This window comes from Sparus aurata, chromosome 20, assembly GCF_900880675.1.
Source record: "Sparus aurata chromosome 20, fSpaAur1.1, whole genome shotgun sequence".
Taxonomy (NCBI): domain Eukaryota; kingdom Metazoa; phylum Chordata; class Actinopteri; order Spariformes; family Sparidae; genus Sparus; species Sparus aurata.
In genome coordinates, this window is record NC_044206.1 from 3,680,733 (window position 1) to 3,969,090 (window position 288,358).

Sequence of the window (288,358 nt, forward strand, 5' to 3'; positions counted from 1 at the left end):
TGTTGTGTGTGTGCATACGACCCTCACTTAGCCTCCTCCAGCTCATCATTGCGCTGAATGGCGTCAGTCTCATATTTGGTTCTCCACTGCGCCACCTCACTGTTGGCCTTGGACAGCGCTCTCTGGAGCTCAGCCTTGGCCTCCTGCTCCTCCTCAAACTGCTCCCTCAGCAGATCACAGTCATGACGTGCAGACTGGAGAGCATGGGCGAGGGCGTTCTTAGCCTGACAGCCAGGGAGGAAGATTTGGATTTTAGCTGATTAAAGTTTTATGTCATCAAAGCAGATTTTCCCCTCAAGGTTCAAATAATCCTGTCATCACGAGTTTTCCCCTGCTTCATCTTAAAGCACCAGTTCACACAAAATCGTAAATCCAGTCATGATCTCCTCCCCAGCGTCTGTAAAGTCAGGCGTCGTAGTCCACAAAACATTTTTGGAGCTTCACAGCAAAACAGAGTTCCAGCGTTCTGCTAAACAACCGAAGTAGCTGGAGATTTAAAAACAACCAAAAAAACATCAAGTGGCTCAATACAGCTTGTCTGCTGTAATCCAGGACTCTGGAGCCCTGAGATCCAACATATATCTGAAAAGACGTTATTTACACCTTTATAACTGTAGCTGCAGAGCTGATGTGAAGCTCCAGAAATGTTTTGTGGACTACGAAACCTCACCTGACCTTCACCAGCATGGGGGGAGGAGATGATGACTGGATTTACAATTTTGGGTGAAGTGTTCCTTTCAGCTAAGCTAACTGCCTGCTGGCTCTAACTTCTTATCTAGCGTAGATGTAGTAGTGGTATTAATCGTTTCATGTATCTCTGTTAAATGTACTTGGTAGCACCAGTGGATGGATCACTGGCTAAGTAGTGTGAAACCAAGGAAGGAAAGTGCAGCTGAGGCATAACAACTGAGTTTGGTTAATGTGTTAGCCTGGCTGAGCTTAGGAGTTCAAAATGTCCTCGCTGCATAGAGAAAGCTAGTTATCAGTTATCCTCCTGATGTTCAAACATTATTGATCTGACAGTCATTGCTTGGTTGCACAGTGCAGTAATGCAGCAAACCTTTGTTTCCTCTTCAACCTGCCTCTTCAGCTCCTCAGTTTGCTGAGTGAAGGCCATCTTAGCCCTCAGCATCTGAGAGAGCATCGCTTCTTTCTCCTCGAGAAGACGAGAAAGCTCGCCTGTTGGAGAGTTTTCAGAACACGGCGTAAGAGAAAAGTGCTTGACCTTAGGAGTCTCTCCAACGAGATTTAACTCCGCTGTTTACCGTTTTCATTCTGAAGTTTTGCCCTCTGAGCATTAATCTCAGCGATCAGGCGAGTGTTCTCATCGTGTTTTGTCTTGTAGTCTCCCAGCTGGTCATCCAGAGAGTGACACATCTTCTCATAATTGATCTGTAATATTTATTTTTAAAAAGATAACAAAAACTGTTATATTCACTTGAATACATACTGAATACAGTGCACAGTCTATACTGGCCTGCTCACCTTTGACTTGACCGTGACCTCTATGTTGCTCGACAGGTCATCGATCTCCATCTTGTACTCACTCTTCTCCTTCTCCAGCTTCTGTTTGACCCGCTGAAGGTTGTCGATCTGCTCTCCCAGCTCAGCCACACTGTCAGCGTGTTTCTTTCTTAAAGCGGCAGCGGTGGCCTCATGGTGGAGCGTCGACTCTTCAAGGTCTCGTCTCAGTTTCTGAAACTCCACCTCTCGCTTCTTGTTCATCTCTGCCTGAGCAGCAGTGGCTCCCCCGGCCTCCTCCAGCCTCTCGCTGATCTCCTCCAGCTCCCTGGAGAGATCGGACCTCTGCTTTTCCACCTTCGCCCTGGCGACACGCTCCACCTCAATCTCCTCTTCCAGCTCCTCAATGCGAGCCTGGGTAAGGAGCATCAAGAAACAACCATCATTCATTGGATTGCAGCACTTTTTCAGTCCAACCTTTTCAGTCTCTAAAGTACCTGAAGCTCCTTGATCCTCTTCTGAGACTGTGCCGCCACACTCTGCTCATCCTCGATCTTGCATACAAGCTGGCTGAATTCAAAGTCTTTCCTGTTTGCAAAACCACACCATGTGGTTAATGAATATGTGCAGCAACGTACCAGTCACTATGCTTAGACACTGCTGCACCAATACATACTTTTTAAGGCGCTCTTCCAGTTGTTGTTTGTCATTTTCCAAATCCATTATGGATTCTTGACTCAGTTTCAGATCTCCTTCGAGCTTTCTTTTGGCTCTCTCGACATCCATCCGCACCTTTTTTTCTTGTTCCAGAGAGCCCTCAAGCTGACACAATCAGATCTCACATTTATTGATTTGGTTTGGCCACCCACGTGGCATCATAAGCTTTAAATACAGCACTGACATATCATCACTTTGTACGGCTCATATGGTAAAACGGAGCACATACGTCCAACAATTATTTTCATTTTAGCTTTTTTTTTGTCTCATTAATTTCTAAATTGGACATCTGGCTCTTAAGTTGCTTGATGCTCCACCGTGTTCACCAGCTAGTTGCTAACGCTCTCTGTGAGCTAGTCTGGAAACCAACGATGATGAGAGCAGGGAGAGTGAATCAGAACAGTCAGAACCAAAACAATAACCTTAGAAGAGGCTGAAAATAATTCTCTGGGTTCACATAATTACACAGACAGTTCATCCATTCAACTGATCATTCCACCTACATTACCAACAATGCAACTTGACCACCAACAGTTCTGTCAGAGATGCCGGTGTGTTAAACTGATAGCCTTAAACAGAGATTATAAGTTTTGGCTTCTTTCTAAGGCAGGCCTAACACTAAAGGAGTTTCGGGCCGCTCCAACAATCAGTGGACAAATCTGATCATTTGAGGGATGTACAGATCCAATCGGTAACCTATCGAACTGCTAGAAGACTCAAGGGGCTGCCCCGAGGGTTGCCAGGTCGAGCAATGGTAAACATTCTAGCCCTTGATGCACCATTATTGCACGATGCACCATTATTTCCAAATCTTGTGGTGTGTGCATGGTTGAGATTAGACAAGAACGCCAGCGAGTTGTTGAAATTCTGATGTGAACACCCACATATTTTTTCATTTTCAAACTCTGGTGACACAAAAGGCTTTACATCTACTTTTCTTTACACATGCAGTAGTACTCCCCAACACCGTAAACACACTTTAATGAGTACAACTGGTGGAGTTATAATATAAATATGTAAAAACATTGATCAAAGCTTTACATACTGTAGCTTCCAAAAGGTAGAGGCCATAAGCTTACATCATCTACTTGTTGCTCCAGCTTAATCTTGGCTTTGGTCAAAGAGCTGACTTTGTCTTCCTCAGCCTGCAGATCCTCCAGTGTCTGCTGGTGGGCCTCCTGCAGGGCCAGCCTCTCCTTGGATAACTTGGCGATGGTGTCATCCAGAGAGGACATCTCCTCGGTCAGATTCTTCACCTGAATGTGAGGCAAAAAGTACTCTGTTAGTCAGTGTTTACATATGTGGGCTTGGTGTTCAGGTCAGCAGATGCACACCTTGTTTTCAGTGGCATGTTTTTCCTTCTCCACTTTGGCCAAGGTGAGCTCCAAGTCATCGATGTCTTTCTTCAGCTCGGAGCACTCGTCCTCCAGCTTCCTCTTCTTGGCAGTTAGCTCAGCGTTCACCTCCTCCTCATCCTCCAGTCTCTCGCTCAGTTCTTTGGTTTTGGCCTCCAGTGAAATCTTGTTCTTGATAAGCCCCTCACATCGTTCCTCTGCGTCTGCCAGACTCTCACTTTCCTGTTGAAGAGAAAAAAAAGCACAGTTTGCATTTAACCCCAACCAAGTCCCTCCCCATTCCATCCAAAACACACAGCATATTCATGAAGACCAGAAGTCAACATAAAATCAAGTAGTAAGCATGTGACATGTGACTTACATTAACAGCAGTATCTTTGCAACATGCATGCTCTCTCTACTTACAGACTGAATCTGCAGACACAAGTCATTCTTCTCCTGAAGCAATGAAACCATTTTAGCTTCCAGCTCCTTCCTCTTGGTCTCAGCTTTGGCTAAATCCTCCTTACACTTGGCGAAGTCCACTTTCATGATGGCCATCTCCTTCTCGGTCTCAGCGCTCCTCAACAGTGGCTTGATCTTAAAGTAGAGCTTCATCCATGGCCAGTGTTTCACATTCATGAAGGAGCGGATGTTGTATTGGACGATGTAAATGGACTCTCTGGAAAGTGTAGGAGTTTGTTTTTTAGTTTCAAAGCAACAAGTACATCCGTACAGATCTACAGTGTTTTTGTACATGTGACAAGTGATCAGTGATTTTAATCTACCATACTTGTGATTACCTCCTCTCCATCATTTTCTGATACTCCCTCCTTCTCAGGAAGCCACGACACAAGGCCTGAGTGATGGTGATGAGAGATGCCAGTTTTTCATCCCTCATCTCTTCTAGTAGACCCAAGAGTCCAGCTTTGAAGAACACCTTCAGGAAACAGAATTTGGTTATAACTTGAGACACTCGCCAATACTACACCAAATTACCGAAAAGGGAAAGTTCACCGCAAAATCAAAAATACATCTTTCTCCTCTTACGTGTGGTGCTTTTATCCATCAAGGCTGTTTGTGTGTGTTCTGCTGAGGTTCTGCCGGCCTTCTCTCCAGCATAAAGTGACTATAGAGCACTCAGCTTGTGATTCTCAAAGAAAAAATACTTTTGAAAAGTTTGACAGCAGTGTCTCTTTTCAGAAATCCTGACCTGCTTACGTAGCTTCTCACTTTAAACTATGTTTCTTTGTATCACCGGTCAGGAGGAGGCGTGCATCTACTCATGGACAAGAGGCTAGCTGACTGAAACAACATGAAACATGAAAACTCTTGTCCATCAGAATCAGAATTTCCTTTATTTGTCCCGCAAACGAGGACATTTCCTCCTCACAGCAGCCAAAGGACAGTAACATTGTAATAAACATTAATAATAGTACAAAAAATAAACAATAAAATAAAAAAGTAAGACATAGAAATAGAGACACTGCTGTTAAATTTTTCAAATGTGGTTTTCGTTGGCTCTTTAAGCCTAGCTAGAGAATAAAAAACACTGTACAGGGAAGAGGAAAAATACATGTTTTTGACTTTGGGTATAACTGTCCCTTCAACATATGGACATGAGTCTCAAACACGTTTTAGTGGTTTGTTTGATATGTTGTTTGCAAGAGTGTTAATATCTGCCTCGAATGGCTAAACTCCTGTCAGTGGGCACACAGGCCCCTTACACTCTCCGAGACCTGCTGTCATTTGAATCATACAAATGTGAATAAGCGTCCACACGTGACAGAGGCTCTCATGGCGTCGCCTCACTTTGCCTCATCCACATACTTAGCAGAACCGTTGGATGCAGCAGCAGCACTACAGTCCAAACACACTGAGGCCTGTTGTATCACTCAGAATCATTTACCTTGGTGTGCCCAAACTTATACTGTGTGTGATCCACATCGATAGACCCCAAGAGCTTCTCAGCAGCTTTCTTGTTGTCAATGAACTGTCCTTCAGGTATTACACTCGCATTCAGTACTTTGTACCTGTAAGACAAACCCCTGTTAGAGAAGGGGTTTTTGTTTTCTGACCAAACAACCTGACCTCTGCTTCTCACCTTTGCTTGAAATCCCCATACAGGATCCTACTGGGGAAGCCCTTCCTACAGATCCTGATTCCTTCCAGCACACCGTTACATCGCAGCTGATGGATGACCAGGTGGTGCTCCATAATGCCTAAAGGTCAGCCAGAGCCACATCAGAATCACACTGCCTGAGACATGATTTAAATAGTCTGATTAAGAGTGTTTATTAATCTGACACTTACCCGGAGTTTTAGTCTCATTTGGAATTAAACACCGAACAAAATGAGGATGGGTGCTCTTGAGGTTTGTCATCAGCTTTCCCAGATTCTCCTGTTAGAGATTATCAGTCACTACACTGTCCCACAAAAGCTGAGCGATTGTTTCCTTACTTAATTATGTGTAGTTACTTATGGGAATCCAATATCATTTAGTTACCCGGAAGAGGGCTGACACAGTCTGGAAGGACGAGCCCTTCTTCTTTGTCGTTTTCTTAGAAGTACCGGCTCCACCAGTAGCATCTAGAAGAAGACATTTCTTTATCTGCAGTATACGGACAGACCTTAAGGTCAAACAGTTCCAGGGAACACATTCTCAGATTCTTACCATCGGCTGTGGAATAGTTAGAATATAGGAAAGCCAGTAGTTTGAGGCTAGCTTTCTGGTAGAGCTGGACTACAGTATCATTCAGCGGGTCCTTGTTCTTGTCCAGCCAGCCTGTGATGCTGTAGTCCACAGTGCCAGCATAATGCACCAGGGAGAAGTGAGCCTCAGCCTTGCCTTTGACAGGCTTGGGCTTCTGGAAGTTGCCGGATTTTCCCAGATGTTGGTCATACAGCTTGTTTTTGAAGGTGGTGTCGGAGGCTTTGGGAAACATACACTCCTCCTCGAGGATGGAAAAGATGCCCATTGGCTGTTGAGGACGGAACAACTCTGTTATAAGATATAAAGTCATTCTGCAGAGGCATGTATTTCTGTGACATTTTACAACATCATATCCATTTAAGCAACCTTTTCAATGAGCTCTATACAGGCAGCCAGGTCCATCCCAAAGTCAATGAACTCCCACTCGATGCCTTCCTTCTTATACTCCTCTTGCTCCAGCACAAACATGTGGTGGTTGAAAAACTGTTGCAGTTTCTCATTGGTGAAATTGATGCACAGCTGCTCCAGGCTGTTGTACTGCAAAACAAAACTTTTAGAGTAGGACGACTTCATATGTGAGAAATTCCAGAAATTCTTTGGTTAATGGCAACTCACATCAAAGATTTCAAACCCAGCAATGTCCAGGACCCCGATGAAGAACTGCCTGGGCTGCTTGGTGTCCAGCATCTGGTTGATGCGGAGGACCATCCACATAAACATCTTCTCATAGACTGATTTGGCCAGAGCACCAATAGAGTTGTAGACCTGCACAATAACATTGAGTTCACAGTAAGGTTCTGCTGCTCACTGCTGCTCTGCCACCCTGCCTGTCTGCTCAACCTAACAAGCTCAGAGACACTGCAGTAGCGGCGAAGAGCGGCTCCTGAACCCCGAGCCCAGAGAGGAGCAGCAGAAGACTGGGAGAAGGGTCTCGGAGATTGGTATGTGTACCTGCAAAGCTACAGCTCATAAACTGCCGTAAACGGAGTAGTTTATGAGCGAGACGTACTGTGTGAGTCATTAAAGCCATACTAAACAACTTCCGGGTCAAAAATATATCAAAAAATATTTTAATGGAACTGTGGACGTGGTACTTCGACTTAAATGGTTCAAAATGGATTCCATGCATTAAAGGGAAACATTTTCCATGATCCATGTTGTGCGTCTTTACTCTGTTTGCTGTGTGTGGTGCCTGGCAGGGAGTGTAAAGTAGGTGTGTACATTTAAAATGTAAAAAAATATCGGTTGGCACAGCTTTGAGGTTGTTTTGGACATGTGTTTTCTCTCAGCTCCATAGTATCAGCTACGGTCCGTCTAAGATAAGCTTATTTTGGTGAACATTATAAGGAGTAATATGCTCTTATAAGTGGCAATATCAAATTCACAGTACCTGCTGAACAGTCTGCCCTTTGGTCACATACTCGTTGCCAACCTTCACTCTGGGGTAACACAGAGCTTTCAGCAGGTCAGCAGAGTTCAGGCCCATCAGGTACGCTGCTTTGTCAGCCACTGGTCAGAGAAAAAGATCAAGTCAGAGAACTATGAAGAAAAGTGTGACAGGAGAGAAGATAAGTTAAGAAGATAAGAAGAATCCATATATGATAAAAACTATAATCCCGAGAAGAAACAAGGGATTATTCAAAGATGAAAGTAAATCCAGCTCACCCTCTGTCCCGTCCGGCTCTGCTTGCTCCTCTCTCTGCCTTTGCTTGAACTTCATATTCCCATAATGCATCACAGCACCTGTTAGCTTGTAGATGCCAATCCTCTCCTCTCCGGTGAAGCCCAGGATGTCAATAGCACTCTGAAAGTACATCACCAGCAGGCTGATGTAAGGACCAGTGAATTATAACAGTGAAGGAAAAGCAAAGGTTGTGACTCACATCCGTGGCCATCAGCTCCTCGCTGTCATCAATACTGGCCACGCAGATCTCCCCTTGGCTCACAAATGGGAAGTCGTAGGGGTTGGTGGTGATGAGGAGAGTCTCTGCATGGAAAAGTAATGAGCCAGTCACATCCAAGCCTTGTAATTCACACACTTCACTTCGAACATACAATGACAACACATGTACATACAGTTGCACTGTTACAGCGATCTCTCTTGTGTTACCTATGAGCTCGGGCTTCTTGTTGGACATGATCTGGTAGAAAATATGGTAACTCCTCTCCGCAGCCAGCTGAAACGTTACTCTGGATTTTTCCAGCAAGTCTGTGAAGTAAAACTGGATGAGCCTTGAACGAAACATTGCATGTGTCTATTGTGTTGTGAACTCACAAGTTTCAATGTCAGCAGAGGACAGTTTCCCTGTGGTGCCAAAGTGGATTCTTATGAATTTGCCCTGAAAAACAAAACAATACTTATAAAAGGAAAGAGGCTGGTCAATAAACTATTGGCACCAGCAGAATCTCTATCTTTCAACTCACAAAACGGGAGGAGTTATCGTTCCTGACAGTTTTGGCGTTCCCAAAGGCCTCCAGCAGTGGGTTAGCAGAGATGATCTGGTCCTCCAGATTCCCCTGCAGAAACCACGCAGACGAGACATGATTTGGTTACAGGTATATGCATTGAAACATTATAAGTCGACTACTTGTAGCACACTTGAAAAAGCATCAATTCTTTCTAATATTACATGTAATTTTCCAGAGGCAGCGGCATCTTTCTTCCTGTCCCCAGTCCCTGCGATTGTCGCAAAGTACTGGATGACTCGTTTGGTGTTGACAGTCTTTCCCGCGCCGGATTCTCCACTGCAGAGCAAGACACGCCAGAAATGTTTTATTTCCCCTTATGACAAAAAAGTATCACAGACAGGCTGAAGCATTTGCATCGACGTGCAGCTTACGTGATGAGGATGGACTGGTTTTCTCTATCTACAACAGATAACACCACAGCCATGTCATAATGCCATCCTGCCTTGCATCAGAACTTTATATATAAGTGAATGTAACAACAGTTTGAGTTCACCGGTGAGCATGAACTGATAGGCGTTGTCAGAGATGGAGAAGATGTGAGGTGGAGCCTCCTGGCGCTTTTTGCCCCTGTAGGCCACCACGACCTCTTGGTTGTACACTGGGAGCCACTTGTAAGGGTTCACTGTGACACAGAAGAGCCCAGAGTAGGTCTGAAAAGTGTAAAAAAAAAAAAAAAAAACAACACCATCTGTTAGAGGAAGCATTTATTTGGTGATTTGATATATTTACCAACATTTCTTTTCAGAAATTAATACTAATAATCACACATTGTGTTGGATGTTTAAGTAGAAGTTCCCCTTAACTGTATAGATCACAACTACATTAACATAAAATGTTTATGTAATTCTGTTTTAATTTAATTTAATTGTTGTAAATTATTGTCTGTGTATTTATTTATTATTTTGCATGTACATAAAATACTTAAAGACAATGCTTTAGGCATAATTATTTGCGCTGGTTTTTATCAAGGCATCGACATCTTTTGAAATGCACATCATAAAGTGCACATCTACTGGGATGTACAGCACTTTCAAAAAGTGAATTTCCTCTTTTGGCAATGAACTGCGCTGAGAACTGCTTTATGCATCATGGGGACTTTCTTTTTACATGGAGCTATTGGGTAACAGTCTGACATTATCTGGTTGAAGACCATTTCTTAAAATCTCTCTACCGTTGTCAGGGCAACTTACTGCAGCTCTAATGCTGGTCTGCATGGTGTCTGTTGAGCAACAGCTCCTCTGGCATTGTGTGAGAATGACCATCATCAACTACAGTAAAAGTTGCACTACTCACATAGATCATCCACGCTGCGTAACGCTCTTTGAGGTTATACAGCACAGCGGCCTCGTTGAGGTGGGTCATCATGGCCATGTCCTCGATCTTGTCGAACTTGGGCGGGTTCATGGGGAAGATTTCATCATCCCTCACTGTAACAACCTGTGAGGAGAGATGAGCCCTTCATCAGCAGAACGATATGGAGAGTATATGGATGATTAGCCTCGTCCACAGCGAAACACACCTGTCCTGCGTTAGTTTTAACGGTGGCTTTGCCGCCATCTTTGCTCTGCAGAGTGCCTTTGACAAACAGCTCCTTTGGATCCACCACAAACACTGCAGTTTTTGCATCAAAGGGACGATTTTGGGTTTCGATTCTCTCTCTCTCAGGTCTCCTCAGGTACGGGGCAGCCTCCCCAAACACAGCCATCTCAGCATCCGAACTCATCTCTGCAACACAGCCCAGAGGGGACTGAAAGATCCAGGGTTAGGGTTAGGGATACTAGAATAATCATTATCATTCATCATAATCAATACCAACTCTTACCTCTGTGGGCTGTAGAAAGTATGTTTATGTATCCTCCACCTGAATCACAAACAAGATGAAATCCTGCCAGTAAAGTCAGTATCTATCTCACCCACACAACAATGACACAGAAGCACGCCCTCACCAGCAGCAGTCCCAGCTGAAAAATGTGCCCAGCTTTGACCCTTACTGCTTTTATAAGGTCCCTCTCGGTGCCTTAGGAGACACAACAAACACCTATATTTAGGTCAAAGCCTCAAATGAATGTGGGTGGAGAGAAGTGATTAGCTTGGCATGCCATATCATGGAGATGTCACTGAGCTTTTGTTATAAATCCATGGCAGAGAGCAACTGCAGCTCAAGAAAAGAATGACTGCCAAAGGACGGTGACCTCTGCCAGAGAGCCAGCATCACATAGATGCTCAGATGTTCCGTGCATGCAGAGACTGACACAGTGTTTGTTTAGCATCTTCATTCCTGTGTTTGGAAGATTAGAGGCACACAATGCGATTAAGGATGATCTCTACTAAAAGCAGCTATGACAGAATTATAAACTGGAATATCCACAATGTTAAGTCATTTTTTATGTATGTACAGGTTCACAGTGGTCTATGACACCCAAGAGTCAGTACAAAGGGGGTGGTATCAATCCTGTCATCTAATTCTATAAAGAAAATTACTACTTCAATGAAAAATATGAAATGAAATAATACTTAACGTGTATTTTACTTAACGAGTGATTTTTGCTACATTTCCTAGTCCCACATTACTCTGCCTCTGATTGGCTTGCGTCTGTCGTTTTTGTATGACAAAAGCCTTGACAGCTTCTTGGTTCTAGAACTTTGTGCTGAATACATCCAACAAGTTTTTGATTAGAGTAGATAAAAAAAAGCACCAAGTTCAACTACTGGGTGCCTTTACCCCATCACAGAAACTGCATAAATCTGACAGACATTTATGTCGACCTGTTAGTCCACTGGAAAACTAGAAGAAAGGAGAACAGTGAGAACTGTGCCAACGGCCGAGTGTCTCTGGGCCGGTCAGTGCATCAGCAGCAGGGCAGCCCAGCAGGACTGACCTGTCCGCACTTCCTAACTGGCCCAGCTGCTCCAGAGGAAGAGTGACCTGGAGAGGAGAAGCCACAGCAGCAGGGCAGGAGGCATGCATGGTAATGCCTCATTTTCATAAAAAATTCAATGAACATTATGCTGTTTTTTGTGCCATGTGTCTAAGCAAGAGTTTTTGATTTGACATGAATTTGAAATAAAAGTAAATTCAACCAATTTATATGGGACAGTTATTGTATTCAAATGCATAGATTTTAACATGACACTTAATAAACCATCAAACAGTCTCCAAGGCATATAAACCGTTTTGAACTGTTACACAAAATGTATCTGTGACCCCTGTGATTGCTATTACAGGCGTATAAATAAAGACATAGCTGATAAGGACGGCTTTAGAGATTACAGTGGACTAATGGTCGTGACAGAGATTTGGAGTCCTCTCTTTTCTCCTGCCATCAACAATATAAAAAATACTTTAACTGCATTAAAATATATGTATATTTAAATATAATATAACTATTTCTAGACCATTCATATATAGACCCCTAGTGGCTGAAGTTCCATATTCTGCATTTAAAGACAACAGTTGAACACTTTCAGGAATATTCACTTTCTTTGTGTGAGTTGAGAAGATGAATAAAATAACATTACCAGAGTTGTCTTTCTCAACAAATTACTATTACCGTTAGCTCTGTTAGCTGTAGGCTCCGTGTAGCATAACCTCAGCGTATTGTCATATTGCAGTTATTTATCTATCATAGTCACAAACTAATACCTGACCTCATCACTATAAGTCTTGCAAACGTCTGTGTTTAAGAAGAAGTGCTCATACTGTCCACAGGGGCCGCCAGATCCAACAAAAACATGAAAAGTTCCTTAGCTCCTTTAAACACATTACTGCATGTTATAATTAGTGAATCTTAAAGGTGTTGCTTGGCACTATCTTTTAATTTTGGCAGGAGCAGTTTCCCCTGCTTCCACTCTTTATGCTAGGCTAACCACATCCCAGCTCCAGCTCTGTATCTAACACACAGTATGAGCGTGATATGCGATCCTCTGATTTCATAGAAAAGAAATCCCAACAAGATGCTCTCTGACTTTCACTTGTGACTTTTTCTTTATCACCAGCCCAACATCAATACCATTGTAACAGGGCATTAAATGAGTAAACATCTCTTGAGTGAAGTCAGGTCTTCAAACTGTCACTCATTTGTGCCATGAGAGGGAGATTAGAAGGCTGTAAACTGACAAGGAGGGTGCTAAATCATGAACAAGCAGCCAATGGACCTATGACTTACACTGCCTCCATCTTCAATATGAGCTACTTTAGGGAATTAATAAGGAGTGAGATATTCTTAGGGACCGTACTCAAACGGATAATGACACTCAGCGTGAGGACATTGATGCAATGTGGATGATCACTGCAGCCACAAACTGACTTTCATTTGCCTTTTTTAACCAGCATGTGAGTTTCTATTGATTGAATCATAGCTTCAGACATTTTGAATATGGCCTCCTCGTGAGTCTCAGAGAGCCAAAGTGAATGTGGTAGATTTCAACCAGGGTTCATTTTAATCTTTAAAGCAACAGATGGCACAATCTCATGGCTTATGAGTTAATGTCAAATCAAGTTCAAGTTGTCTAAATAAAGGGCTGCTAAGCAGTGGTCACACAGTCCATTATGATGCACTTTGATATCAGTTAATGGACAGCTGTTAACAACTGCTCCTCTCTCTGCTTGAACTCTTTAATCATGATCCATAACAGTAATTAATACCAATAATGCATCCAAAGCGATACATTTTGATATGTTGAATACATTTATATGAAAATACATCTTAGACAATTCTGTTTATCCAATTAATGAATTAATCCAGATTTGTTTCCATTCACAATACTGTCAGTCCTGATGGATCCTGTGTGGTCTTCACTTTCTAGTGGTTCATCTTACAATGTTCATCTGTCAATACAAATATTGCAGCCATTTTTAACTATCATTATATCATGACTTAAGGTGTATTATCAGGAAATGTCCTTTTCTTTGCCAATGAAAAAGTAGACCACAGCTCCCTCCAGTGTCACCACTTAAAAACTACAGGCACTTGAAAGCAGCATCTTGTGCATTATAGATAGCAGTAGATAATGGTAGTGACTTAATGCACATGTTACAAGCTGCTTGGCGGTGGCCGACATAAACATAACTTCTGTATGTACGCTGCGAGGCACAGATGTGTACAGATTTGTGATGAAACATTTCCAAACGCTCATTAAGATTCAAATGGTTTTATCATGTTGTCAGATTTGAAATATGACAACTAGACCTACGTAATAAAAACACCTAGGGAGACACAAACTAATTAACCATTGAAAGGCATGCAGAGGCTCACTTATTTTCTAGCATCTATTGCAGCCGATATGGCACTGCATCATGTTTCCTCTACTGGAGGGGCAACCTAAAGGGAACTTTATTAGGTTTTCTTGCACATTAGGCCACCATATCATGTTTTATCTACCTTAGGGGCACACAAGGGGGCAATTTTATGCAACATAGCCATCACCCATCAGATCCTTTTTGTAGTTTTTGTTCCTATTTGATAATTGAAACATCTGAATTGGCTCAATGTAACATTTTCACAAGTACTAATTCCCCATGTAGCTTTACACTCTAAACACGAACCTTTCTTATCACTGTAAAGTTACAGAGTGTGGTAGCATAGAGACAAGTGCTGTGGCACTTCTGGATATGTGACAGGGACTGGATGTCGGACAAAGATGGCGGTTAGTCACTTGAATGAAAAATGTTTCTTTCCTTTATTCATTCAGGGTTGTCTCACTCTTTTTCAGGAACCCTGATCACATTCACCCAGATTTTAGTTCTTTTTTTGGCCAATAACAAGTATACATTGTTGTTTGAATATTCTAGATGGTTAGTTTATCTAGATTAGAGCTTCATAGTATTTTCTTTTACCAGTTGTGCATTTAGTTTCATCATGTTCTTGTTTAGAGTGTAAAGTTTTGTGCAGTTAGTATTTAGTTTAGTTTGTTGAGTCTGTTGGGTGTGTGGGGCAACCTGAGTTATACTGTAGGTAGAGGGCTGGTTGGAGGACCATGATGCACCTGGGTGGGCCTTGACCACCACAATCATAGAATAATGTGGAACATGTAACTTTGGGATATTACGGTTCTCTGCTTGTTAGAAAGGACTTTCTGTTCATCTGTAAGAGATAACTGACAGTGAATGTAACTTACTGTCCAATGAGAACTATGTAGGCCTATCGCTCCAGTCTCCGGGAGTTAGTTTTCAGCTAAAGTAAAGGCTTACATAGGCTGACAAAGCTACTGTCTCCTATTGAAACCTTTATACTCGCAAGATATTCTCAAAGATGGACAGTCACCAAGCAGCAAACCAGGCTGAGTCTGCGTAGCGGAGGGACGCTGCTCCTGACTGCTCCTGACTCTGCTGCTCCTGACTGCTCCTGACGCTAAGCGGCAACTGAACCTCTCTCAGCTCTGAGTGACGTGAGACTGGTGTTGTCATGGCAACAACAAACAACCGTAACTACCAACTGTAGCGCACGAGCTTCAGTTGTTGACCCTAACGCAGAAACATGTCGGAGGCTGGATCAGATGAGTTTGATGATGATCGCAGTAAACTCGGGGTGAGAGCTGATAATACAGATGCTAATCTGTGCTAACGTTAGCTATCGTTAATCTGCCGCCGTGAGTTGCTGACAGTCCGGGTTTCATGTCTCTTGTGTGTTTGTCCGAGCAGGAATATGACGGGGACAGGAACGAAGCAGGAGAGAGGCACGGAGTAGGGAGAGCTCTTCTGCCGAACGGAGACGTTTACCAGGGACAGTACGAGAGGGGCAAAAGACACGGAGAGGTAGGTTTCTGACCAGACACACTGAGACCACCGGTCCAACAGAGACCACAGGTCCTACAGAGATCACAGGTCCAACAGAGACCACAGGTCCAACAGAGACCACAGGTCCTACAGAGACCACCGGTCCAACAGAGACCACAGGTCCATCAGAAACTATAAGTCCAACAGAGACCACCAGTCCAACAGAGACCACAGGTCCAACAGAAGCTACATGTCCAACAGAGACCACAGGTCCATCAGAAACTATAAGTCCAACAGAGACCACCAGTCCAACAGAGACCACAGGTCCAACAGAGGCCACCAGACCAACAGAAGCTACAAGTCCAACAGAGACCACCGGTCCCACTGGGACTGAGTGAACACAGCAAACTGAGTCCTACTCAGTACATTTACACAAACCCAGCAGTTCCACCATGTACAGGGTGTCAAAAGTTGTAATTTCTGAAGCAGCTTCATTAAAGGTCATTGTAGACTCTGAATTACAGCAATGTCTCACATTCTCCTTTTTACTATTTGATCCATGTAAGTCTATGATGAGAACAATATTTCTATTGTGTCTATAACCTTACCTTGGTAGTTAATTGTCTGTGTGACTAATCTATATCTGTCATTGACTGTTTTGTCTGACAGGGGACATATCGCTTCAAGGATGGCTCAAGGTATGTGGGAGATTATTTCCAGAACCTGAAACATGGACAGGGCACCTTCTACTATCCAGATGGCTCAAAATATGAAGGTACAATAATGTCAGAGAGTGTGAGTTCAGGTAATTGCCAGCTCCGGTATTTCATTAGTGAAGCCTCTGAAACTAAACTTCTGCCGTCGTCTCTCTTGTCTGTCAGGGTCCTGGGTGGAGGACCTGAGACAGGGTCATGGTGTCTACACTTACTCCAATGGAGACACGTATGATGGAGAGTGGCAGCATCACATGAGGTCAGTGAATATCAATAACATGTGTGTAGTTTTCATTTCTGAAAGCTCACACTCCAGTGCCGGTTTGTATCCAGCCATGTCCTCCTGTGGCTCCTCGATTTAAAGCCTGCCTGATACCTTTCATTTAAACTCTAAATCGAAATGCATGAGAATATGAACTCCTCTGTGTCATCTCATTGCCAGGCATGGCCAGGGAACTTATCACTACCACGAGACTGGCTCAAAGTACAAGGGCTCATGGCTGAATGGAAAGATGGAGTCAGCTGGAGAGTTCATCCACCCCAACCACAGATACATGGGTAACTTCGTCAACAATAATGTAAGTTCTGCTTTGATTACTTCTTCACTGAACGCCTGGGCAGTGATTAGTGAAAATGTTGAATATCTTGGCCTGAGTAGGGCGAGAAGAAGCCAGCCTTCGCCAGATGAGTAACAGGGTAGACACAGAATATTAGCTGTTATATTAGCTCAGCTTTCAGTAAAAGGGAAACTTTAATTCAGATGGCGTATGGATGTGTTTTTCTGCATAGTAAGGAAAATAGGTGTGCAAAATTATCGCTTTTTTTCTCTCGTTCCCTAAATATCGGTTATTACTTTGATGAATACAGTATTATTATACCTGACAGAAACAATGGCTGGAGCTAACGTTGTAATAAACCCCAATCACAGTTTTGCTTTGAAGGAATACGAAGCCGGATTTACAGATAACCTACTTATAGACTCATACAAAAGTAATCCCTCCCAATCATCATCATGACCCTCTGCCTGTATTTCTTATTTTCTTATTTTGCTGTGTTTGGGACATTACTTGACCTGAGCGACACACACAAACACACATGCAGAGCAGAGAGGTAAACAGTGGACAGTATGAAGCATGCACTGCAGCTGAATTCACACAAACTCTGCTGCGCAACAGTCAGGAAATAATGTTTTATTCCTCTGACTCACTGCTTGGCTCTTGCTGGTCTCGTCGAGCCTGGACCGACTTTAAAATGTTTGCTTTCAAACAGCAACTGACAGTTTCTGCATATTATGCCTTGAGATAATTGTCATTACCTATTGTGGTGATTTGTATCATGGCCTTTCTCAAAGAAGATTAATCCCCTGTCTCTGCCATCTCATTGTGATTTTGCAGCCACTTGGCCTGGGGAAATATGTGTTTGACTCTGGGTGTGAGCAGCACGGTGAATTCCACCATGCAGAGCAGGTAACTCAACATTAGCACCGCCAATTGTTTCATCTGATTGAACTTTAAACTGTATGTACTTAATTTACTGACTATAATCTGGAGAGCTGGAACTTTGGAAAGTCAGGTGATAACCATGACAACTCTCTTGATTAAAACTCCAGCCAGCGAACGTTGAGGAGAACAGTACAAATATGAATACACAGAGGTCACCGTACCCGGGCTCCAGGGACGGTTATCGCACCTTAGGAGCCTCAGGAGGAGAAGGGGAGGTGCTTCCACTGCCTGTAGGCAGCTGCTGCTGATAGATCACTCAGAAACATCATGATCTTGTGTCTTTGCACGCATAAGAATTCATTATTGTTATTGAAAATTCTGCCAGAAGTATGATTATCCTTTTTCGTGTGAACATTTGCCTGTCCTAAGTGCATGTTTGACTTGATATGCATGATGTGATCAGCATGGGTGACTATATAAAAGCTCTGGATGCATGTAATGTGTGACATCTTGAGTGAATGTGGAGTTTGCACAACAAAAACTGAACACACTCTGAGGCCTGCTGTTGTTTGTGGAGAGGGACATATCCGTGCATTTGACGTGCAGTGAAAGCCAAAATGTGTCAAACAATTCATTCTAGTGCATTTCTTCTCTGCACACCAAAATGTGAAGCTTGGTCTCCTTTTCCCTCCATTCTTTGCAGGACCTAGCTGAGGGCGAGTGGGGTGAGTTAGCCTCCACTGCCATCGTCAAGTGGATCCCCAAGTGTGTCACCGGCCTGACGCTGTGGACTCCAGGCAAAGAGACTTCAGGTGAACGTCAGCAACCCAATACGACACCCAGGATTTGAAAGATACTGAGGTCATGTGTCAATAAAACACCAATAGAATCCCACTCATGTAAGATATTTTTATTAGCCACCAAGTACACAAAAAAAATTTACACAGAAAATCACATTTTGTTGATTCATTCAACTTGTTTCTGTATTGCTTATTCCTACACAGCTCTTAACATTGTTTCAAATCCCTGTTTATATGTGAAAGAAAAACAACCGTGTGCCTTAAAATGTCTTATCTGACTGGATTTATAAAATACATACTTTTTTAAAGACATACCAGTTTGAAAACGTCCTATTTGTTCATTCAATTTGGATTCTGCTGTCAATAGGGCTCTTGTTGATTCTGATGTATAAATTCATCTCATGGCTGTTTTTGTGACTGTGTGTGTGGTGTTCCTGTCACATGCATCCGACGCAGAAGTACTGAGAGGCCAGACAAGATGTGACGAGTCCTGAAAGTGAGACCAAGAAAATGATAAAGTATTAAAATCTGCACCTAAGTCGCTTTTTTTTTTTTAAATGTATGTTTCCTTTTGTCTGCCGGGGAAAAGGAAACAGCTCCAGCAGAGGAGGAGGCAGAAAGTCAGCCTGCGTGATGGATACACCACCCTGCATCTTTCAAGCCTTTGTCTACAAAGCTAAATAACAGATATTTCAATAAATGTGTTAATAAATCCATTAATCTGATATTTTCAATGTTTTGTGTTAGATTTATGGTTGTATTTTTCCATTTCCTACATTTGTTATCATGGATGCATACAGTGTGTGCTTCAGACAGTGCAGTGCCCCTCTGTGGCACCTAACAGAGCTACATCGTTTTTATGAAATGAAGAGGGAAAACAGTGCAGAAACTATACAGACTAATTAAGAAATAATAATCAAGTTTCATAGTCTCTGGAATGAAGCTGCTCTGTAGTCTGGTGGTACACAGCAGATACCTCTGTATCTGCTGTCAGATGGCTGCAGGATGAACAGACTGTGGCTGGGTGGGTGTTATTTTTGAGGATCCTTTTGTACTATTGTATTCACTGCTGTAGCCAGCTATAAGGTCACTGAGGTCCTCTGTAACAACTTCCTTAACAGGCCCTATATAACTGTATAACCAGGAGTTTGGTCAGTCCATCAAGTGTCCATGGGCAGCGCTACTTTTATTAATCATTTAATGATTTTTACGTTATGAGGCTGTTGGTCAGCTTGTCCAGGTCTGCTGGCACTCTGTGTTTCTACCACAGCCACTCCTCCACATGACTGTTTAAAGCAGCATAATGGCAGAAGCTGCAGCAGGAGGATGTCTTTACAATCAAGCTAACCACTAATATTTAATATTTAAAGACAGATAACAGTGCAGCAGGCTGCAGCTGTGAAGCACCAGCTAACAGAGCAGTAAGTGTCTGTTGTGTTAAAACGTATTCGTTTGTAACAGTCCCTTTGTTTAAGACTTACTATCTTTGTTTTGGTCTCATTTTCATAATCCCTCTGGACTGATCGTAGGGGACTCAGATCACGTGTGTGCAGGGTGATGGAGACTGACTCCTGATCGAGGAGTGGAAGCGGCTTGGGTCATTCTCCTCCCAGCCAATCATGGGGTGGCTACGCTCTTTTGGGATAGCTTAAAAGAGGTGGGGAATGACACCTAGCCAACTCTCTCACCCATTCATGAATCTGATTGTGTTATCTTGGCTGCCCCATGTCAGTCTAATGAGGGGAAGTGGGCCTTTTTTGAACCCCTTGAAACCCAAGCCCCTATATGCCTTCAGTTTTAATGGTTCATTCCACTGGTGCGTGTAACAAAGGTGTAGGTTTGATTTTGACACTGGTGGGGACCACAGTTGCCAAGTCCGCTTATTATAAGCGACTTTGGGCTTGTTTTTCTGTAAAGTCGCTTATAAATATTGGTACTCGCGGGTTGCGGGTTTTTGGGCTTGTTGTTAAAGTGTTCCTCTTCCTATTGTATTGCATGTCATATTGTTTTTAAGTCCGGGAACTAAAACAAAAAAGGATCATATTATATAAAAACAATAATATTTCTGGATTCAGGGTGATATTTTTGTGTGTGCAAAGTGTAATAATCTCTCTCTCTCTCTTTTTTTTATCACAAACGGAGAAGTCGCTTGTTTTGGGCTTGTTTTCATAGGCCCGCTTGCTTGTTTCTCTCGCGATATCTGGCAACACTGGTGGGGACATGGCCAGTCACCCACCACCACCATGTGCTGCTGCCAGGGGAGAAAAAATGTATACGTTGTTAAGCAGTGTAATGATACTAATGACAGATGAGAAGGCTGTGATAACAATATCTGAACTTTACTTCAGTCATAGTGCATTACATTACACTATAGTGCAAACCACTGCATTAGATTAACAATAGCTGTCTTCGGATGGAATTTGACCACATTATATATCAAATCTCGAAGAAGATCAGTAGTATTCACTAGGCCTACTTTTAATGTTACAACTAGCTAACACTTAACATTAAATTAACCACCAATAGCTTCTAATGTCTTCCACCTTTCTTTTGCCCGACATCCTCGGACACGTGTTGCAGGAGAACAGTGTGAACCTCCTCTCGTCAACACTGCATTCAGTTAGCCACTGCTGCACCATGGGCTTGTAATGTATGCAGGCAAAAGAATTCCAGTGTCCATTCAATGTTCCTTTGGTAGAAACAAGCAAGCAGACAAAAAACAAAGGGCTCCTGCATGCCTCTCCTGCTCTGCTAAAAAAAAAACCAGAGGCCCAGTCAGGTGCATCATGGTCCTACACCTATCCTTCAGCCTATTCAACCTCAGGTGTCCACAGTGTTGAATAAAACAAAAACAAAATGCAACACTAACTGGACAAAACTGAACATGCTAAAGAAGGAAATAATTAGAGTAAACATATAACTAGCAAAAAAAGAAGAAAAGAAAAAGCGTTCAAACTGCAATCTAAATAAGCAAACATCTAGACGATTCAAACTAGGGCTGGGTATCACCAGGTACCTCGCGATACGATACTATCACGATATTTTGCCCACGATAACGATAATATCACGATACAGCGATTCGAATTTCATCCACGATACATCACGATATCTGTGTCACTGAAGAAATTCAGAATTTATTGACTGCACTGAATCCATTTCACAGGAATTACAAAACATTGTCAATCAATTTCACATGAATGACAGCCAAGTAAACAAAGAGTATATTGTACAGTGTCTCTTCTTAACACACACACTGACTACAGCTATCATTAAATATCTATATGTGTGGGTTTCAGAGCTACTTAAACCATTTGTTTTTATTATTTGGTTGTATACCTATGTTTGAATAAAAATAAAGCTGTCCTCCGAAGAGGGGTGGTGGTGGTGGGCCAAAAAAAAAAAATAAAATAAAATAAAAAAGTATTTATTTATTTTTTTTCCGATATTTGGCACCAGTGTATCGATAACGTACCTCAAGACGAAATATCGCGATATATCATAGTATCGATATTTTGGCACACCCCTAATTCAAACTAAAATATGACTTGTTATTCACAAAAATAATAAGCAATAGTAACGGCAAACAAATAGCTCCAACACCCTGTTTACAAAAATACCCATGTTTATGTGGACTAGGCCTCAGTCCATGAAAAAGCCTTTATTCCTCAACCCCACATGGTCATCAGAAGCTTTCAGCCACAGAAATATAAAGTGCAGTAGGTAGTTCTGACTGATTACTTCTGCCTGAACAAACTAAATAATCAAACTCTCTGTGTTTCCATGACTGAATAAACTAATTGGACGACACAATTTATACTGTTTTACTTAATATGTGGCGGACCCTGCCACCTCTCTAGCTTCAAATTGTTTTCTGGGACCCTACTTTCCTTTGAGAACAGCTGTTTCATTCATTGATGGACAAAGTCTGTATTATCACCTCATAATACTGTAAATATTACAATTCTGACTTTGAAAATCTTCTCTAAAACTATATAATGTCGCTTTCAGAATTTCTATAATTTTTTTTCCCAGAATGCAGTTAAACCTCGGGCAGATATACTCCTGTTGAACCCCACACTCTTGTGTGTTTGTTTGTCTTGCAGCATTTATTTTGAAGGATACAGGCGGAAGTCCCTGCTTTTATTGCGCTTCAGTCGTCAGTGAGCAGGCGCAGCGTCGGTTTGTGTGCTGTAATCGCAGAGGACGATAGAGGAAACTGCCCCGCACCGAGCAGCCTGGCCGGGTTTCAACATGTCAGAGGACACCGGTTCCTGCTGAGTGTTTCCTGTGCCGTCAGCTTCCTCCGCGGCCACAGTCCGCACCGTCACACCCCGGTAGCTCCCAGGACAATACCTCCGAGGATGGACGACTGTCCTGAGCCAACGCCGCTGTTTACCTTCGGAGTGATCGCTGACATTCAGTACGCAGACATCGACGACGGATACAACTACAGCCGGACGAGGAGGCGGTACTACCGGAGCAGCCTCCAGCTGCTGCGGAATGCCCAGGAAAGTTGGTCAGAGTCAGCTGTCAAACCCGAGTTCATCCTCCAGCTGGGAGACATTATCGACGGCTTCAACAAGGGCCGCGGCGCCTCCGACCGAGCGCTGGACACCGTGCTGAGGGAGCTGAGCTGCGGCCCGGTGGAGGTGCACCATGTGTGGGGCAACCACGAGTTCTACAACTTCAGCAGGAGCGCGCTGCTGCGGTCCAAGCTCAACAGCACTCCGACCACGGACGGCAGCCCGAGTGGGGGCCAGGCTGCCGGGGACATCTATGCCTACCACTTCAGCCCGTTCCCCGGGTTCACGTTCGTCGTGTTAGACGCCTATGATGTGAGCCTGCTGGGCAGAGAGGAGTCCAGTGAGGAGTACCAGGAGGCCCTGAGCCTGATCCGGCAGTACAACAACAACGAGGATCTCAACTGTCCCCCAGGTGTGCTCACCTGCTGAGTAGATAGAACTTTATTCTAATACGTAGTCAAATACTACTTTATGGACAATAAAAATAGATACAGTATTCTTGTATGGATTTTATATTATAGTATGGTATTTATTAATAGTTTTAACCTTTGAGCAGAGAAATGTATATAATACGCTGTAATCGTATTACTTCAGTAAACTGCAGAGTCTACTAAACATGTCTGCTGATCTTTAGAAACATGTGTGAAGTGTGAAGGACATGTCACTGTCAGCCCTGCTGGAGCATGTTCATCTGAAGCACCTTGCTCAAAGGCACACCGTCAGTTAGCAGCAGTTGTAGACAGGAGTAACCTTAGTTTTGATCATTTGATACGTTCATTTGTATACGTTTTTATTATACTTATGCCACTTCACAGACCCCAAGGAGATTAACAGTGGATTGTGTGTTTCAGATACAGAGGGCGTGCTTCGCAGGTTTACCATGTTCAACGGTGGGCTCAGTAAGGAGCAGCTGGACTGGCTGGATTCTGTCCTGTCCTCGGCCGATGAGAAGCAGGAGAAGGTCACAATTGTCAGTAAGTGAAACCTGGAGTGTGATTTCATCCAATTATCTTTGACTTCTGTCATCTTTCAAGTGGAAATGCAGTAAGTACAGTAAGTAAGTAAGCCATGTAAGGTTTGCAGTGTACGCTTTCAGGCATTTGTAGAGTTACGTTTCAGTCCAGCTGCTGGGGAGCCAGGTGTGACTGCACAATCCAACCTATTACTCAAAACAACTAGAGAGGCAACGACCTGTGCGACTGTGTGACTTGACCTGTGGACCAGTGAGAATAGAACTTAACCTTAGTTTTAATGTTTAATTGTTCCTTTTGAACTCTGCTGATTTCTTTTACACGTCATCTTACAGTTAACGAGGTGAGTCTCACTAACTAGGAGGCCTCGTGGAGCCAAAGTGACAGTTGCAGATGTATGTACTCTCTGCATCTCTCTGTGTGCATTTGAACACTATATTCCTGATAATGGCCTCTGTTCATAGTCCAAGTAGTATTGGCCAAACAAGTCTGAGCTGGCTGTGGTTGCATATAAGTAAACAGTACATGCATCAGCCATCGATGGAGTCCACCATGTCTTTTTGCTTCTTGCTCTCTTTGCTTCACGAGTAGTCAGCCAGCAACTGTTACTGCAGTGACCGAGCACTGTGGAGATACAGTACACGTACAAAACTCCCTTTCAGCCCGGAAGCATCCCGGAGAAAATCTCTGTTCGGCCAAAACACGTTTTCTATTGTCCCACATTGACAGGACCGCCATAAGTCTCGAGCCCTGAACATAACGGCTATCATTTGATAACTTGCAAATCTTGATTGCTTAAAAAAAAAAAAAAAAAAAAAGTCAAAATGTCACCTCACGTCCATTCCCCTGTCTCAAATTGCTAATCAGACTAAAAAATATCAGCTCACGGACGAGGAACTGACCCGGTAATGTGATGTCCTGATAGATACTGGCTGCACTGGATGACAAAAAAATGTGCTGCTGTCCTTTGAGACAGTATTGTCCTTGGACGATAGACGCTGGATTCCAGTAGAAATCTAACATATTGTGTACATCAGTGATTCCCACACATATGTTTTACATGGGTGAGCAGTCCCAGTACATCAGTGCCACCCAAGTATACTTGACAACCCATCATAGCATTTAATAGACTACAGAACCTGCTGTTATGACAGTGGAATCACAGTTGGGTAAAAAACAAACAAAATGCAAGCTGTGTTTTTTGCTTTATAAAACTTAATTCTGACAAAGAAAGCAGATGATGTTGCTGGTAGAGAGAGAGAGACAGAGAGGAGAGGTGTGTGCATTAAAGTGGAAAATTAAAGCAACACTGTAATGTAGGCAAACTGTTAAAAGCGGTTAGGAAGAAAGATGGTTGATTCTTAAGTCTTATTCTCAGATCGTTAAATCCGGTGCAGCTACACCTGATACCAGACATGTCTTTCTTCTTTCCCAGGTCACCTCCCTGTACACCCGTACTCCACAGACCCCATCTGCCTTGCCTGGAACTACGATGAGGTCCTGGCCATCATACGGTCCCACAGCAGTGTGGTGTGTTTCATGGCAGGACACGACCATGACGGTGGATACCATCAGGATAAAAACACGGGAGTGCACCACTTGACATTGGAGGGGGTGATTGAGACTCCACCTGATGACAATGCCTTTGGCACGGTCTCTGTGTACGAGAACAGGATGGTGCTGAAAGGGAACGGCAGGATCAGAGATCGAGTGTTTGTCTTTCCAGGGCGCCACAGTGATGCAGATCATGGGGCAAAATGACCCATACTGTAATCAGGGTTTTTGGAATAGCTTGGGGTTGAAAGAGTATATTCCAGATTGGGAAATGTAGAGGATGTCTGTGACACTATCATAGAAAAGTCAGGGAATTGAACATGTCACTTAAAAATATACTTGCATATATCTGCTGTCCCATACCAGAGGGCTGACGAACATTTACAAATTAGTGAGCGATTAAATGATGATAATGGAAGCTCTCAAGCAATGGAAATAGTTTAACTTTAGATTCTTTTATTAAGATTTAATGCAATATTAAATTCCCCCCACCACCACCACATCTGAGTACAACTGTCGTAATGGTTACAAACCAATTAACCTTTTAATAATATGACATGTGCTAGCTACAAACTAAACTCAGCACATCATAATAACGTAAAATCTTGAGCTGCCATGCAGCAGTCGAAGTTTGCACACAGATCCGAACAGTTACACACTCCAAGCTAACGTAACCTGAGCCAGAGACGATACCATCTGGCTGTCACATGCTACTGGCTAAAGTGTCCTCTCACCCGGTCACTGTCTCTTTTTCTACCTGAACATCTTTATTGATCTCCTGTCTAGCCTCTTGCTCAGTCAGTGTCAATTGTTAGTTTTCTCTGATGACGTCCTCTTCAGCGTCTTTACCTCTGTCTCGATGTCTGTAGAGGCTGCTCAGCCTGGTTCTGTTGCTGTGGCGGTGCCGTAGGACATCAGAGGGAAAACAATATAATATTTGATCCATAACATATGTTCCAGTTTCACCAAAATCAGTGACAGTTAGCGTTGTGTGTCACTTTAACATTAAAGTTATTTTGTGGCTTTGTTTTAAGGTAAATATAGTTGGTTACAGTTGCTTTAAATGCCAAGGTGTACATTTCTTACAGACAATTATTACAAAAACACACACACTTGCATACAGTCTGGTCTGTGTTTTTAGATGCAAGTCCACTTACCTCAGAAGAACAAATGCAGTACCTCCAATAATCTACTGCACTTTAATTCTTTTTTTTGTTTCTGTTTTGGTTTTTTTTTTTGTGTGCAAGTGTGAAATACATCTTATATTTATCGATTGTGTTTTAATCTGGGGACAAATCGTATAATTTGCATATTTAAATGCACATATTTTAAGAAGCATTTTTATTGCAGTTGGTGCCTTTATTGCATGTTGCACATTGCACATAAACTGATTTTCTGATGCACATATTTTCTGAACAATGTGTTGTGCAATATACTGAGATATTTGATGACTGCAGTGGAACTGTAACTGATGTACTGACCAGTTTCCAGGTGATAAGATCAGCAGAAGATGAGTGCACATCTGTATGATGTACAATGTAAAACAATATGAGGAATAAACATCTTTATAACAGCAGTAGTTGCACAACTTGTCAAGCTCACATAGCTGGCATCTCATGCTACATTCAGGTTATGTGGGAAAGTGGGAGATATTAGGTGTCTGTCTGAAATAAAGCAAAGGAAAGTTCAAGTAAGTTTTTCAGAGACATGTGTTGTGTTACTCAAGGATGGATTATAAACCCCAACTTTTATCCTTACATAGTGCCGGTACACTAACACTGGGGTTTTTGCTTGAAGATTACAAAGCAGTGATATAACCATGTGTTACGAATTAAGATTATGCACATACTGTGTGGTAACAGGAAGATATAAATGGTATTCTCTTACTCTAGAACCATGAATACTAAACACATTTCCATCCACTGACAAAGACTATGATATGTGGTTGAAACCTCTGATTGAGCTGGTGAATGCACCTTGAGTTAAGGTTTTTAATATTTTGTCAACTAAAGAATATGGTAAATCGATGTGATATATCTAAATGATATATTAAATACTCACATGCTTATGTTGATTAAAGTAGCTTACCTACTTTTGTGTTCTTAACTATTTTGTTGAATCACATTGGGGAAAATTGCGGGAATATAATAAGATAAAGGGATGTATGAAATAAAATGTGGACTGATTTGAAAACGTGATACAATAATGAGTGAAATATGTGAAGCACTGCGATGTGAAGCGTGATTTCCTGTATTTCCGACAGACCGTGGAGGCAGCAGCGGCACAGACGTGGCCGTGGTGCGGCTGCTGCGTTCAGGTGGCGCAGTGTCCCGTCTGGAGGCAGAGAGGGCGAAGTTTCACTCTGCATTGCAGCCTGAGCGCTGCTGCCGGAATCCAACACAACAATGGCGACTCCCAGTCCTGACAGCAACTCCACAAGCTCCAGCAACAGCAGCAACATTGTTGGATCCACGTCGCACCATTTTCACCAGCAGACGCAGAGCAGCAGCATGCAAGGTAGGTGACATTAGCCTTTATTTGGTATTGTTCTGTTTCAGCTGCGGACTGAGGAGTTAGTAGGAAAATGTAGCTCGTAGCTTCCCAGAACCTGAAAACCACCGTCAAGGTGGCAGGGTTGATTCAAGCTTTCCGGTCAGAACTTTCAAAAAATATCCGCGTTGTTGGCCAAAATTAATTCCCAATGTGGTGTTTGTTTAATATATGATCAACACGATTCAGTAATAAAAAATGAAACTGAAAAATAAACTGAATGTTCCAATAAATGGTACAACAGCGTAGTAGTCGTGTCGAGTGTGGTGAGCTATGTGAAAGTATGCGCTTTTATTTTGAAAGCTGACCTGCATAGTTTCCGCTTTCGCACTAGCTTTACTTGGCTAGCTTGAATGGGCTCCCTGTGACTACATGGCTACCAGGTTAGCAGTGGTGAAGTCGCCCCTTTCTCGCTGTGTACCGACCGACCTGTACTGACACGGTGGACTGTTTCCACTCCTCTTGTCTGTCGTCAATCTCAGTAGAAACCAAACCAAAATCCCGAATGTGTGACGGCGTAAAGATTCATCCAACACTGTGTGTTCGCCGATATTATTAGCACCAGGTGGCTACAAGTAGCACCAAGGCCTACACTGAAGAGTGTGTCTGAGCCAGGCCACTGTTTGAATTCAACACAGCGAAGAGCGGAAATAAAAAGCAAGTTAAAGTCAGACCCGGTCATTCTATTCAACATGTCACCATTCATATTTAAATAACGACCGTCCGTGTGACAGCGGCAAAAACGTCTCTCTCATTGAGTCTGTTGTTACTTCTGTCGTTAAATAATGAGATAGTATAAAACGAACACCTCCGTTTTTAACGTTACCTCCGTATTGACGCTATATCTCGCTCGTTACTTCTCATGATATAGGGATGTGCATTTCCAGCTATATGATGTTTTTGCGATGCAGCCTCCACACTGTAAATCCATTATCGGACGGAAAGCCAATCCTTCAGCAGTTTAGCTCAACTAGCAGTAGTCGTTTGGTCTGTGTGCATGTTGGGCTCCCTGCTGTTTGTCAGAAGATGCTATGTGCTAACTTGCAGTAACGACAGAGCACCAAGTGTCAGCCCGCGTAGCTTCACAACCCTCTGTGTGCAGTCACACATGATGGTGAATGGTTGTACACACAGGGGGCTCGCTGTTCATGTGATGTGCTGTCTAAACGTGACTGTAAGAAGGACGTAGAGCAGGTCGGACAAGGTGGTGTCCGATAATGGATGCGTAGGTGGTAGCTGATTGACTGTACAGCAGTACAGTAACACATCTGAGTTGCATGTTCTCACTCTGTGGCAGATGTCTGGTATCAAATGTTTTATCTAAACCTTACAGAAACCAACACCTGCTGGAGATGTCAAAATGAAACAGGTATTCACACTTATTTTACTAGGGTTCAGTCTGCTGTTGGGGGTTTCAATTGTCTTTGTTCAGGCCATACCTTGGCACAGGAATTCCTTCAAATCATCCCTACCCTCCTTATTTTGTTTATCAATTTTTTTCTTTTTGTTTCCAAATTCCATTCATGTATATTTTTCTTTTTTTTTTTGTCAAACCTGAATTTTATCTACTTATCTGCATGTTTTAATCAAGTTTCCACATGATCTTATTTAGACACAGTAGACAGACCCCATGGTATGAGACACTGCATCAGACCAGCCCGTCAGTCTGTTTCTCCCAACAGCACAGGTATCTGTTTGAGTGACACGTCTCAGTGGTTAGTGGTATGCCCGTGTTAACGTCTGGTATGTTGCTGCTCTTCATCTGGCTTAATGGCATAACAGAAGGTCAGCCATGGTCCACTGGCAAACATCACTTCCTGTAAGCGTTTCTGACTGTGTGCCACCTATACATATACAACTCATGAATTGAGAATAATTAAGTCACTAGAAAGATTCTTCATGGTGGAGTGTTGAGGATGAGTTCAGGGTTACAGCCCGAGGAAAGATGCTGCTCTGTAGCCTGGTGGTACGGCGGTGGATAATTCTTGTGGGCTGTCCACAAGACATGCCAGTTTGTGATGCTCCAGTCCTCTGTAAAAGTAGATAAGATCTTAAGTTTTCTAAAGAAATACTATACAAATTCTGAGCTTTGTGATGATGTGTGATACCCACTGATGTAGACATGGGGAAGGGGTTTGCCTCCTATTTTATAAACTCCACAATCACCGCTTAGTGTTCATGACATCAGTGACCGGCAGCTGCCGATCATGATCATCATCTTCCACTCAATGCTATGGCATAAGCCAGCAGTTCTACACGATATTTGCCGGTGAAAAGTGGCTCTTGTCAGTGGAACATGACTGACTGACTGTGAGTGCTTTATGACAGAAGAACAACAGCGGCGGCAGCATACCAACTGCCGACAGTGATATACCACTTACAACTGGCCACTAAAACAAAGCATCAGCCAGTTTTGGGCCTTGTTGTCTCTTACTTTATCGTTAAATGTGAAATAGTACTAAAGTGATTAACTGCAGGAAGTTAAGGAAGAGACCAAAACTATTCCTCATTCCACTGGTAATACAATGGAGTCACATGAAGTTCCACGTACAGCTGCTTGTCACTGCACTGAACCAAACCCACCAAAACATGGCACTGCTTTCTGAAAGTAAGTAAGAAAAGTTTACCTGCCCTCTATTCCACTTTCAGCATTGGCTCTTGCTAGGATGGAACTTTTAGAATCACGACCCAGTCACACTCACACACAAGCCCAAAGAAAATGTAGTAAAATGTTCTTTCCTTTACTTCAGGGTTTCAGATAAGCCTGTCTGGAGTGTCCCAAAGTAAGCAATAGACTCGCACACAAAGCACACCGACCTCTACTCTTTGTGGGTACTCCTCAGTAGTCTACAGTGGTCTCCTCTCGCTGGCTTTCACTGAGCCTGTTTCTGTTCAATTTTGGCTGAGGACTGTGCGAACTGCTGCCTGGCGTTTGATCAGCATTCATACTGAGCTCCACATTCTGGATGGTTTTTATCATGCTCATGTTTAATTGGATAAAACGGGTGTGAGGACGCCACTGTGTACTATTGAAACAGCCTGTGTGGTGCTCTGGTAGTTGGGGAGTCTGTCCACTGTTCACTGCAACTGTCACCAATCCAGTTATGACCAAGAGAGATTCATTTGCACCGGGACCTGTTTGCACTCAAGAGCTGGTTGAACAGGGCATGGCAAAGACGACTCAACACTGAAAATCAGCACTTTCAAAAAAATTTTTAAAAGTCAGCAAGTTATTATACACCTCAATATCCACTTACAGGTAACAAACAATGTTGACTTGATTCAGTCTTTTAATTGGAATCAAGTGCTATTTAAGTGTTGGGTCATTTTGATATCTAAGGGGAACTGTTCAGGTTTGATTTGCACTTTTGTTTTTAAGTTCTCAATGGAAATGTTTTGGACAGGGGTTCCCAGTATCAGTATCCTGCATTGGGGCTCTTTTTTGGCTCTAATGCCTTACAACCTTTTCAAAAACTGGATTACATACAGAATTCAAGGGTCCAAAAGTCTGAGGCCAGCAGTCTCGATGCTTCTATTTTGTTAGTTTTTTTCAAATCTAATACTGTTTTTGTGTCATTGCAAACGATCATATCCACTGAACAGTTTGAGTGAGGAGTTGAATGTTAAAGCAATGTAAGAAGCTGATCCTTGTGCTCTGAGACACTACAAGACAACTCTCTTTTGACCGATCACGTGTTGGATGCAACTGATCCAGTATCTGTGAAGTGTTTTAGAGTTCCATGCACTGCCCTCTCAGAAACCTTTAGACCAGACATGATTTCATGCTGATAAGGACCCTGTTTACTTAGAATAACAATTTGAATTCTCACTTTTTCATTTACTTGGGGTCTCCTCAAACTTTCTTATGATTCCCAGGGTTACACGACAATGTTAGATATTCTCAATGTGGGCTCAGACTTTTGGACCCCACTGCATGTTGTTGGGATGGAAAGGTATTTTGTACAGCTGAACGAACTGGTGTGGTATCTGACTGTTGGGAGCCCCTGAAACTGTGGGCACTTTGCTTGTGTTCAGAATGCATTGTGTGCTTCCTCTGATCTTGAGAAGAGCTTGAGATAACCCAACGGTCAGTCTGTGGACACAAGCTCTAAATGAATGGAACTTAAATTCACGTTCATGCCATATCAGTTTTCTGCTCACCATTCTCTACTGACCTGATAGCCACATTTAATTGTAGAAGGCACAAAAATGTGCAGTTTTTTGGCTCATACTGAGGCATTTATCTCTTAATATAGCTTGTATCACACATGTTAAGGCTTATCTCAAGTGCTAGAGACAGAAGTTGCTGAGGTAAGACGAGCATTGTACCACACTGTTTGTACCAGCTGGTTGAACCCACAGTGTGCTGTGCATGTTGTGGGACTCTGGATCTGTTCCTCTCTTTGTCCTGCCAGGTAAACGTAAAGCTCTGAAGCTGAATTTCGCCAACCCTCCAGTGAAACCAACCTCCAGGCTCCCGCTCAATCCAACGCCTCCCTCTTTCCAGAACCCTCACATGTGAGTAGAGACAGCTGATGGTGGCATCTCACAGGAACTCTGTTTGTTATGACTGTGTTATGTAAGACCTCAGGGTCAGTGTATCCTGTATGTCAGCAGTTTTCTGGAATTGCTGAGTTTTTTTAAATTTTAATTTTCTTTAGACGGTTACAGCAGCCTCCAAGAACTGACAGTTACCATGTGGGTTTTTTTTAAAGAAAGTTTTGTTTAAGTAACCTTATCTCACCAAAACCCAGTTTATATATCCTTGGACCAAATAAACATATTGCATGTATTTCCTTCCTCATAAAACCTTTTCGAAGTCCATTTTGGAAGAGTTTTATACTGAAATTATTTTCATCTACATTTGCACGCTCGGCGCCATCTTTCTTGCCTTTGTTTGCATGTTGGTACGTTTGTTGACATGTCATCAACTGTTGATCAGTGGATTTGTATATAATGTGACTAGACGGCACTGGGTTTGTTGTGCTCAAAGAGCCAAAAAATAGATATGAAAAACTCAACAACAATGTCTCTTTCCAGAAATTATGACCCAAGAGCACTCAGAGACCTTGATGTGAGCACTTTCATATAGGGACAGTTTTCTTTCTGTATCACCACACAAAAGGAAGCGATCATTTACTCACGGACAAGAGGCTTGCTGACTAAGTTAACGATGGTTACAGCTCAGGAGGTTGCGGCTATGTGAACCAAATAAATATTCCAGATAAGGGAATTACTAAATAATATTCATCATGTCCACATTAATCTATAATGCATGTTCCTGTCATGGCTCCACACTGTCCTTTCTCTCTTGTCCTTCCCCTTCCTCTGTCCGCTTCCTCTGTCTCACATGTTGCCTCATCCAATCTTGTCTCACCCTCCAGAGAGCGCCTGCAGAGACACAGTATCGAGTCGTCGGGGAAGTTGAAGATCTCTCCAGAGCAGCACTGTGACTTCACTGCAGAGGATCTGAGAGACCTCGGGGAGATCGGTCGCGGAGCGTATGGCTCCGTCAACAAGATGGTCTTCAAACCCACGGGCCAGATCATGGCTGTCAAGGTGACCTGCTTTTGACTCTTGCACTGACAGATACACCTCACTTTGGTTTAGCTCATTCTGATAGATCTTCCAGTTTGTGAGTTTTAGGGGAAGAAAAATCAAGGCTTTGAACATTTTTGAAAATAGACATAAATAGAAAAATGTAATTGAAGGTGCTTCAATTTATATATTTTGTGCAAGAATAGATATTGAAGTTATTTGACATATTAACATCAACCCCTCTGCCTGCACGGTAAGCGAACTGGAGAGGGTCCATCAGTGGGTCCGTTACCGTGATGATGTCAGATGTGAAAAGTCCTTGAACTTGACATTTAAGAAGGTGTTGGACTCCTGTGTGAAATACAACATTAAGATTTTTAATCTTCAAGGAAAAACAGCAAAAGCTGCATATTTAATAAGTAAGGCAGATGTTTAAACTGTATTACTAATGAGATGAGATGTGTCAGCATGGCTGAAGCCGTAGCATGTCAGGGGTGGCAGGGGCTGGAGAACCTTGTTAGTTGGGAAAAGTGGAGACAAACAGGAAAATAAGTCACAATCAGGTCAAAAACTCTCATACTTGTACTTGTTTTATCTGGACATCTGATCCACCAGCATTTAGATACACACCTGGTATCAATAAGCATTCTCACCTTCATTCTGCCTGCATTGTGATTAGATCTTAATATGAAAATGATGATGATGCGTGTTTAAAGATAATGTTGGTCATATAGACCTGTATTAATTAGGGGTGTGCCAAAATATCGATACTACGATATATCGCGATATTTCGTCTTGAGGTATGTTATCGATACACTGGTGCCAAATATCGATATTTAAGAGTGTAAAAAAAAAAAACATTTTTTTTTTTTTTTTTTTTTTGCCTACCACCACCACCCCTCTTCGGAGGACAGCTTTATCTTTATTCAAACATAGGTATACAACCAAATTAAAAAAAAAAAAAAAAATGGTTTAAGTAGCTCTGAAACCCACACATATAGATATTTAATGATAGTTGTAGTCAGTGTGTGTGTTAAGAAGAGACACTGCAATATACTCTTTGTTTACTTGGCTGTCATTCATGTGAAATTGATTGACAATGTTTTGTAATTCCTGTGAAATGGATTCAGTGCAGTCAATAAATTCTGAATTTCTTCAGTGACACAGATATCGTGATGTATCGTGGATGAAATTCCTTGCAATATATCGATTATCGCAGAATCGCTGTATCGTGATATTATCGTTATCGTGGGCAAAATATCAGGATAGTATCGTATCGCGAGGTACCTGGTGATACCCAGCCCTAGTATTAATAATGGATGTGAGCGGGTTCACCGCACAATCAGACATGTTTTAAAATTGATATTGATATTTGTCACATATTTGATTAAACCACAGTGTGCAGTGACATGAACTTTTTTTGGTAATACATGCATATATTACACGAAGTGATAACAAAAACAAAGAATTTGTGTGCAAATGAGAGCTTGAATCCATAACTGTAAACCTAAATCAAGGTGTAGTGCATGTTGTGGAAAGTAAGAATAAGACTGAACTGAATGTGTTTTTGTGTTGCGTCTCTCAGAGGATTCGCTCCACTGTGGATGAGAAGGAGCAGAAGCAGCTGCTGATGGATCTCGACGTGGTGATGAGGAGTAGTGACTGTCCCTACATTGTTCAGTTCTATGGCGCTCTCTTCAGAGAGGTCTGACTGAATCTCACTGACCTCAAATGCACCACACTCTATTACCTGTGTTTACTATGTAGCGACAGGAAACTAACTGCTGACTCTTTGTTTTTAGGGGGACTGTTGGATCTGTATGGAGCTTATGTCTACCTCATTAGACAAATTCTACAAATATGTATATTGTGCATTAGATGACGTCATTCCAGAGGAAATATTAGGCAAAATAACATTAGCGGTGAGTAGCGGATGCACTCCGTCTTTCACTGAGTTTGATTTCATACCATGCATATCATGAAACAGAAGTGACGTGTTTTATTTTGTGTTCAACAGACCGTTAAAGCACTGAACCACTTAAAAGAAAACTTGAAAATAATTCACAGAGGTAAGTTTATCAGTACTGTAAGATTGTATTAATTAAAGTTCAGAGGCCATGTTATTGATTTAAGAGGTCCCATATTCTGCTCAGTTTCAGCTGCATGCTTTCTCATAAGAGTTTTTTTGTGATTGTTGCGGGCAAAAATCCTTGACTATGCGGCACGTTTTCTTAAAAAATGCAATGGAATATGCGGGATATTTATGCAATTTTATGCGATGAAATTGCAGGAACTTTCAAAAATTGCGGGAACTTTCAAAAATTGCGGGAACTTGCAAAAACTGATGAAAAAGAGAAAAAAAAGTGATTTCCCCAACACCCTGTTCTCACTATGCTACTACCTTAATGTAAAGAGTCATTTCTTATTACTTCCTATGATAAGCAGCATACTACATCACAGAAAGTGCTGGGAATATTTAAGTTCTCAGCTTGTTCTATTTCAGATCTTAATAAACACATGGCTCAAACTTACAAAACATTGATGAGTCAAACAAGTTCTGTAGTTTTACAAAAGGAATATGCTACAACTTCTGTAAATATGAATAAATAAAATATTAAAAAGATAAAATGTGCTTCCTGTTTTACAGAGGTAGCTGTACAAAACAGACATCTTCTGTTAAAATAAGTGCTTCCAATGCACAAAGTGCAATCTCTTACTGTAATGTAAATTTACATACTACTAATATACTTACAACTGTAAGGTTTTTGAAACTAGTATGATTTTTTGTTGGCAAATGAGACTGATTTGCGGGCTTCATCATGGCTTCATCACAGGGTTTGCAGCTTTTGATGATGTTCACGTTGCGTAATTACGACACTTCATAACGTTCCCATGGCAACAGGGGAAAATGGCTGCTCTTGTGTGAAGTAAACGCAACATTTATATGCTAAGATATATGTGACTTTTTTTGCACGAAAATGCGGGGATTATGAAATAGTGCAAGCCCCGCATATTTTGCGCGGAAATCGGCAATTTATGCGGCGAAAATGCGGCATATTTGAAAAAATGCAGCCCCCACATACATATGCAGACTTTGGCTGATTTTGCATTGAATTATGCGATCGCATAACCGCGTTTTTCTGGAGGGACTGCATAATGTCCATTGCTGCAGCACCTCTATTCACCCTCTGCCAGAACGCTCTGTCTTAGTGCCTGTCTCTTTAAGACCCCCCTCCTAAATAGCCCAGTGTGCTCTGATTGGATGACAGCATGTGGACCTGCTTTATAGTCAAAAAAGAGAGATGAATATCTAATTTTTTACAAAGAACCCTCAGTCTTTTTGTACAAAGAATCTTTTTATACTACCTCTTAAAGGTATGTAATGTCAGAACAAACTATAGGCAGCTGGCAGTATCAGAACATTTCTGTTGGTATGTGCATTGAACACCTCGGTTCACTTCTGTTAATCTGTATAAAATGTCTTTTCCATTATTTCAGACATCAAACCTTCCAACATTCTCATGGACCGAAGGGGTAACATCAAGCTGTGTGATTTTGGCATCAGCGGCCAGCTGGTGGACTCCATAGCCAAGACCAGAGATGCAGGCTGCAGGCCTTACATGGCGGTATGACTGAAAAACTCACAGTTAAACCTGTCAGAGACATAGACAGAAGTTCAGATATCAAGATACCCCTTAAAGGCCAGTTAGGCAGATATAAAGACGGGTAACTAAAGAAACAGACTGAAACAAGATGTTCAGAGATTAAACAGACTCAAAACATTTTTATTCTTTGACCTGATCTCTACATAATATATTTTGTGTGTTTCAGCCTGAAAGGATAGACCCCAGTGCTTCCAGACAAGGCTATGATGTCCGCTCTGATGTGTGGAGCTTGGGAATCACCCTGGTAAGACACAGCGTTAACATGAAATCTTAACCTATGTTACATCTGAGCCAGTTTGAAAGAACAGAGCTGTTGCAAGAAGGCAAACATCCGGTCTTCACAGTCGCTGGTTTGCGTTTGCTTTCAGTACGAGCTGGCCACCGGACGGTTTCCTTACCCCAAGTGGAATAGTGTTTTTGATCAGCTGACGCAAGTGGTGAAAGGCGAACCTCCCCAGCTCAGCAACTCAGAGGAGAGGCAGTTCTCCCCCAAGTTCATCAACTTTGTTAACCTATGGTATGCACCAATACACCCAGCCTTACATACAGCCTTATGTACAGCTTTACATACAGTATCCATATGGTCAGTATAAACATGGTCAGTATACATACTGTATAGATACAGTCAATAAAGTGTCATATATATGAATATGTACCAGTTAAATCAACATCCTCTATTACTGAAAACACTTTGTTCTTTCTTTGACAACTTTGACAGAGGAGATAAACTTACCATGTCTTCACTGCAGCTTGTGATCACGTCTCATGGGCTTCATTAGTCAGTGGAGTCTCCATGTCAACTGAGCTAACCTCATTTCTGACGAAGACCCTAGAAATCTTCTTAAAAAATGATTGGATGATTGGACCTTAAGTTAATTTTCGCTCTTTTTGTCAGATTTTAGAAGGGTCAGAAATGTGAGAACGTTGAAATGATCTCCTTACTAAGAGTTTACAAATAAGGACTTTATTTTGTATATGAACCAGTTTCTAAAAGTGTCTTTTGAGCAAGCTTTACATGACTTTTTCTGTGCTGCTATCTATCTTTTCTCATTTTGCAATTTCAGCACATTTGTACAGTCATTTTATTAATGAGTTAAATTCATGTGGTCTCACAGATATCAGGGTTTCCGGTATGTCCTAGGGGTTCTGTAATGTTTCTGATGGTTTCTAATCGTGGTAACCTAAAATAGAGTGCAGTCACCACTGAATCCTTTTGTTTTTTTCTGTCCAGCCTTACAAAGGATGAATCAAAAAGGCCAAAGTACAGGGAGCTCCTGGTAAGTAGTTTGACTTTTCTTCAGTTTTCAATGCAAGTCGCACAAATCCGTACACCAGCCTGAATTTAGTAGTTAAAAGTTTGTTTCTGAGCATAATGCCTTAACCCTTCATCCAACTCCCTTCCCCGTTTAGCCTCTTTCAGCCTACTCTTCAAACTTAGCACTTTTCAACATCTCTGTAGCATTAGTAGGAAAAGCTTTGAAAAATGTTCTGTATATTGTTTTAGCCACTGTACACATTAGTCAGTGATGAGCTGGTGAACATAGTGAAGCATCTAGCAAACCGAACACTGGACTTGGGTGTCCACAAGAAGTTGATATGGTGATCACATGTCACTGTTGTTTTTAGCTTCTTTCACTGCTCTCTCCTCTCCTCCAGAAACATCCCTTCATTCTGATGTACGAAGAGCGTTTCGTGGACGTCGCGAGCTACGTATGTCGCATCCTGGATCAGATCCCAGCCTCTCCTGTCTCTCCTATGTACGTGGACTGATGGAGTTAGGCCGGGGAGTGGGGAGTGGGGGGTGGGTGGGGGTCACCCAACATGCAGTGGGTGGGACACAAAGCTTTGTGATGCAACGCTTGACATCTTAGCCCTCAGAGTTACGTAGGATCACCTGTTTATTCACACGTTCCAAAGAACACAGGAACTAAGTCCAAATTGCCCGGTGCAATGAGATGATTTATTGTTAAGAGAATCCTTCCACCTCCATCACCTCATGATAAAGTCGGTGAAATCTAAAATATCATCGTCCATCTGCACCCAGAAAAACTTGAAGACATAACATTGTCTTAGTAAAATGCAATGCTTCTTTTTATGTGAGGAAAAAGGAATAGAGTATACATATATGGTATATATATACTTGAACTTGTTGTACACAAATACAGAATCTACCAAATAAAATGTTGAACAGTGACACTCATGATGTATGAACAAAAATAACCAGCTATTGGGCTGTACATTGTGGACTGTATGTATGCTTATGTGTGTTGACATGTACAGATGCCTGCAGATAGACCTACTGTCTAAACACACAGACACACACATGTGCACACACACACACGCACATTCTTTCACACAGTTTGTCGTGGGCACCTTCACTCATGGTAAATGAGTATGCAAAAGTGTTTTCTCTTTGGAAAGCTCATGGATTCGGTATTGTGGCTTTACTATTTTTTTTTTCTCTCCAATATGCAATCTGTGAGTTTGTCTTGACACATTATTAGGACACAAACATTTCTCACAGCCAGTGTTAGCCCCAGATTGTACCTTCCATATATTATCACTACATTTGAGTCACAGAGTCGAACATCTGGTTTTCTAAAAGATAAATCCCTGATGATCTTTTCAAAGTCCAGAACATCATTTACCAAGACTTTGAACTTTTGACAGTATTAGCAGAATCGCTTAAATCAAACTATGTTTTGTCCAATGCACAGGAAAAAAGTGAGTGAATCTATTTGAATGTTCCAAGAAGGTTTTTACTTTCAATATTTGCAAGTAACTAAACTTGTAAATAACTGAAGTAACTCAAAGATCATGTGTTGGCTGAGAACACAAGACTTCTGCTTTGTACAGACATTAGCCAAAGCAAATCAACAGAGTTGGCGCCAAGTAGCCACAGCTGATTGAATCTGTTGCTGCCTTCAAGTCCCTCAATTTTGTGCAGCACAAACCAAACATTGATACACAATTATATATGGTGGTAGAATGTTTTTGTTAATGTTGCAAAAATTGAGCAAGGACATATGTAATTTCCAGCTATCATTAGCGAGCATCTCTGTTTTGGATAAGGAAATAAAGTCTTGACTTGGGAAGCAGGTAAAAATGTTTTTTTATGTAATGATCCAGGTGATTAGAGGAGTATTTGAATATTATAGAAATATCATCAGAACTGCTGCCAATGTTGTCTGAAGTTGTCCTGTCTTTTCTAAGAGATTATGAGCAATTTATCTTCCATTAAAGTGGACGCTAACCTCTGTCCAAACATAATGACAGTATTTAATAGGCACAAACTGAGGCTAATACAATGCTACATTGCCTGGTGTAAAGTTACTTTAGGACACTCTGTCCTCTGATGTAAATGTGTATGTATATAGTACATCTAATCTGCTGTTCGTGGCGGGTTCTGTGTGACCGTTAAGGCTCAGAGATGATCGACTCAAACAGTGAGGAGGTTTGGGTGGCGGGTGTACGATGAAAATGTCTCAGTTTGAGAATGAGCCCTGATGCTCCTCAGCAGCCTGTCACAGCACTGTACAGTTCAACTGCTCATCCACACTGATCACAGATCCACCATGCTGCCACACAGAGGCAAACAGTTGTGACTACATCTGTAAAAGTCCCGGCGAGGGTTCCCTGTCAAGAAACACGACACCCGTAGATGCTGCTAATGATGTTATTCTGTACCAACCACACACCTGCCAGGAGAGAAGAGAGATCAGTCCTCACATAGTGGCTGCTCTTTGACCCTTAAGGTCACCATGGACTCAGCATGTTCCTCCGTGACTCAGCATGTCTCTCTGGCTTGCACTGATGATAGAATGTTTCCCATGCCAAACTATGCATTACAGCATTATACTCGGGATGCATCTCCATAGTCGGAACTGATTCCCTCATCTGTCCTCCTCCACCAGAGCTGATATACTGCAATTAACCATACGAAGTTAGGGGAAGCCAAGGACACAACTTGAGACTATTGAGATCCATCCGCCATCATTCCCTCTCAGTAAGCCATGTCTACCAGGCGTCTGCCTAACTTGGAGTTAGCTACTTAACCGAACTGTCTGGAAGAATGGTGGTCCTTTAAGACTGGGACACTGTAGAGACTTGTAATGTAATGAGTTACTTTAAAGGATAACAATGACATTAATGTTTAGATTTTTGTCAGCAAATTACTACCAGCCTTATCCTTTACCTTAATACTGACTAATAATGTTAAGTTATTCGATGAAACAGCCTGTATCATCATGAGACAAGAGGAGGCAGTAATCTCAGTAACTGTTAACTTTGTCACATGACATCACTCTTACTATTATTGTTATTCCTTCAGCTTAATGGACTGATTTCACTGTCGAAGGTCAGCTTTTTCTTGTTATTTTGCCTTTTTCTTTTCACGTTACGCTGTATTACATTTCCAGCAATTTTAGTATCGTGGTTTCACAACAACGGGAGAGACAGATTAACGAAGAACAGCCAACATACCCTGGTTTTCAGTCAATCATATGGGCCCCCGAAACCAAAAAGAATAGCCTTGATGACATCATCATGAGGTTATTTATTTTTTACGACTTGACAAAGCTCCTTGAGAGCCACAAAAGACATTGTACAACTTTTTTTTCAGAGGCTTACCAGTACTCCTGATGACTGTTAAATGGACATATATGTGTAAAAATTAGCTGGAGTTTCCTTTTACGTTTTTAATAAAAATTCTACAACGGAGGCCTCTACAGATGTCCGCCATGTTGGAAAATGGCCACCATCATTGGGAAGTGTCGGGGAGTTTGAGGACAGACTTGTTAAATGCTTCTGGCTCGTTCAAAAGAGGGTAAACCATGAAACAAACCAAGTTGGTGGAGATGCAGTGTAGACCAGACATGATTCTCTCTATATAACGGAGGATGAAGTCAGCTCTGTTCTTTTCATTTTTCTATCTGTGATGCAAAATGGTGCAAACCCCTGATAAAGCCTGTGGTCTCACGTGACACGACAGACGGAGCCGTTTCACCGCAAACAGTATCCGGATCTGTTCTTCTCTCACGGGACACATTTCCAGGAAGCTAACTTACCACTGGTGAAACTCCAGGGTACATGTTGTATAAATTGCAATTTCCTAGAATGTTCATATTAGATTATAAGATAATATTAAGGGCGAAGAATATTATATTGTATCTTTATCAAGGGTTACAAATAAAGTTCCCATGGAAAAGATTAAACAGCCGTGCTGTGTGCTTCTTGCAAACTGGACACGAATAAGAAAAAGAAGTGACTGCAGAAATGATTTTGCTGTGATAAGTTTATTCTTTCTGTAGTATACAGGGATGCAGGCAAATACTGTATTTTTTTTCACAATAGTAAAGCAAGTCAGTGGCTAAGCAACATGGAAGCTTCTGTCAGATGTGAGTTTCTTTTCTTCATTCGGGGAAATGATTGCTAAATGAACGCCATGAGATAAAACAACCACAAATGAAGGCTGGTGGAAACAGAAGACAGGAAGGAAAAGAATATCAGCTTTGTCATATATCCAAAAGGGGCGTCATAGCCTACAAGTAACCACTGAACCCATTTAGCAAGTGCAACACTTTATAAGTAACAGGAGAAAAACTAAACAATAATTGGTCTAAACGGAACAGAAAGTGAAATTCATGTTCACGGATGACATGATTGCTGATTGGCCAATCCACGTAAAGCAATAGTTTGACATTTTGGGAAGTGTGCTCATTAACTTTCTTGCTGAGGGTTAGAGGAGAAGGCTGATTCCACTCCACAGTGACAGAGTCCTTCCCTCAACCTTCAACAAGTGTTTACAACATACAGAACCGAACGCTCTGAGCTCATCTCATTAGTGTAACTCCTGTGTGTCTAGGCTGGCTCTGGTACTAGTTAATGCAGTGTTGATATGCAGTATTCACAGTAAAGATCTGAATATATTACATTTTCCTATTCACAAGTGCTTATAATGGACATTTCCACTTCATATGATTGCTTAAAGAAAAGTGATTTTAAGAGAGCATGGCTTTTACAAGTGGTTCCTTCACTCGATCACATTTTTAAGAGAACTGATTTTTCTAAGAAGTGTCCGTGGTCAGAATGGCAGCACTGGAGTTTGTCTGGTAAGTCAAAGAGCCCCAATCTGTTAGAAAGGAATGTCAGTATAAATACAGGATAAAATATAAATATATAAAAGACAAAATAAATAACTGTGATGGGCCTGGGAATAGAAAAGGGTGATTTTTTTAAGGACAAAAAAACTACTTAGTAAAACGAAAAGAGAGATGAAGATGTGTTTTTTATTAAATGTTTGTCTTGTAATTTTCAGCTACAAAAAAATAGACTTTTGTCGGAGCTCTCTCTTTTCTTTGTCCATCTACAGCTTTAATTGTAGTTAATTGTAAAGGGGAAGCTGGTGTAAAAAAATTCTTCATGAAAAGCTGCTGAATGTAAGGCACGGTTTGTCCTCCGCTACAATCGATAAGACCAAAGTTTTCTCAAAGACATCAGTTTCTCTCCATAATGTCTTTCTGTGGATAAATGCGCCAAATAGCGTCAAGACACTTGTATAAAAAAATCCTTCAAAAGAATGACAAGCATTTCTACACACATATTCTAAGCTCAAGCAAACTGTGACACGTGTATTTAGCGAGAGGTGCACAGTGAGATTTTTTTTTGTCATATTTACAACAAATGATGAACTGGTTATATAATACACTAGATTTGTGGTTTGTGTCGTCTCCCACACCACTGACAAAATATGCAGACGTCGACTTGTCTCTGTCAGTACAGATAGTTAAGATATTTACAAAATGGCCGTGCTAAGCATCCAATTCACCTTGTAAGTCCTTTGGTTGTTTTTTTTTTTTCCAGTAATACAAACATAGACTCAAAATATACAATGATTGTCAGAGTGTGTCTTCAAGTCTAGGTGGCGTAACACTGACATTGCATAACGTGTTGGTATAAAGCACTGTAGTCATGTACTTCATTATCTAGAACATCCTTCATGTGTCCACATACATATTTGGCAGCTTGTGCGCGTCGTTGTCCAAAATGGACAAAGATCATGTCAAAAAGCACCTAGTCTTTGGATTCTGGGTATTAGGACAACATGAGAACCTTAATTCAGTGAAGTGGAGAAGATAAGTCAAAATATAATTCTATAGTTCATCCTCTGACTTAGCCATCAATCTATGGATGTAGGCTAGTGGTCTACTTAATGTCATGTCCCGCCGTATTATAACAGGAGGAACCTCTGGCACTTGGACTGAAGCTGTTAAGGTATTCAAAAGTCAAAATTCAATAGTTCTTTGGTATGATCATAGCTGATAATGAGCGGTCCGTACAGCTACTTGCAAGCTGGTGTCTTGTGTTTGACGGCGTATGGCGAGCATGTTGCTCACCAGCACTTTGGCAGCAGTAACGCTCTCACCAGTGCTCCAGGTGAAGGTCCATGGCAGAGTTCAAGTTAATGTCTGTGACATCCAGGAACTCTGTGTTGAAGATGCTGGGTCCACTGGGTGGAGCAACACTAAAGGCCATGGCTGAGCTGGGTGGCGTCAGGTCCAGCCACTCCATTGTCTCCCACGGCGTCTCGCTGAAAGTCATGCTGACCATCCCCTGCACCTCTGGGACAGCGGACACCTTGGTGCTGATGGGCGACAGAGGGGTGTCCATCAGATCCCTGTTGGTCACAAGTTTGTCCTGTTGGGGATGATGAGGGTGGCGGTGGTGGTTGTGGGGGCTGCCGTACCCTTCGCCGTCTCTGTTCCCTTCATCTTCCTGCCCCACGTCCTCGGTTGCCATTTTAAGAAGGGCCACCTCTCCTCCCCGGCCTATTGGACTTCCCAGCAGAGTCTCCAGGTGGCTCTCAGTGATGTGATTGGCAGAGTGGTCGTAAGGGAGCTGGGCGGCAGACAGCTGTTCGTAGTGGCGGTGGAACCTCGGGATGAGGAGACCGGGACACCCTGGGGACACAGTAATGTGAGGCACAACTTTGGTTACAGAGGACCTCTCCCTCTCTTCTCTGGCGTTAGCTGGCATCTCTTGAAGAGAAAGAGGAGAGGAGGGAGGGTCACAGCAGGTACGGGGATCTGATACCACTGTGACTTCAAACCAAGGCACTTGGTGATCTACGTGTAGATTGGAGCATCTTTAAACCATCTACGCGTGCATGCAGTGCCAGCTACGCTAACACCATTTGCAAACTTTCACCTTACCTCCACTCTCTATGAGCACATCCAAAAGTTCGTCCATCTGCTGACTTCTGGTCAGTTGCTGGAACAATAATAAGAAAGTGATTCTTTTTATTCATTGAAGACTGTTTTAACAATTTAAATTGAAATGACATTACATCATGAAACATATGCAAGCTTTCAGCAGGTTACAAAGACTTGGAGAACAGAGTTTTGGTCACACAAACGTTTCTTGTAGACGAAGCAGTTCTTTGATTGAGATGGAACTTTTCTAACTTTTGGCCAAAGACAGACTACAGACTGTTCACTGATCGCTCTTAAAGCCTGGCTGTGAAGTTACGTGTGGACTACTGGAACCCTAACTGTCATTCCCTAACATGTCATGCTCTGTAAACAAAGCTGTTGTTCTCTACTTTTAAATAGAAAGGTTTGCCAACATTTTAAAATGAATTTGCAGTTAATTACAGTAATGTTAGCCATGGGAAGGGAAAAACATATGCCTTCAAAAAATGTTTGTACAACTCAAACGCCCATCTGCTTCAGAGGTGGTAAAGGGTGGAAAGTTAGTGCAGTGAACAAAGCGGATGGATGAATCAGAGAGGTGGAGTACAGGTGATGGACTGAAAGAGACAAAAAACAGGAGACAGGAGAAGAGCAACGCCGATAGGTAAAATAAAATAAATCTGGCCAGCCATTCTCCACTGAATTTTAGCATGATTTTGAGTTTACCTGCTTTACTGCATCCTCATAGCATGGGGGCTGTCTTAAGTCAGATGCATCTGAATCTGATCTACTGAAGGCAGGGGGAGAGACCTGGCACTTTTGGCCAACATGCCGAGGTGAGGGCAATACTGACATCTATATGAGAAATAAGTGAAAAGTGACATTAGCTCACCAATTAGAATGGACGAGCTTACCAAATGTGTATTGCAGACTTTTAAGAAGCGAATTTTTTTTATAATCAGGCCCCCGAGTTCCAATTATCTCATGACATTAACCATTTCACTTTGAGGAAAGGGTTGGCGTTGTGTTCTTGTAAAGGAAAAGTCACCAACATGTGAAAGAATATGTGATGAAAACAGATTAACTCTGTTTTAAAGAGCAGAGCTATGACGAGAGCGACAATGAACCTCATAACAACACACAATTATATAGAGTCAGAGACAGAACACAAATGAATAGAGAAGACAACAGTTACGTGAAGGTGAGGTGATTCAGATGAGGTACATGACACCCACATGACAGCACCGCAGTGCTCTTCATGTTGACATGATGATTACCTTTGGCTGAAAATTCTGGTTTTCAGCCTTGGCTGAGTTGCCGTGGCCACAATCGGTTGAGTTGGGAAAGACTCCCTGAAGGCCTCTTTGGTCAGAAGGGTAGGAGCAGTTCACAGCCTGGCCGCCATTTTTCTGCTGCATCTGTAATAAGCCAAGAGTCAATTGTCACAATGTATGTTAGAGACATTAGAGACATGAAGACAACATTCTGTGGTTACAATTATTTTTTAGAACTATAGAATAAAAGAGGGTTAATAACCAAAAGCCAATTCACGGTTCGAAATCAGAGCACTTTCAGCCATGCTAGTCATTTAGCATTCATTTAATTGAATATAGCATGCCAACATGTCAAAGTTATTTGGCAAACATTTGATAAACCATGCCTAACACTGTCAGTATTTATTATTATCGAGGCTGATGTTCAGCAGTTTTCAGATGATCAGGATCGTGGTGTTTTGTGTCGACCTGTGATAAGATAAATAAATATAAAAAAGAGCTACTTTGTGTCTGATACGGCATCGTGTCGTCTTTGTGACCCATTTGGGAAGTTGTAATCAATGATTTTGTCTCTTTACAGTTAATCCAAAAAGACCTGTCATTGGAGACGTAGGTTTAGTTGTGCCTGATAGCGTGACGGGGAGGCTGTGAGGGTCCTTAGAGGGCGAACCCTGTGGTTATTACTGATGTGTGTGTGGGCAGGTGGAGGGAGGTGGCAGTTTAAAAAGTTTTTTAACCATGGTGTTTTATCACTTGATATTATTATCTTAGATAAACTGTCTGATTCCACCAGAGAGCATTTAAGAAGTATATCATACCTGCTGCATGCTGCGTGCTCTGTTATTGCCCTGGGGGTGAGGGTGACCGCAGCCATCTCTTCCCAGTGTGGGTGACAGCAGGTAGGGGTTATTAGGAGACGAAGGCTGGGGGCTGCAAGAAGGCTTTCCAATGGGGGAGTCCTGTGGTGAGCACTGTGGACTGAGGAAGGCAGACATTGTGGAGGGGCTGCCAGAGGACGGGGTCGTGTCCATACATTGTGCTCCACCGGGGCCCCCCATATTGGGGAGGGAGGTGTTGCAGTGTCCCATATCCTCCATGCAGCTGCCAGGAGAGCTCTTCAGCTGTTTGGGAGAGGACAGAGGGCAGCTGGAGGACAAGGACATGGGCTCCTGCTTGATGGTCACCCCAAAGAAGTGCTGGCCCATCATGGCTGGAGTGTGCTGGTGGTGCATGGAGGGGTGGGATGGGGGCGGGATGGCGTCCTGTGTTGCTCCATAGCAGCGTTTCCTCTTGTGGAGCTGCATCTTCAGCTCTTCAACCTGACAAGCATGTAGAGAAATGTAAATATGTCATTCAATTAAGGCTTCTAAAGATGTTTGCAGCTTTATACGTCATCTTTTTTTCCTTTACACCGTGTCCTTATTTGCATATTACATTCAATGCTGGCTCGAACCTCCACACAGGGTCTTTGTCGACCGATACGCTGATGGTTACTCACCTGTCTCTGCTCCTGATGCAGCTTCCACGTCAGCTCTTCTATCACCTTCTGCTTTTCCACCAACATCTTGTCTTTTTCAGCTTCCACACCATCCATACATCCACCTTCCCCGGCCCTCTGTCCTCCCCCGCTCAGACTGCCTCCTCCCAGGCCGTCCTCCATGTTGAGTTGGGCCGGAGATGGCTGCAGGGCGAACTGTGTTGGCGAGGACATGGGGACGTCGCTGAAGCTGTCGGGGAGCGAGCCGCTGAGGGACAGCTCGGAGGAGGCCGGAGAGATGGGAGGGGTGGAGGAGGTGCTGGGGTAAGGGTAGTAGCCTCCCTGGGACAGGGCGCTGGAGGAGGATGGGGACTGGTAGGAGGACAGGGACCCTGTTGGTGTGACAGGGAAGGTCACTGTGGTGATGTCAGAGGAGCCAGAGGGCGAGGAGCCAGCGTTAGAGTCCTTGAAAGGTCGGAGTCGATCGATGAGGGCCGTCTTGGTGCCGGAGACGGGCATGCCGCGAATACGCAGGTGCTGCCTGAGCTCCGATACCTTTAATAGCAAAAATGACAGAGATGTCAAACTGGTAGTTATGTCTGCCCACCTGTTGTATCTCCTGTACAGTGTCGACTTCTCTTATCTCACTTTTACTTTGTGCAACCTACTTTTAGGTCATCCAGATTAGCTGGCAGGGGGCCAGGTTTGACCGGTGAGATGTTGCTTTGGTTGGGATATGTGTTCTTGACCGGGGAGGAGGAGTTACTGTTGGCCTGGCTGGATGGACCGCTGGAGCTACAAGCTGATAGCTGCTCATTGGCTCCTCTACAATGAGACAATTGAAGTGGCTTAATTAGTAAAAAATAGCAACAGTAAAAAAACATACATCAACTTGGTGCCTCCTCTAATGAGACACCCTTTACAGTTACATTATATGTTATAAATAATGTGTGAATGGTAAATGATTCTCTAATACTGCTTTATTCATAAGAACAAGTTCTGAGTTGCCTGATTGGGAGAAATCTCTCATCCGATGAGTCAAAAATCAAATAATTGAAATTAATTGAACTGATGTTTACAAAAGAAATATAAGGCTTTTTTACAGGTTCATGTATTCTATTTTTACTTTCTCATTATAATTTTCAACATTTCCCATATTCCACACTAAATTACAGCTTCCCCAGTGCTTATAATAATGTGAAGGTTGTGTGATTTCTATGCAGATTCATGGCGTTTATTCAGCGGGTGCACAAATATAATTATTTCCTTGAGATGTGTTAGTCACATTGAATCTATAACAGCGGATGTAAGATGTGTGTTCAGATTGTCCGACCCTGAGTTCGGACTTTCAGAGACGATAAGTATTATGATGCAAATTGCAGCAATTCAGGGTTTCTGAGTGCCTTGAAAATGCATTTTCACAGCAGGTATTTTGGCATTTGAATGTCTTTGCCCTGCATGATAACAACATTTCTATCCAGTATTTCTAGTCTGTGCCCAGCTTCCCAGCAGCAGCACTACAGACACTCCCCTGCTGCTCGCTTCTTTATGGCATACATTTCACAGGCACATTCTGTGGAAACACAAGTTTTAGGAGAAACATTGGTTTCACATCTCAGGAAGATGGGAAGCCTCTGTGAGATCATGTAAATACTTTCATAGGCTAAAACCAGTAGAACCCTCCCAGGTCAGTGCTGAAGCTGATCTGCATCAGGATCACAAATAGGTCTTTTAAGGTAGCCTTTTGTGCTAGTTACCTAGCCTTTGCTGCTAACTTACTAGGTTTTGCTGATTGCTTGTCAGAAAGGGACAAACTCATAACCCTTTATTAATGACTGACTTATACTGTCCGTTTCTAGCTATTCAATAAGCCATCAAGTCTACATGTATAAATAGTAGTAGAAAGTCATTAATAGAAAATAATGGATATAACTTTCTAACTACCTAAGCACTACCTAATACTGACAAATGTGATATTATTAAGTCATTTATTGACTATACATGAATCCATTTGTTCCAACTTACAGGCACTTTATAATAACAAACGAGACTCATTTATTGACTTTAAAGGAGCACTCTGTAGTTTTGGTGAAAAAATGTTAATGAGCAGAGAAAGATCTTCATTGGCTGATTTTTTTTTTCTTTTCTGTCTAAACAAACTAAATAATCAAACTCTCTTTGTTTCCATGACTGAATAAGCTGGATAAACAAACTGGCCTTATAGGACAACACAATTTATACTGTTTGACTTTGTGTATATGTGGCGGACCTTATTTTCCTCTGAGAACAGCTTGTTTATTCACTTATGGACAAAAGTTTGTATTATTACCTCATTAATATTGTAAATATTACATTTCAGAGAAATTTGAAGGGAAACTACACAGTGCTTCTTTAAGTGTATAATGTCATTCTTGACCTTGAGCAGTAGACTAAATATTTAATCATCATTTCTGTGACTTACTTCTGGGTCTGGGTCTGTGGGTGGGGCTGGTAGCTGAAGGCGGGTTGCCGCTGCTGAGCCTGGGCCTGGGCCTGTGTCTGTGGAGTGTGTGCGTGCAGCTGAGACTGCTGCGACTGTGGATGTGTGTGAGCGTGTTTCTGCTGGCTGAGGATCTGCAGCTGCAAGAAGAGCTGCTGCTGCTGGAGGAGTCGGGCGTAGGCCGAGTCCATGGGCGGAGGGGACTTCTCTGCCTTCTGGTCCGGAGGAATGTACTGGTGGTACTTGAGCTTCTTCACCTTTGGCTTCACATCTTTGGGCTTCTTGTGACGGTTCTTGTCTGACGTCTTGGACTGTTTAAAGTACGGAGGGTGAGAAAGACTTTACAAGGCATTTGCATAAAAAAAAAAAATGAATTGTAAGCCACATCAAGATGAAGATGGAGGTACATTCTTTAAATGTTGCTGACCTTGACAATAGCAGGAACAGGTATTGGGGGAGTCGCCTGGCTGTTGTTGGCACCAGACAGGCCTTCATCCTGGCTTTGATCAGGTGGATCTCGGACTGCACCTCCCTGTTCACAAATATCAACAACACACTGTATGTAGTCTTCTCTGGGTCCATCAGAGGTGCTCAGAAGGGCCGGCTTCTAAGACATACACTGAGTATCTTTGACTAGCGGAGTTCTGGGTGGGTGCAGCTGTTGCGTATGTTTCACTATATTCTTCAGATTAACTTTGAAAGCAAGATATAAGAGCCTTTAGCCATGCCTGTGGCTTCCTTGTGGCTCTACTTGGTCAATGCAATGCAGTCCTCACCTGCCTGCGACACTGAGTTCTCCTTCAGGATTCTCAAGTTAAACTGAGGAGACGTTGGGAGCTGAAGACAGTTCAGACAGTCGATTTGTAATCCAAATTTTCTAGTAACACCCTAACACGCACATGTATTGATGTTTTATTTGCAGAAGTATTCCAAAAAGCTCCAAACAGAAATGTTTAACTGACATGAGACGCTGCGAGTTGGTGATTCAGTTGGAACATTTCAAAGATGGAAGTCTAACAGATATAAACAATCCTGTTCTGGCACTAATTCAATCCAGTGACTGCTGCTGATGGCGACCGTTAGGAATGAGGTCATCGCGAGTGAAAGGTAAGCAGCGAGAACATACAGGCAGCTGCGGTGGCGTGCAGGAATGTGACACCTGCCTAGTTCAACTCAGTCCAACGGTCAGTGGAAAACAGAGGAGGCTGAGCACGATGGTGCTGCAGTTCACTCTGCCACCACAGGGGGGCAGAAGAAGCTAAGCAATGGCATCAAACTGTCATAGGAGCAGCGTGGTCAGAGTGGACGAGAGGCGGAGGAAAACAGGGAGAGGGAGGTGTTTTTACCTGGCGTGGGCTGGTGAGGGCAGGTGAGGAGGAGGAGGACGGCGCGCTGCCAACAGCCTCAGATGAAGGGCAGGCCGAGCCCTGCGACTCGTCACTGTGGTGCTGCTCTGGAGACAGACTCTCACTGCTGCTGTCCTCCTCGAACGCATACGAGTCCTCCTGCTTCGGGAACTTACCATGGTTTACTGGAAGAAGAACAGAAAGAGAGATGGGTGGGGGGGTTAGTATGCATCACCTTGACAGAACAGAAACAGAGAAGGTTTTCACATGATAAGTCCAGCTCGTTACAATTTAGGTCCTCTTTTCTGTTGATTATGATGACATGGTTCAGCAGGTCTGGGGACACAGCGACATTATGAAAAAGTCCAATGGAGTAGAAACACTGGCGGTCAGATGATCAGGCAGGTTCTAAAAAAGCCAATAGTTGGTCCATGATTATTTAAACCACTTTAAATGGAGGTTAAACTGAAAGTGAGCACATCTAGAGTGTCTCTAATCACCCACTCACTGCACAGGAAACCGAGCGCAGACAACTACATCAAGTACAATAGGTCTGTAAATGCTGACAGATTGGATATTAACTCCTCTGTCTAACTTTGTTTTCTATTCTAAATAAGTGAGTTTAAAAGCTGTGCTCCTCTGGCTGCTCATGTTTCCTGCCATGTCTCATTTCTTCTTAGTGATGTCACCCCCTTTCAACAGTTTACTGGGTGATTGTTTGAAAATCACCACAAACAGCTCGGTGAGGCAAATCTTATCAGCATTTTTGAAATATTACATTTCTGCAACGTATCATACATATCCTATCAACAAGCACAGATTCCATGTATATGGGCTGGCTTTCCTGTTGGGAGGAGGAGGGGATGGTGGTGACTGATAAGCCAGAAACCAAGGTTCAAGACCGTGTTTCAACAACTGTTGGTTTTCTTAACGAGCCGTGTTAGTGGTAACAAAAGGAGACCGTGTTTGTGACGACACGTCCAGTCGGGCTAAAGCTTTGTTCCTGACACATGCAGTTTCATCTGTGGTTTGCATCAACGTACACTGCCCACATTTATTTTAGCAATAGTGTTGCCAACATTGTAAAAGTCCCAAGTTCAAGGCTCGATTATGAGCCAGGTGAAGAAGCAGCTGCTTAATACAATCAGCATGACCAATTTGTTGGTACCTGCAACTTTGTTTGTTCATGCTTTGCACACGAACTAATCAGTTACAATAACTTGCACCCTGTACTATCTTACATACAAATTATTTGTTCTCTTCATGATGTTTTTTCAAAGCACACTGTAAAATCTATGTTTGATGCTTTCATATCTAATTAAAAACAACACATTCACTAATGTTCATCTCCATAAGGCAAATCAAGTACCAGCTGTCTACCCAGAGGTAACTGCTGTTGATAGCGTAGCATCATGTGGAGGTGCCCTACCTGATAACATATTCTAACATCAGTTTTGTCTCATCACATGACAGAATTCTCTGTTTTACGTTTTTTCTCTTGTCACTGGTAAGATGAGATTGTCGAGAAATGTGATGTCACATATTTCTGTGCATCAGAATTTAGCGACATTTTAATGAAATGTGTCGACAGATGTGGATGCTTAAGTTTCTAGATCACTGTCAATCAAATCACAACAGGTTAATCCATGAAGCCGTAACAAACAGAAATAGTCCTTTGACTTTTGACACGAGAGAGAGACAGAGGACATCGTGTTGTTTACGAGCAGACTGTGCACACATTGCAAACCACTGCACGTTGTACACAACGCATGTCCCCTGCGTGACCAGAGGTGCTCACACACTGCCTGTCTGTCACTGACACCTAGTACCACACTCAGCCTGGAGGTGTTACGCCGTGTGGGTGAGAGACCGACACTGCCACTTTACATCCACCGCGCTTCTGATTGGCCGGGCTGATAGCTAGCACAGCTTTAATTGGAGGAGCTAAGAGTGGCTATCTAACAGAGCTGAAGGGCAGTGTGTGTGTGTGTGTGTGTGTGTGTGTGTGTGTGTGTGTGTGTGTGTGGAGGTATAAGATTCTCTTTTTGTATCCAAACATGTGACAGGCAGGAACAGACCCTGGTTTCAATCACAGCACCAGGCTCATTCTGTGCAACTCAGTGACCTCGCAATACACACAAACACACACACTCACAGAGCTTAACACACAGCTTACTGCACAGCATTGTCCTAAATGCCATTTCCTCCCACCTGTTCATGTTTAACTCCTTCACTCACTCTCTCTCTCACACACACACACACATACACACACACGCTCTGAATGGGTCATGTGTGAACGTGCTCGTCTCTCTGCTACATACAGTCCGGTACATGCTGTTTCCATGAGTCTTTAAGTCAATTTGATGTCACCGGGAGATTGAGATGGCAGAATTGCAGGAAATATGCGAGCCGTGTACACTTCCGCTTTCCAAGTGGCTGTCTACGGCGGGTCACATAGTTTCCAACAGTACCAGACAGAGGTTGAAGCAATCGTTGGGAGTGTTGTGTCGGGGATATAGAGCTTTAAGGTGAGGGGTTAATGCTGCAGGCGAGGGGGACGCAACAGCCTGCTCCTGTCACAGAGCTGTGTATAGGTGGCTACACAGGCCTGTTAAAGCGACGACAAAGCCGGGAGGAGGAGGTGTAGGTACAAACATACACACAGGTACGCCCACACAGACACACCAGGATGCACTCAAACTCAAATACACACCGCCACTTCTGAAGAAAAAAGGGTGGAACCAAATACAGCTGCTGTTCATCTCAATAAACGGCGCTCCCCTCCTCCTGCAGAGGTAGTGTAAACCAGCTGACGGCAGCCCGCCGTCTCCTTTACGCAACATGTTTACTGGAAGCTCAAGGGGGCAAACATAAAACCGCTAAAACACATGAGTCTCAAAAACACTAGTTGTGCTGCCAAGAATGATATAGAGAGAGGGAGTAACATGTTGAGCACTAGAAGACAAACAGTGTGAGGACAGAACGCATGTTGTGTATTCCCTCAAATCAAACACTGGATGAGGTGGAGGTCTTGAGAGGACTACTCAGGACTCACAATATACATTTGTAAATAGAGTCGCAAAAGCACCTCTTCTCCATGAAAAACTGCCTTTTTTCCAGCACCACAACAACAACAACAATTTTTTGGATCCGCACGGGGTCTAAGGGATTTTCTGAAATAAGCACGGTGTTCGAGAAAAATGTAAATAACATTCTCTGAGCAAGAGTTACAAATAAATAGTTTTTCCTTCCAAGAGATGTGGCTCACATTAAGAGGGAACAACAGGAAACAGGTACTGAGAGAGTCCAGGAGAACGTGAGAGTGGGGAGGCTGACAATTGTGGATTACAGATCTTCTGAAATTTCACATGTAATTTCCTAATATGTTATAGAATAATTATAAGCCAATTAAAAGAGCCAATGTTGCGCTGTTGTGAAAAAACCATGCTTGGCTGGTTGCTTACCTTTCTATTCAGTGGCAATGCAGTTATCAATGTTGGTTTCCATGAATAAATGATGAAAAGTGACGTTGCTATGAATGCTTTGCCACAACAAGCCGGTATCTCTGTGGTACCTTTTCTGACACCTCCTGCTTAAAACTCCAAAAGTCAGAAGGCTCCTCCAGCACTCAAATTGATTTTATTTATGTATTTATTTTAATTTGGGGAGCATCTCCACATTGGTTATGCTCCGTTTAACTTGAGTCTACATAAATAAACCTTGCTTTACTAAGAAAAGATTCATTTTATCTTGGTGCACCAGAGATCTGCTTAATTTTAAATCTGGATTCAAGAGCTAATCTTAGATTAAATGAATCCTTGTTGGTGCAACCCAGCCTGTGTATATAATTTATAAAGGGTGCCTGAGAATACAGTGGTACCACTGTTTCTATTTGGCCATGGGCTGAATCAACTTAAAAGGTTACATTTTAATTTTCTAACTTTGTACTTTACTCTCGTGAAGCTAAATATGTTAAAAATCCAAATTGTCATTTCGTATTGTAACCTGTGTGGAGTTTGACAATATTAACAGTTATTTTTTTAAGTAAGAAAGAACATTGCAGGTTTTGGGGTAACAGCTTTAGAATTACTGTATCTTGAGTCATTCGCAGGATAAATGTGATGTCAGCGGGCTGCTGGTCCAAACCTTTTTGTGGTGGAGGAACAGAATGTTGATAAAAAGATCTACAGTAAACGTTCTTCTTGCTTGTTTGACAAAATGATGTGACTGTGTTGAAGTCCAGCAGTGCAGTCACTAAAGTACATGCTTGTTAGAGTAGATTACAATCTCTAACAGTGCTTTGTACTGCTGAGTGTATGACTTGAACAATGGTTTGTTAATACACACACAGTCAGGAGGGAAGCGTGCTCTCCTTTCCATTAAAACAAACTGATGCCACCACCAAACACACACACACACACGTGGAGTCAAGCAGCGCTGAGATGCAGCAGGTGTTAAAGGTGAGTTACACTACACGACGGCATCTCTCTGCTGATACCTGTCATTGTGACGCCAGAGTCTAGGGGAATGATATTCTTTTGGACCAGCTCCAGGGGCCCCGGCCTGAGAGCCAGCATCTCATTCAGGTCCTCGGCGAGCCGCGCTCGCTTAAGCCTCATCTGGGCCTCCAGAGAGGAGCTGTCTGAGGCCGGGTCTGCACAACACACAGCAGCACCACACCATCAACAACACTGGACACAGCAGGGAAACACTGCGCACACAGGTCTGTACATACTGCAGTACTGGATAGTGACTCCCTGCATTTACTCAACATTGTATTCGAGTACAGAACATGGCAATAGACACATCTTTTCCTTTATCTTATGCAGTTTATGTTCATATTGCACAGGGGACAGTTATAGAATAATGACACCATCTGCTCCCTTTAAACTCTGCTTTCACTTTTCTTCTAACAGCCACCAAATCTCCCCAGAAACTGGTGACAAGCCCGCCTGGCACCATTCCGCCTCCATTAAAGATGAGATGAGCGAATAAACTCACATTCTGCCCTGTGTTGATGGTAATTACTGGTGACTGATGGTAAATACTCGGGGGAGGAAACTGTCTGTTTACACTTTACTATACAGTGTATGATAAACATTAAATGTGATTTGACCACACAAAATATTAGAGATTGGTCTAAATCTAACCATAAAATTATTTCCACGTCAGCCGGATAGAACAACACAACGCTGCCTCCACATTTACGTAGCAGTGACAATATACATTGCATGCCATTCTGTGGCTACTTAACCTCTATGCTAAGCATCATGTATTATGTCACAATGAATAAAAAAAAAAACTATGAAACTTGGGTGTTGACCCAGAAAAAGCCCTCAATAACTTCTGCTGTCAATCCAGATAAAGATTACATTTTTTTCCCCATTTCTTCATTATCATATTATTAATCCATTAAAATACATTGCAATGTGTTTTTTGATCACCAGAGCAATATTTTTACATTTGGGCTCCCATTTTGTATAATGCACAATCACAGGGGATTCAATTTCACATCCAGCTTTTAGCTTCACGATGTTCTCCTGATTGACAGTCAACGCACCAACAGACAATACATCAAAACACCACAGAGGCCAGATCTGTAGACGTGAGCAATGCCGGATTTAAATAAACTGGCACATGTTTGATGAGGAGGAAACGTGCCCAACATGTTTCAGGCCTCAAGACTACACAATATGTTTGTGGTGCACAACCCTGAATGCAAATAGAACTCCACACGGCACCTTTCAGCAGCTGGATTCAGCTGTCATTTACCCAACAAACACACATGACTCCCCTCACAGCCTTCAATAAACAATATTTCTGTTTTGGATCTGCTATAATATCTGTTCAGCTGCTCCACTCCGGCTTCAGCCAGACACCTTGAGTACTAGAAAAATAAATGGAGAGGCTGTAATTAAAGGGGCTGCTGCAGGTGAGATTTTCAACCTTCCACAATCTCTCTCCGTTAAATCCAGTATAAATAATCAGGGCCGGAGCTAACCTGGCTTGGCCTACAATCTATCCGCCGCAGTCACAGGACTGATTACCCCGCAGCGAGGGGAGAACATCACATCAGTTCGATTATCTGAGAGCAAGAAAGAGCAACAGCACTTATTTGGTCAAATATAATTTTAGTGGGATATCTCTGCAGGCTGAAGTAGGACCGAGTGCCAAAATAAAAGGAATGATATTGATCTTTGTGCTGGACTACTGAGGTAGAGTATTACTCTCTGGTGAAAAATGGACCTGTAATGTAATACTTCATGAGAAACTTTCAAAAATAATTCAAACTTCCAAATTAATTTAAGATTAATGTGCAATATTAAGAATTTTTTAATCTCCAGAAACCGCAAATATTTGGCTTAATCTCTCATTCAAATTAGACTAGTCAAATTAGACTAGAGTTGACAGATGAGATAAATGAGGATCGTATAGGAGCATAGTGTGTGTGTGTGTGTGTATATATATATATATATATATATATATATATATATATATATATATATGTGTATATATATATATATAGACATATATATGAATAAAGACATGAAGAAAGCCAGACAAAGGAAAGTAAATATTAAAATGTTGTAGGAAGGCAGAGAAAAAAACAAGGAAAGAAAGAGCATTTGATATGAAGGAGACATAAAGGGTTGTGACACGGCAGTGAAGTAGTGAAGGGCACACAGATGGAGGGCAGTGGGTGAAGCACATGGTCCAGTATGGCAGCAGTGCCCTTCCTTCCTCAGAGGGGAAGCTGGGAGGGATCAGCTGCTGGCTACGTTGGCAAGCCGTCGTCGTCCACCAGCAGGGTGACATCATCATCTGTTTTAAACTCAGCCTTCCCACAGAGAGTGTCCCACCTCACCTGTCACCCACTGGTCTGATTTAAAACCTGATTTGACATCACAGGGACACGTTAAGCTTTAAGTGTGTTTAAACTGTGGAACCAAAGTGCCTAAAAAACCGTGTTCACCCGTGGCTCCACAGGCCCGCATGGGCATAATGTAACATGATCCGGTGAGTCTAAAGCTAGCTTACAGACTTTCAAACACTCTACAGCAGTATTAAAACACACGACGCACTTTAAACCTATTGCAATACATATACCTGCTGACTGTATCAGTCAAATGTAAACACTGCACTAAGAGGTAAGACGTATGGCGCTTTCAGCAGGAATGATTCCTTTTGTTTCCATCCACCGAGGATTAAAGCACAGCTGCTGAGAGAATGACAATGAAGTGTTTTTATGCACGAATGCATGCAGAAAAAAGCACAGTAAACCTGCAGCTACGACCCTATTATCTTTATGAGGAAATATTAGAGTGTATGTGTGTGTGTCTTCAGACCTGTGGCCAGCAGGCAGACAGTGTGCTCCTATGCAGGCCACACGCCAGTCAGGCCTGAGAGGCTGGGGTGGATTCTTGAATAGCCTAATAAACACCAGATGTTCCCTGGGTAATATATACACAGACCCTGTGCCGTGTCCATCTCCCCAGCAGGAATAACACAGCCAGGCAGAGCCAGCCAGCTTCTGAGGATCACATCTACAGCCGCACAGAGGAGAAGGATGCTGTGACGCCTTCAAAAATGTCTTCTTTTTTTTTTTTGACATAAAGAGCTGGGAGGGAAAATTACACTAATCCTTGAGAGAGTTTTTAGAAATCTAGTGTGTGGGTGTGAGAAAGTGTGTACTAACAAATGCAAGTCTTTGAAATCCTCTTCCATCTGCGCCACCGCCTGCAATCAGGAGATAAACAGCCAATTGAAACTTCTTTTTTAAAAAAGCGCTTGCAGCCCTGCTGGCCAGTTGCGGTTCTCCTTGCTGCCTTATCTGTGAAAGACTCCTAGAAACTGATAGGGCCTCGCCGGGCCTCTGGATTCCGTTCCCCCGCACACTTACCAGCAGTTTATCTGGAGGCTGGAGCCTCTGTGAAATGGCAAACGGTGCCAGAGATATCATTCAACAAATCCCTGGCCTGCAGTCCCAGTCCCCTTGTTGTTCCTGCTGGCGAGTCACCGAATAAAAAAACATAACACTACACTGCACGCTGGCATCACTCACCGCTCCCAGGTCTGCAGGACGACAGTGCTGCAGTATAAGGAACTGATAAGATCTTAGTTTATAAGTGGCTGTCTGCTGTGTAATGTCTCATGATAAACAAACATTTGGTTTCTTATGAATATTTAATATTTAGATTTCCACAAGGGCTCTGAATGCCAGTAAAAATATTTATGTGTGACATTTGTGGCATGTCATGTGTTGGCAAGGTAACTCCAAACATCACAGCGCTGCCACGACCTAAAGAACGCGCCGGGCCGTTAATCGCAGCAGTAAGGATTTAAGAGTACGCTGACTACACGCAGGTCTGCTTGTTCCCGTCACGTCGTCTGATGTGACATTAAGAACAAAGCCTCTGTCTTATAAATGGCGGCTCGCGCTCCATGTTGTTGTGTTCGGGCGTGCCTCGGCTTTTGATGTGGCGCTGTGCAGGCGCTGTGCTGTAAACAGGTACCGTCTCTGTAAATCTGGCCGAGCGGTCGCCGATTCTTCTGAAGCAGAGAGCCTCTTCCAGCATGAGAGCATTCCACTGCGGTCACTCACCGACCTGTCTCCCCTACTCGCTGGCTGGAAGCGCTATCTGCCTGTCTCCCTGCCTGTCGGTGCATATATCCACCTGCTTCCTCTACATCCACCTTTGTATCTGACACCACCTGTGGATTTATCCGTCTCTGGTGTCTGAATCTGCTCGTCTGTCTTCTTAACTGTTTTCTTTTCTTCCTACCTGTTTCTCTGTCTGCCTTTAATGCTTTAATCTGCGGCGTCTTTCGTGTTTTGTTCAAAGTTTCTCCGACACATTTCCACTCAGGTTGCACCATTTGAGGGAAGTGCATCAGAAAAACTACAAACTAGCAAGAATGTGCGTGCTTCACTTAGATTCCAAAAAAATAACTACAGCGGCTGATTTCACTGATTAGTTTCTGGTTGAGGTTCACGACTGTTGAGCTAAGCTACTCCTGTCTTCTGTCTCTCTCTCTTCCTCTTGTGTTCTTTTACAAGCAGCTGGCATCTGGTTTTATTGTTGCAGCTCAAAACAGCAACAGATAATCACAAATCAGTCATATCTTTTTCTTCAGGCAACATGTCAGAATCAATGATCTGATTCATGTTAAACTTGAATGATATGCTTTCCAAGATATTCAAAATAACGCTGATTGAGCCAAGTGGACCCACAATTAGAGGGCAACTTTGCAAAGGCAATAACAGCTCATATTTCATTCTTTATTCGTTTACTTGATTACTAATAGCATCATTTGTGTATGTAAAGCTGCACTCGCCATCACTTTTATATTATCAATGGAACAGAGGAGGATAGACGTCTTCTCCGTTCGACATTCAGCTCATTCTGGTGTTTGTTACGGTTTGTAACTTGCCCGTTGTGGTTTACTCTCCTGATGTAAGGATTGTGTACCGGACACAGCAGGCAGCTGTTCTTAGTGAAAACAAACCTGCTGTACGCCATCTGCTCAGCGCCGAACACTAAATACAGAAAGTTAGCGACTAGCTGGTGAACTTATCGCTGCATGTAGCTGAATCAGGGCCAGCATTTTTATCAGCAGGTGGTGGAAACCAAACACAGAGCTAAAAGAGAGGAAACATATTAGACTTGCAAGGCGGCCAGAAACACAACTCCAAATGAAAGGTAATGTGGCTCTGTGGCTGCTGAGTGTGTAAATATGCATCTGCCTGCTAACATGTTAGCTTTCTCAATTTTAGTGACAAAATGTCAGTTTTGTTGAAAAGTTTGTAGAAAGTCAAGACTGAGTTCATGCCCGGTTTAGGAGTCATGGTTTGGTAAACTGGGTGATGTGGCCAGCGCCCACACATTGTCTGTAACACATCCCCGACACTTTCTCTGTGTGACAGACTTGCACACAAATCAGCTTTTTGTGTCAACATCACAGATGCTAACAGCATACAGCTAAATGTTTTTTGTGTGGAACTTGTGCTCGCAGACTTGAATCTAGAAACAGTGTAGTTCCCTCATGGCTGTGAGCAACGGACTGAGACCTCTAACGTGACCGGTACAGTCCTCCTCTCACCTAGTGTCTGGTATCTGTTTGTGAAAGCAGTTCTGGTTTTGTTTGCCCTGGTTCTGAGATATCCTCCTCTGACACTTCTACCTCCACTATTACAATAAGAACGAGGTGAATGGGATTTTTGCTGCGGCGTTCAGAGCACTGAAAAATGACTTTTTAAAAAATGTACACCAACATCTTGAAACAATGTCCCCACACACTGGATAATCAACAAAATAAATTGTTAACAGGTTCTGTAGGGGCTGCTTCTTCGGACAATAGCAGCTCCAGTAAAAAAAAAGTGTTCACAGCACGCTCTGTGGATTATCCAGAGAACAGCGACACTGTTTCGTAAAGGTTCCGAATCCCAAAACTTGGACGATTAAAACCAAAAAACTCCGCATGACCTGATACTACAACAGGTAGGTGAATGGTTTTTATGTCAGCTGGGGTTTATTTGTCCCTTTCTTATTTATATCTTCCTGCTATCTGTCCCAGGGCTTAATCTGTTCCCCTGTTTGTTCTCCGGGCGTCTCACCCTCCCTGAGTGTGAGAGTGTGAGTGTGTGCCTGCATGTGTGGCAGCTCAGTGTTGGAAGGTGTTACTCACGAGGCATGATGCCTTGGTCTGCCAGCTGCTCTCGTGTCCTCCTCTGCTGAAGTCTTAACTGTAGGACTGAAGGTGGAGGGAGGAGGAGGAGGAGGAGGAGGAGGGTCAGACGGATGGAGGGGAAGAGCAAAAAGGAGGGGAAAGGTGAGAAAGAGATGTGAAAGACAGGTAAGGGACGGACAAAAAGCGTGAAGAGACTGAGAATTCAGCCCAATTAAAATGCTGTTTCATAATTCTAGCTTCTAACACAAGACACTGATGTCTATTTCGAGTGATTCAACAGATGCTCATGCACATGTATGTACAGTATGCATATGCGCACAGAAAACACAGACAAAAAAACAACGCTGCTTGCTCACAAATATTTCTGCAAGCAGGATGTAGGGAATGATAAACACAGCTCCTGCCTTTTAAACAGATCCGCTCGGCAGTGTGTGGTCCGCAGCGTGTGCGCACGTTTCTGTGTGTGTATGAGTGTGGAAGCGGTGTAGGTGGGAGTGCGGGGTCATAAACATCGAGCCTCCCCCGTGTCTGTTGGTCGGCTTGTGTCTGTGGCTCTTTCGGCTTTCTTTTTCTTCCTTGGTCTGTGTGTGTTTTTCCCCCTCGCTTGTTATCTGACCGGCTCTTGGTGAGACCCTGGATCTGACACACCAGGATGACATGTTCAGCCTTTTCAGCAAGGCCCTAGTCACGTTCTGCTTGCCCTCCGTGCTTGTCAGTCGTCTTCATCAGGTGCCTACATTCATGCAAATTTGGCTACATTGAAGCATTTAATGAATTTCCTCAAACTCTTCAGCTCTGACGTAATGGCGCGCACCTCCATTATGTAACACCAGGCCCTTCCCTTCATCTGACATCTGCTTTGGTTTACAGTGAGGGGGGTCGTGACCCGCTGGTCGCGACATCACAGAGAGCAAAACGCAGGCATTAGTTGCTGGCTGAGGGCTGGCCAAAACATGTAACCGATACAGACTCGGACATGGACCGTCCCCTGCAATAACCAGCGCCCCACCATGTATACAGACACACATACAGGGTGGGATTAGTCCCTTCTGTCAAAGAAAAAAACAAGGTGGCAAACAGACAGTAGCTGTCAATTTTAGCTATATTTTCTTTGATTTGAACTCCTCACTGCTCTTTATTGTGTCAAAACTGACAATAATTCTCTGTGAAACAACACAGCAGCTGCCGTATGACCTGCTCTTTCTTGCTCAATTTGATTTTTACAACTTTTAACATTTGGGTCTTGGTTCATTCCTACAAGACCAGAGAGGCTAACCCCTAACCCTGCGCCTGCTTCTTCTTCTTCTGAGTAACACGCTTACATTATGGCAAGGCGGTTGCATTTCAAGTCAGCTAACAGCCTTACTTTTATACAGCTATTGTCTCATCTGTAATGGAAAAAGCAAGGTGACAATGAAATGTAACTGTTAGTGTTAGTTAATTCTGCGGACCGTCTTTGATTCCGACTCAAAGAACGGCTCCTCACTGCTCTGTGTTCTGTTTACTGAACAGGTTATCAATAAATCTTCTTCTGCCGAGCCAAATCCTAACGCTGTAGAACTTGCGGTGCTTCTAACAAGCAAATGTGTCAACCTCACTTCACAGCAAGGCTGCTGACAACGGCCTTTTTTTCCCTCATTTTAATACACACATGCAGGTTTTTGTCTCTGTTGGTTTGGGGAAAAACAAGGTGACAAATCAAATGCGAGTGTCAGCTAACTCTCTAGCTTCTTCGACTTTGACTCGAGCGACGTCTCGTAGCTGTTCCGTCTGCCGAAAGGTTATCAAGAATTCTGTCTGAAAAAGCACAGCGGCGCGCTGTGTACCGTGCTCGTACTCTGAAACAGCCTGCCTCAGACCGTACGGTTGTCTGTCCTCATTGCAAACAGCACATGTCACAGACAGAGGACCCGAGCCAGGCTGTGTAATCACAGATCGCTGAACCATACGATACTCTGCCTCTCTCACTGTTGACTTTGAAACTGAAGCCATTTGTTTTAACTTGGAGTTTCTTGACAACAGAGGACATACAAATCCACAGCCACATTTACAAGATTTCAGATTTATAGTGTAAATAAATTACCATTTGGCGTGGTTTGTGCTGGTGAAGTGGTGATAATTACACAAGCCAGTGTAGTGATATCGAGATTTATTGTCCTCCTGTGTCTCACACATTCACACTAATAACAACGCCACACTTTTACACTTAAACTCCAACATCTCAGCCAAAGGGACCGGTTGCATTTGTTACATGAATTCCCCTGAACTTTCCCTCAGCACATGGAGGAATGTGTTCGCGACAGATGTATGAGCGCGACTGTATAACTTCTAATAAACAGGTATCCCTAAATGAAGTATTAGGTTTATTTTACACTAATACCTCTGCATAAAGTGAAAATCCACCTTAAAACCAAACTCACATATTATATTCCAGTGGTCTTGGACAGTTCGAGGCAGATTTGTGAATGTCAGCCAGAGGCAGATGCAGTAGAGCCAGTGCTCCACCATTAACATACAGTTTCTGGAGCAGCTCCATTGACAGTGACTTATGGTCAACACTGGAATAGTAGGCTCATGTAGAAAATAACTTGAGCACACGAGCCAACCCATTCCACAGGTAAGTGCTTTTTTATCTGTTGCCAGAGTGTCATTCATTGTCAGTGGAGTGTGTTTAGGTTTTGTCTCTCATACTATTACTTATTTTCACTTTTGTCAGAAATATTATCAGGTCGAATTTGCCAGGAACAGTGGAGTCAATCAAAAGTTCCACTAATATGATAAGCACAAAATGAAGGCCTGACAGAGGGGGCTGCAGCTTTGTCGAAGAATACGAAAGAAAACGTGGTTATTTTAATGAATTTAAACACGTCGAGGCAGCTCAGGCCTGAGCTACGTTGTGAGTTGATGTTGTTCTGTTCCTCACTTGAGTGACAAGCTAACGTTATGTTAACGCCGTTGCATTTTAGGTTGACGCTTAATTTGATCCGTCCTCTTTTTTACGGTAGGCCAAAGGAAAAAAATAGCTTGGTTTACTGACGGGCCTTCCCCTGATCGTCAGTCAGGGGAAGGCCCGCTTGGGAGTACAAGGCTTGTTGTGTGAATTCACAGACCATTACAGATTGAGCACTACATTTTTTTTTTTTTCCACATTGTGTTCGGAGTGAGACTAAACAGTGACAGCAAAACTGACAATATGTATGGAAAATAACATGGAGAGTGTACTAACCACTGTAGAAAAGAAGATTTTGGATGAATCACTGGTATCAAAATAAACAAAATATTTTTTATATTTTCGATTACGTGGCCTTCTCAGGTGAAAACATTCAGCATCGTTACGTCCAAACAAAAAAAATCAGACTCGGGTATGGAAGCTGATGAGAAACAGGTGTTTTGTGACGGCGGCGGCTGTGTGTGGTGCTGGTTTAACATATGGTCGACACCTTGATGTATTGATTTAACTTATATTTGACGCCTCTGTCACACTATTATGTAAAGGCAGTGAGCTCAAGCGCGGGGCCACAGCCCTTTGAGTTGTTAATCAAATCGGCATGAGAACAAGTCAGCGACATACACGCTCAAAAAGCATCGGTCAGTCCGCGGGGAGCACTTAAATGAGATCTTTATCCTTCGTTTTTGCCTCAGCCATGCAGCAGCAGTTCTCATGGCTTTGGTAATGTGGTTCGGGCACGGTGCAGAAGGAGCCACGATAGTTGGTTTTCATGGGGTGAGGAGTGTAACTCAAGTCGCTGCAGTTTAAAGAAAACTGTAAATCCTGGACGACCTGATTGTCTACGACTCCCCCTGTCATCGGCGGTTATCACGGGGAGAGTTACAGGCAGTTTCACTTCTCTTACGCTCAATATGTTGCTCCTGGACTAATAAATTCACTCGACCAGTCATGTCTGTTGTACGGTGTATTAGCTAACATTAATCCCGCCGACTGGAACATCAAGCAGACTTGTAGGAAGACGACCTTTACGGCAGTCAAGACAGTATCCCCACATCTGTCCCATATTAACCGGCTAGCGCACGTGGGTTAGAACAACACAGAACCTGAGCCAGCTTGGTAAAAATCCTCCTGCTGCTTTTAAACACCGCCGTCCACCCTGTCACGTTCCCCGGAGCACCAGGGGTCATTTCCCACCCTGCCGATGTGCTCTAAACAACTCAGAGGAAAAGCATCATTTACTCTGCCATTTCTGGGACGCAATTATGGCTCACAGGCGAAGTGGAAGTAAGGACTGAAGCCGGCCCAGCCAAGAGTTTTCACATTCACAGCAGTGTGAAGTGTTGCTTTCAGAGGCGATCATGTATGTCAAGCTTTGAGATCTGTTGTTGCCACCATCAGTTACATTTTCCTCAGGGAGATGGCAGTGTTGGTCAGACTGCACACACTTAAGTACTTTTGCGCTCACACACACACACACGGACACACACACACACACACACACACGGACACACACACACACACACACGCTTAGTCTCACACAATGTATCTTCAAAATAAAGACAGATACAGAGAGGAATTGTAGGTGTGTGTGTCAGAGAAAAGGAGAGTGATGGAGTTGAAGAGAGAGAGTGTGTGTGTGTGTATGTATGTGTGTGTGTGCGTGTGTGTGTGTGTGTGTGTCAGGGAGACAGATGAATAAAAAGCCACAACAGCTGCTGTTTGTTAAGGGGAGTTTAAATCAGAGTGGTAGTTCGTACCCTTCCTCCTTCTTTGATATTTCCAGGTACAAAAACAGACACACACACACACACACACACAAGCACGTGCACACACACACACACACACGCACACACACACATTATCAGCTTCCAACTCAGCCACATTAAGATAACCTGTGACCTCTCTCCAGTCCCTAATCTCCCTTTATCAGCGTGCACAGTGTGAGAGTGTCTCACTGGCTTGCCTCAGCAGCAGCAGGTTGGCGGCTGGCACGGAGCAAGTGCACTAACCTGCCCAAGACATCGACGATCACATGTCGTGCTTTTACGAGGAGGCGGATGAACATCAAAGAACACGCCCAGCTGTAAATCCATCACGCTGTGACAGGGCGCGTTGTTACGGCTCTGTGCTCAGGAGGATTTCTGACTTATGCTGGCCTCCCTCTGGTATTCCTCGTACCATCACATCACATGCCCGCAGTATATTACACACACCTGTCACTGTGCTGGTGTTACTGAAGAGAATATCGAAAGTGTCAACACAACTCGTGCGTGAGGACGGATGGATGACATTATGTCCAAAGGATTGCCTATAAATGCTAAGTGTTAACAAACTGTTTGCGAGCCTCTTGAGAATTAAAACTGCTGTACACAGAAACAGTGACAGTGCACACACACACACACACACACACACACACACACATACAGAGAGGTTTAAAGAAGTAACATGTTGATCATCATCTGGCTTACCTGATCTAAACTTGCTTCGTATCAGTATGGAGTGTTCAGAGCCCAGAAGAGTCATAATGCTTACAGTACAGTTCCAATGTTCAAGAGTCGCAAAATAAAGTCACACACACTTGAGGAGCGGTACACACTTCGACCCCCGCGGTCACCTCTGGACGCCAGACTGAGATGAGATGGAGCTGACCCAGCCTGCCTCATCAACAGCCCTCTCAGCAAACCAGTGTAAGAAGAATCACACACACTCTGGCTGTCCCGTATCTCTCAGCCGGTGTGCACACCAGCAGCAGCCCTCTGCTCTCTGCGCTGCTCTCTCTCTTCCTGCCTCTTCTCCTCTGCTCTCTCTCCCCCGCAGGCTGATGTGGGAGTGTGTGAGTCCGGGGCTGCTGAAGCTTTGGTCCCATCTGAGAACTCTGAGCAGGGCCAGGGACAGCACACAGAGATATGCCCTGCTCGGGGAGGGGCTAACCGGCCAGGGTTTCCTCTAAGCCCCGCCTGTCCCAGCCCGGAGGCTGGACAGGGCTTGGCTGATGACTTCTTCCTCCCTTGCCACCAGTGTAAATATATCTGCCTATCAGCCCCGCCGACTGTCATTAGAGAGGGAGAGCGAGATCAAGATAGAGGCACAGACGCTGATAGTGGAGCAGCAGTACAGCCAGGAGGGAGGAAGTGGGAAAAGCAGGGATGGCAACAAGTTTCCTTTTGCGCCTCGTGATAGCAGATGAAAAATAACCTGTCAGTTTACTTTAACTGCCCTCCATGGCATACATTAGTGAAATGTATACAATAAACACAAACTATCTCACTGAACATAAAAAATTAACTTTAACCCTTGCTGTACAGAAAACTTAGTCAACAGGCTCCTGCTGTGTGGCCGTTAATGTGTTGGATGTGTTAGTACAGTCCAGGCGCGGGGAGTGATATGTTCATATCATTATATGTAAGTATTATTTTAAAGGCAATGATTACTTTTCAAGTTCCTGTCTCTAAAACTACTTCAGCTGTTTACTGAGTACATTTTTGAGTTTGTAATCGACTTGCGACTTCTCTAGTTTGTCTGCTCCAAATGTTGCGGGTTCAGGTCAGGACACATCCAGGACAAGAGGCAGCTTCCAGTGATAATCTCTGATCCTCATCCACTCACTTTGGAGAGCAAATCTAAAAAAGACGACAGATACATGGAGAGGTTCTCGCTGTGCCACCAAAAACACTCTCTCATTTCAAAAACTCCTCTTCCAATCTCCGCAGGCACATTGAAGTAGTAATGTGTATGTAGTTAGCTAGCTAACATGAGCTATGTTCATGAGTATGTGTAACATTAAGCTTTGGTGTGAAGATAATGACATTTACTTATCTTGTAGCAAGGCGGTCTGCTGGGCGTTTAAATGGCTGTGCTCTAGAAAGCAGTTAACCTGCCATAATGCCAAATTTCAATGATAATGTTCATAATTGCAATTGATGAAAAATAAATGATTAAAATGTGGGTCATTTATTACCTAGGCACATTTTTACTTTTACTCAGGTTTCTGAAATGGTGATTTTTTTTCTTTGACTTGACTTTTTAATGCTGTTTACCGATCTAAAACCTGGTAAGTCATCTAACTTCAGACTTAATTAATATTATTTTTAAACATTTCTTGAGTTCTAGAATCAGCTGGAAATGAAGGTTCCTTGTAGCAGCTTTATGTAAGACATTCGATATATTTGTTAAAAAATGGATTGCAATGTTGTCACACTATTATCCAAAATATCTGTTAAATATCATTTTTTTAACCTCAGCCTAATGAGATATGTTATAATATATGTTATGATTTTCTGTAATAGAGAGGCGAAGCCACATCCTTTCTAGTTTACTTCATGGGATCTCATTTCGTAAAAACTTTATATGGTAGTGAACAGAGGGAGACAATTAATTTATTGCTCCCCTTTAAATTGTGTCATGAATCACACACATATGATGTTTGTCAATTTGAATGATTATTTTCCAGGTCAGTAAAGTCTCAGATATAGTCTCAAAATATGTCATAATAAAGACTACACCGCCAACAGTGTTGTTAGCGACATGGTCTCGTTGATCGCTTACTACAACCCGTATCTGAAACATTGTAGAGCTGCTCCTGTCTATCAGCAGCTCACAGAACTGAACCAGAACCAGCTCTCCTTTCACAGAACTGCAGTTGTCGATATGAGCTAATTTATTGGGATTTTCATATTTTTTACCAACTGTTCTGAGCCCAGCTGGCTCCATGTTGGTCATGCGTGTTGAGTGAGATGATGTAGTTTTTTAACACAAACCTCCATGAGACTTTTCACTTGAGACTTTATCGACTTGGAAATGATCTTTTAAATGGACAAACATCAGATTCTGTGCTGCCTCTGTAAGCTGGATGTGGTCTTTTTGCATTTTATCGATGTGGACTATGATAAGTGATCAGTTGAGTGCAGGCAGTCAGCCGGCAGCTGAGTAGCAGGAGGTTTATCTTTTCAGCAGTGTGATAGCAGATCCTCTATCCCATATTCAACAGAGCATCCCTTCCTCCAGCTCCCACATACCGGGCGGACATTTGTCAGAGTTGAACTAAGCTGTGTGCCCGCTACAGCTCCTATACATCGCAGAGCCTCTGAAACGTCTGTCAGCACGGGACGTCAGCTGGACGCATCAAGGCTTTCTCTGCAGGCGTTCATTCTCACTGTTGGTTTGATCACAACGTGGGACGTGACACAATAGTTAAAAAGGCACAGGTATGTATGGGAATGTCATTTATGTGTCCTTGTTTTTGTTACACAGCAGGTGTCAAAGTCCAGGATGGCTGTTGTTCCAGAGGGCTACTGTCTCCATAAACCCCGATTAAAAGGGTTCAGCGCTTACAGCTGAGAATGTGGGGAGGCTACATGGTGAAATACAGTATGTGTCCCTGGACCAGTCTGGCTTCCTGTCCCTGCATACACTGCACAAAGGGCAATGCAAGAAAGTCAGACAATTAGAAGGTCATTACAACTTATTCCAAGGTAATTGGTCTTGATTTGTTTTAAATATACTACAAGGAAACTACTTTTAGGTCAGAGTGCTGAGGATGAATGAGGGGTCTCAGCCAGAGGGAAGAAGCTACTCTGCAGTCTGGTGGTACGGCACTACAAACTTCACTTTGTTTCACTTTTGTTCACAGGAGCCGCCAGAATCAACTGAAAATAAAGGTTCCTTGATATTAGATCGCAATGCTGTTACACTATTGTCCGAAATATCTGTTAAAGGAATAGTTCAACATTTGGGGCAATAAACTGAACACAGAGTTAGACAGGTACACAGACACCACTTTTTTTTGGAGCTACAGCCAAGATACAATGATCCTAGCTTAACTTAGTTATAAAGTTTCGGAATATGTATCAACAGCACATAAAATAACCATAAGTTTTAATTACGCAATTTCTATTTTTGTTTAGGTTACAAGACACATTAATTAGTGACAGTCAGAGGTCCTGGCATATCCTTTTTTATTTTGAAAGCGGCAGGCTAGCTAATTCCCCACACGCTTCCAGTTTTTATGCTGAGTTAACTAAGCTCAGGACTAGACTCACATAATGAGAGTATTTCCCAACATGGTGACCTGCTGAATCTTAAAACCAAGGAAAAATAATTGCTATTCTTTTTTCGTTTACCGAATCAGGTCAGATGGATCTAGTCTTTAATACAAAAATGTGGATCTCAGTGAAGTTAGATCTACACAGAAACTATAGTTAATGCAGATCCCTGTATATACCAAATCTTTAAGATTAGTTTTGATCTGGGAAAATGTTTCATTGTGGTCCTGATTTGTAAGCTAAAATCGTTCGACAGTATTTTTTTTGTTTAATGTCGGCATTTCTCTAGATTACATGATATATCATGCTTGTTCTTAGAATGGAATTATTGCAGCGCTCTCTGTCCTCATGTCATTCTCCTCTTCATTTGATCTCACTGCTTCTTCTTCCCTTATCATCCCCTTCAGCCCAATCTCCGGCAAAGTTATTATCACCCTTAAAATATCCACTAATTTCCTACCCTGCCACTTCACAGTCTGCTACTGTAAATAAAAAGAGTCCAAAAAGAAGTGTGTGGTTACTACAGGCCTTTTCTTCACATTGTTTAAAACCTGCAGCGACACAGCACTAATCAGTCATTGAGAGCTTTGTCCAGAAACAGCTCACTGCTTCTGCCTCGCCGCTATCCATTTTAATCTCTTCACACCATAAACACGGCTTGGCTTTTGTTGCCGAGGAGTCTCCACACACAGCGGTGAGATGCACACACCAAAACATACCATAACTTAATGTAATAAATGACACGTGCACGGAGCCCGTGCGCTGACGTGTGCTGCAGTGAACTCCAAAAACCTCGCACAATGCTCAAGTCAAATATTTACATAGAAGCTTCTTGGGCTGCAAATCTATCGCAGACACACACGGGTACATTCGTCTTGTATGCGCGTTGAATGAACACACACTCGAATTACACAGATGTACGCGCGCGCACACACACACACACACACACACACACAGCAGTGCTGCGTCTTAATTAGCAGGTGAAAGTGCTTAAAGGGAAGGTCTGTCAGAGGGTTTGACAGTGTACACACAGCGTCTCAGAGAGATTCCTCAAGAGGTCACACAGCCCTGGCTTAATCCTCCCCTTTAATTGGGCCCTATGTCAACGGACGTGACAAGTCTCATCTGAACTGTCTGGAGCTGCACATGTGTGTGTGCTCGTGTGTGTGTGATTGAAGAAAAGGACAGAGGCGATCACACTCATATACCAGTCAGACAGATTCGAGAGCGCATTGTGTACATTAGATACAACAAGCGTGCGGCAGGGTGTCTTGGTCCGTCTCCTCGCTCCGCTGCATGAAGCTGAATGATGCTCCTCTCATACAATCAGTCATACGCCTTTGCATAAGGCATGCTAATAACACACATTCCATAATGCAGCAACTGAGCACAACGTGTTTATTGGCCGACTGCGCAGACATCTAGATCAAAAACTGACTGTTAGTGTTTTGTGTGATTTCTTGTGTTTTAGATAAAGCAGATGTGACTAGTTGAAATGCCCAAACCTGCACGAAATATCATAAAAAATGATGTCCACATTCAGCGAGGGAATTACAAACACTTCACGGCGTGTCTGGCTTTTTTTTTCTAAACAAGATCATCGTCACATCGTCGTTGCCATCAGCTTTAGTCAATGATGAATCAGTGGTACTTGGCTGACCCTGGCTGCTGATAGGAGCAGACACGTATTTGAAATGCTTTAAATATCTCTGCTCATGTGCCATCCGTGGAATCCAGCTGTCCCTCCGCCATTTGTCTGACAGTGTCACAGGAGGAAGTGTGCAGGAATGCGCTGTCTGATGTGGCCTGCATGGAACATGTGCTGGACGCCATGGGAGCTGCCCTGTGGAGCATGTACTCAGCTGTTATACTGCAGGAAACGAGAGGAGACTTGAAGGTTTTATTTCCTTTGTCTCTTTTTCATCAAGCCTCCTGTCTTCATTGAAGGACCGATTGGATCAAGCAGGGAAATGGCTGGATTATCAATCAGGCAGACTGGACAACCACCTGCGGGTATCAGATGCACCAAAACTCCCGAGTTAACTGTGATGCAACTCGTTTCAGTTATTCCAAATTAGGCGGCTGTAGCAAAGGATGGAATGGTAGTCCAGTAATCGGAAGGATGCTGGTTTGGAATCCCAGCTCCTCTTACCCCAAATTGCTATGACAAGTGTTGTAAAGTGGCTTTGAGCTGTCAGTAGACTGGAAAAGCACTATAGAAATGCAAGTCCATTTACCATTCCATGAGATGTTCCATGAGAGGACAGACACGAACAATACACTAGTCACTGCCAAACTTGAGAATGATGTGTCCCAATTCAATATCTGAAAATATTCTTTCATCACAGATCTGATCTGGTCATTGATGGGATGTATGACAGACGCCAGTATTGTGTTGGAGTCTGTTCCCTAGTCTAATAAAGTTGCCCTTGTGGTACAACTGTGTCATCATCTACTGACCTTAACTTGCATCGTTGGGTGGCACATAGACCTGAACACAACACTGGATAAAAATCAGTCAGATAAATGAAACAAAACAAAAAAATAAATGTATTTAAACAACCTTTTTTTTTTATCAGTTTTAATAACTTTTGAATGTAAATATTTTAATCATAAATATTTGATGGCAATTTCAAGTTAGCCATTGAAAACTTTAAACTTAAAGTTACCCCTCACAGCCTACCAAAGGCCCGCGGCCCACACTTTGGGAGTCACTGGTCTAACAGTTTAATCCGGCCATACAAAGCAGGGGGATTTGAGGAGAGAACATAGAAAAGAGGAAGGAAAGGATGGGTCTGAGTGCTGGTACGGAGGTGTGTGTGTGTGTGTTAATGTGTGTTGAGGGTGGGACAAGGCAGGGCATTACGATGGAGGAGGAGGAGGAGGAGGATGGGAGACGGAGGGCGACGGCTAGAGTGCGGGTAAGAAGTTTGTTTGACGACAAGAGATGAGTTTGTCAGGTCAGGAGTGCACAGGATATGGGTGGGGGGTCCTGGAGGGCACTTTGTGTGTGACTGTGTGTGTGTGTGTGCATGTTTGTAAAGGGGCAGACACAGCGGCCTCCCTCAGCAGCAGCTGTGTTGGATCAGTCTGAGTGTTGTCTTGCTGCTCTGTCTTAGATAGCAGCTCTCCTCTGCTCACAGTCCTGATGCTGGCACGCTCTCAGGTAAACATTTCTTAAAAATCAATCAGGATGCTGGAGAAAGAGTCACGAGGGCACGGTTACACGTACGCGAATGCAGGCGAATGACCATCGACGCGTGATGTTGCTGGTTTGAGATGACTAGCAACATTAACAGATCATTACCATGCTCTTTGTTTGGTGAGAACAACGCGTGTCACGTGGAAAAAATAGGCGACACACTGGATCTCAAGATGACGTGCCGCTTTTCAGGAAAGCTCTGTCCTGCTCTTTTCTGATTTGGTTGAGGTTGGCACGGTGGCAACCCCATCAAATGTCCTTACCCAAGATATAGTTCCATTTGTCAAACCTATGAGTTCGCCCTCACCCTGTTCTCTACGTAACAATATGTTAGCTCTACATGAACATATTAAAAACAACGCTGTTGGAGCTGAGGATGTTTGCCCTGGACACGTAGCATCAGCCCTCTGTAGCATATTTAGTTTTTTACAAGATTCGCATTTTAAAACAAGTCAGCTGGAAACATACAGTCAGTTGGAGAGTGTGATTTCCACCAATGTTGGCTTGAATTAGCTACAACTCATAAAATTGACCATTCCTAGCCAGATAACAGAAATTCCTTAAATGTGCTGCTCATTGTTTTAGAAGTTACCTAAAAGTTTCTGTGATAAATACCCTGCCATTATCGTCGTAATTGTGCCATGGCCGAACGAAAAAGCTTGACGGGCCCTTCGACTCGGATTTGTCTGAAAAGTTCATCCTGGAGCCTGTTTCCTTCATGTATTGTGCTTCAGTGTTAAAGTGAACCTGAAGCTATGTTTTCGTAAGCTATCATTTGTCATTTAGCTCCACTGTAAAAAGTCGTCGGGGTGATACGAGGTCAGATGATGGAGGCCGGACCCGTCAACAGAGAGACTTGAGAGTGATTCAGTCCTTTATCAGCGCCCAATCAGTCTTATCAGAAAATAGAGGAGTTTCTCACGACACAGGCCGGCTGGCTAAAAACACAAAGACGGGAGAGAAAAGCAGAGATCATGAAACGCAAACATAGTGAGTGAAATATAAAGAATATAAGAGGACAGAGGGGGAAAGAGAGAATGGTGAAGGGACAAGGGTGGAAGAGCCAAACATATACTGTGAGAGGAGAAAAGAGGTGAAGGAGGGTGGGAAAGTGAGAACGAGACGTGGACGGAGCCAGACGTGAAGTCAGGTTCAGTGCGCTCCCTCTGCCCCTGAGCTGTGGTTTATAATGAAGAAGTTCCAGGGGGAGCCAGCTGAATCCAAACCAGAAGTGACAGACAGACGAGCCCGAGCCAACGGCCTCCCCTCCTGTCTCCACTTACATCGCTCCTTTGTGCTCCCTCTCCATCTTTATCTAGTCTGTAGCTTGGTCACCTTCACTCTGCTCTCTCTCCTCTGGCCGCTCGGCCCGTGGGTCGTAGCGGCGCATGTCTGCCGGGGTGTAAATGTCAGTGTGTTTGAGAGACAGCGGCGCTGCAACCAATCCCAATGGAATCCCAAAACATAACACGAGCACGAGGGAGATAGACTGTCTCCACATCATGTTAAAAAAAACAAAGACACGGGGGGAGATGCTGTTTTGTGTTTTTGTGGTTGTTTAGATTTCGGCAATCGACTTTGCCTCCGCTGTAGTCTGCAGCCGCTGGCGGGTGGCCACAGCAGTGTAGGCAGGAGGTGGGGGGAGCTGTGTGTCTGTGAGGCTTCAGCACAGAGACGGGCCTGCATCACCACAGCTTAACTCTAACTCCTGCCTATTACCAAGGGCTATGGGCTGGCTTTATGTGGTATTCCCAAAACTTCACTATCAGAAATTTAATAACTCAAAGTCTACTTTGTTGTTGTTAATGTGTGTGTCCGTGACTAACGGGCCAGATGAAAGGCACATCAGGAGGAACAGCCATCTACGCCAAGCAAATGTCTTTCATCATGCTTGACGGAGTTATAAAGAGAAACCAATTAAGTAAAAATTAGCGTATTTAAAATAGGGTTACTCAGTATTAGTTGAATTAATCCCAGGGCCAGCAGTATAGATTAAACTGTGGCATGCCATGAGTCGGGTTTTGTTACGGTGACTGCTAGAGAGATCATCAGCCGTGTCGACATAAGCAGACTGCCTCAGGTGAACCTGAGTCACAGCTCAGTGTGTCTTTATCTCTGCTGAACCCGGAGACAGGAAAAACATCAGTCATGCACTCAGAAGGCCGGCTCAGTCCATTAAAATGCGCTACGATTTGTATGAAACTGTCGTTAAATGAATGGAAAATGCACAGTAAAAACACTGGGCTCAGGTGTAACCCCACAGTCCGAGTCCACTGGCACTGTCCATCGTGCAGTTGTAAAATAGCCATAGCCTAACATTTCTACTGGTGTTTGAAAAACGAGGTGTGGGCTTGGTGCTCACACACAGTCACAGTTGATGGACAGGGTTTACCTGATGTCGCACCTTTAATTTGAAGATATGGACCACATTATTATATGTCATCGTCTTGTTTCTGCTGTTTACATTCGCCCTGACGCAGATTCACAAGATGAGCTACCTGTTTTTGTGTATGTGTATGGAAATAACTGTATCTACTGTAATTTGTGTAGCATGAAGTTACAAACGTTCATTTCATTGTGCAACCCTGTGTTGTATAATGACGATTAAAATTACCTTTTACCTCTTACACACACACACACACGAAAATAGGTGCAGCCTTATCGTTACCCTATTGAGAGGAACTTTACACAGTACACATTTCTGATACTTTTACTTTACTTGATTTTCTTCTTTTTTTTCCACTTTATACATCTTCTTCCCTGGAATTGTTTGGCAGCCTAAGTTTATGAATAGAATGTCAAACACTTCACAGTTCTAGCTTCACAAATGTAAAAATTTGCAGCTTTCCTTTTAATAATTTGAATTTATTTTGAATGATTTAAGCGGATTCATTTATCATGAAAAGAATCTTGAGTTACAGTCTTTATAGCGCTAAAACTAGCTCCAGCTCAACCAACAAACAAAGTAAATTCCTGCTTTTACATGAATCATAATAATCTAATCTAATCTAGTACAGCAGTCACGGGAGACAGTTTTTCCGCTTTTACCTTTAAAACTTTCAGTACATTTTACAAAACGATTCTCTCATAAAGCTGTCTGGGGGCTGAGAACATATCGTGTCACGGACAATACAAATGATGGCATTCTTATGTACTTTGACATATGGGTAGTGACTCATAGGCCTGTGAAGATAGGAAGTGAAGACTGAGCTATAACTAGGGTGAAAACAATTTTAAAAATGGCACACTCGATCTACATCTCCATCACATGACTTTAACAAGCAGTCACAGGGGTGCAGGCCCACCATAGCATCGTAACAGAGCTCGTAGACGACATAAAGAAAAGACCCAACAGTCAAAATATTTAGCTATCTGGATCTCCCGAGCTCTTTCCAGCACTTCCAAACGGCCTGGCTGAAATGGCCTGTCAGCCAGTACATTCTTTCTCTCAATGAGGACCGACCAGAGCCATGTTTTTGTTGGTATGACCCCACCCCACCCACAACCCCTCCTCCCACCACTGACGTCTATTTGACGGAGTAAAACATGCCGCTCCAGACGCTGATACCGGGTCAGATTTGTGTTCTTTTGTAAAATACTGTTTTGCAGAGGTTCCACTGCGGTGTAATCTGATCTGGGTACAGTGTTTGAGGCAGCTGACAGACAGAGAGCAGACACAGAGGTTGCCACGGGCCACAGACTGATCCCTGGGTACAGAGCTGGTATCTGCTGGGCTGGACTCCACTTGACCCCACAGGACCAGAGACTTATTTATAGGACTACATCTGTGTGTGTCTGTGAGTGTGTGTGTGCATTTGTCTGCCCATGTGTGCACGTGTGTCCTATGTGTTTGCACACTCGCCCATAGGGGAGTTGGTCTTATCAGCACCACGGAGCATTCATCAGGGGTGACATTTTCTGCTGTTCCCCGTTCAAACCAAACACGCGGCTACATGTGCTATCTCCTCTCTGCGGGATGTTGAGAGGCCTGACTTATGCGACTTGTCAGTAAGAAATTACACTATCGTCACGCCGACCCATTGATTCGGTACGTTACCCTTTTTATTATTTTTCCTGTGATAGGTAATTTGGTCGGACAAACCTTTCTTTCTTCCTTGCCCGATTCTGAAAGCTGAAACAACAAAGGGGCACCAACAGCTACATGGTCCTGCTTGCTTTTAACACCCCAGGGACGCTCAGTGGGTCATGATTGAATGTTGTTCTAGGGTTCTGAATGGGGCAGCATGTGTATATGTGTGTGTTTCTCACTGTCTTTTTTCTTATCTTTGCGCTCTCTCTCTCTCTCTCTCTCTCTCTCTCTCTTTCTGTGTGTGTGTGTGTGTGTGTGTTAACCTCAGCACACCTTTCCAGGCTTGGTAGGTTTGGAAACTTGTTGAACTGTCGTGATTGAGAGTAATAGGATAAGGCGAAGCTGATGCTGTGGACTCAGCTAACAGGATTGTGAAACTGTGGAAAAGTATTGCCTTTACCTCATTGGTTATGGCAATTTTCATGCCCTGAAGGCAGCCTGGGCCCCCCGAGTGAGGTGGGTGATCTGCGCTGACAGCCAAATGTAAAAGAGAAACCCGACTGAAACAGAACAACTGACAGAAAAACTCAAGGTCTGCCTACGCGCTTTTTCCAGATTTCGATTAAATCCTGCGTTCTACCTCACCGAATGGAGTTTGCTTAGTTGTTACAGAGACAGCTTATTCATCCACAACCCAACTGAGGATACACATTATGACTACTGGGGTTGAGTGAGTACTCCACTGAAACCAGTACAGATGATGTACAAGAATCACTTGAGTGAAATGTTGTTTTGTTCCCTCCCCAGACAGCTAAACAACCATTCCCACCTGGGCTCACCCAGCCTTAGTGACCCACATGATGTCCTGCATGGGTCAACGACCCACAAGTGGCCCTAACGACTCTGTAAGGACACTCCCACACTGTATTTAAAAGCCAGCCAACTCCTCTCCAGTTACATAGAAATGAAAAAGCCTCTTGGATGAGAGCTGAAACGTCTATCACTGTTTTCTTATTAAGATGCATTTATTGTGAAGCACGTGCAGGAGGTGATGATCAGCAGCAGTGTAACACACACACTTTTATTTCCGCACGCCAAATGGATAAAGCACAGCAGGAGCTGCGTCACAAACAATGCTGTCGGAGTGACTGATTCATCATAAAGGCTGCACCAGGGATTACTTTGTGACTAAAAATATATAGTGTGACCTGCCATAAGCAAATGAAGGTAACTGAGTTCTGAAACCCTGAATTTAATTATCACACTCATGAATACATTTTTCAAACCACCTCAAAAGACTTCAGCTTAATTTGTCAAACTAGTTTCCAAGGTCAAGAAGTAACTTTTACATTCTCAGCCTTCAGTCCGCTAACTTTTGGGGATCCACAGGAGTTTCTTTGAGCTCATCTGGGCCTTATTTCATTGCAGCACAGACAGCTGAGGAACACAAAATGCTCCTATATCCCGTGATAATCACCCGGTGTACGGTCACAGTGTGCTCAGGACATCGTCTTTGGATTTACTCAGTTGAAATGACAGTAGTTCTGTTACAAGTGATTGTAAATGTCACACAGATTAGAGACGAGAGGGTTGAATTGTTAATGACTTGCTTTTTCTATACTTAATACATGTTCTGTTGCAGAGTGAAATGCTCTAAATGACAATGATCAGCTCAAGAAAATGTGTTTCTAAAGGATGAACGTGCTTTTCTTCAGGGGTGTAGATTATGTTTTAGAACTTTGATTATAAAAATTGTCATCAAAACATCAAAACTTTCTCCGTATTGAATTCTAAAGTTAGGTGTAATACAATAAGGTTAGTTGTTATAATTACAAAGGAGAACACAGATAAAAGCCACAGAATGTTGGATTACCAGCTCAACCGCGCTCATAACCACAATTAGATCTGACTCAGAGTGTGAACTTGGTGGGTAAGACAGATAGTGTGTCACAGTGACCAGAGGTGTCACTTTCTGCTTCCCCCCCCTCACAGACACACACATCCACAGTAAAACATGATGTCATTGGCTGCCTGTCCGCTGAGTCGTGGAACAGCGCCACGATCACAGGCTGAACGACTCACAGGCTCCACACGAGCCGGGAGAATGAGGGGGAGACGAGGGGGAGGGAGGCAGAGTAAATGGCAGGAGAGAAGGTTAGAAACAACTCCACAGTGTCCTCGACCGCAGACAAACGATGCTGAAATCTGAGAGACTGCCAGTGAATCCTTCTTAACAGCGTCTCAGTGTAATATCACATTACTGCTCACCAGTTTGATCAAACCCTGAAACCAGAAATAAGCAAACGCGGACAATGTCCAAAGCAGCATCTAAGTTTGGATGTTTTCTTGTATGAAAAAGAGACTCCAAAAAAAGTATTTCTGTCAAAGTGAACAAATTGAAACCAAAGACTCCCGTGTGGTTTTTGTACCTATTATCACTTTATGTTTTGGATTCCGGTAAGCATTGGAGTTTTTCAGATACATTACCAATATCAGAAATACCCCCTTTCCTCCCTAAAATACTGGAACCTGCATGGGTGTGCACACGTGTCTATTATTATTATACTATATGCACTGAAATGATATTGATTGAGAAATGATACCCTGCTCCTCTACTGTACATCTGTGTGCAACTAAACTGATGTTCATGTTTAACAAAATAATCTAAACTCAAGTTCCACTTAGCTTTTTCTCGATCTTCCCATGACAATCATGCTGTTACACTCCTGCACCTGCCGATGAAGACCATGGGAAGTGGCTGAAAGCTCCCTGAAAAAGCTAGTAAGTAGATCCTGAATTAGGTTTATTTTGTCAAACTAATATTTCTAAAATTCATGAAAATTCACCTTCAAGCTCAGTTGGCCATGTTGTGTAAAAATACTTAGCTAAGTTACAATACAAAGGTTGAAATAACTACAGTAAGTCATTAATGGGCTCAAGTTAACAACATAATACAAAATCTGAGCATCTCTCGTGCGGGGCTGCAGACAGCGCCGTCAGACAAAGAGCAGAGGAGGTTCAACCATTACCTGCTTTATCTGGTTCAAAAGTAGTTTGGCCAACTTTGCTAAAATACGTCACAGGAGTGTTGTCCAGCGTTACACCGCTGTCCACTTCTGCTGGACTTCTATTTCACCTGCATGGCTCTACAAGTGTACAAGGAGCACAAACCCTGCGATATACTGGATCCATCTTTGGGTCTACAGCCCTGATGTAGTCGATTTTACGTTCAGGCTCACCGTCAGCTGTGGCACGTTGAATATAAACAACATAACACCTGTATAAAAAATGACAGACATGGTCGCATTTCAACCAGTCGTCTGATCACAACACTGTAGGTGACGGCTGTCTGCGGAGCCTTCCGTTTGGTAGAGACGGGATTAAACTCTCAGACACACACACACACACACCCTCACACACACAGACCCCCGTCATCTGTGCTCGGTGTTTGCGTGTGATGGGAGTCACCTCCGCACCGCCCTGACAAGGAGGACTTTCACTCTCTGCATACCTCACACAAGCCTGCAAACTGTCCACCGCTCCCCTCGACTGCTCATCAGCTTGACTGACAGCTCGCAAATGTTCGGGCTTCTCGACAAGTCCGACAGCGCAATTTGTCAGATAAACAACTCTCAGAAGCAGACAACTGGCTTGTCAGACGAGGAGGCGGAAGGCAGCAAATTGGAGAAACTCAATGCAGGAGAGAGGTCACTGGTGTTATCTCTGTCAGTGTGTCCTGTTCACTAATCAAGCCATTAGTGAAACCGATAACAGGAATCTTTTTCTCTGAGCTTCTGAGTGTTTTCACCTTTTCGCATGCGTGGATAAATACAGCTTGCATTTTTGGGATCTGTTTTTGATTGAAAAAACACGATTCCGTTGGTATCACCATGACTGTGCTGTAAAAGCTTCAAAGTTAACCAGCAGGGACGTGTGTGGGTTGTCTGAATCTGGCAAAGGAGCCCGTTTCAAGTGTGACCTTGTATTGTGCTGCAGGATTTGGCTGCATGGTGATTGGGAACGTGCTGCCTGGCGACTCTTATCATTCCTGTCTGTCAGAGACGGGAACACTCATGGCCCGTGGGGATGGCTGCCTGAAATTCTCTGGAGAGGTCTGCTGCCGGCTCAGGCTCTGCAGGTCACAGATCACATCAGGCACCGGACACATACCCGGACCACGGGAGAGAGGAGGGTAGAGATTGTCGAGGTACTGCCTGGCTACTGTAGCTATTTCAGTTACGGAGAAAAAGTGATTATAATAATAATAATTATAGAATGTACTGGACAGGTGAGAGAATAACCTGGTAAATCAAGTATGGCAGCACAAAAACAGGTGTGCAGCTGTAAGACAGTCTTGTGGGTAAAAAGACAATGATCATGAATCTGGAAAAATAAACACTTGTCTGTGAAGAAAGCAGGACAAGCACAATGAAAAGTATGATTTACACTGATTTACCTTTGAATCTAATTACATCTGAACTGGACGTGATTGTCTGTACCAGCTTAGTATCCCATGAATTATGGTTATGTTGGGTTAATCAGCACCAACTTGACCTCGTTTCCATCATGAGCCAACTTTCAGTGCCAACGCTGGATGTAGAGTGCCTGTAGTGTGTTGGACAGTCACTATGCTTCTAAAAAAAGTTGTTCAATAGGAATTGGGCATGAGGGCGGTGGGGTGACGAGGGGAAAGGCAAAGTTGCAACGATCCGACACTCATGCCCACATTATAAAGGGATTTTCCAGGTGTAGGTGAGGAAAAAAAAAAAAAAGGAAAACCTAACCTTACCAAACTTTTTACAACGACGATCCGAAGTACCCGTCGCTGGTACAATCCAACGGTCATGTTGTTTTGCTGATGGTGACATACTGACCAATTCAGTTAGCGAGAAGCAATCTTACAAGACCTCTGAAGCCCGCTACATTAGCAGTTACTAGCACAACAAACCTGAACCTCCAACCACAGAGTCCTGAACAGAAAAGCTGAATGCGTGGAATAAAAAAGACACTACTTCTGGATCTCATAGCAGTAAAGCATGCTAGGAGAGCTGTGTAACAAAGTGTCTAACATTTCCCCCTAAAGATTCCATACATAGACTACACAGATACAGTTTGATGTAAGTACACATTATTTTTTTGTATTAACATAAAATATAAAATGGACTCCTTTCACCCCATTCTCCTCTTCTTATTAGATACAAAGCCCAGTCTTTCCACTTCGTAATTTCAAAGTAAACCCAACTAGCACAATGCTTAGTATCATTCTACAGCCGTCTACATCAAACCAAAGCAAACAGTGGATCAAAAGCCAGATACCTGTTGTAGCTCTTCTTCATTTTAATGAAATTTCCAAGGTGTATTGAAAATGAAGTACAATGTACATAAACAGAGAATGATCAGACTAGATTGCTGTCCTGAGCGTTAATTGAAGAACATCTGTAATGAACACATACTTGACCCCTGATAAGATCTCCATACAACTGGCTCGAGCGTGCTCTCAGTCTAAAAGTTGTTGTTTTTGCTGAAGCTGATTCCCATAGCTCCTGGTATGTCAGCTGAAACCCTCTGTGCCATGTTATACTTGGCCTTTGAGATAGGCGGCATTTAGGAGACATTTGGAGGTAACATTTGATGGATTCTCTGTTCCGCACTTTAATGAACAACATATCTAGAACAAGGGGGAAGGCCAGAATCTGAGCATCAGATAGTGAGGCTTATCAGTCACAACACTCAGCCTCAGTCTGCCTGTGAAACAGACACTATCACATGTGAAGTGGAATTCATTTTTGTTGCTGTGGGCCAATGTGTTCCATCACCACAGTTGGACTATATTAGTTGTTAAATACAGACACATCACACACATGACTGCAGCTTTTGCCAGTACTGCCACAACAATACAATGGACCTCAAGTGTGAGAGCAGCTAATATGTGTCCGGTGCTTATTCGTACAGCTCAACTAATCAATATTTTGTGTATTAACAAAAAATGAAATGACTGCATAGTGTAGATTGTAATCTATTTATATTATATTCAAATAGAAATGATCCCTGTAAATTGATTAATAATTGAGTCAATTAAGTATATACAATTTGATGACTTCAGGAATCTCTGCCTGAGGAGTGAAGCTGCTCTGTAGTCTGGTGGTACAGCAGCAGACACTTCTGTAACTGTTGTCAGATGGCAGCAGGGTGAACGGACCGTGGCTGGCTGTTATCTTTTAGTATCAATTGGAATCTGTGCAGACATCTCACTCACCAATGTCACTGATGCTCTGTAGATGGTACAAGTGATGTTCTGGGTGGTTTTAATCAGACAATGTAGAGTCTTCCTGTCCAATGCCCTGATGAACAATGCCAGTTTGCTTTCACAGAGGAGGATGGTCCTCTGAAAAAGCTGAGAAGGACTTGGTGCAGGAATGTTGCATTCTTAGGTTTCCTTAAGAACGACAGACATTTCTGGGTTATTATCAAATTGGTGGAGATGTGAGATGACATGTATGAAGCAATTCACAGTGAACAAGACAAGTGAATTGAAAGTGGAAAAAAAAAATTCACCTTGCTTTTCTTGAATTTTGACAGAGGAATCATTTACATTTAATGACCATAAAAAGCCAGATTACTTGGCTTTACATTAGCGGTAAGCTAGCAGGCAACTCTCTCTTGTTTTTCCCCTCTGCTCTCTGTTGCTTTATGTTCAAGAAGGACAGTTTCCTTTCCAGCTCCAGCCAGCTGTCAGCATTACAGCACGTAAACACTGACGTCACCTCTGCGGGCTGATGCTGCAGTCAGGTTAATAAACCTGATGATAAATCTACCTTTTAATCACAAAAGTTAAAAAGTAATCCGCGAGCTCTCCTCCCGTCGTAAACAGTTCCAGATCAGAGCAGAATGTGGTGTTACCCCGGGTGTTTATCCTTCCAGAAGGTCTGGCTCTGCACCCGACTCCACCAGAGTCTCTGAGCAGATAAGCTGTAGCTCCGCCCAGCAGCTCACCTGGAGTTGAATATTCACTTGCATATTCGCTCCCTGTCAGTTGCATCACAGATTTGTGTCTAATGACATCTTAATGTCATTTAATCTCACAGCATGAAACGTGTGCTTCATATTTTGTTGGGACACACCATAAAACTGTTGACCTGCTTCACCTCAACTCACATCAGTGTGTCTTTGCCTCCTTTTTTCAGTTTTAACATTTACTGAATGGTTCAGTCTCACCACTCTCATCAGTGCCCTTGCACCTTAAACGCAACACACACTAGAGCCGCTACAGAGGGCAGCATGGTCACCCAGTGGTCAGTTCTGTTACCTCTCAGAGGATCAGGTCGTATCCCTATTTTGACTCTTATCCGGATAAAATGCTAGTTCACTGCAAAGTGCCCTTTTTGGCTTCTGCCCCTATCAGCCTTGTCAGGAGAGGTGGTGATTACAGTTGCGTGCAGCAGAGGAAGAATTCCTCTCCATTGTCTGCTGTGGTTCAAGTGCATCTGACCTGGCAGGCATTCCTCACGACTCTGTGTTGCTTTTACAGACCTTCAACTTCACCACTGAGCTGAAAAGTTGCCCTAGATGAGACATTAATGTGGCTTTCACAGGTTGCGCCGGTTTCTACACTTTTTCCATCAACCTTCTCCTTTTTTCCATCACAGCTACAGTCACCGTGGCACTGAAGCCTCTGCTTAATTAGGAGGGAGGATTTTGCAAAAGGAGGATTTTGCTGTCCACATTATCATTAGTCATTATCAAGCCAACATCCTAAAATATGGCACAGTCCTTGCATACCAGGCTTGATGACTGTAAACTCACAACCTGACAATAAGTAGCTTGTCCTCTTTTTTCCGTTTCCCTTTGAAGCAGCTGTACTTCATATTTCTGCATCGCGTCGACCTCCAGAACAAAAATCTTAACAAAAAGCTCATGTTTGAACATAACAGTTTTTTTCTTCATCTTTTATTTCCAACACCTGTTAGAAGTTTGGCTCCGAAGAAAAAACAAACAAAAAAAAAAACGGCTAAAATTTAAAAGGAATTACACCTTGAAAACGCTCTGTGGAGGCCTCTGTGAGAGATGAGAAGAACTCTGCGATCTAACCGGCCCACATACTGAGAGGGAAGTAGTAAAGTAAATTACATTATAATTTATGGAAAATTTGCTCTTTGTGTGGAGATTCTGCCATCACCACACTGATCTGCTCATAAACACAGCATATGTGTCCTGAGTAAGCCTGTCCGTCAGCCTGTTCATTAAAATGAATCCTTTAGATCTTCTAAATGTTTTTCATCTGATTTGAGCCAGTGTTGTTCTGTCCATTGTGCTCGACGCGAGCACAGCCCCGTGTGTGTTTCTATCAAGGCCCTAATCACAACCAGGTGCCTCCCATTCAAATTAACATATGGTTCTAACTTTCCCCCTATTTTGACAAATGCATACCTGGGTTGCTGACTAGTAAAACCGTAAAATGAATTCTTCTTTTTTATTATTCACAACACATGAGGATGGTTGAGAGAGCAAGGTGGAACAGAGCTGAGAATGATTTCACCTTGCATGCAACCCTCCACTGCTGGTATTGTGTGCCGCGATACACGTCTGCGATCACAGTTATTAAAAGCAGAGCCTATTGTGCTCGGCCGATCCAAATTCATTTTTCATTCATGCGTTATTTGGGTTATTGGTTGTATTTGAAGAGCGCAGTAACACGTGAAGAGTGGCGTTATCTACTGGGATATTTTTCATGATCTGTGGCTGCAGTTCAACAGATACATTAAGTAAAACACAAAGTTGCAGTCTGTATTTTTGCATTTCAGAAGCCGCAAACTGAACTAGAGTCAGACTTGATGTGGCGTCACCGCTCTTATTCATCAATGCTGCTCACCAGAGAAAGGACCATGTCTCTAGTCTTGGCTGTTTTACTTCTGCTGAGACAGTTTCAGCCCCAAATGGAGTGACAAGTTAAGACAGTTAGGTTCTGATTCTAGTACCGAGTCAAGACCCAGTCCACAAGACCACCAACTATTAGCCTACTCACACATACACAAGCTATTTGACCCCAAAACTAGAGATCCTGATTCGGAAACTATGACATCGATGAGTTTAAATAAATGTTTCATGTTCGTTAATATCATTTTAAACATGATAGGAATTGAAGTTTAGCAAGGAGTTTTTTTGTTAGTTGACTTGTTTTGGGCTGGGAGAGGAACTGATGTTATTTCAAGGCAAAAGGCAGAGGTGTGAGTCAAGTCAAAGTCCTTCTTCAGGTCTGTTGTTCCACACCTCTGCTTTGCACTAAATTAAACTGAATGCACCAGAAGCTCAGGCTCGTTAAGTTTTTATTTCAGTCTTTTTCAGTGATTAGTCTCATTAAACTAATGCTAATATAACAAATGTATCCGCAAAGGATTAACCACTTTTCACTGTTACAGCTCCACTCTGTCATTTAAGCTGGAAATACAGTTAGAATCCTTTTACAGAAAAATCAGAAACGCATGTAGCAGCTTAAGCAGCGCCAATGAAAGCAACAGTAGATGATGAACAGCCGAGAGAAGCGCTGCTGATGACAGACCGTTATATAAAAAATGATAGGATGGACTAAGATGTCTCTTTTATTGATATTTATGCCAGGGTGTCACACAGTGTAATTCAAAGGTTTGAAGGGTAAAGGGGGTCTTGAAAACCAATAAAAAATATTCACGAACTCAAACACCTCCCGTGGGAATATATGGCACCAACTCTCTGAAGCCCCCATTCACATAAATGCCATACATGTGATCGATATCAAAGAATGATCCCGAGCTGTCTTTTCTCACTTCCTTTCTCTCCGGTCTGGAATGCGCTCCTTCTCTTGCATCTGAGCCGTGAGCCGGATCAGAGCTGTATATTGTGTTACTGTTTTCATTTCTACCGTGAGGATTTCTCCCCTTGGTAAAGAATCACCGCCCAAAGCTCTTGTATCCACAATACAACACCTGGAAAAAGAAACCCTTCATTAATCTCCACAGCCCCTAAGAATCTGTGGTTTTAAGCACTCCTGTTTCCAAACCACATGTGAGGCGGCACAGCGGCTGGTCGGCAGAGCCTTTGTTTTAGAATAACTCTGGGTTATTTTCAGGTCATTGTGGGCGAGTGGTTTCTTAATTGAATTTCTAAGCGTTTTGTTTAATATGCCACCGTTAAAGGGGTCTAAAAATAGCCCGGTGGATGCAATGACCTAATCTTTTCCGGAGTTTTGGAGAGATAGATAATCCTAGACGGTCTTTATCTCTCTGACTAACAGCTGATGAATGAATTATTGCAGAGGACCACAGATTAGATCACTGTCAGTGTTGTTCTTAACTTAAGAGTGCCAAATCACGTGGTGCTGCACTGATTACTGATACCTCTGAGGATATGGTCCATATGATAAACTGTATGGACTTTCTTTCTCCTGTCTCCGTCAGTGTGTGTGTGTGTGTAACTGTATCCACATTAATTCCAGAGAAGCTTTTAAAGCTTTTATAATAAATATGGCTGGTATCTGTGGTGACAGATGATAGAGGGCACTCCTTTAATTGCCTGCCTTCATGAAGCCTGTAACGAATAATGAAAACTTGGAATGGAAGCTTCTGAGGTAAGTCCTTTAATTCCCTCTATATTACATTTGTCCTTGCTCATATCCACAGTGCATATTAGCGACAATCACGGAAAGTTTAATAGCTGCCCAGCTGAGTTTTTGTTTCCAGTGGACAGTAGCTTCAAATCTGAAAATCCTTTTCATAACAATAAAAGCCATGAAATCATAATAACATCTATTCCCCTCCTAAAACTGTCCAAACGTGAGTCAGCCGATGACTTTATATAAAGTCAGTTTTTCTGCTGTCTATGAAACCCCAGTATTTTTAATATCAAATGAATAATTGCATCAGTAAGTGTCTCGCAATAAAGAAATGCACCAGTAATTCAGTAATAAAACTGAACTTACTACAATGAGCTGCTATTTCATCATTTACATTTTCATTATATTTTTGTCGTTGTACACCACACAGACACTTATTATACCTTTCATTTACCTGGAAATCGACGTAGACGGCTAACTAGCTAGGCCAGCTTATGAGCTTCAGTGTCAAATTTAAGTGTCAGTGTTAGCAGTGTAAGCTCGCTGCTGCTGCTGGCTAGACCCTATAGAAAGACTTTTTGCTCTTCACAGAGCTGAGTGTCTCTCCGAAGAACATGTTTCATGTCAAAAACACAATCACACTATCTCTGCACTAACCAGCTAGCTGCTGCTGTTATGCCACCTTGCTACCTACCTGCACAGGCTAGGTAGCTCATTGAACTAAATGAAAGGAGCTAAGTTGTTCTGTATGTGAACAGTGTTTATTTACCTTAGCAGATTCTTGCGTGTTGATTCAGAATAACTAGCGAGTAGCTGCAGAGCAGTGGCGGTTCTAGACCAGTTTTAATAGGGGGGCCAGGTCGGGGCCGGCTTTTTTGTTAGGGGGCACAAACTACCCGGGAAAAAAAGATAAATCCCTCATTCAGACAAAACAGTGTTTACAATTTCAACAATTGTGATTGGGTAGTGAACTGCTGAGACACTTTATTTCAGCCTTTCCCTTCAAAACAAAATCATTGCAAGAAATCTGTCATTGTATTATTGATGCAGACTCCCTGTCAGGGGGGCCACAGGGGGGTCCAGACTCAGAGTTACGGGGGCACTGGCCCCTGTTGGCCCCCCCCCTAGAACCGCCCCTGCTGCAGAGACAGTCATTCTGGAGGAGTAAACACCTGGAGTCACATCAGATTCTGCTCTGACCCGGAGCTGTTTGCCTACTGGAGGAGAGCTCAGAGATGATTTTTTAACTGTGGATTTATCTTCACTCCTGCTGTCTTTAGAAGTGACCTTCATTGTCGTATGTTTAGGTGTCATGTAAACTGCGCAAACAGACACACACGGGCTGTGCTGTGCTCACTGCTTACGGCTAAAGTACAGTAAGGTATTCTAGCTGTTTGGGGTGAAAAAATACCTGCTTGAGTAACATGAACAAATGATTCCACGGTGAAATTCATGTGAGAATTCGCTGGTGTAAACAAAACATCAGGCTACAGTTGCAATTACTGATTTTTTTTGGGAAACATCCATGAACACAACACTGTCATAGTACAACCTTTCAAACAGTTGTCCAATTACTCATCCAGCAGATAGAGAGCCAAATTAGGACATTTGTGGAGTTGTGTTTCTGGACACATCAGGAGTGAAAGTCCGATATTCCTCTATTTCAGCTCTGGTTTTAGTCCCTACCAACCTCTGAGGGAAATATCTACCTCTCAAGCTCCGCCATGTTGAACAGCTCGTTGCTAACTTTCTCCCTGTATGGTGTTTGGTGCAGCAGATAGTGCACATTGAGCTTTCTTACAGAAATCAGCTGCGTGTTGGAGCCAGAAACAACAATGAGACAGAGAGTGAATCAAAACAATTTGCTGAAAGTCACTATAATGCACGATAGAGCTGAGGGAAACTGCACATTCAGGGGGTAGTCGTCTGTGGGTTTGTTACTATGAGTGACCGCTCTTCACATTCAGCGTGTGATCAAATGTTAATGTAAAGATGCTGATTATATCGAGACGGGGGCAAGTGACTTGTGACAACACCACATGTAATGGTCCGTGGCATAATGAGCAACAGGTTATCAGACTGTCATTGGGAAAAAACGTCATTATAAAACAAAATTGAAGTTTACAATCTTGCATGATCGCGTCGGGCTCCAGTTCTCTCTGGTAGGTGTGAGTGTCCAACAAGCAGCCAGTCTGTCACCGAGCATCACAGACACAGTGATGTGTTTTCAATGGTGACCTCATATTCTTAATTACTTGTCAGTGATCGAGGGCAGGAGCAGAACACACACACTCACTTACAGATTTATCAACATAAAAGCTAACATGACCACCTTTTACTTCTCTGGAAGAGCCGGTGACTAAGAGCTGCCTGCACTCCACACAAGGGCCTGCCATCTCTCTGCACTACAACAGCCGTGGCCTGTATTTATGTTAGCTGCAAAGCAATTTTGACTGTACATTCCAGATAGGTGAACAGCACTTGGCCCAGGCAGGCGAATATTTCAAAGCTTACAACAAAAAAAAAAAAAAAAAAAAAAAAGTCAGCAATCAATATCCAGTCAACAGAGCAGTTGGCATGAGGAGGTGCGCTGCATTTTTGCAAAAAACGTAACAAAGATTTATTTATGTGTATGAGCTCACAGAGCCCTGGTATACCTTTCAATAAGTTTTACCGTAGTACAACTAAATATGAAACCAATTACAAACTTGGGTCGGCACTACAAACACAGTCCATGGGTTCATATTTTTTTAGACCTTCCTTTTGAATACACGCATTTATTTCTTGTTCCCCCATTTGGTTTTTTCATCACGTCACACAGACTGGTTTAGTAAATAATAAATCTGTTTACTGCCCGTGTGGACTGAGGTAATATCTGCCCTCAGATATGTTCTATCCATCAACTGATTCTCGTTGCGGGGCCTGTTTCTCTCGGCCTCGCTCAGATGATGAATGAACATGTGAGTAATTTCACGGATGAATTAGGAGCTTAAAACAACAGCAGGAGAAATGCACCGGCACACGTTCCACCTGTTGCCTAATGCAAAAAACGAGATTTTTGTTATGATGTTGTGGTTTCATGCTGATCGTGGCTCAGATAGAACGCCTGGCGGGTCTGCAGAAAATGCCTTTTGTAACAAGGACAGAAAGGTAAACATTTCTGTCTTACGGTGCAGACTGTTCTTATCATGTCTGCAGTAATATCTGTTCATTACCTTAATTTAAAACCTTTTTTTTCGACCGAACTAAAAGTTCAAATTTTAACCCCAGGCGTGGAGTTAAAGCTATTGCCCAATACATGATTGTGTATAATCAGAAAGCTAAGTTAATTTCCCCTGATGAAAATGAATCAGTCAGTTGAGGGGCACGTAAACAAGCGAGCAGTGCAGGGCCGATGTTAAACTGCATGAAATGATGAAGTGTTGGGCTGATCATGTCTATCAGCATCACTGACTAATCTCCTCCAGATGAGAGTAATCTCCCCGACTCCGGCCACCATCAAATCAGTGTGGAATCCACTCGGCTTGCAGGGAAAAGGTGCCGCACGAAAAGCCAGACCGGAGCAGTAAGACTTGTATTTACTGCAGGTGTTAGAGAGGCCTGAGCTGCCAAACAACACTCGTACCCACTCAGACTTCTCCTCCTCTCTTGTTTGACTAAATAAAAAAAGCGCGTTGGCCCAGATTTGTATCAGGTAAATTTCTTTTTTCATGTTTAACCCAGTCAAGTATTACAGTGGTGTTGGGCCACCTTCAACTCAGTAATCGGAATGCTACCCAATCAACATCTCTGATGTGAGGCCAATGAAGTCTGATTGCATGTTTTTCTGCAACCTGTTCGTTAAAGAAAATCAATCAGTGAATGTTTGTAAGTGAGGGATAAAAGGACAAATATACTGTGGTTTACTTTGATGGTAAATAAAGATAACATTTACTGGAAGTTATTTTCAAATGAATTCTTTATTGTGTCTAAATCCCGACATGAATGTGGAAATATCACAGCAAAAGTGAAAAAAAAAGTCTTAATTTCAAAGGAGCGGGCTTTAAAAGTGGATGCACTGTGCAGCAGTTAGAGTAACACCTCTAATGGCAAAATTGTGTTAATGATGCCATCATGTGGACTATTACAAAGCTCTAACAGTCATATACCGAAGACAGGCGCTGTCATTATCACCAGATACTAACACAGCAGAAGTGTTAGTGAGCGGAATCTCAATCTGGAGCTCTTTGCACATTTCAGTCCTGTGGCTGGAGGCAGTTTATTTCGAAGTGACATCACTGTGGTGACTACTGAAACAAAGCATGATTCATTAGAAGCACCACAGAGAGAAAACATCACTGTGATGAGATACCAGCTCTCAGTGTTTACTCTTCTGGCAGAACTGAGCCTGAAACTCCTCTGAGCTCAGTGTGAACTCACCCACTGGTTCTGTCCCAAAGTCTTTATCTGCCTCTCTGACACACACTCACAAAGACTCACACACACATTTTAAGAAAGGCTCTGAAGGCAAACCATGGTAACTACACTAATAGTAAATTAATACAAACTCAGAAATATGCATTCTGTCCATAAGTGAATCAACACACTGTTCTCAGAGGAAAGACAGGTCCCAGGACACTGTTTGAATCTAGAGGTGGCAGGGTCCGCCACAGATAAACAAAGTAAAACAGTATAAATTGTTCATTGCTCATTAACATTTCTTTTACTGTGCTCCTCTAAAAATGATGACCACTTATTTGACATATGGCCTCTGACTTTAAATCCTTTATTCTCTAAGATGGAGCAAGACTGAGCCTGAGTGAGCGCTGCGGACTAAACACTTTGTCACCAGATATAACAGACATTCAAAAGTTTCATCTGAGTCTTAACTCACAGTTATTGTGGTTTGACCCTGCTCTTTCTGCTCAAGTCAAACTTGTATATTGCCACCTCTGCTGGTCTCATGAGCCCCACTGTGATCAAGAATTAAAAGAGATTTGTTTGTATGTTGCGTAAGTTAACGTATGTAAATGATGTAACTTGAACGTGTAACGTGACACACATGTCATGTTTTTGATGAGTTACGTAACTTCTGTTAAGTAACATACGAGACCGAACGTAGTTATCTTAACCCAAAGTTTGAACTTTTACTCAACTTAACCAAGTAGTAGACTGCTGGACAATGTAAATAACAGTCCAAAATTCATAGTGTCATCATTTGTGAACTGTTTGTCAGAAGGCGTTTTTAAAAAAAAAAACATGTCTAACCAGGGCGTTCAGGTGGTTGAGTGGTTAGAGCGCATGCCATAAACGCAGCCGACCCCGGTTCACTTCCGGCCGGAGGTCCTTTGCTGCATGTCACATCCCCCTCTCCTCCCGTGTTTCCTCTCTGTCTACTGCTAATAAAGGTGTCTATGCCAAAAAAAAATAAAAAAAAAGTCTAACCGCACAGCCTGAAGTAGAGCATCATAGTTTGACGCTTAAGGCAAATGAAGTCGGGGTGAAAACTTTTACATACAATTGGTGTTGTGAGGTCAGGGAAAGAACAAATGAGTCACTGGTGACAGGCTGTTTGAACTGACAAAAATCCATTAAAAAATGTCCATCTCAAACATTTACCCACATCCACTACCATTTATATATTCCATGAATTTGATTTCTCAATATGAAAGGCAAAATGGGGAAATTATTTTATATTTATTTTTTGTTTAACTAAAAATAGCCAAATTTAAACACACTAAGTGATAATATACTGACGATAGCCCTCAGGACCTGGTTTTTCTTTGCTCAACTTCATAAAAGTTTTTTTTCTCTAGTTTTCTCTAAGTTTTTTCTGTGTTCAGGTTAAAGGATTACTGTTGTGTTTCATCAGTTGTATTTATTTTCTTTTAGACAAGGTGATTTTTCTATCAGTGAAATGTGCTCAGTACATATCTTAGTCATGATCTTTTTTTTTTTTTAACCAAAAGTCTCGTTGACAAAAGTCTTTATTTGTCTTTATTATAGACCGAGAAAAATGATGAGGGGGAAGAAGGTGTCAGAAGGCAGAGGAGTCTGAACTCTTTTCAAAGCAAATCAGTTTTACATTACCTCAGGCTGGACTTCTGTCCTTTTGTTATCCTTCCCTTGCGACATTATATTTTATTGGAAAAATAAATGAATACATAAATGGAAGGACCCCTGGAGCCTGACTTAGAGTGACAGGGAGGGTCCAAAGCCAATATTATAAGAGGGCTGCGCCTAGTTCTTTTTCTCAAAAGTGTCAAACTCACTAAACAAATAACTTTAAAGCAGCCCAGTATTTTTTTCTATTCAAAAATTTATATTGTAAAATATATAAAAAATAATATTTAGTGATTAAACTTAAAAATGTAACATTGGCCTGAAGAATCGGCATCATTCAGGCAGGATGAAATGCCGATCTTCTGTTGACTGAACAGGATCCTGCTCTTCTACTGTGTTCCTGAGCAGTAAATGAGGAAAAGGTCAGTATGTCAGTAACAGTCTTATCTTTCAGTTGTGTTTGGAGTCTGTCATCTGGTCTTTGGCAGGAACACGAGGAGCCACAGTCTGGGCTCCTCACTTGTTTTGTTTCCCGTGTCCCTGACGTCTACAGGCTGATCCTGAGACTAAGGCGACTAAATGAATGGCTGAATTAGAGGAGATTCCAGTTTATGTTCATCTGCCTCTTCAATTACTCTCACTCCCCCACCACACATGACATCATGGAAAACTTTGGAGGGTCTAGGAGTGCAGAGGGAAACGCTGCGTTGCTCTCACTATTCTAAGAGTCCACAGGGATACATCGGTCTAAAAATACCAATTTAAATCACAGGATTCCTCGGATACTTTCACCTTCAGCCCTGTGATGCGAGTGGCATTTAAGCCAGGCTGATTTGGGCTGTGAAGCTTGAAAAGCAGAGATATTTCAGAATGGATTAATCATCAGATGGATTCAATAAAATGTTCAAACAACCTTGTTTTATCTGGCAGGGGGACTCTCTTGGCAAGGCGTGTGACTTGCATTCTTACAGTACCTATTTACCTACTGTATATATGTTGGCTGGACTTATTGGTTTAAAAAAACAAGCATTTTTCTACGATTTCTAAAGATAATAAAACAATATTGTTCATATAAACCTGAGGTGTGCATGTTTGTGTTTACCCTTTGCCTTTTTTAATCGATTTCGAAGATGTCATCAGTCTCTTAAAAGTGAACATTATTGTCCCTCATGCAGTTAGCTGAGTAAAGACATTTTCAGATGAACAGCAAACTCAGTTCCAAATATATAAATAAAATATAAATATAATATATGTAACATTAATCCTTTTTACAATTTTAGTACTGCCTTTTTAACCCCATATTTACAGACTACACTAATAGTTGAGCTGTAGACTTGAATGACCACATATTGTATTTGGTTTTGTAATGTATTTGCCTATTTTTTCAGACCTACTTGCCCGTTCATTATACAGCAACTATTCCTTTTTTTTTGCTTGTCTGTTTTTTGTTGTCTTGTTCAGCAGTATGTCTGTGGTTTGACTATCTTGAACACTGTTCATGGCAGTAAGAGTAACCACTGGAAACTTTCTCTCTGATGCTATTAGCACAACTAGAATGGCACTCAGTAGAGCGCACCCAGTATCAAGCTGGATAGTCCTGTATCACTCTAAAATGTAAACCACCCCTAACAGCTGGACCATAATTTAAAGGGATATTCCGGTGTAAATTTAATCCATGGTCCACCGTGAAACTGTGTTAGACTCCCTCTCGAGAGATAAAGTTTGCAGACCGCTAGCTTACATAGTTTTAGCATCCTCAGAAACGACCGCACGACAACATTACATTGCAGTAAATAGGTCCAAATATAAAACCGCCATCAATGGTTCCGCAGCTCAATGATGATCATTACTGTGGGACTCTACTGCACTCGGTAATCGACTCACAGGGCTTCCCCACAACAAGGAAGGCTTCTTGGGTGGTCATTTCGTTTATATTTTCCGACAAATACGGCAACTATATCAAATGTTTGATGCCTCGAAATATTTGCTGGAATCCTATTTCTAATGTTGCTGAAGTTTGGTGCTGTTCTGAGCATTATTTGTGGCTTTTTGATGGCGGTTCTATATTTGGACCCATTTACTGCAATGTATTGTTGTCGTGCGGTTGTTTCTGAGGATGCTAAAACTACGTTAGCTAGCGGTCTGCAAACTTTATCTCTCGAGAGGAAGTTTCACGGTGTGTTAGACCATGGATTAAACTTACACCGGAATATCAGTGTTGTTTTTGGCAGCCATTTTAGATTTAGCCTTAGTCTTTTGGACTAAAATGCTTTTTAGTTTTAGTCAAATTTTTGTCACTTCTATATGTGAAAACTCAAACAGGTTTTAGTCTAGTTTTAGTCAGTTTAAGTTAAGAAAACAAAACAAAAGAAAAAGTATAGTCTTTTATCAAATTAATTTAGGTCAATAAGTACATAAGATCTACAAGCTCACAATGTGTTGCAATGTGTTGAACTTGTAGATCTGCTTTTTTCACAACTTATGTGTGACACTCTTGTATGATGAAGTAGGGCATCAATTCATAAAAAAAGAGTTGAAATGTGCTGATATGTGATGATTGTTATTCTATACCTTGTGGTGTTGTACACTTAAATTGTTCAATAAAAAAAATGTAAAAAGTGACAACGAATTTGTCTTCAAAATAAGAGCTTTACATTGCACCCTATTTGAGTTTAGAACTGGGGTCTTAGCGGGGGGCTTTTAATTTGAAAGTAGCGACAGTTACTAGCTTGCTGCTACAACAGCAAGTGAACAACGTAAACAGAGACCGAGGAGACGCTAGCATCTCGCGGGTCTCAGCGGCTGTCTAGTTGCTATACGAACATTAAAATGAAATGTCATGCATTTTGAACGTCTGACAGACCACCCATTAACATTTACGTCCATTCTCGTCTCGTCAACGAAAACTCATACACATCTCGTCATGTTTTAGTCATCAAAGAGCCATGTTTATCTCGTCACCGTCTTGTTATCGTCATGAAAAAAAGGGGCGTCAACAAAATAATTTCGTCATCATCATCGTCAACAAAAACAACACTGCGGAATATCCCTTTAAGCTCAGCAGATCTAGGATCCACATCAAATTGTACTCACTCATACATACCAACCAACTAAATACGTCTGACTATGAAGATCCATACATTATTAATAGAAACTAGCAACAATGTTGATGATAATGATATGATAATATGATAATGCGCTACCTCACAATGTCAAAGACAGAGAGTAAAAATTCCTGTATCTGTCCCTTTATCTGGATCAACCCATCCAATTTGCATTTGAAATTTGTTCAGAATTCTATGTGTAATCCTTCTGACGAACCAACAAACGGACCCAGGTGAACACATGAATTCCTTTGCCGGGGTAATGATACAGTCAGATGTAATACAGAAAATGATGAGGACGATTAAAATACTAAATTGTTTGACCAAAAAAAAAACAACAACAACTGTTTCCCTGCTTTCATTATTCACAGTTGAAAGTTGAATATAAATGTGTTTGCGTCAGTTGTAATGGGTAGGAACGATCAATGAACTCACTGTACTGGAAGTTTAGGATCAAACTTAACAATTCATTCTTTAAAATTAAATCTGCTGCTGCTTTGCATTGTATTTGAATATATTATGTAAACTGTCACCATTCTTCAAATGCATTACTGTTACTTTGCTCCACCAGGACAGTCTGGCAACAGTAGACAATAGACAATCTTCCCACATCAGCTGAACTGTGATTAAAGCTTGGATATGTGATGCACCGGACACCAGTGGGGGAGCACAGACAAAAACACAAAGAGAAATATCTGTCAAGCAAAACAACTAAAGCTGTTCTAAATTTAGCAGAGAGGTTTGTGTGCATGACCCCCTCGCTCAGAGTAAGAACCTTTAAATGAACTCCTGTGAAGCAGTAACAGTGTAGCTGATCCTGCGGACGACCACATGATCAGTGCTCAGCCAATCATATCAGACCTACTGAGTGTTGTCTCACTATTATCACTTTTTCTTTGTTTTAATAATCACAATGTTGTTCAAGGTAAGGTCTTCAAAGATTAACACATGGAATCTCCAACTGCGTTTGACGAACTGAACTGATGATCATTTCATCTGGCTGACGTCGCAGCTACATGTGATGGTCAGCTCCCTGGTGGCTTAGATAAAAAAATAAAAAATGTGATAAAAAATAAAAAATATGATCTGAGCTCACCACTCTGGCCCCCTGCTGACGGCAGCTGCTTCTTTGATACATGGTTCTCCCTCTCCGTCAGCTGTCCAGCATCGCTGTGACCCTGTGTGGCCCTCTGCAGGTGTCCAGGACACTGTCTGTCCTCTGGACCACTGACCCGAACCTCAGAGCATTTCGCAGCCTGCATGGCGCGCACTTCACTCCCCAGTAGATGACATCTCTTCTCGGGTCACCTCAACTCCCCTTTCAAAGAGAATGAGACACAAAGGCTGAGCATATTCATCAGAGTGGGAGCACTTTCCCCTGACTACCACCTCAGTCAGCTGTAACAGTTTGAGAGCCAACATTAATTGAGTTTGAACTAGCATGAAAGACACAGCAAACAGTCATTTGAATGTTTGCGTTTGAAAAATCCTCCGTGGTGCCGGGAGCTGGAGTGAAGCCATGTTAGTGTTAGTGCAGAATACAGCTCGAGTTCCAGATTTTGTATTGTTTCTTTTCAGAGGTCCATCTCAGCTCAGGCAGACGGCAGGGTGCGTCTGTTTGTTTACAGAGCTTTAAGCCCACTTTCAACCTCCCAGATGCATCCCTCCGTCAGCCGCCGCTATCCTCCGCCGCTGCCAACTTATCAATTTACACAATTTACAAAGAGCAGACTTTCCTACCTCCTGAACAAATATTAAACACATCAACTCTGTGGATTCAGTAGCTTAGAGAGCCCCCACAAGGTGTCGATCTGAAAAATGAGCCTCTTACTCAGATCCCAGACACGCCAAGTCTTCTGTGCAGCCTGTCTACGCTCCATACACTACATCAACTCCTGAGGCGTGCACCATAGGGCACCACAAACATACATTACTGTTATCTTTAATAAGCTCTGTTTGGAGAACTGCTCATATACTTACAGGACAATAAAACTCTCATAAATATATGTGTAACACCTTATAGAAATAGAATGTTTTTTATAGGCTCCCTCAGTAGGTTCGGATATTATTAACGGTACACTTTTACCGCAGAATCTCTAATATGTTTTGGGGATGAAGCAGCACAGATTTATACTTCAGAATATAAGGACATGCTGAGGACATCCCACCTCAACTCAGATCCAAATGAGAATCAAAGTTAGAAATTCACTGCAGAACTGGTGCCATTTTGGCCAAAGCAAGTTAAGTAGGTCAAGAACAGTGATGGGCATACATAACTCACTCCACTGTGGCAGCAGGGCTCAAGTTCAGAACCAAATTAATACGGGGATGAGAAGTTGTCTGTGTGGACAAGGACAATCACCTCTGAGGTAATCTCTCTCGGTGTGTTTGATTACGCTCAGGCAAGCATTCAGTTTGAAACCATGTGGACTACAAGGAAAGTTTGAGTTCATGTTAGGCTACGGCAGGTCAACTTCATCAGGGCTCAGCTCAACCAGGCTCAAGCGCCTCTTAGTAAACTCGCCCACGAAAATAGGACTGAACACAGCCAGTCAGACAGATGCCAGTTCGAAGAAAGGGATACAGTATTGAAGTGATTCCAACTGTGACTTTGGGAAGAGGACACAGCATTTGGCATGAAAGCGCCGCTAGAGTTGGAATCATTTCTCATCTTACTCTGTAGATTGAGGATTTATTAGGCCCGAACCAGAGATGACTATGGAAAGACAAACCAAGACTGTTTTGGTGAGTTTTATCTAGTTTATATCCATGATGAGGTAACAAGCTTGCCTTAATTCAATAAAAGAGGAAAAGTTAAATTGAGACGGTTTACGGTTGTATTTTTATGTATAGTAACGAAAACAGGTGTTCAAATCTTTCCTTCTTGACATTTTGTGAGTTTATTTTGTCGGCTTGTGAGACTAAGTAGTGAACTGGCTGCTCTTGCATCTCCCAGCTGAAACTACAGAGCTCCAAAGTGGTATTAGGAGACAGGACAGGCTAGCTGCTTACCATGCTAATTTCAGTAGACATCTCTGCCATACTAAACAGAGACGTCTTTGACAGAACGTCAACACTGTTGTTTCTTCACTCGGTTCAAAATATTCATTTTTGTCAGTTTTAAACAAAATTTTAGGCCATATCTTACAAAGTGGCACTTTAATGATCATTCTTAGTGAGTTGTTTTTGAGCATGATTAATTCGGCAAGTTCTCATCGTCACTGGCAAATTCAAATTAAAATGACGGGTTATATATAACGACCCTGTCTGTGAAGGACAATGAGCAGTCTAAGCTGACCTCGGGGCCAGGCTAAGAAAGACACTAACTCTCATGTACTGTGTTGCAGTTGGTTTGAATTGGACACCATGTAAAGCTCATCCAGTGTGCTATTCTGTACTGCAAATGAGATCGGGTTCGAGAAACAATAAACTGTCCACTATAAAAAGTCAGAGTGTTTCTCAGTGCAAAAGTGACAGAGAAATCTGAGGGGTACCCAAGCCAAAGTATTAATTGCTTTCTTGTCCCTTCTTCATCTTCTTCACCTCTTCCCAGCTAACCAAAATGTTATGGCCCAGCAGCAGCATGATCCTGATGACTCACCATGAATGATACATAAGAATCTGCAAGATTGGGTGGATTCTTCCTGCCAAAAATGGTCCAAGTGTTGCTTACGTTGCTAAGATGATTTTCAATCCACCAACAAAACCCAGCTGAACCTGGCAGCCACATGTAGGCCACAGGCGGCCCAGACTCAGCAGGCTACCTGGGTACCTGCCCGCGTTCGTAATGCCTGCCTCCATTAGCTGCCAAGATGGTGGCAACCTAAATCACAAATCTGTGGGTGACTCTCATGTTTCTCTGCAGTCTTTGGTCAAATCCAGTAGAAAAGACGGCCACAGTCAGTAACATGTGTCCACAAAGCTGAGCACATTTAGAAACAACCATCAGTTTGCAGTTGTGTTATCAAGGCCCTTCAATATGGCTGCCAGAGGGTGTGTTATCACCTGAAAGCCCTCGAGGATGCCCCGGCCGTTTTCAGGGATTTCACTCGCCTCTTCTAGGAAGCAACACTGAAGACACTGCATCTCCTCAGGCCGTATCTTGACACACAGATAGCATGTCGTGTGGTTGAGGGAACGCGCTACACTATAAACATCAGCGGGGGCAAACAATAACAAACCCGTGCATTTACCCCAGAAACAAGACAACAGTTACAGTAAATCATAGTCTGTTAAAAGGCTGGAGGAGACTGGGACTCCTCCACGGAGCATCGGGGAAACCTCTTTAATGAAGCCTTAACTGATGGGCCCGGCTTAAAAGCCCACCCATAGCCCACCCAGAGACAGATAGGGCCCACTCTGCCGATTTATACCCCAGTGACAGCTCCCACCAGGATTAGGTGGAGATAGGCAGAGGGAAACACTGCCTACAAAACAAAGAGGCAAAACAATGATGCTTCAGTTCAACTTAATGTTTTATATTAGCTCATGCTGTGAGAAGTTATCAGTGGATCTGTTGGTTTTATGTCACAAGACTGAAGAAAAATGCCAATGTGCTGAAGGCTTAACGGGAAAAGTGTGGATAAAAAAAGAGGAAAAAAAATACAAGGCCGTCTTCAAAAGAACCAGGTTATAGTCTGATCCTATCTGAGGCAGCACTGAGTGAATGGTGGCCTATATCTCTGTGTCAACACAAGGAGAGCAAAGACACGTGGCACTTGGAGCCCCATCAAGATGAGCTGATAGGAGGTTCCACTTAACAGTTGTCCTCTTATCGATTGCCTCGGCCGGCCCAAATGCTTCTGCCCTTCTCCCTAATGACTCAGGGATTAAGGAATGACTGCAAGGGTACACAATCACTCTGCTTAGGATGTTTATGACCCCTTCTATATCTTCAGCGTGGTCGGATGTTAATCTTTATTACCTGGCAGTGTCTAAGTTATTGGTCACAGAACTTGCCTGTGTGATGTCACACTTCAGTGATGAAAATGTCATCGTGGTAACTTTTCCGACACCATATGTCACTAAGCATTAATCATTTAGTTCAAAGATGAACTGAAGTTAAAATTCAGTCTTGGGGAAATCAGTGTCAGTCTCTGGAGTTTGTTTGGACTTGGACAACAACTGCATCAATGCATCGCTTCGAAATTAGCACCACTGACCGGCTTTCTCCCCATAGCACTGGCAGCTGGGCCTTATGGGTATTGTAGTGCTTGAAACCATCCAGGAGACTCCTGTGTTTCAAGTAGATGAGGATATGATTGAAATACAAATTTTGAATTTGAATACAGAATCACATGGGTGTAATCACACATGTACTCGTCCTAAAATGGATATGGATGTCACATTTCGGGGCATGCAGATCCTATTCTTTCAAATCAGGTGTGGGAAAATTCTGGATTCCCAGTGATCCATCAATGGAGAGCAGGTGTTGGATGAAGATGATGATGCAACACAGAATTTAAGAAGCCTCTAGACCTGAAAGCAGATTCTTTTAATTCATTTTGTTTTATATCACCCCTACATATAAATGTGACCTATGCTTGAGTGTATGTTTTACTGATTAATGCACTACAGGCTGTACCAACTGAGCCTTATGCATTTTGAGTCATTGCTTTTTTGTTTTCCCTTCTTATAGAATTGTGACTTCTGTGTACCATTACACCTTGAGTAAACTGAAAACCAAGACAGTTCGAAACATTAAGTAAACCATGACAGTTTTCAACTAAATGTAGGAGTTACTGTTAGCTAGCTACAGCTGATAACTATCACTCTACTGTATATCCAGCAGTAACAGCAGTCAGTTCAGATGGCACAACACCTTTGGAACCAGTGACCCCCCCCCCCCCCATTAAAATGAGATTAGAGAGCAACCCATTGTGAGTTCTCACAGTCCGGTCATTTGCCACATTCACAACTAGACGAGAGAGATGACTGAAACTAACTCAACCCTGCCATTCATGTGGGACAGATACAGCACTGTGATGACTTAGGAGCCGTATAATAAAAAGTATGGTCGAGTGGGTATCAGTGTTTACACATTACGCTAACTAGCTACCTTTTTTAGAGGCTAGTTGTCCACGTTGAGGCCAACGTGTTCGAACAGCCACACATATCCACTTTCTGAGTGCAACGCAGCGTAGCAGCATGATGGATCTCCAGATGATTTGAAGGAAAATGTGTCTTAAGAGAGTAACAATGTGGGGCTGTTGAACGATGGAGGCAAACACGAATAACAGACTAAAATCAGACAAAAAGTATTTCTGGCTCCATCAAGCACTGAGATTGTCTCATCTCACTGACATAGTTTGGAAAAATATACAGGAAGCAGGCTACTTTTAAATGATATGAACACTACTATTAGTCTACTTCCTATTATAGTATACTCAGGCACTAACAATGTCATTAAGTAATTTCTTTTAGCATTCACGAGCAGCTTTACTGTAATCGAGCTTTTGTTTTATTTAACTTGGAATAAAAGCACAGATTGCAGTATTTCATGCTGAATTATAACGCATCGTCTATTTCTAGATTTGTATATCACAAGCCAAAGAGTCACAAGTCTAGCCTTTACAGAATCTCTTCCATCGGTCGTGGTCATCTCTCATTGATAAATTATTCCTTCAAGTGTCACATCTGGTATGTTTTCTTTCCTTTTGTCTCTTTCCTGCTTCTCTCTACACTCTCCGGGGCTTGTAGGCGACCACCAGCCGAGCTGAAGCCGAGCCAAATCTACGGGAGGCTTTCATGGCCTGTGATATTTATGTTGGGGTTAGTCCAGGATTTCCAACCGATGATTGTGAATTTCTGTTGCAATCAATATGGGGGATCCTCCAGCTGAGCTGAGCTCATTATGATAATTCCATCGTGAGTTCTGATTAATAACATTTGTTTTGCACATTTTGATAGGAGCACCATAATCGGCTGTTTCCAGCTCAGCTAAAGTGCTGTTACAATACCGGTCCACTTGTTTATGACTTCCACCTTAACTTTGACTGACCAACACTCTTTACTGGAATGCTTTTATCTCAAGGGCTTTTCTCCAAGACTGAACTCTTCCTCACACCATTATCAGGCCAAATGCTAATCTCCGATAATTTTCGCATCCCATACTGTACAGTGCATCCTCATGTCTCACGCCGCTTTAATCCAGCAGCATGATAATACTTAGCAGAGTGGAATGTGAGCCTGTATCTGTGATGGGTGACAAACTGTATTTGAAGGAGACAATGTGCCTTTCAACAGGCCAGAGGTATGCTTTTATCCTCCTGTGAATGTAGCAAAAATAGGAGGAAGCAGCCAACAGTTTGACTCTACGCTTTGTGTATTGCTGCGCTCTAACCTGAGCCTTCACTCACACTGCGGTTGAAACAGGTGGTGTTTCGGGATTTGTTTGAAACTAAATAGACTTGGGAATAATGACAAGGAATCAGCGTTATGTACATGGCGCTTCACTTGAGACAAGTTGTTATTAAATGATTTTTTTTAACAGAGGATTTGGCAAGATTTAGAACTTTTGCCATTCTATAATAAACAATGGCAGCATAATGAAAATATTTACTTAATTCTCTCAAGTGACTTATGGCAACTTTGGCCACTAAACAGAGTGTCATGAGTGTTATGGCGTCAGGTGCCACAGTCTGTATAAATACTGCCTGTACACTTGTTTATAGGAAAACCCCCATCTGGCTTCAGCCAACACAGTCAGACACACTGGTGACCCCTCGGATTTTTCAAATGGAAAATATAACAGGACTGTTTGCTAAGCCGTACGGCAGTCAACTGTCAAGTGACAGACAAGACAACGTTGTAAAAGACTGCAGGCTCCACATCCCTGAGCCCAGCCCTTTCTCAACCTGTAAACACAGAGCCGGGCTTTTGAAGAACTTTCCAAAAAATCCCAGTGGCCTTTTTTCAGCTCCCATTTACGGGATTTATAAACGATGACAGTGTCATAGTGCTGTGCAAACTGAAAAGTTCAAGTAGGTAATAACTGGAGGAACTCACCGAGATATCTTCAAATAGACTACGCCAGTGATGAGGAAGTGAAAAATAAAAATCAGCTGCTCAGCAATTCCTAAGAAAGTAAATAAAACAGTAAGACATGAAGATAATATAGTGGACGCTATCACCGCACCTTTTTAGCCTCAGCTCGGATTTATTATAGAACATGGGAGAATTAGGATTATTCATCTGAAACTGCATTAAACAAGCCCAGCATTTTTTGTGACTTTAACCTATTTTATGACCAATGTGGTTTAGTCTAGAAGGCTCCTAAAAGCAGCGGGTGACAGTTGATGCATACACAGAGCTGCTGTAAATTATGGCAGATAGAGCGTCGGAGAAAGTTGAAAGGTCAGGTGCTTCAAATAAACAAAGGAAGGCTGCGCTAACTGTTTTTGTAGCCCCATTGTGCAAGAATGGCGACATGAAAGAATATCACTAGGTAAAGAGTTTGCAGGAAAGTCTTTGTCGCAGCTCAGAGTAGTTCTAATAAATTGATAGAGGGATTTCCATTTTACCCTATAGAAGCACAACAGGACCAATACTGTGGGGTATACTATTGAGCAATCTGCTTTTTTGTATTTGATCGAAATGTATCACTTTATTTTGAATGCTATAAACTGATGAAAATCTTATAAACAAATAAAAAAAATCTCAAAAGTAATTCATTTCTTAGAAACCCATATGCCGACGGAGCTTACTTACTTTTCCCTCCTCAATTCTCTTCACTTTTTATAGCCTTGTTTATTGTCACATGGAAGTTTTTTCGGTGCATGTTTACATAAATCTCAGGTAATATTTAACATTAATCATTCATTTGCATTTTCTTGTGTGAAAGTCAGTTAAATTGAACACAGGTCTAAAGGCATTCAGACACTGGAGGTGTTATCTTTCCTTTGGAGCTGAAGTTTATGAGTATTGCACATGGAAGGCGTTTATTACAGGGAATCATGGGAACGGAGGACCTGTTGATTGTTTATGTTTGTCATCACGCTGTATTCTATGACAAAGGACACAACATTATTGAGACAATATGACAGAGATGACTTTAGATGAGGGGGTTCGACGCTGCCATATATGTGGAATTTACGGACGGAGAAATGAAGCTGTTACATCCATCTGAGCTCTACTTATAATAATGATCTTATTTGTCTTATTTCATAGTCTTAAAATGAATGATGAGTGAATTGTCTCTGTTCCAGTGACCACATCATTTGTAATGAACTGAATGTTGAACTGCTAAGTCCAAGTGGAGTCACCATTCACTGGTGCTAAAGTCAAAGTCCGGCCTCAGGTCTAGTCGGGCAAAGTGATCAGATTCATGTCTGAAGCCATCTGACTGCATCATCTGTGTCACACAGACTATATATAGAACATTTAAGACTCAGAATAACGTTGCAATATGTAAGTGCAGTGGCAGACTGAGGATATTTGTGGGGCAGGGGTGTATAAAAATAAAAGAGAGGGCACCTTATCATAGTTTATCTACCATCGGCTCATCCAAGAAGGAACCTTTCATCGAACACCGGTTATAGCTGATCTGATTCACAAAGACGAAGACAAAGGTAAAAATTAAAGGGGCACTACGTAGTTTTGAAGAAAAAACTCAAACTGAGAATTTCTAATATTTACAATATTAATGAGGTAATGATACAAACTTTTGTCCATAAGTGAAAAACAAGCTGCTCTTGGAGTAAAAATAACACTGTTTGAAGCTAGAAAGGTGGCAGGGTCCGCCACATATAAACAAAGTAAAACAGTATAAATTGTGTTGTCCTTTAGGGTCAGTTTGTTTATTCAGACATGAAAACAAAGAGTGTGTTTATTCAGTTTGTTTAAGCAGGAAAAAAAAATCAGCCAATGAACATCTTTCTCTTCTCATTAACATTTCTTCCCCAAAACTACAGACTGCTCCTTCAGACATATTGTTGTTATGTAATTTTTGCCCAATGAAATACCAAGAAACAATTAGTTTGATCCACTGTATATTATGCTGAGAGGCAGAGAGAGCTGCTTCACTGTCACATTTGCTTTATAGCAGTTCTGTTCAGCACTGAACATCAGTGGCCTTGGATCAGTAGCAACTGATTTATTGGACTTGAACACATAATGTAAGTTAAGAAAAAAAACTCTTATTAGTGTATTAATAACTTATTGAAGGAGTAAAATGCACTTTGAGTTTGAGTTTCAAATCCATCTCTTTATATAAAAGCTACTAAAGGAAAACTTTCAGACTGTTAGAATTGTCATGTCATTGTCATTTGGTCTCTTCGTGTGAAGAACTGCTTAAATCCTACACCAGAAACACATTTGTGCAAACACAGCATACAGTATGTGCAGGGTGACAGTTTAGTGATGTATATTTATTTGTTGTAGAGCTACTTTGAGACTCGGACAGATAATTGTGTTTATTTTCACCTAAAAAATCTCTCTTAGTGTGGCTCCAACACACCTTCCAAACTTCTGTCAAATGGCACCAGTAAGTGTGTGAATTTAGTGATTAGTATGAGAGGGTAAGTGAGGAGCTGCAGCCAGGCCGACATGCTTCTACTCTTGTCAATGCAGCTGGGCTTCTAGTATTCCCCTCCTTCAAACTGTTTAGCTTGACGGCCTTTATCCACATCAATCACACGAGGAATCGAGCCACGGACGTTTCATCAACAGTTTTCACAGTGAAAACAGTGGAAGATGTCCCAGACCCACTTACGCACATTTAACAGAAACGAACTGGAATGGTGTGCAGCGGCAGGCGCTTGCGTCGTGTCTTGTCTGGTCCCACATGCCAAGAGAGATTAAGATAGTCCAGAGAAGAGGATCTGTTAATATTTTACAGTTCACCAGATGTGTCCAGAGTGTTATGAAAAACACGCTTTCTATGAATCTATCATGTTCCAATCCTGCGCGGTGCTCAGAGTTCACCAAATACTTCAAAGGCAGTGGCACGTGGTGGACGTGGAACTATTACTTCAACATTAAGAGCCTTAAGAAGATTCCCTCCTGTGTCCCTCCCACCCTGGTGCCAAAAGATGTTACAGCATCCTGCTGAGCTGCGGGTCAAAGGTCAAAATGTACCAAATATCAATATTGGAATTGCCACATGCTCACCAAGACACAACAAGAGACACGCAGAGTTAACCGGTCTGTTTGAAATGTTTAGTCACAGCCTCAGTGTAATGTGCATGATTTGCGCCTCCGTGTTCACCCTGTGCGCATCAGGCCTCATCCTGTACGTCATCACTACACATGTCGAGAGACGATTTACAATCAAACTGTGTGCAAGTTTAAACATTGTACTGACTCCATACAAAATAGTCTTGAAGGAAAGAATGATTAGAATTCATCACATTCTTTGTCTTTCTCAAACTGAAAGACTAGGAGAGAGAACAACGAGATGAACAATTATGAGAAAACATACAAGTACAAGGAGGTGAAGTGACCATGACCACGTCTGAACAGGGCTAAAACTGATCCAGCTCACAGGAACACAGAGGACCATTAAAGGAAATAAAGACTTTTCCTGGCCACACAGTGATCATTTTCAACGTGCCAGTGTTATCACCACTACACTGGAACTTGACATCAATAAAATACACCGCCTAATTAAAATAGTCGTCTGCTGCTTGAGCCTTGAGAAATTTGGATGAATATTTATTTCATGTTTAAATATTAATTGTATAAGAGATTTAATTTCTCATGCACAGCCAGGGCAGCTCGGAAGGTCGAGCAGGTCGTCCACTAATGAGAGGGTCAGTGCTCCAATCGGCAGCTCCGGCTGCATGTCGAGGAGTCCTTGGGCAAGATCCTGAATCACAAATTGCTCCTGATGGCTGTTCCATGTATGTGTGCATGGAAATATCACAGGGCACTGTATAGAAAGTACTGTATCACTCCGGATGAGCACCTTGAGCCTCTGGCATCAGTGTGCATGAATGTGTATCTCAATAGGTGAACGTGTCATGCGTTGTAAAGCACCCTCAGAAGTTTGTGGACTAGAAAAGTGCTAAATGTAGTTTATGTACCATCTAATTGTCGCAGCCTGACACTGGCAGGGGGTACAGGACTGCGGCTGCCGACGGCTCGCCACTGCCACTTCAGCAGTGCACTAAAATGAACAACAATGCAGGTAAGTTGAGAGCTGAGTTGAGCCTAGACACTTGGTGGGACTATTTGCAGGGCTCGATACGGAACTAATGTAGCTAAAGCTAACTGCTTATATGCTTGGAGCTGTGAACATGCTAGTGCTAGGCAGTCACAATAGCATTACAAGCATTGCTCCATTTTTCACTACACTGTATTGATAACTACCTCCTGCAATATAGTTGCAGGTTCTGTGTGTCACTGTGGTCTATAAAGTGCAATAACTTTCAGAGCTCACAATTTATATAAGAGACACTATGACAGCGTCCTTCCTTTTGGACTCTCCTGCTCAGGTCAGTACTGTCAGGACAGCTGGCTATGGGTCAACTCTACAAATCTGTGTCAAATTTGTGTGCCATCTCAAACGCTGGTGGGTGAGGTTAGCATTGTTATTCAGTAAGCATGCTAAGTTACCCAAATCAAAGACACCAACACTGATGAGCAACCCAGTGCATGCTTGGTCTGGCTGAAATGCTCAGGGTGAAGTTTTGGAGAGGGACTGAGTGAAATAGTCATATTATGTGTTAGAGCTGCAACAAGTAGTTTATTATTAGAAAGTCATGGTGCGATTTCTATAAAGATTTCAGTCTTTGTTCAAACAAGAACGAATTAACTGTTGGGCAGATAACTGATTGACATTTTTGGCTCTGGAAAATTGTGGCAGGCTTTTTTGACTTTTTTCCACTATTTCTATGAACTACATGAATAATTAAGAAACTAATCAGTCAATCTCTTGATAATAATTTTTAGTTGCAGCTCTGTTATGAACTGAAACTGGACAAAGAGAGAAGCTGGACGCAGAGCAGATTATGAAAGACTTTGTCTTGCATTAATGGGTTTCCACCCTCTCTCCAGAGGAGAACCAACAAACCGTGTCTTGTACGCAATGAAAAAACTTGTGTAAAGTCTCTGTTTTTTCCGTGTACGTGTTCGTAGGCTGTACCTGCTGTGGTGTATTTATTGCATGTTGGTGTTGACTGGCTCACTGATGTTTTATTCCCCTGTTGATTGCATTAGATGTCAAGCTATATAATCTACAGGTATGGAGACCAATGCATGTTGCACCTGCAGTGCGATGGTGTAAGTGTTACCAGTCAGGTTATAGAGGGAGGGTGTCTGTATAGTTCCAAGTATCTGTTGCAGAGAACACATCAATACAAAAGGAAATACTAACTGGTAATACTGGTTGTTTGAACATGAGGGCAGGGTGGTGTAAATCACAGGGACCTTAGTCAGTATTAATACACTCTGCCCATTTTCATATACAGTAGCAATTTGTGCCCTCTGCAAGAAATCATCCCTCTGATAGAGTGGCATTTTTGTGGAAGTTAGCATCACCCTGGTGTATCAAAGATTTTTGAATTAGTATTTGAAATATTGTAGAATAATAATCTTTGTGGTCAATGCAAGTTATGATACTGACACATTTTGCACTGCCGAATGTCACTTTTTTATGATTTTTAAGCATAAATGTAATTGCAAAGCTAATGTTAGGCTGTAAACTCTCTATATCGCGGTCGCATGATTTTGTCACCACTGCTTGGCTTCGAACTGTACTAAACACACTTTACTATAAATTGATCCTTCGACAAGTAGTAAAGTTAGAGTTAGAATAGTTTGCAACTAAAGTCAGCTTGTTCATGAAAAGGCCGACTTGTGAGTAGATGAGTTCGCTGCGATGACATTTAATGTCCCGACAACCTCTGTAGTCTCATTTAGGCACTTGTTAGCAAGTATGTTTTTCAGGACATGGAAATGCTTTGACATTCACTATTGCAGTATTAACTAATGAATTTCATGTCGTAGAAACATGAAAATCTCTTAAGTTTGTGGGGCGTCCTGGTAACTTGACAGAGAATGTGCCCTATGTGCAGAGACTGTGTCCTCACTGCAGCAGCCCAGGGTTCAAATCCAACTTGCGGCCCATTTCTGAATGTCATCCCCTCTCTCTCCTTCATCCTGGTCATCCTGTCATCTTTTGAGGGTGTCCTATCAAATAAAAGCAGCGAAAAATACCTTATTTCAAAGCATTCCAAACCGCAGTTGAGGAAACGTTGCAAAAATGGCAACCTGTTTCTGGGTTTTAGGTTAACTCACCAACACTGCACACAGACAGTGTTTGTGGGTTAGTGACTCTAACAGAAGTCCTATCCTGCAATAACCTATCTGACATCACCGCTCACTGGCCCGGCAGCCTCTGTGCTGCTGAACAGGCTCCCTGCTGGCACCATGAATAATGGCCTGTGTGTTTAACTTGCTCAATACAAAGAAGCCATGTAATCTAAATACATACGGTAATATAAATACAAAGGACCCGTATAATCTAACACACCATGGTTGCGGACTCCGAGTGTGTGCTGTGACATTTTGGCTGTGCCTCCCGCTCCGTCTCTGGTTGGGTAGGCTGGCACTCTCTGTGTTTAAAAAGCTCCCGGAAAGTTTACAGAGAGTGTACTTCTGCTGGGCTTTGTGTGACAAGCTTTAACGCACCATACCCATCAGCAGCAAAACAGCCGCAGACCTCCCTGGAATCCACTCTGCCACTTTCCATTCAAGCATTTCCATGCATTCCCCAGCTTCCTTTAGTGACCTGTCTCAAAAAAAAAACTGTGTTGACAATTAATAGGGGTTTTGTTTGTCAGGCTGCAAGCGAAGAGGCTACTGTGTGTTTACCTCGCGTTTGTCCTGCCATGTGTCACCATGTAAAATAGGCCTGATGCAGGCTGGAAAAGAAGACACATTTCAACAGTCAAGTCAAGGCTCCGTTATTAATAAAAGGCTCCCAGTCCCTCGCCCTGAAAACCTCTGTGCCCTAACAAACTACGCTGGTCTTTATCCTGTGACCTGACATACAAGTTCAGACTGCAAGAAAACAATATTGACGATTGATCAGCTGTTTACAACAATTATCCAGCAAAAAATCCCAACATTTTCTGATTCTAGCGTCTCACCCCAGATAATCCAGCCTGTACTTATCTTAAAAGCGAACATATAGGTTGACTGTTAAAGCGGCTTATATTTATGTCTCTTGTTAGGCGGCGACCTCTAGTGGCTGTTGTAATTATTATGGCAACAAAGGAGGAGGTCAGGCGAGGAGAAGAGCAACAATTCCACATTCGGGAGGAGGTCAGAGAAGGACGGTTGGGTCAAACAAGCACGGCACTTTCACCCAGGCAGAGCGCTGTTCATGTCCTGAGACAAAGATAAAAGTCATAGTGAGTTATTTTATCTTACCTACTGTATGTAGTGAACCTATGTCACTTACATTACGTAACTGAATCTATGTATGAAACATTGGTATGTTCGTGAACCTAACCCATTCATTGTCTCGCCTTAAGATCATACAACGAAGATCTGACACTGGTACACTGCAAGGGCCGTGTTTATCAGGGGATTGGTAATGTTGTTTTGGGTGTCCCTGACGAAAGATCTAATCAGTCGTTGAGGTATGAAGATGTGTTGAGTCCAACATTCTATTTATCTACATTATATTGGGGTCACTGCAGAAATTCCCCATAAAGTCAAAATCAGTGCTGAAGTGCTCCTATCACATATGTCTTGCTCCATATCTCACCTATATGCCAGTACCTGGATATAAAAAAAGGATATTCTTAATTGTATTTCAGACCGTTTAATTTTCCTGGAAAATAATTGAAAATGTTTGGTGGGCATTCCTTGTTAACTCAGCCTTGGTCTTCTTGGAGGCTGTGCTGTTCTGTCCTGGTCCAGGTGAGGCATGATGTGCATTCTGCACTACTGGCTGTTGCCTGCTTTTACAGGAAACACGTAACTATGCTGAAGCAACAAACAGGGGACTAAAATCTTCTTGGAGTCACTGTGATAAAGACCCTAATCCTTTAATAGTTATGTTTTTGAATTGAGTTGGTCTTTACGTATATTTACTCTCCTACTATATAACACTCAATGATCTTAATTAAATACAACCCTGAAATATCTTCAAAGCACTGAATATAAGAAAAGACAATTTTAGACAAGCAGGAAGATGTTGAGGTTTTGAGTAACTATACAGAGATAGGCTATATTTAATAAATACTATGATGTTCTTTGTTGCTGAGTGTTATTATATTGCTCTGTATATCTGAAGGGTCAGGAGGGAAACGTCACCTCTCAGTCCTGTGAAGTCCTTGCCTCTCTCAGCTAATGTTTTAGGAAAGTGCAAGACTAACAAGATTTGTGGCGTTCATAAAAGCAGCTTAGGTCATTTGAAGTAAATGTGATCAATGTTTAAATTGTGACAGCCCAAAAAGCCTCACGTGCACTCCGTGATTGCAAGGAACAGACATAGTACTGCTCTACTGAAGTATGACAGAAGATAGCACATCATCGATCTGTTATTTTAACCCAACGCTGATATTTCTAATAATAACGAGTCTCCATGATGTCAGTTCTAGGAAGCCACATCCCTCAGAAGCAATATTTACAATACACGAGGTGCTTGGTATCCTGGATAATGCTCACAGAAGCTTTGTCACCACAGAAACAGTCGGGCTCAAGGAATAGTCTACATAGAGATTTGATTTCAATATTTCATATGTTTCATGCATCACTCATGCATTGAATCTGGATTAGGTAATCCCCATTTATAGCACACACACATGTAAACACAGACTGTGTTAACACTAGAGCCAATTAAGACAAATTGTCCTCTAGAGCTCAAACTTATTTTTTCTTTTTGCTCAGAACTTCTACATTTTGACTGATAGTGGGGTGTGGTATTACAAGTACAGCTTATAAACTACCTATGGGGATGGAAAAAAGTTCAAAACCATGAAATCCCAGACATAATGTAAACGTCTGCTTTATGTCAACTGCCTTCTATAACAGACGCTTCACTAAATGTGAATTTCTCAGTGACACCCTCCTAACAACCGTAGCAGCAGCTGAGGTCCTGTGAGGATGAAAGTTTCCCTCTGTCGTGACAATTTTAAGATCCATTTCACCGCATTCATATGAGATGTCACTCTGACCTCAGTGCCGTCATTCAATCACTTCTACAACATGAGACGCGTGTCGTACAAATTCCTCGAGGCACTGAGTGCTGATGTAACAGCCTCCTGAAATGCGTTTAGCTGAGAAAACAAATTGAAGTGGTCCGGGAAACGGCAGCGGCGGGGTGACAGTAATTATGAGTGGCAGCGAACACACTTGCCGCCTACTTAGGTCCCCCCAAGTTAAGACCTGAATTCACTGTGAGCTCCAGAATGAGACCTGGCAAGTCCACCGGAGCTCACCAGCCATTACCTCACTGGCTTTACATGACTGTCAGAAGTCCTCTCCAACAAAATCTAATAATTCCCACAAATGTTCTGTCTAAGGTCGCTTCACTCACGGATGACCCCTTTTCATTTTAAGATGGTTTTGAAATTTGCCAAATTCATATGAAGTCTGAACACTGTACAAAAATCACAAAAAGAACAAATAAACTCTATTTTGTCTCTTATGCATATATGAACATAATTACAAGAAGATTATCTACCTGAGAGAAATTATCTGCTGAGAGCAAGTCTACTTTATGACACAAAATAGTAACAGACACTCCAGTAGAACGGAAGAAAAATGAGAGTACTGTAGGAAGACACACAGCGACACATTTCATTTCAACACTTCCTATTTCAGTTTTCATAACTTCAGCAGTAATTGCTGACATCTGGAGACATGGTGATGGAGTCAGACAGGACATGAGATGAGCAGTCAGATGATCAAATAGGAGGCAAACAGTTAAAACAGATTATCTGAACCCAAAAGAAATGCCGCAAAGTCCTTGCGTGTTCACCTCTACTGCCAGTATGCCAGGTCAGAGTGGAACCACAAGAGTCAAACTGTGATGAATGTTAACCATGGACACTTTGGTTAATAACTTTACCATTTACATCTGTTTTCTCTCTTTGAAGTAGCTAAACTGAAATTTAAGTTAACTGAAACTTGTGTTCCGTTCTAATTTGAAGCCCAGTAACAACTGAAAATTCACGACGAGACAAAACCGTTTTCGAACATTGCAGGGACAGGCTGCAGTACTGTGAAGTGCACGACTCAAGCCAGCTGTTGGTGTCGCCTGTGACTCAGCTTGTCAATAGCTGTTCTAGAACTTGCGGCACGTCACCGGTTCCAACAGCCAATCAGCTCATCGCAAAGTCAGCTGATCAAGTCAGTCACAAACAGCTAGGCAAAAGGACCGCCAACTTGTCTAAACAACGGAACTGCTGTTGATGGGAAATTAAGAAGAGATCACCTCAAAGCCTGTGAGGTTTTTGAATTGGTTTCATTTGAAATAAGATCTGTGACCGTTCTAACTTTACAACCTGTACATTGATCAGTTTATAGAAAACCTGTATAGTAATTGTGTGGTATAAGATGCTTCGTGGTGGTGATGTTTGAAGCATGTGACTGTGATGTAGTCTGTTTGTAGCCTAACATTAGCTTTTTACTGCTAGTGGTGTTCATCTGTGAAGATTACATGGAAGAATACAACATGCAAATATGACAAACAGATGTTTGTTACAGAGATTATTTTCAGCAATAAACCAAAATCCAATTCAAAAATCCCACAGAGGGAACCAGGGAGATGCTAACTTCCCGGTTAGCCTACAAAGATACATCGTCACTTCGCCACATCACTGCATGTTTTCAGAACCTTGCAGACAGCAATGAGAAGTCACAACCAGTGTCTTTACATCTTCGGTCTGAACTGGCCTAAAGCTCAAGGAAGAAATCCCATAATAATATAAATATCACATTGAATTTGATGATGATAAATGAATGTATCCCCATTTAGACTCATTGCCATATAGTTGGAAACATTAGCCTGCATGACAACCTGTGCTACTAGACAGCATTTTATGACGGTGTTCCATTCCAGGGTGACTTTTTATCATCAGTGGAGCGGCAGACGCTCAGAGGACAAGAGATACACACCAGCACATTCCTCCACCCAAACATTCGAACGTGACATGCTGCAGGAGCACCTCGCCCTGACGCGACTCTATGTAGCCGCTTGACGAGGGCCATGTGTGTTTTTTCGCCAAATGTCCCCTTTTTCCAGGAGGTTATGAATAGATGTATATCGCAGCATGTCTTTTAGATCTGAGCCTGCGCTGGCCTCATCAGACATGGAACGCTGCAAAGGAGACTAGCAAGATGCTGCTCTTGTTTAATAGGTGTCACATCAGCTTCAAAACACTAGAAACAGACAGCCAGGAGGTTTTTTTTTTCCCCATTCCTGAGGCTCCAGATCAATGTAGCCTGTGTACTTTCACTGTTTTATAAGAGCACAGACTGTAAAAGAAACGCGGAGATGATGCTTTTTATCAAAGATGTGCTGCTTGGTGCGTATGAGTGTATGACTCGTGCCTGGCTGTTTAGTATTTAGCGCATGCCTTCACATATCCAAATAGTTCAAAATACAAACCTCATCGACTGCATCACTTTGTTATATTTATTCAAGAGGAAATAATTCTGCATCTCTGAGTGTTTAGAGAGATCTAATGCAGATAAGTGCAGAAGAAATTTCTAATAAATGATGTCATCTAAATTGAAGCCTGCTGTTTCAATTGTATGTTGCTAATATAATAAATAGCTGTACTTTGGACAAAGAGCTTGAAAAATATCTATTTGTGATGAGTGCAGATAAGTGAGGACTAATATGGTGATTGTGTTTTGTCTAATTGGCAAGGCTCAAACATTCGCAAACTGTAAAATATGTGCTTCTTTCCCTCTGTTATTTTACACTGTGTGCTTTAAAAAAATGTCCCACTATCTCGCCAAAAGGCTGTAGACTGTTGCGGAGCAGCGATACCTTCCTGATGAGGACAGCCATTTCAGAAAACGAGGCTTATTTCTGAGTGCCTAAGTTGCAGGGTGTGAAGACAGACCTGGTTTGGTGAAAGAAACCCATAAAAACAAAGGAGGGTTGACACACTGTCACACATGTTTAATGAGCTCTTGCTATTTGGAGAATAAAAGAAGAGGAAGGTTCTGACGCGTGTAACATCTTATCTCCTGTGCTATTTTCCTTTGTGATTTCTGCTGTATTTCCAAGACAAGCAAAGCCAGTGCCAGTGGAATTTGGTGCAGCTCGGATGGGCCCTCTTGGGAAGTAGCACCCAAATAAGCCCTGAGGTGGTAGGAGTTTGGGAGCGGGGGGTGGGGGGCAAAGATGAGACAAGAGTGATCAGATGAAGTGGTGAAGTAAAAGAACATCTGTTATCCGGGTGTGATGGGATTATGGCGATGATATTTAGGGTGTGAGAAGACATTACCCTGTTGTGTTTTACGAGTCTGAAAGGATTACAAAGTAAAGAAAGAGTTTTATGATTGGAATCTGACAGCAGATGATAAATTACAATAATTTACAAACAAGAAATGTGTCTGAGGTTACCGCATCATTTCAAGAATCTGTTCAACAATTTATGTGGATTAAAATTTGAAAAAAAAACAGACTCAAATGAGTGTCTGAAACCCTTTATGCTTGTTAAATTACTAGTATCAGTTAATTTGCTTTATTTGTGTCAAACACATAAAGCTTCCAGCCAACATGGATTTATAAGAGACCAAAAAGACAAGACACAACTCCTTACATATAACATTACACTGCAAACAAAGAACTCTGTCCTGTCACAAGCTCCACAAATAAAATCTGCCACAAGAGGATTCCCTCCCTGAAACACAACTCAGTTCTTTTATAACCTAATCCAACCAGAAGAACTCATTTTACTCAAATGTGTAGCTCTAAATCATGATATAATGAGCGATGAAACATGGAATGGACTTCAGACACCCCTGTATCACAGAGAAGGGGTTTCTCTTCAGACAGACCGAGTTAAGAGCAAGAGACCAAGAGTCCGCCGCAGATTTACATTTGCACCCATATACAGTAGCATGGTCAGAGTAAGGATGGAAATGTATTCTACACATGTATCTTTCTTGTCCAAACCTGTGCCTACATCACCCACAATGCAATATCCACCAACAGTTCCATTGAAGAATTAGCAGTGTTATGCTATTAGTGGCTAATGTAGCCTGGACCTGCTAGCCAGAGGCAGAGAAGAGGAATGGTACAGACATCTGGTGAGCTCAGACTCCACACTATCAGATTGATTTCATTTTCCATATAGTATGTTCAGCACAAACCAACACTAGCTCTTTTTAGATAGAAAAGGCGGCACATTTGCTCCAAGGTAAGGACGGCAATGTGACGGCATGTCTTCCTAAAACGGACGCGTAATATTCCTCCTTTTCCAAAAGCCGCCTCTGAGGTAGGCGTAAACATGTGACCTGACATGAAGCACGAAGTTGGGCTGTGAACAGTGACAAAGAATTTGTCTTCGAAATAAGAGCTTTACATTGAACCCCACTGGAGTTTAGAACTGGGTTCTTAGCGGGGGGCTTTTAATTTGAAAGTAGCGACTGTTCCTAGCTTGCTGCTACAACAACAAGCGGACAACGAAGAAAGCTACAGAGACCAAGGAGACTAGCATCTTCTGGATCTCAGCGGCTGTCCAGTTGCTCATCTTGACGTCTGCAGATGAAGTGATGGACTGACTGCTGTGATCAGCTGTTTCCTGGTTTTAAATCTCCCCGGCTGTGGGTCGCACAACAGTGCAGGTCATTGACACCTCCGCCCATCACACACAGAGGCCGGCACATTGACGCCTCGGCTTTAGATAGCAGGCGAGGCGGAAATAAGTGTACCCTCCGAGGCGGAAAATCGGCGGACCAAAACAGACCTCCAATTTCCTGGGCTCTGTCTAAAACCGCGAAGAGCCAGTAGCCGTTTTTAGACAGGGCAGCAAGCCGCCAATTTGCCCGTCCTTTTGGCGGCTTGCTGCCCTGTCTAAAAACGGCTACTGACTCAAGTGACTTCACTTAAGGACATTAATCCGACTTCACACAGCTCCTCTTAAAGCCACTAAAGGCCTAATCCAACATTTTGAACACATATAGCTGAACTCTCCTGCACCTGTGATACAAGAAAATGCCTCATAATGTCGACATATTCTTTTTAAATAATCAAACACTCGTAATCTCTCATAATCTTTGCATTTGATGACCATACTTTTAAATCTTTCGCAGTGTCTATCGCTCACGTGTGCTTCAACTACTGCTGCACTTTCTGTTGAAGTTCAGAAGTTTAAAAAAATATGACGGGTTGAATGGAGGTTATTATTTTGATGATTATATTATAATCTGATTATGTTGTAATCAGTGCTTAACAAAAATGGGAAAAGAGAAACACAAGAAAATAGACAAATTAATATTGCCTGGAAAGATCACCAAGAACACCGGTCTTATTGGAATTAGTTAAATCTAAGCTTTCCTGATGGATTTAGCTCATTTGAAGCCACTGGGCATATTGAGCCACACTAAGCACTTCTGAGTGTGTGTGTGTGTGTGTGTGTGTGTGTGTGTGTGTGTGTGTGTGTGTGTGTGTGTGTGTGTCATGTGAAGGCCCTCTGTGTTTACAGGGCCAGTGAGCAGCGATCCACAGCATAACCATGGATACTGGCGCGGGGTCATATCGGTGCTGCACACTCACCAGCAGGAAACAAACACTGAGGTGTCACGCTGAAACCTCAGCTTTTTAATTGGCTGCTAATTAGCAAACGAGTCTGACCTGCTGCTCCTTATTCTGCTGCAAGAGGCCTGTCAAAGACGGCACAAACATTTTCCTAGCCACGCCACTTGAAACGGTCAGTGACATTAAATATCCTCAAACGAGTTACTACATTTGGCTGACTGCAGGGGAACAAAAGAATACTACAACACTACAACGCTACAACTCTACGCTAATGCAGCAACACACGCAGACAAAGAAGGATGTTTTATTTCTAAGTTCTGTGTGTAACAATGTAAAATCTTTCAAAGAGAAAAATCAGAGCTTTGGATGCAGCGTTTCAACAACTTCATTAGTCTCAGTAATGCTCCAGTATCTGGCTCTGCTGTCTCAGTTGGAAGCCAAAATTATAAAGACCAACATGCACAGAGTTCAACATGGAAGAATGTTGTGTATAACATTCTAGTGTTGAGATTCCTCCGCGGCGGGCCAGCAAGAGGGAGAAAAAAAATTCTGCTTGTCTTGATATGTTCACATGAACTCAGAAAGTTAAACACAGAGACAACAAAATCCGTCCTCACACATTTATATCAGAGGAGATATCTGCCTGTAAGGTGTGAGAGCTGTTTGAAGACGCGCTCATCCGTCTTTGCGGCGCTCCACACAAACAGACAGGAGGCCTTTTGTCACCTTATTTTTCACAGCAAAGCTCGTTTCTCCAAAGAAAAAGTTTGGATATGTACGATGCTGATGTATCTGTGTCCTGGGGCTGTGTAAAGGGCTGAGTGTGTTCCCTGTCTGGCCTGCATCTCAGCAGCACGTCCAAAACACCTTCAGATCATCATCCAAAGGCCGACAAACCGTCTGTTGACTTTATTGTAAACCACTTTGATTTCTGCATTTTTGAAAGTTCACTTTATGAAAACGTTGAGCGTCTGAGCTTTGCTCTCACTTGTTAGTACTACAAGTGGATGAGCAGACTTGTTGAACACTGTTAAAATGTCAAACTATATTATTTGGCATAAATAAGGATTGTCATTTGTTTGGACTGAGCTCGTGTCTTGCTTTAGCAAAAGTGAGTAAGCTCTTAAGCTGTTTATCACAAAGTCGGTTAACAAAGTTCTGTTAATGTGCGTTTTTAAGTTTATCCCATGTTGACATTCCTACATCTTAAAATCTAATACTTACATCAAGCCAACTTTTCTTTAATCAATAACTTGTCAGGCCTCATATCATCTAAATGTTGCTTTCAGAAGCCTTTCAGAACTTGTAATGCGTTCACTCATGTCTCATAAAATTAAAGGAGAACTTCGGTCGATTTAAACATGCAGCTTCATTGCTCAAGCTACCCTTGACTTGCCAGTACCGAAGACGCGAACAAATTTGGTCCAGCCATTACAGAGCTCCGTGAACGGAGATGTAGCATTGAACGCTAACAGCATGGGGTCAGAACTTTACACTGTGTTTTAAGCGTCTTAACATGCTCCACATCTCACACCAAAAGTTATGCAACATCAGCAGACACCTTAGCACACAGCACTGTAGCGTGTATGACTCAAAATGAATAACAAAGTAGTTAAAACAGTGTGTTTGTGCAAGCAGCTACTTACCTGTTTGTTGACATCTGCGTGTTCCGGTAGCTAGACCAAACTAGCATATCCATTGAGTGTGCACTAAACAGGCTTAACAGGCTATTGTAAGGCTCATGGCTCATGACAGGCTGTAACATGGACATGTACATTATGAACAGAAACACGAAAATGCTGGAATACGTTTCCGTCTCCGCCAGTGAGGGAGTAAGTGCACGCTCGACGTATTGACTAGTTTGGTCTAGCTACCGGAAGACGCGGATGTCAACAAACAGGTAAGTAGCTCCTTGCACAAACACACTGTTTTAACTACTTTTTTATTCAGTTTGAGTCATACACGCAACAGTGCGGTGTGCTAAGGTGTCTGCTGATGTTGCATAACTTTTGGTGTGAGATGTGGAGCATGTTAAGATGCTTAAAACACAGTGTAAAGTTCTGACCCCATGCTGTTAGCGTTCAATGCTACATCTCCGTTCACGGAGCTCTGTAATGGCTGGACCAAATTTGTTCGCGTCTTCGGTACTGGCAAGTCAAGGGTAGCTTGAGCAATGAAGCTGCATGTTTAAATCGACCAAAGTTCTCCTTTAAGTTGTTCAGAAACATATTGCTTCAGTGGCATTTCTTGTATTTGGGTTCAAATTCTCCAGAAATTCCATATATTGTAATCTGACAAAAACTGCACTATGGAGCCTCGAGTAAAGACAGGTCAAGGTCAGTCACATCGTCTTTTCTCTGATCAAATTTAAAACTATTCAACTTATGATGAAGATCCACTTAAACTGCTCCCTGTATAGCCTTTATATAATGACGTAAATTATTACAATGTAAAAGCAAAAGGTGTCATATTGGTCACCACTACTCCAACTCTCCACAGCAAAAGGTGTGGTGTCATGAAGTATGGTGTCATGTTAGTGTCAAAATGAACCCTGTCTCATTTCTGTGTCAACACAATCATGAGCATCCACTAACAGGCCGATAACACTTGTTTATCATGATATTTGTCACTAGTGAGAAGCTTAGTCAGTGGCATTAAGCTTCAAATTACGATGCTCTAGGTCTCCATGGTCAAGTTAGCATTAATACATAATATGTGATATCCGCCTAGACTTTCAAAATAAAGGTTGCTGACACACAGTTCCCATCGTAAGACATATTAGGACTTTTGGACTGGTATTAATGTTATAAACGGTTGTGGTTTTTAGGTTTTGGTGACAAAACCACTTGGTTAGGTGGGGAAAAAGATAGAAGTCAGGGTAAGATAGCTACATTCAGTGATATAACACGCGTCAATAAAAGTGTGTCACATAACGTGAGTATCATAAGGTGCGTCACTTATGTGCCTTTGTTATGTAAATCATAAAAACAAAGTTACACTTTACTAAAGATGTAACAAGTGACGATATGTGACAACATCTACCAACCTAACACAGAGCGTACAAACACACCGCTCAAAAGGACAGACTTGTTCTCATAAGACCCGCCCTGTTCCACCTCTGACTGGTTGACTTCATTGGTTGTGTCCCTACACGTGACTCAAACTCACTCAGTGGCTCTCGTGATTTCTATTTTCAGCAGCGTTTGAGCTGTAGCAACACACCAACCTCTTCAGCCTCTCTTACACTCCTCTGCTGCTCCTGTCGGCCACCAGAGCCGTCTCTAGGCTCGTAAAGTGAGGCAGACAGGCTGGCTGTCTCTGCTCTGCCACCTTGTCTGCGTTACCTCCTGAGCCCAGAGACACTGCAGCAGCCAATCATCTGTGTGTTTACCAGCGGGGAAACTACGGCTCACAGTCTGCTGCATCAGCTCTGCCGCTGGCTGTTTGTCTTTACAAACCAACCGCGAGATCTTATTATTTCTTTGTCAATAAACCTCATTCGAAATGAACTGCAAAAAATGCTATGCTAAAGCAGGAAACTACACACCGCTGTCCAAAATATACATTAGCTAATATAATCATAGTCATAAACTTCCGAACAAATTTCCAGTTTTCCTGCGGTTCTGTATGTAGTTTGACGTTTTGCCATAACTAGCTTCTCACATGTCTCAGTAATAATATCCAATCACAGCACCTGGTTAAGGATGAGGCAAGACGGTGGTCTCAGATAAATACCAACAGCATATAGGAATGGTGGTTTTCCAATCACTCCAAAAATGACTTATATGGTTGGTGAAGCAACATGCATACTGAACTGTCAAAGTCACAAGATAAGGTTTAAGGTTTAAGAAAATATCATTGTTTGGGTCAAAATATCTACATTACGCACGTAAGAGAATCTACATTGCATATCATAGGTAAGTTAACTTACCAACATTAAGTGAAAATTAGCAAGCGTTGATTTTAAGTTTTACACGTGACACAAATAGTGGTCTCATGGGTGAAAATAGTGTGTGTGTGTGTGTGTGTGTGTGTGTTTTTTTTAAAGAGGCCTGAAGAGAAACTGTAAATTTAAGTATAGATTTTGGTTCTGTCAACTTTTAGTAAATGAACAGAAGTGAAAATATGAAGTGGTGACAAAAACTACATTGAAAAAGTAAAATTATAGCAGTGAGTTATTACAAGCAAACATTCTCAGCTTGGCAAACTATTTTACCGTCTATGTGAAAATGATCTACAAGGTATAACAAGGTTGAAAATACTACCATTCTCCTACGGTACTCTAGGTCTACAGCTGATTTAAAAGACTATTACAATGACATACATGAACATATAAGTCTTTCCAAAGCTGCCATGTACCAATGTAACGGGTGCTGCTGTGGGTTCTGGGACAATGGAAGTGAAAAGCAACAGCTCTGTCTTTGATTAATGTGCCGTTACGATGTTTATTTTCTCAAATCTGAATAACCAAATAAACAGCATTGCTCCACTTCATGAGAGCCCTCGATTTTTTTTTACTGTGTGGCTTGATTCAACACACATGTCTGTCAGTGGAGCATACTGTAGCTCTTTGTGTGTTTGGAAACTAAAGATGTTGCCTGACGGAAGATTCTCAACATCTGTAAATAGCTGAATAATTGCTCCACTCTGGTCTTCATTAACGCTACCATACCTGTCAATCAACCTTTTTGGTTTTAGAAAATAACGAAAATATTGTTTTAGAAAAGAATCACAAAAACAAACCCTGATAAACACAATGATCACATTCCTACAAACAGTAAGTTAATGATTATTATGATGGTTATTGAGCTTCATACAGCTGTTGGTTCTGCAGCAATCATAAGGTTCTCCACAAAGATTAAAAGTAAATATTAATGCTCACTATCTGTTCAAACTTTAATCATTAAGTTGACTTCTTTACCTGGAAAATTTGCACAGATACTGTCTTTGATTGTATTTCCTAGCTGTATCAGATCTGCTTCACTAGGCTACAAAGTTTAGGATTCTGACTTGATTCTTTGTCATGTGGTCATAAAGTTCTTTCAGACATATAGCTGTGGAGTTACTGCTCATGTTACACGGACAATACACAGCTAAAAAAAAAATGTTTTCTTACTTCTACAGAAAGGAAATTAACTACCATTTATTTCGATGAGGCTGGTTCATAAAGCCCAAATCTTCCCAGTCACTTTATTTATGAAGATGTAAGATAAGTTTAGGGGCAATAAACTGACTCACAGGTACCAGGAAGGTCAAGAGATACTATGAATTAAATGCCACAGCGGGTAACAAACAGGACAAAAACTACAGCAACAAGATCATTTCAACTCGCTATTGATGAGATATGAAGCCTGGCTGATATATGAAACAAGCTGAAACTGCTTTTACATACTACACAACACAGCATGCAGTGTGTACTACAGGCTTAGCTGGTTTGAGAAAGGATTTGCCCTTTGCAACAGCTGCATAATTTCAATACCAAACGTCAAAAATGTATGTAATGACAGAATAACAGTGGGACCTGTTTGAGCCTGGTTTTCCTCCAGCGAGAGACAACAAATAGGACCGTTAACAAAATGGACTGTCGTTTATGACCATTGGAGAGTACTGCAGCATTTGTTGTCAGGGATCTTTGTTGTCACGTGGTCCACGTTGTGAAACAGTGTCAGGCTGGTTACCCCAAAAAACTAAAACTACCCCAAAAACTGTTCACTGTTATGGTTGCAATAGGTACATTATCAAGTCACGTAATGTTATGTGACGTAACTTAAGACATAAGTTAATTAATTTTGGTTTTGCACAGGACATGAACAGCAGTCGCCTGGGTAAATGTGGGTGTGTTTGAGCCACCCAACCACCTCTTCTCCATATGTGGACTTTATTCTTTCAACTGACTTCCTCCTTTGCTCCCGTCATAACTACAACAGCAACTAGAGCAGAGCTATTTAATTAGCGGGCCATGGGCCACTGATCAGTCGTCTTTACAATGAAACAAAATTTAAAACCTGAAAAAATTATATTTTGAATGACATTTTTTTTCCATCAATCCTTCAAACCAGGAAAGCGCTCCTGTCACATAGAACATATATGGTCGTGTGCTGTAAGCAGCAGCCTATCAAAAATGTGCATTGTTGTGGCTAGATGGCTAGCAAGAGTATTCAGAAAACCGGTGTGTATCAACGTTGAAGGAAAAAAAAGGCGATGCCAAAAATCTACAATTCAACAGCGACTGGACTGAGAAATATAAGTATATTGAAACTGCTAAGGACGAGCCAATGTGTTTGCTCTGCAACGAGTACACCTCTGCCGCAAAAGATTACAACCTGCAGAGGCACTTTTAAACTAAACACCCCAGCTGTGATGACATTTATCCAGCAGGTTTGAAAGTTAGTCCGCAGAAAATCCAAACTCTGATATGAAACACGAAGAAAATATTCACCTCGCATTACAATTTTGACCAGATTTTTAATTTGTCTTCCTGTTACCCGTGCAGTTTCCAGCACTACCTTAGGCAGACTGGTGACCAGTTTTCAGCTGCAGAGCGTTGTGTCAAATGTACATACATTATGAGAATAATTGCTCAGGGAAATATCTGGCCCCCAGGCCATTAGCTTTCAGAAAATGTGGCCTCCTGAAACAATATAGTTGAATGGCCGTGCACCAGAGGTTACCACCTAACAATAAACATGCAGTAAATGTGGGTTGTGATAAGCTGCCTGCACAGATGACCTGTTCAGCCATTTTTATGTTGAGGACAGGCCATTTTCCTCTGCCATTGCTGCTGAAGTTGACTGCTGCATCGACTGCAGTGGTCTGTATGACCTTGGGGGAGAGGGGTCTAGGATTGTGACTGGCTGGCTGACCCTTCCAGCATTTGTCAACTCTGAAAATACAGAGGCACATTTTAAAAACGCCATCAATTTTAGTAAGACTGCCTATATTCAAAATCCACACAGGGGATCTCTCCTCAAAACATCTTTGCGAAGATAGCATTGAAATATACTTTTATTTTCCTTGAGATTTTTCTCCAAATCAGTACAACATCCAGGTATTTCTGTCATACTGCAGATTTAGCTTTTGTTTACCTACTGCCCACTACATGATACATTTTCGCAAAATTAGTTTAGTGGAGAAGGTTTACAATGTCTGAACTCAAACCAGAGCAAAAAATATGAGAAAATGGAACATCCACAGGGTAAGTGATGCGTGTTTATCACTGTTTTACAGCCCATAACACACTGTGCCTGTCCCTCCATTCCTGCGGCTCATTGTGACACTTGTGTTTTGACGGAGTACACCGAGGCTGCTGCCTGGGTAATCCCAGATTTCCTATGGCACAGCTCTGAGCTTAGCAGAGGGCTTGACTAATAGCTTTCTTTTCAAATGATCGCTTTGCTACACGACTTCAGAAGAAGGCAGCAAGCATGAAATTCAATTATGGCACACACGCTCCGCAGCCCCGTCCAGAGCTGTCCACTTTAATCCCTCGTTTACCCTCAAGGATTCTCAACCTCTTTCAGCTGGACCTCTTCTCCAGGGACTTGTGTTGTGTGCCCTCTGCAGCGTGTACACTCCTCCTTGCTTTGACCTTGTGGTGGCCTCCTGTGAACTTTTGAAGCTCCACCATCTGAGTCATTCTCATCGTCGTCTCCCTGCTCTGCTGCATATTCTACCTCCCTTGACCTTTTCTCCCCAGTCCCTCTGAAGCCCCTTTCACTTTATTTGTCTCACATTAATAGAAAAATTACCACATTCAGTCATTTTTGCGAATGAAGTAAAAAATATTTTCAGCTTTCCGGACGCCAACAATTGTGACTGTCTGAAGCAAAAGCTGAAAAAGTGCTATGTTGTCATACGCCCTAAAAACCTGTTTAAAACAGAAGTCAGGGTTGATGGATGTGTCAACAACACATTAAGACTTTGACACAAGAAAACGCTCATAGCGTTTCCAACCAGTGGCCAATATTTCTTCCCCAACCACTACCAAGTAGTTATTCTTTCAGCAATGATGACAGAAAGCTGTTTTTAACCAAAACCACAATCTTTCCCTAACCCTAACAAGACGGGCCTAAACATGACCAAGTTGGAACATGGTGGCACCCCCTGTGATCGCTTCTGTCACACAAAACAATGTTGCTTGATACACTTTTTATTCTAGCCTTCAAGTAAATCTGCTGTGATTTTTACTAGAAAAACTAAAGATAAACACTTTCATTTTACAAATAGAACCCTGCAGGATTGTAATCCAGATTAATTGTTGGGCATCATCTTTAGAATCTATACTAAACTCATAATCAAGACTTTAATACGTTGTACAACATAGTACACTGTATCAGGACTACATTCCTGAACTGTCCTGTCTCCCTCTCAGCCCTCTCCCACCCCTCCCACCCTCTGAACTGCTTTATCTGTATTTTGGTCTGAGAGGAAGGTCACTACAAGTGAAAGCGGGGGTGGCAAACCCCATCTTACATCCTGAGGCCCCATTAACCACAACATATTTTGGTCACTACTCATTCTTAACAGCCCTAACAGTCAGAGTGACAGTGGGACAAAGGGAATATTTTGAACTGATGTGAGCAGTCAACATGAGTAGCTGATTTTCACAAGGAAGACCCCAGTTGACATCTATTAGCCACTAAGTTGCTTTTCAGTTGGCCATCAAAGCACAGGTTAATGAGTTAATACAGTCAAAACCAAAACTCAAAAGAAAGGGTCTCACTTTGGAAAGACAAAAGTGGAGACCAGATCGGAGCAGCTTATACTGTATCCTCACTGAGACATATGGGGTTGACCAGACTCCAACCTCACAAATAACCTGTATACATACAGTACATAGCTTCCAAGCTGCAACTATTCATTATTTTTATTGTCAGTTGATTGTTTTCTTGATTAATCGATTAGTTGTTTGGTCTACAAAATGTCAGATAATGGTTAAAAATGTCAATCAATGTTTCCCAAAGCACCAACACGACCTCCTCAAATGTCTTGCTTTGTCCACAACCTTAAGATATTCAGTTTACTGTCACGGGAGGGGAGAAAAGGCAGGAAAGCAGAGTGATTTCATATTTATGATGGTAGAATGGGACAATTTTGACTTATTTTCATAAAACACTCAAATAGATTGGTTGAATTTATTAACAAAGTAGACTGTGATTAATCCCATAGTTGGCTGCTAACAGATTAATCATTGCACTGTAACTCTGCAGTGCAAGTCTGTTGAGCTCCTAACATGCTATAGCAGTGTGTGTGGTGCATGAGTCAGTGATACTGATATTTTTTGACTTTACAGAACCAAAAACACAAGAGCAGGAGTGTGAGCCAGCCTGGCCAACAAGCTTCAAATATTAGTATTAGTATTTTAGCCTTTTCCATGGCTTGATTCACGAAGACAGCTGGAGAGTGACACAAAATGGGATGAGAGAGAGGGGGGGGGTGACATGCAGCTAAGGGCCACAGGTCAGATTCAATCCACCGCTGTATTGAGGACGGGGTGCAAGCTCAATAAAACCAGCCGAGCCATTGGGGCGCCCCCCCGCCTGTGAGAAAATACCGGAGAGCGAGTGGTGGAGGGTGAACATGAGACCGATGTCACATCACTCAGATGTGTCAAGTCCAACAACTTCTCTAGGTGTGAAAGCAGGTAGGGACAAAGGGATTACCCAATCAACTGGTATCAACATCTTGTTTAAAGGAATTTTTACCAGCCCAGCTATCAGGGCTGGACTGGGACAAAAAATCGGCCCTGGCATTTTTGGCTTAGACCGGCCCCTCATTAGCAGAGCACAACCGAAAAAAAACCCATAACTTTTTGCCTTTAGGCTTATTAGAAGTCTACAGTTTATTATTACTTTAGAAGTCTATCAAATAACCATTGTGGAAAGCAAATAAGCACATTTACTCAACACATAGTTGAGTAAAGGTATATTCTATTTAAAGCATAATGTATCATCGGCATCCTAGATCTCAGAAGTTTAGCATCTATTGTTAACTCTACCACTTTAGTCTGCTCTGTGTAGTTCAATTGATTATTTTATCCTTTTTATTGAAATCATCTCTAATATGTATTTTCTGAATTTCCCTGATATAGCAGCTCAATTCTAATTCTTCAGGTTAAAAGGTGCTCCCTTTAAAAAGCTATAAAATTGTTATATCAGGCTAAAAACAGGGCTGCTTTATGAACTCATGCAAAGCAGCTTGTCTTAAAAGCGTTCGTTCGTTTCGTTCGTTTTGTTTAACCACAGCATAGAGAGTTGCTACACATTTAAATTACTATGCAGCCTTTCAACACACCTTTAACCTAAATATCTAAAATGCTATGATGGAGCCTAAAATAGACACTTAATGCTCATCCGACACTTCTCAACATTGACCGTTTGCTATTTTATCAGAATAAGGTGCCGTGGCTGCCAGATTTTGAGAAGTATGCAACACCAATTAATATCAATACTAATCAATCGCCATTGCTCATCATTATCATGTAATTAGAGTTCTCAACGGGCCTAAAAATTACAGTTCGAACCCGACACAGCGCTACACACCCGCATGAATTGTCTGCCCCCCACCCCCTGTTAACTCAGCCAGAGCCCGCGGGTCCGGTCGGGTTTTTGGGCCGGCCCGACCTGTTGAGAGCTCTTCATGTAATAGAGCTAACGTTCCCTCCATCACCTCACAGTCCCTGTATTAACGTTACTACCTGCTTACCGGCTGTACTACACTGTCCCTGTCAGTCAGCATCATCTCTGGCTGCTCCTCTCCTGCCCGCTGCTGCTGTCTTCACCTTCAACCTGCTGTTACTGGATCATTGCTGTCTCAGAGGACGTGGAGGCTACAGCAGCCCCTCCAGCCAACATGTCTGTGATTTTAGTACATTTTGCAGCATCTACAGTGAGATTCTTCTCTTAGCACGCAACTTCTCCGCACCCAATCTCTTTCTCTTTGGTTGCTCCATGTTGTCAGTCCTCGCGCTCAACACTTTGAAACTAGCAGAAGTTACAGGAGACAGCGCAGGGAGGGGTGGGGCCGCCTTCGTACTATATCCTGATTGGCTCAGTTCACTGTCTATATTGAAGACGGACCAATGGTCCGCCCCCTCTAAATTGTGCACTTAAAAGAAAAAAACGAGGTCTGAGAGAGATTGGATTAGCCCAATGTCCTTCAAGAAAATCAACCAATGGGCCATCGCGGTCGATGGAAAATGATTTATAATAAAACTTTTGGATTAAATTATGAAAGCCCGGCCCATAAACGTGCGTCGGCCCACCGGGCATTGCCCGGTATGCCAGATGGCCAGTCCATGCCTGCCAGCTATAACAATTTGACCAATATGTGTGTTCACTGTGTACTACAGGCTGAACCATCTATGTCATGTGTAACCAGGTTTGACAAACTGGCTAGCTGTCTGCTTAAAATAAATAAAAAGAAACAACTTAATGCATTTGGGTTTCTTTGTTGCTTCTTCTTGAGGCCCCATAACAGAGGTGCGTACCCAACCATGACTTCTGTGTGCTGTAACACCTTTAGTCAACGCCAGGGACACGCAGTCTTTAAACAACTCTTAGTTTTAACACTGACTTGCTACAGCTGGTAAATCTTGCAGCTATGTAGTCAATTAAGACAGCAACACAACTTGCTCTGAATTTTAAGTGGTTTTAATTGAACGCCTAACTGTACAGCAAAAGTGACAGTGAGGAGGTGGGCGTTTGCAGACAGTCAAACTGAAACTCCACATCTAAACATCATCTAATCACCCACAGTTTTTTCGCCCCCTCATCTTATTTATAGTGCTAAAACATGACTCAAACCCCTTGATAACGATTAGACATGCTGCGGAACCTTCGCTGGGGTCTTCTGGAGAAAGGACTGAGGTGGGCCAATACCAGACAGAGTAAGCAGTCAGGACCGCCGAGAAATGCAGGGGAGGTTTCCTGCCCCGGATCCTGGGCTGGGAACACACTATCCCATATCCCTCTCCCATTCCCAGCCCCCCCAGGAGGACGAGACACAGAGGGGGGAATCACACTGTGTTCCTATAGTCAAAATACTTCCATTAAGCTCCGCTGGCTCCACTTCTGAACCTCTCTGCTGCTGGATTTCATGTCTTATTCTTTTCCGTCCAGATCTGCCCTTCTGGCTCTGTCTCCTGGTCATTGCCTTGGACTTTCACTCTCACTTCACTTATTAATTCTGGCTCTTACACCCTCCCTCCCCTTGCTGTGACACTTCTTTTCCTGTCCTCGGCATGTGTGGGTGTGTATGTGTGTGTCTCAGAGGGGTTGACTGGAAGCAGCAGTTGTGGTCTGGCCTGTGGTCAGGTGCTGATTCAATGATTTGTAAAGCATCATGACATAATACTATGATTTTTGCTACAAATTGCTGAATGGCAGCAGAGTTCCCCAGGGTGATTTTAATTTTGATATATGTCACAATCGAAAGGCTCTGGTGCCTTCAGACTGCAACATTCAGCAGAAGCCAAGAGCTCGAGCAGAGGAGAGAAAGACGACTCCTGACACGTCGTTCCAGTCAGGAGCCTTTCCTATTATTCTTCTAATATCATTACAAGAGAGAAAACATTCATCATAGATTGCTGACTTCACTGAGCCAGTTCGCACAAATCTGAAAAGGAGGAAGAAGTATTGAGACACTCTTTGGTTGATAAGGTACATTACTATTCCCTTATCAGATGAGCTGCTAACAGCCAGATTAATGTATGGGAAATCCCATGCTTTCTGCCTTAACAGACAGTGATTGTGTCATGAAGGCCGAGAGGCTGGGGACCCACAAATCACTTCTCTGAGTATCAGCCCTGTAAATCCAATATGATGTCCAGCGGCTCCACGTGAACTTTCACACTGTCTGTTTACTTGGCTCTAGAAGTCTTGGGCTCATCCAATTATCTCATTTAAGATTATGTGACAGCCAGCTATGATTAAAAAAAAAAAAAAAAAAAAAAGCTAAACAAATTGCTTCTGGGCCGATGCCAAAATGTGGGGCTCCCAGGGGTTGCTGGTGTGGGGGTGGAGGACAGTGGAATGGAAATAGCCGTCCAGACTGCGGGGAAAGCCCCTGTTAATTCTGGGACAGTGACCGCAGGCCTGCCTGATGGACGCACAGCTGTAGTAGCGACGGTTGTTGTCGGAATGACGTTAAGTGATGGGCCTTTTGGCAGCACTCTGCAACATATTTGCTTGGTTCTGTTTGTGGCCCAGAAGATGGGAAACAAGCTGGACCCATTTTCTCGAGAGGTCCTGGGGGAGCAGAGGACCTGAGGGAAGAGATTCTGCCAAAATGCCATGTCGGCTTGGCATGATTGCGGCAACGACATGTACCCTACGCCGTGCTCGTTCGGCTCAAGGGGACTGACTCTGTATTCTACAGTGGTCAATGGAAGGAAACATTTTGACATCAGAGTCATAGCTCACATAGTTACACAAGGTCATAATGGCGCATACTGGCCAACAGTACAAATAAACATCAGTAAACACAAAGTGACACTCAGTTGCTATTGAACTGAGGGACGATTTAAAGGCTAAAAAGCCCCCCCAACATAAGAGCGACGGTTGTGGAAAGTTATGAGAGAGCTAATACTGTAATATATCGTAAACTCGGGGGAGCTCTATTCCCCCTTCCAGTGTGTAAAACTACTGTTCAGGTGTACAAAATACCAGCCAGAGAAAGAATACAAAGAAAAAATTAGAGACAATCTCAATTGTGACTGAATAGTGTTAAAACCAGCTGGCTAGTAAGTAAATAGCTTCATTTTACTGTACCATTTTGTGGTGTGACCACAGGTAAAGATGGTAAACCTTGCCCTATGACAGCTGCACAGACACAGAGTCAGAAACATGCCATTTGCTGTGTTTTCTTCTCGGCTTACAATCACGATTACATTTGGCAAACAAATGGCAGTTCATGAACTGGCAGTTCATTTCCTGCTCAAAAAACATGGGCTGTGCACAGCTCACACACACTTACAACCAGGTGTCTGGGTCTCATTAAAATCTCGGCATTTCACCTGGATGGGTGTGGTTTTTGATGATGGTAAATTGTGATCCATGTGTGGGTGGAGGTTTATAATTTTTACTCTCAGACTCAGTGAATTTGAAATTTAAAGGTATTAAAAATATATATTTTTTCAGTTGCAGTTTGGTTACGTTTAGGAAAAGATCATGGGTTGGATTAAAATAATAACATCAAAATCATCTTTGTTTGAAGTTACGATTGCAGGACACCCAATGCAAGCTGACACAAACACCTGTCAGGCTCACAACGCTCAGACAGGACATAAGGTGCAGATATGATGTTAAAGATACATTTCCGGCTAAATGTGTGTGTGTCTACTGCTATAAATGGGCAGAGGTCGAATGTTCTGATAATGCTGAACAATTTTGCCAACAAAACACATAAAGTTTCTCTCTTTGCAGACTTAGGTATTTATGTACAAACACTATATGTATATATGTTCATTTAATGGCCTTGTGTGAAAGTAGAAATCAGACCCGTTATCAAAAAGTAGCCCAGCGGAACCCCACCCCTCCTTAATCAGCTTCATTACAGGCCTAGAGTTAAATCAGATAATAAAGGACAAATAGACTTGACTTAAAGCATAATTGCGTTCCCTATTTTTGTGTAGCATGGGGCTGCGCTGTATACAAACCAAACATGCATGCCAACTACACCTGTTCCCATGGCAACAGCATCTAGAATAGGTAATTTTTCTTCATCTGAGGCCATGTTATCTGATAATTCCCACAGTCCCTCATGTGCAGAACAACAGGCTGCAGACGGCACATATAGAACATGACCATGTACGATGGGCAAAATGATGATATATTTTAGGGCATGGTCGTGACCCTAAAGTATAGAAGATCTCGAGATCTCCATCATCCTGAGAAAGTTACAGATATCAGCAGGATCACTTCTTTGATGCTCTGTGAGTTTGAGTCAAAGGAGGGAGAGACCAATATATTTTGAGCAGCCATGTAGAAAAATGTTCTGGTGATGCCATGTGCAGCTGGCAGTACCATAAGCAAACATGGTGCCCTTCACTGAGCTATGAATCATAAGTAGGGGGAGGTTTGTAGACAGAGGCCCTTGTGAATGTGAATGTGATGGTGTGGATATAGCTCCGGTCATGTCAGACTGTGTGGGAAACACAAAGAGGGGCAGGCCGAGTCACATGGGTCGTCCTGCTCCCAAAGACGGGACTCTCTCTCTCTCTTTCAATCCCTCACTCATTCCTTTTTTCATTGGCAGGCCCACCCTCACTTCTGTCTCTCTGTCTCACACATACACAACCCATTGTGTTCTCCGTAGATGCTTTATGTGAGAGCCTTGCAGTGGTGGAACGTAACTCAGTGCATGCTGTCCATGAACTCTGAAGTTATGGAAAGAAATAGAGGTACTTCTACTTCATTTAAAATGTGTTTTCATGCCACTTTATACTTCTACTACACTACATTTTTTGTAGGGAAATACTGTTGACTGGATAAAATATTAGAAGTTATACAAATCTAAGACATAATGTTCTGTTATAAATGACACAACTCAACAGTTTATATAATCAGAGATAAAATGATGAATCGATGAATCAGCAACATAAAATTAATTGCTGTTTGGACAACTATTTTGATAATTGTCCCTTTTTGTGCTAAAATGTTTTATTATGTTACATTATACTTGTAACAATGATTTTCTCACTATTTTGTCATGTTTTTACATACCAAATAATCAATGGATTAACTGGGAAACCAACCAACCACATCAAGCCATCACAGAAATAGTCAGTATAAAAAGTTGAAACTGAGCTCCACGTCATGAAAGTAGATAGAAATGGTGCCAGAAGTCGTGTGCAGACAGGAGTCGTAAAGTGCTAGTGAGCATTTAGGAGGACTGTAGGGAAGCAATCACAGTGTCATCACACAGAAGCAAGAATCATCTCTTGTCAGTTTAAGTAAAAAGGGAAAACTTTTTTGGCTTTTGAAAATGTCTGAACATATCTATATTTCATTTTTAATGCACATTATACGTTTGTTTTATTTTAATGATTACAACATCATTGTGTGGTAGGTTGTAATCAGCACCTGGATAGATGCAGCTAAAGAGAGTGCGTCTTGTGTGTGTGAGCTGTGTCTGTTTAGCAGTCTTAGAGACTTACACATGATGTGATCAGTGTTGGGCGTAACATGTCATTTATTACTCTTAACAGTAATAGAGTAACGTGATATGTTACAGATAATATTGCAGTGATATATCAAAACAGTTATGTTGCGTTACAAACTCGCGTCACCGAGTGATTTAATATAGGCTCTGTGTGTTAAATACAACCGGGCCTATAAGTTCTTGGTTTGGTCCTTGTGTGACTGAAATGAGCCATATTTCATTGGCCTAATGATGAAGCCTTAACCTCTCAGCGTGCTTTGATTTACATCCTTGAATCACATGTGCCCAATCATTCCTCGTTCTGTGGACTAAAATCAAGAGGCATGGAAAAAAGAGATGTTTACCTTGTCATGTCATTATAGGCTAGATTATAGAAGATATATCTATTGTGTTTCATATGACTGAGCCTACAATTAGAAATATTAGACTTCTATCATTTGTGTGAGTTCGTGGCTATTTTAATATTCTATAAAGGTTATTTGGGCATTTTTTTAAGTAACTCAAAAATAGTGTAATATGCCAACACTGTCTACACAGACAGTAATATTGTAATGTTATATGTTACTTTAAAATGAAGGTAACGAGTACTATGTAATATATTGCATTTTGAAAGTAACTTGCCTAACACTAGATATGATGCAGCAGTCTGCTGTATGTATGAGTAGTATGGAATGTGTGGTGCAAGTATAGAACTTGTATGTGTGCAGTGTACATAAATGCATAAAACACTGTGTGGGTCTATGTATAAGTATGTCAGCATGTGTTATATACTGGTTGAACACCATGTAATTAAGCCTATGTATAACCATTTTAAACACCCCATTAAAATGAGAGCTTCACATTTAGAATAAGCAACCGTAATGTTTTGTCTGATAGTTACATGAAATACACACAAGAATATTCCTGGCTCACTATTTCTGAAAATTGTCAGTCCCTTTAGAGGGTAAAGTGACGACTGTTCTTCAGTAGATTCAGTTTTATTCAGCTGTGGTGATTATTTAACAATGAAGATGGCAACTCCCAGATCCCACGCTACTTAACAGCGTCATCGGGGATCTTTGGGGTAATGATTGAACCTCAAGACTTTAGATACTGGACATGATAATTTGCAAATGGCTGTAGCACTATCTAATAAGGCATCCTTAATCAAAAAGTGTAGTTGTAGCTAATGGCTACAGGATATGACTGATAAATCCTTATCTTTTGGGTTGCCAGGTTTTGAAAATACTCCCTATTTAGTAACAATACACTTGTAATTGGCCTTTGGTTCCTCACTTTCTAATAATTCAATCAGTTTGAAGTTTCAAATGTCAATTGAACATTTTTAGCACTTTTCTAGACGGCACAAGTTCAAACTGTTCATTGAAGCAGCCTGAATTCAAAAAAAGACAAAGTGTTTTTCTTATTAACTGTCTACTGTGTAGTATGGAGGGAGATTAAGGGGCAGAACATTGCATATAATACTCATAACCACGTTTTAATGTGTGTAAAATCACAGAAAACTGAGGATCGTTGTGTTTTTGTTATCTCAGGATGAGTCTTTAATATCTACAGAGGCAGCGAGTCCACTTCCATAGAGTCCTCTGGGTTGCACCTCCATGTTTCTACAGTAGCCCAGAACAGACAGACCAAACACTGGCCAAGCCTTCTCTATAGCCAAAGTAAGGGAGGGAGAGACGAGGGGTGCTGAGTTGGTTGCAATCTGCAAACTCAAAACCTGCACACTTGACCTTTAAGGGTTTATAACTGCTCTATAAAGCATTTGTAGCTTTTACTTATAGACCATTAAGTTAAGTCTGACTACAACTTACATACCCTTGATAAAGGGAACTGCAAATCACATGTACAGCTGCTGTGAAATGACAATATTCTGCAGCTGTCACAAGTCCCCTGACATTCATTAAAGTGCTGTGTGATTAACTCGACCCCCCCTACTGTCTCCTCTACACTCTGAAACACAAACCACACAAATAAAAGCATATATACATCTGTCTGGTTAAGACGAGGCTTTTAAAAAGCAGTCACATTGCACCTGTTTACCAACTGGCACTGTTTTCTGAGGCCGACAGGAAAAGGTCTTGAAATAGCTTTCCCATGAGTCTCTGGTCTAAAATAAAATAAAGGGGCTGGCAGGAGCCGCCCAGCGCACTGTTGCGACCCTGTCATGGGAACCACGCTAAACTGTCTGTGGAGATTTGAGCAGAATAAATGAAACAGCCATCCCGAAGTATCTCTATTTACATCGCTAATGCAAATGCTCATTTATCTTGAGGAATAATAAATACACAAGAGAACGCAGGCTACTTCCCCGTGTGCGTATTTGTCTATGTGTTTGCATGTGTGCCAAAGCTTGCAGGCAGGTTCAACACGTGCTTGTGGAGATGCCATGTTGACTTGCCTCAGATGCGATGAGTGAGAGTAAGAGTAAGCAAATCAGATTAGAAGTGCAGGAGTGAAGAGCCAATAAGACCTGTAAACAAAAAAGGGCATGCTAGCCCTTATTGCCAAAGTAAACACATGCACACGCAGCACGCCTCAACAAAAACATTTACATTGAAAACCACACAAAAGACCATTTATTAAAAGAAAACAATAATGCTTCACAACTTACAAAGCTGAAGCATCTCTGAAAACCCAAACAGGCTATATCCACCAAAGGAAAGTGAGGATTCCTCTGAAATGAATCAGGTTTTTTGGGGGCGATGAAGCAGAATCGGCTTAACTGAAGCACACCAACCAGCACCGTTCACCTTTCTCTGCTTCATTCTCAGACTGCACTCTATTTTAGGGACCTCTGATGACTCCGTCTTGGCCACATCTGCCTTTTTCCACTGAAGAAAAAAGTTATTCATAATCCTCCCAATAACTCAGCTCTGTTTGTCCAGTGTGATAAAGCAAAGGGAGCATTCACAATCTAAATTTGCATTCTTTAGAAGTGAATGGCTTTGTCAGCTGGAGTAATACAGTTTTCTGCGTCTGCCTCCTCCCGCTGCTGGGAGGCTGTTTACATGGGGACAGCACAGAGATCCAGAGAGGAGACAACGCTCCTGGCTTCTCCCCACAAGAAGGGTCTGCGTGGGTGGGCAGCGTTTCACCCACTGATGCTCCAAGATCATCTCCGAGACACACAAGAAGAACACAGCTTTCAGAGGAATTGACAGATTTTGTGCCAAATAGTCCATTTTATGACAAGGCCCTCCTCTCAGCTGCATTATCTGGACTTTAGGGCCTGTCACGTTTAAGGGGAAAGTTGACAGATGAACAGAGATTACTCTCAAAATAGCAAGAAAACAGAACCACAAGGTCGCTGACGGAGGGAATCCCCTTTAATCTTTGGGGTGTAGGTCAAGACCAGAGGTTAGAGGTGGGGCGACTGATCTGAGCGTGCTCGGGACAGGACCTCAGATCTTGTACTGCTCTTAGCTATCTTGGCTTGAAGTAATCAAAAACACAAGCTGGAGGGATTCCCAGAGTGTATTCTTAGATAATGCAAGTGAGAAAGCTTTGGCAGGCAGATAAACATGGAGAAACTGTCACAGGCTGGCCTTTTGGTGTGATGCACAACCAACGCACATATTCAAGGGCCAACAAAACGTTTATCTGAAGACTAGAGTGTTATAATTATCTCATATCGGGCCAAGTGAAAGCAGTTTTTTGCTAAAACTTGGGTGGCCACAGATACCTGCACCTGTGAGGCCTTAAAGCGCAGCTCTTGGAGATTACTTCTCACTCTGGACCGACCACAAGGAACAGCACTGTACCGCAGGTTAAACCACAGTAACACATAACCAATGTCTCTGATCAGCTATTTCCTACCAAACGGCAAAAAAGCTAAATTACATATCCCACAAAATATAACTGAAAATATGTATTCATAATAGTGAGTTAAATAATCAAACTGGGGAATAAAAAAAATCAAGCTTTTCCTTTAACCTTCAGTCAGTTAATAAATCAACAACAGCCCTTCTGTTAGCTACCTAGCTGCAGCTAATCTTCCAATACACCAGGACAGACATTATTATTCATTCATTACAGATATTACAGTTAACTGTAATTATCATATATGTGTTTATCTTATTTCATGTTATGAGATGGAATTTTGCTGCCACAAAGAAGAATGCTTAGCTTATAGAAACTTGGATCTGTGAACCTCTAATAAGTATGAGCTGCTAATTGCTCTTTAATCGATTGCTTACCTGATAAAACAATTTATGTTAAAGAAGAAAAAAAAAAGTTTTCACTTTTTTGCTAACCGCATGAGGGTTAACGTACGATCATAAATCATTGTTTTATATATTAAAACACTGCGTTTTAATTATTTCACTGTATCTATTTTTGTATTTATATTTCTGACTCGGCTGACAATCTTTTCTTACCCTTTGTCAGTTCTGGGGCTCTACCACAGACAGACCACATCATGGCAACTCAAAGTCAGGTTGCATTCATAATAATATTTATTTTTTCTGACTCTATTTGCTACTTAAATAAAGAAGAAAACACTTTGATTGCATGCAGAGTGGAATCCAGAGCTGTTGGAAGCCCACCTGCCAGTACAGCGTTTTATCTCCACACACAGCCTCGCTCTGACTAGGCTGAACTTCTGCATGACTTTTTCTTTCAACGGGGAATTTACGGGCATCAAACCGAAACACTTTGTTCTATACTCAGCCTCCCGTGTCTGTTCTCTCCCACAGCTTAGAAGAGGTACAAGAAGCGGGCTTCCATCCTACCATCTGAACTTCATTACTTTGCTTGTTTATGACTGCGTATCTTGTCTAGTTTTTTACATAATTCATGGGTCACAAGGTCAGGCTTGAACCTGTGATTCATCTAAGATGGCATTGCCACAGAGAGTTAGTCTGTTATACTGATCTTACACAATATAAAAAATGTGAATTCTAATATATATGTGTGTGTGTGTGTGTGTGTGTGTGTGTGTGCGTGCGTGCGTGCATGCGTGTTTGTGTGAAAAGTGTGTGTTCCCTGAACAAGAATGTTCCAGAGCTTTATTTTGGAATGGCTTCTGTATTAGTCCCCACTGTAATATAGAGAAAACACGTGCGTTTTGTATCCCCATGGGGCTCTAATCACTCATATTTATACGTTTGTATATTATACTCCTTCAATCCAAATGTACAGCTCAATGAAAGCCCCCCAAAAAATACCTAGACATGAATCCCTACAGCAATGCAAAGGGTGTGCACACTTTCCCATAATAAGGCTAAAAATAGGGATAGCTTTCCTTTGAGTTTGAGTGAGATATAGCAAAAGAATGTTCCTAATGTATGGACATAATTGAATCTGTGAGTTAAAGAAGCCGTTGAGGCTTCCATATATGGAGCTACATAGGCAAATATCCAGAAAAGAAGAAGGTAAAGATTACTAAATCACTTCTCTGATCTCTCAGACCCATTCCCCCTATCATTCCCTCAGACCACACCGACATAAAACGCTGCGCACATGGGCATCACTGACAGCAAAGTCCTCCCCTTCATCATAGGTCAAGCAATTCACCCCGAGCAGAGGAATTAAAGAAAGAAGAGATATCTGCAGATGATAATCCCCTCTTAGGTCCGGAGATGCTGTGATCTCATGACATGCACTGGCCGTTTTTCAAAAACGTGATATTCAAAAGAATCTCCCACGATCTAGCCGTAGGCCTTGGTATATAGCTTTGGAAACAGCAGTGTGACCTCTGTGTTCACCTTTGACCCAGAGGAAGTTGTAAAAGAAGAGTAATCTGCCGTCAGAAAAAAGGCATTAACTGTTCCAAGGTCATGAAACGACGTGGGCATGACATCCGAAGTGCCTCTAAACTGACAACATCAAGGTGCCATGACATGAGGTAAGACTGGGTGGTTGTTAAGGGCGTGTTCGTGTGTCGGGGGGAACGTGTCTCATACATACTGCTTATCTGTAAGACATCTTTCCAGGAAAATGAATTGAGAAAAACACACACATAAAATTGATGTACAGAAACCAGAGGCATGTTTGAGTGACACTGGTTTGATGTGGCAGCTCTCCTGACACACAAGGCTGTTTGGAAATAAGCCCTACGCTGCCGAGCCTTGACAGTAAAAAGGCCCTGCGAGCTCCCCTGTGACAGGCTGTAATAAATGTCACAACCATGAACTCTTTCTCATACGGACAAAAGGCACACCATCCAGCAGGTAACACACACAGTAGGCCTGCAAAAGTGCTACTGAGAGTCAAACAGCTCTTGCAGATTGATATGTATTATGGTATTTTGGGAGGAGAACTTTTATGGGGTGGAAAAATGTACATAGTAAATTTTCATGAGGGCCTGAAATGTTTAAATCTCTACAGACTAGCCATAAAATCATCATTCTGAGACCATGAGTGTCAGGGATTTTTTTTTCTATATTACTCTTGCTGTATATCACACAGGACCGAATGTAAAAACTATTAACTCTGGTACCTACACTGTAGTGGTCACCCTCGGAAAGCAAGATAATCTCTGGGTAATAAAATCATTTCCATTCAGAGTTATGATGTAAATGGGAGGTTCACGTTGCCTATAGAGTGAGCGCATTATAGAACAGCGAGTTGGAGTCATTTAAAGCTCGCAGGTGCTTCATCATCAGTCTACCTCAAAATTGGTGTGTGTTTGTGTGTGTGTGTGCGTCAGTTTTCCCACAACCCCAAAACAGATTTCCCCAAAATCTGGGAAAAACACACATCCCATACATGAAGTAAGCAGGTACTCACCATTATGCAGGACCTGCATATCAACATTTTACTCTTGTCAACAACTTTTGCATGCCTTTTCACAAGCTGCAGGTTCTCTTGTCTTCACTCTCCAAGTAGGGATCATGACCAAGGACACCCACATGTCAGCATGGTCACACTTCCCACCGGACGTGTCCAGTCCGACAGTCCCAACTGGCGGCTCTGTGGGCTGCTGTGAACACCCCCCTGGCCCCTCATGCCAACATGTAGTAGTGGCACTGCTTTACTTCCACTTCAAGCACATGTGACTGATTATTCCTCCTCACGACACAGACATGTGAGACATGGCTTATGATTTAGCACAAACTAGAGACAATGACACACTCTGATGCCAAGGAAACCTGGCCTATATCTCCTCCACCGACCAACAGTGGCTGCTCAGAGCTGTGCAGAAGAAATTGTGTTCTATCGGACAGACTTAACTTGTAGATTGTATTGTTGAGTATGAGAACGATTCAAGCTTTCCTTTTGCATCAAGCAGCCAAAAAGCTGTTTGAGTCAATTTGTGGACATCACATGTGGCATTGTGGTGTCACTGCTGATACAATACATCGTGCAGCCATGAATTCCTGCTTCTGGCAGTCCATAATAAGCAAAGAGAAAGTTGTTGGATGGTTTTTGCCAGGAAACTTTACAACATCACTTGCAAATACATTTCATTTAGAGCAGTGGGGTGACGCACTGAGTTTCGTTACTGGCACATGATTATGGCTGTCTGATTTGATTCTAATTATTCAAAGTAGAGTCAAAGTAGATCTACTCAAAGTTTAAAGTACGTCTGTCTTCATTGGTCTCCACTTGTTAACTCAGCGCTCCCTGTTTAAAGGCCAAGGTTTCAATAAATACAACCTGCTGTTGTATAACTGGGGTTTTTGTAGGAAAGATACATGACTGAGCGAGCAAGCTGTGAGCAAGAGTGCTGCTGTTATAAACGAGGCTGTAGTCTTCACCTTCAATCTTGTATAAAAATGATGTACTGTTGTCTTAAATCAAAGAGCTGGCAAATACTCAGCACTGCCTTCAAAATCAAAATCAAAGGGGTGCTTTGGTGTGGGCGGAGACGATAAGATAGGTCCAGTTTGAGAAATACGTACTTTACACTTCAGCCTGTCCCCACTCCCAACAGGTCAGACATAGCAACCTGGTCTGTGGCTCTTCTTAGGAGCTGTCCACACCAGCCCGGTATATTTTGCAACCGTGAAGTTATGTTCCCGGTTTTACTTTTAAAGAGCTGAGCGCGTGCCTCTGTAAATATTGCACGCGCAGCAATGTAAACACAGAGTAACGACAGTTAGAAGGTGGTTAGAGGTTAACTAGCTTCGCTTGATACCTTGGCTAATATGGACTTGACAAAGTTGTTGTTTATTGGCTTGCTGTCAGCTGTGTTCGGCTGTCATGTCCAGCTGCTCAACCTGATGCAACAACGGCGGTGCCTGGATGAGCAACGAAGGAGACTGCTCCTCTTGCTAGCAAACAAACGATGCTCCCTTGCGAGTCGCCATTGTTGTTTGTGTTTTGGTATTTGCCACGCTTCCCCTTTCCGGTTTTAAACTATTTTGATTGGTTAAAACAGCCTTCCCGTTTTACCTTACATCCCCACCTATTGCTGTGGCATATGTATTACATGTATATTGCATCACTTGGTGGATTTTACGGTTGTTGAGTTGAGTTATTCTCGGTTATTTTTATTACACCACTCGTGTGGACGCGGAATTTTATTCAACAAAACCTCGGTTGCAAAATAACCTGGTCTGGTGTGGACAGGGCCTAAGTTTAACGCTGTAGGTACCCCTGGTGTCCCTTTAGTGCAGAAGAATTAAGAGGGAGGCACGTCAGGGGTGGCTGGATTAGTCATACACTGGACTCTCTTCCCACGGACCGGGGATCGTGTCGTGTTTGTGGCCAAGAGTCAAGTGAACTTTTTTAAGGTTACGTTGTAGTAGATAAGTTGGTTATCATGCGTTAATGATGTCACTCACCTTATATAAGTAACAAGAGTGAACGTAGCGTGTGGATTGGCCAGCACAGTGCTGTGTATGATGACAAACGGTGCAGAGCAGTCAGGTCTGGGAGGATCTTGTGTTGCCATCAACAACACTTCAAAACCAATTTCTCATTTTCCAAACACCACTTACCGATAGTCGACTTCAAAAGCCTCACAAACTACGGCAACAGCACGCAAACTAATAAAACATGTTCAGCATCCCAGCAGTGTTTTAGTCCCCTGGAAACAGTTTCCATATCATGTGCTACTAGCAGTATTTCTGTCGTTGTGTTTTCTCACTTGCAGCATTTTTTCTAATTACTTCATATGTCTTGTTAAATTGGTGAGGATGTTTTCTTAAGCTGCAGTTTGTTGAGCCCTCAGGGCCCATGCTCATAATAAGACAAGTGCACTGAAAATAGACTGTTATGGCTCAAAAACAAACAGCTATTAAACAAATGTGAGGCTGACAGAAATCCTACCTGATCACCGGTCGTCACTTGGCATTCCTGTTTCAAGCTACGGCCTGGTGTCCTCCACCTGTTAGACGGAGACATTCTAATATGACACGGCAGTGACTCAGTAAACATGAGAAACATACACTCACTCCACTCTTTGAGATGCAACTGTACAGTCTAATGCAACCCATACAACTGTTCAGCCGTAAAGCCTTTTGTGTTCATCTGTATGATTTAGCATCCAGGTCAGAGTTAGTGATGGTGTTGTGCCTCTGCTACTGTAGTCTAATCCAAAATACCTTTAATTCAATCAAGCCTAATCCAACATCACAGCTCTCATAACTTAATTTAACTATAATTTAGGCTCGCCAGATCTAGGATCCTCATCAGACTGTACTCACTCACAGATACCAGTCGCCTAATCATGGTGGATATTTTTTCATCGAAACCAATGCATTCTTCCCTGAGAAATTAACAAAAACAATATAGAAATGTTAAAGAAAATCAGAAAAAAAAGTTCTTTGATTTAACCCTTTGGCTGGACCTGCACAAAAAGTGAGGAAACCCAACCCATCCTAGTGGAAACGTGTTCAGTAGTTTTTGTGTAATCCTGCTGACAAACAAACCAACCAACAAAGGGATATGGATGAAAACTTGGCAAATATTAAATCCCATTTCTTCAGTGAGACCCCCATGAGTCCTACACACTGGGCCTTTAAGTCAAACATTAAGAAACACTGTATTCTGAGTCACATTTCATACAACATTGTGACTGACAACCATCAGCGTCAACGACTTAATTTTGAACCTCATCTTTCATCATAAACATCATCATTCTCCATCAGAAGTGGTGGAGTGGGACTTGAAAACAGCCTCCATCTGTGTAGTTTCTGCCTTTGATTGACAGTGAATCAAAGCAACGGAGCAACAACCCCCGAAAGCTCCAACTATCCCTGCGGATCATGATGCTTGGACGCGATCGCCCTTCTCTCTGGCGGTGCAGCAAACTGCCAAGTAAACACGCATGTAATCAAGCAGCCAATAAATACACGAGAATAGCACGACAAGAATGTTCACACAGTTAATGTGGATCCCATAGAGCGCCAACAGCTCTGCCAATCCCAGTGGGATCTGGGAGAGGGTACAACGGGGAAATGGCCACATTCCAGTTAATTGAAGAAGACTTGATTCCTGCACCTTAGAGCCAAAAGCCTGAGCTTATTACATAACCATGTGGACCTAATGTTTGAAGTTGGTGGAGAGCGATATCAGTCAATTAGAGAGAGGAAACAAAAGAGGGTCCTGCGAGCTGCAGTCTAGCTTGTTTGCAGAGGCATGAACTTAATTGCTCGGGGGCTTTGGAGGCCATCTGATTTTACTATCTTGCACAAGCAAACACAAAAACACACAAAGACACTCACACACATAGGCAGGCATAGTCTTTTATGTATCTTGGAAGAATGAACAAGAGGTCAGAAGATATAAATCTTTCAATAAGATGACTGAGATGAATTAAAATGTAGTTGTTTTTGTCGCTGTGTTCTGCTTTTATACCAAATAACCCTGATAAGTTGGTGCAACAATAACTGTATTTCACGATGTATACGTCAACCATTTGTCAAATCTGTCACTGAAGAAACAAGGCTGGCCTGCATGCTTAATAGATCCTGTAAACATAATTCTTTCCCATGTGATAAGAGTACTACAAAACCTTTCCAAGGAAATGACGCTGACATAAAGTCATGCCATTTCTGTCAGTGACGGATTCAAGTTTTTTGATGGGAGAAACTGCCAAAGACAACAGAAATAACCTCTCATTTGCATTATCTCAACAAGTATGAGCACTGAGAGCATCTTTTGTATCCTTCAGGGTGAGAAGGAAATGAATCGCGGGCCTTATTTTCGATACTTCCGCGGAAGAGAAGTGATACAATGATATGCTTTTTTGGAATCGTACACATCCCTTTCCCCTTGAGAAATGGATTCAGTGTAACATCTGTTCCAGGACACAAACAACAAGGCCATAACCCAGTGGAAGACTTCACAGCCTCGTCCATGTCCATTCGTCCACACCAGTGCCCATTCTTGACAGTTTTACTTTGGTCTTTTTCAGCCCTGTTATTTTGATCTATGTATGCAGGCTGCTCGAGGCAAGTTACAGTGAGAGGATTCAAACCAGGAGAACCCAAGACCTCTTCCCACTTAGATTGTTATTACAGGCACATCGTGTACCCAAACATCACAAGTCTCCCATTACAACGGAACAATCTTATTCTGGTACTTTTGCCCGGGGGATTTCTGGTAGACTTCTGTCTCTCATCTGCATATGCTGATATGTGTTTCCTGATCCAGTAATTGAATCATTCCTCTTTCTTTCAGTGTCTATAGTCCTCCTGTATTATGTATCATCTCTACTATCTTTAAGGAATCCATGGGTTTTTATTTTCAATTTGTATAAATTAGAAGTGACAGAGGCAGTTGTGGAATGAAACAAATAGAGCCTGAAAAAGAAGCTACAGTATCTTTTCCACAGAACTGTCACTGAATAAAGTGGGCTTCAATGTCAGTTTGTAAGTTTCAGAGTTTTAAAGAAGTTGCTGAATGCAGCTCTTGCAATGCCATCATCCATCAGGTGTGTGTGTGTGTGTGTGTGTGTGTGTGTGTGTGTAAAGGGGTGTGGAGTACATTGGTGGTAGGAAAGGCTAAAATGAGTGAGAAAAGATGGATGATATAATATTTCACAATTTGAATAAGATTTGTTGTGTCTCTGACGATGCAAACCAATTCTAAAGGTGCATACAGTCACCTACTATTGGTGTTAAGACTCCAGACACATTTTGTATTTGTGTTGTGCTATTGATTTGTGTGTTTATGTCTTTAAGCCAGGTGAGAGCCACTGTCTCCCTCGTCTGCTGATCTCCACTCATTAGGCTGCACCACACTGGCCAAGAGAAACTGATGTGGCAGCTGGGGATTGGCTGTACCTGGAGAGCGGGGCTATATAAAATGGTTCCGCCCAGAAGATGCAGAGGATCACTACCAGTGCACAGCATCCTCGTCGCTCATGTTTCACTTGTGTTCGTGCTTGATCAATTCACAATCCCTTGTATTAGCAATGCCACTAAGCACAGGGGCAGAAGCCTGAAATGGGATAGTCCCAAATGGACCAATAACAGTTGTTGCAGTCTGCATTGCAGCAACATGCAGTGAGGGGAGGTAGTTAGTAAGGCTAGAGCATAGGCTATGGTGTGGGGCATGCATCTACACACAAGTTTAAATAACGCTTAAGGGTCCTCCTTTATTCACCTTACATTTTAGTGATCAGAACGCAGATTGAACAGCAAATCCTCCTTTTACAAAGGTACAGGTGGACCCTCTGACACAGTTGAACAGGAACAGGCAGAAATCCAGGTGGGCAATACCAACAACTCAGCCAGCAATTGTAGAAAAGTGGCTGCTATGTATGCTTCAAACCCTAATGAAGGAATGAGGGACAGGTGTGCAGGGCTGAGCAGGAACAGGTCACTGCCAAAAGGCAGGGAACTCTGAGGACATCTGGTGGACAGGTGGGGGAAGACATTGTCTGGACATGTAGGGGCTTGGGAAACAGGGAGGTAGTGAGGCTGAAAAAGGATAAACAGGGTGCTACTGTGAAATAGATTAATTTCAGCGCTGTGCACGTGTCTCAATGTATTTACCCAACAAGAACAATGCCCCTACATTTATTTTCAACCAAAATACAGAAGTTAAAAATAAAGTCAAAATAACATGTTGTTTTAAGACTGTAATATCTATGTTGTCATCAAAGGGAAATGGTCACAGTAGCTAAGATATAAAAGAAGCAGTATCCTGCTGGGCAAAAACAATTCTTCATCATCATTCTCTCCAATGACACTTTGAGGAAACACATAACTTCCTCATCACGGTTCAGAGCCAGTGTCACAAAAGTGCTGCTCAATTACCAGTCTTAGTGGCAGGGGAAGCCACCAAGCATGAAGGCAACCACAAAAGATCCAGGTAGCATTCAACAGGAAACATCACCTCCGCCAATTACCCATGAGCTCATATGTTGCCAAAACAGCCAATAATCCGAGTGGTGAGCACACGGGGGGCTAGTGCAGCTTCCAAAGCTTTGGCCAAGGGTGAGAGGACTCATAGGGTGAAAGACAAAGGATAAGGTATGTGATATGACAGATGAATTGATCATTTGTCATGGGTTGTTCACAACATGTGGCAAATCAGTGTAGATGTTAAACTACATTAAATGTGCAATATATATCCATAAGGCCTAGTAAGGTATTGAGCAACACACTATTCAGGCTTTTCCAGATGTACAACCTTGCCATGAGATAGAATTGATTAAATTTACTTTTCAGACTTTTCTGAAACTTGCAGGACTGCCTTTCACTAAAATGCTGTCATATAAATACTCAAACTCTTCAAACCAGTGACAAGACAGCATGACATGTTGCAAATTATAAAAAGGTATAAAAGGTACAAAGGTATGCATTAGATGATAAATGATGACGGCTAATGCATTGAAAAAATGAACAGTATACACAAGTGAAACCAGACTTCCAGGAGTCTCATCCCACACTTCTGTGCATAGAGCCCTGGAATAATGGCAGAAACACCATTTGTGTTACAAATCTCTCGGGACCCAGGTGTCCTGTCATCATAGAGCTCAACTGGAGATCTGGCCATATAACAATATACAACAACCAGACAACTGTGGTATGGAAGGTCAGACATGTTATCTTGATATCACAGCTCTCCCCATTTGTACATTGAATGCAGCTTATGACTGATAATGTTTTATACATTCAGAATCAAATATTATTTACTTAATGATTGCACAGTTATGACTAACACCATATTAACTAGTACTGTAGTTCACTTACTGTAGAAATAAGGGGGCTCAAGTTAGCCATTGTAGTCCATGCACTGTCTGGGATAATTAGGTCAGGGTAAAATGGATTAGGTCCATTCTGTATGCAATAATAGCATCACTATTGGACTCAAATATAGAAAATTACTTACATACTCTAATATTCTCAAACAGTTTGAACTGATAGAAAAGAAAAAGAAAAAAAGTGAAACATTGTTGTGGCCTTTGACATGGACAGCTCTTAACAAAACGCTTCTTTCCAGGCACGGATTGGCCATCAGGAAGACTTACCCTGTGGTCTGGCAAGCTGTTCAGCCTGGAGTGTCAGGTCCGTGTTATAAATGCAAAAATCGGGTAAATCAGAGAGACAAACGACACCACCTGATGGTAGGATCTCTGTCGTCCATCACATGCGATTAATCACCGGCACAAACCACATGATCACAACCTTCTGTCAGTGTGTGAAGTGTAAGTGGCCGCAGTTTGGTGAGAAAATTGATAGCACAGGAGAGGGAGAGAATGAGGAGAAGAGAAAAAGTAGAGCTGAGAGAAGGCGCATTTCAAGAAGCAGGGGACAGGGAAGGCCATCCTCACCCCCTCATATCACAAATACCTTTCCTGATTTGACTCTTTGTTATAAAAAACTAAATCATGCCATGGATAGCAGAGGATCCAGACACATGGAAATGATCTGGAAGCAAAGATGTGTTATACCGCTTTTCCACCAAAGATGATTTTTCAGACGATTCAAATATTTTATCCCCATTCAAGTTAGCCAGGCGCTAAACCATAAGTTAGCCAGCTCGGTCAGCAATCCAGGTATTTTCATAGCTGGGAAGTTGAGTTTTTTGGCTTAAAAATGCCACTGAGCAGCTTTCACAGGAATGAACAGGGCTTGGCCTCTAGCACTGTGTCCAGTAATAAAACGTCCTTGAATAGTTCACACCCCAAATTCCTTACTTATTTACGCTCTAACACAGGATGTTGATAACGCATCTTGAGTCTTAACGTTTAGATCAAAACCGAGGCGTGCTGAGGTGATAACAACCTGGGTCTGCTGCAGAGCCAATTGAACCGAGTGTAAATGCCGAGTGTACACACTCCCATTGAACACCAATCTTGGTGGGTTTAAGTGATTTTTGAGCAGTCGAAAAGGGGTATTATACTCTTTTCTGTCAGGTGGAAGTATCACAATCAGTGCTAGCAGCGTGTCATTATGTAAAGTCATGTCCAATCAGAGGTGCCAGGTGTAAAAACCAACACTTGGATTAAAAGATACTTGACTATTTGTTGCCTTAATCAGGCACTACAATATACTAATTCTTGAAACAGACAACCTGGCTGTTTTTAACTATTCTTGCTTGTTAATGCCGGACTAATTTAACCATGGTGCTAGTTAAGATAGGACAACAAATAACCCTTTTGTTAAAGGCTCCTTTATATGTGGCAAATGTAACATAGACATATGATTGTAGAATTGAATTGTATCTAAATTGTAATTGAAAAGCGGAATTTGACTCATTTGTTTGTGATGTTCATTTTGAAATGGAGAAGACTGTAGCAAGTGGGAGAAAATGTAATCATTTAAAAAAGGATGAAATATTTTTACACATTTACTATAAACTGGAATATTTTGTTTGCATTAAACACTACTTGAGATGCTGTAGCATGCTTAAGCTTCATGTGAGCTACACTAAATATAACCAAGTATCCTTTTGTCCAGTGTGCTCTTCTTTAATAGCAGCAGCACTGTATGCAGAAGGACTGCTAAAAAATCTGCTGCAGCCTTGTCACAGCAGGAAAAGCACAGGTGTAACCGATAACATTAACGTCAGCTCTCTCACGGTCAAGTATCCCAGGAAGACATTTCAGAGGAACAGCATGCACACCATCAGAGCCCTGGAACGGACACACCTGAGAGGAATGCAGCCATCACTTATTAATGTTATGAATTGCACCTGGCCTATCCTGCAAAGACATGAAAATGTCTGCTGTTAAAAAGGCCTCAACACAGGCTGCTGGAATGTAAAGTAGCCTGGACCTCTGTGATGGTCTAAAAATAGAGGGTGTTGGTATGCTTTAAGCCTTCTGATACAAACTTGTGGGCATTCAAATTCAAATTAGATTGTTTTTTAATGATATGATTAGTTTTCAGCTGCTCAAATTGAGACAGGGTTCTCTGATTTTTCTTTGCCACCATCATCAAGTCAAATTATTTTTTGATTTATGATCAAATAGCAAAACTAATGACGGCCCTATTTGTACCTACTTTTTGTTTTATTACCAATCAGCAAATATTTGAAAGCTACCATCCATTGTCTCAGTAAAGTAGTCCAAAATCCTGTTTCATCGCTGATATTCTGACTTGTTAAAGCAGGAAAAGCACATGTGCAAAGTAGGATTATCAATAGTGCGTTAAAGTGAAACTCTCGCCAAAAGCAACCTATGCTTAATTTGTGATTGAATATAAGTCAAACCTTCGTGTAAATGCATACAACGAAAGAGGCTCTTGTAAGATTTACCGCAGTTTCGTTTTCGGGCAAGCTAATTTTCAATGGAGTGCAGGGGCACTTTTACGCTAGCATCAAAACCGCTATTTTTGAAACACTAACAAGGCTCGAGTATCACCAGGGTCTCTACACATGAACACGAGCATTGTGAACATTGTTTGTGTACGCAGAGTTTACTAAAAAGAAAGTTTTTGGACAACTCACGTTAGCAGTAGCACCTCCGGCGCGCCGCCGTCATGGCAGACAAAAAGTGTCGATCCCCAAGTGCGACCTAACAGGTCGGCGGCGCGCCAGAGATCCTGCTCCATGGTGAGTAGTTCAACAACCTTCTTTTTAGTTATTTTGATGCTAGTATAAGAGTGCCCCTGCACCCCACTGAAAATTAGCTTGCCCGAAAACGAAACTACGGTATATCTTAAAAGTGCCTCTTTCGTCGTAATTATGCTTTTACAAGAAGGTTTGACTCATATCCAATCACAAATAAAGTCCTGGTTGCTTTTTGGTAAGAGTTTCACTTTAATTTGAATGTGACGGACCGATTCAGCGGCCCTCGCTCAGAGCCATGAAATAGCTTTTAATGCACCGGGACACCGGCTCTAGGACCTCAAAAGGAACCCAAACTCCAAATGGCAGGACAGTTTATTGCAAAGTGGAACCGGCCTGTCTGATAAACTGTCATCAATTCCATGTCTCCAGACATGGCCCAGAGTTCACAAAGAAGTGTGATCTGCCCTCTCAGGACCACGGGCCCCAGGGTGCCGTGGCCTGTGTAGTTACTGTCTACATGCTTGTCCACTAATTCACTCTACAAACTCCCCATCCACGGACACAGGAACTGTCGTTGGAAAACCGAGTGTTATTTTCAATTCTCTGATATCAATGTATATGTGCCACCAGATCAGTAATGATTTAAGAAGATTTAAGGTAAATGAACGTTTGATATAAGAGAGGTAATTAATTAAGTTTTTCATTCATTCATTAATCTTATAGCAATTTCTAATGGCTTTATTCCATTAGCTGAGCTTGTTCCATTGTATCCAGTGTTGTGCATGCCCTTTTACTGACATGGCTTATTGGGACACTTAAAGGAATGGAGCCATCGTTGACATTATTGGTGACACCTTTGATGTTTCTGCTTTGACAGTGAAAATGTCTGCAGTGAAAAAGGTCCATTGTATAGCCTAAATTAAGCAGCAACATCCAGGGCTGAGAAATGACACCAAACACTGCAGTTCCCCAAATGACCACTTGAGGCTGGCTCCAAAAACTTTACAGCAACATGGTTTTGGTTTTCTATAACTATTTTCATCCTTCCTGACACCCTTAAATTATAGCTGCTGAACTCCACTGTAATGTACATATCAACTCTCCTTGATTTGACTGCTGAATGGAGGGAAAACGTACTTCTGGAAGGAGGAAGTGAGAAAAAGTGACTGGAGGATCACTGACAGGATATGGATTCTCTGGTGAGTGCTGAATTTGACAGAGACAAATCTGAACACAAACACACAGACACAAACACCCTCATATACCACATGCCTCTTCTTCAGGATATTTTACAGTTCTGTACTGGCCAAAGGGACGTGTGGTTAAATCATCAACACTTTATTTTGATCAGTATTTCTATTTTATATCAATAACAATAGTACCCAATTTGGATTATGTACGTGTTAAATTACTCTGTTCCTGCATCGATATATTACTGCAAAGCACCTTTTGTAGCATATAATGATACGTTCCATTGTACCTGGAAATTGGAAAAAATTGTCCTACGACACAGAGAGTGCAATGGTCAGGCTATACGGGCAAGATCAACATATACACAGATGACATCACAGCAGTATGGCAACGCACATAGTTAATAATTACTGTTTATCTCTTCATCACTTTTTACTTCATATGGTGTTTGTTTGTGAAATGTCCAGTAAATACAATTTATATTAAGCTTAGATTCATTTGATGTGTGCTCAACAGACAGTCTTTAAAGTATGTGATCGGAGCCGACTCGTCCTGTCTTTGTGTCCTCAACTGTTAAATCTGCTGCTGTGAAGTTTGCAGACTTTCCATTCAAACACCCATTTGCAGCTAACATCCATCCAACATTTTAAGGTTGGAAGTTGGAACTACCAACTCGGAAATTTCGACTTCCGACCATTTGTGGAATGCACCATTACCCCCAACACTGACAGCTGTTAAACTGCATTGTGGGTTATGCAGGTGCCAGAATATGGAAAGCATGAAGTAAAAAAGAAAATACATCTATGATCCTGCAGAGTGAGCGTTTCATTGTATTTAACTGTCCCTGGTGAATCGGACAGAGTGCAGTACTAATTCAGTTCAATAATTATCATACTGACTGGTTCGTTGTCTAACTAAGTGCTTTGAATCAAACAACTTACACTTCAATCCTTAGTGTCTCATGTGCAATCACTTACAGGGCTGAAAATGGATCAGATAAATTTTTAGATTATTGGTTTCATTCATTGCATCAGGTCCTTTATACTGCCAGGCTCAGCAATTAATAAATTATCTGGATCTCCCCGGGAGAACCGGCCAAACCACAGAAATTCAGCTGTTCTAAACTGTGGCTACATGGGGCTATGAGCAGAAATGTTCACTGAACATGTCCAAATCATACCTTTCATTAAACACATTTCAATAGCCTGTTTACATCAGGTCGGGGTGTCCACCAAACAAACAGCAGCAGCACACTGGTGGTTTGCCAGAGAAGCAGATAAATGTTTGTTTACTGAGAGCAAGTCATTGGTGGGGAATGCAAGCTGTTTAGTGCGGGATGCTGCTGTTATTTTGTTTGCATGTGTGTGTGTGGCCATAAACACACACACACACACTGACACACTCACACATTATGTGATGGCTGTATACGTATGTATATACATTGTTACTTAGGCCAAACTGTATTTACACCAAACATATGTAAGCACTTGAAAGCCACTGTATGTAAACTCTGTATGAAACCATTTTAGCACAGTAAATATGACATGGCGAAATGTTTATGCAAATGTAATTAGCAAACTAATGGGCTTTCACGTCAACAATTATTGATTGAGAACATCTGTTTGATGTGTGAGATCATTACATTCTTCGGGAAAGGTTGCATTACAACACCCAAAGTGTAATCAGACACGGTGAGCAGAGTTCTGCCAAGTCAAAGACAAAGAACAAAGTTATAGAAAATAATAGCTTGTCACTGCCTTTTTATAGAAACTCTAAATCTGATTAGTAAGATCAGTGTCTTCAGCCAGGTTAACACACTATCCAATTAAAACCCGTTCTGCACATTCTGTATCATTCTGTAAACACAATGTATGTTTGCTGCGTATGTGATAGTCATCAGTGTGGTCCATTTAACTGTGGCCAGATGGTAAGGCACATTCCTAAGACAGAACATTTTAAACGTGCACAATTCGAGGTACACTTGCATTAAAATGGAAAGCAAATATTATCAAATTGATCTACTCTTTAGTCATAGTCATTTAAACATTACGCCACATGTGCTTTTAGTCACTATCTATGGAAGCGCATTGCTGCCACACAAGAAAAAACACAATACTATCAAGTTATAAAATGAAAACTTTCTCGTATTACGTGAAAGTTCAGTATGTGTACAGTAGGAGGTTTCAAAATGCATGAGGCTTTATGGAGGAAAGAATGAGTCCTCGCCCTCTGAAGCTAGCGTCATTTCTCATTGATCAGCTGGAGGCACCATCGATACAAGCTACCCAGCACAGCACAGCTACTAACAGTCCTATCTTTCAACATGGAGTTTACCTTTGATAGTGATCAATAATCAATAGAGATGATGACAACAACTCCATGTGACTTTATATAAGCAGAATGCTCTATTTAACTGAAAGAGGAGGAGTGCCTCGGTGCGTCTCTGTGCGTAATGTGATGTGCGGATCTCAGTCCACTGAGCGGGCAGGACCAGTCATAAGCACTATTATTAGTGGGCTGTGCTCGCCAGCCCACTATGGACACCTCTATGGACACCTCTATAGACACCTCGCGCCTCTTCTTCTTATTATTCCCCCTCCTTCCATTTTTGGTCGCTAACTCATCCCACACTGTTGAGCGCACACAAACAAAAAATATATCAAAACATGCGACTCGATCGGACAGGATGTGCTATTATTCAGTTTTCCATAATATTAATTTTTCGAGAAAAATTTCCCATAAGGAAAGAATGGGAGGGGGTCAAAAAAGTTGCAAATCTGCGACATTTTTCAAACATGTCCTGCTCTGGCATACATTCACCTAGAAACACCATTCAAACTTCAAAATGTAGGCACAAGTCCTGGCTATTTGAGTTGTATTTGAACTTTTTTTCTACGATGTGTAGTTTTTGAACGCTGACCCTTGAAACCTTGAAAGACCAGGTGAAAAGATCGAAAAAAAGATTTCAAGAATCGACATCTCTGGGATACTTTGAACGAGACACATCATTCAATCTTTAAAATGTAGATACAAGTCCAAATTATCAACGTGGGATTCAACTTTTGCTGTAGCTTTCATAGTTTTTTCATCACGGGGCAAAGGGCACAGCTCACTCTCGCGATTTCCCCGCGGGGAATTGTCTAGTTCTGATTAATAGGGGGTGGAGTGTGTGGGTGACATAATTAATCTTAATTCATTTTTAATGAGGGACATTGCCATAAAGTTCACATTATAACATGATTTATTCATTTTTTTCCCCTTGTGTGGCAGCAATAACTCTCCTTAACTGTTAAAGCAGCCTGACCATCTCTGCAGTGAATAACAGACACATTTTAAGGAAGACATAATGTTAGATTACACAAGATGAACCCATTCTGAGAGATGTAATGTAGTAGAAACAATTCACAACATTTGTGTCGCCTGGTTCGGTTTGTGACACCTGTGGTTCCAATTGTGTTGAAGAAGACAGATCCCTATAGAACAGGAGTGCCACTATATACTGATATTGTGTTCATACACTTGATAATACTGTGTAAAGAATCCAGCACCAATTAAATCTTTCCCATCCTTTCTGCTCTTGAGTCATCATTACAGATGACAGTAACACACCTTAACACTGAAAAGGAACAGCTGGCTGCCACCAGTGTGTGGTTACAACTGCTGCAGAGAATCATGTCGGAGCAGCGGGTAGATACTGCCCATTATCAATAAGTCTTTTGGTCATGATAAGCGCACAGTGAAAACAAATACAGGGACAGTTCTGGTATAGACCACTGGGCGAAACACTGCCCTTCGAGTTTCCGCTCTGTCAGAAATGCAACAGAAAAAGGGGCGACTTCTAGCTCAAAGCAAGTGAGTGGACCATGACTAACAGGCAGCCTCCTGATTGTCTACGTACCTGCATACCTGACATCACACTCCCCATGCACTCTTTCGCTCTTTACACATGGCCAGACTCTTCCTCAACGCTCAGCTACAGACAGCCCTCTTTGCCTCAAATATTGCTATAATTACAATCTCACAAGAATGGCAGAGAATGTGCAGCCATTTCCCACCACTAACACGCTAGCTTGACAGCGGTGAGTACTATTTTTGTCACCATACTGGAATTTTCTACTTTGGATATAAAAAACTTATTGATATTTGATACCATGTTCAAATACCACAGGAAAAAACTGACATAACATTGAGGGCATACAATTTTTAATTTCAATAAAACATATATATAAGAAGGTTTGTCAAGACTAAAAAGCATAGAGAGTTTTCACGCAAATTTCCCAGCTAGCCAGCAAGAGCCACGGGGCAGTCTGTAATCAGGCAGTGTATGTTCATGCGTTCTGGAGGGAGGCCCGATGGGAAGGCTGGGATTTTTAGGTAGGACACATTCAAAATTTAGCTTGCTCCTGTTAGGTTCCTAAAAATCTTACAGTATTTATATGTATACAACAATAGTACTGTTCACAAAGCACGGCTAGCCACGGTGACCAAAACATTGAATTTCCTGCGGCTGCTTGACTTGGTTTGCTGGATGCGGCTACAGCAGTTACTATGAAAACTACAAATTACAGCATGCATATACATCCAGTGGCAATTTCTATCAAAACAGGGCTTGATATAATGAAGAGTATAACTCAGAGTCAGAATTAAGAAAAGTGAAGCCTATTTCAAAAATATGTCCTCACCACCTCAAGTTTTAATTTAGAAGGTACATTATTGAAATATTTCAAATAGTTGGAATATTTCCTGATGGGTTAGAGTTAGTAACCACATGAACTGCTGACTGATCTATCGTGAAAAACATCTTCCTGTCCCAGCTGTTGGGGCTTCACTTCAGTCTGTCAGGTTTATTTTTACATCTCGTGATGAACAGTGGCTGGATTTTGATCACAAAAATACAGTTTGATTTATTCACCAACTTATGAAGACTTTAGACAAATCGTGTCTGTTCTTAGTTAACCTGATTGATTAGAGAGTAAATGCAGTTGACTGTATTGATCTTTTCATATAAACTCTGCACACTCACCCAATCTGTCTCCCAAACCAAACAGGATCCTGTCATCTACTGCGCATATTTAAAGCAACATCACTCCCCATCTGAGCCTTTGAAGTCGAAGGGAACCAGCGCCAAATACTTTGCACAGGTATGAATGTGAAGGTCAGGGAACACTGAGAGCTCAATGAAAGGTTAAAAGACTCAAAAGCATCTCAGTCTGAACATGGATTATGTCTCATGAACTCAATCCCTTTAAGCCATGTCACAAACCCACCAAAGTATTAGACAGATTCCGCCCCAAGAATTCATAATGACATCTTAAAACCATTTTGTGCACAGCAGCAGAATAAACTCATTAAAGATAGCAAAGGTGTTGCTTAACCTGCCAGATTTGTCTTTAACTTTATCTCTGGGGCTTTTTGATGCTTCATTCCAAATTTTTTATTTGGCATTAAAAATCTGATCTCTTCAAGTGAAGGTCAGAGTCCATATTAGGCACCAGAAGGCTAATGCATCTCCTGGGCATAATTTAGCTTTAATTACATGCTTCGACAGAGCATTGATTAGAAACAAAAACACGTACATGCCTGCTGTGTAAGGTCATCTGAGAAAGTCGTGACTGAGGAAGTACCTGTGTGTTGCAGAAGCTCAGACGCTGGAAGCTGTGGATTATCTCTAGTTTGATATCATTACCCTTTCTGTCTGTATGTCTATCTAGCCTTCAGTCTTCTTGTTTCCATGCTTCAGCAGCCCTGCTGTTGATCATGGGGATCCCCCCCCCCCCACGCACAAATATTTTTACTTGACTGGTCAGGTGGCATTCTCTCATTGATACACTCCATGTGTTGGTTCGCAATAGACATGTAAAGCACAAATTCCCTGATAGCTTGCTGACTCAGTGAGAGATCTAAAGGCTTCATCTCCTTTAACAGCCTCATGGCCATTATACAGTACAATAATACTACTGTGTGACTCCATCCTGCCCACATGCCAAAAGAACTCCCTGCTTTACATGGGACAATGCAATTCATTTCACTTTGAATTTACAATATGTACATAAGTTAGAGGAGAGATGTGGCTATTAGCACATGCACTTTTACAGCCTGAAATTTACATAGGAGATATGAACAAACTTGACAGCAGCTCTCACAATACCATGTAGAGTAACAAAGGCACAACTGCAGGATCAAAACAGATGTTTTACATCTGGACTGACTTCTGCATAATCTAAACACATTACTTATTATTGCAATTACTCGTGTCTTACAATGTAATTAGACATCATAGGAAACCCATAGGCTGCATTTCAGCAACCCAAATTATGTAGGATGTGTGTGCCAATTCAGTTTACTGGAAGTCTAATTGGACACATGTGGTTGCATGTGTCCAACGACTAATTCATGAGCAAACCAGTAACATGCAGCCTGTCTGGGTGGCAATCAGCCTCATGAACTGTCAATGGGAGGTGAAATAAAGTGTGTGGAACACACCACAGCCAAACCGGACCCCAATTTAGCTAAGTAAATGCAGATTATGCATGGACATACAATACATCTTTAAGCGTTCCTCTTGTGGTGTCTCAGAAAGTGTCTCCACAGACCTCAGTATCAACAATTTTATTGGAGCTCATTTGGAAAGACACGTTGCTGTTCATTTTTTTTAGCCACACTAGTTATGAGACCTCAGCTCTCAGTCAGTCAGTCCCTCACTTTAGTCCAGACTGAAAGACAAACACAGTCCCCTGAGGATGAATCCTGATAACTTTCCAGTGGAACAATGAGTTTTTGACTTAAAAATATTTTTCCCACAAACTTTCCTTTGACTTAAATTAACTTCATGTGCAATTCTTGTCTCACAGTTTCAACATGGAGTATATCACATTTCATCATCCTCAGAGGAGAGGCATCACTGACGACAGTTTGACCAACTATACCCATTATCCATATATCACTAACATGTTGTTTACATGCCCCTTATCACGTTCAGGTTATACTCATCACTGTCAACAGATTAATGCAAAAGATGAGAGGAAACAACAACACATGTGAGGATGAAGTGAAATTGAGTGTGTCTTGAGGCAGAGGCACCGTCTGGTTTTTTGGTACAGAACAACTGATAAGTCACACCAGCAGGTCAAAATACAATCCTTAATATAAGGGCATTACTAAAAATCACCATTTTTATAAACTAGTTGACAAAATTAGCAGGCTAATTTGACCAACGGGCCAAACTGTGGATTAGAGTGGTACAACCCTTTATTGCCAGGTCACCCAAAAGATACAGATTATCAAAACAAGTTTAAAGAAGCAGGCTCTTTGAAATACGAGCACAGCACTCAAGCTAAGCCTTAACAACTAACAATATACGCAGCCTATTTAAATGATTTGTCTCCTGCCATTTGAATAATCTGCCTCCTGGTGAAACTCGACCCTGTGACTGCTGCGTGCTTTTATCTACAGTAGGTCACAACATGAGAGGAAAGAAGAACTTAACACAACTAGTGGCCTTTTCTCAGATATATCTTCAATATAAAACCTTCTAATGAATGAGCTCACAGATACTGGCCCTAAATCAGGTGTCTACCTGCTCTCCTCTGAACTTCAGAAGAGAAACATGAAGCATAACTATATTAGACATAGAGGAATTCACAGGCACTAAATCTAAAAGACCAACCCTCCCTCCCAGAGCACGGTTCAGTCATTGGGAGTCCTACTGAAATCGCATCCAAGCAAACACACATACAGAGAGACAAATGGGAGACAAATGATCTTGTTTAGTCCCCTTCAGTACCAGGCTAACTGTGTTTCTCTCCTGCCTCCAAGTATCTGCTCTCAAAATCTGTTATTTGCCACAATTCTAAATATTTTGCTCATGTTTTACAGGATAACCAGGGCTGTTTGAAAATGAGGACATGTTTCACGTGAATAATTGCCCTCAAGATTTATGCTGACCCTCTGAGTTCAGATGAGCTGCCATGATGTTCGGAGGTGAAAGCAAAAGTCAGTGTACTCGTAATGACACCAATAATCCCTGACTGTGACGCTGCCAGGGGCCCAAACAATGACAGTTTTTCTCACTTTCTCTAACATTGGAAGATTTTTGGAGACATTTCTACAAATTTCTCAGGGAATAATGCATGGATCTGGATGAAGAAAATCAGGCGTATTTAGTTGGTTGATATCTATCAGTGAGTAAAATTTGATTTAGATTGTAGATCTGGTAAACTTAAATTATGGTTGAGCAGTGCAGGGTGGTGTAACGTTTAAAGTGATGCAGGGTTGTTGAGTTTGATATTGGATTAGGTCTTGTTAAATCGTAAATCCTAATATCATACACTGGGGTCCATCATAACTAAGCCACTGCACACTGCACGACCTATTAACCATGGTTTTCATTCAATGGTACCCTATATTTGAGCTGCTCCCAAGCAACATTAGCATTCTGTGAATATACTGATAACATTGCTGTACAGTGGAGAACACTGTGCAGTGACAGTAATAGAAGGTTAGCAAAAATGACAGTGATTATCACTCAATAACCTCATGATAGTCACCTGTAGCTGACTAACCAAGAATTTGGATGATGAAAATGTAAATGTCTTTAAGTTTTGTTCACTTAAACAGACTTCAATAACAATCATATCACTATGCTTATGTAAGAAAATAGCATTATAACTATCTAGATGGATAGATGGATTTTTGTAATTTTGATGAACTGCCCCTTCAAGAGACAAGTGAAAAGACTATAAAAGTTGGATAAAAAGTTATATACTGTTTATTGTGAAATTTCTGTAAAATATCACTCTAAATACAATGTACTGTAAACTGTTTTTTCAATATTGATATCAGGAACTACCCTGATGCGCCAGATGGTTTGTTACACAAAATGATGTGGCACCACTAGAAATTTTTTGGGAAAGGGCAGATACTTCCAAAGTTGTTTTAAGCAGGTGATTGGACTAACCATCTGTCTTATCACTGCCTACTACAAACTACAAAGTTAAACTAATCAGATCAACAGTGGCAGAGTGTGGCTACCAGGGGGTCAACTAAACACTAAAACAAGCTTACAGTGCCCTTTTTTGTTCTTCTTTCAACAAGGTCATACTCGCCAGTAACCACCTACTAACCTCATGGTATACACCAAATGAGACGAAACATTTCAGTGATGAAAATGAAAATGTCTTCAGCTTTTGCTGACCAACGCCTGACCTCAGCAATCAGCACATGACTAAAAGACGACTGAAACCAACATCCACTTTCATTAAAACACTGAAGAATGAAATCAGCATCAGGTGCCAAGATGTACAGTGCTGCCCTGCTGTCCCAAACTGTGATGTAGAGGAGAAAGGAGAAATACTCCTCTTTGCCCCATGGCTAAGTCTAAAAATAGAACATCATGCTCTGTAGTGCTTTATCTGTGAAGTAACACACTGCTTACATTTCCTCAATGTACAGTGCTTCAGTTATCAGTTACGCAAAAGCTTTGGCCCGTTTCCTTTTCTCCATGTCGACGGCGCTGACCTGCAGCAGGCCCGCAGCAAGTGAGAATTCTTTTATTGTGGAAAAGTCACACGGGTAATGTTTGTTTTTCAGTGTGGATACTGCAGGCTGTGGAACCAGGACACTTCCTCGCAGAGATCTTTTAAAACTCCAAAACGTAAACTGTATCATTATTCTAAATTGGGTTTTGCCTCATGCCCATAATAGTAAGTAAACAAGTTCCAAATCCGCAAAAATATATGAAAACGCTGTGGCCTTAGCTCGCACTGCCATGCCGCAATCATGTTATTAATGGAAGAAACCAGATTGTTTGGATATCATATCCCCATGATAATTAAATCCAAATGTTTTGAAACGAAAGCTTATCCAGTACATGACTGTTGGCTGGTTCACAGATGAATTGATTCAGTGTATGTAAATAAACACACGGATAAGAGGGTTTGTACACGACTGTAAGCAAACACGAACCTTATTTTTCTGTAAATCCATAGAGGCGAGTTATCGTGTTGTTATGACATCAGAATACCTTCATGGAGCGTGAGTTAACTGAGACAAAAAAGAAAGACAACTGACTTCCAATGTAGGCCAACAATATATCCATTGCTACCAAACACAGCACGCGGCACGAGGTGTGTAGATATTGTTCTGGCTCCTCAATCGGTATTCATGCTCAAATCAAACACTCAAGCAGCCATTGCGTTATACAGACAAGAGATCAAAACCTCAACATTAGTCTCATAGTTTCACTCACCAACATATGCTGCTCTGCAGCTGCTTTCCATAAACAGTAATTGGATTCACTTGTTTTAATTTACTTCACTACTGTAGGCTCTGTCCATAACTCACCTCAGATATGTGATTATTCAAACGTTTTACGTCCAATTTCCTGTAAAGTAATCACCCTGAAGCGAGAAGTGAGTATCCTGACACCCACCGCCGCCTGCTCCCATATCCCACAACTGTAAAGCATTCAAAGCACACAGCCTGCCACCGCACTGCTTTGCATAATGCACATCTGACAGTGACTTCCTTCCTGCTGCTGGTGTCACTCTAATGGAAGTGGCTGAATGTCTCTTGGAATATTGGTAATGACACACCCAATAGGAAAATGACATAATCACATGACACCTAGTAGAATCCATCATTGAGAAAGTTACTGTCTATGATCATACTTGAGACATGACTTTGTGTTAATTACAGTGTGGGGTTGTCTGTCTGGTGACCATGGACTGCAAACCTGCTGATTCACTTCATCACTCTACTATCAACTAGCATATAAAGGCCTGTAAAACAACAACAATTCAAATGATACCCAGGTTTCTGATCATTTGTGGCGGTGCAGGTGTTTTAAGTGTGCAGAAAAAAATCCAGATGTGGTGAACACAATTTTGATAACTTGGCCACTTATGTACATCTCTATCAGCCTGGTCTCTCAGTGTTTCAGCATATTTCAGCCCATCGTCCTCAGAGAAATAACCAAACAGGTTGATCGTGAAAGCGGCTTATCACCGCCCATATTTACATTTCTTGTTAGGCTTGTCAGGTTGGCCGAAGTAATTACAGCAGCAAAGGAGGAAGTCAGATATAGGTAGTAGAACGGCGGCAAAGTCCACACAGGGACTTTGGGGTTGACAGTTGCTTGGAACAATTACAGGACTCAGTTATGCGGTTCATGTTAACTGCTAAACCACATGTCAAAGGTAATTTATTTTACCTACTAATAAGGTCAATTTACATCGTGTCTATAACATAATTTACGTAGGTAATGTGCGTACATAGGCTATGTAGTTATTTCATCCTGAACCACATTCTTTTCCAAAACCTAACCAAGGCTTAGTAACAGAAAACAGTTTAATTCCAGTAAAATCTAAAAGAAGAGGTTCATCTTGGAGAGACGGTTAATGTTATACCTTTCGAGTTTCGGCTGTTCCTAAAATGCCTCTCAGTGGCATTTTCATGTAGCTCTGTAAATTTCAGATAGCTATACAATCCACTCAATATGCATGACATGGCGTTGTGTAGGTTTGACACCACTCGAACTTGGTGTGTTCATGTCTTTTTCGGGGATTCTAAAATCAAGAAAAGGATCTCTACTCAAAAACATAATCATAGCTGGCATACTAGTGCCAAGTCCAGCTCTGCAGATCGAAGCTGTAGAACAAAATGGAACAAAAAGAAAAAAAGAAGACTAAATGTAAAAACTCTTGACAGGATGCTTACAAGACTGCTGGTTCAAGTATTCTCCTTCTGAACAGTGCATCATGTGTTTATACTCATCTTTTACCACAACATTACTCAAGGTTTCATATTGAATCCCCACAGTAAAGTTAACAAACACATAAGGACAAACGCTGCTTCACAGTGGAAGTATTAAGTCGTATGAGGCCTGTGGAAAATTTGGAAAACACATAGATGTGACCTTCTATATTGACAACATCACATGCTAAGGTTTAAGTATTTTGTTTGAATCTAACAGTTATAAAATGTGGATAAAACCTTAAATCAAATTTAGTGAGGAGAAAAATTCCTACAACCAAAAGGTTGGCATTTCAGGAGAAAAATATATAAGGGTGATATATGAAAATACGCGATACAAGACACAGGGAAGAATCCCACTATTTACTGGAGACTATTTACTGGCCAGGAATTAGCCAACATCACTTTAATGTTAACAAATCCTGTGATTAAAAGAGGGCTTCAGAACATTTCAGCTGACGTGGGTGTCTCAACTCACAAGCAAGTTTACTATACATAGTCATTTCTGTTGCTGTTATTGACCCAAGTGACCAACGGTTTCATTGGAAAACAGATAAAGCTACTGGAATAACATGGCGTTGTGTAAGTGGACTTTTTGACTCCTCCATATCGAGCACATCTGTAATTTCTGAATCTACTAAGTGACCTCTGCGGCTGAGGGGAGCCCACTTCAGTGTTTGGCTCTCTGAACACTGAAGTGTTTTATTTACATCTCTGCAGAGTTGAGCCTCGCTGTCAAATCATCAAAAAGAAAGTGATTTCTCCTCCTCAGTTTTTCCATTTTAAGATAACTTAAAGTTCTAAGTTATGCTGGTGAAACAAACATGGAGGTGAGACCATTTTTTGGTTTCCGTGATGAACTCGTCATTGAAGACGACATCATCATGAAAGGGAGCAGGGCAGTTATTCCCACATCCCTGCATTCTGAATATCTGAAAGTGTTGCACAAAGGACACTTTGTGGAATCCACAAAGAGAAGGACAAGTGTGTTCTGGCTATCAGTAAATTATGATATTGACATTGCCATTCAGACATTCAATATCTGTAACAGCCTGAACAGCCCTGGTCTGTTGTTGCTATGGACATAATTGAAAGGAACAACCATCATTACTTGTGCTCGTGGACTCATACTTGGGATGGTTTGAAATTGATCAGCTCAGCAGTTTGATTAACATGCTAACATGCCAGTGGCTGTACTCAGACAATGGCACTCACTACACAAGCCAGACCTTCCCTGCGTTTGCCAGATCTTGGGACTTCCTGCATGTGACATGCAGTCCTGAGTACCCACAGTCAAATGGTCTAAGTAAAGAGCTGAGGAGTACGAAAAAACTGTTAAAGATGACCAAAAAGATGGAACTGACTTCTATCTGAACCTGTTAAACACACAGAACATACCCCGGGACAAGAGCCTTGGTTCACCCATTTAAAGACTGTTCTCCAGACGGACCCGAACAAACCTGACGCCCCCAAGCGACTGTTGAAACCTGCAGCAAAAGCAACAGCCAGCATTAAAGCTTACAAAGAAACGCAGACCGCAGAAACGCTGCTATGACAAGACCAGCAAGCAACTAGCTCCTCCAACACCAAACTAAGTGGTAAGGCTCCAAACACAAAAAGAACGTGACAAAATGGGAGCTGTAAGGAGAAAGTGTGGCGAGCCACGTTCATACGTAGTAGAGTCTGAAGGAAAGGAATACAGACGCGACTGACAACATATTCTGCCAGTGATGGAGCCACAGCCTCCAAAGCCCATCACACATGCAAATGAACCAGATGTGTCACAACACACACCTGAAACACAAATGGACAGAACACAAATAACTGAAAAGCCTGATGACACTGAACGTAAATGATCAGGACAATGTTAAAAACAAGCAAGTGCTGAAGAGACTCCCAGTAGAGTGTTCCAGAGATGTGTAGAGACATAGGGACAAAAGCCTAGTTCAGCCTACTACCTCCATGTATCTCACTAGGTTTGGCAGAGTTCCTAAGCCGAATACAAGGTGCCTAAACTGGACCATACACAGAGCATATATGGACCTAGATATATGAAAAGGTGTGAATTATTTTGTAAATGCATTTGTTCATCGAACTGTAAGTATTGCTGCAGTTTGTACCTGGTTTATAATGATATACTTTAGGTTTAAGATACTCCACTTTCAGGTATAAGCTTAACCAGCTGAATAGCTATTTCATAATACATTGTCATAATTTCAGAAATAATTAGTGAACCAAAACTAGAGAAGGGGGATGTAACTAGCATTACTGTTCTACTGTTTTGACCACAGAGTGTTGCCGTACCCAGCATGAGTCTCGACAGATTTATAAAACATGATCTAATGTTAAAATGTTAAGTCGTGGTCGAAAGGTACATGAGAAAACATGATACGAGATACGGGAACATGTCCCAGTATTTAATGGAGACTGGAGTCCCCCTGGCCAGGAATTAGCCCGCACCACTTTTGATAAAACAAATTCTGTGATTAATGAGGGCTTCAAAACATTTCAGCTGATGTGGGTGTCTCATCTCATGAACAAGTTTGACTATACATAGTCATTTCTGTTGCTGTTATTGACCCAAGTGGCCAGCGATTTCATTGGAAAACAGATAATTCCACTGGAATGAAATGGCGTAGTGCAAATGGACTTTCTGTCTCCTCCATATCCAGCACATCTGTAATTTCTATATCTACTAAAACACAGATCTCGCTGCAGGATTTAGCCTCGCCGTCGAATCATCAAAAAGAGAGTGACTTTCTCTTCCTCTATTTTTCCATTTTAATATTACTTGACGTTCTAAATTCAGGAAGCACAACGCAGCAATCAGAAACCTTAATTGATTAGCATATTTGATGTCTCAAAACCAGATAATGTAATTCTAAAACCAGGAATAGGATCTTTACTCAAAAACGTAATCATAGCTGGCGTACTAGTTTGCTTGCAATTTTTTTTTAAAGGTCCCATATTATGAAAAAGGCGTTTTCTCTGGTCTCTACATATATAAACTGGACCTCCCTGAGCCTACCAACTCCCAGAATGAGGAAAACAAGCGAGTCCTGCATGGTCTCTGCGGCCCACCCACTGGTAAAACGGCGCTCCTACAGGCTGTTCAGATTCAGCTCCTGTCATTACTAAACGAAAGGAGAGATGTTCATAGGCCGGCCTCCTCTGTGCGATGATATGACATATCTGAGAGGGGGGTGTTCATTCCCGAGGTGAAATTCGGTGTGTCAAACGGTAAGATACCAGTGTTTCGCAATGTCATCGCTCAGAGTTAAACACACAAATTGCTCTGTTGTTGGTTGTATAAATCAACATAAGTGCCTATATTCTGTCCCAGCAACAGAACAACAGAAGAGACAGTGGTTGCATTAAATTTTTAACGACAACGTGCCGGCTATGGTTCGTGTTAGCTTGTATGTGTGTGCTAACCACTTCACTTCGGACTGCTTCAGTAACGAGTGTCAGTAAAAAGCTGGCTTTGCCTCGACACTGACCCTCCTAAAATGATCAGTCCCAACCATACTGGACCCAGCAACTGCACCCAAACCACAGGTAAGTGTCGCCGCGGTTTGATAGTAATTACAGTTGCCTACGAGTATGGTGAAGTCAGTTGGAAATTGGCTAACTAGTTAGCTCCACTTTGGTCTGCTATGCAATGGCGTTTGAAGCAAGGTTTGATGTTAATAATATTACAATGGAGCTTGGCAGTCACAGTAAAAAGTCTGGAAACGTGGAGAATGGAGACAGAGACGATGCGAACAGTGTCCAAGAGTTTGGAGACTGTGTTGGAGACAAACACAGCTTTCGCTAGCTGTTAGCCATTAGCTACATGGTAGGAAATGTAACAACACATAGGAACAAACTAACAAGTAACATATTCAGACAAACTAACCATTCTGAAAGGTCCTGCTGCAGCCGCAGAGTCTGAACTTCTTCAGGAGCCTCTCCTTCTGGGTCCGAGTCTGGGTCAAACTGGTATGGTTGAACAACAGCATTTCGGCGAGCCATAGCGTTACATCCACCGTAAACATTAGCGCATGCTACCGCTAGCGTAAGAGGCATCCTCTCCCTGAGAAGGGCGTATAGCAGGCAAGGCAGGCAGAGTGATCAAGTAAACATTTCTCAAACATTAAAAATTAAAAATGTCTTTCTGGCACTGGGCGTGGACAGACGGAGCTCATTAGCATTTAAAGGTGCAGGCACAGAAACAGCCTGCTTTCGGTAGAGCTCAGTGGAGCGACTTTAAGACAGCTGAAATTCAGGACCACGGTTGGGTTTGGGGCAATACATTTCAAATACAGTGTTGTTGGACCTCTGACAGCTGTGTGAAATTGATGAAAAACAGTATAATATGGGACCTTTTAGGTGTACACAAATTGTGCAAGCGTCACTTTGTCACTTCTCAAAGTAGACAAACATGTTCAGTCTTCACCTGGTGCTTTGTTTTACCATGGTCACCAGTCAAGTGCCAGTTGTGCAGCTGTGCAGATCGAAGCTGTAGAACAAAATGGAACAAAAAGAAAAAAGAAGACTAACTGTAAAAACTCTTGACAGGATGCTTACAAGACTGCTGGTTCAAGTATTCTCCTTCTGAACAGTGCATCATGTGTTTATACTCATCTTTTACCACAACATTACTCAAGGTTTCATATTGAATCCCCACAGTAAAGTTAACAAACACTTGAGGACAAACGCTGCTTCACAGTGGAAGTATTAAGTCGTATAAGACCTGTGGAAAATTTTGCAAACACATAGATGTGACCTTCAATATTGACAACATCATGTGCTAAGGTTTAATACTTTGGTTTGAATTTAATGGGTATGAAATGTGGATTAAAACTCAATGACATTTAGCTTGGGGCAAAATGTATACAACCAAAAGTTGGCATTTCAGGAGAAAAATATATAAGGATGATGAGGTGGAAACATGAGAATACATGATACAAGACACAGGGAAGAATCCCACTATTTACTGGAGACTAGAGTCCCCCTGGCCAGGAATTAGCCAACACCATTTTTATGTTAACAAATCCTGTGATTAAATGAGGACTTCAAAACAATTTCAGCTGATGTGGGTGTCTCATCTCACAAGCAAGTTTACTATACATAGTCATTTCTGTTGCTGTATTTGACCCAAGTGACCAGCAGTTTCATTGGAAAACACATAATGCCACTGGAATGAGAGACAAAAGCTGCCTTCAAGTGCTGTCAGAATCATTTTATTTATTAGTTGTATGAATGTCAATGACCTGACAAATAACACTAAAACTTCAAGTAGTACAATGTGGTAAGTGCAAGCTTTGTAAGCTGTATGAACTTTAAAGGTCACAATTTATTGTGGCTCTCTCCCAAATCTCCTGTAGGTGTTGAGATATACAGTGATTGTAACGGCTAAAACATATCATGCACATCATTTTCATACTCATCAGACTATCCAGTGAGCACTCATGCCATCCATATTCAGTATATAGGCATCTGATGCATCTTACATACTTTCTTCAACATAAAAACATTTCAATTAAAAGCAAAATAAAATCAAGTATAACAATATTTTTTGACCACATATCTCTATCAATATTGCAACTATATTATAGGGGTTGTATGGTAGTATCTCAAAAATATTAACACAATGAGATTATTTAAATCAAATAATCAACAGTAATATGTCAGTAAGTTCAGAACATTTGATTGAAATTGAAATTGAAATACAGGCTTTAAACCCAGGAAAACATAAGTCTCTGAAAGTATATGTTCATTTACATTTAAGTGCATTTAGCAAACGCTTTTGTCCAAAGTGACTTACAGTAATTCAACACTTATGGCAGTGGCTTCCATACAAGGTGCCAACCAGCACAACAGGAGCAATTTGGAGTTCAGTATCTTGCCCAAGGACACTTCCACATGCATACCAGGGGAATCAAACCAGTGCCCTTCCGATTACAAGATGCTGGCTATACCCCTAAGCCATGGCCGCACACCTATATGGTCACACATCATGATAACAATATATATCATGTATGTGGTATATATCTCCCAGCCCTAGTTTACAGGAGGAGGTGAGATCAAAATGAAGGAAGTTTGAAGGGAGAAATAAATAGTGAAAAAAATGCAAAAGGAGAAGAATGCAGAAATAACACAGGATAAAAAAAAAAAAGATAAATTGGTAAATTAAATTGAAAATTAAATTGGAAAGTAAGTAATTAAATAGGTAAATAAAGGAAAATTATCCCCATCATAAAGGAAAATTAAAGCAGTAATATCAATTTATCCCATTTTTCACATTAATCAATGAATGCATTCATTCATTTTCAGTATTATTTTGGCTGCATTTAATGGCAAAAATCTTCATTTATTGAGACATTTATTTATTATTATTTTTGGCGGTTTCAGTCTTCCAAGCTGTCCTTAAAATGTTCAATGAAAAATGTAAGATTTATATTGATCATGGTGTGACTATTTAACAAAGTAATCTCTTAAAGTTAGTTGTACTCCGTGTAAAGCAAATTCAGCCATTTTCTTCTAAACACATTAAATAGGTCATAAATGTATTTCCTTAAAACATGTAAAAAGCCATTCAACCATTTAGAATTTAATTGTGGAGCTAGGCTCACAAACTGTGTTTCAAAATTTCTGTGTTCAGGATTTAATGGGCGGGTCAGAAATCATGGCCGCGTTATTTGCATAAACCCGGCCCTGCTGCGGAAGCGGTATAAATACATTCAGCGCATTAGCATCGTTTTTTTTTTCACTCGCTCCCGAGGCTTGGATAGCATCTCTTAGAATAGTTTGCAGCTAGCTAACCAGTCAACCATTCAGCTAAACAGTCATGTCTTCTCCACATCGCTCGTGCATCTTTCCTGGATGCCACAGTGTGCAGGGTAACGGCGCCGTTAGCTTATTTAAGTTTCCTAAGGACAACAACATAAGGAAACGGTGGATCGATTTTGTATAGAGGAGCTGCTTTGGGGAGTTCAAAATCACCACCAACAGCCGTCTCTGCAGTGTCCACTTTACCCCCCACAACAACTATCACCAGGTAAAGTCTGGATATCTGTAGAGTCGGTTGACGCTGGTCAGTGGGGCCGAACCGACCCTCTCCGTCCCCGGCTTGCATATTCCCGTCCCGCCTACAGCGGGTGCCACCATCATGGCCACCGGCATTATGTGCCCACCTGCGACCGTCTCCATTCCGCCGACAGCGAATGTTCTCATCTCCGCCGCCGGCATCGTGTGCCTGCCTGCGACCATCTCCGTCCTGCTGACAGTGGACGCTCTCATCTCCGCCGCTGGCATTATGTGCCCACCTGCGACCGTCTCCATCGCGCCGACAACAGGTGCACTCATCTCCGCCATCGGCATTATGTGCCCGCCACCGACCCTCTCCGTCCCGCCGACAACAGGTGCTCTAATCTCCGCCACTGGCATTACGTACAGGTGTAAGTGTGTGCTTATGTTATAAATATTGTACATTTGGGCAATTAAATGCATTTTGCTGAAGTTGCAAATCCTGAAAGTGATTTTACATCGTTCATCCTGTCATGCCCATGTAATGTTAGCAATTGTTATTGCATTTAATCATGACATGATTTGACCTTATTCCCTGAGCGAAGTCCATCTGACAGCACAATGATAATCCAAAGGTAATATTTTATGTGCACCAATATAGCTATGACAAGGAATTATATGTAGACTGGGTTTTTACATTTGTGTGTAATGTAAAACATGGACTGTGAGGAACGAGGCTGAGCACTATCAGTGTCTGACTCAGAGTCAGTTTCTGGCTCTGATGGCTCAAACAGTAGGGCTGGGTCCGTCCAATGACGCTGCTAGCTTACATTGTTACTGTAGGTTACGTCCTTGTACAGTACACGGAGGCAGCTCCCCTCCCGCGCGTGGGCGTGGTTCCAACGCCTCTATCTGACACGCCCCCAGCGTTTCACAGCAGACAAAAGTGCTTGTTTTTCCATGATTTTGAGACCTAATTTTATATACTTAGCAATTTTTTGGTCAATGACACATGCTTCTGTGGTGTGACATACTCATAACACAAATTTATTGCGGCTTTACACGGACTTTAGTTGTACTGTTTCACATACTTTGGCAACTTAAGTAAGGAATCGTACCTCTGATTCTATCTTACATGACATGTGTGCGTGTGTGTGTGGTGCATCTGTGACCACTTGTACCAAATGACCTGCACAATTGGGGTCAGAGAGCAGATGTCAGGCTAGTCTCAGAGAGCACAGATTATAGCAAATTATCACTGCTAAAGTTAGCAGCCGCAGCAAAAAAGGACATTTACTACAGTTCATTATGGCAAAAATCTAACTCCAAAGCTGATTCAAAACAATTCATGTTTGCGGAAAATGACTGGATCAGGCACACTGTCTACATTAACTTGTATATTACTCTTAAACAGCCAGCGCAACCTGTAGAGTGATGTGGGAGTGATGGAACAGGAAGTGGCAGCTACAGTGGGCTGCTGGCATTTTCTCATGAAGTATGAGGGTGATGACTAGGGCTGTAATGATACACCAAACTCATGTTTCGGTTTGTATCACGATTTTTGACCCACGGTTCAATACAAACCTCGTTTTATTTTTATTTTTTAAATAAAACGTTTTATTTATGAAACATCTCAATAACTTCTGTATATGGTACTCGTCTGATAGTAGCCGTTTTTAGACAGGGCACCAAGCCGCCAATTTGCCCGTCCTTTTGGCGACTCTGTCCGCGGTTTTAGACAGAGGCCAGCAAATTGGGGGTCTGTTTTGGTCCACCGATTTTCCGCCTCGGAGGGTACACTTATTTCCGCCTCGTCTGCTGTCTAAAAACGAGGCGGCAATGTGCCAGCCTCTGTGTGAGGTGGGCGGAGGTTTCAATGACCTGCACTGTTGTGCGACCTACAGCCGAGGAGTTTTAAAACCAAGAAACAGCTGATCACAGCAGTCAGTCCATCACTTCATCCGCGGACAATAAGATGAGCAACTGGACAGCCACTGTGATCCAGCAGATGCTAGCGCCTCCTCGGTCTCTGTAGCTGTTTGGTTGTGTTAGCTTGTTGTTGTGTCGGCCAGCTAAGAACGGTTGCTACTTTCAAATTAAAAGCCCTAAACTCCAATGGGGTGCAATGTAAAGCTCTTATTTTGAAGACAAATTCGTTGTCACGGTTCACAGCTCAACTTCGAGCTTCACGTCACATGTTTACGCCTACCTCAGAGGCGGCTTTTGGAAAAGGAGGAATATTACGCCTCCGTTTTAGAAAGCCAGGCCGGCACATTGCCGTCCTTACCTTGGAGCAAATGTGCCTTCTTTTCTATCTAAAAAGGGCTAGTATCAGAGGTGCAGTATTGGCGTGGAGGGTGTGTCTATTGGATGGTCTGTTAGCCGCACAGGTCCCTCACTCAACTTGATAAAGAGAAATGTCCCACAAAGCAACATTACAGAACCAAACTAAGGTAACGCAGTAACTGTAACTGTCTTTGGCAACAAGAAAAAAATACCGCAGCTGTACGTGGAGAAGCGTCCGTTCTCCTGCCTGTCCTCCCGACTCCTCGTCACATTTTTGCCCGAAAAACAGGGTCCGCTAGTGCAACTACGAGAAATACATTGGAGTTTTGCAAGTTAACTTTGTGTTAAACAGTGCTTCACTGAGTACTTTGCTAATGAGGAAAGCAGTGGAGTTACCACCTGTAGCGTGCTAAAATATTAGCTGTGTGAGTGTGCAGAATATTATCAGTATGTAGTGCATCGTATTAAAAGCATCGGTTTCTGTTAATATTAGAGGAAATGTGAACGTTTATAGCGCATGTTGCTCAGTCCACGTTATTATCCTGCATGCCATGTAGCCACGTTATGCTGATGTGCCTGTTCCTCTGTATTTCCATCCTGAGAGAGACCAGTAAATGGATTTATTTTCAACTCATGCACGCCTGGAAGTTCCTCTGTGTGTCAAGTGTGCTACACATATGAGGGGTTAACCCATTTCATAGGGGAGATTTCAACCCCAACCCCTACTAACTCTGTTCTAAGTGGAAAAAGGGGTGAGGTAAATGGATGAAGGAGAAGGGGGTCAAGGTTGGAAAATGAAGAAAAGGGGATTCGAGGTCAGTGGATGAAGAAAAAAGGGGGGTCAAATATGGATGTAGAGTGGTTGGATCATCTATGGAGCAGGGAGGTTGAGTGGGGACATGTCTGGATGAGCGCGCACCTTGATTGGCTCAGCTTTATCACCCCCAAAAAAGGTTTACGGGGCTATGTGGGAATGGGCTTGTTGGATATCGCTGAGGTTGCTGGGGATGTAGCTGTTGTAGGCTTGGGAAGACCAGCAGCCAAGGTGTTTGATGGTGTGGCCCGGAATTTGTTTTCTGGAAAGAGTAGAAGCGCTGCCTATAGGGAAGGAGTGCGCAGAGTCAAGTTCGGGAGGCATCCCTTAGTTGGGTTGAACCTGGCAGAGATTGTTGTGGAACCAGAAGCATGTGGCGACTGATTCAGTGATGAAGAGTGGGTCTTGCAGGCAAGTGTGATGTGCTATTTTCCATGCTAGTGCCACTCTACAACCTTACTCGACCCCCCCCTTCCTTCATCCACCTACCACGACTCCCTTTTCCAACATCCAGCTAGCTCAACTCCCTTTTCCTTCATCCAATTACCCCAACCAGCTCTTCCTTCATCTACCTACTTCGACGTGGATGGAAATGTTGGTGAGGCTTGCATGCCGGGATCGGCGTAAGTAAATGTGGTATAGGTGAACTCTGAGCATTGCAAGAAGTGGAGGAATGCGAGGAGGATCATAGACTCAAGGGTTGAGTTGACGGATGGGAATAAGTATCCCGAGAGATTAATTGGATGCCACAAGCAAGGAGATCCGTGGATATGGGTAAGCGTTTTGGTGCTAGCTGGAGGTCTGCCTTGTGTAGGACTTTGATCAGCATGGTGACATGGGAATGACAAATGGAGGGGGGTGGGGCACCGGTGAGCAGTTTGATAAAGAAGTTAATGCTGCTGACACTTGGATGGTGGATGATCCAATTTTCAGGACCAAATGGGCATATATGATTAAGGTGGTTAAAGTTACGATGTCGATTGAGAAAAAAGGGAGGTTGTAAGAGTTATGGAATTATTTGAATCTGCATCATCCAGAATAGTCAGACAAAAGGATTTTAGGATATTGCTTGCTGAGATGTGAAGACGAGGTGGAGGAGTTGAGGGTTAAGATGTAGACGGTGGCTGAATATGGAGGGATTGGCATTGGGTGAGCATCTGAGTCTGCTGCCAGGGGTTTGAATTTGTTGAATTAAAATAGAGAGGGTGAGTCAGTAATGCAATTTTCGTGAATTTGAGTGGCGTGTTTTATTCATTGGTGTTCGGCTAAGATCAAAGTCAGGTGGCGGAGGAATTTCGTGATGTCTAGTGATTGTGAGTGGCCTTTATTGATGACATCAATGGCAGTGGGGTTGTCTGAGCATATGAAAATGTAGTTTATGGACCACTCATGCCCCCTAAGAAGTGTGGCAATGATGACTGGATATGATTCGTAGGGGCCAAAGGAAGGGAAGAGTGAGGATAGTTCTGGGGGCCAATCAAGGTGACCCATCTACCACTGTAATAGCCTCTGAAGCCTACTGGGGATGCATGGTTGGAAACTGGGCCTTTCATGAAACTGCCCTTGACTTCTATGTTTAGTAGTCAGTCAACCCTGTTGGGTTGGCATATGAATGATGAGTTGGGTTTTACATTAATGAAACATGAAACAGTGAATTAGGAAGTGGGCAAACTGATGGTCGGAGCAGTGATATAGAAGGGACTTAAAGCAGTGATGTCAATGGGTGTTTTTGAGCTATTGGCTTGGTCAGAGTGCATGGTTGGTGGGGTTATGGGGGCAGGTTGACCTAGCATGGGCCCCGACAGCTGAAAGAGCAGGTGTATAGAAAGAGGCAGCTAGACAGCTTTCAACCCAGGGGGAAGCCTGGGTGAAGGTTCCTGGCAGTCATAAGGTTAATAATATGTGGAGCGAGGGGGCTGCTGGCAAACGGGCCCTATGGAACCAGATGTTGGGGAAGGGAGGGGTACAGGGATAGAGGATTGACAGTGGAAGTGCCCTGGTCTAAAGTGGCAGTGTCCATATGAACACTGGTGTGGTTGGAATGTTACAACTTGAGACAAACGGGAGAGAAATGGTTAGGCTCACCTAGATAGGTCTGCAAAGGTGACTGAATTGGAAAGGCACTGGGGGTCGTGTTGATGAGGCACAGGTGGTTTGATTAGGTGGTAAATTAGCAAGGGAGAGTTGTGTGGTCTAGTTCCTGAACTTAAGATATTATCATTTCTTAAGGGTAAAATTTGGAACTGGGATTGAGTGAAGGAGATACATCTTACTTCTTTCTTCCCTCTGTTGAGATTTGCACATGTGCAGTATCGGTCAGGCAGTTGGTAAGGACATTGTAGTAACAGTGGTTACTTTTTAAATATCTTTTACTTCAGTCTGACTGAACAATGTTCGAGGGCTGCTTGACAGCAAAAGATGGAAAAGTATAAACAAACCAGCATGCTTAGCATCAATGTGCGTCACAGTATTGCACTTGACATGGGACGGAAATTTGTATGCCCAGCCGGGTGTTGTGTTTCCAACACAGTCAATGGGAGCTGGAGCTGATAAACTCCTGTGACCACTGCAGAGTCATTTGATGTGGGATTTCCAAACAGACAGCAATGCCACTGAAAGAGCTATAGAATGTAATGAACATTGACTTCTGTCTTTTTATATATTTCATAACTCTGACCAAAAATCAATACCTGTGGACTGTAGAATAACTTCAAGCACGGATTTCATTATCAGCCTTTATAGCCAGTTCTTCAGAACATTTAATTGTGTTGCCTTTGATTGACTTTTGGCACAGTTTTTTTTCCAAACAGTTGTATCTCCGTTTAATTCCTCCTTTGTATCTGTCTTTCATTATGTCTAGAGTTTCATGATTTTCTCTGAAAAATATGTAAAGTAAATGTAATGTGCTATTTACATAAAATCCCCACATAAACCAACACAGACATGACTCTTTGGTCTGCGTGTTTATTAACGAAGCTTTCCCGTGTGTTGATCGCTGATCAAGGCTGGGAGATTACACACCTTTTCATTTTTAAACAACATCGCTGGCTTGACGAAAATTGAAGTGAGTAAGAAATTGGAAGCATGTGTTGTTTCATCATGTCTCTGCCTGGCTTACCAACAGTTGCATTATCCTGTTACATGTTTGAGCTGCATTTAATTCACATTCTGCAAACAAATGCTAATGATGTGCTGTCAAAAGCAGGGGGAAGACATGGAGCAGGTCCATGATGGGCAACAAAAACAAACCAATCTGAACTGAGTACATTAAGCATCCTGATCAAACTGCTCGGTTTTACCTGTACGGCGGCAACATCAAACCAATCCGTTTAAACCAGAAGCAGATTTCTGTGGATTAAAAATCCCCACTTTGATTGTATCAACCGAATATCAAATTTTGATCAGAACAAGAGGGTTGATGGTATGGGGTAACGTCACCACATACTTTGTGGTGAGTCATAGGCTGGAGGCTAGAGGGCTGAACAAAGAGGGTACGGAGTGACCTTATGATGTTGTAATTCAACGTAGAGCATGTCACTTTTTCTAAAAATAACAGCCAGTTCAGACCAAAATAGCGGCTCTATTTCTGTTTGGTGTTTCTGTTGGACGCCTCTGGTGCCGTCTCACTGGGGATGTGCATGCTAGTGAGGGAGAGTGGGAGGAAGGGAGAGAATGTGTTGTTTTGTTTTTCATTCTTTCCCCCATAAAAGCGGAGGGGAAATCTGGAAAAAAAAATAAGGGAGCAGCCGGAACCTTCTCCATCAGCCCTGAAAACTACCCACAGTTGTCTAAACCATTAAACTCCCCAGTCATAAATGAGTCTTTAACGTTCAGTGGCAAGCACTGATGACATCCTTTTGTGGGAAAGTTGGTCATCTGATTTAAGACTGGGGTCCCAGCTAGCTTGGCTCTACAGTATGTCATCCCAGTCAACAATGTGCTGTAATGACTGGAAGCAAATTGATACCATTTGTCTGGGAAAGCTCCCCTTGGCCTCGAACACAGCGTTTAAGCTTACAGCTAAGCCCTCGATGTGTTACGTGATTATGATGAAGGTCAAGAATTAAATCATTTTTCATTGTGTTTCTTTTTTTGCAGTCCAGTTGGAGATGGAGAGCTATGAATCATCGCAATGTGAATATATTACTCATTCTGCTGAAACTGACGAGTAGAGCGCCCCCAGCCCCCATCACCCCGTTCACCCCCCTACACACACACACGCACTCCCTCTCTGGTCCACATACAGCTTACGTACCGTACTTTAAGGGAACCCTGTTTAGGTTGACTTGCCTTTAAAAGCCTCACAGCTATAACAACTTCCTAGAGCCTTTTTCTGTCCCAAACACAGACAGAGGAATGTGTGTTTTACAAAAACAGACTAAATCCACCATGCAGGATATTAGCTCACAACACAAGCTGACAGTGATGAGTGAGTCTGAGGAGGACAACAGCAGAATACATGAGCTGTGGCAAAGAGGAGCTCAGCATTCAAAGCACCTGTATCATGAATACACAACTCTTGTTCTCATCAATATACATATAGGAAACATTATGCTGTCGAGAGTTTTTTTGAGGAACAACAAAAGAAGACAACAACAGATGATTTTTGTACACCGGGAGCCAGCACCACTGCTGTCATTTGGCATCTTATATTTCTCAACCTGTATATATATATATATACCAGGAAAATAACACTCTTGTAAAATATATTTTTAAAATGTGTAAACCTTAATAAAAACTAGAAAAATACACTGCCTTATTCATTTACAGACTGTTGATGAATGTGCGTTGTCCTCTGTTATCAATCCTACCACAGCCAAGCCTCCAAATGACTCCACTCAAAGCAGCAGGAGGATGGCTTTCAAATCGCACAAACCGCTCTTATTAATGGATGAATTAACAGCATACAGTGCAGCAGCTGCAGTTTTATGAAGTCAGTAGAACATCAGAGACGCCATCGCTGACAGAGAGCCACAGAAACTTTTCTGTCTCTTTTTGAATTATCCACACCAATGTGGACATGATTGATTTAATGTTTGAACCACAGGTGGTCTTAATATAATAATGTCATATTTTTGACTGTGAATGACTGTCCTGTAAATGTGGCAGATTATCTGATCAGCAGAAGAAGAATGGGTTGGCAGTTCACTTCTTTACCTGATGAAGACTTAGGGGGAGAAGACAGAAGTTTTCCAGTGTTTTCTTCTTTTTATTTTTTTAATCCTTTGTAAGTCCTAAGTAACTTTTGTAGATAGTACCTTTGTACTCTTACTTTTAGTTATATTGATGATTATTTTTAAATCTAATCGAGTAATTGTTTATGAAAAGTAACAGTACTTTTACTTGAGTCCAGTTTTTGGCTACTCAAGCTCCTCTGGTGTAAGCAAACTGTTGCCTATTTACACATCCAACAGACACAGAAACAATAGCACTCATTTTGAGTATGGTCCTACTTCTGGCCACCTGATGAATGTCAGAGGGTAAGTAATTTTATTTATATTGTACATTTCAAGAGAAGACGTCGGTCAGATGTAAGCCTGATGCTCACTCAGTTAAGCCCTGTTTGCTTCCTTGTTCACTAGCTAGTCACCCACTCTGTCTTCTGTTTGGTGTTGGGCAGGCACAGTAGGGTTATTGTTTATGAATATAATAAATAATAAATCTGTTATTTTCGAACGACAGGGTTGAAGGGAGCGGAGTTGGGAGCCAACTTTAATATCCTAAAATATCATGAGAAGTTGAAAGGCTACATAGAGTTGCAGGGTGGTGATGATCCTTGGCGGGTTTGTCACTGCAAAAGTAAAATTTCTATTTACACGACGTGGGTGCAGGGCTTGAAAATGACAACTGCCTCGGTCCGAAACTAGCAATGACACTTGAGCTGCGCTGTAAGATTGTTTTCATCGCTCTATTTTGAACTGTCAGTGCTTTTGTTTGAGTGTAAAGCTGCCTTATCCATTGATTACACCTGCATTTGTATCTTGCATGATCACTACAGCTTGGTCCACAGTCAGCATGGCTACTATTGCTATTACATAGAAATGAAATTTTGGCAAAGTCCTGTGAGTTTTACGCACAGCCATTTACCAGGACCTGCTGCCTGTGACTGACCCCACCGTCTCACTTTTTGGATTTTACTAAACGTTGCCTATGATGATAACGCAAGCAGCAAAGAACGTTTCCTCTACATGAAATTACTACTATATAAATGTATTAGTGAGTGTAACCTATTGGGTTGCAATATGGTGTGAATTCTGGGGATCATGGTTACAACGAGGTCAACCTACTTCAGTAGTCAACAGTGAGGAGTTTATTTTCAGCTGAGGATTGATTTGTTGTGACTGTGTCTGGCTTGAGGCTCTGCAGAGGCCTGCTCTGTTATGTGCTGTATATGTGTCTTATTCAATCTCATCCTTCACACTCGCAGTACATCTCCACATCAATTTCACAACAGCCCTCTCTCAAATGTTCTCATCCACTCTATCAGTATATTTCCACAGACATCTCCCCATTAAAACTGTCAGGTGAGAAAATAAAGCTTATTTTTGAGCAGTAACACCATCCGTAGTGTAGAAATTGTGTCGAAAAAGCAAGCAGAATTCCGCCCTGTGATTATTTAGTCTGTTTTATGAGAAATATTGATGTTAAACTCCATCACCTGGTTCAAATATGAGCGAGTGCCTCTGCCAGGGCTCGTCTGAGAGAGAACTTTCGGATGCCAATTGAATGAGGAACTCCCTCATGAGATGGTCTGATGACAGGATTAGATTGACTTGAAAGCTTGGAGGGGTTCATGTCTGGGTTCATGTGTGCCAAGACGCAATATTGCCAGACATGTAATCATTGTATGGATGGTGCATTATGGTGAAAATCACACTGTGCACTAGGTCAGAATTGCATAGTTGGATTTGAACGACTCAGTAGTGGCACTTGTTGCTCTAAAGCTTGATCCCTCGGTGATCTCATCGCTAATGATAACTGACTCAACTCCAAACACGAGCAGGCTGAGAGATTAAAACACAGCGAGGTACCTACAGTAAACCAGGTCCATGATGTAATGTTTCTCAAAAGCAACAGGGCAAGGTCTAAACACATGAAAGTCTGGGGCCAATTGGAAACAGATTTGACCTGACAAGTGTGATTGTAGCCTGTTGTTTCAAGACAAGACCCGTGTGTGTGCACATGTGTGTGAGTGGAGTGATAACACTGTGGAGTAAGGTGGCGGGCCTCAAATTTCTTTTTACCATCCATGAAATCCACAAACACCGAGCAGCCAGGGAGTCTTAAGAGATGGAGATGAGCCTCGAGGTGCAGCTGATGAACGTGCGGGACCAGCCAAGCAACATAAAAAGAGAGATCTGTGTAGCCATTGAAGTGAATTTCAACCAGTTGTTTCTAATTAGGTCCGGCTCCTGGGATCAGCCCAGAAGATACGTTCCTCCTGAACGTCTCTGCTTCTATAAACAACCCACCTCTGGCACTTGAACTGACTGGGGCCTCAGACCTGGGCCCCCAACACTCCACTACGCCAACAATTCTACATGGCTTCTCTGCTTGCTGCACTTTTGACTCTTATATATCATATTTGGAATATTTTTGGATGACATAAAGGAAAAAAAAAAATCACAGTTAACACGATTTTACCCCTAAACATTGTCTAGTTTTCATAGCCAATGTAGCATTATCACAGCTACATGCTCTCCGCTGCAGGGCAGAGCGATCTATCAGAGCCCGTGTTGATTTCACTTTGTTCCCTGTCTGAGTTTGGATATTAGCAGCTGAAACGATGGTTAGCGAACATCTACGAGAGAATTTAGGACTGTCTACATGAATCCTGTGTCCACTGTTTACCCTATCCACAGATCTTGATCTTGATAAACATTACAAAAAGTTAAGCTAATGTTACATTCTTGCAACTTTAACTTACCTTTTTGTAATTGTTGATGTTCTCTGCTGCTTTCACTGTTTGTCCGAGCTCTTTAATTGTCTCTTTTGGGCTAACTTTCAGTAGGTGTAAGATACAGTATAGTCCAGAAAACTGTTTTTGTTTACATCATAAATGTGAGCTAATAGTTGCCTACTTGCAGAAACATAACCAACCCCAAATGTGGCTATTTGACGTCCTTGGAATGAGATTCAACAATCAGCTATCTTTGTGGGCTGTTTAAGAACAGCTTGGACAAGTCTTACTGATTCTACTTTAAGTTCAATAGTCACTGAGTTATATCAATATGATGTGAGCCTCAGTTAGATTTGAACAGAAAAGTCTGTCCGAGGGAGAATTTCTACTTTGTCACTCTGAGTAGATTTCAGAGCCTGTACTTAATTACTATGACCAAAGTCAAGAAGTCACCATCTCTGTCAGTTTGTCATGGTTCCTTTTGTTATTACATCGGTTGCTTGTCAACGAATATCTTTGTCAGACTTTTCACTGACACAGCGACGGTGTTGCAGATGTAACGGTACAGTATGATGCAGTACAGTGTGTTAGAGGTGGAATACAGATACACTGCATCATAAGTGGTTAAGAGGAGGGCCATTCCTTTATTAATCACCATGGTACCGGCACCTTGTCCCTCCGTCCCTCACTCTCATCCATCCACCTCACTAACTTCTCATCCACTCACCACCGCACCAATTTCTCTTTAGGTCTCCTGAATCCTTTGCTTCCACTGTGACCTTTTTCTCCGTCACACCTCTCCCCTAGAGTTAGATAAACAAGTTCACCTTGCATTATCACCCCGAACGTCTGGTCGGGCTATTATCATCTTCTGAAGTTACCTATCCCAAGACTGCCGTTATGAATCTTAATACAGCGTTGCCTTTGAAGCCAGTATCACAATGCATACTTTAGTGAAATATCTTCATCCTTTCCTGCCACACTTTGATCACAAAGTAGGAGTGAAGCACAGAAACTGTTACAAGAACTCAAAATTGGACAAGTCAAGCGGAGGACAGGCGAGATTTGCAATCCTTTATGAATGACACAGCACAATATTATTTCACTGTTATTTATGTTTTAACTTTGCTATTCCAGATTGCTTCACTTTTAGAAACTGTGGTTCTGAAAAAAGAAGCCAGATACATACAGTATTCTAATTCCTTCATATATTAGCTTTCAGTCCGCTCCTGACAGGGAAGATGAGGGAATATATATTGCATAACTCACACTGATTCGGCGGTGGAGGGTTGATACCGCAGCTAGGTAATCCTGATCCAGCGAGGGGGTGTCCTCACCCGGCCCTGCTGCTGCTCCACATGGACGACTCGAACTGTGCGTGTGTGTTTGTGTGTGTAAAGCAACGTGTTCTCTCCTCCCAGCAGCCCGAAGCACTCTTTAAGGCTATTTATAATCAGGGTTTTTGTTTGCAGACTGGGTTGTTACCTCTGTGTGCTTATCTCTGAGTTATTTGATAGAGTAGTGAGGTCATTAGATAAGAGTATTTCCACAAAACAAGTGTGCAGCAACAGTGAATTGATGCGTTCCAGTGGCTCAGTAATCATTCAGACAGGCTTAACCGCTCCTTCACTTTATCTGCCTTGATCGCAGACTGTTTGTTCGCCCATCCGCACAATCTCAGGATCAAGTTTGTGGGGATGGACTCTAATGAACGATGTTTGGTCACTGTCCTGCCGTTAGCTCCTCAGTCAAACAAGTTCCGTCAAGTCACCTCTCCTGTCAACATTCACAGCATGCATTTCCCACCAGTTGACATTTACTGACATAACTGATGAAGCTGATTTAAGCTGCATTCATCAGTTTCTTTTATGTATTTGGAGACAACTTATCTCCCACAAGTTCTGAATAAAAACAACATGGACAAGTCCAAACTCCCACATGTTTGACACACAGTATAATAAAAAAATAACAGATGTTTTGGTGAATATGTTATTCACTGTTTACACATCCAGCGTTCATGGAGTACCATCAGCATTCATTTGGAGTTGTGTGTCTGGGAACCTCAGGTACTCAAACGTTTACTCTCCCTTTAGCTCAGTTTCGGTTATCACTGACTCCTTTGTTGAATACCTGGCTCTCTAGCTGCTAAAAATGCATTTTGTAAGTTTGTAGTTTGTAACTTGTGAAATTGTGCGTCCTAAAACCAAAACAAAAAGCTGAAAGACACTATAATCTGTGTAGCGTTGGTCATAATTAAAATTAACAGTCTGAATCTAAAAATAAAGCTAAAATAAATACAATTAAAAAACAGATATTTTATTACATAACTAAAAAAACAAACTTAAAATGTAGAGAGTTGAAATGGAAATGCTGAAATTAAAGCAATTGTTCAGATTAAATTGTAAATGGTAATGTAAACAAGACGGGAGAAACATGAAATGTGTAACTACAAATGGGGAATATTTACTTAAATTTATAACTTAACTGGAAATTAACCCTAACCCTTTTAAAGCTACAGCTGTCTTAATAATTAGCAAAATCTATACATGTAACTGTAAATGTAATAACCACTCAACTCATTCAAATCAGGAATTTTCTGCCCATTTTTTGCACTTATGTACTCAATATCCAGGAATTGAAATCATAAACTCTACCACTGACTATCGCAGTAACAAACTGGCCATATTTTTGCATCTTGACCATCACAGTCCAGCCATGCACTGGATTTTGACCTAATCTTATTCTGATGAGGCCCGGCCCCCATTTAAAATAGAGTGCATATTTTAGCATTTGCTCAACCTACAGCAGTGTAATACCAGGCACTAAGGTTGTATAGTCTATATTTTAAAAGCAGCTTGACATGCTGTCCGTCTATAGTGTGTATGTAACTTGTTTTGGATAAGAGAATAATTACAGACCTATAGCCAAGATCCTCTCCAAGAGAAAAAAAGTTTGACAGACAGTCCAGCTCCTGGGAAATGTGGCATTGCAGCAGGGTGAAAGGTATTAAGAGCTTTCAGCGACGCCCTGAGGCAGGCTCATGTGATACCCGGTAAGAGAAGGGCTAATATTTTACAGTCAGCTTGGTATTTACCAGAAGCTTGTACCGTTCACCTCAGATCAAGACCAAAGTACCAAAACATTGCGAGGATGAGCAGCGTACCTGCTTCTCAGCTCTCTTCCGAGGATAAGGCTCCTTTACTTATCAACCAGGGGTTCAGTTGTTGGTCATGTGGAGTACACACACATGCAGAGCACAAAGAGAGAGAAAAACCCACAAACCCCCCTCACTATTAGGGGGGTAAGACCTAGATGTCGAACATGACGTTGAGGTTAGGCATCCAAAATGTGAGACCATAGAACTCTGCGAGCCGTGACGTAATCCATGATACATTGCAATACAATGTAGAAAATTCTCTTTTGTAAAACATGAGAAGGAAAAGTCAGCCTGTTTGATTGATGGAATTGTTACAGAGTCTACTTAACAATCCTCTAAATTTAGATCTGATTTTGTATCCCTGTTCTGAGCATGTATTTCTGGCCTGCGACCCAGGCATTACCTCAGCCGTGGAGCTTTGAGTGAGTGCGGTGTGCTTGAAGACTGGGCAGAGAGGCTGCTGTCATCCAGTCGTAATAGCAACTATTGTAATGTTGAACTGAGCCCAGTCTGGGCTGTAATGGCAAAACAAGCACAATTGTTCACATCCAGATACATTATTCCCACTGCTGCAAACTGAAAACATGCTCATGTTAGTGCGGCCTGCTCACGCAGGGAGGTAAAGAGGGCCAGAGGAGCCAGGTGGTCTGTGTTTCCTCAAAGTCTCTCCTTCACTCGAATATCTTTATTTGCATTTTGACAAATGTTCCTGTTGTTTTGAATAAAGTGCAGTGCACATTATGAGCTGTGGGTTGATGTCAGAGGAGGAAGAAAGAAGAGATGATGACATCCACCTTTACTGAGCCTCTGGTAGTAGTTGAATTGCATTGTTATCATAGGATACGTACAGTACATGCAAGCACATACACTCAAAGTCAAGCAGTTTTTCACATTTACTATGGAAAACAATCAATGTATATGAAATGATTAAACATTTTTAAAAATTAAATATGCTACACAGTAACATAGTTAAGAAATGTATAGTTGCCAAGTGGAAAAAGCATTATCAGCTGTTAAAGACTCAAACGACGAGACCTTTGTTAGATATTTTGTAATTTTGTTTAAACCAGAGAAATCCACACATTTGCTCAAGGTAACAGTGTTTTCCATTTGGCCAGGATAGATTCAGAGAGTGACATTAAAAGTAACATGATAAAACGTTTGCATTACCTCGTCCATGTATATTTGTACCTGAGTCTCGTTCACCGTAATAGTGGTGTTATTTGGTGTGTTCACCGGCATTGAAGTCAGTGTTTGCCTAGCTTTTTTCACCCAAATTCGTGTTTATTTGGTTACTTGTGTTTTTTCGCTCAAAACATCCAGAACCTTAGAGTACATTAGCTGTAAGTTAGTGAACAATGGTATTAATCAAGTGTGTGTCTGTTCTCTCTCTTCAAATTCCCCCCTCCTCTTTGAAAATGTTTCATTAGACCCTTAGCACCAAAAATAACATACTACATACAATACTGCTATAATCTTTTTTTTTTGTGTTACTTATAATGGATCAAGTCACTATTTGTAATATGAAAAGGGTAGTCTAAAGTGACGAACTCAGAGAGAATTATCATGCAACTTTGTAGTTCACATTAGCTTTTTAGCAATTTTAGCATCTTCCAGCTCATTGTTTTGGTTTTTACAGCATGCAACATCATTTCTGGTTCGGTCTCCACCGGGACATCAGGTCTTCATCAATCTCATTTGTCCAGACACAGCAAGCAGTTCTTTTGACATTCACTATCACACTCAGTAGAACACAAACCAAGATCCAACAGTCCCCTTCATTCTCACTCATACATACCAGCTAGTAAATACGCCTGATTTTTTTTTTTTATTATCATGATACGTGCATTATTCCATGAGAAATTAATAATAATGGTGGTCACACTGTAACAAAATGTCAAAGAAAACAAGAAAATATTCTGCATCTGTCCCTTCATCGAGATCTGCACCAAAAGTTAATGGGGTTTACTGTGGGCCGAGACCCTTCCTCTATCCAGGTTTCATGGTTTTTGTGTAACCCTACTGACAAATCAACCAACCTACCCTAACAAGAACCAGACAATGTCAGCAACCTGCTAGTAAACCACATGTTAAAAGAAGCTATAGAGCCAGATTTCCTTTTGGAGACTAAACTAAACGGATTAATCAATATTGGATGTTCCATGTGGACACACACACAACTCAGGTATAGTAATTATGTCAATGTTGCATCACTGCTAGATGTGTGAATAAGCAAGTGTTAGCTAGCACATTAGCCGTAGCAGCTTTATATGACGATATTGTTAACTTTACAGCTTGCAATATCGCAGGTTTTAACCAATACATCTAGATTACTACACCTGTACACTTTTGTGTCTGCTCCTTGAACCTTTAAGGAGGTTGCTTGCAGAGATCAGGGCAAGCAGTAGCATCAGGCTGAAAGATGAAACAAAGCTAGCGATACAGCTGCGCGTTTCAACTTTCAACCAATATAATTTACCCTGTTAGATTCTGTTGTAGCATTGTCACAGTATGCCAAGATCTCAGCAGTTACTTTAGTGTGCGCAATGTTATCATAACTGTTTAAAATGATGGCCAAAACTATTTAAATAAGGCTAAAGCTGTAATAAATCAGATTTATCCTCAAACTGTGTGGATTTGGAGCCCTGTGTTTCTCTGTACACTGACTGAACCTTGCTGCCTCCCACTAACGACATACAGATGCCAGAATCTCTCAAAGTATTAATACCTTTAGCAGGGACTGAAACCAGCATTTGTTTTGTTTAGGGGAGGACGACAGAAGCACGAAAAATCTGGCGAAACCCAACTCTTACTACATCAAAAACAATATAGCATACTTCAAAGGGTGAAGGCAACATTATCAGATGTCTTCAGCTCTTCCAGGCCTCAGGCTGATTTCCTCACACATTCACAGAATGAGAATTTCAAATGCAGCACTGACTTGACTTCAGTTTCATTAGTGCTACACTGACTTTCCCCTACAGAACACACCTGACATCCTAAATGTGCTCATAATGTGATGAGGGTGCCTAGCAAGCAGCTCACTGTATGTTAATGCATTATATGTTCCTACAGCTCAACAAAACAGCTTTCATCCTTACTAGACCTTAATGCACAGGAGGTTAATCCAGTAATGAAAAGCATGTTTCCATGTTCTAGACAGCTCGAACCAAAAAGGCATGAAATTCGATTTATGTGTGTGGGAATCAATGCATTGTCAACATCTACCACATTCAACATATGAGGTCTTGTTCTGTCAGACATAATTGTGGTTTTCATGGTTCATCTCTCTCACGTTTACTACATTTCACACTTTAAATAGCATGAAAGAATGCAGAGTTAACATATGTAGTGACGCCATGTTTATGTTCAGGGTATTTCTTTCTACAACCTGTTTAATGTGCACAATTCAAGCTGTTTCATTTCAGGATTCTTTCATACTTATGGGAGAATTTCATGAAAACAAGAGAAATGTTTTTCCTTTTTTTTTTTTTTTTTAGAGCAATAGCAAACACGCTGTTCACACATTCCCTAAATGAAATGAATGTTTCATGAAATAACTTGTATAATGAGCATTCAAAAAGGATTCCATCACACTTCATGACTCAAGTCACACATGAAAGAGAGGAGGCATAGTGTGCTACTCACATCAGGCATGACTTTCAAAATAAGCATGCTCCCATTTCCCATGAAACAGGGCTTTGGGGGCTTGAAGGGCTCAAACGCAGTGCATTGAAAGGATTTCTGCTGGGTTATCAGCAACACTGGCAGCCAAAGGATTACTCATTTGAATGACCCTGATAATATGACAAAGTATTAGAAAATTATCACCATGTATTACCAATACATTTAAATCTTTTCTTAGCAGACAATTCAAGAGATACTGTGAGTTATTCTGTTTTGTGACACTGTTTTTTTTTTTAGCCTTCTTTTGAAAATGAATGTCGAGTAGTCATGGGAAATCAAAGGACAAAATGTTATGAACTTTTGCTATCAGACATTTAGAGCCAAATATCTAAAATATGATATTGAGTGATTCCATAAACCCCAGACCTTAAAACTCTTATCTTGATTTAAGATTGATTTTTTTTTTTTTTTTTTTTTTTTGCCTTCAAAGCGCTGACATCAAACAGGGAGAAAATAGGATTTTATCCACCGAGCTTTCACCTGCGTGTGTAAACAACACGGAGTGTCTTTAATACATCAAATGAAGTTTGATGCATATTCTTTTTCAGCCAACATAAACATTACGCTGTTGCTTTTAAATCTAGGAGGACATCTTGGGACAGCCAGCCAGGGTGTAGAGATTACAGGGGAAACTAATTTATGAGTCCTTTTGCGTCTGACTCGCTAGTTTCAGGGCTGAAGAGAAACACTGCAAACCCCTGATGTTTGAGCCAGCAGGTACTTGCAGTTACTTCTTTCACAACTTTTTAGACCTTTGAATTGTATTAACCTAATGTATGATATCTTAAAGAGTCCTTTAACAGATTTTCAACCTATATTTTTACAATACATACTACAAGCACTATGTACTGCACTATTTCACTTGCTCTCAATGGTAGATTTGATTTACTACTCCTTAATCCTACAGTATACCTAATGATGCATGACCTGAGAAGTATGATTCATGAAAATGATATGAGTATCTTTCGCTGCTCCCTGCTCAACAAATTTAAAACAGACCAGTGTCAGGCAGCGTAGGCCATAGAGTACAGAATGCAGGAAAACATGACCATCCTGAAGCTGAGGTTGAACCAGAAATCCAAACTCTAAGTCGGAATTGGTAAAAAAAAATATCAAGGCTTGGGTGAAGAGCTCCCTAGCACAATTTGTTTTTGGTCTTCATCACTTATTAAAGCTGCATCAATTGATATTTTAATAATTGATAAACCAATAGGCTATGAAATACTACATAGACTAGACGCATGAAAAGGGGAAAGGGGATGGGGACAAGGCAAGGAGAACTCAAAAAACAAAACAGAGGGCGCTCCGAAAGGAGGGGAAAATAAAAGGCAGAAAACTGGTCTACTCTGTCGAGGACTTACTATGAAATTTAGGCAACAAAAGACGCTCCAAAAGGGAGGATGCAGGGGCTACAAAATATTATTCTACACTGATCTATCTAATAACAAAGAACAGAAAACGCTCCAAAGGAGGGATAACCAAACTACAAACAAAATACTAACAACAGAAAACACTCCAAGGGAGGAAAACCAACAACAAACAAAACCTAGCTTCAATCTGAGCTGAAAACGTTACAAACAAAGCATCACTCTTCTGAGGAAAAAACAAAGGAATCGAGAATACAAACGAGATCTCGGGCTTGGAAACAATGGCTGTGGGCAAGGGCTTGAGGTACACGCAGGACGAAATACTCTGGCAACGAGACAGAGGAAGACACAGACTATATCCACATCAGGAAAGGGAGCACAGGTGAGAACAATCAGGGATCAGGGGAGACGTCAGACCGGTGACACAGAAGGAAGGGCAAGTGACCTGAAACGAGAGGAGAGTTATTTTTCAAAATAAAACATGAAATTCACAAGACAGAAAACCCAAAACAGGACGACCCTCAACGCGGTGTGACATGAGGCAAGTAACATACAGTGGGTTTATCAGGACAGCTGCCTGCCAATCTGTGGAGGGCAATGTGTTATATTGATTTGGGTTTCTTATTGTCCATATCAACGAGAAAAAACTCCATAAGCTTTTTTACCTGTATACAGTAAAGTTTGACATTGCTTAATGATATGTATTTTACATATTTGCATACTTGTTTGTACTCAAGTACACTTAAACTTTGCTATTTTGGAAAAAACTCATTTTGTAGAATGTATATTTTATTGTTGTGTATGTACTAATATACTTTTTAGAAAAAACACAGGAAGGAGATAAGTCCAGTTCCCCATTCAAACCTGGGAATTGGGTAGCTTTCATATATATTTCCAGAACAGTTGTCTCCACTAGGGGTGTGCAGCTCTCCCTTCACCAAGACAATCCAATACGTATCTAGATTCATGGGCTACGATTCAGGGATGATTTTTATTTCGGAATGATTACATACAATAAGTTTTCGATTCATTGTGGTACGACACAATCCTTTCCCGTGCTACCGTGAGTTATCTCTGTGATCAAAACGCTCACAGTTATGGATTCAAGCCTCTTTTATTAGATCAAACCACTAGGACAAAGTAATGCACTCCAGGGACCGATCGCGGCTCGTGCGTCTCGTCTACAGCTTTCTCCGTCTTTTCTCCCGTGCATCTCCCATCTGAGGTCCAGCACGCTACTGTATTTAAAGGGAGACTGTGATTGGTAAACAGGTGCCAGCTTGGCCAATTACTCACCTGGCACTGCTCTCCTGATCCCTCTCCACCTCGCTGTAGGTTGGCCGTGAGCCCTGCGCGCCACAGTGACTCGAGCACCAGAGCCACCTGCTGCATATGCTCGGCCTAGCTGACACTGTTGATGATAACTCATCCAGGTAGGACTCGGTCCGTGAGGCACTGGAAGGTGGCCGGGGCCCCGAATAACCCAAACGGAAGCGTAACGAATTGGTACAAACCATACGGGTTGGAGAAGGCCGTTTTGTCTTTAGACCCTGGAGACAAGGGAATCTGCCAGTAGCCCTTTGTCAAATCCAGTGTTGTAAAAAGAGAGCTGCACCCCACCGATCCAGGAGCTCGCTGACCCAGGGCACTGGGAAGGCATCAAATTGTGAAACATCATTTGCCTTGTGATAGCCCACAGAACCGGATAGTCCCATCCTTCCTGGCCACCACAACTATGAGCTTAATCAGGCACTGTTGGACTCTTCTAATAACCCCATCTCCAGCATGGCTGCCAATTCCCTCTGAACCGCCTTTCTCTTGTGTTCTGGTAACCGATGAATACACCGCCACACCCGGGCGCATCTCGACAGGGTGCTGTATGAGGTCTGTGCATCCTGGCAGCGGGGTGAACACATCAGGATCTAGCCCCCTATCCCAATTGTGGCCATCCTTTTGAACAAACTTACAGATCTTGGACCTCAAAGCTCTATTCAGACAAGACCGTCAGTCAGCTTGGCCAATCACTCACCTGGCACTGCTCTCCTGAGCCCTCTCCACCTCTCTCTTCTCGACCACGCTCACCTCCACAGCTTCACATAGATATTCATTTTCTATTATAAAATAGTATAAGCCCATTCTATAAAAGTGGTACTGCTTACTTTCAAACAGACATTTCACAAAAGACCAGGGAAGACCAGAGATTCCTTTGTATTTTTCCTACTATTATGTTTATGTTTATCTATATCATTATTGGCTTATACCTCAACGTATAAAAAACACACTTGTTGTCTCATCCTGATCTGAGGCACAACTATCCTGTTGTCTGGACCTCCATGAGCAGGGTCTCTCTGAGCTGTATCAGTCTGCATTGGACCTCTCTGAACTGGATGTCCCAGACTGTCTGTATCCTCTGCTTCCTAATAATAATCAGTGTATAAAATCACTCCCTGATTAATAATCAGACAGATGTTTCAATCAAATTTTCTTTGAACTTGGCCTCTGAACTTCCTCTGAGTCATTCTGGTTGATAACGGCTGGCTGCTTGTTTGAAACACACATTAGACTCAGCCACAAACACTACAGTGGAAAAGTCTAAGCAGTTCAGCATTGATCTGAAATAGCACATTATGGATTTGAACAAGTCAGGAAAGTCACTTGAAGCCATTTCAAAGCAGTTACAGGTCCCAAGATCAACTGTACAAACAACGGTAAGTTTACAAGGCACAAATCTGGAAGAAAACACAAACTATCACCTGCTGCTGAGAGAAAACTGGCCAGGATGGTCAAGAGTCAACCAGAAACCACCAAAAATGAATAAGAAGCTGTTCGAAGACAGGTGTTAGTGTCCATAGTCAAGTGTGTATTACATCAACATGAGCTGAGAGGCTGCCATGCAAGAAAGAAGCCCTCGCTCCAGACGAGGCAAGTTAAAGCCTGACTAAAGTTTGCTGCTGATCACATGGCCAAAGAAAACCCTGCTGGAGGAAACCTTTGTGGTCAGGGGAAACAAACTGAGTTGTTTGGTCACAATGAGCAGCAATCAGTTTGGAGGAGAGAAGGTGAGGCCTTTAACCCAAAACCATACCTACCGTCAGGCATGGTGTGGGGCTGTTTTGCTTTTTTTCAGGAAAACCTAAAATTATTTGCAGAAGATTGGCTCTTTGGTGCAATTGAGTGTTCCAACAGGACAATGACCCCAAACACACATCAAAAGTGGTAAAGGAAGGGCTTAGTAGGGCTAGAATTGAGGTTTTGGAATAGTCTTCACATAGTCCTGACTTGGACCCCATTGAGAACCTGTGGAATGTGCTGTGTGGAATTTAGGTGAACTTCATCGATTCTACTAAGAGGAGTGGTTAAAAATAAAATAAAAATAAAATAAATCACATTTTATTCTAATTCTATTTTTTCAAGAAGTGTATGATTCAACTTTTTCTCATGGTCCAGTGTTAAAAAGGCAAACCAAACAATACATGGTAGTGTTGAATAGCAATTATGGCTGAATAATGGAAGAAGAGTAAAATTCAAGCACTTTTTAACGCACCTAATCCAAATGGGTCTAAATGAAGCATTTTCCAAACATTTAAGACTTTGATAATTCATTAAAAACACCGTACAACCTTGAAACTTAAGCAGCAGTCACAACATGTGCCTGTGTCTCCGCCTCATTTCTCCACAGTCCCTCTGTGTTAGAGTCACACCCAATCACTCGCATCCGTTTTAACTTTACAAGATCAGTGGGTCGAAACAAGTCTGTTCAGTTATGTGTCTGTGTATGTTTGTGTGTGTGCACATGCCCACACATGCATGTGTGTCATGAAGCAGCAGGAAAATGTACATTTTATGGATACATTTTGTCATCTCCAATGCATTGGGCATAATTCATTAAAATTATACCTTTTAAAAGTACATGTAAGTCCAGCTTAAATGAACAATAATGTGCAGTGTTGGTAAATCTACTAAAATATGCACATAATGAAGTTAAGTTTACTTCAAGAAAGCATGTCAACAGTGTGTAACAAGGGGAATGAAAATAGTATACTTTCTTTAAGTACACTAAATTATTAGTGATTTAGTATAATTATATATGACTACATGTTACAATATACAAAGTACACTAAAATACCACTTACTAAGTTTAACTGAATTTCTATATTTGTTTTTAGTACATTGAAGTTCAACTTAATTTATCTATTTTTAAGAACACTTCTTAAGGAAACATTTTAGATATAGTTTAAATTAAGTACAACAAGTGAAGGTATTCTTGTGATAAATGTTCTGTTAGTGAAAGTCGGTTTTTCAAGGTCAGGCAGAGCACCAATTGTCCGGGTGTTGTCTGTATTGTAATGAATAAGACATCTGTCATACACTCCGGGTGCCGTTATCTCTAACCATGGGTACACGCCACACACGCACATATTCTCCACCTTAAGGACAAGCGTGCACCATCCAGCGGATTTTTAGTGAGTGGAGCAGGGTGAAGGAAATGATCCATCACTCAGAGTAAACTCTAAACAGCCTAATGACATGTGGCAATATAAAATGGAAAATTCAAATAAACACCAGTGGGCCTGTTTGGAGGCACTCCTGGTACAATAGCCCAAACACTGGGCATTTGAGTAATCATTACTACTCATAACTCAGCACACTGGAGATGTTAAATAAACAGTATACTTCTGTAAGGCATATACAACAAGGCCCAAATTTACTTTAGCCGTATCACAGGAATCTGTGAGGTAAAGGACACTCACCAGCCATGCCAGAGTCAGTATCTTTTAATGTCATGTCATGTCTTTTCATCAACAGCGGAGCCTTTCTGCGGGCTTGTTAGAAAAACTTGCTACTATATGCTTTGGTGGCCTCTGAGCTGATTTGTGGCTGCTGCGTGACATAACAAGAAACCCAAACCATTTCGAACCCTCATAACTCGACAGTCTATACATGGGCAGTCTGATTTATTACACATCTGTGCCTCAAAGAGCGCTACAGGACAGATTGTATCGCCATTTCCCAGCATACTTGTTTTACCAGCTCTGCCTCTGTGTTTTAGTTCATGTGGAGAAAAAAAAAAGGTCTTACTAGTACTCAAGCACATGCTCGTTATTAAATGATTTATAAAACCACGAGTTGGTAAGCATCCAGAACCGATGTGGACACTGACCTCATGGGTGAAACCCTGCCTCTAATTGGCTCCTAATTGGGCTTGATTACACGGCTATTAGGAAGAGTTCTTTCAACCCAGCCAGGCCAAGCCCCGGTGTGAGGTTAACACCGCTGCCAGATACTGTTATGAAGCCCAGGTAAGGTGTCACCGCAGGGCTAAAACCCAGGGGGCCAACAGTTAGAGCCCAAATTGAGGCTATTACATTACTGCGATTCCTGAATACAATTTTAAGCAATTTAAAAGCGGACAAGGACAAATAATCACTTAATAAATAATGTTCTTAAAGGATTACAGAGTGGTTATTGAAAACTACCTCATGCTGTAGAACGGTAGTCTGTAGTGTTTTGCTCTTCTCCCCCCCCCCCCCCCCCCCGCTTTATAATAAATAAGTTACAAGTCTTCCATCACATGTCAACATGTCAATCACAGCACCTGCACACAAATCAAAACAGTCAATCCAAATCATGCCTCTCAAAAAAATGAGAAAAAACCTTAGCTATATAAATAATACTGAATAACAAAAACAAGGCGACGCATAAAAGTTTGTCAAAATTTTGAGACATAAGAAACATCTTGTTGGAAAAAGTTTTGGAAAAATACAGAAACTCTCACAGTGTCAGATTCTTCCCATACAAAGTAAAAAAAAAAGAAAAATAATAATAAAATACAAAAAGTCTTGTCTACCCTAGAAGAAAATCTGCTCAACAATAAAGCATCCCCTCCACATTTGGATGAATCTACACTTCCTCAGAACGAAAAATCTTCCAAAAAGGTTTTACCTCTCTGGAGGTTATCTGTCTAATGGTAAAAATTGTAATGATTAGTTGAGGAATAACGTTTCCTCCCAAGATAACAAAATAAATTCTTTGTGAAGTAATTAATCATAATCAGTATCGTGCAATTTGGGATATCTATGAAAAGATCAGGCATGGAATTTAAAAGATACAAACATGAACTTATGACTTAATGAAAGCATGAATACATATTCCTTCTTTGCTTTTACATCAAGGACAGTTAAAAGGAATTGTCATTTGACATCTTGTGCTTCTTACTGGAGGAAGGTTTCAGGCTAATTTCCAAATAAGCCTCTTTAATTTTTTTTTCACTAATGATTGTAAAAAGAATATTGTGTTGCAAATAAATGAACATTAAAAAAACACGTACGTTAATTTAACAGAATACCATTAGTCTTTCCACAGCTGATTGTAGCAGCAGTCATCACCTCTAAAATCAGATAACATTTCATTAAAATGTACTTTATTCAAACCTGAAATTGATACAACAGATTATTTGGCCAAAGTATTGATAAAAACCAAATGCTACTAAATTGAATGGAAACAGCAAGAGTGACACCCATGAAGCATGTGGCGGACGAAAAGAAAAATGATGGCAGATGAAAAACATCAGTGTGGACGGATGAGGAGAGCGTAGCCTTCCTAAACCTAGAACATAAGATACAAACACATCCTCATACCTCATAACGGCTGATTACCAGTGACTCTCAAAGGTGGTATACAGGGTTTGTGTTACGTGGCAGCCAATGGGAGCTCAACTCCCATGAAAGCTGTAAAGTCACACATCTATGGGGGTCTCTCATACTTTATCAACAGCCATTATTTTAATCACAAATAATGCATTGTTTTATGTTATGAGTATTTTTTATATTAATGATAGAAGAAGTGGGCTGCTGTGTGTGTCTGTCTGTGTGTGTGTGTGTGTGTGTGTGTGTGTGTGTGTGTGTGTGTGTTGTTTGTGTGTCTGTCTGTGTGTGTGTGTGTGTGTGTGTGTGTGTGTGTGTGTAAAAATCATGGACATGGAGAACTTAATGAAGTGCTGGTAACAGCAATATCCCAGACTCCCTTAACAAATCATGTGATTTTTAGAATTGTTGCATCATAAGGGGAAATTTAACAAACTCTGTGAAATGGCTGCAGTAAATTCCAAACCACTGGTGCCTTCTTGTAAATTTGGCATTAAATACAAAACACAAGATGTTTATTTGCTTGTAAAAATATTACCTTTAGTCATGGCATGGCCGTAAAAGCCTGTTATTCATGTTTAAAGTGCATCTTACCTCCCTTATCTCCGAGCTGCTGTTTGAACATACTGTTTCAACTGATTTCCCCATTTACACCAAATATATTAAAGAATATAACATATTGAAGATAACGTGACATTTATCAAATCCAGTAAACAGTAGGCTACCTCATATACACTACTTCTTAAGAGGAAAAAGCAGGTGGAGAAACTTGGTCACTTGGTCATTCGGCAACTGTTATACATGAAGATATTTCTTTCTTTGTCTAAAAAATGTCTCCGCATTTGTCCAAGTGATGTAGGTTTATCGTGTCTCTCTCACACACTCTGAGAACACACCCGCTACTATTTACTACATTTCTATCCCCGCCCTAACATTTGTAAGGGTTAGGATTACTTTCAGAGCTAAACCTCAGATTATAACTCAAACCTGCTGTTGTACCAGACCTTTGTTGAGCATGGGCTGTAATAAATCCTCCTTCATTGTTGATTAAAAGGTCTTTTTCCTGATGAGCAGAGGTTGTGAAATAAACATAAATGCCATTTTCACACATTTTTCCATTAGAAGACAATTGATGAAACTCTTTTAACCACGTCATTTTGTTGCACTCTTTTCTTCTGCTACAGCTTAATGGCATTTTGATGGGAGAATCAGCTCCACTAACTGTTTATCTTGATACACCAACTCTCCAAATGTACATAACTGTAGCTTCATTTGCACTTTGTTTAGCCATTTTCTGAAAATTCACTTTCAATTTGTATGAATGGCTTGACTATTGTCATTTTGTTAGCATGGTACAATCACTAGGGTTGAGTGAGCGTATCATCTGAGTAAAATGTGCCAATATCTGCACTTTATCAATGTTGATAAAAAAACGTTGTCTTTAAAGCCCCTGTACAGACTTTTCATTTAGTGTTGATTTTGGCGGCCCCGCTGGACGAAAGCGGTAGTGTTTTGCCGGAATGAAGACTGCATTTCCCATGAGCTCTAGCGCCCACTGTCGTGAAGACGTTTGTCTGGCCGGCGCGTGTAGATTTGTTTTGGAAACATCGGAAAGACGACGGGACTTGCTTTGAAAACTTTTTTTTTTTTTTTTTTTAGCAGCTATCTGCAGCGTGCATATGGACGAGGTACTGTGTCTATTTGTATTTCTACTTAATATAATATGCCGCCGTTGAAACAAAGTAATGCTGCTGATTCACTGCAATTTCCCAGCTATATATATTACCCACGGTGCAACAGAGCTAGCGTTAAAGCAAAGTCACAGTGATTGTGATGGATGTTTTGTTCTAAGTAAGAAACTGAATCATTTATAATGACAGAGGATATTACCGATGCATCGTTGCAGGTCGGCTGGGCTGATACACACAGCTGAAATGGATGCGTGATCTAAGACGTTGTTTGAAGATGTTGTTTTTCACGAGTGTAGTATCTAGAGCTAATCTAGTGGTAACGTTAGCCAGCTTTGTTGTAACAACATAAATTCATGTATTGCTGTAAACTACGTCCCGCATTACATTTCATAAATGAAATAAAATTTACAAACCTGTCTAGGAGGAATCGGGAGAATTCTGGATCCGACCCTCCCTTCAAGCCCCGCAACTCTCTCCATCTCTGGAAGGAATTGCCAATGTTTATCCGTGTTTTAGCCCTAGCTCGATCGGATTCCCTCTCGGCCTTTCGTTGGTCTTCGGTTCTAATTCTTTTTCTTTTCTTTGTCTCTTTATCAGCCATGACAAAAGTTTTAGCTCGGTTAGCACTGGCTAGCGTAGCAACAAAACAGCTATGCCGTATCCTGATTGTCGTCAGTTCCGGTCTGACTGCCGTAAATCGTTTCGTCAGTGGTCCGACCCGACCAAGGCCTTTCAGAGGTATAGAATTAGACTACTTAGAAATAGCGTATCTTCACGCTGATGGGCTCATTTGCTGTTGTAGGTAACAGAGACACATCAGCAGAAACCAGAGACTTTTCTATATCCAGTTAAAAACTCCGTACAGGAGCTTTAAATAAGAATTCTGCATTGAAAAGTCTTTAAACGACAAGACCTTTGTTATGTATTTTGTTGAGTTGTGTACTTACACTATCCCAAATGATGCCAACAACTTTCAAACCAGAGAAATCCAGTGATCTCAAATGAGCATTTCCTCCCATCGGATAGACATTTATCAGCAGTGGTGTTTTTTAATGGTGTAAACATCAACAGTGAGCTGATTTTGATGCTCTGATTGAGAGCCACCACCGGCAGACGTTTAAGTGCTTTTAAATAGTTTTGTAATAAATAATTGATTAAACCACTTCTCTTCAATGTATTGCAGTTTCAGGTTTGTGATTAATCCGACCCACTTCCAGTTTTGGTTACAGATACGGCTTAGTTTAAGTAATTAAGTTGGTTGGACAGATACAGTAACAGATAACGCTGTACTTGCAAATTCATGATAATACATATTTATACACAACTATCATTTACATAATGCACAAAATGTGAAAAACTGCTGTGTTGGGGATGTTACATTATGTTCTGTTCGTACGAGATTACTTTCTCTCCACAGTGGTGAACAAGCACTTTCATGTTGTGCGAGGCCAAATGTGACCTAAACTTTGAGACATTTTCACAATATCAATCCAACATGTGCCTGACTATCCCATTTGAATGGGTTTCACACAGGCTAAGACTTCTATTAGCTCTCTGTAATATGTGTGAAAAAAGCCTTACATTTATGTCATTCTGCTGGTCCCCTGACAGCCATTACTAACCCAATATCCTGTTTCAGAGAGAGTGAGCCTCCAGCATGTTGCTTTTGGCCCCTCACCAAATCGCAAAAGTATGAAAATTACCCATCCAGTCATGGCCTGCAGCTCTTTAAAAGCCATCAGCGTTCCTTTTGACAAACCTCCACATGGCTCAGAGGCCAGATCTGACTGGCAGAACACAACTCTGCCCACCAGCACCAGCGACCACAGACCTCTTACCTCCCTCCACTGAGAGGAGCAAGGTCGTTTCGAGCTATTTGTTGGGCCGCGTAATTCAACGACCGCGAGGCCTGGCGATTAAAGTTATGCAGAAAGCCCAGATAAACAGCATCGGCTTCCTCTCAGCTTGTTATCAGCTTTTTCATACACTCGCTGGCCGGCGCTTTACTCCCTCCTCGCTCAACGTGTCACATCCCTCTGGAGTGTCGGACCAGAAATAGCCCTGACATTGTCTCTGGGTGTGCTCTCCTTCTTTTTTGTGAGACCCCCACTGCTAGTATGCATTTTCCTTATTGTAGTGGCTTCCGAATGTGTAAATGACCATTTGTGCTTTGAGTGCTGCATAAAAATACATTGTCGAAGTTCAATGAGACTTTCAAGAGAGCTGAGCATTGCCTAATGACTGACAAACACGAGAAAGCGTCAGAGGCAGAGCTACTATGAAAATGTTTTCCTCTGATCTTACAAAACAAAACTGTTGACATGAAGTGAACAAATGAATCAAGCTCCATCCAAACCGAGAAGGAAAAGCATCATTCAGGAGCATTCAGGATTACTGGCATTCCCGAGAGGCTGAGGTATTCGGCAGATTCCTCAAACACATTCATGCACAAACAGCGTCAGGTGTCAGGTGCTGCTCTCACCCCTGCCAGTGTCAGGTTAGGATCGTTAAGAACGTCGGGCTTGGCGCTGTGAAGGGTTTGAGCGGCAACTGGCAACGCACCAGGAACCAGTCTTTCACTGAAACAGATGCTTGCCTTTATGAATCGTGGCATCTCCTCAGTACTAGACTTTGCGTCACATTTCTTGGTTAGCCAGCCTTGCCAGGAAGGACTTGGAACTGGTGTAGAAAAGCTATCCTGCTACGAAACTCATGCAAATATGAAATGTGTGCATTTAAATTGCAGATGGAGAGCGCTGAGGGAAACCGGATGAAATATGAATCACATTTTTTGCATCCACTTGTGGTCTCTGCGTGGTTTTGGTGTTTTCGAGCGTTCGACGGCTGGTCATAGAAATTGTTTCCTTTGAAATCCAATAGTCCCAGTTAGCTCTGTGTGTTCAACCATCATCATCGAGAGAGCTGGTTTTACTTGGCATCTCATCGTCACATGCATGAGGTCATTGTCAGGCACGCAGGCTTGAAAACTTCTGACTATCTCGCAGATGTGTTTTGCACACCCGTGTGTGTGTGTGTGTGTGTGTGTGTGTTTAAAGGAGCTGTCAGTGTGTTATGCTGCAGCTCCCCTGTTGTGACTGACAGTGCGACTAGTGTGGCTTACACATTATCCAGCCAGCCAAAAGTTCATGTACTGGTACAGAACTTGCATGCGTGTGAGTGTGTGTGTGTGTGTGTGTGTGTGTGTGTGCATATGTGTGTGTGTGTGTGTGTGTGCGTATGAGTCAATGTGTTTGCACCCTGTAAAAAACATTGTGGAGCAACTCATGCAGACTGATAATGCGTCACAAGAAAAAAGTTAAGTATCTAGCACTGGAGTAGAACCTGGTCTGACAAATCAAACATCACTTTTTATTCTCAAGAAATTTGGCAAGAAAACAGTAGTAAAACTATAGCTATAACTATGTGTCTGTCACCATGTGATGGAAAGTGTTGAGAAGCTGCACAGTCATAGATGGTGCCTGATAGATTGGGGCTTGTTTTAAACTTGGGGACATTTGATTGGGTTTTTTGTTGTTTTTAAAACGAGTCCACAGCTGCTCCAGTTGTCTGTAGGAGAACGCTGCAACAGTGTTTTGGTGTGAAGCTTCAGAAATGTTTGTGGACTACGAAACTTTGCGCTTTGCACCTGCTTGTGGGTGGGTAGTAGAATGGTTGAGCTGTTCCTTTAAACCCTGAAAGAGAGTGGACTGTCCCCAGTAATACCCTGATGCACAAGAGAAATTGTGATAGTTCCTGAGTACAGTTGTAACGTTTGTCTAAAAGCTGAGGCAGGAATTTGGTTTGCGAACTGTCATGGATGTTTGCAGTAGGCAGTTTCAGTCATACATTTATTTGTCAGATTTAGAACTTTTTTTTACCTGGGTTTGTTTAAACTCCGTTTGTTTGTGTGACTCATCCTGTTTCTTGCCCGCCTGACCTATTTTTAGAGAGACCTCTACGGTCATAGACCTCACAGCAGAGATGTTCCATTACAAATTCAACTGAGTCAGATTTTAAAACCGAAAAGATGTAGATGGGCCAGACATTTCCAGCAGCCTATTTTCATTATAAGGTTTGCGTTTCAGGATTGACAGAGACATGTTTTTCAGTAGAGCACCTGCTCACTGATGACTGACAGCAGCCAGATGTTTTGAAAAGCTACTAAGTGCGGTCAGAAGTGCATCACATGAGAGGACGCTGATTAGAAAGAGATACCTGATCAATCCATCCTGCTCCACTGGTACTGTGCATGTGCACCTCAGAACTGAGACGAGAGGGAAGCTGGACAGCTCCCTCGTTAGCAGCTTCCTTCATCACCGCTGAATGAGAGATAAAGATTGGTACTGATTAAAGAGAACACGCTTTAACATCTTCTGGAGGCAGTCTGATGATCTATATGATAGAAATGATCTATACGTTTTTTGTTCTTTGTGTTTTTCAATGGCAAGTATGGATTAATAAAGATTAGAATAAAATAAAACAATCTTTTAACTAAGGCTCCTGTGTAGGGTTTCATTTCATTTCAGTTGGTGACTATATGTTTATGACTCATCTCTGAACTGCTTTTTCCCTCCTCCCCACATTAGAAAACAGAAAGCGAGATGAAAAAAAAAAAAAGAAGGTTTGCTCACCAGGTGTAGCTGCAGTCCAAAGCAGACGACCTGGACATGGATCAAGAACAAGTCATTTAGAAATCTCGGTTAGACATAGAGGAATGTCTGCGAGCTCCACATTGTTGATATTGTATGAGTGGGATAGCATGTATGGAAACACATAAAGTGACTCAGAACTTTGTACATGTTTGCTGTTTGGATCCTGGGCCTGGTTCCAATCCTGTGAGCTGAATTTAGCTTTATTCTAGAGAACTGAGGATGTGTCGATGGATAGTTTAGCTCTCCTGAATCACGTCCAGCTCAGCTCTCTCATACTGTTGCTGTTGCACATCTGAAAGCAATAAAAGAAGAAATAGAAGGGGACCGGTGATTTTAGATTGTAAATGAAGAATTTTAACAAGTTAATAAATACCTTTTAATACTGTACCTGTTTACAAGTTTCTACATAGAGCTGAAAAGGGTAAACTTAACACAGTGAACTGATGTTTAATGGACAAACAGTGAACTGATGCACCAACAGAAGAAAGAAAGCTATTGGCATAGGCCTGCTATATCTCCAGGGACATTTATTCTTCGGACAGATAATATCCTAATATTAGACTTTGTTTTAATCCATATTCATGCTCCACGTTTATGCTAACCTGGACACAGATGTTGTGAAAGTGTGCCAAAGGACTTGAGGACAAGATGATGCCAGCTGTCTTACTCAGAGAGTTGCGTTTGTTTCTTGTGGTCAGATGGTTTTGTACAGCGTTCTGTTCTTTGGAAAGAACATTAAAAATCTAATAAAGAAAAATGTGTCTTTTAAATTTAACAGGTCATTTCTTAGGTACTGACTTTTCCCGAGCACTAAAGACTGATGATGTTTTTGCCCTAACTGAAGCCACAAACAGACATGAAATAATAAAGAGCTGTACTGACCTCTGCTGGTTTCAAGTAGTAAATATAATGTAATGAGAAGGCGCGAGGTATTGAGGTTGGATCATGTTGACAGGGTCAAAGCACTTGGTCAATGTAGACATACAGTTATAATCTGGAGATGTTCAGTCCTCATTAAACACTGCATTCAGGAGCCGTATACAATGTTTTTATCACCTTCTGGTTCTTGAATCACTGACAAAGAAACCATTTTCATTTTCAGTTATTTTCTACCTTTGTTAAACTTCATGGTCATTTTTTATGCTGCTGTTTTCGCTTGTATGGCATGCTATTTGGATTTCCTGATATTTGGCCCACTCTCGTGATAGAAATGGGGGGTGTCCAATATTAGGAAACATTTCAGTGACCAAAGGGTTGAATCAACACCTTTCTGAACGGTTTCAGCTGAAGCAGAACATGAGAAGGACCGCGCTAGTTTTAGCTACAGTAGGGTCAAGAAGTCTGGGGCCACCAGTCATTATACTATACAATACACACAGCAATGTATTCTGTGACATTCTTTCTGTAACTACAAATACACCTATTGACTAGCAAAGCCTGCTGTGAGGACCTGTCCAAAGACAATACACTGGAAATAAATATTCATACCTGAAAACAACCTCAGGATAGGATGACCATTAAGAAAAGATAGATACTAAATAATGTCCCTTTAATCTTCCTTTAAGAAGCAGGTACAGTGTGAGAATGTGGTTTTTTTTTCAAATTGCCAAACTTTTGTAGTTTTTTTTTTTTTTCAAGAAACCCACTCTGCCCAGTTATCAGTTAACAGCTACAGCATAATCCTCACAGAGTGAAGGGGGCTGATTAGCATGTGTCCCTGCTGCCATTTTGTGATGCAACAGCCTCTTTCTCCTGACTGATCTAAAGATCGCGGCGCGGCAGACATTCCTGGTTTATGTATTTCAGTGTGCAGCCACCCAGCTGGATGTAGCTCCATCATATCAGTGACCAGGCAGCTCGTTTGATTCTGAAATGGAAAGTCTGGCTGTCCTGCTTCTCTTTGGTCTGTCATCTTAATCTTCAAAGTCATTTAGAGGAACTGAAACTCCTTAGTTGCTGCTTCTGGACAATCTGAATGACTCACACCTTCCGGTCTGCACACACACACACGCACACACACGCACGCACACACAGATGCATATTCATTCATGCAAACACCTTCCCTGGAAGGCTATCAAGCTCCACCATGATATGCACCTTCATGAGAAAGAAGACGACAAAGAAAACTTTTGATGTGGTGTTTATAATCCTGTTTCACATCACACATCAGCATTCTGAACAGACGTCAGACACTTTGTGTGTCCTGGTGCTTGTTTCTAGTTGAAAGCTTCATGGGGGAGAATGCAGACGTTATGTGTATAGTCTGATCATTTCTCAAAGAGTGGGCACAGACGATGTACGTCCAACATACCTCAGAAATCTCTTGTATCACTGTCCAGAGGCCTCCAAAGTTTCAGATCAGACGCGAGGCCGGTTCCAAGAAGGCGGTTTACTGAGCTCCTGGATATCTTTGTTGAGTAAAACCAGGAACCCCTCAAATCTGAAACACGTCCGTATGTTAGAAGTCCTGTTCCTTAAAGTAATGAAGGGACCTGCTCCATGGAACAGGCCCCTGACATGTTTTCAGTACGTTAGTGCCACCTTATGGCCAACAGTGGCAATCACATCTTTCTGAATCGACCGATAATGTGTTGATTGAAATAATAGTCCTCATGAAACCACCGGGACAGAAAGTCCATCAACAAATAGTATCTACAGTATAGGCTATCATTTACTGAATAAAATGTGTGGATGTGTTTGGAGGCAAACTTTCCCTCTTCAGCAGAAAAAGCTTTGTGGTGACAAAGTAGTCTTAACTAAGTGATGTTTTTTTTTGTGTGAAATGATCCACATCAGCATGTCTAAAGTGGGATTATATATTCATAAATTCATCCTTTGGTATATTTTAAGAAATAATCTGAGCAGAGATCGTTTGAAGTTATTTCAAAAGACAATGTAATTTGTCAGAGTGTTTACCATGAGGCTTGCTGGGTTAGGCAGTTTTAAAAGTGGCTTGTCCTGGACGCTCCAGTAGCTCAGCTTTTGGACAGTCGCCCAATTAACGCAGGCTGTGTCCTCACTGCAGCTGCTGGGGGTTCAAATCCAAACTGTGGCCCCATGCTGAATGTCAAAGCCCCTCTCTCTCAACCTGTGTCCTGTCATCTGTCTACGCTGTCCTGTCTACTAAGGCCACACAATAAATGAAAGTGCCTTGTCTTTAATGTCCAGAAGACACAGACCTTTTGTGTTGACTGGCTTTTGTTTGATGGCACACAGTTAATAATATGACTGAACAACATTTTTAGAGAGCTCAGAGGTCCCAAGCAGCTCCTAATGTGAGGCCAGGTAGACACAAGCACACACACATATGTACACACAATCTCTGTGCAGAGTATTTAGAGAAAAGCCCATGTTTTTATTATCAGAATGAAGTTATTTCATACTCCTTAGATTAGCAGTGGGTGTGGGAGGCGTTGTGACCAGAGGAACCAATCCATTTCTTTGACATCTGGCATATTGTTAAACATATGCATCTTGATGTTGGTACATTAATATATGTGGGCAGTTGTAATTACATTTCCTTACATTCTCAGATTTTTCATTTTGTTTCTGTTCAGAAGAATGTCTGGGGGCAACTCTGGATGCTGCTGCGAAGGAGAGGGAGTGTGTGGTCCAGAGGCTGTGGAGGTCAGACATTATTAACCACCTGCTCAGGGATGCAGCTTCCACAGAGCAGGGAAAACAACTCATCTCACCAAAAAGGGCCAGATGGACTGTCTCAGCAGCCTGAGACAGTGTCCAACTATAGTATTCTCCAAAGGCAGCCTGAGGTTGTGCACAACAAGCTGATACACCTTCAGGGACTACACAGCAGGCCTGTGAGGCCAGGGAGTTGGCACTAGGCCTCGTCCACAGGACAAAGCCTTTGGCCACCACCACAACTGCCAAACCATATCCCTGAGCTCCAACGACAGCATTTCAGGAGCAGAAAAGGAGAACCAGACGGAACTAGACATGTGGCTAGCCCAGTAGACAGAGGAGAGTAACAAACTGAAGTCTGACCCCAACACAGACAGAGCTGGAGAGTCAACAGCTGCAGTGGTGGGAGGAGAGGTCCTGTCTCATCCAGTCCCCCAGTGACATCCATCACACTCTAGAGACAAGATGGGGCAGGACCGTCAACTTGGAAGAGCGGATCAAAAACAGGCCTTACAGACTCTCAGAGGAGAAGATTCCCATGTTTTTCTGTGATCTGTAGGAGATTTTGCCATCCGTCCTCCAAGCTAGCCCCCCCATCCAACTTCCCTAACTCCCTTGACCCCCTATTCCCACACCCTGTTTTCCCACCTACGTCTCCTAATGCTCCCAGTGAAGACGGGATCTCTCTTTGAATTTCCTCTCACAAGAATTCAGTGGGTTTGTCGTTGCTGCACACACACTGTCTCACAGGCCCTGTAAAGCCTCCGAGACATTTTATGTAACTTTGAGTTTTCCCTTAGCCTCAAATTTATTTTCTACTTAACCGCATTCTTTATTCAGTAAAGACTCCCTACAGTGGATACAGTGGATAATGCTCACAGCATGTTATCAGTAACTGTGCCTTTGAACAAGCTGTCAGGACTTTGGTTAGTATGTGATGTCATAACCATACAGTCACCTGCTCAGGCCTCTGACAGCTGACCAATCGGAGGGACTGGCTTTTAATTGGAGCGTTCAGACAGATCAATAGAGGCGCTGCGGCTTCAGTTAAAGTTTAAATATTGTTAGATTGATTATATTTATTGTTTATGATCAAACCATATTTAGACTGTACAAACAATAAACTCGTATTGCGATACAATAAAGTCCTGTACTATACATTTGTTAGACACAAACAGATTTAGATGTCAGTGCAAATACAGAGTGAGTGAGGTGCAGCAGATGGAATTTAGTTTTGGGAGAACAAAAAGGTTTTGCATTAGTAGATGATACACAGCTGGTTCGATCAATGACTGATGAATTAACGGATTTGATCGATGAAAGTGATCCATCTCTATGTAAAATATCTCCTCTTAGAATTAGCTGAGCTGATTCTGATTCTTCACAAACAGAAGGAACAATGGGTGACAAGTCAGCCGGGGGACAGACAGAGGGATGTCCCGGTCCTGGGTCAGCTCCAGGTCGCTCATGTCCCCTAAGCAACGGCCCTGATTAATGCAAACACTGCGTTACTATGGAGGCCGAGGCACCAGCGGTTCAGACGCTGCGGGACTGACCTGGGGACAGCACGGCGTCCTGCGGACATGGAGGAGCCACCCGCTGAGGACAGGAGACTGGACTTTATCGCGGACTACGTGCTGAGGACTCTGAAAGTGAAACAGGACAAATGGCAGAAGTGCGTGTCCAGCGAGGACAACAGGCAGGTGCTGCAGGAGTTCCTGGACAGAGCCGAGCGCAGGACCCTGGTGGTGTCTGTGACCGCGGCCGGACTGCTGCAGCCCGCCGCCGCCTTCACAGCCGCCGGCAGGCACAAGGCGGTGTACTTCGTGAAGCGGACGGGGGCAGCGCTCAGTCCGCAGTCCATGAAGGAGGGCCTGGTGTACGGGGACCTGTCCTACGCTCCGCTGGAGCAGTTTTCCGCTCTGGTTGAGGAGGTGAGCGTGTGTTAATGATTGTGTGGGGTTTCCTCTAACAGTTTGTTCACAGGAGATGAATGACTCTCACTCTGTTAGCAGCACCTGTTGAACAAACTCATGTAGTCAGCCAGGTAGAGCTCCAGAAGGGAGCTGCACTGTGTTTGCACTTCACTACGTTTCTTAGTGAAAGTTAATCTTCAACCTAATGCTTCTCCACAACCTTTCATTAGTGTGTGAGCAGGTGTGGAGCAGAACCCTCGCCAGCCCCGCCATTGTTACCAGTCCTGAGCATTGTGTGTAGCTATTTGCATACAGTGTAGCAGTGGTGGAGAGTTAAGTGAAGTGTTCACTTCACTACTCAAGTATTGTAGCTAGGAGATCATCCCTATGTTCCCACAGCTCAGTGGTCCCACATTTCTAAGATTTTTATTAAAATTGGGCTCTATGTTCCCACATTTAGAGGACGTTTTCAAAATTAGGTCTTTGTTCCTACATTTCCCTTAGTGTTAGTGTTAGGGTTAGTGTTAGGTTTAGTGTTAGGGTTAGGGTTAGGTTTAGTGTTAGGGTTAGTGTTTGCTGCACTTCATTCGACTCATAGGACTGGAAGCTAGTCAATGTGAGGCCTCTGTGCTATTTAGTTTAGTTTGTTCATTTAAAAGGACAATGTGCACTTACATTAAATGTTTGCAATAAACAAAGAGATGGGCGCACCAGATTTAACTAAAGCTACATTCCATCTGTAGTCCATTGCTACTGGATAATAGGTTGGGTGTAATTGGCTACCAAATTGGGAGAAAGGGGTCCTGCAGCTATACTCCATGTTTCTGACAGCTGCAGTTAGTCCTGACCAGTTTAAACATTTAAATACCTCCTATATGTAAATGCATCGGTAGCTGATAATAAAACTAAATTGTAACATACAGTACTATAACACATTGAAAGGGTGCATTCTTTGTAATCAAAACTTTTACACTTTCGGCATATACTACCATGACCTGTCCATTTATTCTATGTAACTCATCTGCACAGTTGCACATAAATATTAGGCGACACTAATATTATAAGTGTCACACTATTTGTAGACTTAGATTTTAGTTGTGGCTGTGAGGGATTTTTTCTTAAGGATAGATTAATAATTTCCAACGTTCAGTTTTTAGGGTTTTTCTTGCAAGCTGTAATGATAGTAATGAACTAATGATAGTTCTATCCAGGATTGAGGACCTGCTTTCCAACTCAGCCAGCTGATGGTGGCAGCAGAACGTGGACTATTGAATCACCTGACCATTTTTACAGTCACGGCAAAGCCAGCACTGTGAACAAGAGTGGCAGCGCTAGTCTTTTCTACATAATCAGCCAACAGCCATCTAATCCAGCAAGCTAATGTTAGATAGATTATCATGCTGAGTTAAACATGACTGCTAACTGTCTACAGATGATAACATTTACTTTCCCATCTGGCTGACAGACCTATCTCGGTGTGTTTTCAGGTGCCTGATAAAGTTTGACATTCAGTGCGTTTACATGACACTCAAGAAAACCGAATTACTGTGTTAGTCCGACTATGATCGGATTTTTGAGATGCATGTATGTACTTAGTCTGACTAAAATCGGACCGGATTGGATTTCTCATAGTTCAATTATAACACCTGGATTATTTGATTGATAGTCACATTACTCCTGCATGTATACGTTCCATCAGATTGGATCGGATTTTGCGTTCTGCGCAGGTGCAAGATTTCTTTCCCGGGGCCGTGAGCCGGAAGCAGAAGGACGGCGGCGGCAGCGTCTTTACTCCGAAATCACCGCAAGAAAGAGCGCCATTGTGCACCTAGTTTGTGTAATTATCATGTACACCATATATGAAATGTACAAAGATATAGCTTCGTCTCGCTCTTCGTACGCCATCTTTCTCGAATGCCGAGGCAGTTTGTTGTTGCTGGTGATGTAAAGACGTAAGCCGGAGGTGGCTCTATTACCACTTGTTGAAATGGGTACAGCGCCACCTATCACATGCTCCTGCCAATAATCCGATTTTCTCACCGGCATGTATACTTGGACAATTGCAGTTGTCTGATTGAGTAGCATAGTCGAACTATGGCTGTAATCCGACTAAGCTGTGCATGTAAACGCACTGATTGTCGCTCCAGCGTCCTTTATTTTTTTGTCTTTAAATAAAGCAGGGTTGACCCAAATAATGTATAGTACTTTAAGAAAGAAATGCGTTGGCTGCCCTCAAAATGAGGCAAAAAACTCTTAAAACCTGCACACTACTACAGTGGCGACACTTTGCCCGGGATAGAACCACAAGCCTTCCAGTTAGTGGACACCGATACTTCCTGAGCATATACAGTAATGTTATACACTGGCACTGGCCAATCTGCCTATGACAACAGCTTCAGAATCATGTTTACGGTACATTGTCTTGTAAAAGGGAGAAACATTGTTTCCACGTCAGGAGTTTTGTTTGTAGCCAGCACCTTTATTACATCTGAAAAACTGTTACACACCTGGGACTTGTATTTATGACAGTGGTGATACTCAGATACAATGGGCCGCACCAAATCTCACAAAATGCCAGTTTCTACATAATGTTTTATTCAGCAAAATTCAGAATAATTCTTCCTCCCCTGTATTTGTCAAAAGTTCACTCCAAAGCAAACAATTCCATTTTGAGAAAACTAACATCTCCCTCTGCTCCTCCAGGTTGTGGCCCCACTGCTGTCTAACAGTAGGAACCACACTGAATGGCCACAGGTTGTGTCTAAGGATGTCAGACGCCACGTGCACTCCCTCAAGACCAATGTGTTTGTAGTGTCAGGCCAAGTGCAAGGCAAGACTCTGCTGCCTCTCCCGGCAGGCTCCGAGAGAGTGGAGCAGGCTGCCCTGGAGACGGACAAAAGGTAAACAAACCATGAGACATAAAGGCTCATGTCAGTGGATCATTTGCCCCACGTCTGCATTCAAATGCTTTACTTTTCACAGGAGGAAAACAGTGGATGGGAGTATCATCCACTCCTTGGAGTCGGCAGTGATTGAGTGGAGCCATCAGATCCGCGCCGTCCTGAAGAAAGACTCCTCTGAGGCTCTGCTGGAAGGCAAAAGCCCCACACCACACACAGAGCTGCTCTTCTGGAACAACAGGTCCGGTCCTGTGTTATTACAGACGCTGCATGTCCACTGACGGCCTCTGAGAGGCACTTGTTCAGTGTCGTGATTGTATGAAAATAAAACACGTCCTCAGAGGACCTCCAAAGTTGAATTGTTGTTTTCAAAGTTTTTGCTGTGGCTAATTATTCTAGTTTCAGAAGGAACACCTGTGCTATCAAGCGAAAAATGTGATTTGGAGCCCACTGCTTCCTTTTTGTTTTGTTTTTTTTTGTCGGCTACAGCAGAATCACACCTGCTGAGGCCAGTATCCACTACTTTTATCATTTGTTTCTTCTGCTCACATGTGACAAAGGCCTGTCTGTTTTCCATCTGTTTTGCTCTTTGGACACATGCAGATTTGAAATGTATCCACTGTTATTGCCCTTGATAAGTTTAACCTTAGCCTGGCAACAGTATATCTTAATTATGTACTAAGCGGTGATTTAATAACATTTCACCACTAAATTAAAATAGGTCTCACCACACAAACTAGACCTCCCATACAACTGTTATGAAATCTTCATCTTGCAGCAAGCTTACGTTAAAGTGTTTATTAGCAGCTATAACTGCATGTGTGACTAAAGAGTAGCAGAGGTAGCTAATACGGAATATGGTTAATATCTGACTTTGACACTTCAGTCACAGACAGTCACAATATACATGGAATTACAAAAAGTTTGACAAAATGGCCAAACAGCAATATATAAGCTACATTTTTACTGCTTATACTTTACACACATTTTATTTATGACAGTATGAACAGTATGACTTTATTGTTGATTACTTTTAACTGGACTGCAGCACAGATGTTAGCTATTAAAGCCTGTAGTAATGTCTTCAGCAACTAGCAAACACATTCTTTCAGTTTAAACGCAACCACGACTAGATTTCCTGAGTTTACAAGCTTGGAAATAGCAGGGATGCTAACTTTCTGCCTGTGGTTTCGGTATGTGGGGGGATCTCAGAGATCGCCCTCAGTACAGCAAATTTTCAAAACATCTCAATTTGGACAATTTCATACAGACTTCTGCATGCAACCCGATCCAGTGGTCTTCTAGAAATGTGATAGAAAAGCTTTCTGTTCTTGTTTTTCTCCTTAAAGATATGCAGATCTGGAGTGCATCCACTCCCAGTTAAAATCCTCAAAGGTGGATAAAATGGCGATGCTGCTGGAGGCTGCTGAGAGCAGCTACTTTCCTGCTTTTACCAACATGCAACAGGATGTCCTTGCAGGTAATGTCACAATCAAATACACCTGAAATGTAAAAACTGAAATCCTGCTTTCTGGGGTTTCTTTTTCATATGCAGTACTTTGTCCGTGAACTGACCGTTGTTCACATCTTCACTCTCCAGCCCTGGAGGAGGCGAAGGACATCTGCACCTATCTGAGGCCCCTGGAGCGTCTGTTTGAGGACATGGAGAGCGCAGAGTTTCCTGATGTCAGGGGTCACATTGGCCCTTTGATGCACACAGTATGCCTGGTGTGGGCAAACTCCAGATACTACAACACCCCAGCACGCCTCATCGTTCTGCTGCAGGAGACCTGCAACCTCCTCATACAGCAGGTCAACTGCACAGTCTTCTCTCTATCAAGTGGCAATTCGATCCCAAGAGCCTGTTCTCTGAGTTCTATTTATTGTGGTAGCACTCTGTTGCTAAGTACTCATTACTGTGGTGTTTCTGAACCGCACTTGACAGAGATCACCTCCCAGTACAAGGAAATAGGAGTGGGTTGGTGGTGCTGTGATTTTGTTCTTGGGTTTTCTGTTGAGGTTTCACTGTGGGTGGAGCTCTTCTCTTTATTCTTCATTCTTCTCAGCTGTGAAGGCTTTCACTGTTCATGCTGTCAGATTCTGTATTCTTCCTTTTGCGTTTCCAATCAGAGTTACGGTAATATTATAACATGTATGTCGGTAATTGGTTACCAGTGTTTACGTTACATTACATAAGGTTATGTTTTCAAACCGTATGCAGAAAAGCAATAAACGTAACATTAATGAAATTAGAAACAAGCAAAATGACTATGAAATTTAGCAGGCTAATTCTCACTAATTTCATGTGTTGAGAGACAGTATTGAATTTAACCTTATTTACTCACCTTATTGAAAGGAGAACCATGTAAAAGGGAAATTTCTTGCAATATGTCGATTATCGCAGAATCGCTGTATCGTGATATTATCGTTATCGAGGGCAAAATATTGTGATGGTATTTTATCGCGAGGTACCTGGTGATAACCAGCCCTACAGTTAATTCAATGGTTGTATTGTCGTATTCACTCACAAGATGTTACCAAAATCACACTGTCCCTTTTAAAATCTTTCAGAAAATGATGTAGGTGTATCGAATCGTATCGAATCGTATCGTTGGCTGAATATCGTGATGTATATCATATCGTGAGCTGAAAATCGTGTATCGTATCATATCGTGAGATTAGTGTATCGCTACAGCCCTAGTCACAGCTAACCTGTCGCTGCTGTCCCACCCCAGGCCCGGGCGTATCTAGTTCCAGAGGAGGTTATGCGTGGAGAGGTTTCAGAGAGTCTCCTGAAGGTGCAGACGAGTGAGGAGATCTTGGAGCTCTTCAGGAGAACTTACGAGGAGCGTAGGGCCAATCTAAGCCAGTACCAGAGGAATGGTAGCTTGGTGAGACCTTGGGACTTTTCCCCAGCATTGGTGTTCTCTGGACTCGACAACTTTACTAACAGAGTCAAGACTATTAAGGTGAGTATGGAAACATTAGCCACTATTTTTCTCAAAAGGTGCACAATCATCAAGAAATGGCTGCATTTTTGGTGTGAGCATCGAGATCAGATCATTTCCTGCAGTTACACCATTTTCCATTCCTTCCTCCCTGTAGGACATCCTGTTGACAGCTGTGGACCTGCTGAAGCTTGAAAAATTGGAGATTGGAGGTGTCAGAGGCCGTGCCCTCAGCCAGCAGGTCCAGCTGCTCCACCAAGAGTTTGTGGACACTTACAAATTCCTCACAGAGAAGCCCTATGACTGCTTGGACCTCAACAACCGGGTATGGAGTGATATGATGGCAGGGTGCATCAAGCTTTTGTCCACTTCACACAGTACATGCCTGTTTTTTCTCAAGCTTGCAAAAACCACCACAACCTGGTCACTCACCGTTTGCGGAGCAAATTGTTTCCTGGCCTAATAGACTTCTTTTCAGTGCCATCTAGATGCTTAACCAAGATGTTCCTGAGTTATTGCAAGAAAAGCAATTTACTTTGCTTGTAAGACCCAGTCAGTACTCCCTGCTGGACGGCTCTGAGTCAGTCAGATGTGAAAGGGAATATGCTGTGCTGGCTCTGCGTTTGCTCGCACGGCTCTGTGGTGCTTCGTCTAACTGAGCTATCTGCCCTGCAGGAGTACAAGGAAGATGTGAGGGAGTTCAAACTTAAGGTGGATGACACAGACCGACGACTAGGAGCCGTCTTCTGTCAGGCTTTTGAGGACGCCTCCGGACTGGAGCACGCCTTCAAGGTCTGAGAACAAGATCTCTCTGTGTTTCTCTCGCTCACATTCACAGAGACATTCTCACATGTATTGAAAGCCCTTTCTCTTATCTGATGTCTGCAGGTTCTGGATATGTTCGGTAGCTTGCTGCAGCGCCCCTTAGTGGCTGCAGATGCTCAGGACAGAAACCCTCTCCTTGTCTCCATGATGGACAGAGAGCTGGACTGCTGTAAACTCCTGTTCAACAAACACATCCAGACTGCAGAGGAGCTGGGTGAGAGTCGCAGCAATGCTGACAGTTTACACAATGCAATAGTTATTTATCTTACAGAGAGATGTATGGGAGAGCAATATAATTAGCGATCCTATGTATTAAAAGAGAAAACAACTTAAAGATTCATATTATGATTGTATTTATTACTCTTTTCCTCTAAAAACATCTGATTTGCAAAATTGAGTGTCATAGCGGGCCAGCTGTGGCCCTTTACTTTATTTCATTTCTGAGTGTGAAAGTTACACACTGTATTCCATAGTCCCAACAACGGAACAAGCAAACGTTACTCTAACAATCGCACAATGCAGTGCTCTGCATTTTACTTAATGAAGTGCTGAATGTCTGAAATCTCAGTTTAGTGCTCACTAAGTGAACTATTTAGTGTGTATCAGAATGAAGGAGTGACAGTGTGGTCTGTTCAATGTTTGTGTATATACAGCATCATTTGTCCATTCACATCCACAATATTGAAATAGATGCAAAAGTCTTAAATATGTCAAACCTTGGGTGAATAAATCAAAGACTAGAGGTGATATATATCATTACTGTGATGTAGGTGGACCAACTCTTAATGTTTTAAAGCCCTGTTTGCTCAGGGGTTTGATGCCTGGAGAATGAACCATCCTTTTGTCTCTGGACCTTCGTTGTGTGTCCCCCATCTCTGTCCCCCCTCATCTACCACTACGTCTCTGCTGCTACTCTACTCTCTAATACCGGCTTACAGTCCTCAAAAAAGTCTGAGTAAGAATGTGACTGTGATCTGAACACTGTGAGCCTCAGACGCTTGGTTGTTGTAGAGATTAAATTTGGGATGCTCATTTTAAAACTTCATAATTAAAAAGAGAGCGATCAAGAGAGATCCTTGAAAGTCATTGGAGACCCTTAAAGCCCGTGCACACTTACAGTCCAACACCACACAGTGAGACTGTCCCCTATTCTCATTTATCAGTTTGTACATCCTCAGTTCCTTTCCTTGCCCCCTTTCCCTCCCACCTGATAAGCGAGTGGAGGGAACGAAGAAGAGACACGAATAGAGAGGAGTGGAAGTAACAGGCACTTCACCGAATGAGACTGAGGCACAAAACACAGCAAACAGTTAGATTTTACTCATTGTTGCCACATTAGACCTGTGTGTCTGGAGTGTGTGGGTATGACAGGACCAAAAAAAAAAAAAACACCAGACCCGGAGTCTGATGACAGCAGCATGTTGTGATAGACATTTTGTATGTATTCATGTACAAAGGTGCCGAATCATTAAGACATTTAAATTGGATCCTATAGGTTACAGACAGTTGGTGTACAGAGGCAAGTGTTGGAGAAGTATGTTCTTATATGTGTAAGTAATGCTTCCTGACCTTCTCAGGTTGGACTCCAGTCCATAAGAACATGCCAGCAGTAGCCGGTGGGTTGAGATGGGCCCAGGAGCTCCAGCAGCGCATCCAGACGCCCTTCTCCAGATTCAGACACCTCTTCTACCCGTGAGTCTCCTCTCTTGTCTCCAACACAGGAGATAAAACAACCGAATTTCATCGTGGTCACGCATCTGCAGTGTTCTCAGTGAGAATAAATTGCTGTTTTAAAGGCCCCATAAAATGATGCTTTGGAATATTGGCCAGTGAAAGATATTGGGTATAACCTTTGCCTGGGTTGTAAAATGTCATCTTCTCTGCAGGTGCCTGGAGTCTGCAGAAGGAGCCAGGGTCATCCAGAAGTATGAGGAGATGATGCAACTGCTGGACAGGTGTGTGTGGGTCTTATCTCAGTGTGTTACACGAAATGTCATCATGCTTCGATGAATGTGTTACTGAATAAAAGAACAGGAAGGGAGATTAAACAGAATGGACAGTGACTTTTTGTTGGACTGTAAATATAAAAGTCAGTGACATGAAGCAGATATTAGCTCTGTCTCTTCCTGTAATCTCACACCAGCGCTGTTTTTAACTCAACATTAGTGTTTTTGTTAGTCGAGTGCCTAACAGTTATGAATCGGCCCCTATGGAATAGCATGTAGACATGCAGCTCCAGGCGTGATTTATGTTCTCATTACTGCGGCGCTGCTCTGCAGATTATTTCACAGGCCTCCCTTAATCCCATATGCTCTTTCGCTGTTCACTGATGCCAAGTGAGAAATGGCCTTTTAGACCACATCCAACATCACAACCTGGAAGATAAAGCAGAGGAGCGGAGTTGTGAGAGTCAAAGACAGAAAGAGACACAGGGCGATTTTCTGCTCCGAAGAAATGTCTTCAAACAAAGATGAGAAAAGTCCCACACTATGAACATGTTTCCCCTCTCCTCTCTATGGCACAAGGCCACTTCTACAACTGCAGGTTACAGCTTGATTCTGGAGGTGATGTAAGACTGCTAAATTGAGATTTGGGCCATTTTTAAATCATTGTCACTTTGCATCATCCCCCCAGGTGTGTTATTGTGATTTACTCTACTCAGGGGACTGCACATTTCACATCTAATGTAACACATTGCATTACAAGATTGTTAGCAGAAAGTACTGTACATGCCCCTGACACTACTTTTGATCTTTTATGGGAAATTTTCATTGCACTTTATGGTGCTATATATATTAACAGTAGTCTACTACAACAGTCCTGCAATAAATCCTCCGTCATGAAGGTTCTAATGCTCAGTTTTTAGCTGGAAGTGTTTCTGAGGAGTGGCGTGGTCATTTTAGAGGTGCAGTTTGTGCTGCTGTTGGTTGAGGACAGTGTTGAGATGAACCGAACAGTGAATTTACAGCCAAAACACAATGAACTGAAAAGACACTAAAAAGCCTCACAAAGCTGCAAAGTCATTTTAATATGTCTCAATATAACGATATTAATTAGATGAGTGTCAATCCTGCTACTGTACTGTATGTGTAGCATTCTTAGGTTAGCATCATTATGCCTCTGCACTGCCGACAGCCACGGCTGGGGGCATTTTTCTTTTTCTGGCGGATTCTCTTGAACAGGATATCTCATGATCACCTTGAGGTATTTTCTTTAAAGTTGGCACAAACATCCATCATGGATACTGATGTTTAAAACCATTTGGCTGATAACTGATACCGTTATATTGAAATCTTTGTTTTTGTTATGTATTCTTCCTTTTGTAAAAAAAAAAGAACTGAACTGTTTTAAAGCCAGTCAGCCCGCCGTTACACTGACCAGCCAATCAATCAAATCATACAAATTATAAAAACTTTACACTAACTTTCTTTCCCATGAAAAAGTCTTGAAAAACAATTTCTCAAAAGCCTCTTCTTGAAAGCCTCTCAAAAGCGTTTACTGCAACCACACATATTGGCTTATCGGCCAATTCTGATGTTCAGCCTATAAATCAGTGCATCATATACCAAACGATCGATCTGTTGAGAAATATTCGAGCAGATTCATTGATAACGATAACTCTTTTACAGCTTAGATTAGTGTTAATGTTACGTTTCAGTGATCAGTAGGCGATTTGAGGGGGGGTGAGGGGGATTTACCTGCCACCCCCCTCTCTAACCTGAGTTTCACAGTGAGTGCAGGGGCAGAGGGCTCTTCCAAAACCTTAAGATATTCAAACTATTTCATTATTCAAAGTTTTCATAGCAAGCAATGGGCATTTGGGCATTTGTCAACAGGGAGCATTCACAACAGCAAGTTGTTCAGAACCTGCCCTCTCTAGTTGAATATGTCTAATCTGCCTGACTCATGTTTCTCCGTCTGGTGTTTTCAGGACTTGTTGTAGAGTCTACAGTCCCGACCATGGCTGAAAAAAACAAAAGACTCAGATGACTTGTCTGGGATTAAAAAAAAACAAAAAAAAACTTGGTCCATCCCCCTGTTTTAACGTAACAAATGGTCTACCATCAGTGATTGTAAAAAATTGGGTTAAAGTTAGTGAGTATATAGTCATTTTAAATCCTTACAAGTATGGTACTATAACAGTGAGTGTGTGTGTGTGTGTGTGTGTGTGTGTGTGCAGTATATGCACAAGTATGCAACTAAGTCTTTTGTGAATGAGATGCACATCACAGCGTGCACTCTCAGACGCAGACACACACACCCTGACAAGCAGCCATTCTTTATGCTCCACACGCTTCATATAACTCCTCCGCTTCTGTCCCTCCACCCAGAGTAATGCAATGATGAACAACAGCAGTTCTTTGCCCTCAATTTACTCCCATCAGAAATTAGAGCCCTTGTTATATTGTAATAATCATTGCGGCTGCCTCCGATGAACGCCACCATTATTATACATATTCCAGTCAGGACCAGGACGGGCATGCTCACTCATTACCCCCACAGACAAAATGCAGCGTGATTTATGGCCATGACCAAGGCATTTGATTGCCTCTGCGTCTGCGGTGCCACTATCAGGAAATGAAGCTCACAGCAGAAATCCAATAAGGAGCACACAGTGCGCGCTGAAGTTCTCATCATAATCGTGGCTATTTACAGATTGATATAGCTGTACAGAGCCCTGACATCTTCTCTGTTCCCAGCCAGATGAATCAGCGTTTATCCTCATATTACCCCCCCCACGCCTACATCCAACCCTCCTTCGCTGCGCTGCCTCTCCCTCTGCCCTTATTGTCTGCTCGATATGGACGAGCGAATCACGCCTCTCATTCTGTTTACAACCTCGGAGGATTGGGAAAATGGCTCAATCATATGCCTTTTAGCTGCTTGTTTTGTTGCTTATGTTAATTTCATAATGCGAGCCGCTTTCCGACCGTGGCCTTGAGAAATAAAAGCCCGGCCCTTTTAATGGGAATATGAAGCAGTGTTATACCCTGGCGGGAAAGGTACAAATTGTTTTTCTGTGATAATAACTTTTGTTTGATTGTGATCAGGGATGGTGTTGTTTGTGTTGTGCTGTTTCAGATTCTCTCGCAGCCTGTATGAGACATGGACAGAGACCGTGGGCGAGAGCTCTCAGTACAACCTCAGCCTGCCATTAATCAGCAGAGACCCGGCCACTCAGCTGATCTCAGTCAACTTCAACCCACAGGTTTTTACATTGGGCCCACGTGTTAGAAAAAATGATCCAAGACAGGCTGTCGGATGTGTCGCTGCTAACTTAACAGTGTTAGAATAGAGTTTGGTGATGTATTAGATATCTCCCATTCAGTGTTACACGCCTGTCTGCAGCTGCATAAGTCAGTATAGATCAATAAAGTTGTATCTTCTCATCCTCTTATTTACTGAGGTCAGAATTTAGATTCTTTAGTTTAAAGTCAGTCATGTTGGGAAACACTGCATGAAAGACCGGCTAATCTCCACGTCGAGTTTCCTGTCATCACCACTAAACTGTAGCACTGGATATTTATTTTTCCAATATATTTTTTATTATGAAATTGATCTCATCGGAACAGTTTGCCTAAAATAAAAGTGAAATCCCAGTCATTATCCCCTTCCTCTCAGTGATGGAAGATTGGCTGAAGTGTCGTAGTCCACAAAACATTTCTGGAGCTTCACAGCAAAACAGCGATGCAGCGTTCTCCGAAACAACTGAAGTAGTGGTAGCTTGAGCTGGAATTAAACGGTAAAATGGCTCATACAGCTCGTCCAGGGTAATCCAAGTTCCAGGAAGCCCAGGGGTTCCAAATTGAAAAGACGTTAGCCTTTTTTAAGCTGAGAACTTCAATCTAAGCCAAAAACATTACACACACCGAGTTGAAAGTGGATGCGCAAGCTGGACAGCGTGTCGAGGGTGTAAATTATGCCTTGCAAATTGGGTTCTCAGGGCTAGGTAACTTCACCTGACTTTCCATCAGCATGAGGGAAGGAGATAGTGAGTTAGTTTAATTTTTTTGCGTGACCTGTTCCTTTAAGAGTAAAGCTTTTGAATATGGGCACACACTATTGAGAGCCTGTATGGATGAAAGTGAGACTCTTGTGCAATCATCTTGTTGTAAATGTCTTCCATTTCTTATAACTTCCCTTTCCGTCCTCTTCCCAGCTGGCGTCCGTGCTGAGGGAAGTGAAGTACTTGGAGGCCAGACAGACCGAGGCTATCCCCGAAACTGCAGTGCAGATCTACACCACCAGAGGGCAGCTGTGGCAGTATGTGACCAACCTGGAGCTCACCGTGGGCAGATACAACAAGGTCGGCTTAAATAATGTTGAAAGCTATGAAGATGGGGTTAAAGGCTAATTACACTCAGTGACCCTAACTGTTTGATGTCAGAGCCCTGAGCTCAGCCGGGACAGCTGGAAGAACTTGAGAGAGTTTCTTCTACAGCTGGCCGTGTGAGCAACATCGGCCGCTATTAACATTAGCATTGCTAGCTAGATCAGTTCTCCCACACAGCTGGTCATGTGACTGTAAAGATGGTGGCTGGTCAGAATGTGTTGGTATTTGTGATTTTTCATGGGTTTCTAGCAATACGACCTCATTAGAAAAGTTGTCTGAGTGACTGTGTGTCAGTATTTCTTCATCTGAAACACTGTCACAGTGGAGACTCATACAGTTCAGTTACATTATTATACACAGTCCAGTTTTCCATAACTTGAGCTCATTGTTGTAGAACAAGATCAGTAAATCTGACTGAACGTACTCCAGTGGTAACTCGTTCACATCGACAGTAAATGCAAATAACTTTGTTATTGTCGAGAGAACCATCTGTCAGGGCTGTGAAGCTGAACTTGCCATCCCATTTCTTTATCCGTGTCTACTCAAGGAGGTTTGTTTCTGCTTCCATCCACAACTTTACTGCTGCATCGCGTCTTGATTTCACAAACTACGAGGGTGGTCCGAGGGTCATAAAGTGCGTGTGTTGATCACTTGTCAAAAAAATGAACGGCTCTATTATAATCATGTTAACTTTGACAGCCCTAGTCAGGTCACATGACTGGCACATACATGTGGATGTGTCTGCCTAGCTGAGAAATGTATTGTAGGCTCTGTGAACTGAGCGGGGGTCTCATCTGTCACTGCTACCTGTGCACAAAACAACGATATCAATGTCATAATATCGAATATTCATCATAGATCTGTGTTTCCTTAAACGTTCAAACCAGCAGTGTTATCATTACTTGTGCACCATTACTTTGGAGAGGCCTGTGCACCTTTCTAATGTGAAATGTACAAGCCAATTCAATGCACAAATCAAATTACGCCCAATATTTCATCACATTCCCCACCAGAGCACAGAGGAAAGGGCCAGGCTGTCTGGTTCCTAACTGATGGAATTACCATCTTTGTTCTGCTATTCCTCAATGCTATTTGCTGTTATCTTGGATTTCTACAACCAAAGTGTTGATAGTTCAATAGTATCGTCTAAGAATGTGCATTTGTCACCAAGTATGAATGTAGTTGTTCTATGCCTTTGTATTTGCGTGTTGGCGTTGCGTGACTGCATGCAGTGAACATGTCTGTTTCAGTTGGACTGTAGTTTGACTTGCTAGATGTAGACTCACCTCCTTTCAGGCAGGATTCTCTTTCCTTCTGCTAGCTTCATGTTACTGTTTTCAAAATGACCTCCAACCTGGTTGCCGATAGTACAGACTTAAAGCGAAACTCTCACCAAAATGCAACCTAGGGTCTTTTTTGTGAACGTACTTGAGTCAAACGTTTGACTCGAGTACATTCACAAAAAAGACCCTAGGTTGCATTTTGGCGAGCTGGTACCTTTTCTTTGGTAGGGATTTAGCCAGTAAAGTACTCAATCTAGACACCTTTGGCTGGATTGCCAAGACATGTGTTAGAGAATTTGGCTGTCTCCAGAGAATGAATGCTAATTATTATGAAGGATGCCTGGTGATCTTCTAGTGCAGTCACAAGGTCATAGCTTTCAATTTCGTAAGGTATGGTAAGTCATTTTTAATATATTTTTTTTTCCCTTTAGTCTTTAGCGCCACCCTCTGGTCATATATCAAACATTCTTCTTTGATATCCTTTAAATAAACAGTTCCATATTTGCATTTCCATACAAGATATCTGTAATTATAGTGGCTGCACCAAAATGTAACAACATAACCTGTAGTTTTCATCCATCCGTTAGTTTTGTTTTGTGGCGTTTAAAGAGCATCACAGCCTCGTGGGGCTGCTGTCGTGGTTATTAATGGGTTTTTTTCTGCTGTCTGATACCACAACAGAAACGTCCAAATCGTGGCTTGGATCAGTTATATTCTTCTCAACTGAACTGCAGTGACAGCTGTGCATACAGAAAACAAATAAACACACATATAAGAATTGAATGTTCAAGTTAGGCTAATGAAAATGTGCATGGTGTCAGTGTACTTTCTTAATGAAAATTAGTGCATGAAATATGCCTGTCTTTCTCAGAGACACAATCAAACACTTAATTCTATTGTTGGTCTTAATGGGAAGTGGGCATGGGGGCAAAATGGCAATTTTAATAATGTAGCATGAAACAATGTAGGAGCAATCAGTGATGTAATTAACTCGGCCTCGCAGAGGACAGCTCTCACAAAGCTCAGCCACACGTACCGCAGCTCCCTCAATGAGATGATTACATATTAAAAATATAGCATTTCATCGCTTCAGGTAGCCAAAAGTTCAAGTCCAATTAAATCAATGCAACATGGAACAATCCAGAAACAGTGGCTTTAATGAGGATGACATCCTGTCTTGATGCTCTGGGCCTCTGTGTGCCCTTCCGGCAGCCAAACAGAAGTTTTATTAAAATGATATTTCTGTACACATTTAATGGGAGCTGAAAATCAAATCACATGTTTCTCTGTCTCCCACCGTCTGGCTGCAGGTGATGCAGTCAGTGCTGGACGTGGAGCAGCCTCTGGTTCAGGGCCAGCTCAGGGACATTGACGCTCAGCTGAAAAAGGCAGAGGAGAGTCTGAACTGGAACAGCCAAGGTTAGTACACCAACTGAGAAATACTTGATAGCTCTTGACTATTGACATGTTTAAATATCTCCTTTTCTACTGTTAAATGGCACATGAACACCAGATCCAGTATTAATCTGCTTAACTCCTCTCTCCTCTCCTGAATAGAACAAATGAGGGGATTTTCCCACTGCATATTCTTAGCCTGAGGTAGCCCCAGTTTGTAACCCAGGGTTAAGCTAAGCCCAGGGGCCAGTATGATTCACAATGCAATGCAAATCTGCCAGTGTCTAACAGGCGAGTAATGTTTACATTCTAGAATGATGTCTGACTACTCTGTTTAATTGCCCCATTTCATACTGGCAAACTGTGTTTGGTTGTAAAACACAGATGTGTGTAAATGTGAATGTAAATTGTTGATTTTCAAGGGATTACTCGTCATACTCAGGGCTGACACTGTTCCAAAGCAGGGCCATCAAGCCCTCGGCTGAAGTCAGGGTTAGCACGCTCTGAAAGCTGCTGGAGCGGCAGCCTCCAGGGCAGAACAATGAAGCATATATGCAGAACTGCTGAAAAACTGCAGTTCTTCGAATGGCCACATGAGAGTCATCCCTGTAAGAGTTCACTTTGAAAGGCCCAACTTTACAGCAGAAATAAACATGTTCACAGCCTGCCACAATAAATGCTTCTGGTCTCTTTCGCTAATTTCCCTGCTGATGCTCCACAGGGGTGAATTTTATACATCTTAAATGAAATTAAGGCTTAAAGTTACGCTTAATAGAGTGTGTGGAGTGACAGCTATCTGCAAGCTCTCAGCTTAAATTAACCTCTGATAATTCCAGTCAATGATTTTGAAGTTCGAGCTGTTGATGCCTTTGGAATATTTTTTAATGCAAATATAGGACACATGATATGTCTTTCTGTGCCGTTAATTGGACTAATAGACCAGAGTGGAAGGACAGACTTTGGCATTTTGGATTAACGAGTGAACCTGTTAGCGTTGCATGACGACAGCTTTTGGAGCTGATGAGCTCTGCAGGAGACAGTTGTGGGCAGAGCCTGGATTCTGGAGGAATGAACACCAAGAGTGAGGAGGACAGAGAGATGCTGTTGTTGTTGTTAATATTTGGGATCGAAACATGGATTTTTTCTTCACTCTCACTTCTTAATGGCTGTAATTCTCTCTTACATGACTACTACATGAAATGTTCTTCATAAACTGAAAGTGGGTGGGGGGCATCAAGCATCAAGCTGAACACAAACACACACCGTCGGTGCCTACTGTTGCTTGCTATCTTACGGCTAATGGACAGCCCTGTATTCTAGTTGTTTTGGGGCAGATAAACCCTCAGTCAAACTCGTGTGCGAATTTGAAATAAAGATGAATAATTCAATGGTCAAACTCAAGCAAGTCATGCAAGGTAATTCACTGTGAAAACTGCTTGCTTTGCTATCTTGGTAGCTTGGAGATTGGTGGGCATGTTTCAGTAACCAGGCCAGTGGGCTTCCGTCAGCTCCACCCACGCTCCACCTCTTTGCTCATTTTTGATCATTTTCCTTACTCTGCAGTTTGAATGGTGGGGAATGTGATGAAATATTGGGTGTAATTTGATTTGTGCATTGAATTGGCTTGTACATTTCACATTAGAAAGGTGCACAGGCCTCTCCAAAGTAATGGTGCACAAGTAATAACAACACTGCTGGTTTGAACGTTTAAGGAAACACAGATCTATGATGAATATTCGATATTATGACATTGATATCGTTGTTTTGTGCACAGGTAGCAGTGACAGATGAGACCCCCGCTCAGTTCACAGAGCCTACAATACATTTCTCAGCTAGGCAGACACATCCACATGTATGTGCCAGTCATGTGACCTGACTAGGGCTGTCAAAGTTAATGTCACTGCTCCTGCTGCCAACCCTGTAGCACTGCAGTACACACTCATGTCACTGTGAACCACATATATTTATTTAGGAAAGAACAGCAAATGTTAAAGCTCTAACACATTAACACATATACATTCCGTATATATTGAGAGTATATAATGTAAAGAGCAACACACAGTGGCCAAGCAGATGTGTATTTATATGGAAGTTGACAGGTTGTCATAGAAATATTCCTGCCTGTTTTTTCATCCAACCTTGTCAGTCGTAGGGCAGAGCAGGCTGCTCTGACATGATGAGCAGAGATGCTTTGCATTTTGAGAAACATATAACATCCGAGAAGAAGAAGTGTTCAATCATTGATAAGCTTTGCTTGACACTCTGCTGGCAGGCACGTTGTTTCTTGGACAGCAGGATTCCCAGAAGAACGTAGCAGAAATGAGAAGAGTGTTTACGGCACGAGCCAATGCACCCGACTGTCTGTGGGAATAGACTCACAGTCCCTCTGCAGAACATGCAGTGGTTACACACTTATCTGCTTTGTGTGTGCGCGTGCGTGTGTGCGTTCATTCCAGAGACTTATATGAAGTCTGTAAGGATTTTTGTCTCCTGTAGATTTGTTTGGTAAAGGGCACTGATTGGTCATCTTCTCTATATATCTTCCGGTCCTGATGAGCACTGACAGCACTGAAGAAAAAACTAGCTTGAAGTAAGTTTCCCACGTCTAGGGAAACAAAGCATCCATTCTATTGCCGTGCTGATAACATGTCCACTTGTATAGTGGTTGTATCCACGTGCTCTATGTACCAAATGCCTTGAGAAGGTTGTATGATTAATTTCAAGTAACCAATTAAAAGGCACAGTTTGTGATTCCTGCCACCAGAGGTCTCTCAATTAAAACAAGTAAGCAGATGCAGTTTGATGACAATGTGAACTGGTCTGGGATCAGAGGCGATATGTCTTCTATCTGACGTTAGCATGCTTCAGCAGATATCTGTGTAACACAACACACAGACATCATAATGTCAAAACTGTTATTTTTTCAATTTTGTTGATAATTTTAGTTCATTTATGAATTTTATTAACTAAAATTCTTACATATTGAACTTTTAAAAGATCACCCTTCATGTATTATTATATAGAATACTACAAGACACCATGCACAACAGGTTAGGGTTTTCTTTAACTAATCACACAACTATCTGTATTTCTTAAAAAAACGGCATACTGTTGGCTAAGCGTGCACTGCAAAGAATAAAATGTATGAAAATTAAACTTAAGTAGAATTAAAGTAAACGGTATACGGTATGTTGGAAACCTAATACAGGGTCAATACATCCATATACTTTACGATACTTTATGCTGAATTAAAGATGTGATATGCAACATTTCTGCATTGAAACCTCTAAAAACGACAGGACCTTAGTCTTACACCATCAGTGCCTAAACCCAGATACTTGTGTCATTGCAATAGAGGTTATGGTGCCTTACATGTGGCTGCCTTTTGCTACAACAGGAGAGGAAGAGTGAGGAAGAAAGTAGGGGAATGTGCGATAACATAACATTCATAAAACTTTAATGTATTACCTCGTCTGTAAACATTTCTGCCTGAGTCACGTAAAGGGATTTGCGTGATGGTGGTTGTTTGAAAATGAACTCCCATTGTCCTGCACTTCTCACTGCTTTTGATATGATTGAGAGATCTCTTGCGGCAAAAAGTACTGAGTGTGTTTAAATGCCATTATCATGGCCTAAGCCACAAACATGGTGAGAGAGTCAGACACAAGAAGACCGTTTTAGGGCCCTGATGTCAAACATTTTTAGGGGATTTTAATGTTTTAATCACACACTCCCATTCTAGCTTCAGTTTTCATGTTTTTTTTTTTCCAATCTTTTGACATCTCAACCACCCCATCCCCACCATCCCCCTCCAGACATTTGGCAGTATATCCAGGAAGTGCGAGACTCCGTCTGTGACCTGGAGAGCCGGCTCCAGAGGACCAAGGACAACTTGGAGGAGATCCAGAGCTGCATGAGGTCCTGGACCAGCCCGATGTTTGACAGGAAGGATGGTAAAAAAGACGCCCTGCTCATTCTGGAGGACAGGGCGGAGAGGCTGGAGAGGTTTTACAGTCTGATACGCTCCTCTGGAGAAAAGATCCACTTCCTGCTTAAGGTGATTAAAAAAAGATTTCCTCGTGGTTTTGTGACATGTCAAATGGGCTTTAAGTTTCACTCACATTTCATCATTCTGCAAGGTTATTACGAAGTCAGCGGTTCCTGATATGCTTTGAATTTTTTACAGTGATTTTCAAATGTGTTAGAGCTGATTCAGTATGAGTGTCACATTCGATCACGTCTTAGAGCAATCTGGAGCTGTTCAAAGGCCAGCAGAGCTCTGAGGAGTGGGAGGCCTACGTGGAGCACATCGACGACATGATCATCGATGGATTCTTCAACAGCATGGAGTGCTCACTCAAGTTCTTCCTGGACAACACTGGTAGGACGTTAATGACCACGTGACACGCAGACACTGAAAAAGAAAACACTCACGCTTACTGTTAGTAGTTCTGCAGTGACGGTGGTGTTACTACTGTTGTCTCAAAGCCAGAATGTCTCCCGCCAACTCTGAGTGTAATATCCAAAAAATTCCACCCTGCTACTCTGATTCTACAGCGAACCAAAAACATCGTCCCCCAGCCAGCTCTGACTTGGTAACACATCCTCGGGGGTTCTGATGTCAATTGGTTGTCCGCCTGTATTGGCCGTGGACATGAAATAGGTCTGGACTTCTTCGCTGGCAGGAGTTTTGTCAACCAGTTTAGATAGACTGGGATTGTTGCCAGGCTGCTACTGAGTCCAGTTCTTCTTCTCCTCCTTATTCTGCACGTTCTTTCTGCTCTGCTTCCTCTCGTTCTTCTTCCTTGTGTTGTTTGAAACAAACAGTCTCTTTATGATAAGGAAGGTTCTGTAGTGTGGGAACTGACCTGGAAATATCTCAGCACAGCAATCCTCCAGAGGCCAGGAAATAAACAGAACTTTGTTCCTTACAGTATTTTGCCTGAAAAACACACAAGACCGTCTTTATGATATATTATTTCGCAGTTATTTTTAAATTTAGAAACATATGATAGAGATATGTGTCCATAAACCAAAGTAGTGGAAAATCGATGATGGCATATTTTTTCTAAGGCCTAGAAGCAATTAATTATGAATGAAAAGTCGAGATTGAAATATTCAAAAATCCCCTTCATATTCCACTTGTTATTCTCATCATCATGTTATTGTGTTGTCTTCATCAAGCACATGAGAATGGTATGTTTTCAGTTGTTGTGTGTGTTTGTAACACACTGAAAGACGCCTTTTAATCAGTCTTTTGCAGAACTTTGAAAGAACACTCTAACATTGAAGAACACTGTTTGAGGCTAGCAGTGTTTGCACTGCCGTTTCACCGGTTTTGTATTGTTTCCTGTGGCTCCAGACCAGAGAGCGTCTGTGGCTCCTCTGTTTGAGGCTCAGCTGGATCTGAAGGTTCCTGACATGGTGTTCACTCCACCTCTGGAGTTCGGGACCGGAGACAGTTTCTATGAGCTGGTGGAGAGCCTCATCAACGATGTGTTCAGAGTCTCCTCATTAGTGCCACGCCTGGCCCAGCACAGCCCCTTCCCCCACTACCAGGTACTGTACTGGCCCCCTCATCTACAACGTGTTATTCTCTATCATTTGCAACGTCCCATCAACATGGCACATGTCCAAGCAAACAATAATAATCTCTCCTCAGAATGACATGGAGGACATGGCTGATCTGGCAGACATGCGCAATCTCCTCATGGAACGCGTGCAAGGCGTCATGGCGACATGTTGCGAGTTTCGCAACTCTCTGGAGCGCTACAGCTACCTTTACGTGGATGACAGGAAGGAGTTCATGCGTCAGTTCCTTCTGTACGGTCACGTTCTCAGCAGCCAGGAGACGGAGGGTTACTCTGAGGACAGTGTCTCAGAGAGCCCACCAACGCTGGATAACTTTAGAGAGCAGGTGGACGGGTGGGTATTGGTGAAGTGGAGCATGAGTGTGTGTTCTTAAATTTCTGTCCGTGGTCACTTCTAGTGTCATCTCCTTTAATGTGTCTAGAATATGTTTTGGGGGATGAAGGTATTTTTACTTTAAAAACAAGTTGAAATAAACAGTTAAGCTTCTAACTACCTGTCTAAAACTTGTCATTCTGCAGGTACGAGAGGATCTATGAGGAGGTGCAGGGTCTGGAGCCGGTGCATGTGTTCCATGGGTGGATGAGGGTGGATGGCCGTAGCATGAAGAGTGCCTTGCTCAACATCATCAAAAAGTGGAGCTTCATGTTCAAACAGCACCTCATTGACCATGTCACTAACAGGTAAAGGACAGTTTTAATACACTCACACTAGCTGCTACAGCCTCATCTGGTCTGGTACAAACCAGTCATGTTTAAAGTTAGCAGGTTTATATAGAAATTGCTTTGTGGCTGCCATTCGCCGACATTCTGACTCATCTGTACGTACCTTTAAGCCTGGTCACAACGGCATTTAAACCAGTGTTTTTGCAGTACTGTAACCTGCTCCACAAATGAGGCATGGACGATAATGAGAGGGAGCTTATACAGCAGTTGTGGCCGACTGGCACTAGCATGTTCCTGGCTGATTAGCGCATTAGCTGTTTGTTTTTCAGAGGCATTGTTGTTCAAACAGGCCCTGTGAAGAATCACCACATCACCGAGCTTCCAATGCTGAAAAATGTGTTGGAGTCAGTCACATTCTCAGGTTGTCAAACACTTGACAGTGACTCAAACATATTTTTCACAATTGCTTTAAATGTGTTCCTGCATGGTGTTACCTTTACAAACACAGTGTCTTGCCTCGCCTCAGTCTCTCTCTCCCTGTATGCGTCTGCTCTGCTGACTTTCTTCATCAGCAGTATGTTTTATAAAGTAAACACTCCTCGAATGTTCCCCTCTGATTAGACAGGTGAGCAGCGTGATGAGGAAGTTTGTTGTTAATTATGTGGCCCATCCAAACCATCATGGCACCTAATCACATCGCACAAACCAGACGCACTTAGAAGATTCTACAAAATGGCATGTAGGTCTACATTAAATCGAAGACGTCGAATCACAGTTTACAGGAGGGATGTAAGACCAGAGAGTGTCTCTCCGTCTGCAAAGCAGGTGTGATAGTGGACGGGAGAGGAAGAGCGAGGGCTCAGTGTCACCTCGCAGATAGTGACGCTCTCTTGGAAAACGTTGGGTGAACCCCCAAAGTAAAGTCTATGTGTGGGAAACACTGCTTAAGTGTGTGATTGACTGTTTAAATCTGAATGACATGTAGACAGCAAGTAGTGCATTAATGTTTATATCATGTGTACATAAAGTGAAATCATGGTATATTTAACCGCATCAGTAGAACTGATGAGCCCTAATGAATGAGTCGGAAGTCCTCAAGGCGACAGCAGCAAGCCTAACTGCCTTTGAAGTAGTGCTTCTATATATTAAGGGGTTTTGTAAATTGGTAGAGTAGATGTAGTATTTCACTTCATAGATAGGCTGTAGTGGCTTTGCAGGACAGTCTCTGGATCGGGCACTTCAGCCACCAAAAACAGGATCGAGGTGGCTGTGGAGCAAGAGGGGTGATACATGGTGTAGTTCTCTACTTGGAGGTTAGGGTGTCTGATGACCCCAAAGGCCTTGGGTCCATCACTAAAGGTGTGTCTAAGTCACACCTCATGGTGTTTAAGAAACTAAAAAAATGAATGGTTTCTGATTTATGTGTCAGTCAAAATCCTCCAACATTGCATCCTACATTTTCCCACAGTGTGTTCAGATAGAGTCTCTGTTTTCTTTGGATGAGCGTTTGTCAGTCAAACTCCACACCTCCTGTTTTGATGAGGTTTTCTGCTAAACATTTGTGATCCCGAAGCTTACATAACCCCGATGATGACATAACTACAGGTTACAGAAAACATCATACACCTGGTTTCACTGTGTGAGTGACACTGTGTGACATATATCCTACCTTGATTGTACTCATTTTACACATCAATGAACCTGTGTCCCTTTAAATATCGCTGACATCTCTCCCCAGTTTGTCAGATCTGGAGAAGTTTATCAGTGTGGCTGATGCTGGCCTGAGCCAGCGGGTTGAGGAGGGTGACTACGGTGGCCTGGTGGGTGTCATGGGTCACCTGCAGGCTATGAAGGAAAGACAAAACACCACAGATGCCATGTTTGAGCCCCTGCAACAAACCATCGCTCTGCTGAAGGTGTACGAGCAGGAGCTGCCAGATGTGGTCTATAAACAGTTAGAGGTAAGAACTAATGTTCAGTCACTTCACAGCCTTTGTGCTCACACATATTCTTGTTTCTTTCAACTGAGACGGAGCCATTTCACTTTTTCTTTGTGTCTTCCAATCGCTCGACTCTGTTCGGCTCTCTTCCTCGCCGGCAATTCATCATCCGTCACTCCTGCCTGCCTTGCTTTTATCTCCTTCTCTTCATCTCCCTCTCCCTATATCTATCTATCTGTTTATCTGTAGGAGTTGCCAGAGAAGTGGAACAATGTGAGGAAGCAGGCTGTGTTGGTCAAACAGCAGGTGGCGCCTCTGCAGGCCATCGAGGTGGCTGGCCTGCGTCGAAAGTGTGCCTCATTCGATGTGGAGCAGCACACCTTCCGGGAGCACTTCCGCAACAACGGGCCCTTCAGGTAGAATATATACCAGCCTTGATACCTCTTTTGGAACCCTTTATTTTAACACCACATGTCACCAAACAATGTAAAAAGGTTTATTACACACTGTTGTTTTGTTTTAAGCAAATATATGGTCAAATGTAAGTGTTTAAAAGTCTGGACACTGTAAAAACATAAATAAAACAGGATTTACATTTATCATTTAGACATATTTTCAACCGAAAACTGCCCAAAGACAATATATGTGTTTTACATTATCAGCTTCACTTATTCATTGATTTTTGTAAATAGATGCTTATTCTGAATTTGATGGCAATGGCACATTTCAAACAAGTTGGGACCGGAGCAATGAAATACTGTGAACGTTGTTGAATGCTCCAAAAACATCTGTTTGGAACAATAAATAACAGATAAGAGAACTAACACCAAACAAGAAATAAAAGAAATAAGAGTTCTGCTCGCCCGCTGCAGATTGCTTGCAGCTGCCGGGATTGTGCACAGCAGCTGGGGAAAAAATTGAGTTATGTTATTTTACACTAGTAGCAGTAGAAATAATATTTGCTAATGTTTTATTTCAACCAGTTCTTATTTTATCCCTCTTGCCCCCATGAACTACAGAAACTACCAGACATTGTGAAGCTGTCTACTAAATGATTTAATGTCATTTAGTTTTTCACTTTTAGTTCTTGTTTTCTTTTCGTTTTTCATCAATGACGTGAAATGATCTGGTGTCTACAGTTCATAAATGTTTAATCATGTTTTCTTGAGTTCAGTGGAAGGAGGCCTCGCATTTCCTTGAAGTTTCCTGAAATTTCAGTGACTGAAGACGAACTCGCTTGTTTTTAAATGCGGAAACATCAGTTCACTCTGTCAAACTTAATCAAATGAAAAAAAAATGCTAATAACACCTAATAACACTTTTCCCTGCAAAGATTTGCATCCACCTGAGGCTGAATAGTGGGAGGTTTAAATAAATTGTTCCCGTTTGATTTGAGCGTTCGGTTTCACAGTTCACAGTTTCTTCTCCCAAGTTCAGCGAGCAGCTGTGAATAGATAAAGACGCACCTTTCTGCCCTCGTACTTGATATAAGAGAAGTGTTATCTCGAGGCTCTCACATCCGACAAGGCTAATTGAATCTTAACATAATGATAATTAATTCATAGGTAGAGATGCTTCGTCATAATGTCTAATTGTCAGATTAGTTATGTGTGTAATTGGTCTCTTAATAACCTGGTGATTATTTTCCCATTAATGTCATGGAAGTCATTGTTAATTGTCACCGTGTGCATTTAGTTCTGGAGACTCTGGTCTGGTTATGCTGCAGCCAAGTAAGGCTTGGCATAACTGCAGCCCCTCATTACCTAAACACAGCCTGATTTATACTGGGCTTTTGCAAATGTGTGTGTGTGTGTGTGTGTGTGTGTGTTGATGGGTGCCTGTGTGGGCTCATGCAATCGTCCAGGTTTGACAGCGAGAGCCCCTACCAGATGTTGGATGCGTTCCAGCGGCAGATCCGGGAGCGGGAGGCAGTGATGGCCTCCCTGGTGGAGTCTGCCAGGCTGTTCGAGGTCACCGTCTCTGAGTACAAACAGCTCCGACAATGCAGGTAAAGCCCAAAGCTGGAAGGAGAAAATACTGCAATCCTGTGCCAAATTCAAAACTAATGAGCCATTATAGCAGGGATGCTCTTTTACATGCACAGTCAGTATCTGAAGAGTTTCACTTTTCGTGCTGGTTTCACTCACTATGTCCACTCTCCTGCATCCCCGAGGCGTGAGGTGGGCCTGCTGAAGGAGCTGTGGGACATGATCACCATGGTGGAGTCCAGCATGGCGGCATGGAGGACGACTCCCTGGAGAGAGATCAATGTGGAGGACATGGAGCTGGAGTGCAAACGCTTCTCTAAAGAAATACGGGGGCTGGATAAAGAGGTGAGGGGACAGAGCGGGGAAGGACAGGAGGATATCCAATATAGGTAAACTGAAAAATGTGTGAGGTTCAAAAAAAGGTGGAGAGGAAAAATGACCCTTGAAATACGATGAATAAGTAATTTCCAAAAGCAGTTGACCGATCACGAGAGCCCTCCTCTGAACAGCCATTATCCCATCATAACCTCAGCAAATGTAGCTAGGCACAGCAGGCCTGTCAAGCTTTGGACTTCTCCACATGTTTAGTGTGTGCAGTGGGCTGGAGTAAGAGAGGTACTCTGAATTTTAGGAGGTAAGAGGCTGGCAGCTTATTTTTTTAGCATTTTCAAATCCCAAAACACAAGAGCAAACGTGTCAGGAATGGTGTTTGTCTTTGTTTGCTGTAACAAACCCTGTAACTCTTAGCATGTCAGGCTAAAGTGAAGTGTCATATAGTGTTGGCTTTTTGTCGAGCGAACCAGGGCAATGCTAACTTCTGAGTTAGCTTATCTCTCACACGTCAGTTACTATGATCCTGAATTCCATTACGTTAAAAGTTAAAACATACAGTTTAAAATAAAGAAAAGCATTAAAGCTAGTTAGCCAAACAAGATTTGGCTAACTAGACTACATTTTTTCTGTTTCATGCCTATAGTTAACGAGCACACAGCAAAACAGGAACATTAGCATTACAAAAAATCTCACACCAACTCATGGAGCTAACACTAGCATAATCAGCTCGCTAGCGTCATACAGGGTTCGTACGGGTGCTTGAAATCCTGGAAAGTGCTTGAATTTCAATGTTGTGTTTTCAAGGTCTGAAAAGTGCTTGGATTTTAGTTTAAGTGCTTGAAAGTGCTTGACATTATAACTCTGTGTCTCTCACAAAATTGGGATTAGACTTGATAATTAATTTCTGAAGTTTTTGCTATTATGAAATATAATTTTAGATAATTACAGCATAATACAATTTACATAATTGTGATAAAGTATATATACTATATAAGTGTATATATACTCCTTTTAGATACGTATTTTACCCCAGCAATAAAGTGCTTGAAAAGTGCTTGAATTTGACCTTGAAAAACGTGTACGAACCCTGTACATAGTTGATAAACTCAGAGAAAAGAAATCCGAAACAGCTTTTGTCCCCCCTTCCTGAAATCAAAGACCCCCTGTTTAAAAGATTATGATGATTTGAAGTAGGGAAAGATAGAAAGAGTGTTACTAACTTTATATCTGGCCAGAGACGAGCGCTGAAATCCAGCCCCTCAACTAAGTCTGGCATATTTAGAGTAATGTTCATTAATATGCGCTAACTTTAAGAGATGTACTGGATAAATAAAATCATTTAAAAAAAATGTGCCTTGCAAGAACATAATGCTGGTCAGGTGTAGCAACAGTGAACAAGGGGGTCAGGGCTTAGTGACAAGTGGGCAGTTTCTATAAAGTAAGGAAGCAGTTTGCGAGTGAAAGAAGACCTTAGTTGCAAGCCCTCGATCGAAGCTGAGAAGCACCCAATGTGTGTAGTGCAGGTTCTCTTGTACTGATCCCTGGCCACTGTCTCTGATAGGTCAGAGCGTGGGAGGCCTTCACAGGTTTGGACAACAGGGTGAAGAACCTCCTCATCTCCCTCCGGGCTGTGGCAGAGCTACAAAACCCGGCTATACGACCCCGACACTGGCATCAGCTGATGGCTGCTACTGGAGTCCGCTTCAAAATGGACCAGGTTTCATATTTATTCTGTTGATAACGGATATAGATGATATAGTTACGCTCATGTTTCCATTTTATGATTTATATTTACAAGCTTTACATCGACTGCAATTTTTATTTTTAACAAGCAGTGTTGTTATAATGTGCCAACGGTTTAAGGGAGTGCTTGTGGAGGGGATACACACAAGGCAGCTTTCTCCAATTATTTTCTTATTTCCTCTCCCAGCTCCGTCTGCATCCTCACCGGACTTGTTTGTGCTGTTTGTTCTGCTCCAGCTGTTTAGTTTGTACAAAAATGTATTACAGAGACTAAATTGGCCTTATAGAAGTAGTGGTAAAGTACGGTGTGTTCAACTCACATTTAGCAGGCTGCACACTAAAGCCTCATCAAACACTGCGGCGGAACCGCTAGTCATCCCTTACATTTGAGCAGTGTTAAGGCTGCTGTGGTGCTGACCGCAGGGGAAACACAATCAAATTTTTGAGAAATGCAACTCGACATCAGGGTGCGGTGGCCAGTCACATAAGCCGATGATGAGACCGGCTGGTCAGCAGTATTGTTGAGTTTCTTTGATGTTGCTTGGTGCCTCAAACAACATTGTGCTACCAGGAGACTGCATGAGGGGGGTAGGAGAAACACTCTAACCTTGTTGTATACGGGGACTGGGGAGAGCCTCTCAGGAAGAGATGTTGCTCCCAAGTAGGGAGCCCGAAACCAGCTGCTCTCCAGGTGTTCATGGACCAAATGATAACTCTCTCTCAGATACATCTTCCCACAATGACGCACAATGGCATGCCAGTCGTCACTCTGCCTGAGTTTAAATAAGGCCTTCCCAGAAAAGACTGTTTAAGATGTTACAATACAAACCTTTTCAATCCACTTCCCTTTAAAGTTGGTCCAATTCATTAATGAACTATTTCACACTCTTGCAGTGAAATTTGACAAAGTTTCAACTATTTATTTATATTTTTTGGAGTGTCCAACGTTGTCAACTTTTCAGACCCTCTTTATTTCTAAAGAGTGACTAATGACAAATCTGGCAACTTATTCTGACCATCAGGGAAAAGCTGAGAAATAAATTGAATATATATATATATTAATATATAAATTAGAATATATTATATTGTAATTAATCTGGACACATGCTCCCCCGAGCAGAGAGGCAGAGCAGCACAGGTCCTCTCAGCACAGGTCTGTCCCTCTCTCTCTCTCTCTCCGGCTGTCAGTAGGTGTGGCATGTGGTCGGGCTCAGTTGTGCTGTAGTGTTCGTAGTCTGTTTGAGCCTGTTTCTCACTCTTTCTCTCTGAATATGGCTGTTGTACAGCTTGTAATCTTGAAATAGTTAATGTATAACTATAGTAGTAGTTGATTTGTAAACATTTTAATAGTCTTCATTCCTTGAGCTGGCTGTTCATGTGAAAACCCACTGTATGTTTTTGCCATGCAGCAGTCAGAGTTTATATAAGCGTTGCACACAGCTCAGAACAGTAACAGCACTCCAAGCTACCGTAACCTGAACCAGAGACTATAACATCTGTCTGAAACGGGCTCCCAGCTAAACCTCTGTAGAAATGGGCTGACTTGGCTAATAATCAAATTGAAAATTTAACATTAACAACCAAATATCAAGCAATAGCAACAACACAAGACATGAAACTTAGTACAAGTCCAGCTTGCTGTTTGTCTGCAGCATTTTATTTTGCGAAGCTTCCGCCAATGACTTAAAGCAAGTCTGAGATTTACTCGTAGTTTCCTCCATCAAATTCCTCTTCTGTCTCTCCTCCTCTGTCATGATGTGGGTAGGGACTGCAGAGTGCAGTTCAGCGGCCTGCCCGGCTGCCTGGCTCTGGTTCAGGTTGCTCGGCAGTGATATGTTACTAATATTATCGTATTATATAATGGAGATCAGATGAATTGTGGGTAAAGTACTGATGTGGCTTTCTATGAGCAGGACACCACTCTGGCTGACCTGCTGCAGCTGAACCTGCACTGCTTTGAAGAGGAGGTGAGAGGGATCGTGGACAAGGCTGTGAAAGAGATGGGGATGGAGAAAGTCCTCTCTGAGCTCAACTCCACGTGGACAGGTGCAGGGAGGGACTCTTTACTGTACCCAGGCTCTCTGAGTCTGTGTTTCTCTGGCTCTTATTCCACATGAGTGTTTTCCATCCTGACATCCAGAGTTTATAACCTATTGACAGACTGTATTGATCATCCAGGTATGCGGTTCCAGTACGAGCCCCACCACCGGACCCGGGTGCCTCTGCTGCGCACAGACGAGGAGCTTATCGAAACGCTGGAGGACAACCAGGTGCAGCTGCAGAACCTCATGTCGTCCAAGTACATCGCCCACTTTCTGGATGAAGTGTCATCGTGGCAGAGCAAGCTGTCTGTGGCCGATTCCGTCATCTCCATCTGGTTCGAGGTGCAGCGAGCGTGGACCCACCTGGAAAGTATCTTCATTGGCTCAGAGGATATCCGCTCACAGCTGCCAGAGGTGACACACTGAACAGATAGGATCACGTACACACAGTTTATTACAGCTCTATAGGTATACATCACTGACAGGCTCATATGCATGCAGGCCTTAACCTGCGCCCTTGTCGTCGCCATATGAACCCAGATAGCATGACTGTAATAGCTGTTAATTAAGAAAGCAATAATTGGCTCGTACTGCTGGTTTAGGAGCAGAGATTACATGACTTTCTAATTGCTCCCACGATGTTCGGCTGTGCTTAAACCCAGATGTTTGCTATTAAACCTGATTCCCCCCTCTCTCCTTTGGGAACCTAAACCCCCTGGCTGGGCTCCCTCGTGAAATCCTCCGCAGGACTCCAGGCGCTTCGAGGGGATTGATGCCGATTTCAAAGAGCTGGCAAACGCCGTGCATGAAACGCCCAATGTGGTGGAGGCCACCAATAAACCAGGTCTGTTTGGTAAACTGGAGGACATCCAGAGCAGGTGAGAGTTCTCTCTTTTTCTACTCTTGTATGTCTGTTACCAGGAGCACACTCACATTATTCTCGTTAATGGATGCACACTCTCACTCTGTGTATTTGTCTACAGGCTGTCTCTATGTGAAAAAGCTCTGACAGAATACCTGGATACCAAGCGTCTGGCTTTCCCCCGATTTTACTTCATCTCTTCAGCCGATCTGCTGGACATCCTGTCTAACGGGACCAACCCACACCAGGTGGCTCCACTAATTTTTGCCTGAGGGGTAGCAATGAATTTAATGCATCAGTCTGTTCACTGAGTCAGAAAAAAACATTTTACACCACGCATAGCAAGATTCTTTTTAACAATCTCTTTTGCTGAGTGCAGTTGACTTTGCAGTACCCTCAGTGTCCACACAGAGGCAATGCTGGTCATAGTTTTCTAGCCCCCGACATCAGCACATTGTCTTATGCATTACAGCCTCAGAGAAATAAATCACTGTTAAACACAATTTGCCACAAAATCTCTCGAAGAGGAAGTTAGCAGGCATGCTGCAGAACATGGGTCCTGCCCTTCTATGAATGATTCTGAAAAACAGTAATGAAACGTTATGTATTCATGCAGCGGCGAAGAAGAAAACAGCAGTCAGACCGTGAGCGGAGTGTTAACAGAGCCGGGCTGAATGTGTCTGTGTGTTTGCTCAGGTCCAGAAGCATCTGTCTAAGCTGTTTGACAACATGGCTAAGATGAGATTTGAAGCAGATGGAGAGGAGAATCCTTCTAAGACTGGTCTGGGCATGTACAGCAAGGAGGAGGAGTATGTCCCCTTTAATCAGCTCTGTGACTGCACTGGACAGGTGAAATACCTCTGAAACATTTGATTCACAGGGCTCCAGACTAACTTTTATCACTGGTTGTTAACTTTTTTGATAAGGTACACTCAATAATACATTTTTATTTCATTTCTTAACACAGGGTTCGTACGGGTGCTTGAAATCCTTGAATTTCAATGTTGTGTTTTCAAGGTCTGAAAAGTGCTTGGATTTTAGTTTAAGTGCTTGAAAGTGCTTGACATTATAACTCTGTGTCTTTCACAAAATTGGGATCAGACTGGATAATTAATTTCTGAAGTTTTTGCTATTATAAAATATAATTTTAGATGTTTACAGCATGATACAATGTACATAACTGTGATAAAAAGTGAAGAAAAAAAATCACAAGTATGTATATTTCCTTAGAGACGTATTTCACCCCAGCAATAAGGTGCTGGAAAATCTTAAAAATGACCCTTAAAAGTGCTTGAAAAGTGCTTGAATTTGACCTTGAAAAAAGTGTACGAACCCTGTTAACACATTATGTAGATGAGAGTAAGAGGAATAAAGGTTTGTCCTCATTGTGATCACAGCTCATGAAACAAGACATTAGACTGCTTAAAAATTAAGTGGCAAAGTGCTGATGTTTGCAGTGCTCAACAAACTCAATAATCAAGCTGGAATATGACACGTGCAAGTCAAGTCTTTCAGTCCAAGCCTCGGGTCATGTTGATTAGAGTCCTAAATCACTTTGTTCCCACCCAGGACACCGCAGCCTTACCTAAAGAGAAAATGTCAAATATCAGTAGCTGTCTAATAATGATGTTATTAACCAATTAACTCTGTCTAGTCTAGTATGACAATAAACATATTTTTATGTTGTACATTAATATAAGGGAAATACATTTAAACAAACAACAAATAGATATATTATAAAATCTTATTAAATTAATTTCTTCTCAATCAAAAAACTCAAAAGTATGAAATATGTTGAGTCAGACTTAAAAAAAAAGACTGAATAACTAAACAGAAAACAACAAATGTGAAGTCATTCGAGTCAGGAGTCTTTAACATCCAAGTCTGGGTCTTCTCACTGACTGAAGTCCGTATCTCTGTCAAATATTATCAGGTCTTCATAAAAAAACATTCATTGATATAAAGGTTTAAACTTCTACATACTATAGAGCTGCCTCTAAGATATGGTGGTTTGGCTGTGTAGTTATTTGATATTGTTTAAATGTACTGAATACTGACAGAAGTTTAGAGGCGATACAAAAACATCTTAAACCCAGAGTTCTCTGGTTTATCACTCAAGGGTTTGAACTCAATGCAGACTGGATTCTCTGTGACAGAGACAGCTGAAGCACATGAAACAGTTCAAAATGGAAAAAAAACTATGTTTGAAAGGTGTGATGTTTCAATATTTCTACCATTCACATGCAAGAATTTGGGAACAGCACAAGACACGATAATATCACACACACACACACACACACACACACACAGAGAGACATGCACATAACATGTATATAACCTTTAGGAAATCACATTGAGATTGAAATATATTTGAGTGAGACCGAGCCAAGACAGGGTCAAAATAGCAGTGTCAAGGACAAAATCAAATCAAATCAAATCAAGTCAAATCAAATCAAATCAAATCACAATAGCAGCAGTTAGTACAAGAATACATTTCATAACAAGTGTACGTGGACAAGGCAACAATATTTAGGCATGTGAGTCGCAACTGCAGCTGGCAGTGGCCTCACCCATGACATTATTCTGCGTTCAAATGTATGTGCAAGAAGTGGCATTCTCCATAGATTAATGTGATGGGTGAGAACAAAAAATCACATACCTGCCCATTTCTGTTATAGAAGAAAATGTATATCAAATAAAGATATCACGATAAAGGAGACAAATGGAATTGAGTCTGTCGTTGCCCCTGGGGTTTTGCATATCAAAGCCTATAAATCAATTAATTTTCCATTACATCCCATAGTATTTGCCTGACTTCACTTCCACTCTAATGCTTATTAATGACCTCATTAGGGTCCATTGATAAGAGAGCCCGTCGGTGCTCACGTGACTCACATTGCAATGTTTTCCCGCATTTGTATTCATGGCTCTTTCTTGAGTTTTTGTGTTTTTTGGTGTGCGTTAGGTGGAGGTGTGGTTGAACCGGGTCCTGGACACCATGCGCTCCACAGTTCGACATGAGATGACCGAGGCGGTCACGACCTATGAGGACAAACCCAGAGAGCAGTGGCTGTTTGACTATCCAGCTCAGGTAAACGGGCTGAGGGGATGGATGTGGACATTTAACTGATGTTGCTCACTTTTGGGGATTCTTCCCATTAGTCCTCTTATCCAACATTAGAGAGTTAGGTGCCATAACCATGTGTGTGATATTTCGGACTAGTCACACACTCACTCATGCTTAACATACACAGCGACAGCAAGATTCTGTCGGGTATTTTGAACAGCGAGAAGGAGTTAAGTAGGAAGTGAGAGCAAATATGGGTGTCTGGGATAATGGAGCTCTTGTTCCTTTTGATGTCCTGTATTGTAAAATGTGTGACTGATTCAGGTGTGGCTGAAAGTGGTTTACAGCAGGCTGCAGTTTAAAAAGTCTTTTTATAAAAGCAAAGATAAAGAAAATTATTCAGTGCTGAATCAGTCTTTAAATACGAAGGTCAGTCTTTTAGTAATTCATCCTAGTATTTTCTCATTGACTGAAGATGAACAACTTCTGAATAAAAACATAAATCATTACTGAAGTCAGTTGTAAATCAACAGTGTAAGAAATGTTGGTGCTGAGGGCCAGATTTACTTAGAAAATGGCGTTGCTGTGTGCTCTCAGTGCCTGAGTTACTAATGCAGCAGCTCATTACGCAGTCAGCTCTTGAACTGATCCTGGTGCTGCCCTCCAGACACACTCTGTCAGTGAAGGAGAGCTCATACTGTAGGAGCAGATGAGTGGTGGGATTTCTATGAGATCACTGAGCTCAGACGGATAACGCAGTGATCTTGAGCACAAATATTTACTTTGGCCAACTCTACCTGAGAAAAAAAGTATTGAAGGAAAACTATTGCTAAGAAAAAAACAAACAACAAAAAAACCCCAAACCCCACATATAATCATAATTGAATCATTAACAAGAGGAGGGAGAGCAGTGGGAGGTGGAGACGGTTGTTTATACTGAGGTAAATTGCAATCAGACATTTAACATTTTTTTAACAAAACAAAGAAAAGTTTCTTTGCAGTCTGTAGAGATTTCTCATTTGTATGCATTACATTAATCAGATATTTTCCCCATAAATAATAGCGTAATTACTAGTTTCTGATAATCAGTGACAGTCTCACTGACAGAAAGTGACAGGTGCAAATAGCGTGACCTCAGTACGTAATCAGACTCTGTTGACACGTCTCCTCCTATTATTTGCACGATCCTCCCCTGAATTCATCGGAGCTGAGGAGAGACGGTTACACAAATGACACTCACATTGTGACTCCAGCCAGCTGCTGTGTTTTGGGGCAGAATGCATCGCATCTGTACGTGAGAAACAGCCGCAAACTTTTCCCTTACAGAACTTCCCTGTTTGTGGTCTGATGTGTGAACAGTCAAACACAACTGGAGATTTTTGAACACAGGCGATGTGTTGACCAAATGTCAACAGGTGATGTGGTCGTGGTGTGCAGACAAATCTATAATTGATCAGGTCACAGAACGTCACGTAACTCCTCAGACAGATTTGCCACTTTCCTGCCAGTTGTGTAGGACTTTATGTAAGAGCTCAGGTTTGGTTTCAGAAGCAACCCAATTAAGTCAGGGCTGAAAATAAAACATAAGCCAACCAAAAGATTAAAAAGATAAATGTTATATATTAGAATTTTAGCACACAACTCATTCAAATAAAATGTGCATGCATGCATTCCATTATAATGTTAATCTTGTACAAGAATTAAAAATGCTACATGCATTTCTGTCTGTTCAACACCCGAGCTATGGGTGTCGTCAATGACCAGTAATGACAATAGCTGTCATATTCAAAGAAATAAATATTGATAATATGTTAATAATAGACATGTAATGATAATAGTTGCTGTTTCTTTCTGTTCTTGCTTTGTTCTAGTAGCTGGCAGTAATGCGCCTTAACACTGGTTGCCAAACGCCGTTCAACAGAAAGAAAAGAAAAAGCTGCAGTAACTGTTAGCTAGCTAGTATGTGGCATGAATCTGCTGTGTGGCTGCTGCTCATTGATTTACAACCGCTGTGCAAAGTTACGTCAAAACATCAGACATTTATGGTTACAGAGACTCTCTCTCCACCTCCCTACACTCGTGGAAAAAACATGAATCATTTGCCAAAAAAAAGAAACAGAGACAACACACAGTAAAACAGTGAAGATGAATGTGACAGAAAGCATTTTTTCTCCAAAATGTCTATATATATCAGGATAATACCGTTATCCTGAAATATTTTGGCCGCAATAATCATCCTTTGAAAATGTGATATTTTGACAGCCCTTACCCTACTCAATATCAAATTGTTTATTGATAGAGAACTGATACCTTATGATAAATAATGTATTAACGTTCTTACACAAAACAAGCACTGTTCTTGTTGGCCTTTCATTTCTTGGTCTAATGTATAATTCTAAAATATCTTTAGAAGAATGTACATTGTAAATCAAAATATTGATATTAGATAACATTATCAGCCAAAAATCACTTATTTGCTCCCAAAAATCAGACAGGCAAGGTTGCAATGTTTTTTCAGCCCTCAGTTGTGTCTGCAGGTCTTTTATTTCTGGCTCTATATGGGCCCTCACTGGTCCCATAAAGCTGATGATGTGAGCGCACAGACATACATTGAAGTGGCAGAAATTAACATGTCAATGTTTTTATTATCAACGGTAAGATTCTCTTGTGGACAATGACAGCTGGACCGTAAAAGGACACTGTTAATGATGGGCCATGAGCCCAAAGCCAACAGCTACTGTATTGTACTGTATTGTTAAGATGCAAAATGGTGCTTGGATAAAATTCTTCACTTTGTGTGCAAAGTGTAGGTCTGTCTGATATGCTCGGATTATGAAAAATAATTAATAATTATAATACTTAGTGATTCTACATGATGAAATCTGTTTTTATCTAAAAGGAGTATAACTTTTAGTTTATATTATATATTTAAATGTATGATAAACTGACTGCAGGGATATCAGCAGTGGCTACATTGCATTGTGGGTAATGTAGGCTCCAGATATTGCGAAGTAGTCCACGGGTCTAACAATACTGTTACAATTAGTTTTTTTGCAGAACACAAGTGGACAAGTATATTGAACAACTGTAGTGTGGTGTAGAAGTAGCAGTCGCTGGCTCGGGCTGTGGAGGTACAGGAGGAACAAGGTTAAGTCAGTGCAAGAGCAAAAACGCACGCAGGCAAAAGGTTGCAGAAAAGACACGAGCGATTCAGCCATCTACCACATTGTGTCGAACACAATCTGGCCACGAGTGAAGGGCAGATCAGAGTAGAGATGTGTTAGATGAACGGAGTTAGATGAGCAGCATGTGTGTGAGGCAGAGGGCTGATGATCAGCTGGTTGAAGGTGTGAGAGAAGCAGCAGCTCCAGCCTCTGCAGAGCACCTCTGAAAAAACAAAAGTACAAAAACCCACAGTTCATCACCAGAGTCAGTTTATCAGAATACATGCAGCTTCCTCTGCAACCACAAAAGGCTTTATACTTCTTTGTTCACAAATGTAGTAATACTTTCCGAGCCCCGTCAACACACTTTAAAGTGTAGAACTGGTGGAGTTACCCTTCAAATTAAGATTACACTTGACCGTTGAAAAATAATTTGGATTTTTCTTTCCTGAATATAAGAAAGATGAACAGTCCACATAAAACCTGCTCAGCCCATCTTCATGTTCTTTGAAGTCGACTTTACACACTGGTCAGCAAAAACTGCCATGGCCTCTTCTCATCTCAAGCCAAATGCTCAGTAGCAGCGGATATAAAGAGGAACTCTGGATGGTAGAGGCAATGGTTTGCCAGTTTTATGCATAAAACATATGGACATATACATATTCATTAGTTTGCTCAGTTCATATAATTGTTTCATGTTAAGCTGCTTTTTTGTCAGTTGGATAGAAGTAAACAGCCAGAGAGAAACTGAGTAACCTCAAATACATAATCCACCTACATATACTGTATCTTATCAACTGTATTTTTTTTTTACAGAGAACCTACCTGTGAATTACTTCGTTATCTCTGTTTCAGGTGGCTTTGACCTGCACTCAGATCTGGTGGACGTCTGACGTCGGCATGGCGTTTGCCCGTCTGGAGGAGGGCTATGACAACGCCATGAAGGAGTATTACAAGAAACAGGTGTCCCAGCTCAACACCCTCATCTCCATGCTGATTGGGCAGCTCACACCGGGCGATCGGCAGAAGGTCATGACCATCTGCACTATTGACGTCCACGCCAGAGACGTAGTAGCCAAGATGATTGCTCAGAAGGTGAGGACTGGGCACGGTGGATAAATCTGGCCAAGGACCTATACTCTATAAATTCTTATGCAGACACCGTGATTGCTGCTGTATTTTTTGAGAGGCTATTAACGGTGAGTAATGCACTCAAGATATTCAAGCAAGGTATGTCATTACCATAATTAGAGGGTGGAAAAGCACAGATTATTTTTGGCTTTACTTCAAGCCTGAGTTGTCTCTCTCTCTTTTTTTCAAGGTGGAGAATTCTCAGGCCTTTGTGTGGCTCTCCCAGCTGAGACACCGTTGGGATGAGAAGGAGAAGCATTGTTTTGCCAACATCTGCGATGCACAGTTTCTCTACTCCTACGAATACCTGGGCAACACGCCACGATTGGTCATCACTCCTCTAACAGACAGGTACGGAGGTGTCATTCTTGCTGTCTTTGTTCACACTGAAAGGGAAAGTGAAACATCATGATTGCTTGTCTACTATTTCAATTGACCATTGACTGTATATAAGGAAGGACAACATGACAGCTTCACAAGAGCGAAGCCAAGATGTCTCAGTACAGGTCATAAACCCCTTGCACCTAATGTTAGCAGATGTGACAATGGCCCAACTAAAAAGTACACCTCAAACAAATATGTTCAAGAGTTTGTATTTTGGAGCTTTCATTTTTCAGAAAAGTTTGGTTTTAACTCGTTATATGACGCTATTAAAAGCGGGTGAAACATCATGATTGGCAGCTGAGCACTAATTGTGATTGAGTCCCGCGGGTGTATGGGTGGGACAGCGATCCGCATCTACATTACTCGTGTGCAGATGCTGGCTCTAAATGACTTAAAGTCTAGATTTACGATATTGTGCTGAAAGGCCAAAGCTAAATGTCCCAAGCCAAAAGTTAGCATCTGCACCAGTTATATCTGTATTGTTGGTCATCTAGTTAGTGCTAATATTGTAAGTTTGATAAGAAAAATTGGAAAGTCATAATCTTATTTTATCTCTTTTGTTTGGCTGCTTAGTTGATATATTTGGAGAGAGGTTTAGAGCTGAAACGATTACTTGAGTTACTTGAACAATTCAATTACAAAAAATGGTCGAAACAAAATCTGTGCTTCGAGGCTTCATTTAATTCCTATCACCTGCTTTATGTGGCCTTCTTAGCTCAGGGATCTTTTTTCCACACGGACTGTTATTGCGGACACACACCACTACGTTCAGAATTGAGTGGACGCGATGGTGGAGAGCCAAGAAACAGTCCGTAAAACACAGAGAATGTCCAAAGTTTAGGATCATTTCACCCTTAAAAGAGAAGATAACAAAGTGTAATGTGTCTACTGCAAACAGAACTGGCGTACCACAACAGCACGCCAACAATGATTCAACACCTGAACCGAAAGCATCCAGTTGTTAACACCAGCTCACCAAGCGTTGCTGTCACAAGCTAACTTAAACATTGATGTTAGCTAATTCAACGTAGCCTACCATCGCTAGTTAGACCTTATGGTATTTGTAGAAGCTGTAGCCTGATGTCGCTATGACTAGAGATCATGTTAAGATGTAGAAACTAATTTGTGTTTAATTGCAAGAGAGTAATAGCCTACACCAAATAACTCCTTTCCACACACAGACACACAGACACAGACACACACACACACCCACACACACACTCATCTTGTCTCTCTCACTCTCCCTAATGCAGCACGCGTACACACATAAACACACACCTTTACTCCCGGTGTTAGGAATAGTTGGAATAAATACCTGTATGCTTTTTTCAGGAATAAAAGCCAATTGCTTGGTGTATTTAACAGGCCTGTCATTTTGTCATTGTTATGTATTATTTGGTATTGTTGTTAAATAATGCAAAATTATTGTAGTGACTGGGGGAGTTCCGATTGCAGATGGTGAGCGCTGATGGCGCAAAGACTCATGGGAGCGAATTCTCAAGTGCTCATGAGACTGTTGTTGTTCGTATATGTTTCGTTGTGCTGCTTTCTGTACATGTTCTGAGTGTTGTTGTTGTGTCCTGTTGTGTTCTGAGGCTGTGTGATGTTGAATTGGCATAGACATAAATTTTGCAGTGTGCCACCATGGCTGACTATGATGGCGGGTGGTGATGTTCATCAAATGTTTATGTCCAAAGGGGATGAATAAAGTTGAATAACGTCTTAGGATGTTGTTGGGTAAGTGGCATGGGATCTGTGGAAGTTAAGCATCTGTCTTGTGAGACTTTTTTCCCAGCAAGCTCGCCACGTTATTTTTTATTAGATTACTTGATTAATTAATGGGATAATCGGGAAAATACTTGATTCTAAAAATATTCGATAGCTGCAGCCCTAGAGAGGTCTGATCATTATACTCAATATATATTTTTTGCTAAATGTGATTGGGTCTTTTTTAAGATAAAATGTAAGAAAATTTAGTAACTTGGCCTTTAAGTAATGCTGGTGTAGATACTACCCTAAGCTAAGATAAACACTGTTTAAATCATTCCTCAGACTTCTGCTCTTTGTCCTTTTAGTTTTGGATAGGCTAAAAAACACAGCATCCTCAAAAACTCATTAGGTTCCCGAGGACCTCTCTTACTACAGAGCCATGCACACAGCTCCAGCATGTGGAGAACTGGAGAGCTTGACAGGCCTGCTGTTGCCAGTCATGGTTGATAAGCTATGATTGGACAGTGGCAGTTTGGGGAAGGGTTAAGGGAACTCCTGATGAAGTTTATGTGAAAAGCAAGAATATCCAGCCTGTTGCCCTGTAGAAGGTTATAAAAAAAAATGCCAATTTGAACGAAGCCCTCTCGAAGTCCATTATAAATCCATTTTTTAAATTTCCTTCTGTGTTTTCCCCATTGTAAGAGAAATACTGACTTGGAGACACCAGCTTCTTATCTAATAATAACCAATTGACGCATTCTAATGATCGTCATTTGAATCATTATGCACACCCACCTCTAGCGAAACCGTTCAGAAAAAAACTCAGCTCGGGCTCTCTGCCAGCATCTTGTTTGTTCACATGCACATGTTTCTGCAGGATTCCCTGATAAAGTTTCAGCTACACAGAGATGAATACCTGCTGCTCACAGCCTTTTGGCAAAAACTGCAGCGCTTGACTGTGTGGTTTTCCAGACTGACCAGTATTCCCTTTGAAGCCTGAACAAACAGAAACAACGGGCTTTGATGGGCGGATCAGCGGCCGTGTAGCAAGACTTCACCATATGGTGCATGCCCCTCACTGCAGCGCGCTGAGACCCACACAGTTTGCCACTGGCTTTCATTTCAACAATGGACTATGGACCAGGGGGCTGGGTGTCAAATCCTTTAATCCACGACTTGAGAAGGCAGCTAAAAGTGTGTTTTCTTCATGATATTGTTACATAAAGAGCAAGAAAAGAATATATCTTGATGGTGTCGAGTGAAAGCACGATATCACTAAATGTCGCATTAGCTGAAAGTAAAAAATGTGTTTAAGTTCAACATTATGCATGTTTGGGTCAGGTAACCCAATTAAAAAAACAGCATGTTCCCAAAAGCACCTTTTCACAATGCCAATTCAAAGCGCTTTAAATAAGAGATACAAAGGTATTAAGGCAAAGATAGAGACCAGTATGAGGTCATATAAAACAAATTAAAATTATTTAAATACAATGATATGTAATAGAAGCTGAGACTAAGAATTAAATGGACTAAAACAGGAGTATACAAATTAAAGCACAGTTACAGAGCAGTGTAAGATGTGGGCCTCTTCATCAGTTCGGATAGTGACCGGTGAAAACAATGACTCCTCCTGTTTTACTTGTGCAATGACAGACTCGCTTCCTGTGTTCTCTAATTGGTCCTTCATTTTTCTGTGAAAAGTCCAGCCCTGTGGCTGACTGAACAGCAAAGCGAAACAAGGTTTCTAGGGAACCGTACTGTACGCGGATGGTGCCATCTTTATACAGACGTCACACTGTGCCATCAGTGTTCACTTTAGAATGAGAATTTAGAGCAGAAAAGTCGTCTTATGCCAGATACAAAGCAAAGTAAACAGAAACATTTTGAGTCTCTATTTGGAAGAACTGAGAGCTGGAGCAGACTTCAGGTTTTTTGACGCCCCGCTATGTAAGCTATATACAAATCTGCTGCATATTAAACAATGTGTAGGTAGGCCTAAAGTGCTATGTGGAAACAGGTCAACAGCAGTTTTAGCGGGCGTGTGGATAAGTTATCATCATGTGTGTTTTGTAAATGTTTTTCTTTATTTCCAATTTTCCTTTGCTGATGATATGTTGGATTCCTGTTCATGTGCTTTTTTGGACACATTTTAAATTTTGATAAAATGTAAAAAGCTTGAGGGTTGAAGACCTAGTCTGTATATGGTTCATAAATACCAACTCCAGCTTATTAAAACATAAAAATCATCTCAGCAGATGTTTATGACAGCGGTTCTAGCTGTACATGTGCAGCTGCTGTGCAAGTATTTATAATGAATGCAGGCCTGTATGTTGTGGACTGTAGTCGGTATGGTCTGTTCACCTTCTGCAGCAGTATAATTAGGCTAAAAGGAATCGCACTCACTAATCTATAACAGCAGGACTGTTATCGGCACAAGGTTAGCAATCGCTCAATACATAGTGCAGAATCTCCAAAGCTGCACCATTATGCAAAATGTCAGGAATATTTTAGCCAGCTCTCTCCCTCACACACACACACACACACACACACACACCAAGAGAGAGAGGAATGGAGGGAGACTGAGTCAGACGGACAGACTGATATATAGCTGTTTTTTTTTTCAAAAACACTGTAATAAAATAAGTCACCTTGTCACAGACGTCCAGTTCAGCCTCACACTCTTGTCTTCTATCTGGCTATAGTCATTCCGTGCGGGACATCCTCATCCAGCCTCCTAGACGACTGATTGTGAGATTTTTGGCCATATTTCAAAGGAGAGCCATAAAGCCTGTTGGCACCGGTATTCGGATGATACACTGTATACAGATGGGATCATTTGTCTTCTCCGAGCTTCTGTCTCTTGTTATGCTTTCCGATATTTTCCCCTTCCATACATCATCTATTAACCAGCAGCTCATTAAAATCATTGCTGTATTGATATTCAAGGCAAGCCATTGTGTTTATTGGCCTGATCAATAAAGTCTTGATTGTCTCCATCAGTTCACGTCCATGATGCTGTTGGTTTTTATTGACACTGGATGGGCTGACTGTTTGTTAGTCCTGACAGGTTCTGCGGGAGAAGCAATCACTGGTGTCACTAATCAGCCTGTGTGATAATCAAAGCACAGGAGCAGATTATATTATCATATAATGAGGTTATGTACAATGATGGCTGAGCCGACACCGAGACATTGTCAGGGGTGGTTACAAGACTGTGTCAACTCAGGGTTTGTCATTTGTGCACGAGGTGACTGTGTCTGTATCTGTATCTAACCCCTAACCCTAACCCTAACCCTATCTTTCCTATCTCACCAGTTACGGCATTAACAGGGGAGGACATTGCTTTGTGTGCAGCTATTTCCGCATGTTTTTGTTTCGGTGCTTCGAGGCGCAGGAGATTAGTTGTAACGTTATGCTAATCTTCAACATTAAGTGCTCCACCTGTTGAACGCCGCTCCGCTCTCTGACTGCCTGTTGAACCATCTGTGTAGTATGTGCTAACAGATTTTGCCCTCTGTCAGTGAAAAAGAGTGCCACTGTACACATGCCATACGACCAGACTACAGAGCAGTCTTTTCTCTTCAGGCTTTGAGAATTCATGCTCAGCCCTCTGCCATAAAATAGTGTTTAGGTATTTTATGACTCATCCAGGAGAGTAACAACATTCAAAAACGTGTTGGCCTGAAGGTTAGAGAAGGGAGCTTGTGACCAGAGGGTCGCTGGCTCTATCCCCTGACCAGCAGGATAAAACTGGGTTAGGAAGGTGTAAGGCAGCACTTGCTCCTTGATCATTACCGCCAATGAGGTGCCATCGAGCAAGGCCCTTCACTACAACCACTTCTGTAGGTCTACTCAGTGGCCTGCTGACCAGGCTGTGGTTGGACTGAGCATCTTCCAAATGGACCTGTGTAAATGAGATCAAAGTGTTCCTTAAAAGGACCCTCCCTGAATGGATAATGATAAAAAGAAAATAGATAATTTTCCTGCTGGTGATCTTGAGACTACTGACTGCTGACTACAGATGCAGTTGTCATTTTCATACCCAGTGCCCAAGTTGTGTAAATATCAAATGTACCTGCATCCACCTGTGCGCCCCTGGATGTGTCAGTCTTAAACGGGCTTGGTCAGGGGCAGTGATGGCTGCAGAAAGCAACAGCGCCATAGACCAACAAAAAGCTGATCTAAAGTCAATGGTGCAGTATTCTTCCTGCTATCTAAAGAGCTTATTATTTAGATTGTAAGAAGTGCCTACACAGATAGGTTCACAACATGCATATAGTAATGATTTTTAGTTATTTTTAAAGTTTCCATGCCTGCATTAAAGTTATTGTAACAATATGGTGGCACATTTAATCAGCAAAACTAAAATATGTAGTTACAAACTTGACTCAAGGCAAAATTACCTTTTAGCTTCTGTATACAGTATTTTCAGACAGTATCTCAAGATCTGTCAGGGAATGGGAGATGACACCCGGATTGGTTTGATTTATGTTACGCCCAAAACACACCCATGATTAATTCCCAGTCTAAATAACCACCCCTTTGCGCCGTGCTCCTTACTTTGCTCCAAAGTTATCAGCCATTTAGCTAGTAAAATGGAGCTGGACACGTCTCAAATTCACTTGCACCACAGACTGTTAGATAGGGCCCCGTGTGTGTGTTTCTGTAATGAAAATCGTATTGGTAGATTGTTAGATTCCACAGAAAACTGCAAACTGCAAAAAAGTCAATGCCAGGAACTGAACTTAATACTTTTTGGTCTGGGAGGGGGCATTGCTAACATTGAAGCTAATATGTGACCATAGATGCCTAAAACCCAATAAAAAATGTGTCACTGCATGCAGTCAAGCTCCACAATGAACGAGTGGAAGAACGTGGCCTTGTCCTGATCTTCAGAAATGGACGAGCAGTCAGCTGAATCAGTCAGTAGCACCTTTTTTGTTGCTCGCTGTCAGGCTCCAGTCCTCATCAGTGATGCATACTGTGTGTGTTTCTTGACCGTTTTTAGATGCTACATCACCCTGACCCAGTCCCTCCACCTGACCATGAGTGGAGCTCCAGCAGGGCCCGCAGGCACAGGGAAGACTGAGACTACCAAAGATTTGGGCAGAGCCCTGGGCATCATGGTGTATGTATTTAACTGCTCCGAGCAGATGGACTACAAGGTGAGCAAGCGTGCATGTGAACACGTATATGCATTACAGCCTGTGAAAGTAGCTAATGTGCATTGACAGCATCTCATATTATGCGTGTTTCTTTTCATCTTTGCCTTTGTCAGCGATATGGTATGCATTTGTCATTAAAGTCATCAGCCCACCTAATGCCCTTCTCTTTTCATCTTCTTCCTTTTCATCTTCTGTATGCCTGCCTCGCTTCTCTGTTGAAAGCAGAACTGATTAGTTAATGTCTGATTGTTATTTCTTTACTAAATCTAGTCAAAATGCCCTCTCTGTACCCAGCTTCCACCTCACTTTATTATGCACTCTTGTATACTCTTACACACACACTTTCTGCATATTGAGTGCTCAAGGGAGACATAAACATAATCTTGTGATCCGGCTTCACAGGGGCATCATTACAGTATAGAGGCGTACAGCACCCCCGGCTATACACACCGCAGCAAGGTGTCAGAGAGAAGTGCTAATATATTCCAGGAGGAACACAGGCACTAGAATCTGGCTTCACAGCCCCACACTGTTACTCATATTCAGTCATGCGCGCACGCACACACACACACACACACACACACACACACACACACACACACACACACACACAGTTGAATCAATCCTCCAGTCAGCTCTGGTTTGCGTCAGAGAACGTTTCCTCTGCCCTGTAATTGGAGAGAATAGTCAGCTGCCTGCTTTATCCTGGTCCAGCTGCTCTCCGGAGGGCCGTTCACCTGCTCTCAAGTTGGTGTTGGGAAAACTAAAATGTGGGTGGTAGACATTTTAACCTCTCTCTTTTTGCGCTCATCGCCGTGTTTTATTGGTGTGAGGCCTTGTTTATGTATCATCCTGTTATTACTCGCCTACTCTCATCCTGCTGTGGTGCAGCTCCGTGGTAATGAATGTTGTTCCATATATCTCCTATTTAATTGGAGATACGTCTGCGTCTACATCAGTCAGACTGGGTCTCCACCTGTGATCCCTCCTGACTGACTTCCTGTCCCACTGTTACCACCTGAATATCTGTGTTTCTCGTCCACCAGTCCTGTGGGAACATCTACAAAGGCCTGGCTCAGACGGGGGCATGGGGCTGCTTTGACGAATTTAACAGGATCTCAGTGGAGGTGCTGTCTGTGGTGGCTGTGCAGGTAAGAACAGGTCCAGTTCCTCTGCCTCAGGTACTCCCAAAATCCCACCAAGGTCGAGACTTGAGCACAGCTTTTGTGCATTTTCACCTCAGGCAGGTGGAGCTAAATGTGTGAGTTTTCATCTTGTTTAAGAAGGTGATCTATCCAAATCAAATTGTGGTGAAAATAAGCCCTTGAAAACAGCACAGCAGAAGTAAATAACCTCTTCATCACCGATTGCAAGCCCAAATTGCTTCAGCTATAAGACTAATCCACCAAGACTGGCACCTTTGCACCGCAGAGCTTCTCTATAATTGGAGCCTTCTCTGATCTGATTTGAGAGTTGAGGATGGAAAAGTGCCTCCATTGCTTGCCTGTGGAGATGGTCACGATGCTCAAGTCTTTCATAACAGCAGCCCTGAATGAACAGGCTCCTAGGTCTCAATGGATGTGCTACAAAAACTTTGGTAGATTAGTATTTGTGTACTTACAGTGTTTGTACTTGTATTTGCTCATTACTCATCTCCATGAAGTTATAAACTTTGTTAATGTTAATGATTTTCTTTGGAGGGAATTGTGTTTTGTTCCCATAAGGAAGGCGTGACCCCGGAGTGTGACTGTGTAAACAGATACATACCCCCACAACATCAGTAATACATACTTACACATTCTTACACACATCCTTGTTTAACCCTAACCTTGCTCTGAAGTCCTTGCCCTGTGAGTGAGCCTCCGGTTATGGGCTTCCACAAATGCAGGGAACAAGAACATACACATGCACACGGCTTTGTTGCGCATATACCTGCATCCAGAGACCAGTACTTATTTCAGTTTAGCAACAATGTAAAAATGATCAGTAATAGCCACTGGGATTGCCTTGTGGTATCTCTGTTATATTCTTTAGCTGAATGCAATAATGCAAACAAAAAAAAAAAAATAAGTGTTTGTGCCTCAGGGCATCTGTACTATTTGTAGAAGTTTAGGGGAACACAAACCCATGGTCACAATAATGAATATTTGCTTCTTTTGAATAACTTAACATTAAACAGACACAGAACAGGCTATAGTTAAACAACTAGGACAGACTTAAAAAAGCTTCAGTCCAGTTGCAATTAGCTGAAACAGGACTTTTCTATCATCAGTTATCAGGTACTATGTGTTGGGCTGACTCAATGACTGTGTCAATCTCAACCATAATAATTAGCTAATGTAACCACAACTTTATATTGGGTAAAACTGGGCAAATAATGAAAAAAATAGTGTTTTTATACAAGACACCCACAATTATTTTTCCACCTCCTCAGACAAACATGTGGACATTAGGACAGGAAACCACCCTGTAGCTGAGTGTTTTTCCTTTATTACTACTAAAAGGTAGTCCTAATTAAAACAGTTGACAGATTATCCTGACTTACAAAAACACTGTTTCTGAAAGAACACATTGCTGTTTATGTTTTTAATGGAATTTTTCGGATTCTGTGAGCACCTTGCTCAGGCAAGGAGCTGATCGCTGATTTAGAAAAAAGGAGACAAAGACACACACGGCCCTGTCTGCATCAGTGGCTCTGAGATGGGGCAGGTGAACAGTTTTTGGTTCCACAGAGAACCTGTCGTAGACATCACACCTTGGTGAAGAAAGCTCAGAAACAGCTGTGTATCTTTAGGAAACTTGAAAAGAATGAATTCACTTGCAAAAGTTCTTGTTAACTTCTACAGAGAGCATTCTGACTGGATATATTACAAAGTGGCTTGGGATGTTCATGACCTAGGAAAGGGATGGTTCTGCAGTGGTAGACTAAAACCACCCAGAACATCCCTGATACCTATCCATGGATTTAATAAGGGAAATATGGATACAACCTCAGACGCAGAGCCCCATACATCCTATGAAAGCTGTTCAGTGGAGCACAAATGATAACCCTCTACAAATAAAATAAGTTAAATGAAAAGCCAGAAAAGTTAGACTTCCTTGCTAAAATTACCCAGATCCTTTGCATAACTGCCACATTGTGTGGCCCAGAGAGCGTGCATACTAGAGACATCTACTGGCCTTGAAAACTTGAATAGAATAGTAATGTTATGGAATAAAACAATTTAATGGAGCGGCTCTTATAGACTCTCCAAATGTTATTGGACCAAATTGCTAAAATTCTGATTGTTAAATGAATCATTTTGCAGGGTTTTGCATTCAAAACACAGTTGTATCAGTCAAGTGAAGTATCCGCTGCCATACCACCAGACTACAGAGCAGCTTCTCTCCTCGAGAAAGATAAATACATTCACTGTATTTTGTTTTCGTGTAGCATAAAGGGACCTTGAACTTAGACAAAAAAATCACCTGTCACTGTTTTGGGGTGGAGGCAGAAATCTCAGGTCGGATCAAATAGCTCACTACCTGCCAAGCAGCAAACTGAAGACAAAGTTAGCAGCTAGCTGGTGAACATAGTGGCACATTTAGCAGCTAAAGAGCCAGATATTTTTCAGTACTGTCTGCTCACACTTCAGTCATATCATCTGTATAAGTTGACATATTGTATGTAAATGTATTGAAACCTTGATGCACTACCACAGTTGCTGAAAAATCATTACTGCAGGTTTAAGTTAAATCATGACCTCAGTGTAACCTGAGATCTTGGAGCTCTCTGGATGAACTGGATCATACTGGCAGTGTCTTTGCCTTCCTTCTCCTCTGTCTCCGCTTCATGCGTGGTGACAAGTTGAAAAGACTTTCTATTCTCTACACACTGAACGGTGTATACTCTGGGCGACCTACAGTAGCTAGCTCTTTGATTGCTGAAGTCTTTTGAGAAATCAGCCAGATTCTGCATGTTTCAGCTGACGCTAGTGTTTCTGCTATCTTGCATTCTGTTATCCCGGATCAAACAGAGCCTCTCTCTCTGGTTCTGTAGTCCCTCTGCTGTGTTAAGATCCTGCATGCTGTTGCCCCAGACACTATCTGTATGCATGTGCAAAACTGTCACAGCAAAATGTATACAGTTGATAAGGACGCTGATCATGATCATGATGATAATGGAGATAGAACTCCTCAAAGGATCATTATTCATTGCTAGACTTAACACTCCCTCCTCTGCCCTTCCTCTTGTATCTCTTAAGCAACAATGAATGTCAAGCAGCCCTATTCCGTAAGCTGTGGAATTCTACAGCACTTAGAGAATTTCAAAGTGCCAGAAGAATGAATAGGTTGTGCGTGGCGTAATGAATAATAAATCATGGTGGCTTATACGTGGAGAAGTAGACCTTGAGAACAGAGGAGCGTCAAACTCCTGCTGTGACAGCTGGCAGCTTGCTCCAGCACTCAGCGTGCTTCAGTGGAGCCAACGCCGAACCATCTCTCACCATGGCACACACACCTAATCCATCCTCTTAAAGAGGGAGCGGCTAGCATAGCGCGGCGACATACTTGGCTGCCGGTCGGGTCTGCTAACACAGGTGGCGGGACCAGTGCTACATTAAATAAAGCAGGGACAAACAGAAGGCTGCTAAACATAACAACATGGAGATAAATTGGTGAAGTTCTGCCTCTGTTACAACAAACGCAGGCCTGGACTGTGAATACATTGATGTTACTAGCTCCAGTCTGTACATTCAAAGAGACAGCAAAGAGTGTAGCCAGACCCCGCCGGATCACACCTTTCAGAACGGTGTCTGTTCTTGAGCTTTTTAAAAAATGTTGTTTTTGGTGTTTTACTTCCCTTGGTGTCCCTGGCGGATAGCAGAAGTGGTTTGCTGTCATTTCACATAAAAACGCAAGCCCCACTGATGTTCTCATGAAAACTTTTGCTCTTCTTTTTGTGTGCTGCAGCTGCACTGTTTGTTTTTGCATTTTTACCCTCCTCTCCCTGTTGTGTTAGTATGACTGAGTGATCTGTAGCCGAGTACTCATCCATGAAGAGATGTTCCTCCTCTTTCCAGCTGTCGACTCGCTACGCTCTTTTACCACACGCATGTTAAATTCATAAAGCCTCTTACAGGATGGGATTCAGAGTATGAGGCCAAGACACACACACATACACACATGCACACACACAAAAAAGTTCATTTCTGATATCTCATTCCATCATAATGTAGACAAACGGAACCTTGGCAGTTCATCCATCCAGTAAACCCTGGCTGATAACATGCTCATATTATTGATGAAACTGTGTCCCTGGAAAAAAAAGGTGCATATCGCATAACAATTTGACAGGCTGTTACAAATTGACTCTGGTATGTGCTTAGTGTCAGTAATTATATGCTAATGAGAGATAACTAACTTTCTCAGACTACCTCCCATTTTGATAGTTGAAGGCACTTTTCAGGAGTGTTCATAAACAGTGACTGAACTGGACTGGGTAATGTTTGAAACTTTAGGGATGTTAACGTGGTTCTCAGATGATTAATCACACTGACGTGCTCCTCTAGATTTCTTTCCTACTACGACTTATATGAAACAAGTTCTAAAAAGCCAGTAGTGTGTCCCGTGGGAGATAAAGGACGTCTGAGAAATGTCGTCAAGGGATGTCATTTGACAAAGTGTACAAAACACAGTGCATGTACAAACATACTGTACAAACAAACATAGCTAACATAGCTAGCAGCTTTAGGCTACATTAATCATGTATCCCACCAAACTCTTTGCAGTTTTGTTGCATTGTTGATAATGTGGTTGCCAGATTTTAAAATGGAAGAGAATATGTGGACCAAAGATGTTATTGTTCTTATTTTTTTTTTTTAAACTGTCAGAGAGCAATGTTAAATTGGTCTAGCAGCCTTGTAACTATGTGCCAATTTTTAGTGTTAAACTGTTTTTTCAAGTACCTGCAAACCTAATAACATTTCCTTCAGCCTTAGCTGTACTTTTTGGTTTACTGCTAAGTAGCAAATGTTTGCATGCTGACGTGCTTCACTAAGATGGTAGACATGGTAAACATTATACCCTCTCAGCATCAGAAAGTGTTAGCATTGCCGTTGTGATAATGCTGGTATTAGCATTTAGCTAAATGCACAGCTTTACGGAGCTGCTTTTCATTTAACAACCAATTTAACCGTTTTTAAGCACACAGAATGTAATAAGATGCTACAAGATGTATTTCAGCCACCTAAAATAAGTCCTACCTAAAATATATACATATCCATTTAAGTGTACACTATGTCATTTTACATTTTTGTTGCTTTACATTGCCTTTAAACTGCCCTTTCCTTTGGCACTACAAAGTATTGTATAGGGTATACTTCCACAGGTACCCAGCAGAATTAATTTTGCTCTGTATTGTGTTTTTGACCTCTGTACGTGTAGGTCAAAAGCATCCAGGATGCCATACGAGATAAGAAGCAGAGGTTCAACTTCATGGGAGAAGAGGTGAATCTTTGCCCATCTGTAGGAATCTTCATCACCATGAATCCAGGCTACGCTGGCAGGACGGAGCTTCCAGAGAACCTCAAGGCTCTGTTCAGGTGGGCCAATGGATCATCATAAGTCACGCAGGCTGTGCTTTCTTTGCACTTATTATTTATATGGGATCATATTTATTCCATTAATTTGAGTTTAATCCATTAATAAGTCATGTAACTTTAAACATTGTAATGATATAACTAAAGATCATCTTTTCCACCCAAATTGTTCAACCCTTAAATACCCTTAACAGGATAAGAAGACAGAGAAACAGGCTGGATATTAAAATTGAACCAATGCATAAATGTTGACGTGGCAATATTGTTGGGCAGAAACACCAAAACACCAAATTCCATCATTCAATCTAACATCTAAATTTCCAACCATGGTGTATAAAATTGTTTCAATCTATTAAAAAGGATTAGTTCACACATATCACATAGATAGAAACCCTTTATCCACCAATCAGCCACAGCATTAAAACTACTGACAGGTGAAATCAAAAAAAATGATCATCCTGTTACAATGAAATGTTCCTCTGGAGAAACCTTGGGTCCTGGCATTCATATAGAAGCTACTTGACATACACCACATACCCAAGCACCATTGCAGACCAGGTACCCTGCCCTTGTGGCACCAGCACTTCTGGATGGCGTAGGCCTCCACTGGACAACGCTTTGTGCCACATGGCAGAAACTGCTCAGAACTGAGCCCAGGAACGTGACAAAGAGCTTGAGGCCTCCGAACTCCCAGATCCCAGTCTTATTGGTAACCTATGGGATGTTCATGAAGTTCATGAAGGGCCAACCTTGGATAGGACTTGGCTCCGACTTGTCAAGGCATGGACACAGGACGTCTGGGGGTGTTCTGTGGTCTGAGACCAACTAGATTGGCATCTGGGCAATTTAGAGGCCTGGTCGATGTGTTCAGCTGTTTGTCACGTGTTTCAGGCCAATCGTGAGCAGTTTTTGTAATTAGGCAGAGGCCACTGTCCTGCTGGGGATCACTGACATTGGGGAATGCCATTGCCATAAAGGTGTGCACTTGGTCTGCATACATGTTTGAGTGGGTGGTGCGTGTCAAGTGGCATCTGCCTAAATGCCAGGACCCAAGGTTTTCCAGCAGAACATTTGCATTGTAACCAGATGATTCTCGTTATTCACTTTACTTGTCAGTGGTTTTAATGGTCTAGATGATTGGTGTAAAGCAGTTCTGTGAGAACAGATGATGATGTGGTCTATGGATTTCTACATGCGTAGGATGGACAAGGATGCTTCAATGAGATTTTCCCCCTCAAACACAATACTATTCATCTTTACTGAGAGTGAGAAAGAGAGAATATTAGTGCTGAGTACTTACTGCCTTTAAGGAGGATAGCTAAAACCACTTGGGGAACATATTGAAGAAGTTATTTGGATTTTGATTAATTGTGACTGCTTACATTGCTCTTCTGTTTGCTGCATGTACTTTCACAAATTTCAGCGAAATATCCACATTAGTTAGGTGATTACAGCTAAGCTTCTTTTAAATGGAAGAGTTTACCCATAAGTGAAGATTCATCCATTATCTGCTAACCATTCTTCTGGTGATGGCCTCTGGTGACTTGAATTACACAACGAGCCGTATGTAGCTTGCCTTTTTTTGGTTGTTTCTTCTGCTTTAAAACAAGTCCCCATCTACTGCAGTTCTTCAGAAGAGTGCTCCAACACTGTTTTACTGTGAACCTCCAGAAATGTTTTGTGGACTACGAAACTTCACCCAACTTCTTATCAGCATGGAGCTGAGTAGATAATGATGGATTTTTTAAATTTTGGGTGAACTTCTCCTTTAATGCCAAATGTCCATTTCCCTGCAGACCATGTGCCATGGTGGTGCCAGACTTCGAGCTGATCTGTGAAATCATGCTGGTGGCGGAGGGCTTCATCAACGCTCGGGTGCTCGCTCGGAAGTTTATCACCCTCTACACTCTGTGTAAAGAGCTGTTGTCCAAACAGGTGCTGTGTGCTTTCTTCAAATCTTTCATGACTATAGGAAAGCCAGACCGTTTCCACTTCAAAGCTGAACAACTGACCCAATGTTCATTTCTTCTTTGAGGCTTTTGATAAAAGAATGACTCTGAGGCACCACTCAGGAGCTGACTTAACTGTCTGGGTGAAGTCTTACATGCATATGAATAAAAAAAAGCTGCAGGGAGTTCGGATGCTATTCCATCCCAGTTTTTTCATTAATCCTTTTTTAGTCCTGTTTTACATGTTATGCCATTATTTTAATTATTCTAATAAAGCAATAAAATCGCTCACAGTGCTGACTAATAGTTACAGTGCAGCTCCTGGACTGAGGTAAGCGATTTAATGAGCCCTCAGTTCTGGATGAATTTCCCATGACCACAGGCCCATTTAAGTGTCAGAGCACACTATGTCCTTTTTATGGCTGTTTTATGAAGCCCTGGTTCTTCAGACATTTTTAAATATCACCTTAATTACACTTTTTAGCTGCTTCACAGTTGTTTGCCAGAGTTTCATCGCAAGTTTTGAAACATTAGCAACTTTGTACCAATAGTCAAAAGATAATGAAGAGACTGCTTCTCTAAGCTATATTCATAAGGGCTGATTCAGAGAATTACTGATTTAAACAAGTGATTCATAATTGTGGATTTAATATTACTCTCTGTTCTGCCGCCGGTCTTGTGCAGAACGACTCTGCTGTTTTTCCTTTTCAGTGGGCAGACACCAGAGCGTGCGATGAGAGTACAGTGATATATATACATGCAATCACAATCTGTAGGGATCTGAAATAATGCTGTAATAAGTTTCATGGCAGATGAAGTCACCAGTCTGAACCTACGAACAGCTAGTGATTGTTTAATATGTAGGATCTCAGGTTACGACTTGCAGCACGGGAAGTCAGTAACTTGTAACAAAAGTGAAGGTCAGACCATGTTGGGCCTTAAACATGCAATATGTAAAATTAACTAAATCAACAGGCTGTAAAAACACAACAGTTTCTACATTGTGGTGTCTATGTCTCATGCTAGTTTTCATGTTATCCAGCCAGCCGTAACCTGTCATGATCCAAAGCCCCTGTGGTATAATGGTAAACAACACTGTAGCTTCAGTTAACGGTTATTCTGGTGATATGTCACCAATTCTTACACATTACACCTTCAGAAGTATGAAAAGAATCTTAAATCTATCAGACATGTAACTGGCATCCAATAAAGGTTGTTATTAGACCCACAGAAGCCAACAATATCTGCTGTGAGACTAGTAGCCTGTGTGTTTTCACCTGCTTACTGACGTCTCACTGGTCTTCACCAAAGGACCACTATGACTGGGGCCTCCGAGCCATCAAGTCAGTCTTGGTTGTGGCCGGGTCTCTGAAGAGGGGAGACCCCGGGCGAGAGGAGGACCAAGTGCTAATGCGTGCTCTGAGAGACTTCAACATCCCCAAGATCGTGACGGACGACATGCCCGTGTTCATGGGGCTGATCGGAGACCTGTTTCCTGCCCTGGACGTCCCCAGGAAGAGAGACCTGGACTTTGAGAAGCACGTGAAGGAGTCCATTCTAGACTTGAAGTTACAGGCTGAGGACAATTTCGTTCTCAAGGTGCGTTAACAAGATTCTCTGGAAGCCCCCTGACATGCTTGATTCTGTTTTGATTACTGCTCACGAAATGTAAGTGTCACAAGTGTTGCTAAGGCGAGGACGAAAGCAAACTCAATAACAAGTTCTCTGCGAAGTCCCCAAATGGGGGTTTCATCTTGAACAATTGAGACAGATATTACAGTTGTAGCACTTTCATTTAGATTTATCTTAGTTCCTTCCAAAAGCTATTTACCTCCCGTCATAATGTTCCACCGGGAAATACACATTAGTGTCAGACAAGTCTGCAGCATGGGGATGAATCGGGCAAATATTACAGAAAGCAGACGTTTGGCTGCGATGAGAGTTCAGGTGCCTGAGCTGCTGACCTAATTCTAGTCATTATGTTACATACAGACACTCACGCACACACTCACACATGCACAATAGAAGGCGGTATGTGTCAGAGACAGATGAACGCAGGACCAGGGGAAATAAGTGCAATCTGCCCCAGGTCAAATAGACACGGGAACCACATAATAACACTCCATCAATGGAGGCTGGTGCTGCACCATGCCACTTAACCCTGACATTGTGAGAGACAGTCACAGAAATAAACAAAGAAGAAGAGAAACACAGCGAGAGAAATGGAGAGAGGGAGAGAGAGGGGGAGAGAGAGAGGGAGAATGCCGGAGCGGTCAATAACAACCATCCACCCCAAGAGCCTGAACTTTTACTGTCTTTGTTTGAGTGACCAACCTTTTGATTTCAGACAAAGAGGAGGGGGAGCAGGCAGGGTGAGAGAGATTGCATACCTTTAGCATTAGCTTTTGCTAGCATTAGTCCTCCCGGCATCAAAGCAGTAATCAGCCGGGGCCTTTGAGAGTGTTAGGCCGCCTGCGCTCCAGCTGAATGGATGGTGAGTAGGAGCCGCGAGGAGCCCAGTCGATGGCATTGATTCAGCTTGCCATCTGTATGTGTGAGTGGAAATGGGGAGGAAATCGCTCTTTCTCCCCTTTTTCTCCTCTCTGTTATTCTGTTTCTCACTCTGTGGTGTGACCTCACATGCCTGAAGTGACAAAATGTTACACAGCAAGTCAAGGAAAATTCATAAAGTCAAGTGTGAGTGTGTTCATTTGACTTTCAAGGGGTACCGCCAAACCCAAAATATTTTTTGACCCAAAAGTTGTGACTAGAAGCAGTTCAGATTCAGTACTGGGGAAAAAAAAAACAGAAAAATACTGTAGTTATTTAGATTTCAGTCAGAACTATTCAATTGACACATTGATCCAATGATTGAAGATGGAAAACAGCCACTCCCCACAGCATAATGAACTGGAAGAGTACAATTGGGGAAGTATGATTTATTGTCAAAGTAGATACAACATATTGAAGAAGATTTGGAAATTAAGTGAGCTCAAGGTTTAGTGGGTTTTTAATTGATATTCTGAATCATCAATCACCAAGGTTAGAATTCAGTTCCTTTCCTCTCTTTAAATTGTCAGATGATCGCTCATTTAAGTGTTTTTAACCACTTTAGAGACATTAAAATAAAACAAAGTTAAATAGGGCTGCAACTGACAATTATTTTCAGGTAGATCATCCTGTTATTTATTTACTTGATTAATCGATTAAGTGTATGGTCCATAAAATGACAAAAAAATAAATAAATAAATTAATACATTTCAGTGTTTCTCAAAGCCCTAGATGACGTCCTCAAATGTTTAATTTGTCCTCAATTCAAAGATACACAGTTTACTTTTATAGAGGAGGAAAGAAACCAGAACATATTCACATTTAAGGAGCTGGAATCAGATGTTTTTAACTTTTCTTAAAAAATTACTCAAACCAACTAAATTGTTACCAAAACAATTGGCAGTTAATTGAATAGTAGGCGACCAACTGATTGTTTTTAAAAGAAATTAAACAAAAGAGACAGATCGTTAACAGATAAAACTAAAATATTATATTATTTTTTTTACAAATAACAGATTACTTATTAATAATGACTCTGTCTATAAATCATATAATGAAACTCCAGTTGTAGACCCCCTCAGCTAATCCAAAACAAATGTATTAAAAATCAAGTCACAGCTGGCTTTTTATGATGGAGTGTTAAGGATGAGTTCAGGAGTCTCTCAGCCAGAGGAGTGAAGCCTGTCTGTAGTCTGGTGCTATGGCAGCAGATACTTCTGTATCTGTTGTCAGATGGCAGCAGGGTAAACAGGCTGTGGCTGGGTCTGTGTAGACATCGGATCTATTACTACTAGTACTACACTCTATACTTTGCACTGCTCTTTACAGTATATATCTCATACATAACGTTTTTTTGCGGTCAGTCCACTTCATTTAAACAAAGATACATTGCGTGCTACATAGAATGGTGCCAGGTTGACCTATATTTTTAAGCTAACCTGGAAGAAAAGTTTGTGACTAAAGTGGGCCTGTAAAAACGGACTAGTGCATAGATGTTGCTAGATGAGTTAGATGAGTCTCTGTGTTTAGCATGACTATGTTTAATGTCCCCGACAACCTCTGGAGTCTCATTTAGAAACCTGTTAGCAACTGTCGTTTTTATGACATGTAAACACTTTTTATGTCGAGAAGGGGAACGAGGGAACGGGAAGTGCAGAAATGCTCATTTATTTGAAGGTTTTAGGACTTATTGCTGCAGTTTTCTGTTGGACCTTAGTCAAAATCTCTCACTTTAAGTGCCACTGTTAATTAAACTTCACAAATAGAAAACTAGATTTTAGTTTCTTCCTTGAGCTGTTTTATCATCATCCTCAGCTTCTTGTCATTTTCTTTTGGCTGCGGGGAGCTCTTCCTTCTCATGTTGCGCTCTATTGAGGGGAAACAGTGACCAACAACAGCACATTCATAAACCAAGTGTTATCTAGTATCAGCACTGACTTTTGAGTATACTTGATTTTGTCACTTTGTCCATCAATCTTGAGAAACTCATGTGACAGTTATGTGATTGACCATCTGCTCATTTAGAGCAAGGCAACAGCCAGTCACATTACTGAGAGACGAGTTGCATTTAAATAAATACAACAACATGGCCATTTCATGAATTAGAACTTAGGTCAAAATGGTTTTAGAACATTTCCCATGTTACTTACATTACTTATTTTGTGTCCATTTTATTATTTTTACTTGTATATGCCATCACATCTTTTTCATTAATTCTCCCTTGAAACATCAGAAGACATTATACAACCACGGACTGCTTGTCTCCATTACAAGTGATCTGATCTTTGTGCGTACACTAGGTGGAGTGGCTCTTTATGTGTGCAAATACAGAATAATGAGGGTGCAGATATTTGCCCTTCCAGAAAACCACTGTTGTCATTTATTGTAGTCTGTGAACAGTGTACTAAGCTGCTCCGCTGCACTGCAGTGCATCACACTACCCTGTCATTCTGCATCACTTTATATTCACCATAAAGCAGACCATTAAGACTGAGACGCAGTAGACTGGCTGCTACAGTGCAGTGGCCCATGAAATGCTACATTATCTACCCTGCCACTATAAAAGGGTCACTGTTTGTTATTATACCATGTCGCCAATGTCCTTCATGTGCTGTAAACAGAACACAATGTAAAATGTTTGGTTGTGTATCTGTGTGTCAGGTGGTGCAGCTGGAGGAGCTGCTGGCCGTGCGTCACTCCGTGTTTGTGATCGGGAACGCGGGAACTGGAAAGAGTCAGGTGATGAGGTCACTCCAGAGGACCTATCAGAACATGAAGCGCAGACCTGTGTGGGCGGACCTTAACCCAAAGGCTGTGACCAATGACGAGCTTTTTGGCATCATCAACCCAGCAACCAGAGAGTGGAAAGATGGTGATTATCGTGTTGTGCAGAAACACTGATCAGTGCAAAGTGTTAATGGCCAATGTTAATGAGTCCAATGTCCCTAATGTGAACTGCTTCCCTACAGGCCTGTTCTCTAATATAATGCGTGAACTGGCCAACGTCACCCACAGCGGACCGAAATGGATTGTTTTGGATGGAGACATTGACCCAATGTGGATTGAGTCACTTAACACAGTCATGGATGACAACAAGGTGTGAGCAAGTTGAGTGTGTTTTTGTGTGTACGTGTGGACTGAGTCTTTTATTCAGTATGAAAATGACACATTTTCACTGTCTGTTTACTGTCAATCAGCATTCAGATAATTCAGATATGAATAAGAGGATGTTGTTGACTCATCACTGACACGACAGAGTAGTAAACTATTTGCACTCTGGATGAGAGAATAAATGACTGTTGCAGTGTGTGCCTGTAATGTTGAGAACAGTGAAGAACAGTAAAACATGACATGATCCAAGCTAACAGTGTGTAAAAGGCACATACAACTCAAAACTCACTCTTTGTTACTCATATCTATGTACACTGTGTGTAAATGTGCCTCTGTTAGGTGCTGACTCTGGCCAGTAATGAGCGAATCCCCCTGAACCCCACCATGAGGCTGGTGTTTGAAATCAGCCACCTTCGCACTGCTACACCAGCAACTGTATCACGAGCAGGTAGTCATTGCTTTTCTGTCTTTGTCTCATTCTTTTCTTCACAATATTGTGGTTTTATCTGACTTATTTTAAAACGAGCTTTTTCTGCAAGACTGGGTTACAGACTGCTTCAGCAGCCACAGACCCACAGGGGCCAAAAAGGTCCATCTGTGTCAACTTTTTTTAGTCAGTTGATTGCTTATTTGTTCGCTGCTGGTTTGTTCACACTTGTTTGCAACACTGAAGACAGAGGTGTGTCCAGCTTTATCTAAAATTGTCATTCTGTGACAAAAAGCTCTGTGTTTTAAGTGGCTCTATGTGACAATTTATATGTATGATGCACTATTTTATTGTCTGTGTTGAGCAGATTGTAGCGTGATGTGAAAAATGAGACCTTTTCTGTCTATACAAGCATGTGGACTTTTTATTGGAGTTGTTTCATGCTCCTTGACTCAGTTCGGATTGTCCGCGACAGTCTGAAGGATTTGACTTTATGCATGTTCTTGGGTGCTTTGTCTCAGCCCCTCTTTCCGCAGATAGCAACAGTAGCTCACGTTAGTTGAGAAATGGGGTCCGCTAATGTAAACTAATGATTGGCTTCCAGCACAACAGAGAGGTTCCCCTTTTGGACCTTAAAGCTGCACTGAGAAAGATTTTTTGCTAAAAATATGTATCAGCTGATCATCTCACAATTCATTCTCATCTCAAACATTTTCGGATGCAACAGATGTTTTCAATGGGAAACCTCTGTTAAATTCACCTGACCAGCACCAAACACTGGTAGCAATTAGTGGAGAAGATAAACAGACATTTTATTAGGGGTTGGTTGAAATTGAAATATATCAGGTGATTAGAAAGTCTAGATCAATGCAATGTTGCTCTGTTTTTGAGGTAAATAGCAGTGGTGAGCTTCATAAGGCCAGCTTCCATTGACAAAGATTTGTATTAGGGATGTCCGGTTAGTTTTTTTTGCCCCGAGTCCGAATCATTTGATTTTGAGTATCTGCCGATACTGAGCCCTGATCCGATACTTCTATAATAAATTTAAAAAATGAAGAAGAGCGAAGAAACAGATCCAGGATGTCCCTTGTTTTTTATTTTATTCACCTTATTTTATCATTTAACACTCATCATAGGTGTGATTGGCACAGAGGCACAAAAAACATTGACAGCGGTGGCCGGTCATAATGCTTACCAATACCCAATATCCATTATGCCAAATGTCCGTATGATAGAATTATGAAGATATAGGGCCTACGGTTTTTCTGTTAGCTAAAGGCTAAGAACTGCCTCACAGAGCTGCTAGCATGACTGTAGGCTTCACAATGAGGGGATTTGTTTATCTAAGTAAAAATTATTTCAGTTAATTATGTAGAAAAGAAAAAGTTCTGTTTTAACAAATTGACTTGAACCAACGGATGCACAGAAACCCTGAGGCCAGGCTTGCTATCAGTGCAAAGACTGGATTGTATAGTCTGCTTTATGCATTATAAATGGAGGTATCATGGCACATACACAGGCAGGAGGTGTAAGGGGGGCAAAAGGGGCCCAACAAGAAATGCTTGGCCCTCTGACCCGAAACATGTTAATCCAGCCATGTGTGTAGGTGCTGTAGTCTGTTGTATTCATCGTTTTTCTTTCCAGGTATCCTGTACATAAACCCAGCAGACCTCGGCTGGAACCCCCCGGTGTCCAGCTGGATTGACAGGAGGGAGGTCCAATCAGAGAAAGCCAACTTGACCATACTGTTCGACAAGTACCTCCCGTCCTGCCTGGACACGCTCAGATCGAGGTAAACACAGCTCGTCAACAGCTCTGTGTCACTATATAATGACATTCTCACAGTCATGTCCAGCTGACACAGGATGTTGGGGTGTGAAATAACGTGGGGAGGGACTGTGCGAAAGTGGGCCGAAGCAAACAAGGGACTGACTCAGAAGAACTGGATGCCATCCTGCATTCTATTGTAGAGGACCACTCGCCTCCTCCAACACCTCCATCACCACTGCTATTGGAGCAGACGACAAAAACAGGAAGCAGAGGAGGGAGACAGAGAGGAGGAATAATTTATCCTCATTGCCAGGCCAAAGATACAGAAAATGCACCACTGTACAGAACCAGAATGCCTCATAGATATTCATAGATTCATTTGTCATCCGTGTTCTGGGAATAAACAAAATTGATTTTTGTTTCATCAAAACAAACTGTATTTTTTCTATTAAATCTGTTCATTCAAAATTACATAAGGCAAAACCATAATTTAACAAATTAATGAAAATGCTTGCATCTGCTGATATAATGTGTGTGTGTGGCTTTGCCTAGGTTTAAGAAGATCATCCCCATCCCTGAACAGAGCATGGTCCAGATGCTGTGCTTCTTGCTGGAGTGTCTGCTGACTCCAGAAAACACCCCGCCTGACTGTGCCAAGGAACTTTATGAGCTCTACTTTGTCTTTGCTGCGGTCTGGGCCTTTGGGGGAGCCATGTTCCAAGACCAGGTACTGCGTGGGCCTCTGGGTGTGTGAGATGCTTACTAAGTGGTTGCATCAAGAGTAAAAAGAATGGGACACAACTAAAACAGCTAAATTATTTTTTTCCTTCCTCCTCATAACTCCTCCCTGAAATAATTTTTTGCACTTGCATTATGGGTATTCCTCAGGCCCTTTCAAGCCCAGATGATGGGTCTTATGCAACTCCACTCAACTCTGTGTCTCTATTTATGAAAAGTCATTTGGAAGTTATTTCCAGTTGAAGAAGTGGCAGGTTTTCGAAAAAGGGAGAGATCTGCATCTGAAAATGAAGTGGACTCCATTCCCGCTCAACAACACACGGGCTGCATGAATTTAAATCAGCAGAAGAGCCGTGCGAGCAGTTGCTAAGCAATCCAGTTAGCGGCGTACAGTAAGCGCGTCCATCTAAGTTATGGGATAAAACTGCTCTCCCCTCGGTACAAATGTACTCCACTTTATTTTCCCATCACAGATGCATTTAAATGCTAAGTGGTTTTATTGACTGGAGAGTTGGGAGTGAATAGAGGAGACAGGTACCAAGGGGTGGGGAGGCAGGGAGGAAGGCGCGGACCTGCCAGCCAGCAGGTGATGAGGCTACTTCACTGTCTGAATCAGACAGATGGATAGATAGGCCTGCCATCTTTTATTTTCTCCCCTTCAGCTGCTGTGGCTGTATCTCTATGTTGTCGCCATTTATTTGTCCTATGGTTTGTATTCACACCAGAGTAAATCAAACGCACAGATCCATAGCTACTGTATGGGGAGAAAAAGCGGAGAGGAAGTCATTTTAGAGTATTGACCACCCGCCTACCCTCTGTGTCTCTGCATGTGTGCTCTGTGTGAGTGTAGCTGGTCGACTACAGAGTGGAGTTCAGCAAGTGGTGGGTGGCCGAGTTCAAAACCATCAAGTTCCCGTCCCAGGGCACCGTGTTTGATTACTACATCGACCCCGAGAGCAAGAAGTTTGAACCCTGGTCCAAGATGGTACCCAAGTTTGAGATGGACACAGACACACCACTGCAGGTACAACAGGTTGATTTAAAGTTTTCAGGCTTCAAACTACTTTTTCATTAAATTACACAGCTAGAATCTACTGGACTGTACTTGAAAGCCTTTAATGTCATTATACACAGTACAATGAGATTTGAAAAGCAGCTCCGTAAAAGTGCACACATGGATTCTGATGTGAGTAACTGTTTAAAGTTGCACTGATCACTATTTATACATTGGGTTCAAATAACAATGTATTACTTACTGTATATAATACGATGTCCCCGCAGTGACAAATCAAGACAATTATCACCCCACTTGACAATTCTCATCAGCTATACACAGCTATCTACAGTCACTGACTCAAAATTATCTTTAAAATATATTTTTATGAGTTATTTGTCTCTGCCCATTGACCAGCATAAAATGCGCAAATGCGAAAGGGGCGGGACTTCTCCTCTCTTCCCAGCCTGACTAAGGACTAATTGTAACTAACCAGTTCCAGTTCAGTGTTGTTGCTTCTCTCTTTTTGTCTTTATGTTTATTTGCGCCGAGGTTATCTGTGATTATTTCATTCTTAGTTTAGTCTAATTTGTTATTATCTGCTTACCTTGCCTTACCAAGTTTAAGTGATCTTTCTAGAAACTGTTTGCTTAAAAAAAAACAGTCTCATTAATCAGCATCAAATCGTGAAACATTTTTTCTCCCAGCAAATTAGGCTTTACTGCCTTCTCTGTTTTCTGTCTTTGTGAGATGAATATCTTTGAAAAGTCACTGTCAGATCTTGGAACATTTTTCCAGCATGATTAATTGCTCATTAGAAAAAAACATTTTGACGTACTGATTGATAATCAAAATAATCATTAATTACAGCCCTATAACCCTTTAGTACATTGAAAGCTTACAATTAAATAGATGAGATACTTCCAACAGACATTATATGTACATGTATATGTATATGTATACACACTGTTTGTACGTTTGTTTGCCATGTGCAGGCGTGTCTGGTCCACACTACAGAGACCATTCGAGTGCGTTACTTCATGGACCGCCTCCTGGAACACCGTCGGCCAGTCATGCTGGTCGGGAACGCCGGGACAGGAAAGTCTGTCCTGGTTGGGGACAAATTGGGATCACTGGACGCAGAGAAATACATGATTAAAAATGTCCCGTTTAATTACTACACCACATCTGCTATGCTGCAAGGTAGGAACCATACGTCTGTAAGCAGAGATATCATGCTCTATATGTTCACCTTTTTAAAATGTTAAATATCTACTTTTGATTGAAATCAGTGTTGAGTGCTTCATATTATGTTACATGTAACCATGGCAACCATAGGGGTGCTTTCTGCTCAGGCTGCAGTAATGTGCTTCAATATAGAAACCATTATACACAAGTCCTTTATTGTCCATACTGGAACGCCTCTCAGTTAAACGCACTGTTTACAGTCTGAGACTTAAACCAGTGATTCTGTCCACTCCACACTGACACTCAGCTCCGGTGATATGTGCCGTACTTACTGTAAAGTGGCCAAAATAAACAGGTAAAATCTCTGAGAGCAGCTGATTTTCACATTGATCACTACCAAGCTTTAGTCCTCAAAAATAGGGAGGACTTCAAAACCACAGTGGGAGTCTGGGGGGCCTCCACCAGAAGAAATAGGAGTTTAAGAGACTTTGTTTTTTGCATTCTGGTGACTTTCAAAAAATGAAATTAACAAAATATCAAGTACACGTGCAGGAGACATCTGATTGGCCCTTCTAGCATAAACTTGCACAAATCCAACATTTGGCAGAACCTTTGAGAAATACATAAGAAACCAGGAGAGGGCAACAACAAGAATATTCCAGGAACATTGTGATGGTTAGCAAGTGAGATCACAGGACTATACCAGTTTAAGAGTTATTTCTGTAAAGTGACTTATAATGAGCAGAATCAGGCTCATCCTTGTTTTTAAGGCCATTTGTCAGATGCTTTTTTTCTTGGATGTACCTGCTAATATTGGAAGCTGACCTTCTATCCATCCCAAAAAATCTTTAATTAGTTGACACTTTGTCCTCTTGAGAGAATTTAATTTGAATGTCAGAGATATTGATATTGCAACTCAGTGGTCTGGAATCAGACTTGCTGTAAAGCCCTCTCAGACAAACTTGTGACGTTGGACTATTTAGATAAGCATTGCTCAACTTCAAATTAGCTAAAAGAAGTTAAAAAAAAGACAACTTTCAACTGTGCTTGTTGGCTGTGGATAAATAAGAAAGCTACAATAGTTAGGCATGGCTAATAAGGATTTTTTTTCAGCCAATACAGATAATCGACAATTACCTGCTTTTCATGGCGGATACCAAAAACATGACCAACAGTTTGACATGTATGTATTTTGAAAATAATTTCCTGAACAGGAGTTGATGGACAGAAAGGCTGAGATGGAGCAAAGATCAGTGATTTAGAATTCCACAGTTCTAATAAGATTTCTTGTGTTGCCCTCATAAAGTCTTATGAATGTACAAATCTACTGTTACATCATAGTCTTAATCTGCATTATGAATTAAATCCACTGAGGCATAAACACCAGCACAACATTAACATTAGCAACATACCACTACAACTACAGTTTGATATGACATCACCTGACCTGAGCAGCATTTAAATAATATTGCACAAACCATTAACAAAGACCTTTGAAATGTTTTGTAGTCAGATAACACACATTACTCACCTGGTTTGAAAAGCAGAGACAGGAGACTTGGGTTGAGTTCATTCAGCAGGCTGTTTAACACTCAACTACTGGAGGTAGATACTCCACCTGTCTTTTCAAAGTAAGCAACTTCTGAAGTAACTCAAAGGTGTTGTTAAAGTACAGTCAGATGTAGCCTTTTTCCACATAGTAATACATAAGATACCTTAACAATGTTGCCTGACTGCAGCTCTACAATTAACTCATAGACATGAGATACAAAAATTGGCCCTCTATTTATGAACATATGCTTGGATATGTAATTGTGATCACAGGAAATGATGATCACAGACACTTGTGTGCATGTGTTTCATGTCTTTGTTGTAGTGGACACTATTCAGATATTACACTGCATTATACATTCAATGTTTGAGTCTCCATCTCTGAAAGATCATGACATGTATTTCCTGTCTGAGTCATGATCCATCCACACACAGCACACACACACACATACACACACACACACACACACACACACACACAGTCTTTGAAGGTGCAAACAGCCATCAATTGTACCAGAGTGTGTAAATGCTGCTTTTGATAAGTCCATGAAAGCACTTTGGCTTCATGTGGGCTCTATGGTTAGAATTTCACCGTTACCGGTGAACAGTTGCCTTCTTTGCTTTGCTTTGCTTCTTAGCTGTGAGGGTGAAGGTAAAACTACACAGTATTTCAAAGTAAAAAAAAAAAAAAAAGCAAATACAAGAAAGAAGAAAAAATGAACCAATTTTTGTTTCTCTTTCCTTTTTTTCATCTCACGCCCCATTTAATGGGTCCTGACCCAGTTGAATCAAATGTCTTCCCACTGACCCATAACACTCCAACTCTAAACTACTTGATCAATATTGCTATTGAATTACACTTTTACACTTCATTCTTTCTTTTTCTACATTTCTGCTCTCTGCTCTCTTCAACACAGCGGTGTTGGAAAAGCCCTTGGAGAAGAAAGCCGGGCGTAACTATGGACCTCCAGGAAGCAGAAGACTGATCTACTTCATCGATGACATGAATATGCCCGAGGTGGATGCGTACGGCACAGTGCAACCTCATACACTCATACGCCAACACATGGACTACAACCACTGGTAAGACAGTCATTTACATGCAGCTATGTAATGTGTACGAGCAAACACGGGCGCACGCCTGTGCTGTTTAAAGTTGAGTGTTCTTCTTTCTAGATGATTTCCAGGAAATATCACGTTGTTGAACTGTCCCTCACTTTAATTGGTTTAATGATGGACAGTTTCAGAGAATTCCTACATGTATTAACATAGAAAAGGATCATTCAGATAATAGAGTGCCAGCAGCTGATAAGTGTAATAATTCAAATGAGCAGCCTTTTCTGCAGAGAACACCTCCCTCTTAGTATTCAGACAGGTCCCCGCCTCACTATCAATATGCTACAACTTCTAAGTGTCAAAAGTCAAATGTGAGCGCCGGGTTGTATGATTCCCCTTAAAAGGATTTTGTTGCTCATCTCTCTGACACAGTGAGGCCATTCTGAACATGGTTCCACTGCGTCAGACACAGGCTGACTGGCTTAGACACGGTCAGCCCATTAGAGATATGCTGGGAGGATTTCAGGTATGAAATTGAGAGGAAGGAGGACGCCGCCGAGCCACGCCAGCTTAAGTAGGAGCTGAGGCATCCATATCAGCAGAGTCCTGTGCGTGTGAGCAGGCGTGTGTGCATGCAAGGCTGTTAAATAATGATTTATTTTTTTCTGCATGCTTGTTTGTGTGTGTGCATATGTGTGTGTGCGCTCCCAGGTACGACCGTAATAAGCTGCTTCTGAAGGAAATACACAGTGTTCAATACGTGTCCTGCATGAACCCCACAGCTGGCAGCTTCACCATCAACCCACGACTGCAGGTAAACTCACACGCGCACGCACGCACACACACACACACACACACACACACACACACACACAATTACAACACAGCATGTCCTCACAGCACATTGTGTTCCACTCGTTACGCAACACACTGCTGACCTTACATGTGCACTGATTCCTCTTGCACATGTTATCATGTTAACATCATCTTCTCTTAATTTTTGCATCCTGTTATTAAAGGCTTATTCTGCTAACTTTACACATTAAAGTGTGTTTACAGGTGTTGCGGAGTACTCCTGCATATGTGAAGAAAGTAGAATAGAGCCTTGTGTAGCTCCAGAGAAAGCTGCATGCCACAAAAGTCTTTTTACTACTTTGTTCACATATGCAGTAGAATTCCCCAACATTTATAAGTACACTTTATCTTGTAAAATTGGTGACATTACCCTTTAAAGCAGATCCCATTACATGCTGCTTTATATTCATTTGTAGTATTAGAGAAAAACTTTGGATTGCTACATTGCTTGTCTGTATTCATGCTTGTTTGCTCATTTGTCCTATTTCATTCTGGTGTGGCCAATTATGCAGAGTTGATTGGATTTAGATGGAACTTTAACGAAAAGTAAATGACTACGTGTCTATGTTTCAGATTTGTTCGAAATCACACTGGTTTCCCAGAGGGAGGTGGCATATTATTTACTTGATCATTCCTTTGTTAATGTGTAATATCGGACTGAACTGATTTGATGTATCAAAACTTAAGGGAACAAGAAAAACACAATGGTGAAAGTCGGAGACAAGAATAACTGTTCATTTGTTCATTCAGGGTTCAGACCCGTGTCTAAGTGAATACACAGAATGAATGTCACGTTTTTCGATAAATATGTATAACAAACGCCACAACAACAACAAAGTTTAACATGGGTAACATCAGTAACATTCAAGTGCACATAGTTACATCAGCTGGCTTAGACAGAAAAGTTTAGATTCCCTCTGTTGAAAAGGCCTACATGACTGCCTTGTTCTTTCACTACAGCACTTTTAAAAATTGAATGCAAAAATCATAACAATATCTTATTCATTCCCTTAGGCAGACTTTGACAAAGCATGTAGTAATTTGCTTTGCCTATGGACTTTTTCATCGTCCAGACAACTTGGACCATGATTCAAAAGGTTTCTTTTCAACACCACATATTGTTCAACAGCTCCTTAGATCTACATAAAAGACAAAGAAGCCTGGTGTTGGGGCCTCACATATGAATATTTTAAAAGCATCTGTGTGTTTGGTGATTTGCCTGTGATTGAGGTCTGCTTTACAGGCTTTTTGACCTGCTTCTTTGAAGGATAAGACTGCTATTCTTTTGATTATTTTTATTATTATAGTTGTATAATAGATATGATGTAGTACGTTATTTAAAGAGAAGCCTTCCATACAGTATGTTATATTGTGTTTAATATATAATTATTATGATTAATTAATTATCAGTTTTATTATGATATATACGGTAATAAGTGTGAACATGATGGCATGTGTGACATAAATTAATATAATATAAAGATTACAGTTATGTATACAATACATACAATAAAATACAGACTAACTAAACTACAACTAATTTCCTGAAACAGCTGGTCACTGTAGTTTTACTCAAAGATAACAGGAGGGAATAGTGCATTTGTCAGTCGGGAATGTATACATATTTTGTGCTGTAGTGATTATTTTCAGCAGCAGGATGGTGTGTGTGGGATTGGTTTGTTTTCTAGTGAGGATCATACCAGTCGGTAAAAGTCTGAGGGCCCTAACAATCTATTGTGCATGATCTAAAGTCCATGGCCCATGTAGGTTTAGGGTGTGTGGAACTCCCTTTTGCTTGTTAACTGACACAAGTGGGTGCAAAACAATTTCTTCCTGGGGATTAATAAAGTATTCTGATTTGATGTATTTCTGAAAGTAGTCGTACTTTGGCGCAGATGGGTTGTATTTACTGCTCCTAGACTATACATAGTTGTATTATGGGCTTCACATAAACTAATTCAATCAGAATGTCATCTCCTTTAAACAGAGGTGCTCTTATTCGTTGATGGTCAGTTATTTGGTCTTGGGCCAGTGGAGCCTCTGCCTGATTATTTCACATCATCAACAACTCTGTTTGACTGTATATAAATATACATATATATATCTATATCAGTCTGATTATTAGTGGATGGGAGGTGGGTGGGTGAAATACATCTTTCAATAACTGTGTCTCTCTATTTAAAAGAAACCTTTGAGCACGTTTAGCCAAAAGGCACAGCAGCTTCATTTCACTGATAATTTTAATGACGGGCTGATGGGATCGCTCAGAATCTAACTTAAATGAATGTTCTGTGTCCTTCTTTTCATCAGATCAAGCACACAGTTCAAGTTTGTACAATAAAATTGTTTCCAGTAAAGCAGCGTTACTCATGATGAATCCTGAGCTCCATCAGAGCTGTCTAAAAATTATTTATTTTAGTAACCAAAATTTTAATCATTGAAAGAAGCCTCTCTCTTCAGTAGAGCAGGAAGTACACATGTTGGCAATACGCCTGCATGAATACAGTTAGATATCAGCTGTAGAGGGCTGATGGTCTCCACCTACACCATTAGATCAGTGGGAGGATGAAGGGGGATGCATTAATAAATTAGACCTCAACTTCACCTCACTTCTGTGGTATTGTGAAAGTTTTTTCCAAATTGGCGCACACCTCTGACCACTGATCACTCTGCTAATTAGCACAGCTCACAGGCTAATGGTTAAGTGCAGTTTTAATACAATGTATGGGGTTGGTTTGTAATCCCACATCACATTTACTTGATACAATTATATATACTGTATATAAAGTTAAGGATGGGTCTTAAAATATATTGTAACACTATATATACACTACTCACAATAAGTTAGGGATATTGTTATTTACATGAGTGCTTTTCCTATTTGGTCTGAATTTTAATGAAATAAGTAAAAGTTCCCTTTGATATTACTAATAATGAATGAGAAGAAACACCATTTTCATTAGTTTAATATTTATCACCCCAAAAATTTAGACAATAACAAGGGTAGCCCCAAATTCCACCATTTGCCGCAATGACAGCTTGACAGCGACGTCTCATGCTCCTCACTAGCCTAATGATGTTGTTCTGAGGCAATGCGTTCCACTCCTCCACAAGTGCTACACGCAGTTCTGCCAGGTCACGTGGGGGTGGGGTACGATCATCCAGTCTCTGCTTCAGCTGGTCCCAGACGTGCTCTATGGGGTTCAGGTCAGGGGACATTGCTGGCCATACCATATGAGGCACTCCGACTTCCTGAAGTCGAGCTGTGACAATTCTGGCACGATGTGGTGGAGCATTATCATCCATGAACAGAAAGTTGGGGGTGTGCTGGCGGAATTGGGGGATGATGATGGGTTCTATGATGTCTCTGAGGTAAGAACGTGCAGTGACTGAGCCATCTACAATAACCAAATCTGTTTTGGCGCTGACTGGTGATGCCTGCCCAGACTGTTGCACCTCCTCCACCAAAGGGAACCCTGGGGACCATGTTGACCTCGGCGTATCGCTCACCTCGCCTTCTCCAGCAACGCTGACGACCATCATTTCTGTGCAAGGTGACCCTGACACTCATCAGTGAACAGGAACGGTAGACCACTGCTTGCATTGTCCAGGTCACATGGTCTTGTGCCCACTGCAAACGTTCACGGCGGTGTCTTGGTGTCAGTGGAGTCACCTGCAACGGTCGTCTGGCATTCAAGCCAAAGCGGTGGAGTCGGTTTCGAATGGTTTATCTGGAAACCCTAGTACCCCTCACATCTCGTAACTGGGCCTGCAGCTGTGTGGCAGTTGCATAACGATGTCTGAGTGCATAGGTCCTTAGGTACTGGTCATCGTTGCGGTCTGTCACTCGTGGAGGCTCCACTCCTGGGTCTGTCACGGAACTCTGCCAGTAGTTCTGTGTCTTGATGCAAGTCTGCTGATGACACTTTGAGACACACCAAGTTCACGAGCAACATCTGACTGCCTGCCACCTGACCCGAAGGCGCGCTATGGCCAGGTGGCAGCTGCTCGTCCGTTAAGTGACGTTGTGTGTTCATGGCTGTTTGAATGATGAACTTGGAATGACTTACTGACAATACCAGCTTTTTATACCCACAGAATGTTGAAATTGATGCCACATTGAAAAGGGTTGTCTTTTAGTTTTTTGGTATTGGCCCCAATATGTAAGGCACACTGTACACAGTGAGACCATTACATGGAAAACACAAAATGAGGTGTGTCTATCACCCCCAATACAATTGCCTCCCTATCCCAAAACTCTCTGAAGTGAAACAAACACTGTATGTATGAAATCCACTGAGTCTCTCACAATATCCCTAACTTATTGTGAGTAGTGTGTATATATATATATATATATATATATATATATGTATGCATGTATGTATGTATGTATGTATGTATGTATGTATGTGTGTATATATATATATATATGTATGTATATATATATATATATATATATATATATATATATATATATATATATATATATATATATATATATATATATATATATATATATATATATATATATATGTATTATATATTATATATTAACATTTACTTGGTCCAAGGAGCACACAGGGATGAAAACTGAACAAAGAGCTGACAGTAAAGAAAATACTTGGGACACAATGCTGTGTCCGCTGTGTTCTGTGTCCACTGGCATGAAGTTGCAAATACACAAACACGCACACAGAAATGTGACCCCACAGATATTACATTTAAAAAAAACTAAAATATATGCAGATGTACTGAAGTACTGAAGCATTGTTAAAACTGAGGACAAAATGAGACGTATACAAACAGTGCTGTAGAGCCAGTCTCTGTTGATTGCATTGATCACCATGGCTGTTAAAAGCTGCGAAAGCAGCAGGAACAAAGTAGAGCTTAGATCTTAGTGTTCCGTTGTAATACCCTCCTCCATGGCTCGACTCAGACTGTCTTATTTAAAGAAAGTCAAAGTCATGTCATCCAACACTCTTACACATACACACACTCATACTGACCTACAAAAAAGCTGAAGGACGTGATGACCCGTTCTGAACTTACTAAACAGCGAAAGAAAAACATTCATTGCTGCAGTCTTTCACACTTAAGCACTCCAGACGCCCTTGTTTCTTTTTTAAAATCTGAACTGAAGATATCCTTGCACTTAATAATAAACATTTTCATCTTTTTCTCAAAATACATTTTAGACTCAACATCAATTTTAAAACAAACCTTACTAAGCTGTGTCATTAAAATGTATGATTTGGCTTTAATGACTGGCATTGAAAAGCGTTCAAAACATGTGAAATACTTCTTTTGAGATGAAAGCATTTCACTTAAACTTGTTCACCTCTTTTTGTGCCGGAAATCCACCACCAGCTCCTTGGTTTTCCCGATGTTGAGCTGAAGGTGGTTTCTGGCACACCACCCAACAAAGTTCTAGATTAGTTCCCTGTATTCCTCCTTCTTATTGTCTGTAATACATCCAACAAAGGAGGAGTCGTCAGAGAACTTCTGCAGGTGGCATGTCAGGGAGATGTAGCAGATGACAGAGGTGTTGAGGGTGAACAAAAACGCTGAAAGACCAGTTCCCTGGGGTGTGACAGGGAACTGTTTGTTCATCATTTTTTTTCCACCCTCTACACTTGCTCATCCTTGCTCATCCTGAACATAACAGATTGGCAGGAGTCTCATGCACTGTGCAGGGAGTAGATATTGACCAGCAACTGGAATAATATTCTATTAATTATAACGTATAAAGTATGGGAACAAAGACTTAATGTACTTCTAACTGGGACAGATACAGCGGATACTCGCTGATCCACGTTTGTCTAAACTTTAGAGGACAATGTTTCCGAATGGAGAGTGTTAGGTCGAACATAAAGACAGTCATATTTGAATTTGAAAGGCACACTTGACCGAGCAGCAGTCCCTCTTCACTTACTGCTGTAAACACCCACAAGGTGACCCTGCTTTTAGTCTGGAAGATAATTGACTGCATCATTAGTAGGGAGCCACATGCTTACCTTGTTTGTGCCATTTCTCCCTCTGTAGCGGCACTTCTCTGTCTTTGCCCTGTCGTTTCCCGGAGCCGAGGCCTTGAGCACCATCTATACCTCCATCCTTGTCCAGCACGTGAGAGGAGAGGGCTTCAGCCGCGCCCTGCAGAAGAGCTGCCCAACCCTGGTCCAGTTAGCCCTGGCCCTACATCAACGCATCTCCTCCACCTTCCTACCCACTGCAGTCAAGTTCCACTATATCTTCAACCTGCGAGACCTCTCCAACATATTCCAGGTGACACCTTGATAGAAAATACACAGAAAAAGGCTTTATCTACACAGACATTGTTTCAGAAGAACGACCTCAGGTTAATCTTTTCACAATTAAATGTCAGAAGTTAAATCGAAAAAGTTGTGCTTTTTCAGATCACCTCCTTTTCCGTTACAAATGAGGAGTTAGACATTTCGCCTCGATTCTCTCTGTTTTTACGGCTCTGCTTCCCACGTGGAAAGAGCCAGGCTTCTGTCACTAATTTCTCATCTAAATTATTATTGATTTAAGAGCTGGGTCTGAAAGCTAGAAATAAGTCTGAAATAAGTGTAACAGAAAATAGAATGGATTTGCACTTCCACGGGTGTTAGTGATGATTTAATGTATTTAAATGAATATAATATCAGAGCGCAGAGGCTGTCAGGGGAGAAGCTTTTGGGGCCATATTTCTGTCAAAATCCTCCACGGTTTCATGGAGGGCAGGCGCTCTCATTTAACACACTCCGTTGTATAATTAATGCTTTAAGCCACTCAGCTATAGGAACTTCATATTTCATAATTCCATCTAGGAGTTTGAAAAGGCAGAGTTCCTGCTAAACTATAAATACACAAATGTACTATTTTAGATGCTTACCTTTTTAAAGCCTCACTAATCAATTTTTTTTATCATGAACCACCTTATACTACGTTAGATCGAGCAACTAATGTGGAAGATTTTGGCTGTAATAGGTAAGTAGGTTAAAAACACAGACTGCTGTGTCAGACATGGAGGCATTGACAACAGGTTGTCCATCAAGACAGGAAACTAAACCCAAAGAGGCTTAAACACTAAAAAGTTCTCCAGCTAAGCTAGCAGCTTTATGAGGCTGCATTGGTGAGAAACACCCGATGTAGACTGTTAATGTGAGCCTGCCATTCTCCTCCCGTCCACTAGAGAAGAGACAGGAAACAAGAATGGCATCCAAGCCAGCAATTCAAACACTGAAAATGGCGAGTTAGAGCCACCCTAACCTGGTCACTCACAGTTCAAACATTGACAGCCTACAGTAGTAGCTGCAACCTAAGCCATTTTAAAACCAGGGCTCTCCTCCCCATGTGCACATGAACTCCCCATGACACTATTTTACAGGGGCACAGTTGCTGCATTCTTGGTTTTGCGCTGTCCAGGACATCCATGATTGACATATAAATAATATCGAGCATTTTATCACCTAGTCCGAATCCGAAATTGGTGCAGCATGACTCAACAGTATTAGCTAAATGCTAATAATACCATGCTAACATCCATACCATACTCATTCTACAATGCTGATGTTTAGCAGGTGTATTGTTTACCATGTTCACAATCGTATTTTAGCATGTCTGCAAGATCTGCCAGTGACAGTAGCACTAAACACAAAGTACAGCCAGTCATTAATTTGTAGGTATTTGGTTAAAATGTGGTCTTGATAATAGTGCCAGAGGAGAGTGTAAAGGATCACCAAAGTGATTTCTTTTCATCCTGACATTTCATCAACATGTGCACGAAAAAAAAGCAGGATGGAAAAATGTCAAAATATCACAAACGAATCGTAAAAACACTTGGCCGAGGTAGAAAAGTCTAACAAGCGCATCATGACATGAAGCATGTGACTGATCAACCCAGCATCATGCTGATGTGTGTAATAGACCCACCGCTCTGCTGTGTCACTGTTGCGTTTGGCCTTGCCCGCCTGTGAAAACAAGCTGTCATTCAGAGGTCACGTGAGCAGTAACAAACATGCAGCAGCTGGTTAAACTTTCAAAATAAAAGTGCCAGACTTACCAGGTCATGATCAACTACTTACTTTAAACAGTTGCCATTTACCCTTTGCTTCATGCTATGAATGAACCGTACAAAAAACACTAACC

At 42.0% G+C, this 288,358-nt stretch overlaps 6 protein-coding genes across 24 annotated transcripts in view; 4 read left to right on the forward strand and 2 right to left on the reverse strand.

Moving 5' to 3' along the window:
• Positions 1-10,620, reverse strand: part of LOC115570868 (myosin heavy chain, fast skeletal muscle-like) — a 14,917-nt gene extending 4,297 nt beyond the window's left edge. The window contains exons 1-29 of the mRNA XM_030399641.1: positions 10,517-10,620; positions 10,214-10,441; positions 9,988-10,131; positions 9,188-9,344; positions 9,066-9,093; positions 8,856-8,970; positions 8,650-8,742; positions 8,501-8,564; positions 8,336-8,434; positions 8,109-8,212; positions 7,891-8,029; positions 7,616-7,734; positions 6,841-6,990; positions 6,592-6,762; positions 6,187-6,493; positions 6,019-6,101; positions 5,826-5,913; positions 5,617-5,734; positions 5,422-5,545; positions 4,316-4,452; positions 3,939-4,194; positions 3,513-3,755; positions 3,258-3,434; positions 2,138-2,283; positions 1,959-2,049; positions 1,486-1,875; positions 1,266-1,392; positions 1,061-1,179; positions 28-224 (exon numbers count right to left, since the gene is read on the reverse strand). Coding sequence (XP_030255501.1) covers positions 28-224; positions 1,061-1,179; positions 1,266-1,392; positions 1,486-1,875; positions 1,959-2,049; positions 2,138-2,283; positions 3,258-3,434; positions 3,513-3,755; positions 3,939-4,194; positions 4,316-4,452; positions 5,422-5,545; positions 5,617-5,734; positions 5,826-5,913; positions 6,019-6,101; positions 6,187-6,493; positions 6,592-6,762; positions 6,841-6,990; positions 7,616-7,734; positions 7,891-8,029; positions 8,109-8,212; positions 8,336-8,434; positions 8,501-8,564; positions 8,650-8,742; positions 8,856-8,970; positions 9,066-9,093; positions 9,188-9,344; positions 9,988-10,131; positions 10,214-10,417 — 4,190 coding nt within the window. The 5' untranslated portion in view covers positions 10,418-10,441; positions 10,517-10,620. The remainder of the gene's footprint in view (positions 1-27; positions 225-1,060; positions 1,180-1,265; positions 1,393-1,485; positions 1,876-1,958; positions 2,050-2,137; positions 2,284-3,257; positions 3,435-3,512; positions 3,756-3,938; positions 4,195-4,315; positions 4,453-5,421; positions 5,546-5,616; positions 5,735-5,825; positions 5,914-6,018; positions 6,102-6,186; positions 6,494-6,591; positions 6,763-6,840; positions 6,991-7,615; positions 7,735-7,890; positions 8,030-8,108; positions 8,213-8,335; positions 8,435-8,500; positions 8,565-8,649; positions 8,743-8,855; positions 8,971-9,065; positions 9,094-9,187; positions 9,345-9,987; positions 10,132-10,213; positions 10,442-10,516) is intronic.
• Positions 10,621-14,653: 4,033 nt separating this feature from the next.
• rsph1 (radial spoke head component 1) lies at positions 14,654-19,088 on the forward strand. 8 transcript variants are annotated; one of them, XR_003981807.1, is made up of 9 exons: positions 14,654-15,221; positions 15,335-15,448; positions 16,079-16,184; positions 16,291-16,381; positions 16,565-16,700; positions 17,517-17,588; positions 18,268-18,463; positions 18,821-18,860; positions 18,954-19,088. XR_003981807.1 is itself a non-coding variant. In XM_030399444.1 (9 exons), exons 1-8 carry the CDS (start codon positions 15,171-15,173, stop codon positions 18,856-18,858), a joined length of 717 nt encoding a protein of 238 aa, XP_030255304.1. In that variant the 5' UTR covers positions 14,654-15,170; the 3' UTR covers positions 18,859-18,860; positions 18,954-19,088. The 8 variants fall into 8 exon arrangements, 4 of the variants coding, with proteins under 4 accessions (XP_030255304.1, XP_030255305.1, XP_030255307.1 ...); XR_003981808.1 differs by having other exon boundaries at positions 18,821-18,856; XR_003981809.1 differs by having other exon boundaries at positions 18,824-18,860.
• Positions 19,089-22,513: 3,425 nt separating this feature from the next.
• Positions 22,514-25,728, forward strand: adprm (ADP-ribose/CDP-alcohol diphosphatase, manganese-dependent). Its single transcript, XM_030399404.1, has 3 exons — positions 22,514-23,299; positions 23,739-23,861; positions 25,294-25,728. Exons 1-3 carry the CDS (start codon positions 22,726-22,728, stop codon positions 25,617-25,619), a joined length of 1,023 nt encoding a protein of 340 aa, XP_030255264.1. The 5' UTR covers positions 22,514-22,725; the 3' UTR covers positions 25,620-25,728.
• A 1,963-nt stretch (positions 25,729-27,691) lies between these two features.
• map2k4b (mitogen-activated protein kinase kinase 4b) lies at positions 27,692-39,456 on the forward strand. Of its 6 annotated transcripts, XM_030399397.1 has the most exons (14): positions 27,692-27,929; positions 29,296-29,331; positions 29,575-29,649; positions 30,713-30,745; positions 32,378-32,480; positions 33,347-33,521; positions 35,086-35,205; positions 35,303-35,422; positions 35,518-35,569; positions 36,999-37,126; positions 37,332-37,409; positions 37,534-37,682; positions 38,397-38,442; positions 38,822-39,456. In XM_030399397.1, exons 1-14 carry the CDS (start codon positions 27,818-27,820, stop codon positions 38,933-38,935), a joined length of 1,341 nt encoding a protein of 446 aa, XP_030255257.1. In that variant the 5' UTR covers positions 27,692-27,817; the 3' UTR covers positions 38,936-39,456. The 6 variants fall into 6 exon arrangements, with proteins under 6 accessions (XP_030255257.1, XP_030255263.1, XP_030255259.1 ...); XM_030399403.1 differs by lacking the exon at positions 29,575-29,649 and having other exon boundaries at positions 30,721-30,747; positions 32,324-32,480; XM_030399399.1 differs by lacking the exon at positions 29,575-29,649 and having other exon boundaries at positions 27,693-27,929.
• A 2,984-nt stretch (positions 39,457-42,440) lies between these two features.
• On the reverse strand, positions 42,441-146,683 carry myocd (myocardin). Of its 7 annotated transcripts, none has more exons than XM_030399391.1 (14): positions 146,626-146,683; positions 99,670-99,891; positions 62,617-62,682; positions 56,429-56,584; positions 51,931-52,115; positions 51,012-51,116; positions 50,567-50,895; positions 48,774-48,930; positions 48,127-48,660; positions 47,447-47,947; positions 46,632-46,772; positions 46,081-46,209; positions 45,376-45,433; positions 42,441-45,123 (listed from the first exon to the last, which is right to left on the reverse strand). In XM_030399391.1, the coding sequence occupies exons 2-14, from the start codon at positions 99,833-99,835 to the stop codon at positions 44,585-44,587; spliced, it is 3,066 nt and encodes a 1,021-aa protein (XP_030255251.1). In that variant the 5' UTR covers positions 99,836-99,891; positions 146,626-146,683; the 3' UTR covers positions 42,441-44,584. The 7 variants fall into 7 exon arrangements, with proteins under 7 accessions (XP_030255251.1, XP_030255250.1, XP_030255254.1 ...); XM_030399390.1 differs by having other exon boundaries at positions 42,441-45,201; XM_030399394.1 differs by lacking the exon at positions 56,429-56,584 and having other exon boundaries at positions 42,441-45,201.
• Positions 146,684-211,557: 64,874 nt separating this feature from the next.
• dnah9 (dynein, axonemal, heavy chain 9) overlaps positions 211,558-288,358 on the forward strand; it is a 151,646-nt gene continuing 74,845 nt past the window's right edge. The window contains exons 1-47 of the mRNA XM_030401440.1: positions 211,558-211,990; positions 214,676-214,872; positions 214,955-215,113; positions 216,222-216,352; positions 216,473-216,684; positions 217,608-217,841; positions 217,978-218,145; positions 218,496-218,612; positions 218,709-218,859; positions 220,223-220,337; positions 220,532-220,600; positions 223,728-223,854; positions 224,806-224,952; positions 227,573-227,681; positions 231,473-231,714; positions 231,903-232,038; positions 233,020-233,216; positions 233,320-233,582; positions 233,768-233,929; positions 235,650-235,872; positions 236,101-236,267; positions 237,716-237,859; positions 238,025-238,184; positions 239,734-239,889; positions 241,829-241,961; positions 242,094-242,371; positions 242,705-242,835; positions 242,941-243,067; positions 243,516-243,668; positions 245,785-245,910; positions 249,906-250,145; positions 250,372-250,532; positions 257,284-257,440; positions 258,487-258,591; positions 263,867-264,024; positions 265,818-265,956; positions 267,282-267,569; positions 271,182-271,392; positions 271,490-271,617; positions 271,971-272,079; positions 273,703-273,850; positions 274,381-274,555; positions 275,417-275,590; positions 276,556-276,763; positions 279,217-279,382; positions 280,067-280,169; positions 286,253-286,492. Of these exons, the coding sequence (XP_030257300.1) occupies positions 211,640-211,990; positions 214,676-214,872; positions 214,955-215,113; positions 216,222-216,352; positions 216,473-216,684; positions 217,608-217,841; positions 217,978-218,145; positions 218,496-218,612; positions 218,709-218,859; positions 220,223-220,337; positions 220,532-220,600; positions 223,728-223,854; positions 224,806-224,952; positions 227,573-227,681; positions 231,473-231,714; positions 231,903-232,038; positions 233,020-233,216; positions 233,320-233,582; positions 233,768-233,929; positions 235,650-235,872; positions 236,101-236,267; positions 237,716-237,859; positions 238,025-238,184; positions 239,734-239,889; positions 241,829-241,961; positions 242,094-242,371; positions 242,705-242,835; positions 242,941-243,067; positions 243,516-243,668; positions 245,785-245,910; positions 249,906-250,145; positions 250,372-250,532; positions 257,284-257,440; positions 258,487-258,591; positions 263,867-264,024; positions 265,818-265,956; positions 267,282-267,569; positions 271,182-271,392; positions 271,490-271,617; positions 271,971-272,079; positions 273,703-273,850; positions 274,381-274,555; positions 275,417-275,590; positions 276,556-276,763; positions 279,217-279,382; positions 280,067-280,169; positions 286,253-286,492 (7,995 nt within the window). The 5' untranslated portion in view covers positions 211,558-211,639. The remainder of the gene's footprint in view (positions 211,991-214,675; positions 214,873-214,954; positions 215,114-216,221; positions 216,353-216,472; positions 216,685-217,607; positions 217,842-217,977; positions 218,146-218,495; positions 218,613-218,708; positions 218,860-220,222; positions 220,338-220,531; positions 220,601-223,727; positions 223,855-224,805; positions 224,953-227,572; positions 227,682-231,472; positions 231,715-231,902; positions 232,039-233,019; positions 233,217-233,319; positions 233,583-233,767; positions 233,930-235,649; positions 235,873-236,100; positions 236,268-237,715; positions 237,860-238,024; positions 238,185-239,733; positions 239,890-241,828; positions 241,962-242,093; positions 242,372-242,704; positions 242,836-242,940; positions 243,068-243,515; positions 243,669-245,784; positions 245,911-249,905; positions 250,146-250,371; positions 250,533-257,283; positions 257,441-258,486; positions 258,592-263,866; positions 264,025-265,817; positions 265,957-267,281; positions 267,570-271,181; positions 271,393-271,489; positions 271,618-271,970; positions 272,080-273,702; positions 273,851-274,380; positions 274,556-275,416; positions 275,591-276,555; positions 276,764-279,216; positions 279,383-280,066; positions 280,170-286,252; positions 286,493-288,358) is intronic.

What these genes read in the sequence shown, in the direction of transcription:
- rsph1 (XM_030399444.1), top strand. Translation starts at nt 15,171, where the DNA reads ATGTCGGAGGCTGGATCAGATGAGTTTGATGATGATCGCAGTAAACTC. An exon ending in GGGGCAAAAGACACGGAGAG is followed by an intron (nt 15,449 to 16,078) that starts GTAGGTTTCTGA and finishes TTTGTCTGACAG; the next exon opens with GGGACATATCGCTTCAAGGA. An exon ending in GTAACTTCGTCAACAATAAT is followed by an intron (nt 16,701 to 17,516) that starts GTAAGTTCTGCT and finishes GTGATTTTGCAG; the next exon opens with CCACTTGGCCTGGGGAAATA.
- adprm (XM_030399404.1), top strand. Translation starts at nt 22,726, where the DNA reads ATGGACGACTGTCCTGAGCCAACGCCGCTGTTTACCTTCGGAGTGATC. An exon ending in GGATCTCAACTGTCCCCCAG is followed by an intron (nt 23,300 to 23,738) that starts GTGTGCTCACCT and finishes TGTGTGTTTCAG; the next exon opens with ATACAGAGGGCGTGCTTCGC. An exon ending in GGAGAAGGTCACAATTGTCA is followed by an intron (nt 23,862 to 25,293) that starts GTAAGTGAAACC and finishes CTTCTTTCCCAG; the next exon opens with GTCACCTCCCTGTACACCCG.
- map2k4b (XM_030399397.1), top strand. Translation starts at nt 27,818, where the DNA reads ATGGCGACTCCCAGTCCTGACAGCAACTCCACAAGCTCCAGCAACAGC. An exon ending in GCAGAGCAGCAGCATGCAAG is followed by an intron (nt 27,930 to 29,295) that starts GTAGGTGACATT and finishes TAAACCTTACAG; the next exon opens with AAACCAACACCTGCTGGAGA. An exon ending in CTTGAAAATAATTCACAGAG is followed by an intron (nt 35,570 to 36,998) that starts GTAAGTTTATCA and finishes CCATTATTTCAG; the next exon opens with ACATCAAACCTTCCAACATT.
- myocd (XM_030399390.1), bottom strand. Translation starts at nt 99,835, where the DNA reads ATGCAGGCTGCGAAATGCTCTGAGGTTCGGGTCAGTGGTCCAGAGGAC. An exon ending in CTCTGGCGTCACAATGACAG is followed by an intron (nt 52,116 to 56,428) that starts GTATCAGCAGAG and finishes TTCTTCTTCCAG; the next exon opens with TAAACCATGGTAAGTTCCCG. An exon ending in TGTGCTCATAGAGAGTGGAG is followed by an intron (nt 45,202 to 45,375) that starts GTAAGGTGAAAG and finishes TTTCTCTTCAAG; the next exon opens with AGATGCCAGCTAACGCCAGA.